The sequence below is a fragment of the Drosophila subpulchrella genome, chromosome 3R, assembly GCF_014743375.2.
Source record: "Drosophila subpulchrella strain 33 F10 #4 breed RU33 chromosome 3R, RU_Dsub_v1.1 Primary Assembly, whole genome shotgun sequence".
NCBI classification, from domain to species: Eukaryota; Metazoa; Arthropoda; class Insecta; order Diptera; family Drosophilidae; genus Drosophila; species Drosophila subpulchrella.
In genome coordinates this window covers 19,093,851-19,332,731 of record NC_050609.1, presented here as the reverse complement: position 1 = coordinate 19,332,731, position 238,881 = coordinate 19,093,851, and the positions used below count along the sequence as shown (strand labels likewise).

Genomic DNA, 238,881 nt, shown 5'->3' with positions numbered 1-238,881 from the left:
AGGGCTCAACTCCCTCAACAGCACTTTTCTTTATCGATTGGGCGCATAATGGGTCAGCCCGGAGTTCATTTACACGCCGCCTATTTGTTTAGCTTAACATCCGACTCCCGATTCCCGATTCCGATTCCCCAGACCGAGAAAATAAAGTGAATCCACGGGAACTACTGGCCCCTCTTCGCAAATGAGCTGCATAATAAGCGAGTGCTTCAGTCCGTTTGCTTTCCCATTTTTTCCTTATTTTTTCTTGGGGCCTCTCCTTTTTGCACATGAGAATTACAGACATTTTCATTTATTATTATGTGGTCCGGCCGTATAATTTGCAGTCACTTGCGACCGCTCGAGGCTCCCACACGTCGTCCCCGCGTTTCTCAACCATGAAGTTATAATGTAAATGCCACCGACTCCAGACTCAACCGCAAAAGCGGGCAACTCCATATACAAATGGATAAATTAATAAACAAACGAACAAAAGAACCAACACGAAAGACACAATTATTGTAATGCGTTACTTAGACTTTGAGATGGGGTTTCCCATCGTGCAATGGGGTTTTTAAAAGGGACAGGCAAGTGATGGGATGACTCGAAGACAAGAATACAAATGGTTATTAAACAACTGTAAATTATTTTTAATACACGTATTAGCCAAACAATCTATACAAATTAATATTATCTTAATTAGTGGAAATATTACCTACTCCCCATAAGAAAAGCAAATGTTATTGTATAATGTTAAGGAATGGTATTATCTATAGAATGGTACTACAATAACTGTGACCAAATCTTTATATTATAGTAATGAAGCTAAGATCTGTTTTCTAAAAAAGAACGTTCAATAAATTGTATTGCTAAGCACCTTGTTTCTTTTTAATAGAATTACCCCAAATGGATTACAGCTACATTCACCGAAGATAAATATCCGCCCCACTTGCTTACAAATAAACGACAAATATCCCATTTATCTTGAATGTCTTCAAGAAAACTACTTATCCTCGGAGAGCATTATAAAGTCGTGGTCCAAAGACAACCCCCGTGTAAATACCCATTGCATTAGTTGGTTTATTTTTAGATGGTGGGAAAAATTCTATTTCGAGCCGCATTTGGAGCGCCCAACTCAGATCTCGCCTATCTGAACACCAGAATCAGAAACAAGGGGAGCAGTCTCATTGTTGTTATGTTAGTTTTGGTTAGCCAATTCTGTGTAGTGTTTGAAGCCTGTCTTTCGTCTAGATGTCTGGGCTGTGGACTTCAGGTTTGGAGTTCGTAGTTTGGGGTTTGCTGTGGGTATGGGTATGGGTATGGAGGGAGTTCCATTTCCAGTCCAGTCACGCTCGGTGGGCGCTGGTTCAGAAGTCAAGTACGAGCCATTGCCGTCCACTTGGCCACAGCGTGCGAATGAGCCCAAGCCTAGAGTCTGGGCAATCGATTTTATGACTAATAGATGCCTTAAATAACTGGCCAATACCGGCTAATTTGGCCAAAGCCGTGTGCAAATTTAATGCACATCATGGCCGGGGCATTAGCATAAGCCTTTGCCCAGCGGATTAAGTTGCCAGTCCGGACAAACCGCATGGCTAATGAGAATGCAGCTTGAGACTTCGTGCTCCTGGTCCAGGTCCTCATCCTCATCCTCATCCACATCCACATCCCAGTCCAGGTCTTGGGTATTTACATGCTGCATGCCACAACCTATTAACAAATTGCAAACAAAACTGGCGACCGCACAGTAGCCGCCCATTCCGGGGGAAGGAGATGTAGGATGTGTACCCCATTCCCCCCGAGAAGTGGGCGTGCATTCTAAATTATGGTGCTAATAAGGAGCTGCCTCTGCGGCTAATTTAATGGAATGCAAACGCACTGCGTTAGTGCATCATTTTCCCCGAGGCTCCTGGGATGCCAGCTGGTTTCTGCCGCTGCCTTGACCCACGATGATCTTTCGACGGACTATGACGATGGCGCCGGGCGATTAGGTGGCATGCAACCACGGCAGCTGCAACTAAAAACAGCACCACCGGTGGCGCCTGTGCACCACCACATAGCACTAGCACCACTCCACTCCACACCACACAGCACAGATTTGAATCATTCACTTGGCCTGAGCCTTGAATCGCCCAAAGGCCCCAAACGTTTTGCACGTTTTTCCAATGAAGCCGCAAATCGGAGCGCCCCTCCTGCGGTCATAATTAATGAAAATTGCAAGGGCACTTGGGAAAATTATGTGCAAGAAAATTAGGACTAGGTGTCCCCCATTATGAAAATACATATTTATAAGTAGCCCTTTAAAGTAAATAAATAATAAATGGTGTTTTCATAATGGATTATTGAGAATATGCATGTTGACCGATTTTAAAATTGGTTATTTGTTTGTTTTTTAAGGTTATAATGGTCATAAATATAATTTGAGATGTAAGTCATCAAATACTTAATGTAGCCAACCCAAAAAATTTTCTAAGACCTCTTCATCACCTTAATATCCCTTTTTAAGGACCCCTCCCTTTTTATAAATTTTTCTCCATGTAAATGCAACTGGTTTTCGGTTTTTCCTATATCTACCACGCCCCTGAGCTATTACGATCGATCGCTTGACGGGCCATTTCATTTGGCAAATACCTTTCGCAGGTAGGTAGCCATGTGACGACCCCAGTTTTGTAAACTCCCCTTAGGGCAGCGGTTATTAATTAGTATCTGCTTATCGCCGGCGCACTCGAGTCGAACATTTGTCATAGATATGTGTACCAAACAAAGGTATCTGGGTTTTTATGGCGCGGGAGTGCCCCACGAATTGGAGACGGAGTCGACTGACGACGTTAACGCGGCCCGATCTTATCGAGAAATGTTTTGCTCGCCGTGTGACACTATCTTAAATGGAACCGAGTCGGAGTCGGCCGGGTGGCGGGTTAGCCAACTTTGGCCCGGATGAGGAGCTGGCGCTCATCCGCAATTTATGGCCCATTGGCCCAGACCCCAGCCATTCTAATTCGAGGTTGGCAGGTTGGCTTTAATTAAACACGATATCGATAGTGTAAGTGCAGCAGCCTCTCGGCCTGGCGCCACCAGAGTCGCAGTTCTCTTTTGGCCCCTGTTTTGGCCACATTGTCAAATGGTAATCAAGAGAGGCATCAACCTGTCGCGGTTATCGCACCCAGTGCGCTAAACAGCCAGCAAACAGCAGTTGGCGCAGAGACAAACAAGCGTGACTGGGACTGTCTGGGTGCAGATCATGTACAGCTTCCCTGAGAATCACGCCTATGATGACTAAGAATGTCGGGATAATATATCTCTGAACAAAACCATATAAGTCCCTTAAAAAACAGCTTAATAAATTGTATTCCTCTGTAACATTCAAACTCTAAATCTCTCTAGAGTGTACGCAATGCGTTTTAATATACAGACAAAAATAATACAAATAATAAGAACCAAAACTACTGGCTATCATAGTTGTCATGACTTTAAATTTTAAGATTTTAACAGGTCTTTTCTAGAATAAAGTAAATTCGTTAAGTCTTGAAATAAAAACCCACCATCATAATATAAAATATTTCGTGACTCTAAATTTATTTATAAAACAAATTTTCAAAATATATATTGTGATTAAATGATTAATAAAATACAATAAAGATTTTTCCTCAAACCTTTAATTTTTATATTCCATTGCAAACGTATTAATAATTTCCTGGACTCTCACCAAATTATTTTAAGAAGCTTTTATTAAATATGAATGCTGGTCGTGAAAAGATTCCCATTTAATTTGTGACTCATTTGTGAATGATTCAGACTCTCCGGCAAGTCTGGTCGCAGATAAGGCTCCTCATTCCGCGGCAGTGGGCCGGGGGCTCCTTTCAGCGCGCCTCGTTTGCGGCAAGAAACTTTTGCAACTGCAACTCGGCGACTTGGCCATTACTTCCACCAGAAGATATTCAGCATCAGCTTAGTGCAACGGCACACACGCGCTCACAAAAGCCAAAAGTACGCGGGCCAAGAGGCAACATGGAAAAAAATTAGTTAAAAGATAAACATGGCAAGCCAAAGAGCAGGGCCATGGGCAAGGGCGCTTTTAGGGGGTGAGGACTGTAGCAGCAGTCTGTCGTGCTGCTTTCGGCTTTGTCTTGATTATGTGGGTTCAGCAGCAGGCGAAGTAGGAGCTGCGGCCAAAATAAGATACTCGCATACACATCCCGGGCAACTTTGTTGCCGCATCTTGTTAGCCAAACGAGAAGCTTCACAATGGCCAGCAGCAGGGCCAAAATAATTGCTTAAAAGGCGCATTTTAAATATGGCCAAATAACAAGAGAGATGCATGGCCGCAGCTAATTAAATACAAACACGTGCCCACATAACTCAAACCCAAAGCTCGAATGCTCCGCTACTGTTTTCTTGTGTCATAAAGAAACATTTTTGGCGAGCCAAGGGGACCGAGCCAGCACCTTCTTTTCGCACAAAGACGCAGCTTTGTCCGCAGGTCGCGAAACACACTAAAATTGCCCTGTGTCGTCGTGTCGTTTTTAATTAAATTCATAAATCAGCTCGAACATGGAGAAATGGAGGGGCGAGTTCCACAGAAAGCACTCACCCACTCACAGAAACCCAGCTCAAGTGTGAACTTGTAACATATTCACAATTGCTGTTGTATGGTAAATACAATGAGATCTCTAAATATTTTATTAATTCCCATTTCCCACTTTCAATCTAACATTATTTTGTGAAATTTTGTATCCATCGGAATATCATACTGACACTTACTTTTTCTGTGTATCAATTTAAACTTGTAAAGTGTCCATTTTAAGTTTTAGAATGAGCTTTACCATTTTTTTGTCTTATCTACTAAGATTTAATCTATAATATTTATTTACCAATTTTTCTCTCTGTGCAGGCTCAAAAATAACTATTCGCGAGTGTGTCCGGGAAGTTGAGCATAAAAATATAATCCGAATTGTCCAAGGACCACTTTGCAAATTGTCAACCAGCCATCATCATCAGCTTCGTCATCTGAACTTTTACTTGGGTCTTGGTTCTGGACTCAGACTTGGACTTGGTCTTGGACCAGATGTCGCCTCCGCCGGCGGAAGCCCTTGAATCTTGAAATGCGAGAGGACGCGCTCATAATTTGTCTTAATTGAATGCGGACCCTCTGGATGAATGTCAATAGCAGCAAAATATTTGCCTTTCATTGTTCATGCAAATGCAAATGCAAACGAATGGAGCCCCAGACAAGAGCCACGTCTGTCCTCCCGTTCGCCTTCAACTTTTCACTTCATAATGGAAAGTTGCGAAAATATTTTGATTAGTTTGTGTCTTCATCCCGCGATTCAGACGGACTGAGACTTTGACTGCGACTCCTCCTGGCTAAAATAATTAGTCTGTCGAGAGCATTGTTTGTTTGCACTTGGGCCGAATCGAAACTTTTTTGTCTGCCAGCTCGCACTTTTCGGTTTCTGTTTGAATTTCGACTAGTAGCTAGTGGCTGCAGCAGCTTTCCCTGTTTGCTCTTCGGCGGGGATTTGAGTGTATCTCAGCCAGATCTCATTTGATTCACCCGCAGCTTCCCAGGGAAGCAGCAACCCATGAATATATATACACTCGTAAATGGCCGAAAACTTTGTCAAACCAGAGGAAAACACACGCACAACGAGGCCATGGAGACGCATTAGGAGCGTGGAGCACGTGGCATGTGGCACGTGTAAAATGCGGTACGTTCTTGATTTCGGTTGGAGTTGTTAATGGCAACAGTTGTCATGGTTTTGGGGAAAGGAAAAAATACAAAAAATCCAAGAAGCAAGATTTAGCAAGACATATGTGGGCATAAATAAAAGCAGACCGAAAAAAAATAATGAATTTATCAAATGAAGAAGCGCTGGCGGGGGATTTGGCACCTTATCTCCTCCTTTTCGAGCTTCCTCCGAATGTAAGACATCTCTTTGGGAGCATTTCAAGCAAATCAAGCGAATTAAGTGGTGCTCATGTGGATATGTGTAGTGTGAAGTGGTTGTGCACACTCTGAAAAAGAAGGGGTTACTTGAGATTGCTTTAAGTTGGCTGATAATAATGAAGAAGTTGATGATTCCAGTTGCATTCTCTAAATTTTCCAGAAGATTTTTGATTTTCTCCTTGGGGTTAAGTTATGGATATTTTTATTAAATAAGCTTGACTTGCTTTCTGGGGCAAAAAGATTATTTGTAATATTTTTTCAAGTGCACATGTGTGACCTGTCATTTCTTTGGCTGCATTCACAGGCTGCATTTCAATTCGAGCGGAAGTCAAGTGCCGCCAAGTGGGTGGTGATTCTGGGATCTGGCATTCTGGGATCTGGAAACTGGTGGCAAGAGTTTCAATTGAGCCGAAAGAGCCGAGAACCAAGTAATGAGGCGCCGCCAGTGCGCCACATTCTGCAGATTCCAATTCCGTGCTAAATAATTTCGTTAGAGCGAGCACAAAAGTCAAGCGAAACTGGAGCAGGCCCCGAGTCATTAGTGATATACTCGTAGTCGTATGCTCGCAGCGAATTAAGTGGAACGACGCCTTGTAATCACTACACAAAGCTTTAAAATTAATCATGCGACCCGCTGTCTTTTTGCTCGGATGCTGATGCTGATGCCTCCGACATTTGTTTAATGGAGCCCGAGTTGAGGGGACATTTATTTCGGCGAAATGGGAGGGAAATTGAAATGCCAGACTTTGCTGCGAGGCGTGCCACTTGTCTCCGAAGTTCAGTTCAAGTGATGAACTTCAAAGGGAGTCGCAAGAAAGTGGGATACCCGAAACAGCAATGCCCTTAAATGGGATATAAAAAGTGCTTATCATATAAGAAGTAAGCTAAAAACTGCGTTCTTTTAAAGTCCATACATATATTGAATGGTCGTAAATATGAAACTATCCCTAAAACGTAAAAGTCTTGGCAATGCCAAATAATTTATGGTTCCGTAGTAAAAACTCACCACAGTTAAACTAGAATTTCTTTGGAATTTATATAATTCAAGAGTCCCATGTGGCTAATGCCCTACCCCAATGGAAAGTTCCCGAGTCTTAGGCACATGACTTGCAAAGGCAAACGCGAAACTGTCGCTTTTTTGAGGCGAGGAGTTTGTCTTACACTTGTCTGCCTTTTCAGTGCAAGTTGTCGCAAAACTTTTTCAATAAGCCAGCACTTTTATCTGGTTCGTGTTTGTTTGCGGCTGCGAAGTTTGTTCGCCGGTGGAAAAGAACCTTTTAAGTTAATAAGGGCATTTTCCGGAATTTTCCCTTTGGAGGGGCATAACTAAATGCATAAATGGGGGCCAGGCCAATCATAAAGTCCATCAATCATTAGAACCCGATGCCAAATTGTTTGAGGCCCGAGTGTCAATGGCCCCTGGAGTTTATCAATCACGCTTCCCCGGCCAATTGAATTCGATTTCAATTTCGCAGCAGATCGCAATCGCAGCCATAAAAGTGTTCATGTACTTGATGACGACGACGACGACAACAGAAGTTGCTGCTGCTGTGCCGATGTTGCTGATGTTGCTGCTGCATCGGCAACATCCACACGTAACTGCAATTTGGTTGCTCGCCCCAGGGGCGCAATATTAATGAGTGGCAGCATGCAAAGCAAACCTGAGACCTCAGATCTTGGGCCAAGTAACAAAGTATCCGAGTGCCCAAGTATCCCAGAGTTGCAGCCAAAAGACATGGCCAACTCGTTTGCAGCTCGCTGCCAGTTCGTACGTAGCACGGAAGCCAAGCGACTCCTAATGACTGCTATTACATTTATCGTCCCGGCCATTACAATAAAATAAGCAAGAATTTAGCAATTATCCAATTTGAAAGTAACAACAAATCAGCGTGCAAACGTGCCGCAAATGACAACAGACCTTCGGCTGTTTTTCAGGGCCTCCCTGGCATGGATTGTCAACTGGGTCACACAAAAGGCATATCAAATGGCACGGCTATCCCGGATCCACAGGACTATTGCATCCTCCAGAGCATTTCAATTTCCAGACACACACTCGCTCCTGTTTCCAGCCGACACTTATCACGAATTGCGTACATAGTACATGGTTTTTGCCCCTGCTGCTGTTGGTTTACTGACTGCATCGGGTTGATGAAACGAATTCTTGCTGCTGTTTGCTTTGAGCCTTTGAGTGGGGCTTTCGCCATATCCTGGCCATATTCCAGGCGTATCCTGTCGACTCCGCCCGCCGCCGTCCTTTGTGCCGGGAACAAAGCCTGCCAGCTCTGCCAATATTTCATTATGATTGCTGACACTTAAAGCCACATCAATGCCCCTGCAACACAGCCTTTGTCTCCCACTGGACGACTGGCTGTGGCTCAAAACTCAATTTATTTGCTCTACCGGAGGACTCGCAGGACATTCAGGCACACTTTGTGGGCTTAAAAGGGGTGCTTGCTAAAAACAATTAATTTGCCTTTAGTGTGGCAAACAGGTGATGAAAGGATATCAGAGAGTGCTGAGGGCTCTTTTCTTATTGTTAACAATCGAGGGGGCAACTTGAAAATATGGAAGTGGCATTAAACCATATTTCTTTTTAAGCTGAAAAGATATGAATCCGGTTAATGAATTTAAGTTATTTCTCGGCTAACCGTGTGTATACTGTGTGTGTTGGCAGAGTGTCGGCAGATACACAATGATGATGACTACTGATTTGATTCAATTAGCGTGCAAATGCATGCAACAGCTGAAAACTCTACATTTTCCCAAGAACTCTTTGCGAAACAACGTCTCACGCCATATCTGCAGTAAGATAAGTCCGCATTGTACTTGAGCACCAGACGTGACCCTAAAGATATGAATGGTTCTCTAAACGAGTATGACAACGAATATGACTACAGTAAGCCAATCTGAGAGACAAGTAATAGCTGGTTCGTAACCCCAGTGCAGCGCAGAGTGCACCGAATATGATCCCATATAAAGTGACAACATTTACGACGACTTCTTCGACTTGTTGTAATGCTGATGGAGCTTGTCACATGCTCCCAAACTGACCCTTAAATTGTTGCGGCGCTTGGGAGCGTCAACAAAGCCATAAAAACCCGCTTTTAGCCAAAGAGCCTCGTAAAATATAAAAATATATACACAGCACTGCTGTTCACTTTGGCCACTTGCCAATGCCAATATATGTCGTCTATATGAAAAGTATAGCAATATTGTGCCTGCCAAAATATAGTCATAAACAGTGGCGCTCTCTTTAAACTGCGATAAAACGCTTAAGCGCATCACATTATTTATGAGCCCTGATAAAAGGCACAAAGTCTTCGGTTATAAATCAAGATTTGCCCACTGAAATTTATGAATGAATTCGCAACGGGCCGGCTGCCCAGTTAATTGGTCTTGGAGAGCACCGATCGATGAATGTGATTCCAATTAACCAGTTGACAGTTGCAATCGGCCATCGTGGATCCAGCCAGTCCACCATTCCGCAGCCAATTGCCCATCGAGGCTGGTCAAAAACAACTCAATCAAACTCGACCGGCCAGGCAAATGTCATTCATTAAACTCAAACAGAACAAGCCGGCAACGAAAAGTGGCCTCTGGGCACCGGGAAAACCAGGAAAAGCAACACCAAAAGCACGACAAAACTGTAACAAGAAGGAACTTGGCCAGAACCAAGAACAATGTGCAACAGGCAGCAGGCAACTGGTGCCCAGTGCTTTTGCTTTGCTGCCGAGCAACTTTCTAAATGAGTGCTCTATAAATCACGACCGGAGTACAAGTTCTGCTGCCTTGTTCGTCGGCTACCAGAACAAAAATTAATTTAGTCATACTGCTGGACACTTGCTAGATTAATGGCGTCCTGGATTTAGAAAGTCTGGACTGGACGCGAGCTTCCCCCGAAGAGCGCTTCACTTGACCCCAGAGATCCCAGAACCCGAAACCCCGAGAAAATTGCAAAATCAATGAAGCGCAAGTTCTGCTTTTTTCGTGGGCGTAGAATGGCGAAACATGGCCAGATTGTGCTGGTTTGTTTGTTTGCTCGGGCTCCTCCAACCCACGTGCCTTGTGTCCCCAACAATAAGAAGTTAAATTTTTATTCATGGTCAACAATGCGGAAGTTGCAGAGCAGCAAAAACAAAAGAAAAATTCACTGCCGTTCAAAATTTGCATTTTGTTTTTTCTGGTCATGATGCGGGTTTACCGCTTTAAACGAGAAGTCGCCGAGGACGGAATAACAGTGGATAGTTGTGGAGTTCCCACTCCCACTCGAAGTTCTGCGGGGTTGTATTAAAGGTTCCTTGAGATTTTCTTAAATTCATCACGAAAAACGCAGACACAAAGTGCGAGTTCATTGAACAGATTATTGATATTGATATGCAATTACTTTTAATTGACTTTTACTTGATTACATGCACGTGAAGAAATATAATAAGTAGAGTGGCAAGGCTAAAGCATTTTAATATTTCTCATAGCCTTTTTGTATAGGTACTTCCTGGTTTTCAAAGGCCTGGCAACGAGGTGACCCTAAAATGATCTTCTAGATCCCACAAAAATTTTAATCTTACTCCTATTTTGAAATGGAATACCTCTAACTAATTTTAGTGGAGTTTTTAATGATATGTGATATAATAATAATGAGCTTTTATTTTTGCAGTCCCAGAACCAAAAAAATTTATAAAATATACTTTTTCAATTACAAACTATTCTTCAAGTGAGTGTTTAATTTACGAAGGGGGTGATTTCTCAATATTTTTTAATCAAAGGAACTTAAGTGTGCGACTTCGCAGCAAGTTAATTGATTACATCAGTTTCCTTTGTCGGTCGCGGGAGATTAAAACTTACTTTGCAGCGCCATTGACATTGGGTTGGGTTGGGCCTGGGCCCTGGGTCCACGGTCCTCGGCTTATGGATGCATTTCAATCTGCTGTCTGGTATCCGAACCCCGAACCCTTCCCCGTAACACCACACCGAATCGCACTCGTTTATTGCATCTGTTTGTTTATTTAGCCGGCATTGTGTTTCAGTTTCAGGGATCGGCTTCTGTCTGTCTGTTTTCCTGCGCTTTGACGCCGGACTGTTTGCTTTGGTTTGCGGGTGTTGTTCCTGCTGCCACGGCTACTGCGGAATGGATCAACAAACAAGCCGTGGCAAATTGTAATTTAATACGCAAAAAATTTGCAACACAAAGCGCTTAAATGAGGAGTTGCAAGCTTATATCTGCCACAATTCGCCCCTCCCAGCGCCATTTCGGGCTTGTTTACTCGCTGGCTGACTCTGTTTGGGCTCTCGAATTACGGGCGGAAACAATTTGCAATATGATAGAATTTCGCTGCAGTCCGCTTTTAATTAAGCCACTGACAACTCGAGTCCTGCCGAGAAATGCCGGCACATTCATTCGGTGGAGAACAAGAAGTTGACACAGTTATTTGCCGGGCCAGCAAAATATTTGCATTACTTTTGCTGGGAGAAGGGATGGCTGGCGGGATGGAATCCCGCAGGAAGCAATTTGTCAGCTTAATTATTAACATGGCAGCGACATTTATGTTTGTGCCACTCTGCCGGCAAATAACTGACATGCCCAGCACTTTCGCACTAATTTAATCAAATAGTCCTGCGCTGCGTATGAGCAATGTGCGAGTGCATAAATATTTGCAGCACATTCTGCAAGTTGCAAGTGGCAAAAGTGACATTTGACTGGGACGCCGCCCATTGGAAACCTCAATCCATGGACTCTACAGCGCCGACGACCCATTGAGACGCCCGGCGAGAGAGTTTCAAGTGTATTAGACACAGTCTCGTGGAGACGGCCCCTCGTCGAATGCACAGAAAAAAGGGGAATACTGTAGAAACATTTCTTAGTTGAGTTCTAAAAAATATTCCCATATTTCGGTTTTTAAGCTAAGATTTTAATATACAAAGAGGAATTCGTTTAAGCCCGATCCCCCAAAAATATGATCAACATTTTATAGTTATTTTAGATTATTTCATTTTATATTTCCAGTCTGCTTGTAATGTGATAACAGTCGGGGAATTATTTTTTCCTGTGTGGCAGAAAGCGACATGCTCATAACTGTAAAGTATTTGCACTGCAGGCATAAATGTAATTTCATGGTGTGTCATTTTCAACCCAGTTGCTCCCAAAGGAGCCGAGGGCATGTGCTCCTCCAGAAATCCAGATGGATATATGTACATAGTAACCGGGCGAGGAAAACATTTAGATGTTGCCCATATACAGCTTGTTTGCTCTCGCTCGGCAAGTGATTTTTCTTTTTCATTTTCCTGCTGCTGTGCGCACTTTTTGGAGCAGAAATTTTGATGTGGAATTTTCAATATAAATTGCTATGCTCGAAATGTATTTGATTTGCGCTGCAACATCGTATGCATATGCTACCAATTAGTAGGCATTGTTGGATGGTCTGGCATACTCAACCATATTTTACGGGCTATCTGAAAGATAGCAGCTATCAGAGCATTATTTAATTGGTTGTGTTGTCTTGAAGGTGATTGATAGGAGCCTAAAATATTACTCAAAAGCCAGCATTGCACAATTTACTGCTGCTATAAATTAAAGATTGACACAAGTCACTACTATCGCACTTGGAAATATTAACATTTAGCAACCTTTTATCTAAATTAACCCCTGAGCCCTTTATGTATATTCTGTCTAATTAAACTAAAACCTCCAACAAAAGGCACTGCCTTTTGAAATGAATTAAAACGAAAAACAAGAATAATTAACATTCGGTTCGTGTTAATTTATCAAAATGCCTGTCACATTAAAAAGGCATTTGGATAAATTCGAATTTGCTGAATATATATGAATGAATTATCTTGATGAGCACTTGCGCCGTCAAAGCCCAATTAAAATATTGATAAACAAATTCCATTTAGGTGTGCATATCGTTTGCTATATTGATTAATAGCCGGCAATGAACGGAGTGAAATTGACTTGTAATCAAATGTTCATTTCGAGCGAGGAACGCCCACTTGGCAGAACTTCAATTTGAGTTATGCTAAGTGTGTAATAAACTTTGCGCCACGCTCTGTTTGGATAATAAAAATTTCCCAGCGAAGGAATAAGGAATTAATGGAGCACTAAAGGGCGTTGCCCTTATGGAGCACCCCCTTTCCGGCCACCCAGAGTTCACAGAGTTGCAAACTCTCCCGGGGATATTTATTACATTTTAGCAATTGCAAATGTAATTGTCATTGTTTGTCTTGGTGTCTGGAAAATATCGTTTAATTGCCAACAATGGGGTAAGTTCCCTGGTTCTGGTTCTGGCTTTGGTTCTCTTAGGTGCGAAAGTCAGTTAGTCAGGCCATTTAAAAATAGACACGCCCGAATGCCTAGATAAATAAACAAAATGTCAGGCTGTAAAAATTTATGAGCCTTAATTGAAGTATGGCCATTTCAATGGCAAACGATAAAAACCAAAACACGAGCAAAAGATAAAAAATAAAAAACAGAAACGCACGGGGAAAAGTAAAATCTGCCTATGAGTCACTATAGTTTTGCTTTCATTACATGAATGAAACTGGGTCGCAGCGGCTACAAATGTATCTGGATTTCATTTAGATTGGGCCTTGCAGGCACAGTCTTATCGCCAAATGACAATCTACAATCTGCAGAACGAAAGAGCGGGGAGAAAGAGCCAGAACGAAGCCATGAGATACTTTTCCAGTTCGAGCAAATACGGCGACTGCATCGAGATGTCTATCTGTGCATTTGAAGGTAAGTTCTTTCACTTTTGATTGGAGTGCAGTGGAAGTGGACCATAAATGGGTCACTCTGGTCGGGGCGGAAAAATGTTTAAGTTCATGAAAGTCTCTCGCTGTGAAAGCAATTAACTTTTCGCATAAAGCGGAAAACTCCAGCTGGGAAATCACTTTCCTCGTCACACGCCGAGTTCGATTCGATTGGCTTCTTTGATTTGACAGCCTTTTGACAAAATTAAAATCATAAATCCCTGGCAAATCGAATGGCTGACACAAAAAGTCATAAACGCTTTTTGCCAGATAAATCTTCAAATAAATGAACTCAATCCGGGCAAAGTCACGATTCGCAAATCGAGGCTAAGCTGCTGCCAAAAGTGTTTTCAATTATAAGCGAATGGCCAACTCGTTAATTAATTTGCCCAGCTATCGATGATTTGGGCAGGCCAAATTTGCCCATGATTCACTTGCAGCTATCTATGCGTAAAGACTACTCAAATTTACTTTGATTCCGATTCCGCATCGACTACGTATCGTTTGCATTCAAGTAGCAAATTATCTCGTCTCAAGTTGTCAGCAGCAGCACATCTTTTGTCTGGGCGGAACTATACCATGCACTCTATCTATCCAGCTATCCGTCTTTGAATATATATCTTATCGGGCTGAAGGCTGCCTTCAATTGCCATGGCATTTCATCGGCATCATTACGGGAACGTAGAAAAAATCAGGACAAGATACATTCGACATTCGAGGCGGTGTTTTCGATTGCACAACTGCGAGTAGATGCACTGAGGGAAATTTGAGGCTATGTACTGATCTGGGATCTGGAAAAAAACATTACATTTATATCTTTGAATGATTAGGAATTATTGTTCAAAAATCTATCTTTTAGATTTAAATAAACAGCATGCAGTCAATCTAAATAAATATCGTATTGACTCGTATCTACAAAGGAAATCATTCATCCGAAAAAGACCATTTTAGATCGAACTCCAAAATGTTTTCTTTGTGTGCACCAGATTGCCGATTTCTTGTCTTCTTATCGCAGGAGGAATTGCTGAAATTGCGCTGAGTGAATTGAATTGACTTCGTGGTGGTGGAAGTGGAACTGGAGGTGCCTTTCATTTCGGGCAGTGCGGAACATTCCAGCGAGTAATGGATACTTTCCCTTTGACATGTCCCCAACTCAAACCCAAACCCAAGCCCAAGCCCACGTACCCAAAACCCCCGACTTTTCCCCGTCAATTTGTCAGGCGTATTTATTTTGCATTAAAGTGCACCGTTGCGTGGGTAGCTCATTAAAATTGCCTTTGTGACTGCGACCGGGGGACCAAAGCAAGGACCTTGGCGGCAAAAGATGCAGACAAAGACCAGATTTGCGGGGTTCCGTCTTTTTGCCCCCTCCCTGGCGCCATTGTATGAAAAATTCTTATTAAGTGATCAATAATCATTTTGTTAGAATGCCAAAAGCACTTACCAGCTCTCCTCAGACGGCCAAAGAAAGCAAAAATAGAATAGAAACCAGAACAGAACAGAACCAAATTACAATCAATTTACATTGCTGCGCCTCGAGCTTATTTGGACTGGGCTCTCGACTTGTGGTGGTCTCCTGGTTCTGTTCTGGGCCCTGTTTTCTGGCCCCGGTTCTCGGCTTTAGCCTTTCTTTACCTGGACACGCCCGCATTGTTTGCTGCACTCTGGCAACCTAAAAGCGTTGCTCCAAATGCAATTTCCAGCGCTGGAATTTGGGTTAAATTGCAGCAGATAAAATACAATTCAGCCGGGGGCTCCGACTGCGATTCGCATGCAAAGGAGTCTGGGCTAGGAGCGAATCATTATTATTTCTACGGTGTACTCCAGTCTGGAAAAAAAAAACGAAAAGAAAACCCCACCGAAACCGAGGCGGACTCGGGTGTACAAACATCAACATCACACCCGACCACTGAAATAATCAATTCAATTAAAATGCCTTGCGACTGACCAAAGGGTTCGGGCTCGGGACTTCGAACAGCAGATCCCAGCAGACCGAACAAACCCCACGATGATGATAATGATGTAGGGATAAAGCCGAACCGAAGGCGAGTCAAGTGCCCCTGTCCGCGGGCTCATGAAAAATTCATTCATAGTGTGGAATTTCGCGCTTAAATGTAAAATAGTTTTTCAAACAAGTCGAACACAAAGCGCATTGTGAGTATCCGCCGACAAGGAAGCTGTGTGCTGGTGTTATGAAAGGATGCTGAGAAAATGCACCACAGAATCCCCAACACAGCAGACGAACATAGGTGGGCTACCTTAGTTTCAGCCGGGGATCCCGGGTCTCGGGACTCCAGACCCAGACCCAAACTTAGTCCCAAATGTAACTGGCTGAGGAATTGGGAACGGGATCGGAAATGGGATTGGGATTGGCAGCTGCCTTTCTGCCGTTTCTGGGGCTTTAAAAGCCAAACGACTTAAAGTAGCGGCATTACGACGCACCAACGCGATTAGCATAAATGTATAAATGCATACAGAACATCAGCGGGGAAAAGCTTGGAGCTACAGAATCGGGAATACTCCTGAGCTAAGGTAGTCGCGTCAGAGGAACTTTAGATACTCTGCAGAATAATACTAAAATTAGCTTCCTTAAGCTTTTGACTTCCAATTCGAGCTGGTATACGCGTAAATGGTTTTTATTTGATAATATAATAAAGATAAGCTACAGCATCGATTTTAAAAGACTCTCCCAAACCTTATTATTCCCCATGGAATTTCTTGTTACTATATCATATTTAAATAATTAAAATAAAAGCATCGAGCCACCATCCACCACCAAAAAATGTTCGAGGTACAAAGACTTTATATTGAAATACACTTTTAACTCTCTTCAAGTGAGGGAATCTTGTGTGTGTACTCAACTCTTTTCTTTACTGTGCACACCAAGCCCATTTTATTGCCAACATTTGGCACACACAGCCTTGCCAAGTCTAAAAACTCTGTTTGCGAGACCTTAAAAGCATCCCAGCAGCGTTACGCATCGCAGATGGGATGCTCCTCGCTAGGAGGCTTGTACTCATGGCTCGGCTAAGGAAAATGCTCTTCTGTAAGCCGGCGCATAGGCAACTCCATAAAGATTTCGTCGCATTTAAAGACACCTCAAGTGGAACGGCAGACACACACATGGGCAAACACTCCAGAGCACATGGACAACTTAATGCCAATGCCGGTGAAGTCATCTCCGCGCACGTGTTTAACTAAAGAAAACAATCCAACTCCTGGCTGGGATCGGAAAAAGCCAGGAAAAACACATTTAGACAAAAAGCCCACAGCCACGCCCCCAGAGTTGCCTGCCTTTTAATTTCCCCATGGCAACTCCAGATGACAATTGAAATGAAAAGTGCCCTGGCAACCTTTTGTGGCTCACGTTTCACATTTGAATTTATGCATCTGAAAAAAGATTAAAAGTCGAGCTAAAAAACCCTGCTAAAAACACTTAAAAGCGGGCGAAAAAATGAAATTATTATGCACTTTTAATTGCCATCGGCAATTGTTCAAGTTTTAATTGCCCTTTTTGCCTAACTGGCCATAATCGAATGGACAAATCAACGGCCCGCGGGCAAAGCAAGCCGACACTTTGAGTGGCTTTTTAATTAATTTTCAAATGTATTAAATTTTAATGAATTTAAACGCAATTCAAACAACCGTTGGGCGCCTGGTATTTGGTTATTTGCATTGGTTGGCATTTAATTTATGCACAAACACACACATTGGCAGAAGCACATTAGTCATACGCAACGTTGCACAAATATTTATTAGCTATTGCAAGTCACTACGGCGCAAACAGCACCGTGAAATGGTGAAATGCAAACGAAGCACTGGATGGAATGAAGCTTATCGATAAGCGAACCTTTAGCAGCCATAAATACTACTCAACACTAAATCAATCATACGCAATGTGGGGCTAATTGATTGAGCAAACACTGGCAAGATGCAAGTGCCTTGATCAAGAGATGAAGGTTTTGTTTAAAGCAAACAGAAGAGTGGTTTCCCCGCCAGAGTTGCAAGATCTTCGTGGTGAATATTATTGAGTTTTAAATACTACTTATACTTGCATGTATTGTAGTACCACTCATTTGCATACCTTTTTTTGAATAGCTTTTGATTTGGCTTAGTTTATTTCCCATTACTTCAATCATAAATACTTTTTGAATCAAATGAGTAGCAATAATTCACATCAAATAGATTCCTATAAGTTCCCATTAATATAAATTGAAATACAAAGTTGGAGGGTCCAGTTATGGCCAGTTAAACCACCTCATATCTGCAGTTACTTCCCACAAGTACGCGGTTATCGCTCCAATGGAAACCACGAGCTTAATCCCAGTGGCCCATTAAATACTTAAGCGCGGACCCTCCAACGCTATCCACTCGAACGGTTCAACGAACTAACCAGGCACTCGAAACTAAAGCCCTTCCATGATTCAATATCAAGTTGGCAACTCGAAACCCACTTGGAATTAAGTATGACTGACCTGCAGGCGACTCAACCTCAACATCAACATCCACATCGGCATTCAGCCTTAGCGTTTAGCATTTAGCATTCAGCCGTGTCCCAATGCTAAGATCAATGCCACTCCAGGTTGGCAGTGCCAACTTCCTGTTGCAACAACCACTACTACCCTACATGGACACAATATACTATATATATCTGGCCAGGGCACAGTCCTAGTTCTTCTCTTGCTCCTTTTTTATTTAAACACTTCCTCATTTCGCTTTGTGCCCTGGCATTTGGCAGCTATTCTGTGTCAATTCCCGGTGAGTGTCATTCGAACTGGTGAACTGGAGAAATGGAGAGCTCGGGAACTGGTAACTGGGAATCCAGAAGAGCAGGTGAATGGGATCGGGGATTCCCCACCCCAGGCCCCGCTCGTCTGGCTGAGTGCCAAGTGTAGTGCAATAAACTTGCCGTCCTGAATGGCTGGCAATCAAAGATCTGAATGCAAGATACGATGACATTTACTCGCACATTCAATTGCGCTTTTGATTTGAATATTTACATGCTTGCTGGTCGTAGTCCCAGTTCCGCAGAGTCGAGTCCCTCGGGCTGCCATTCTTTCATGTCCTTTCGTTTTATTGACATAGCCAAATTGGCTTGGCTGCACGGGCAGAAAATGTACCTTATAAACATGGTTTGGAATTTTGGAATGACCTAAAGATGCCAAATAATTTATAAAAGTGTCTAAGAGTATGCAGTAAAAAATTACCATGCCTCAAATATATTGTTGCATACTTTTACACACCTTCATGGGATATTTTTAAAGTCCAATAATTTTTTTGGCACCTTTATTTTACTTGAGTAAAGTTTACAAGTATTTGCTTTGCACTTTTTCTCTGTGTGCTTTGCGGGTCAGCCGAATCAGGCCCTAATTGATTTCCAAATGTTTTCCCAGCATCTTTAAGGCCCGTCGTCTTCACTTAAAGCACTCACTAAGTAGAGCCTTGGCTTACTTACCTGCAGTTATGCATTTCAAGCATAAACAACTAATTTGCCTAATTGATAAGCCTTGCAAAGGCATCTCGAGATGTCTTGAGTCGACTTCACTTCGGTCGGCTTGGCTTGTCTTGGCCTGAATGGCTCGGTTTCTGTTTCAGTTTCTGTTTCTGTTTCGGTTTCTGTAGCTGTTTGCTTTGTCCATCAACATCTTTTGAACCGAGCCACTCAGGCGCAAACTGTTGCACTTCAGACCCGTCTTGAGAGCAGTTTCCACTGGAACAGAAGGATGTGTGCATGGACTCATATAGGCCCGATTCGAGGCACCTCAGAAGCCCCATTAATTGCAATCAATTTCGCTGTCAACACACACTCCAAATAACTGCAGGATATTTATTTATGGCGCTGCGCTTCCCTTCAGCAACCTTTTGCAACTGAATAATTGCCTTATGACACATTATCATTATTATTAGGCCTGCCACGGGTCGGCAAAAGTAATCATTATCTCTTCCTCGACTCGACTCGAGGTCCCCGGGGCCATGAACCTAGAATTAGAGAGTCAACCGTGCAGCTCCTCTAAGCTCATAAATATATTTCCAGCTGGCAACATTATATAATTATTTTGCCATGCATTGCATTGAACTCCGCCCGAGTGCGTCGATGATTCTCGTTTGCAGTTTGTAGTTCTGGCCCCAGGCCAGCCACTCTCCACCTGGCTTCTTCTCGTTTTTAGGCCAGAATGCAGAAACCTGGATCCATGTGCTGCCTTTGCTCGAATTTCATTTTAAAGCGCAAATATTTGCGGCCTGGTCAGTTGCTTAAATGGGAAAACTGGGCGAGAAAAAAGAATGCACTGGTAGCTCACAAACGGCCCACACAGAAACCAGTAATGAAATTGTGTGGCACTCGTCATTGCGGCACTCGCTTTACATATAAATTATATAAATATATGCACATTTGTTTGGCATTGGCAGGCCTACAAAAGGAATTCAGCCAGGGATGGTATGTGAGTTCTTAAAATTAATTAAATATCTTCAGTATTAACACATGAAAAATAATATTACTATGTTAGAGCATTAACATTCCAGTAATATATGGAAGCCAAAAATTATCCAAAAAGTATAATTTATCAATATGTGTATTTTCGGGGATCCCATCTAACTTATCGGGAACAATTTTTCTAATTAATGGAACACTAAAAAAATATCTCTAATAGTAAAAGTCGTTATTAAAACTATACCCTATAAAGACTTTAATTTAAAACATATAAACAGCTGAAGTCAAGAAACAGAATACTTATCCAACTAGAGATTATGAAATTCTGGATTACAGAAAGTAAGTAAATAAATTAGAATACCCAGGGGGGCAATATTAAAGTTTTCCCTTTGTACACGACAATAAAAGCAATTTGTATTTAAATTCAAGAATAACCAGGGCCACCCCTCCCTGACCAGTATAATTTGTGCATCTCTAGCCAATACAAACTTATTATATACTTGCAAAAGTTGTGCACTGTAAATATTTGTACCGACCACCCGCACTTTCGCCGTAGTTGCAATGGGTGTGGGTGGTATAAAATGGGTGGTTTCGGGGGGAAACCGCAGAGAACGCTTGACTTTGGTTGGTAAAAAACTACGCAGTCCGCAGTCCGCAGTCCGCTACCTCTTTTCCCTCTTGGCCACGTTTATTGATGGTCGCGGCAAGTGCTTTAATGGAAATTTAAGTATCATCGTTTAAAATGAAGCAGAAAAGCGCAAACGAACGAAAGACCCTGGAAATTCCGAGTTGCGACTGCCACTGTGACCCTTGAGCTTTGGTCATTGCGTTGGCAACGCAAATTATTATTTTTATTATTATTGCAGGTTTTCGGTGCACATTTATTTTATGCAACTTTTACAGGGCTGCACATAGAAATTATGTACAGGCCCGGGTTCGGCGTAATGGGGATTGCTAACAGAAAAAAAAAACAGAAACCCCGAGAAGGGGTACAGAAATCCCTGGAATTAAGCAAGCAAACAGTTAACTAAAATATGCAGCGGAAGCGGTAGGGAAATTTGATGGGCGCCAGTGTCGTGAAAAGGCCGTAAAACCGAGTAAGCCACGTAATGAGCTACGGCGGCCACACATTAAATATGCAACAATTAAAAGTGACAACAAACTGAAAGAGTACCTACTACAAAAAATTTGTTCATCAAAATGAAATGCAAGGCAAATATTTGAAAGCCAAGTACAAATTTATGCCAAGCTGCTTAGTTAACCTGAAAATGGGGGTGTAAAAAGTGTTTAGAGCGGGGTAAGCACATTTAACACCCTCTCCTTCGGCGGAATAACTTTTGCATTAACAAACCAAGCTCGTAAAAAAGACAAACAGCCCTTGAAAACCCAACCGGAAACTTTGGGACTAAACCGATTTGTGAATTTATTTAGGCAACCACTTTTGGCCTTAGACCCTCAACAGCTTCGATTTCCCAGGATAACCTATAAATCCTTGGCTAGAAAGGGCCACCCAAGTGGGCTCAGGGTGGCCCTTCCACGGCGATTTTGCTACAGAATGGAAAAGCAACTGATTTTAAAGAATATTTTTAAAGAGACTTTCATTAAATATAGACCTCAATTTTTTTCCCCCTGTTCGATTTATTTGAACTATTAATTTATCGCTTTTACAGTTGATTTAGCAAATAATATGAAATTAATTTTAAATCTGTGCTATTCGCATACATAAATTATCATCGAGGGCCTACGTGAAAGCTTGTTAATTCCACCTTATCATCATTAACAATTAATTATGCAGATACATTGTGCGATAAAGAGTGCGTGTGTGATTGTGTTAATGCTCAAAGTGGGGGCGTGGCATGATCTAGTGCCTATTAATTATTTGGTGGATATTAATGGAACCGAGGGTGGAAGTGGGCCGACAGATTATCCTTTAGTGGATCATGGAATAAGAGTTGAGAGCTTAATAAAGATATTTTGTATTTGTATTTAATTTATTAATAACCGCAAAACGTACCCAATCCCAATTTTAATTCCCACTTTAAGTTCTTTGAGTCCTCCGTTAATCCAGACGGCCAATGTCCTCGAAAAAAGGAAATGATAAACAGTGTCTGCAACTGGAAGACCATTTTAATTACAACAAAATGACACACAAAAAAACGACTATTATACATTATTTCCAGTTCCCCGTTCTGGGGGCGCCTTAAAGTTGTATTCCACCCCCGACCACAGACCCTCCAAAAATAATACTCCCTCACCTTATCGCCGCCCTGTCGGCATGCACAAAAAATATGATTTATGTATTTAATTTAATGTTCTTGTTGTTGCAGTCGCTTTTAGAGGAGCGACCGGCTGTATGTGTTTATTTGTCAGGCGACAACGGGATAATAACAGACAACACCGAGGGGAAGAAAATCCTACGGAAAACGATTTCCTTTGTTTGGTCTTAACGGCATTTCGCTGTTTTAAAGGCATTAAATTATCTTGGTATTGCTCCGTTCCTCTGTTTTTTATTCTCTACAGGAAATAAAAATGAAAAATGTGCGGCGACTTAGCCTTGTTTTCGGTTTATCCCCCTCCCTTTGCTGTTCTTCCGCTTGTAATTATAAATAATTTGGCCTGTTGTTGGTTTTTGTTTGGCAGAGTTTGCTGCTGAAGTGCATTAATAAATAAATAGGAGAGAGAGCAACTATAGGGCACTCGTTGGCCTGAATTATGCAAGTTGGTAACAAAACAAGGGCAAATCAAATCGCAGCTTACACAACATAATCAAGCATATGCTGTGTTTATACGCAAGTCGGTTGAAAAGGTCTAAAACTATTAGCACGTAACATTCTTAAATTTGTAGTATAATATACAGTAACACCCAGGTAGTGACCATTATTGATATGATATTAATAAGAAGTTAGCACGTTACACGAAAGTCTTTATAATCGAAATACTTTATGTGCAGTGATCTAGGTACTCAAAGAAGTGAGAATCATTACTTAAAGATCCGTAATGTTTTTTATTGAGTGGCGCCCGAGCAGGGACCGCTAATTAAAAATGTGATAGACTGAGAATGGTAGAGATACTATACAGATATTATAAAAACAGTATTATTCTTCCAAAGGCAGTCGCATAAACGTGGTAATAGATATAGAGCACACACTTTGCGAAAACATTAAGCACACACACATGCAATTACCATAAGCCGTACTCACACACACGAAAAAGAAAAGAGAGCCGAAAAACAAGTATCAAGTGCAAATTTTTGATAATTAAACATTCACAGCGCCAAAATGCTTAACACAAGCGCAAGCGGAGTCAACTGGGCCGGCCACGCCCCCATAGCCCCCGGCCACGCCCACCAAAGGGGCCGAACTTATGCCGGCAATGTAATTAACACACAAAAATTGAAATCTGCTGGCAGGAGACGAAGGCTATGGCTTCATTGAGGTCCTAGGAATGTCTGCAGATGTTGGGGCATGTGCATATGTGTTCGGGTATCCTGCAGAGTGTGTGTGTACTGGTGTTTACACACACGAAGTCGCAACAACATCCTTTTTGTGTTTTCGTAATTAAAAATCAGCTGCAGGATATTTTTCGCCCAGATTCTCGCCAACGAAATTACAACCTCAGTGAGTCTGAGTTGCTGTATTCGCAAGTACGCGTGTATACAGCAATTTTCCCAGCTACTTTCAAAGCGAAAGAGCGGGAAACTGGTCCGCCCACATGATAAATATTAAGCGAATTCATCCCACCGATTCAATATTTCGCAATTAAAATGTGTTTAAATTAAGGCAAGCGTTAAGCAACTGGGGGAGGACAAAAAATGAAGGCTAAAAGGGGCAACAAATCTTTAAAAATGTCCTACAACTAGTTAGTAACACACCATTTTAAGCGACTTACAAAGATCTTTAAAACTATATCTTAAGCTTGAAAACTAAAGACCAAATTTTGGATAACATTTTCTATAGCATGATTCAATGGCAATGGTGGATCTAAACAGTTTTTTTTTTAAAGCCACATTTATAGCAGTAACTTCAGCAATTAAAATAGAGCCACAACTCTAAAGTAATTTGAAAATATTTTTAATTTCCGTTTGCATCCACTGCACAAGCCCACAAAAATTCAAACAGCCAACCAGTTATTGATCCCATATCTTTCTATTAACCAAATAATAAAAAGAATATTTGTCCATTTATAAAAATTTCAATGAAATTCCTTTAATTGCGTTTTTTCATTAATTAAGCATAAATATTTTCGGAACAGGCGAGTTCAACCGACGCGATTTTACACAGCGGACATAATTGAATCCGCGCACCTACAGATAAAAAGGACACGGGATGAGGCTGCATTTATCCACCAGATATTGTGCGAAAGCATGTGTACAAGATACTGCGGTCCCAGCCATTCAACTCATTGTAATGAAGAAGCTTAAAATAATTAACCGGCGAGACTCCGACTACGCGGGGAGATAAAAGAATTGCAAAAGCGTTTAACCGTCACAACAAATATGCCTCAGTACTCCCGTATGATTTAAACAAATAGTCTGGCCGGAAGGGAGTGGGAAGTGCGTTAACATTAAAGCCAAAAACCGTGAACAAATATTTTTCATTCCAGCATTTCAGGTCTGGTGCATTCGATTTATAACCAGGTCCTTGTCCACTTTGTCCGCCAGCCGAAAAACGTAATTTATTTCCCGATCATTTATTTTATATTAATTAAATATGCGGTTTTAACATATACATTTAAATCATACACACTCGCATATTTATATTTACATATATCATTTGGGCAGGGAGCAGGGGGAAAATCGGTTTTTAAGCTGGAAAGAAAACATTGAGGGATTTCCCCCGTTGTTTCTGTACGTTTCTTTATTCGGCGACCGCAGTGAAAACAGAAAATCCAATGAAACGTAACAAAACGGCCTGAAATGGAACGAAATGCTTTGACAAGCATCTGCTTTGGGCGGCTCTGCTGGCTGGGGGCGTGGCATGTTTTTGACAAATTGACTTTGGCAGCAATAATAATAACAATAATAACAGCAACGGCAACAAGAGCCGATTTTCAAGTACTATATTGATATTGGTTTCAAACGGAACTTGAAATGCAAATGACAGATTTATTTTTCATGCTGTCGCTCTGCAGCTGTCAATCAAGCTGTAGAAGGTGTTGATTGATGTCTAGCCGCTGGAAGGGGCGCTGAGATTTCTAGTGGGCGGGGGTTATGCATTAAGAACATTTCAAATATTTTTGACAGCTCCGAATTTGAAATTTCAGCTCCTTTCTAACGATGCCACCTAGCACAGTGGTGTGGAGTGAGATGGGATTTACATTTGGAAGCTAAAATATTTTAAGAAGTACATATAGGTTTCATACACGAAGCTTGAATGCAATCCTAATCCGAACTTTTAAAGACTCGGGTTTTTCATAATTATCTCAATTGGAAATATATGCGTGATCGAATAAGATGAGTATCCATTACTTAACAAAGTCTTTCTACCCCATTCAAGTTAATTTTCCTGGAACTTTTTTCTAGTCTTCTTTTCCCCTTCACCACTGTAACTTGTCTGGTGGAAAATGCTTGAGTGAGTTTTTCTTATTGACGCAAGCTGAGTCCATGGAAGTAGCTACTGAGCCAGCCATTCAAGCGAGCATTAGACATGCTTAGAAATGCAATGGAGCATGTGCAGCTCGATGCTGAAAGAGATTACCCCCCGTCACGAGCTGTCCAATCCTCCTCTGAAATTATGAATGGCGCTCGGACAGCTCAGGGAAAATAAAATCACCACAAAAATTGTTATTAAAATCTTAGCCTACATTTCATTGTTTGGTGGCTCTCGCTCTCGGAATAAAAATACAAAAAAAACGGCGAGCCCAAACAAAAACTGTGTTCGCAGGTGCTAAATTTGCAAGCGCGAGCTTTGCCTTTGTTTGGGTTTGTCGAGTGTCGAGTATAGTAATTTGTTTGCATGTTTATTCATGAAAGCGTCGTCGAGGCAGCAGACAACGGGTAGACGAAAAATAAATACTGGCTAAAACACACACCGGCCCAAAAGCTCGCTGGCACACACGCACTTGAACAATGCGAATGCGAATGCAAACTGCTCGAAACAGCCGAGTTAGGAGCCCCTTTCCCTGCCTTCCGGCCTCGTGACACTCGCGTTTTAAATAATTTAGCGCCACCCGGTGAGTCACACACCCAACTACAGCAGGGCACACAACAGTAGTTCAAAAGGTATCCTAGAAAATATTTCATTTCCAATATATGATAGTATTTAGAGGATATCTTTTGTGATATCATTGCTCAATAATGTTGTGAAGGTATAAATCATGTTTTTAAATCATTTATAAAGGTGCCTAAAAGTATGCATTGGAATATGAACTTCCCTTCGAAACGAATCGGTCGCACTTTAGAACTCAAAATATATAGTTGCACACTTCTAGACACATTTTTATTCATGATTTATGATTTCAAGCCCCTAATGATTATGAGGCATGATATATATATTTATGATAATTGGAGATAATGATATTTTATCAACAGAACTATCTTCAAATCAAATCACTCAATAATATATTTTATTTACAGTGATTATACGATTTAAAACTCCAACTTATAAAGTGATGAATAAGAATGTAATGATTGCTACACTCTTGACCCCCATTGTTTCACACACTCTGCACGAAAGCAGCGAAATTGAAAGCTTAAACGGCCGGGGAGCTTGACATCTCTGGCAGTGCTTAAAAGCGGGGCAAAACGCAAAAAAAAGGACGGAAGCCAGGACACCGAGTTGAACTAGAGGAGCGGCAAAGTGCTTTAAATGGGTTGCAGGATTTTGGGCACCATTCACAGGACGACAGGGGGCTTGGGCAGGGACCTCCGCTCATTGGCTTTCGTCGAGGGGTTATCCTCTTAGCTTAACCCCATAAGGCCACAAAAGATGTTTAGCTTTATTTATGTGTCGAAAATGGTAAAGTGGAAATGGAATGAAGGGGGCCGGTGGGTTGGATGAAAGGCTCATGGATTATGCACTAGGGGAATTCAAGGCAACACAGTTTGCTACTGATTTAAGGCTAACTTTCTCTATCTTTAGGACCACACATTCTTTTTACACTAACACAACTGTACTGTAAATTGTGATATTTATACAAAAGTGTTTACAAAACAGGATTTTAAGGTAGACAAAAATGTTAAACTGCATAAAGTAGAGCATTTTAATACCCAAATTATAAGCCCAACAAATTTTAATTTGCAAATAAATCTCCCCGTTTGTAGAGACACTCTTGATTTTATTTCCAACATAATTAAAAACACATTCTGTGCAAATTGTGTCAGTCGTTGAGTTCCTTGACTCCGCCCACCTGCAATCCCATTAAAAATTTTCCCAACGCATCCTTTTCGCTGATAATAAAGTTAGTGCTCTACATATCCCCGTAATTTCCTTATTAGGACGCCACTCCTTTAATCTCACCAACTCACCTGGGCTCATTCAATTCCAACTTTTTGCACTTTTGATGCAGTTACTTGGCGTGAAACTTACAAAAAGCAGTGAAGCACCAAACTCCGCTCTCCATGGAGAATTCAATTAAAAACTTCAGCTCCCTGAGGGGAGTGAAAGTAGTACGTAGAAAAAATAAGCAGAGGAAGGGGGCTGGGACTGGGATTGAAAAAATCATAGAAGTATTTTTGATTTTGTTCGCATATTTCTGTTATTGGTTGAAATTCTATACGGGGGAGGATTAGTGCCACCCACCTGGAGTTCCAGGAGTCGGAGTCTGGTCTCCGGTATCTGGCATCCCTGGCCAAGCTCGCACAAACGAAATAATCCAATATACATATTGTATTGTGCGATAATACTACGGCTCGGAACGAAGCCAGAGATGAAAGCCGGCAGTCCTGCTGATTTCTTTGCCTCGTTTTTTCCCCCTCCATTCCAGACCCACACTCCTTTGTTTAACAATGCTTTCCGGATATCGCTCGGTTGTTTTCTCTCCATCGAATGCGTTTCATTTAAATTTTTTGCAATTTTTAGGCAGTTTTATGCTTGGCAAAGTCAACAACTGGCGAACAGATTCAATGGAAAATCATTTCAATTTCTCTGGCAAATTTGCATACATACGGCCCGTTGTCTGTCCGTATTATTTCGGTGCTTTTGTGCAAAAGAATTGGCAAAAGTTAAAACCCGCCGAAGATTCCATGAGGTGAGGCTTTAATGAAGCCTCAAATCACTTGTCTATCTGGAAGAAGAGGGTTCCACACAAAACATTTCCCCTTGCTGAATAAGTAAACAGAAATTTGCTTATTTTCCCATGAGCTGGCAATAAATTACTCCGGCAGATAAAAGTAATTCGAGAAGAATAATTGAAATTGTAATTGTCGCAAACGATGGAGTGGCCTTCCCTTGACTTTATACTCAATTTTGCCACATTGATTTCGGGCAGCTGGTGCGCCGCATTTTGTTTGCTCCTGGGTGTTCCTTTTTTTTCTGCCAACTCTGCATACGACAAAATAAAAGATAATGCTGATTGTAAGTGCTGCACGGAAAGAAAAGGTGATACAATAATTTATTTCTGGATTATACATCCCTTTCTTGGGTTTAATTATATGTAATGTGTGGAAAAACATCTAAGATATATTTTTAAACAGTTTACGTATTTTATTTTAACACCAAATTGCATTTATCAAGCCCCAAAAATGAAACAATAGTTTCTAGGGGCTTTAAATCACTTATTAAGGTGTCTAAAAGTATGCAATTAAAACAATCAAAATATTTGGTTGCATACTTTTAGGCACCTTTATATGGATGTGATTTTTAAAGACTTTTGTGGCACCCTGGACTATCGTATATCTGTGACAATATTTAGAAATAATTATTTTTTCCTGTGCGACTTCTTCTTTCGAGCTCTGTGGTCCATAACTGGTCGAGTGACCCCTGCCCCATTCGGGCAACTGGCCAGCCGGGAAATGTGGCAACTGGCCGGCGCTAATGTCACCGTCTGGGCCTTTTTGGCAACCTCGCCAATTGGCAATCGTACGTGAGTTCTGTTTATTTTTATGTGACAATGCAAAGTAAGTGCACTCGAGTTGCTTGGGAGGTTGGTACACATAGGGTCCGAAGGATGTGCATAAAAATCAGTGGGCTTTAAAGTTAACGATGCATCCCGCTCAATTACGGCAAAATAAACAACTTCATCGGCCGCTCCGCTTCCGGTTCCGCTACCTGCGTCCGGACTTGGACGTGGATGTGGGCGAGATCGGCCCGAAGTTCCGCGCGGCAGGCCTGCCATAATTGTTTGGCTAGAAAAAACAACAGCTCGCAGATGCCAATCAGCGAGAAACCGGCTATAATGCCGCAGATGTTGCCAATTATACCTGGCACGGGGAACACACACATAAATGGTGGGTGAGATATGCAAAACGACCAGGGCTTCCCTGCCAAATACTCACTGAAGGTCTCGTACCAGGCACACTTAATAATCTGGCGAAAGTATTGAATGTGCGTTTCGGCAAAATAAATACGAACCACGGCCAGTTCGGCGGGGGAGGATGGGCTGTGCACGGGGACCTTTCCGGATCCGGGACTGAATCTTGGGCCGTAACTGTTATTGGCACGTGGTCCTGGATTGCTTCGCCTGCAAAATGAAAATCTTTTACGATGGCAAGGAGTCAGGGCACCCCGCCAGTGCTGGCAGAATATTATAAACATATGGGGTTAAAGGGTGAAATAATCACAACAAATTCTTAAAATTATCTGGAAATCACCTATAAAGATGTCTAAAAGTATGCAACACAATGTTTGAAGTCCAGAAGATTTGTGGATTCTTATCAAAAGCACCATATTGTCAATGTATACTTTAAGCCACCTTTAATGATTCCAAAAACTAAAACGCGAATTCTTTAGACCCAAAATCATATTCTGTTATACAATAGTCTAATTTCAAAATTTAATCAACAATAATAACGTTAATTAGTTTATAGAAACATAGAAATAGAGTTAAATTATAACCTTCAACAAATAAGCCAAATGGGCAACACTGCAGCTTTCAATTCGATAGGAGTTGGGCCATCGAATGGCTCCTTATGGAAATTGAAAAGCAAGCCTGGCATGGTAAATGAATCGGAGGCACAACGGAGTCGCAATTCGCACCGCACTGAATCCGCTTTGGCCAGTGGACTTACGCTGGACCCTTGGTCGGATTGGGAGTGGGCAGGCCCAGAGTCATGGCTCCACGGACACTGTACCGGGTCTCCGTGCAGGAGGCCAGGCAGAGCGGGCAGAAGAGGGCGTCCTGCAGCTCGTGCTCCAGACCCGTCACATTCTCGCGACTGGTGATGACGTTCAACCACTTGACTGGATGGATGGAGGGGTAAAGGAGACATTTATTCAATGAATTCGCGATTAACTCCACTTAAAACCCACACTCGTAGCGCTTGAGACAAGCCAGGTGCTGCAGTGTGCAGTAGATTCGCTTCTCGTTCCCATCGATATATCTGTGGGGCAGGCTGAACGGAACGCACTCGCACAAACTGACGACACTTTGCGCCCTGCAAGCCGAAATGCACTTACTGAAGGTATAATGACGGGCAAAGATCCACGGCATCTCATTCTCAAACAGGCACTTGCGCTGCATTTCAAGAAAAAATGAGAATTTAATTTAAATAAATAAAGTATATTTAAATGGAACCTACCACGGATGGGCTCATACTTCGCGCTTCAGGAAGAGTTTCAAATATCTTGGCTCGTACTGGAAGCAAGGTGTTAAAGCCCGTTTCGGCCACGCGTTCTGCCACGCCCCCGGAGTAGGGATCCGGATAGCTGTGAGGCTCGTAAATGGAGATCTAAGCTCGCTAATTAAACAACAGGTTCTATTACATTTATCTACCCACCACAAACCCATTGTGACCATTTATCTTATAGAAGTTGTCTCTGGGGTCCGATTTAAGAGTCAAAACCAATCCCATGTCGGGGCCAAAGTATCGCTGCCTAAAGTCCCTCTTATTGACATATCTGGGGAAATATTATTTAAATGTCAACTAAAAGTCCCATTTCAATTAAGAAACTGATCCTTCAAGCCGGATTTATGTACTTCAAAACATATTACATCTTACCACTCATCTACAGAAACGATAGTGCTTCAATTTGGATAGGTTGTACATTATTTCTTACCTCCCATCATAATTAAAAGTGCAGCAGTAACCATGACTGGTCAGGGTTGTCTCAAACTGATCCATGCAGTCGAAGAGTCGCCCGGCAATTCTGCAGCTAACAAACATATCACTACAGTTCGGTGTGAGAAAGTGCATTCGCTTTCTGGTATTGAAAAAGAGGTCCTCTTCACCCGTATCAAACTTGTCCAAGAAGCTCTGAAAGCGAAGGGCATTATCTATATCCACCAGATCCGTGGGATCGTAATACATGTACATAAAGGCCTTCAGTTGGTCGTAGAAATGACTGGCATTGCGATGCTTTGGATCTTTGCCACTACTGCAATTGAAAAGGGTATTTTAGGGAATCTTTAAAAGTATAGTTTCGTAACCAGATCTACAGTTTGTGGGCATATTGCCAGGCCGCACGTTGCGATATGCGGTTCAAGCTGCAAACAGATATGGCCGGGAACTCCACCTTCCAAATAGGATACATCGGGTGGTACATAGTCGTCACCAAGGCCTCCTGTTCGTTGGTGTAGGTGCCCCAGAGGAATGCAATTAGAACGCTCAAAGCGGTTATGTGGAAAATGAACCAGAAGAAACTGCGGGTGCACGGAAAAAAAAATATATGATATGAGCACCAATTTGTAGATTTTTTATATCATTTAAACTAAAAGAACCAATTATGCAATCAAAGTACCTGGAAGTGACTCTAAAATTATTTTTAACTCACATTTAAAAGGTGTCTGAAAGTATGCAGTGACAAAATGACTTCCGATTAAATATATTTTGTGGCACACTTTTGGACACTTTTTGTAAGTGATTTAAAAGTCTCTGTGATTTTTCTTATAGTCATACAAATTTTAATATGTATGATTTTTTTATCCGTGTGGCTGGCGGATTCGGGTAATGGCTAATGCTAATTGAAAAGGGCCATCCGGATGTGGCCAACCACCACCTACCGCTCTTGAATCCGTCGACCAGGCTCCACTAATTTGCTGTAACAATGGAACGACAGGTTCTGTAGCAAATCCTTTAAAGCGGCGGCAAATGACAATTTTCGCGTATCCTCCGCGGAAGTTCCAGGTAAGTGGTTGGGATGTTGAGTGGTGTGGTTGGGTGCTGCCCTTCCGGGATTGGGTATCCACCAGGCAGCTCGGCCCAGTGCCAGACGAAAGGGCTCCTGATCCAAGGACTCCATTGCAACTGGCATTGTCCTTGCGAGTACGGGCCGATTTTAATGAAAATTTCGCAGTCATGTCGTGCGTGTTGTTGTAATTAGGCCTGGTGCTCCAACTTATTGCCAACAAATTAACTGCGACATGGCACGTGGTGTTCGACCTGCTCTCGATTCGTCTTGGCAATTTCCCTTAATTGTCAACAATTTAAAACGAAATTAGTTAAATGTGCGTTAAATGTCAGCCAGCGGAAACATCATCATCATCAGCAGCAGTACAAAGTTGTGTCCTTGTTTGTGACTCCCAAAAAAACATGCTGGATTATGAGCTGCGTGGGCAAATGAAGGACACGTTTCGGTGGTGTCCATAGAAATTAAGATTTTGCTAGCCCCAAGCTCTGAAATGATTAAAAATGCTTAGGATTAGGCCAAGACAAGTTTCAGGAAGTATTTAATTAGAGCTTGGCTTTAAAGGTATTTTGATAGCAATGATGTCTGTCATATGATGATGATGACATATAAGGCATTCCTGTACTTAACAACTGGAATGGAATTAAAATACATACAAATTATTTAAGCTAAACAAACATTAATATCTACGAATAACATTAAAAAGTAATGAATTTTATTTTGAAGCAGCAAACGATATAATAACTACAATGAAACAATTTTTTAAAGTTTGAGAATGGTTTTAAGTCTTAAAACAAAACTTGAAACAGCCGATAACCTGTGGCTTTAAAAAAGAGGTACGACCAATCCAAGCATACAGGTAATATGCCAAAGCCAATATGTGCTGAACAGGCGGAGAGGACTTGTCGATCCACGAATAAAGTCTGCGTGGAAAAGCGATTGACACGGACGGAAATGGCACATTTTTGTCTGGATAAGAGGGGGTTTCGGGGGCGACAAAGGATTGTGCGACAAATTGCTCCCCAGGTGGGTGTGGGACCAAATTAATCTGCAAATAAGCAGGCGACAGGAGGGAAACGGGGAAGGCATTCGGCCGAGATAAACGCACAAAGAGCAGAAAATCGAGGAACGGGCAGGAAGGGGGCTATTCTTCTCTCTTTTTGAGGCAGCAAACGGAAACGGAAATGAAAAATGTGAAAAATGCAATGCGCAGCGAGTCGCGAAAAACGACAGTCAAAAGCGAGAACGAGGGTGCAGTGAAAATGGCAAATGCAAATTGTCTACGGTGCGTATGCGCGTTTTGCGTGTCTGGTGCACACTGCGTATGAGTAACATCGATGCTGACTTGTCCTTTAACTCGGCCTCACCTTTTCCACCGCACCCGGCCCCACTCTTTGCCGATTTCGGTGCCAATAGTTTGCCATATCTCTTCGCGGGAAATAAACGTATATATGGCGCAGTAAATCTGTCATATCCAGACAAAAGCTCAAGCCAAGCGAATTCTTTCCTCTCCACCCACTTCCGCACCGGATGTTTCGATTCGAGCAGGGGACTTCCCCCATAAGGACCCCTGCTAAATTGATTCTCAATATTTGCATTAGACTTCCTGTCTCAATATTTACGTACAATTATACAAATTGTATGTTTTATACTGATTGAGTAATTAATTGTTTCAATACGAAGTGTTACAATTCACTGTCCATATACCCATTATATCCCAAAGATTCAACAGTGGGGATAGTTAGTTCGGGAAGTCAATTGACCAGAACAATTATCCTTTTCGCAGCAAACCACATTTTGGCCAAGTTATAACTAAAACTCCATAAAGTATAGCCAACTTTTAGGCGGAAGCTGCACACCGTACAAAGCTGACTGCTAAAAAACAACCTTTAAAGCTTCATTTCGTTTCTCTTTTTTTTAGTAGGAGATTAAAATGTCATATTCGTGAATAATGCCACATAACACTTTCCTGACCTGGGCTAACAAGCTTTCAACACAAAAATGAGTTATTGCCAAAACAAACAGGAGTCCCAAGCACCGGAACTCGCACAAATGGGATTGCAAAAACTTGTTTTCAATTGAGCTGATTTTTTTATACAAATTTGTTAATTAAATGTCGTAATCTCAGTAACACAAGGGTGCCGTATAAGGCGTTTCCTGAAGTTGTCTACATAATATTTTAATAATCCACTATACCACTTTCAGAAACTTTACCACAAACTTGATGAATCAATTTGCAAATTGTTAATTATATTTTTTTATTAAATGGTTCGGTAATATACATCTCTATCATTGGTGTCCTGAATGTTGCGATAGTTGTCGATCAAAGGTTTTTTCCGTGAGTCCATGAGGTTCCAGAGTTTTTCGATCTGACGACGTGGATAGTCAAGAACGTCGGGGAAAACGGTCCACGTTACGGCTTCGGCACAATCTGGTGTGGTCAGAGATCCTGAAATAAAAAATAATATATCAGCGATCCTTATAAGATACACTCATCTTACCATTATAAGTGAAAAACTCTCCTGTCACAATGTTTCCCAACAACTGGCCAACTGTCAGTCTTCCAGTTATCGTAGCATTTGAGTTATATTGCACGATTCTCGGCAGCCGGTTAAAGATCTTGTTCAGTCCATAGAGCCGAGAGCCTTGAGTAGGATTGGCAGTGGCCCTAAACATTACCCCCAAAACAGCCAGACCATCGGAATGCTGCGTTGCCTCGCCCATTGTGTTGTATATGGTGTTCTTATGGACAATATGCATTTCCACATCGTAACGCTGGAAGTTGATGGCATGTTCCGATCCCTTGGAATTCCGCGATCCCCAATGGAAGTGTACGCTCTGAACCTCGAAGTTTCCGGGCAAGAGACTGCCATTTATAGAGGCCCGCTGCCCACCTCGAGTGGGAGGTATAACCATGTTAGCTAACCATAAAAATAGACAGAATAATCATAATTTGGGTACTTTCAGAAGTTCTTACCTGTGTGTCCATTATTTACAATTACAAGTGGCGTTTGCAAGGGCTGGTCATAATTTTGGAACCGCAAGCGAGGAATGGAGACTATTTTAGACTACAAAAATAAGAAATTGGTAACCTTGTTATATACTAAAAACCTTAAAAATCTTTATAAGTGATTTCCTAAGTGCAGTCATTTCCAAACCACCCTTCATTTACTAAAAACTTACATCTTCAAAAATCAAGTCTATGGGTGACTGCTTCTCCCCAGTTTGGCAGGTTCCCGTCCAGTCATCACCCTGCTCATCGTAGTTGTACTCTCCCGCCGACTGGTCATCGGCACGATCCTGCCTAATAGCAGCCAGATAGGACTCCGGTATCTCTGCATATTTATTCCACAAATTAATCTGCCAAAACTAAGGTTTTAAGCAACTCACCTATATAGGCAAAGGTGCATCCAGAAATGGCCAGCAGCCACCAACAATTAAAGAAGAACATTTTCAGTGCAGAACTTTGTATAACTACTTTCAGATCTGTTCCTGTTGGCGATTCCAGCCAGACTGTGAGCTTCTCGGTTCCGATCAGGACCATTTATACCAGCGAAACCGGGTGAAAATTGCAATAATTTCTAAATGGGTGTGCATAAGAGGCTGATAAGCGCAATCAGCTTAGCTCTAGCCTATGGGCGCAATTTACATTCGAATTGCAAATGGGTTTACAGCTTTTCGGATGCCAAACCAGCTTGATAATTGAGTTTGACTGTGGCCAAGACACTGAGCTTGTAATTAATGAATCCTGTTCCCCGTTCACATTCGTTTTACACTGTAGATAGATCGAAGAATCCCTGATTGCTCTGACTCAGAATTAAATGGTACAAGAAGGAGGAGCGCCATCAAATCACTTGAATCATTGCTATGGTTAGTTTCCAAACAACGTGAATCAGTGCACTATTTATCAGAACCTCGGAAATAGACTAACGACTCTAAGCTTGAGTTAGGTTTGTATTCAGGGAAAATCACACAAACTTTATCATTCACAGATTTTCAGCCCATTAAAATTTTGCTGGGATTCCTTAAATTCACTAAAGGAAGTATTGGAAATATTTTTAAATGTAATGTCTTTTTGTTACTATTTATTAAAATAACAAAAAGCTAATAAAAGCTTATCAAAGTATTTATGTTATGGCTTAATTGCCTGTAAACGTCTGGAAATCCGTCTAGATAAAAGTAAATTTATTTAGCCTTTATCTTGTACTGGCTTTCAGACTGGGAACCTATCACTGCACTTCTAAATTATATATCTTGAGTTTGTGATTGAATTCTCTAATAGTCTACACTCTAGTTTATTTTTTAACGAAGGTCACGTTTTAAACCCATTTTCATGTTCGAATTTTCCGAATGGAAGCCCAAACTGCACTTCTAGATCCCATAACTTGGGTAATTGGATCTCGATTTTGCTGTGGGATACCTCTATGAGTTTGTGGTTGAATTCTCTAATAATCTACATTCAAATATTTTTTCTATACGACGGTCGAAATTTTAACCCATTTTCATGTCGGATTTTTCCGTATTTCCAATAGCTCCCAGAATGGGAACCCAAAACTAGACTTCTAAATTTCATAACATGGGTAATCGAATGTCAATTTTGATGTGGGATACCTCTATGAGTTTGTGGTTGAATTCTCTAATAATCTACATTCAAATATTTCTTTTGTACGAGGGTCAAAATTTTAACCCATTTTCATGTCCGATTTTTCCGTATTTCCAATGGCTCCCAGAATGGGAACCCAAAACTAGACTTCTGAATTCCATAACTTTGGTAATTGGATCCCGATTTCGAAGTGGCATACCTCTATGAGTTTGTGATTGAATTCTCTAATAATCTACATTCAAATATTTCTTTTGTACGAGGGTCAAAATTTTAACCCATTTTCATGTCCGATTTTTCCGTATTTCCAATGGCTCCCAGAATGGGAACCCAAAACTAGACTTCTGAATTCCATAACTTTGGTAATTGGATCCCGATTTCGAAGTGGCATACCTCTATGAGTTTGTGGTTGAATTCTCTAATAATCTTCATTCAAATATTTCTTTTGTTCGAGGGTCAAAATTTTAACCCATTTTCATGTCCGATTTTTCCGTATTTCCAATGGCTCCCAGAATGGGAACCCAAAACTAGACTTCTGAATTCCATAACTTTGGTAATTGGATCCCGATTTCGAAGTGGCATACCTCTATGAGTTTGTGGTTGAATTCTCTAATAATCTACATTCAAATATTTCTTTTATACGAGGGTCAAAATTTTAACCCACTTTCATGTCCGATTTTTCCGAATTTGCAATGGATTCCAGAGTGACAACCCAAAATTATACTTCTAATATCCATAACTTGGGTAATTGGATCCCGATTTCGAAGTGGCATACCTCTATGAGTTTGTGGTTGAATACTGTAATAATCTAAATTCAAATATTTCTTTTATACAAGGGTCGAAATTTTAACCCATTTTCATGTCCGATTTTTCCGAATTTCCAATGGATCCCAGAATGGGAACCCAAAATGAGACTTCTAATATCCATAATTTGGGTAATTGGATCCCGATTTCGAAGTGGCATACGTCAATGAGCTTGTGGTTGAATTCTCTAATAATCTACATTCAAATATTTCTTTTATACGAGGGTCAAAATTTTAACCTATTTTCATGTCCGATTTTTCCGTATTTCCAATGGCTCCCAGAATGGGAACCCAAAACTTGACATCTAAGTTCCATAACTTTGAGAACTTAATCCCGATTTTGAAGTGGCGTACCTCTACGAGTTTGTGGTTGAATTCTCTAATATTCTACAGTAAAAGCTTTCCTTAAAGCGACGGCCGAATTACTTACCCATTTTTATACAACCAATTTCCTTGCATATAGTTCAAGTATATGCATTTAAAAAACATTTAGATATGACTTATAAATGACAGACTAAAATTCGGAAAGTTTTCAAGAGAAATTTGAATCTTCTTTCACCAATTAAGGTATCTTTCTATGTCAGTTTTATAGATCGAATTGTAACAGCTGTGGTAACAACTTGAGCCAAACTCAAACCAGCTGCAACTGTAAAAACTTGGTATTTGCTTATGACCTAACTGTTGCATAATTTTCAATTTCTAACCAAATGGATTAATGCAAGTCAATAAATTCTTTTCTTAAACATATTTATTTTACAGTGTATGAATTAATAGAGACTTATTCAAGCGCGTCCACATCGATGATACACAGGTCTATTATTTAAGTCTTGAATAGCCCGAAAATTGTTGATCATCGGGTTGTTCCAATGGTCTCTTAACTTCCAGAGCTTTGATACCATTGAAAAAGACACGGGCAGTATTTGGGTGAAAACAGTCCAGCTGACAGCCTCATGGCAAAAGGGTGTGGTCAGTGATCCGTCGTAGGACAGAAAGTCATTGTGGTCAACATTCCCAATCATCTCATCCAAACTAAATCCGGCCGGAATAGTCGTGTTGGATTCATCCATATGGATCTTTATGACTGCATTAATAACTTTGGTTAAGCCCGAAGGTATGGCAATGGGTTCCTGTGGTTAAATTGATTAGCTTGACGGTTTTTAAAAAATATATAGTTAGGGGTATACAACCTTTACTATTTCTAACAAAACACCAATAACAGCCAATCCGTCTTCTTTCTCGGCAGCATCAATGATATCGATGTATTTACAATTTCGATGGACAATATGCATTTCTGCGTCGTATCGACGATTGTTAATCGTATGTTCGGATCCGTTGGAATTGGGGGATCCCCAATGGAAGTGTAGACCCTTGGCCAAGTAACGACCTTTCAAACGACCACCGGTTATAAAGGGTTGCTGTCCATTAATCGTGGCCGGTATGTCCATGACAACTGCAAAAAACACATATATTAATTAGTTTCCAAACCGTTGAAAACTGTTTTACTTATAATAACTTACTTGAATGACCATTATTTTTAATAAATATTGGCCCCTTCAACTGAACATTATAGTTTCCGAAATATATCCGAGGTGATTTCAGTTCGAGCGTCTGGAAGACAGAAATAAATTATCCTTGAGCGAATTCCTGATACTTCTTATTTATTTAGTTTATAGCTTACTTTTTGTATATCAAACGCAATTGGCGATTGTTGTTTTCCTGTGGCACAAAGGTCAGTCCATGTCTTTCCATTCGTCAGGTAATTCCAATCCGCACCTACAGGTTTCAAATGAAGGGAGATACTTAGTTAAACAACCATGCATCTCGTAATCCCTCTTTTAGGGATCCAAGCAAATGCCTTTTTTATCCACTGATCCAAAAAAACTATCAAAAATGTATTTTTTAAAAATCTTAATAAATATTAGGATTTTTTTTGACGCAGATCTGATGTACTTATTTTAACAACCAACAAAAAATTGATTTAAAATGCATATTAACCGTGACTGAATGAACTAATTAATAACTTATTCTTGTTTAATTTTTTAACAGCTTGCAGTCGTTCAAAATTAGTTTGTGCGCCCTTTATCACTCCTTAAAATAACACAAGTTTCCACAGTTCTGGGACCTTAATTACCATTTGTTGTATGGTGATACGCGAACGGAAGCCAAAGAAAAAGCTTGTGAAAAACATTTGCCAGCATTGTTGATGATCGGAGATGTGATTGTTATGATTAAGATATTATAATTATAATTGATTTCAACAGAAGCGTGTTTCTTTGTATTTTATCTCGCGTCGTTTTCGATTTTACATCATTAATCCGATGCGAATATGCGGAAAATGTGTTATCTTTATTGCTTCTGCGGCTGCGGACGTCAAACAACTGAAACGGATCGCTAATACGACGATATTTTTTTTAGTTCAGGTGGGGTGTAAATACATATGTATGTACGTCGAGCTGAAAAGAAATTGGAGCGGATAGTTTTGCAACTGTTTGTCTTCAAACTGTAAATCAGGGTTAACAAGTATAATAATAATTTATTTGCCTTACACAACTAAAATAAATACAGAACTTAAGTCCAACTATAATACAATCACTTTCCCAGGTAGGCACCACTCAGATCTTTTCCGACTCTGTAGAAGACAGGTCGCCCATTTCGCGGTTGGATGGTCCGGAAATTGTTGATAAGCCTGTGTCCCTCGGAGTCTCGCATTTTCCAGAACTTCGATACCGATGAATAGGATACGGGCAGGACTTGGGAGAACACCATCCAGGTGACAACCTGCTCGCAAAGGGGCGTGGTCAGGGATCCCCGGTAGGTGAAGAAGTCCCGGGGATTCAGATTTCCAAGCATCTGACCCAAACTTAAGCCGCCCGGAATAGTCGTTTTCGCTTTATACTTCGTAACTCTCGGCAATGCACTCATTACCTTGCTTAAGCCCGGAAATATGCGATTGGGATTCTGTAGAACAATGTTTACAAATATATAAGTGTTTTGAAGACCATAAATATTGTTTACATTTAGTCAAGCCCATCTTTGATCTTAAAGTTTGTGCTTTGAAATAAAAAATTGATTCATTTAAAAAAACAAAAAGAAGAGAACAGTCATCTAACTTTGACGTAATGACACGTTCTTTTTTCTCCGGCAAATTTAGTTCTACGGTGTAGATTTTCATTTCGGCCGAACTTGACTGCTTTATCACGTCATTAAAGATAATGAAAGTGGCAAGAGAACCGTGATTTTCCGTGCATTAACCTTTGATACGATACACATTTAAAATTAATTTAGATGTAGCTAAATTACCTTTACGATTTTCAGCATTACACCGATGACAGCCAATCCATCTTTCTTCTCTTTTGCCTCATCGATATCTTTGTATTTGGCATTTCGGTGAACAATGTGCATTTCCACGTCGAATCGCTGTTTGTTAATGGAATGCTCGGATCCACGGGAATCGGGGGATCCCCAGTGGAAGTGTAGACCATCGGCCACATACCGATTTTTTAGCAGACCGCCGGTTATGAAGGGTCTGTTGCCGTTAGCCGTTTCGGGAATTTCCATGTGAGCTGCCAAATAATTATTATTAGTTGCTCTTCGTTATAAACAATTTGCTATTTTTCAAAAGACAACCCACCTGTATGGCCATTATTTTCAATAGTGATTGGCCCCCTTAACTTTACATCATAGTTGCCGAAAGTGATCCGAGGTAATGGGACGATAAGCGACTGGCAGAAAGCATAACAATCTATTATTTATTGAAATAAATTAGCCTGGTTCGCCCCTTCAATTTTCCACAATCATTACCTCTTGTAATGCAAAAAGTGGCGTTAAAAGAGTTTTTGATTGTCAATTTGGAGAAGCGTTTTTGGTTACATATGTCAATTAGGGTATCACACTTATATAAACTCAGTGGCAAATTAGGTGAATAGAGCCTATCAATGTCAAGTTATCGAATTTCCTGGTTGTAATTTCCAGACTACCGTATCACCAATTTCACATTTTATGTATTTCTTTTAAAAGCATTTGATATAAAAGAATTTATTGTCATTTAAATTGTTAGGTATGTTGACTGATTCTTAACCGAATTTGTTTGGCATCAAAAGTATCTTAATAGATGCGCATATAAAATAGGCCGCGTGTCTGGCTCGCATAATTAATACACATTTGGTGATACAAATTTTAAATTTAATGCTTTTTTCTTCATTTACAACTTAAGCTAGTTTGTTGCTCTGGAATTTAAGACCGATCGGCTAAATCATTATAGATAGAAATTTCGCATGTACAAAAAAACATTATATTTTTAAAGTTATAGTTCACTTTTTGTATATATTAAAACGTATACTTACTATTTATTTAAAATTACTTTTCTTTAATTGTTAACTTACTTTTTGAACGTTTAAAGAAATGGGCGATTGTCTATCTCCCGAGGAACAAATTCCTCCCCAATTTAGGCCGTTCGTCTCATAATTCCAATGTGCTTCCTCTTTGTGATCTGCAAGTTTAAAATTGAAGAAAATACAACATCTGAGCCGTTTTCACTTTCTTTTGGACACCTAGCATCTGGTAATCCTATTAGCCAAGACCGTTTGACGGAATTGGGCGACTCTCTCATTTCTGGAACCCAAACAAGGTATGGCAGAATGATTAATTACACTAGTTTACAAAAATATCTGAAAATGGACTGCTCGCCGAAAGCCGGTACAATTTTCTGCTTCAGTTTAAATATACAAAACCTTTTTTGTAGATAGTGAATTTTTTCTTTCAACTTTTACTTATAATTTCAGGTCTCATTAAAGAAGTTTTAAAGTGATTTAACTATTTTACCCAACAAAGATAATATTTTTAACAAATACGATATCAGATCTATTTAAGAACTAGATATTTCTTTTTTATTATTTCCTGCCATTGAGGTCTAAGTAATGCACTTTTTATCACTCCTCAGTTCCCATATATAGTTAGATCTGGGATCAAAATTACCATTTGATGTATGTTGATAGGCGAGCGGTAACAGCAGTAAAAGCTTGTGAAAAGCATTCGGCTGCATTGTTGCAGATCGCAGATGTGATTGTTCTGATTACGATACTGTAATTATAATTGATTCCAACTAACTCGTGTGTCTTTGTATTTTATCTCGCGTCGTTTTCGATTTTACATAATTTATCCGGTGCGAATGTGCCGGAGATGTAGATATGCTAACTTTTATGGTGCTGCTGCGACTGCGAACTTCACACAACTGAATCGGCTCACAAATACCCCGATATCTTTTATAGTTTGGTGGGGTCTATGCGATGCCCACGTCGACTTGGCGTCTGGGGAGTTGGAATCGGATCGGATCGGATCTGAATTCGAAACCTAAGTGGGGCGTGATTAGCGGCAAACGGTAGCAGCAAGTGCCAGTCTAATTGCACTGTTGGTTTTCGAAATGATAAATGTTATATTCGATTTGTGCAATATAGACCATAAGATCCAAGGAAAACCGTGCGGGAAACGCGGAAAAGATCTTGCCAAAGTTGCTTGAACTCTTACAAATTCGTTTGCTTCTAATTGGTGAATGGGTGGGCTAAAAGATCTATAATATATACCCTAAACTTTATCATTTAATACTTCAAATGACCTCCCTTCATATGACCTCCTTACTGAATTATTTTTTATAAGGCTGAATTCTATATTTTAAAAAGTAGATTAAACAATTACGATGATCATTAAGTAAAAACTTGTTTTATTTGCCAAATTTGTAATAATGTCTATTATCCGTAGTGTTCAAATTTATATACAATTTAAAACAAAAGATTTCTTATTCATATTAAGAAATACACACTTTTGTATTCAAAAACCTATCAAAAATGTGATCTGCTTAAGTTTGCACGTGTCCAAAAAATTCAATAAATCAAACAATTTGCATAAGTTAATTCCAATTCATTTTAATAATAGGCCCAGCTGCGACCCCTTCCAAATGCACCAAAAGAAAGTAGATGTGACCATTTGCATTTGAATTGTTATCAATCGTATGGCCAAAAATTTGGCAAATATTCGAATTGAATCACTGGATCAGCCAGATTAGGCAGAAGTTGCGCGACGGGTTTCGACTACGTCATATCCAAAAGAGCAGGGAAATCCTCTGACCAGTTACAGCATAATGGTTTTTAGCCATAACTTCTCTGTCGAACGTTCCATAATACCCTAAAAGTGGGTGACTCACACAAGAGCGGTCAATTAGATCGAACAATGGTAATTATATTTATAACACAATTGGTCAGTGTGTTGATAATATAATATTTATGTTGGTCGGCGCGGTTTCACTTTTCTATCAACCGAAGAAAACGGCTTAACATTTTTTCAGGCCTTACATTTAAACTGTATCTCGTATTCTGTCACTAACAACTAAGTATTCATGCACACTCTTTTAAGACATTAAGGTTAAAAGTAGAATATAATGAAATTTTGATATATGTATGTAGGCTTAAAGGCCTAATCAATAGAAACGTAACAAGCACGCGGTTTTTGGGCAGTCAAACTGCATCTTAATCCTTTGTTTTTACCCTAGGTCAGAGTTCGGTGGCGAAGTATATGCGCCTGGTGGGTCAGAAGTCGCCCACCGCGTGGGAAACGAACTCGAACTGTCGCTCCATGCTGTTGTCCGTTTCCAAGTCGAGGGCATCATCGATGAAGTGCATCTCCACGTGCTCGCGGAAGGCATTGAAGGACACCTGGCTGGAATACTGTTTGCCGCACATGGGACAGGTCTTCTCCATGGCATCGGCTGCATCGGCCTTGATTTTCTCCTGTATAATGTTAATCCTCTGGCTGGGCGGCGTTCCGTTGTGTCCATTGTGTTGGCCCTCATAGATCTTCAGTTCGCTGGTCAGGCTGTCGTCCGTTTCCAGACTTTTATCGGCCATCTCCGGCTTCTTGGCGGTTTTCTGAGCGCATTCCGGACAGGGTTTCAGAGCTGAATGGTTTTGAAACATGGGTTTTATATGGCGTTTACGATGACTACTCATATGATCTCTTACCTATGCGACTTTCTAGTAAAGTAAGGGCCGATCTCAGCTCCTGCTGCTGCTTCATGGCCTCCCGCCTCATCTCCTGCAGTCCATCCATGCATCTTTTGGCATCCACATTGGCATCTGGTTCGCTGGTGGCTTCCTCCACCTTTTGAAGGTTGTAGGGGTAGCCCAGCTCCTCGTTGCTAGCACCAAAGTCATCCAGGGCTATTTCCTCCAGGCTGAGATCCTTAAGGCCGTCGCAAAGCATCTTCTGACGCAGGTGAGGATTGGGCGAGTGCTGTGTGAAGGTCTTGGAGCGCACCAGGTTCTGGTTTTGCTGGGCACGCAGGTCTGGGGAGCTGGGCACCTGATTAAGCTGTTGATCCTTGGAGATCTGCGATAGGCGAGACCAGAGGCGTCGGTTCTCGTTGGACACCATGCTAACGTGCTCCTCCAGCTGCTCCTTCTGCCGCTGCAGCTCAGAGACCTGTGCTCTCAGGGAGAGGACATCCCCGGTGACCCCGATTCCATTTGCAGGCGGAGGAGCCCCTTCTGACCTGCTGGAGACCTCCCTTAGCCTCTGGTTTTCCTCCTCCATGTTGGCCACGCGGCGCTGCAGCTGGATGCATCGCTCCTTGATCGTTTGCAGCGCAACTTGCAGTGCGTAGTTCACTTTGTCGCTGGAAGGGGAGTTTGTGGCTCCGGAAATGGACGTGGAATTGGCCAGGGACGTGATCTTTGCAGCGGATGCCTCCATTGCGATTTACCGGAGTTCCCAAGCGCTTGGCATCAAAATATTGGTCAAATCGTGCCCAAAAATATAGGTTTTCTTGGCAATTTCGTATGATTTTCTTTTTGTTGCGTTCTCATTAGTGGAACCGTGCGACGAACTGCGTATTTATGGCGTATTTATTTCCAATAAAATTTCTATTCTGAAGAAAAGAAACCAAGCCTTAGATTTCACTACAATCAAAAAACTACAAATCTAAAATTTCTATTTAACATAGGCCATGATGAAACATACTAGTAACAACGATAGTTTTCTCGACGCAAAGTGCTTACTGTATTTCAGTATTTTCGTTACGTTACTTATGGTGGAGTGGCCGGGTAACGTAGCGAACAGCTGTTCTTGTTTACGCGGCGTATTATCCAACATATTTCCCAATGCTTTGGGGCAAGAGCTTAGTTAATAGTTTTTACAAATATAAAAGAAAAGTGTGGCAGAATGTAAGCGTGATTACAAAGCGGTGCAATGCAACATACCACCCACCCAAAATTCTGTTTTTCGGTACCGACAACTTTTCTTTGCCAAGTTTGCAGGCACTGCACCAGAATTGCAGGTAAAATGTAGTTAAAACAATATAATTTTTGGTTAATATTTATGTTATAACCTTAGGGATCGCCTGGGAGTTGTTACGTCCTTCAAAAGTCCCGCCAACTGTGTGAGGAGCTATGCGGAAAAGGAGAAACTTCCCCTACAAAGGTGGCCAATCGAACCCTCTGAATGCTCCAAGTACGATCTGGGTGTAGTGGTTTCTTTTGGCCACCTGATACCTGCCAGTATCATCAATGGGTTTCCCAACGGAATGATCAATGTCCATGCTAGTCTGCTGCCCAAATGGCGAGGTGCTGCTCCCATCATATACGCCATCATGAAGGGAGATGCCAGGACAGGGGTTTCCATCATGAAAATCGAACCACATCGGTTTGATATAGGCGCTGTAAGTTTATGGTTAAAATTTCTCTATATAAAGTACCATTTACTGGTTATACTTTAGATTCTAGCTCAACGAGAAGTGGCCATTAAACCCCACGTATTCATGGCGGAACTGCATGCATCTTTGGCCTTGTTAGGAGCTGATTTACTAGTGGATACAGTCAACAACCTATCAGATAGACTGAAGGAAGCAAAGCCCCAAGATGATACAAAGGCCAGCTATGGTAAAACATATAAGTAACAGCTCTAGATACTATTAAAACCATATTTTCCCCTAGCTCCAAAGATTACCAACAAAATCACTAAGATTATCTGGTCAGAGCTTAGTGCCTTTGATATATACACTCGTCACCGAGCTTTGTATGGTTACAAAAACCTTACCACCAGTTTTGTGGACAAACAAGTGCAGCTGCTGGAGCTAAGGTTGCCAGAAAAGCCTTTGGTAGTCCAAGAACCTGGTACTTTTAGCTATCAAAGGAAGAGGAGATCCCTGCTGATAGGATGTGCCCAGGAAAGTCAAATAGAAGTTCTGCAGTTACGTGTGGAAGGCAGAAAGCCCATGAGTGCCCAGGACTTTAACAACGGATTCCTAAAGCAAGCAGGATCCCTGAAGTTCACCGACAATAAACTAGCGAGAAATTGATAACAAAGTTGGTTATTTAATGCACGAAGGAGGCTTAATGTAACTAGGCCAAATCCGAGGGCTTGACCTCCTTGGTTTCGGACAGTGGCTGCGTGGATTTCTGGAGCAGGTTCTTGGTGAACCACATGGGTCGGGGCTTCTTCATCTCCACGATGCGCTTGTTTTTCAGATCATCCGAAGATTGTTCTGCTTTTTCGCCTTCGTAGAGAACAATGACCTCTTTATCCACTGGCTGTAAACCCAGGGTCTCCTGAATTTTGGACTGCATGAGCTCCGTTTCCTTCAGCACCTTCTGGTAGCAGAAGGCTGGAAATGAAATAGGTATAAGTATTGTAATCATATACGGTTCAAGAACTTCTTACGACATAGGACTCCCATTTCGTGGTCATGACCACATTGCAAACAGGACCGGATGTTCCTCTTTTCCCTCAAGGGCTTCCAGTTGTATTCCGGGTATCCGAACTTCCGTTTCAAGCGTTTCTCCACAGATCTCCTGTGTTTCGGAACGGCCCACAGCATTCCATCGCCAATGAGCTGCTTCAAACTGAATTCCTGTGAGGTTTTCTGGCTGTGCTCATGCTGGAAACCGGCCAAAGCCAGCGCTGTGTAAACAGTTGGTTATTATAGTCATCTCAACTTGGTTTAGTGCTTCTCACCTGGCGGATGTCCACCATGTGGCAGGAACAGGCGTTCCACGTTCCTGATGAAGTTTGTAATTGATAAAAACAAATTCCTAGACATTTTGTACCTCCTAATATTTTTGGATTTACGTAAACGTGATTGGAGATGCGCAATAGCAGACAGCTGTTCTATCGATATATTACGTGTAAGCAAAGACTACGTAAGAAAAGCACGATGGTAATGCCATTTTAAATTTATAAAATATTTTGAAACTGACTTAGTTTAAAGAAATTAAATTGTAATCACAATGTAGACAAGTAATTTTCAAAAATATTTTTAATGAATATTCTTGTCAGACATCAGTCCGAGATTTTTTAAGGCACATTTCTTCACTTGTTCAATAAACATTATTTTCGTATGAGCTAATCAACAATGTTGACATCGGTGGCCTTCACCTCGGCTTGCTATTCCTATCTTTTACTATTTTAAGGAACTTACTTTTCAAATGTAACAGCCACTTCCCCTCTTACGTGGCCCATCTCTAGCGTTACGTTTTAGCCGGCTGCCTTGCGTCACCGCGCACGTTGCAACCCTAAGCAGCTGTTCGCAGCAGCTGTTCTGCACTGTTACGTCAAAATAAAGTAGTGAAAAGGTGCAAATTGCGTGCGAGTTAAATAAAAACTATTTCCTGGGAAGGAAAACGTGCCTAAAGTGGAATCCTTGAGTGGCCAAGAAGCTGCGGAACATGCGGACACTGGCGGGGGGTGGACGGTAGTGGCTGCCAGGCCAAATGACCTTTGTGAGAGGAGTCAGGATCCGGATATAGTGTGACCCACAGGTAAACACAGGGGTCATCTGTAGTCCCCGATCTCCAGTGACTGCAAAACCGCGTGGTTCAACCGCCGTTCAATCCCAGTTGAATTCAATTCAAGTTCAATCCGAACTCAACTTCACCACACTCGGCCGGCCACCGGTACTCACCACACCTGACGGCGCGCACGCGCAACGATTCAAAAGTCCAGAAAAAGCGAAAACACTTCGCTGGAGCTGCTGAAGCCAAACGCAAGCAAACCGCGCTTCGCTGCCGCCTCGAAAATCGCCAGTAGATCCCAAAACACCGAGAAACCGAAATCGCGCGCTTTTCCAATCCTGCGATCCTGCCACGAAAACATAAACAAAAACCCACTATAATGCTGTTCACCTGTTGAATTCTGTGCCTGTGTCTCGATCAAGAAGCTGTAAATCCTTCCCCGAAAACAAACCCAAGCAAATAAATCAAAGTAAACAAATCTCCTGACCAATAAAACCACTAAAATGGCCTGCTTGAGCACTTCCGGTCGCGTCGTGTGCGGTTCGCGTCGCCAGCAGGCGCACAAGCTGCTGTACCAGCTACTGGGATCCCGCCCGGGTCTTACAGCCCCGGCCCCATCGACGGGATTCAGTCCGCCCAAGGTTCAACAGCAGGCCATGCGACTCTTCCACGGATTAAGCTTCAGCATGGGCAAGGATTATCCCGATCTGCTGGTGAGTTCATTGGCGCAACAAGTCTGCACGGGGAAAAATCTATCCTGATTATATTTAAATCGGATTAAAAACAAGTCACATAAAACATTTTCAATTTACTTTTTTTTATAAATTCAAGTCTGGTTTTAAGGTTTTTTTTTGGTATTCAAAGATTAAAATCATCGACTTTTTCTGTTTTTTCAAGTATTTCAATTGGTTTAAATAAAAAATCAAATCATCAACTTTTTTTTAATTTTTTCAAGTATTTCAATTGGCTTAAATAAAAAAATGTATAAAAGAAAATTCATTTAAATTTTTACATTCGTGTTTGGAACCTTTTTATAGCTTTGGAACCTTTTATAGCTTCAAATTAATTTTGTAGTAGTGGGTGTTGAACTCGAGACTGTGACACTTCATAATGTAAAACATTTTTTAACAAAAGCCTAACAAATTTGCAAATTGATTTGGATTTCTAGGGTTTCAATTTGTGATTATTACCGTTTAGTTAAAAATTTTGGGATGTATTACTTTCGCACCAAGGAGAGTGCAAAATATTTTACGATGTGATTTCGATTCGCTTTTTTTTCGGTGCAGAGTGCATTGGCTGCGCTGGCTGCAAAACCAAACTGTTGGCCGCTAATGCGTCTGCGTGACTTTGGCTTTTGCCGTCCGCTTTTCTTTTCTTCGCTGCAAAGCCAAAAAGAAAATGAAAGTGAAATTGGTCGCTGGCTGTTGGCGGTTGGCTGTTGGCCATTGCTTTTGTGCAAGTAGCGTGAAAAACAACTTGTTGCGCCCACAGTTGCAGTTGCATTCGCAGTGTTGTTGTTGGCGGAAGCGGGCGCATTTATTTATTATTGTGCCTTGGCTTTTTATTTTTACCATTTGGCCGAACGCCTCTGTTTTTCTCCGTTTTTCTCCTGTTTCCATGTGTTTTTCCCCGCATTTTTGCAAGGTGAAGTTTTTCATCTGCCTCTCTTTCTGGCCCGATAATTATGTCTCTTTCTGGTCTGTCTCTAGTTTGTCATTATTCATTATTTTTATATCGTTGACAAGTCGCTAGTCTGCAGTGTTTTTCTTCCTTTTGTTTTTCCTTTTTTCCCCGAGTTATGCAATTTAGTTGCATATTGAGCTCTGGTTTATTGCTCGTACTTATCAATATTTATTATTTTCGCGCCCAAAACTGTGCTCTAGTTGGACTCTTAAGCTGTGACCGTATACGTAATATTTCGAGTGGATTTCGGTCTGTTCTGTATTTTGTCAAGCAAGCGGACTGATGTTCTCTTATCAGCCAGGAAAACACTATCAGCATATTGCTATTTCATTGGCTTTACTGCCTATTTCTAATACAGTAGACACGACATAAAGAGTAAAAATGTAATTTTTAATAAATGGCAGAATATTGAAACCGTTTAATTCTCTTGCAACAAAAAAGGTTTAATGAATTGGGCTAATAAAATACATATAATAGTGCCCAAGGCTACTTTAATATAACTTAAACTGATTAAAAAAATGTATGCCTTTTTATTGAAATATTTTTCCTATGATCAGTGCTTACTGTACTAAGTAACGCAATTGGAATTCATGTAATCTTCTGCCATCTGGTATTTAAATCGCATGAATGACGCACCAAGTGCATCGAAAGGGTCGTAAATAACCGAGCTCATTATATTTTTATGGAGGTATTTCTCCATGCTAGGCCATATTTTTGTGGGGAAAAATGATCTCTAGGTTATGTTCTGAGAGCCTTTGTTGTCGGCTGGAAAAACCCAGAAGGAACTTCGGCAATTGTCTTATAATTGAATTGGCTGGTTGAGCACTCGCCTTCGGTTTAATTGCTTACTAACTTACTACTCAAGGAGGCATGTATGAATGTATAGGCACAATTAGTGCATCGGCTTCTCACATTTGCTATTTAGTTTATTGTTTTATGGCACGCCATTTAAGCCAACCCATTTAGTTGGGGGGAGGTGGCTTAATTGCTTTAGCATTGCGAATGCAATAGGCTGAATGCAGTTTGTGCATTGGTTATTTTGGCGGACAGCCTTGGCTTAAATGTATTTATTTGTATTTATATGGCCGCCGTTTGGTCAGCTCTGGGTTATATATAAAAAGGTTAAGTGCTCGTTAATTCACGTTAATGCACACTTTTGACACTCGTTAAACAGACCTTGATCCGAAAGGCTAGACGTTTACTATTGCCTCCCGAAAAACGTAAGAAACAGCATGTGTTACCCCTTTTTTATGCACTTTATTTAGATCAATATATCGAACCACCCAAAATGTTAAAAAAGTACATATTTCATATTTAACAAATCTAATCAAAGCATAATAAATGCATTTTGTCAATGTAGACAAGTCTCCCAGTTATATATTATTGGAAAAGGTTGAACAAATTGTGTATGCAGTTGTCGTCATCGGGTTATTTATGCATTTCAGTTGTTTAAGACCTTTTTGTTGTTTCAATTCGGACCGAATAAAAATTCACTCAACGCCAAATTGGTTGTATGCCCAGCTCACATCCACACGGCTTCAAAAAGCACCTGGAAACTGATACGTTCATCTATCATAGGTAAACAATAAACAAAACGCAAATAGAAAGCGCACGTCGCAGCCAAAACCAAAACTGAAAACCAAAAAAAAAAACGCCAACTAATAATAGTCGGCAATAGCAGTCGTAGAAGAAATTCACTTTTAACGGTTTCTTTGACTTTCTTCTTCATTTCATTTGCCAAGAGCTGCCGTTGAGCTCTCCATTGTTTTGGCCAAAAGAAACCGGCCGAAAAAGAAGTCTTTCTATATGCGCCACACGAATTTGGCAAGAAGCCGATTGGCCAGCTTGAAGTGTTCGTTATCTCTGCCTCGAATTAGTTTCCAAATCATTTTCTTATTTTCCACCTCTTCCGCCCAAAAGTTTTCGAGTATTTATAAGCTTTTCACTTTCATTGCGAATGCGTGAAGTGAAGAGAAGAGTTTTAACGCCAGCGTGTGAATTCGATGGGTTGATACTGCCCTGCTCAAGGTGGCGATTCTTCAATTAGATTAGAGAGTCTGCGGACAGTTAGATGATTTAACGGGGACTTCGGATTGATTTCTGTCGATTCTCCGCTTTTTATACGCCTGTGCCTAATTTGAATGCGCGGGTTCGGTCTCGTGAAAGTGAAACCGAATCTCAACCTGTTTTCATTGAAACTTTTAGAAATTTTGGGCACGAAGTCAATACTCGATAAAGTTAGCTGTGATACAATGGTATTTTAGTAAAATGGCTTTTAAATTTAAGCTTGGGATGGGAAATGTTAACCTAAAATATTGAATATGAATATGAAATATGAACTTACAAGGCTCCTATGTTCAGACCTTAAATAGGTTATCCTCGGGTGATATATCAACAAGTAGTTCCCAATTAAAACCTCTGAGCCCGCATTCCTTTAAATGATATTTCTCAGTCAGTCATATTTCCCTCCGTTAACCCCTTTCGAGAAAGTCATCAGCCCAACCAAAAGAAGCAGATTTGCTAAAGATACATCTGTCGCATGAACGAGATGGTCATATCGTAAATCTTTGTCTTTGTGGCTGTATCTTTATTTCTGTATTTCTGCAAAAACACTTTCACTGACCCAAGGTCCGAATGGCCGGCCCTCCAAGAAGAAGTCCACAAACCCGAACCCGAAAACCCGCTCCGAAAAATATTCTCTATCAGCCCGTATAATATTTATGTTTAATGTGCACTTGCTGGTGGCTTAATTGGCTCTTCGGAAATTGGATGTGGGCATGCCTAAGCGGATTGACTTTCATTCAACCTGTCCTACAGCCATAGTACACCTGCAATGGTCTCTTTGATCGCCGAAGTTTGACTTTGGTATTTTTCGGCCCGTACTTGCTGACCCAATTCCAGAAAGACGCATGCGTTTTGGTCCGTTGTCCTAAACTGGTTTCGGTTTCGGTGGTTTCGGCCTTTCTGCCGCATTTCCCTCTCTTTCGCGCCAAGACTGTTAACTGTTAATGATTTCGGCGTTGTTTTCCTTAACAACAAATTTTCGGATTTCGATTTGAAAGCCGAAAAAGAAGCGCCGCCGCCTGCACAGAGAGAAATATTGATGGAAAATGATGATCAATTTTGTTTCGAAATATCAATTGGAATATTACCTAATTATAACATCAAAATAATAATTTAATAACGGTTTACGACGTAATACCCAAAAAAGAAAAACTTATAGGATAGCAGTGGGTCTCGAACCTGGTTCCTATTTTTAAATTTAAATATGAACTGGTTCAGACACAAGAACAATATTACAAAACTACAACCTATTAGAAAAATGAAAATTAAAAAGAAACCTATAGGACAGCAGTGGTCTTTGAACCTTTGATCACAACCTACAAGTATCAACAGATATTGGCCTGATTTTTTTCAGTGTGCAAAGGGAGCGCTGTTGGGCGGTGGAGCAAGTTTGGTTCGCATAGTTTTGACCAAGTTGCATAACCCGGCCCAAACCAAACCCCAGTCTGACCAGCTGTCAGCCTCGCATTTCATCAATGTCGCTCATTGGTCGCCTTTGCTGCCTCTTGGGTGTTCGGTTTGCACTCATTGATGTTTTATTTTTATCAGTAAATATCATACATTTAACTATCTTGGGGCGCCGTGTGCATATATTCCCACACTGATTGCCTCACCTGTTGGAAAAGCTTGCCGGTGCATTCTGAATTCCCAACTGGGCTCTATTATTTGGCCAAGGGTTTTGGTTTCGCCTAATTAGCATTGGAATTTGTTTAAATGCTTTCCACATTTTACGGCTGCCTATTTCGAAACCTCTTGGCCAGAAATTAAAACGAAAAATTAGATTTGCATTTATTGGCGGCACGCGTCGCATTTGCAGTATGCATTTCGGAAATTTTTGTTTTTTTCCTGTCTGCGTTGGCGCTTTTTATGTAATTTTTTGGGTTGATTTACACCCAAAGCCGCCAGTGCAGGATAAACTTGAATTTTCTGGTTTTCCACCACTAACTGGTTTCCAATTTGTCTGCAAAAACATTTTGCCTTTCCTCGGCGAACCTTATTTTTGGTTGCATTTTAGTGTGTTTGCCTTTTGACAGATTGTTATAATTACCAACTGCACACTGACACCTTCAGAAATTATGGAAGGCTGCAAATATTTCTCGGCTATTAAATGATTTTCACAGGCTTCGCGCTTTTCGGCGTTTGACAATCGCTTGGATGTCGGGGCGTTTAAAAACGCATTCGCCATTGATTCGGCAGCGTTTAAAGTCGCCTCCACAGTCAAATATCACGCAGCCGCCGCGTTGGCCAAGCACGCACTAATTTCAATTGTAAATCGTTATTGCGCAATATCCAAAGTGAACGCGGGAATTCCGTGAGATTCGATTCCATTGCTACTAATGTATGACTGCGGAAAATGCCCAAGCTAAACTGGATCGGAAATCAAGTTTATGCCAATTAATAAATGAAAAGTCTTTTGCAGTGCGTCCACTTTTGGGATGACAACTCATTAGGGGGAAATAAAATAATGGGGGTATCGACATTGAAAGAGCATTTATATTTAATTGCTGAATTTTCATGTTCAACAAAGGAAGACATTTTCTATTGCATTTTTCATTATCAAATTAACATTTTAAAAATCATAAAGCATGTGGATATCTAAATGATTTTCTTGATAATCTTACAATATGTATTTGAACCGACATTATTTAAATACTTTTCGGGGTTCCCCAGATTGTCCCACTTACTCTGTGGCCATTTATGTTATTTTGTTTGTGATTTGCAGACCCCAATTGGTCAATCGATTGCAGTTGTCATAGTTTCTGATGAGCCTTATTGCGATCGCAATGAAACCGTGACGTATTATGGCATTCGCAATTGAGACATTAGCTAATAATGTCGATAGATTATGCTATCCACTCGAGCCGCTACATCGTTTTGAGAAGAAACATTCAGAAGCGTTCTCAATGCCGCAGTGAGCACTTTGTCAAACACAAATTGCCCAGTTTAGAGGCAAACACTCGGCCACTTTGGCATTCACACTCACTTGAGTTTGGCTGCCTGCGGTGCGCACTGGGTTGTTAACACGCATGTTAACCACTTGCCTGCGAACTTGGCTAATGAAGAAGCTCCCGCAGTTAAAATCGAACGGAGAAATTACAGAGCCAATCGCTATTTTCCCCTCTCAAACCCCCTCTTAGTCGTGCCCACAAACTTTGGGTTATGTCAGCCATGGCAATACAACCACGAGCAGCGATGACAAAAAGGGAAAGTAAGTCCAAAGCCTCGTCTTCGCGGCCCTCAGTCGCTCACTTTCTTGGCCAAGTCTCTCTGTGTCCGCTTTTGGCCAATACCTTGCTTTTGGGCGCTTCCGCTACCAAAGGCCTGTCATGTTCGATCAAGGCGGCGGTATTTCTTTTTCAGCCAGCCAAAAACAAGAAACTAAAATTGTTGGGAAATGATTCGATTGTTGCAGAAGGGTTTTGCTCAATTTTGCAAGGTCGGAAGAGTTGTTTTCCAGAAAAACGAATATATGAGAATTTATAAATTTAACTTATTGAGGAAATGCACAGAACTATCTTAGAAGTCAACCAAATTAACTTTGAAGATCATTTACAATGAACATTTATAAATTCTTTTTGCCAAAGAGTATATTTTTATTTATACTTTCCTAATAATGATTAAATTCGTTAAAAAAATACTCTTAAATTAGCATTTAAATCAATTAATCTTAGGAATTTTAATGAATACTACATTAGATCCAATTTAGTTATGAAATGGAGGAACATTAACCCTAAATTTAAATGAATAATGATTTAAAAAACAATCAGTAGACAAATTAAGTGCTCAAGCAACTACGTCCTTACAGCCGACTAATGTATAAATAAATGTAAGTAGTTAACCCCTGAATTGTTCTCTTCGCCATCAGCGTAAGCATAAATTTGTTAACTTGATTACTTTAATTGAATAATTTTTAGCATGTTTGGTTTTTAAATCACAGGTGCTAACAGTTTTCGTACTCAAAGACGGCCTCCATAGAAATAGCAACATGCAAAAGCAATTGTCGAGACTCGCATACTCGCATATTGCCATATTGAATAAAAATGGCTTATGATACCTCAACCAAGCGGCATACAAATTGCCAAAAAAAACTGAGCGAATTCCGGGCAGAAACAAGAGCAGAAATCACAACAATGAGGAGGCTCCTCACAAAAGTGAGTCGTAAAGCCATCAATAACCAATGCAAAATGTTGCAATATCCCCGTTTTGTTGGGCCTTCAATCAAAGCAGACATCAATCAGTGCGAGTTTTGCCTGGCACTCGAAAATGGTTAAATACTTTCAGCCGTTAATTGTCCACATCTTCAGCTGGCAACCACGAGTGGGATGGGTTTTGGACTGAATTGGATGCTTCGGATGGTATCTAGAGAGGATTATGTCGTGGGAGCGCCCTGCGGCGAAAATTCCACTTTTATTTGATTCGCTTTTGGCACTTGTCTTGTCGATTTTTGCACACTCCGCTAAATGCTGCAATTGCTTTGATCACTGCGCCCATTTTTTATATTATTCCACAATTAAATTAATGACTCCGAAAACGCGCGTATTTAAATGAAAATTGGCAGAGGCGCCGCCGGCTGCTAAGCAAATAAAAGTAAATTATTTGCCGCATTGTTGCCGAAGAGATCATTATTATTATTTCCTTTTGAATCGATGTGAAAGTTGCCTGGCCAATTGTTGCGGCTCCTCTTTTGTGGCCACATCGCATGTGGGCCAAAAGGAGGTTAAACTGGATATCTTGGAGTGTTGGATTGCGCCAGGCTAATTGCGGTTTAACCTTATCAACCGATGCGGGATAATCTTGGAACCCGAACTCTGCATCTTGAAAAACTTGCAGTTCAGAGGGGTTTCAGTTTACATTTGGCTTTAGGGTTAAACAAATATTTTAGCAACGGAGCAAAGATACGAAAATGATTACAAATTATGCTTGCATTGATGAAATTCCCCTTTTCAATATCAATGGGAACTCTAAATATCAAGTTAATCTTGAAAGCTGTGTTTAAACTTGATCAATAACTTAAAGGTGGCCTTTAAAATCATTGAAATTAAAGATTCCCCAAATTTTAATCTCTTTCCTAAGCACAATATGGAGTTTTCTAGACCTTTCAACATTTTTTTTCATGATTACGAAATAGACCACATTGTAAAAACTGAGTCAAAGTCCTCGGTTCGTCTTCAGCAGCCAAGTGCAACGAAATAGTCTACTTCCTATGTGGTCATTTTGAGTGCTTTGGCTTTGTGCACGCAACAAAATCGCAAGCCTCGAATGTAAATTTGGCAAGTAAAATTCACTAAAAATCGAGATTGAGCAGACACCCAGAATCAAAGCGCAGATCATTGACCTGGCTTAACAATGCGCATTTGATCCATAACATAGCCAAGTGGCCAACGGAAGGCAGTTCATCGGGTTTAGAGCTCTAAAGACACTCAAAATCCGTTCGGCTTTCGTGGGCACCACCTGTAAAAACCATTTAACAGCGCTTAAAAGTCATTCAACGTATGCGGCCAACTCGAAATAGCCACAATTAAATGCATTTCTGCACGTTCCACATAAAGAAATGGAAATGCGGCTTTTGCTTCGTTTACTTACTTTTATCTTTTGGCCTTTGCAAATATTATCAACTAATTTTAATTTGGCGCACATATTGAAAACGAAAGTTACCGCGCTCGACTCGAATTTAATTGGATTTCTTCCGGCTGCTGCTGTAAATTGTGATGCGTCGATTTTGTAATAAGCCCCCGAACCTTTGTTCGCTTTCTACTCGCCAAAAGCAATGCTAAGCCCATGCCGATGTTTATGACACATATTAAATATGAAACTGGGTCATTACAAGCTCTTTTCAATGGTCAACAATTTGTTTGGGTATTTTACGATGCTGTGGGCCCCTGAAGACCGAAAAACCGAACCAGTTTGGCTCCCCAAAACCCACACGTGTAGTTCCCCAGATGATGGTGGTGATGATGCTGCAGATGATGCGGATGAAGATCGTTTGCCAAGGGCGGGGAGTGATGGTCATTGGCCCAAGTCAGGATACCATCTCCACAAGTGGGTCACCGCGTAATCCGCCATCACACCCAGGGCAAACATCCAACTATCCAAATACCTGGTGGTGTAAAGTTGGGTTGCCCCGTTCGCCGACAGCTGGCAACATCGAATTTACATGTTATCATGCCCCATGCCAACGTGTGTGCGGCTTTTATTGACAGACTGAGTGGCTGACTGGTTGATTGGATGACTAGTTGACAGGCTGCACAAGAAGCAAGCAAAGTCACACATTGCATAATGGCATTATAAATGCCTTTAAAAGGAAATCAAATCAAAGGCAGTGCACCGGAAAGAAAGATAATAGACGGATAGATGGCCCATAAAATTAAGTATAGGTGATAGAAGTGAAGATAACATTTTTATTATTATTTAAAATAATAATAATAATTTATAATAATATCTCCTTAGTTTCTGTGTGGAAAATGGATCAATTTCTGTTGTAGGCAAAACGTTTTGGCCGGCAATTCGGCAGCGCGTGTGCTGTCTTTTGTCTTGAAAACAAAAAGATTTGTGGCTTTAACAATTGACATTTTGGCGACAAGGTCAAGAGTCGCGCGAAGGCGTTAACAATTGACTTCAATTAGTTGGCCATTTGCCCATTACAGCCCAAAACTGCTGCAATTTTCCAGTTATTAGTTTTTCGGCTAAACTGAAAACAGAAAATACGCTGGCGGGCAAGACGAAACTTGTTAGTCGTGGCACTCGCCGCAATTGAAAGTTGTTAAGTGACTTGTTCGCCCCTTCATTATTCACACTTTGTTAGTAATTGCAGCACTTACCCGAAATTGCTAACCGTTCTTGTAATTTTGTCTAACCTGCAGCAAAGTCCCCACAAGTGCAGTCACAGTCTGAAGTACTCACAGAGCTCCCAGCCGAATGTGAGACAACACAGCTCGGTCCACACACAACAGCCAGCTGGTCCTGTGAGGGAGTTCCAGATCGATCCCTACATCATACTCGACGACGACCTCAAGTACTTCTACGATGACGTGAGATATGTAAGTAGAAACTGTACTATTTAACTAGAAATATTTTTTAAACTAAGAAAATATAAATTTTTTTAATATTTTGTTATCTTCAGTACGGAATACTGTCATTATTTTAATCATTAATCTAGTCTAACAAGCCTAAATAGAAGTAAATAAATCATGTCAAACAGGAAAACTTTATAACACTTATAAATTCCATTCAGATTTTAGGTGATTGTTATTGATTAGATGGTTTTTTCCTTAAATGAAGCCAGGGGATTTTTATATCTCGCACCCCATAACACAAATATTTGCTAATTTAGGCCATATTCTAGACTTCAGCCGGACCAACTGAAAGTGGGCTTGACTAATTATCTACCTTGTTTGTATTTTTACCTTTTAGCTGCTGAAGTCGGGGACATCCCAGCCAGAGTTGGACACCATTGCCAGCTACTACTTCGATGGCCAGGGAAAGGCTCTGCGACCCATGGTCACCATGCTGATGGCCAAGGCGATAAACTATCACCTGAACAACGAGTCACAGTGAGTTTATAGGGCATTTAACAGCAGGATTAGTTGAGAAGGAAGTAATTATGATCATATATGTTTTATGGAGACCATTTATTAATTTGTACGTCAAGATTTTACAAGCAATATAAAAGAAGCCATAAAGTTTAATTGCATCTGCTTAAGCTTGTTATTAATTGTCCATACCAATTATTATCAGTTCATATTTAATATTTTTTAAAGTCCTTGTAATTGAGACATGGGAAATATAAAATTACAGTCTGATATATAACGAAGATATGAATATACCAAGATGCCTGATAAATATTTTATTCCTTTATGTAGACAAGTGTAGATAATTAGCATGGCTTTGCGAAATGTGCGCATTTCGGCCAAATCAAAATACTCGTAAATTGCTCAATATGTAGGTGTAGTTTTATCCAAATCCTAAATCATATCTTCCTATCGCCTTGACAGCCAATTAGTACACAAGCAGCGACAGATCGCCCTCTTTTCGGAGATGGTTCACTCGGCCAGTTTGGTCCACGACGATGTCATCGATCAGTCGGACTTCCGACGCGGCAAGCCCAGCGTGAATGCTCTTTGGAACCATAAAAAGGTAAGACCCCTTTGGCCAGTGTGATATGGTGATATGCAGCACCATTGGTGCCACCGATGTTTGCCCGGGCCAAACAATCCAACCCAAACACGCGCCCAGAGTCGATCGCAACCAAAACAGCAATCATTCAGCTCCCAAAGTCTGACTTTGACATCAATTTGTTGCGTATTTCGATTTGAAGTGTTTATTGACTTTGTCAACATCGGGGTATCTTGCATCATTTGAAAGGCCTCAAAATCGGATGGCGATTCCACTTCGTGGGACTTAATAATAGATCCCAAAATACCTCGAAGCTGCAGTTTCCCTTTCGACACATGTCTTCAAATTAAAATGCATAAATTAATCCAATCCAATCTTCACAAGAAGCGGTAATTTCACGTCTTTGATCATCTTAGTCATACGTGTGTCGGTTGAGTTTTATATTGTTTTCACACCATCTTGCTGCTGGCTGTTGACTCTTGCAACACATAACTGTCTTCCAGCGATTGTGTTGGCCGATCTTTTTTTATGGCCCCATGTTTCTGACCATGTCTCATCGCTTTTACAGGTCACAATGGCTGGTGATTATATCTTATCGATTGCCTCGATTATGATAGCTCGTCTGCGCAGCGATGATGTGACGATCGTGCTGAGTCAGGTAAGAAAACATTGCATTTAAAGGATATGACTAATATAGGTCTTAAGATAGGGAAATATAAAAATCATAAATATTATCATATGTCAAGAAAATGAATTAAGGAGTTTATCATATTGGTTAAATTTTAAGATTTACCATGAACCTAGAACCCTATTGATCATCTTACGAAAATATCTTTAAACTCTTTCGGATACTTTAGAGTTTTTTGCACTCGCCACCTAAAACAAACACAACTTACCAAGTACTTCGCACATTTTATGCTGCTAGTAAATTGGCAAGGCAAACACAAATAATACCCAAGTATTTGCATTGGGGAAAAAAAATTCACGGATTCAGAGGAACTATTGCTGTACATAAAAACAAGCCCATAGGTAATTGTATTTGAGAAAGTACGTAATCAGATCTGGTGCCAGATTTAGCACTATACTGGGCAAACAGGAGGGAACTTTTGTCTCAAAATTATGAAAGTTGCTGGATTCATTTGGCGGGGAAACCACTTCCCGTGTTCAAAACCAGTTGCCAATTTTAATGGGGCACAAATCAACGGGGCCTGCAAACTTCCTGCGTCCCTGAAAGTTGGGTTCTCCAAGGTTTGCCCTTCGCCAGAGTTCGAGAAACTCTGCTACAAAGCGGCATTCACTTTTTATGTTCCAACAATATGCATCCGTGTCCTTGTGATTCCCCCAGGTGTGAAGAGGCCACATTCCGCAGAGATATTTCACCGCTTTTTCCCGCCCTGCCCCACGTAGTTTCTATAAATTTCAAATTAGTCACACCTGCCAGTTTCACTTTCGATAGAGAGTGAAACTAGATCTGTTGCCCTGGAAACCCAAAGGTGGCTCCGAATCTCGATCTCAATCTCTGTTCAAAGCCCCAGCTTCTTCCCTGCATATTTACACAATCGAGCGGCGGTCCAAGTTAATAGCCAAAGCAAACACGGTAAACTTGCCTACGTTTTTGGGTTACACATTCGGCGTTTTCTCAATTCGCGAAATACAAAAAAAAACATGCGTAACACCATAGGATTGGCCTGTGGACCGAAGATGGCCCAAGGTGCGGCTTAGACACTTATCCCCAGCTATTTGTTTATTTCATTACCTCAATCTGGGCGATATCATGCGTGTATCTATCGCAACTCGCATAATTCGGCTCATTTGCATTCCAAACATTTTGACCCCGCCAAAATGAAACTTTCTTCGCGATCGTGAGGTCATTCGTCTTGGAAACTAGTTCTAAGTTAAACAGCTCCAACTGGTCTCCACTATATAAAGTTTAAGTTTCTCTGAGCAGTGGAATACAGCTATCAGTAAAAGAGCTTTGGTCAAGCATAACCTTACACACTCTTTAAATTAGTTTAAAACAAAAGTCTAGAATAAATCTAAACAATATTTAAACAAATCTTTTTTTTAACCTGAGTTGCTACTTCTATTATTGTAACTTAAAATTTTGGATAGAAGAAACCAGAATTGATTTGTCCCAATCTTTGTATTCATCCAACTCATTTTGTCTTTCATTTATAGGCGACTTTTGCCTGTTTCTTTCATCTACAAAAATCTACAATCCTCGGCATATATTTGTCACATTTTTCATATTAAGTATTCTACGCACGAGTCTGAATAAAATCAGCGGTATCTAAGACGTTGGATGGCATTAATAAAACGGGTAGATTGTCCGTCTGCCTTTCAATCAAGCCAATTTATGACTATCTCTGAGTTTTGGGCTAAACCAGACAGTTAAGACTTTTTACGCCCTTGGAAAAGCCCACACATTATCAGTCAAGTGACAATTTGGTTAAGAAGCAATTGCTTTCTGTATGGTGAATTGTTTTCTCTGTAGGCAAACGCACCCTGAAAATAACTTGATTATGTACCCACTTTAACTGCCAAATTCCCCTTGTCGGAAGTAGGCAATTCAAAAAGAAAATACCCAAGCAAGTGCCTTACAAAGTGGTTTCGAGGCTTAACCATAATATTTTTCACAAAATGCACTCGATTCCGCTGGCTGCAGCTTTTGGTCTCATTTAGCTGCTTAAAAGGCGGCATTGTGTTAATTTTTGTGGCTCCAAATGCACTTGTTGGCCAAGTTGTTAGAGCTCACGCACTTGTGGCTGGCGTTTTTGTCAGTGCTAATTAACATTGAAAGTCCAGCAGTGGTCCGAGGAATTTGGCCAGAAACTATTGGCCAGTTATGGCCAAATCACCTTGAGCTCCTTGGAAACCGCCATTTTTCAGCGCCCACGATTGTTTACCAAAGATTTTGACAAGTGCCTGTGATTTTTTGTGGCCGAATCAATGAAAATGCCTATTTGAAGGCGAATCGAAGGGCGTGGTGCCCAACAATTGATGGGCAAACAGAAGCGCCGATAGCCAAAATATTCAACTTCTTGTGGAGATCTGAATGAAATCTTATTTGCCAGATTTATTTGGCACAATTGTATTTGCCATTTGCATTTGAGCTTTCAGCCAAGCGGAAGTTACACACACACGAGCGTAACAATGTTTTTATAGACGGATAGATAGTTGATTTTAAGTGGGGATTGAATCAATTTAATCTAAAAAACTAAAGGGTTATCTTATGAATCATTAAATAATCAGTTTTATAAAGGTGTCTAAAAGTATGCAATAAAAATAAATTGTTGCCTACTTTAAAACACGTTTATAAATGGTTTCAACACCATATATAGATATTTCTATATTTTTAAAAAATAAAATTGGATACCACAGTAATAAAGATTTTCGTTCAAACTTATATCGTGCTACCAATTTATCAGTGTACAGTGGGAAACCCTAAGCGAGAACAATCGAAGCCATAACCATATCCCCAGCCGCTTATAGTGACATATTTATGACGCATTGTCCGTAATCTCTTGCAGATCTTGACCGATTTGGTCCAAGGCGAGTTCATGCAGCTGGGCTCAAGGGAAACCGAGAACGAGCGCTTCGCCCATTACCTGACCAAGACATACAGGAAGACCGCATCGCTGATCGCCAATGCACTGAAGGCGGTGAGTATTCATTACCATCATGCAATCATGAACAGTTGGCACTTATTGGGCGGACTGAGCCGCTTAATTCGGCAATTAGTTTGCACGCAGTCTCGCGTCATTGTGCCCAATCCCCCTGCAATTGCAACTGATCTTGAACCCACTTGTTTCTCCGGCTCTCCTGCAGACCGCCGTGATTGCCCAGGCCGACGACAACGTGGCCGAGGTGGCCTTCCAGTATGGACGCAACATTGGCTTGGCCTTTCAGCTGGTCGACGACATGCTGGACTTTGTCTCCTCCACCGAGCAGATGGGCAAGCCGACGGCGGCGGATCTGAAACTGGGATTGGCCACCGCCCCCGTTCTCTTTGCATGCGAAAAGGTGAGTGCGAGTCTGGGAATCCATTTGATGTTTCCTCATTGGCTTGCCAATAGATTATATGCACAGAGAAAAAATTGTAGCGCTCTATTATACAAATCGAGAGATTTGATGTCAATATAAAATGCTTCTAAAAGTATGCTATAAAAAATCAGTTTTCGGTTTAAAATATATTTTACTTAGGTTGTTTAAAATCTTTTTAGGTACTTAATCAGTAAATAAAAGGGTAATTTATAGTTTATTTCCTGAATGATATTTGATATTTTTTCTCTGTGCACCAATAAGCCAGATTGAGATGTCTCTTTGTCCAGTTTTCCGATTGCTTTGCATCCAAAGTGGCTTCCCGCCGTCGCAATGATGATGTATTCATGGTGTCGGCGGTGAAGGTGTGATGATGTCATGTGGGTGGGTGGTTGGCTGGTTGGCTAGGTGCACAGATGGATCTGTAACTCAATTGCCAGCGATTACCAATGCCCATTTGCTATGCATTCCGCGGGCTGCGCACGCGTGCAGTGCGTTCGAAAGGCGTTTCAGAGCTGCATAACTTAAATGCCTTTTCCTCATGTTTTCCAGTACCCCGAGCTGAATCCGATGGTGATGCGGCGCTTCAGCGAGCCCGGCGACGTGGAGCGGGCCTTCGAGCTGGTGCACAAGTCACACGGCCTGGAGCAGACCCGGTTCCTGGCCAAGAAGCACTGCAACGAGGCGATACGGCTGGCCCAGGAGCTCACGGAGTCGCCCTACCAGAAGGGCCTCCAGGTGGTCGCCGACTTAGTCATCAACCGCATGAAGTAGAGCCGCATCCAGGCACCCTAACATAAATAACATACGCGTAATGCAATAATATAGTGTTCTGTAGGCCACACTTGATGTTTCGGTTAAGTTCTGTTCAGCCAGCGGGCTAGATTTGTAACAAGATTTATTATTTAGTTTTTAGGCATTTGTTGTTGACACTGTAAATAATTGCATAAACAAACATAATCAACACACACTAAACGGCATCGTTCGCTGTACATAATAACGAGATGTTCAATGAATTTTTAACAAATTTTATATGCAATGTTTTTCGAAAACTTTATTTATACATATATGTGGAGAGCGAGATGTGAGCGAAGGCCAACAATAAGAAAAACGAGAAAATTGTACAAATATTTCTTCAAAATAAAAGAAATTGAAAGGGGTTGCCAAGCCGAGCAACAAATGAGAGGTAAACTACTTATAAAAGGGAAAATGTTTATTAGTCAAATGCAACAAAGACAAAACAAGTGTGTAAAACGATAGTTATAACACGAAGCAAGAAGGAAATAACATAAATGGTTTATTTTATATTAAATACTTGTTTTAGGGCATTTCATGCCTAAATGGTTCAATGGTCATATTGCCTGCACTCTTTTTCGAAATCCCTTCCGACCGCACAAATATGTAACTTAAAATGGAAAGCCCGTAGTTTAGCTGGATTAATTAAAATATTTTGAACCATTCGCGCATGAAATGCACATAATATAATGTTCTATAAGAAATGTAATGAGGATTGTACGTGAAACAATGCTGCCCAGTCTTAATTTTAAAACTTTCTTCTCCGCTTCTATTGCAATAGTAATTTATAAGACATTTAACACAAAATCGAACCGCAAACCCCCATTTCGGAATGCCTCAAAAACTCTATTTAATTTAAGTTTATATTTTAATTTATAAACACAACCTCACTTAAGTCAGTCAGCGGAATTTGTTTTTTTTTTGTGTGTATAGTTTGACGAGAAAACCCCTTGGGCTCCTTTACAGCCTAGAGCTCTACACTGAGAAAAAAGAGAAAACGAACTAAAACTGAAACCAAACGGGCGAAAATGCCAATCCTGGACAGTTGATCAATTAAAATGGGTGCTGAAAAGACGATTTACCCACATGTTTTAGAGGGCGAACGACAAAACGATGATAATGATGTTGATATTGATACTTGTAATTACGATATTTGTATACTTAAAGAGATGAATAAAAATTCGATTTTGTAAAACAAAGTGCAGTGGATTTTCCTATCGATGGATACTCCACACATCCTTCAAGGTGGAGTTTTCCCTGTAGCTATGCAACATATTAACCACCATGACGACCTAGTGGAATAGTTTTGGACATGGCCAAAGAGTTTTATGTTGCGACGGGCATGGCTGATATGGAAATTGGAGCAAACAAATACAGTTTGGCAGTGTGTGTTGGCTGGCACATGGGGCGTATGAGTATTGCTTAGGCTTCCAAGAGCTTTTCATTTTAAAACATCAACAAGTTTCGGATTTAATGGCACGCAATGCTGCAGTAGCCCTCACTTTCCTTTCCGTTTTATTAAAACAAAACATCACGAATCAGGTTAAGTTAAGGCAGCCGTGGCATAATTTTCCAGGCAATATAAAGTAAATATATTTTATGTCCAGGCAGACGAGCAAAGTGGAGCAGGCGAACCTCGTGTCTAACTGGCGAAATATTTAAATAGCCAAACCAAATTAGCTGAGGTTCCGATAAATCCTTCGACTTGTCTTCAAGGACAGACGACCGAAGTGTGCCTTAACCTAGGTTATAAATAGTCGGGCGCGCTGCCTAGACAACCGACCCATCATCCGTGGCCCCTTAGTGCCTGGCACGGCTGTGGATACGGATCCTGGCAGCCAGTTCGGCGGTTAAACGGCCTGGCCAGGACACGAGACCGATTCAGTAACGCGGCGTTTGCTGAACGCAGCGCTACTTCCGTTCTCCTTTCTCGTTCTCCCAGCTCCAGTTCCCCAGATTTTCATAGGAGATATATAAGATATAGCTGGAAAGTCCGGAGCTATGACGACCAGCGATGAGATGGGCATGGGTGGCAACTTCTGCCACGACCACATCCAGCATCCGCTGATGTGGTGCGACGAGAAGAAGCGTCTTGTGGAGCGGAAGAATGCCGAAGAGAGTCTTCGCATGTGGCGGCGCAGAAAGGCGGAGGAGTGCGCCCGCAAGGAGAAGGACAAACAGGAGGTGGGTAACAGTGCGTATTAGTGATATTTGATGGCTTATTGGAGAACAGTGCGTAGGAGTAAAATTTATACTGAAATAATAAAAATAGGTGTCAGAAAGTATACTACAATATGTGATTATGAACTTTTACAAAATTCCGACGAGATACTTTTGGACTTCTTTAAAAGTGACTACCAATATTAATTGTTTGATTTTGGAATGCTCTAACTAAAACTCAAAATGAAATTATTTTAATCTTTGTAACTCTTTAACAATTTTGAAATTCCAAAGTTAAAAGTAAAAATCAATTGTTCTACACTTAAGTTCTCTCAACCCTCGAATAAACTTTCAGAAAAGAACCTATGTCAATCGAAAAACATCTCGAACCTTCACCCACGCGATAGTTGCAACTTTGGCTAAGTTCAAAGACCTTCCCCAAGCAAATAATAAAAAACATGTAATACATCCGCCTTCACGGATTTGGTTCAACAAACCCTTTGACAATTTCGACTTTGGTAATCAATTCACCTCTCTCTCGGCTAAATGCCCAACTAAATGCCAGTTGGGCACTCCTGCGAGTCCTTGCGTGACTGGAATCCTGGCTGATTATTTGGCTACCTATCACAACCTGCAGCTGTGTGAAAGCGCCAGTCGAAATGTGGGTGAAAAAAATCAGTGAAATGCAAATCGCCGTTCGCTGCAACTATAACAACAACCTACAAACAAAGTTCGTGGGCAAAGGGTAGCAGGCATTTCAGGGAGTTTGCCAATTTCCGTCAACAAACAACGCCACACTTCGCGGGGTGACACGACGAGGTGGGTTGAGGCAGTCTGGAACCATAAATAGGCTGCCACCAAATCAATAAGACATAACTCGGTGTTGTAATCGTCCTGCGGCAGTATCTTACTAGCAGAGCAGGTATTAAATTCCACAATTTTTGTGTTCAGAATTAACTTTGTCAAAGTAGGTCGAGTTACATAATTTAAAAAATCGCTCTGATCTTATGATATTCCAATAAATCTAAAAAAAAAAGAATTTAATTCTGCATAGTCCCCTAAAGATTAATCTTTTCTGTTTTTGAATTGATTAAGAGAAATGGAAGTTTTGAAATCACTTATAAGGATGCCAAAAAGTAGGCAGTGAAAAGATACTGCTGTTCATATCGTTGCATATTTCTCGACACTTTAATACATTATTTCTTAAACTTCGGAGTATTTAAGTTATATTTCCCATAACATTCTATTGATACCTATCCACTTATTTTAACCAGTACTACGACCTGTTTCACCAACATTGTCCTTGGGGTCGACCAGGCGGTGGTGCTCCCAACGTGGAGGTGCGCCGCAAGGATATCACAGCAGTGGGACTTCACTCCACGCCCACTGTGGTAAGGATTTCCGTCCCCCAAACACTAATAAAATATAATATTATAATAATTTAAATTACCAATAGACCACTGCCCACCGGCTGAATCTGCTTCAACCGTGTCGCTACAACGACTTCTTCTCGATGCAAAAAAAGTGCCACAACAACCCGCTGGCCGCCTACCATCACCACCACCACCATGCCCCGCCTCCTCCACCCCCAGGTGGGCGGCTGGGCCACGCCCACTCCGTTCACCACCTGCAGGAAAGCGGACCCAGGAGCAGTACCGTAACCATTTGCGAGCGGGAGATTCCCCACAAGCCCGGAGCTGGAGTTGGCGTGAATGTGGCCAAAAACGCCAACGGTGAGAGTCTTCACATCGAGCTGAAAGAACATCCTTCAATGTCGTTTCGCAATAAAGGCCATGTGGACATAGAGTTGCGATACAAGCCCTCGCCTCCGTGCAAGGGCAAGCCCCTGCTGGAGAAGATCGTGGTCAGCGAAAGCGAGCAGCGGTGTCCTTTGCAGGAGAAGCTGGCCTCGCAGAAGAAGCGCCTGCAGGCCAAGCTGGAAAAGCCGGTGAGCGGCACTTATTACGCCTTATGGTGCATATTTTTACTGATCCACTATTATTTTGTCCACTTTCTAGCCCTGCAAGGAGCCCTGGGGCAAGGCGGGTCCTGGCGGCAAGCCCTGGCGGAGTCCCAAGGAAGTGGGCCACACTTTCATGAAGTCACTGGTGAGTTAAAATGGGTTTAAAAATGTCCACACAACCAACCAACTTGATCAAGCTGATTAACAGTGAGAACTATAGTTTGCTTGTTATAAAAGATTTTTCAAATATTCATACAAATCTCTTTAAAATTGTGATTCCAATTCCATTAGAGATGCCATAAAAATCTGTTTAGATTTTAAAAGCCTGACAAAGGTGTCTAAAAGTATGCTTCATCCTTGCAATGCCTACTTTTAGAGGAACAAGCAAAGAGGTTCAAACCTCTAGATTTTTCTGAAGCAAAAGCTTACCTGGAAATTTAAAATTGTGCATTTTTCAGGGCTGGACGAACAAGGAGATGCTGAAGGAGCTGGATCAGGACAACCCAGTGACCCCGGCGGAGAAGAACACGTTCCGGAAATCGCGACCCGCAAAGCCACCAAAGCCGCAGCGTTGCTGTGAGATGTGCACCTGCAACTGCCCCGCCATGCAAAAGAGTCCCCCGAAGCCATCTCCACTTTCGCTGCCCATTCCGCCGGGAAAGAAGTGTCCGGGTCCGCCAGGACCGCCATGTCCGCCAGGTCCGCCACCCGGGAAGACCCTGCACCACCTGAGGCCGCAGGACTGCGGGGGAAAGCCCATCAAACTGTGCCCCCGGATGGCCGCCCGAGGTCCGTGTCCCGGGAGCACCAGCACCGCCACTCCGGAGGCCAGCACCGCCGGAGGAAATGGAGGACCCTATGTCGAGGGCGGCGGCGTGGAGCTGGTTCCGCTACTGGCCCGAAGGCGTGGCATGAACCGACCCATCTCGCTCTCCAGCACGGATGTGACCAAGAGGACGCCGTCCCACGATAGGTACGCATCCAAGCACAAGCATCCACCAAAGAACTGTCAGCTGACCACCAGCAAGATCAAGTGCATCAACAGCATCATCAAGAACATCAGCCACATGAAGCGGCTGCCCAAGAATCTGAACTGCAAGCTGCAGTGCTGCAGTTGCGATTGCCCCACGGCCTTGGCCACGGGCTGCTGCCTCAAGCGGCTCACCCTGCACATTCGCCAGGCTTAAACAAACCATTTTCCCCTAGTCCTGATCCCCTCCTGCTCTCATAGTACCATATTACCACAGTACCCTTCCCCACTCCGTTTCTCATTTGCTTGCTCTGTGCTGAATGTATACCGAAAATGAAAATGAAAATCCGCTTGACCCCCTCTGTTTTTTAAACCCCTGTTTTGATCTCGCCCATGTTAATGGTTTCTCTAATCCCCCACTTCTCCCCGGATTCTCATCCAGCAAGAAAATATCCATTGTAATACAAGTGAAAGTATAGCAAAAGAGCAAACCAATAATCTCACCAAAACCAAACAAACTGCAACAGCAAAATCCAAAATCATAATACCAATCCAATCTTCTATGTATCCCCGTCCGAAAATCGAACTGAAAAATCGCTCTGAAATTCGAAAATCCAAATACTGAAAACTCGAAATGATTTAAATGAAACTAAAATATTGCTGCCCACCAAATCGACCGACAACCAGGATTCAAACCGCCGCCGACATGCGCTATCTTCACGATTTGAATGTCCAAATATCGCAGAACCGTCGCTCCCACTCCGTTTCCAAGCAAATGGACAGGGATCTGTGCAACCAGCACTTCGACACCTTCGAAACGTTCTGGGGAAGACCAGGACACGGTGCCCGGGGCGATAAGATCAACAAACTGAAACTGGACAATCTGCTGTACGGAGCCAGCGAGTCGGCCTAAGGTCAAGGATACCTGGATGGTCAAGGATACCCGGGGATATTCCCCCCTCACCAATGCACTGGCTCGTAGTTTGTGTGCTTCAAGACATCTGCTCAGAAATCAATCGATGCCAAGGTCCAAAAAGAAATAAGAAAATATTACAAGCGTTGATATGGTTATTTCGGGAATGAAATGAAAAACTGTTTTTTCAAAACGTTTAATACTTGTATTCCAGAAATATTAATATCAACCTTGTACCATTTTCACTGTCTCTGCATAAATTTTGCCAACTTGCTTCTAGTAAGTTGACCAAAGTTTTAAATAGGTCATTTGTAATAACATATTGGGAGAATAAATTAATGTCAGTAAAAGCTAAATCACTTTGCTAGCTAAATTTAGTTAGTTTTATAAATACCAAATATTAAGTAAGAACGATCTAAGAACCCCCTAAATTTGTTTTAATTTTAAAATATTTAAAACTAATTTGGTTTCGATTCCTAAAGCTAAAATATTAATTCAAAATTCAAGGGTGCCGTTCAAATTTTTGTAGATATAAGTATACAAATACCTTGTAAATACAACGCGATCAATTGTGCAAGAAAAATTAATAAAATAATGAATCAAAACTCTTATGTTACTATCTTTGTAAAACTGCAAAATATTTATTGTCGAATTGTTAATCCTTATTATTTTCCCAGGCCCTTTTAATGTTTGTTCTCATTATATTAAAAAGGTGAGAAGAACCCACCCCGCATCCGACGAGTACATGCCGGAACCCCAAATTAATGCACTTTTTACTCGAGTTGTTTTTTGAAGGACATTTTTATTATACATATGTTTATGTAGTATGTAATAGATCACATAAAGCAAAAAGAGAATATTTTACTACATTTTGTTGTTGTTGTGGATGATAATGTTTTTTGTGGCTTATATGGATGCATCATTCGAGTTTTCTGCTCCATTTTTGTAGCGACTTCTCCGGGTCGTGTTGATGCGGATGTCGATGATTTATGTTAAGAGTTCAGTTAATTCTCTACGTATTATTACGATTTTAGTAAATTACAATTACAATACATTATATAGTACACAGTATGTAGGTAGAGTACGAATACGTCAACTATTCATTTAGATTTTTATTAATTTTCTGGATTTTGTGATTTTTTTATTTAAAAGTTATTCCATTTTATTAGTTTTTTTGTGTGTGGTTTTGTTTTTTGTTAATTTTACATACATATATTAAATATATTTACGAACATAACAGCAGTCTTATTTAAAATGACATACTCAATTTATTGTTTTCATTAGAGGGTTTTGAGTTCATTATCCATTTTGAAAGTTTGAATGCGAGTGAGCAGATAGGGATACTGGGAAAATATCCGCTGCCTGAAAACTCGCTGGGGCTTCGGAGGACCGAAGACGGTTTCCGTCTATATAAAAGTTGTTTGGCTAAACTAGGGCGATCCGTCTGGAGTCGCTTAAGCGTGAGGTCTTAAAGATATTGTATTTAGATGTAAGTATGCATCGATAGCTAAGTGTTATATCTATTAGGGACGCTGAACTATTTAGTTTAGTTGTGATTAATTTTTAAGACGCTGGGCGTCTGCGAAATGCGCTCTGAAAAAGTTTTGTTTTGTTTTTTTGTTTTGTTTCGATTCGTTTTGTTTTGGCGGCTGACTAAATTGATGTAGGTATACTTGATGTAAATATCGTGTTAAAAATTTCATTTGTTTTTGTTCTGTTTGAATGCTTAAGGAACCCGATTCTGCTAGGATAGGAAGTTCGATCGAATTTAGAGGCATGCAATGAAATACAATCGTCGAGAGTATGCACAAATATATTTTCGTATTCATATCGTATATTTTGTATTTGTTTTGTTGGGGACTTTACACTTAGGGACGTTCGAACACTATAAATAAACAATTACAATACATGCACGGACACACTCACACAGCTACAGACGTATGCTCTGTTGTATAAATAATAGCGTAATTTATAATTATAATACTATAACTACTGTAGAGTTATTGTGGCTCCTAAGTGGAAACGCCTCCTGGCTTCCCCTAAATTTGTAGCTAACTAGTTTATGTTTGAAATATTCGACATTTATAAATTGTTGCTTCTCCGTTTTTTCAATCGGCTCGCTAGAAGTTGCCTTGGCAAGTTCGCGACCTATAATTTTCCTAACTCAAATGGTTCACACGAAAACGTTTTCCGTTTCCCTGCTCCATTCCCTCCTTCAACTGTGGATCTCTTTTAGACAATTTATGACTTTTGAATTAAAATTATTTAATCGACTGGTTGGGGGAACCCCCTTTAGTAAGATTTCATTGAAATTGTACAGGGGGAGAGTAGTTTCTAAAGTTATAAATATAGGGTTCGGGGATTCCACCAACCAGTCGGTTACAAAGTTTTCGTTTTTTATGCGTGTATAAAATCAAAAATTTAATTTAACTACAATAATGACTAGTTGAAGAAAATTCTCCAAATGTATTTACTAAAATTTTATGTCGTGTATAATTAATCCTTTTTTTTAGAATTTTTTTGTTTTGTTTTTGCTTCTAATTTAAAAATTATCTAAAGCTGTTTTAGAGAAGCTTTTCTAAGCAGGCCTGCTTTATATGGTTGAGATTAGTTTTAATGTTTTTTCTTTGTGGGTGATTTTTTTCATAATTGCGAAATGCATGGAATTTGTTTTTTGCATTCTGTGTTATTGCATTTGGAAGCCAATGGAAATTCTTGCTTCTGGTTGCCTTGTCTTGGAAAACTTCTCTAAGGATCTTAGCGCGGCGCCCAACCGCCTCACTTCTTGGTTCCCTCCTCCTTTAATTGCTGCAGCTTCTGCATCCTTTCCCCATATCTGCCTTATTGACGAATCCTCTTTCTCCGCCTCTCGTCCGGTTTTGTTAGTCAGTTAGTTACTACTTCATCACAGCCAACTCTCTTGCTTCTCAGCGGCGCCCAGCGTTTCCGCCTCTCCCGGTTGCACATCTCATCCGATCTGCCGATCAGTTGATCGTTTTCTTGTAGAGATTTTGGTGTATGTGCTCGTTTTGCAGCGCGCACATTTGGCCCACAGCAACCGCCCGCAAGCCACCGCCTCCTCCAGATCCGCCGGAAAGGCCCACCTCGGATTGGTGTCCCAGGGCTGTGGCCACTCCTCCGTCGCCGCCCGATGAACTGGACACCGTTTTGCCGGCCCTCAGGTTCAGGAAGAACTTCTCCTTCATGGCCAGTGCCGAGTACTTGTGCTCAATGAAGTTGGGCGAGATCTGCATGGGCAGGGAGTTGCCGGTGGTGGCTGGCTTCGCCGGGGCGATTGCTGTGGACCTCTTGTTCACGGACAGGACCGTCGCCGGCGGCTTGCTGGAGTCGCTGCTGCTGTGGTTGCTGTTCGGATTGCTGAGGTTGCTGTTGTTTGAGCAGGAGTAAGAGGTTTCTGCAATAGGTAGAGAGAAAAGGAAAAGAAGTAACGAAAAACATAAAATAAAATCAAAACAAAACAAACGAAACGGAATAAAGAGTACCCAAAATTCGATAGAGTTGAAATTGGTAAAAACTAGGACATAAGTTAAAAGTATTGCACGGAGTCGGGGTCGTCTTAAACTAATGAGCAGACTTTGAATATCCGAGTAGATGTGTGGGTGTGTTTTTATATATATCGTATAATTAAATTCAATTTGCTAGAGCTTAGAACATAAATAATACTTGGTTTTAGTCGAATACGAATAGTCACTAAAGCTAAAGCCGAGATTAAATAAGTTGTATGTGGTAGTGCTAACAATAATTGAAGTGTTCAGTTGGAAATGAATTTGAAATTTGCATTTTGCTGGGTTTTTATTACAATTGTTGCTCGTGCTTCGTCTGTGTGGTGGTGGTTTTGTTTTTAGCCTAATTAAATTAAGAGGAGATCAGCAGTTGTAAATAGTTTAATACAAGCATGATAGTCATACATACAATTAAAGGTGATTAAAATTCTCTCTTCTAAAATTATACAGATTTAAATATTGCACAATCAATGCGATTTGTGGGGTTCTTTTCCTTCAGTTTTATGATACAATAGTATTAGTTGATGGGGTCGAGGGTCTAAACTAAAAACAAGTAAGCAGTCTACGAAATGTTTCCAAATGGGTGTTTTGGTGAGTGAGTGGGTCTGTCTGCCCCCTAAGATCGGCACTCTGGCGACTCCAGAGTGTCATTCGTATACGGAGGAGCTGGTCAATGTGGTGCCTTGGGTGGTTCCAGCGTCAGTTTTCGGTGCATCAGTAGCTGCTTGAGTATAGGCTACGTCTCTTCGTTGACGGCGCCAGCGCCTACAACTTCAATGCCCGCCACGGTTGCTCCACTCATGTCCTCCTTGCAGTCCGTGATGCTGGCAATCGCCGCAGCCACGCTCTCCGAAATGCCATCGCTCTGACCCTCGTCCGTGTCCATGGGCTCCAGCAGCTCCAGCTTGCCCTTCTTCACCAGCTGCTGCTGCTGCTGCTGTGGCGTGGGCGAGCTGCTCTTGCTGCTGTTCCCGCTTATACTGCTCGTGGGACTGATGGGCAGAACATGGTGTTGCTGCTGCACCTGCTGTTGCTGCTGCTGGTGTTGTTGCTGCTGCTGCTGCTGCACCTGTTGCAGCAACTGATTCGGCTCCTGCAGCAGCAGTATGTTGGTCTTCTTGGCCAACGAGGCCACCAGCGCCTGCTGCTGTTGGCTACTACCATTCGTGGTGGTGAAGGTCAGCGTCTGAGTGTTTTTGGTGGGTGAGGTGGCCGGCGTGAGAATGCCCAAGTTGACCAAATTGGGTAGTGGCTTGCTGCCATTGAGCACAGTTTGGCCATTGGCAGTTGTCTTGTTGTGCTGCTGCTGCTGGTGCTGTTGCTGCTGCACAATGTCCATAGAGGCGCCACCGTTGGCCACATTTGTGGCCAGCTTAAGTATCTTGCTGGCTGTGGCATTGGCAGCCATTAGATTGCTAACAGACTTGGCTGTCGGCGTGTTGTTGGCTTTAATGGATACTAAACCGAGTGTGCTGCGCATTAAATTGTTGTTGCTGTTACCTGTTGCAGTGTTCTGATGGAGTTGCTGCTGCTGTTGTTGCTGCTGCTGCTGCTGTTGCTGGGTGGGAAGATTGGTCAGGGTGACCACATTCCCGGCGCTGAGCTGCTGCAGGACATTCCCGTTGCCAGTGAGAATGGCAGTGTTGCTGGTTGTGTTGCCCCCATTATTGCCATTGTTATTCCCATTGGACAGGCTGCTGCTGCCTCCGTGACAACTGCTGGCGCTGCTCGACATGTTGCTGATGCTCGAAGGACTCAGGGAGCCCAGCGATTGCGACGGAGAGTTGCTGCGCTGGATGACGGGCGGCGGGTTCGGATTGGAGGAGGTGTTGCTGCTGCCCACGGGCGTGGCCGACGCACTGGCGCCGTCGCCAATGGCCAACGCGTTGGCCAGCTGGGCGTTCAACACGCTGTCCGGCTGCGAGTTGTGGGTGTGCAGAGCGTGGTTCTTCAGGCCCTGGGCCGTCTTGTAGCTCTTGCCGCAGTGACACTTGTAGCCCTTGCGAACTCTGTGGAACATAGAACTATCAGCTTCCAGTTTACCAATCAGTTTTAGTCGGGGCTATCGTTACCTTCCATCCTTTTTGTGGCCATTCTTTGAATGGTACTTGATGCCGTTGACGTTCTTGTAACGCTTTTTGCATCCCGGAACAGGGCAGGCGAAGGGTTTCTCGTTGCCGGGCGTGCCGTTGTTTCCGCCACCGGAATGCCTGTTTAAAATAACCAGAGTTGGTAAATAACTAGGTTAGTGGGTGTATATTGCATAACTGTTTTAAAAAAAACTAAGATTAGTTGTTTTTCATCATATAAATCATTTTAGTGAATGGTAGCAATGAATCACAAATTCTAAATTGTGACCAACCCTGCGATATCACTATAAGTTTAGTTCGTTTTTGGGGATTTTGTCATAAGAGTAACTCATTTGTTCAAAAAATAAAAAAAGCGGACTACACTTAGAGCGCTATTTATATGGCGTTTATAAAAGTAAATTTCAGCAAATGTGGCATACTTGAGTACTTAAATAAATATCAACGAACCTGCTGCCATAGCGCATGATAAACTCGGAGCTGAACTCCTCGGTGGTCCAGGAGTCGTTGCTATCCTCCGACTCCGTGACCACCATTTCGTCCTCGTCCATTTCGCTGCCTGAGTGGGTTAAGAATCAGGAATTAGAGTCAATTTATAATTGCTTACAATCTCACTCACCTGTGGGCGTGGTGCTGCGGTTGGACGAGGACATACTGTAGCTGTGGTGCTTGATGGCCAGCTTCCGCTTGAGCTCCACATTGCCATTTCCGTGGCCGGCGGCATTGGAGCCGCTGTTGGTCGTCGGTGGGGCGGTGTTGTTGCTGGCCAGGAAGGAGCCCGCCTCCTTGCGGGTCTCCTCGGTGATGAAGCGCAGGACGTAGCTCAGGGGCAGGCAGGCAGGCTGGGCCTGCTCCTTCTGTTCGACCACCTTGGGGTCATAGTCTGCAAGAAAGTTAGCCAGGTTATTATACATCATAGAACATTCCCCAAAATCAAAACCACTTTCAATTGTAACGTTCTGCATAAAACCGGTAATAATTATGGAGCCAGCTAGAAAGTTACCGAAGCGGGATTAGCTAATTAAGAATTCCCTTTCGAGTCGGGATCGAAATCCGAACCGGAATGCGGGCAGTCAGAACAACTGAAACCTGCATCCCAAATTCGTCGCCAACCGCTGTGTTTGCACTGGAACAAGTTCACAGACATTCAAGAGACCCACAGCCCGGGCAATTTATTATTAAAATGTCGAAATAAGTAAATAGCGAGAGTGCACGTACCGGGAATGGTATGGCGACGAATTTAGTGCGCCTGCTGACGCATTTTCCGAGGGGGTTCGTGGGGGGATGGGGCACGGGCACTACGGAGTACCAGGAGGAGCACATGGCCTGCTCTATAGCGTAGGTTCATTATCTTATCGCCAGAACAAGCATAAGCCCAAAGCTTGCTTAATCGGCGAGTGCATAATAACAGGTACCTCCCCTTTTGCGTCTCTATTTACTTTTCGATCCATGTGTGTGCGGGGCAACCTAACCTCCATGAGCACGCTTTATTTCCCAATTGAATCGTTTTGGTGCGTAACTGTGTCAGCCATTCATCATCTTCGCCAGTGGGCATTCGTCACTTGACTGCAGTAGCAGTTAACGGGGGGCTGCTAAACGATAAAGTAACATCCATCGATCAGTTGCTGATCTCACAGATTGATTGCCACAATGCAGTTTGTATAAAACTAGATATTCGATCTCAATTCGAGTAATAGAATGGGGTTGGATTGAAATTGGGCCTTACTTTAACTGTCCCGCAGACTGAAGAATTCGCGTTAATGAATTTAACAGGGGCTGGTGGCAAACCATTAGGGTACAAAATTCTAAAGCATCTTATGGCTATGAATTGAACTCAATTTTCATTTCATATAGGATCTTGTAGATATTAGTGACTTTATTAGTAATCAGTGGGAGCACTGCATTTCCGACCAGGCGATAACAGTTCGATAACGTTGCACTTTAATTGCAGCCAAACGGAAAACATATGCCGCAAATTGGCTATTATGCGAAACATATGCTTTCAGCTAGTAACTCCCCCCGCTTTTTGGGTCGCTTATCAGGGCGAAATGCGATTAAAAACATTTGCGGCAATGATTGCGGAGCTGTCTACGTGCCGGGCAATCGATTGATGACACATACGGACATGCGGGGGTACGGACAGTCATATGTGCGTAATAATTCCACGTACTTTGGGTAGCATTTCAGTACCAATTCGCCTTGAACATTCGCAAACTGAGACTGCAACTACATACATATGTGAGCTGACGAAATCGAAGTGCCACGCCCCTCATCCTCTCGAGAACACGGCGACATTTGTCAACGGTCAAATCAGTTCACCCGGTTCGGCCTGGGTTTTTTTATTTCTGCTCCGCCTCCATTATTGTTATTATTATTTTGTTGTTGATAACCCCAGACATTCACGACTTCTCTGTAGGTGACTTTCTGCTCTTGCCTCGGCGCTTGTGTGTTTATCAAATCGAGTATTTTACAAACAACTTTTAAACAAATAGCATTTATACAGCGCCTAGCTGTATATACAGACAAACAAACCCACGTCGTATATCGTACTTTTTCGCATTTCAGAAACAAAATAAACGCAGATCCCTCTCTCTTTTGCACTCGTGTGACTCATGCACTTGTTGCAGAATTTTAAAAAAGATAACAAATGTTTTTTCCGCTTGAACATGCGGTTTCGGTTTGTTTTCATTTCGGCAGCTGTCTCGAAAACTTTCCAATAGCTCTGAAGAGCAGTTCGTTTGAAATTTGATAAACGCCAGTCGTCGACAGCAGCGAAATTATGTTGACATTGCAAGTGCAGGGACCCTTTGGGCGGGGTCATTATGTTTTAACCCATTAAACTGGCTCGGAATACATTGCAAAAGGTTTTAGCAATACCCCTACTAATTTCGTTGTTACACTCGTGTTTAAAGTCTGACTAATCTTTTTCAAGGTCACAGGGTTTGCAAGATCTTTTCTTCAGATTCAAATTCAGAATCCAAAAGCAACTTATTCCAAGTAATGAAACTGACTATAATCTTCATACTGTGACACATATTTTCAAGTCTTCTGACTGCTAATTTGTATTCCTTAAGTTTGGGGAAATCCCGCCATAAAGACACAGACGTCTTCTAATACCAAATCCCGGGAATTATGTGGTAAATCCATAAATTTATATGGCAACTGTACTCAATGCTTGAAACCCTCAAGTTTGTCTGGTTAATCCAATGATTTATCTGGGGATTTTAGTAAGATAAGTGAAACTGTGCTCTTCACTCGACACAATATGCGAGATACTTAGTTTTGCCACAAAGAATTTTAAATACATATTGTTCATTGGGATATGTTGAAATATGATTCGGTTATTTATATGGCAATCACATAATACAGATAATATATATTGCAGTGTTGTATGAGTGAAATGTTTAATGGTTTCTTGTTAAATTTTTGAGTTCCCTGAAGAAAACCATAAATGTTCGACAGGTGCAGAGGTACTTTTCGAGCCCATCTACTCAGTGGGTTAACGGCGGCATATCGCGTTTCGCAGCTGGTTATCGAAATGCGAGTGCAGTGGAGACAGGCGTGTGCCGCAAACACACTCATAAAGAAGTAAGCCCGGGCATTTTCGGGACGCAAACACAACAGGTGCCTGGCAACTGTGAAAAGGACAAACCTGAAGGTCTCGCCCGCTTTTTGCGTTGTCATGCCAACCCAACCGAACCGAATCGAATCGAAGCGAGGCGACAACGCCCAGCGAGTCCTGATAACAGGCGTACATCCATCCATCCATACATATATGCCCTGCCATCCGGAGGAGAGCCCACGCATCGAGTGTCCTTCGAGATAATGAAATGATGGGCATTTATAAGCCCCAGAACAGCTCGCTCACGTAATGGATACGCAATGGAAGCGGGGGATGCGGGTTTTCGGGGGTATTTGATATCTGGGCCCGAGCCTTTTTGGGGGTGGCAGTTGCCAAGTGGGCGTATGCTCGAGCCTGGGCCTTATGTAATGCCCCGGGACACAAAAGGGGGTGGTGGTTAGGTGGCAAAGCCTGCCCGGGCAGCCATTTTATATGTTTGCAAGTGTACGTGTGTGTGTGTTGACCGTTATCACGCAGCAGTGGCAACAACAAAACAGCTGCCAACGTAACTGTAAGAGTCAGCTGAGCAACCCCTCTGCTTTCTCTCTCCAACCCCTCACATTTAGAGTGTGTGTGTGCTGTGTGAGAGAGCCTGTTTATACACAGAAAGAAAAGTCAATTAGATGTGATATTTTAATAGTTACATACAGCATTTCGAACCTGATACCAGCATATGCCTGCACTGAGCTTTAAACAAAGTTAAGTGGTGCACGATCAAAGCCTTTTCTCCATACACTGATGATCTAATCTATTAAATCACCGTGATTCCACTAATTTGTGATTGTTTCTTCAAATTCTATTTCAGTTTTATATACCAATTTGGAAGATGACAGAAATGCCTCATTTCCCAATGCATTCAAACACTTAATTTGTCTATTGAAATATATTTTTAGGAGTGGGATCTATTACCAGAGATTTATAGGAAATATTTTTGTTAAAACAGAATTTCAATTAAATGTAAATCTGCAAGAACAACTGCCTATTTGGCATCTCACGATATTTTTCCCAGTGTAAGACGCCCGGCCTGTTGGGAAGGAATAAATAAAGCCCGTTAACGGTTAACCCACCCCCAAGCCCCTGTTTTCGTAATACGGCAGCACTACCGAGCTTAACTCTATTGATTTTCCCCCTCGAAAACCCAGCCCCTGCCCACCCTCCCCGCCCCCTGAACACTAAAATTAGAAATTGTTTATTTCAGCCGGTAAAAGTCCAAACACACATACAAACTCGCACAACCTGGAAATGATTAATTGGAAGCCCACGGGAGTCACGTGGACGGGAAAGTATCGATTGTGCGTGTGGGTGGGTGGAAAGTGGGGTGCGGAGTGGGGGGAAATGGGGAGAGTTTCCCACTTCCAACTCCGATTGCCAGATGCGGATGCGGATACACCTGCCCTGGAAACCAGAAGCCAAGAACCCAAGCCAAGCCATGCGGACAGGTCAAAAAAAGGGCGCTCAACTCGCCGGTTTCCACTACAACAACAACTAGATGCTGTGCTGGCCTTCCAAACACACGCACACACTCGCACACAGATAAACAAGGGGTATTGAATGGATCACCGGCTTTTTTGCTTTTGTTTTGCTTGTACTGCCCTCTCGCTCGCACGCGCACTTTCCAGGCGGCCGCACCGATCACCGAATGCTGTACGCGCCTGGAAAACAGGGCGTGTGTGTGCAGTGCATCTGTGTGCGTGTGGGCACAGGTAGCCACTTCCAGGCTTCCAGCATCGATTTTGCCATTTAAAGTGCAATAAATGCTGAATGCAAAATGCAAAGTGCAATTCACGTTATGAAAACAACCACGAAGCCATTTACACGCACACACGCACCCACCGCACTCGCACACACCTTTGCCCCGCTTCGCTCTTCTATTTTATTTATTTATGCCGCGGCGAGTAAATAAAATAAACAAAACACACCGAGAACATCACGCGACGGTCAAATGATAGCGATATTTGCGTTATTTACGATTTTACCTATGTGGGTGTCCTCGATGTGGGAAATCAGATCGCTCAAGCTCGGAAATGTGATGCCGCAGCCATTGTACTTGCAGACGTTGATCAGGAAAACGGCCATAATATATACTGTATTATCATATATATGTGTATATATATCACGATTCCGAGGCGAACGAATGTGGCGAGTTATGTAAAAAAACAGCAACTAAATCGGGTGGCTGTTGCAGTGTGGCCGGTCAGCAGTGCGGCGAAAAGGCCATCTTCCAGGGCGGCACTGTCGGTTAGCCGGTACTCGCACCACTTCCAGTGGGCAGTGGTGACTTTCGGTTATGCGGCGTTTGTCCGCGCGAATACTGTTTGTTGGCGATACTTAATCGCGACGATGGTCAGCAGCCGGACATTTTTGGCCAAAAACTCTGTTTTTCTGCAATTGCGGGGGTGTCGGCTTATTTTCCTTCGCCTTTCTGCTCCTCTCGGTGTGGTGTGTTTCGGTCCTCTGGCGTTCCCCACACACACACACACTCATGCGCAAGTGCTGTTATGCAATTGAGGGCTGCAACATTTTGGGGGCGTTACTGGGCTTAGCCGACTTCGATGGCAAATGAATAGTCAATGTACTCACAGCATAATGTGCTTCGATCGAGTTGCCTTTGCGGTCGCAGTTGGGTAATTAAAACATAATTTAAACCGATGTGACGTAGACACAAACACCGACGTCCAACGACGCGTTATGCTGCGTTTGTGGTGGTGTGCGTGACAGTGGGGAGTTGGCCAGAAGCCAGGGCTGCACTACCGGGTTAATTGGCCAATCGGCCGTTAGCGAGTACACTTTATCACATGATCCGGTTTTTGAACCTCAATGTCAGTGGTCACTGTAAAAAAAAAAGATTCAAATGTTCAAATTCGGTCTCGATTTCACTGTACTCGATCTTTACGGTTTCAAGATTAAATAGTTCTCGATTGATAATAAACATTCTCGCTGTCAAGATAATTGTTCTTGATTCCAAGTCTGTGCTGGCGGTAGCACAGTTCCTAAATAACATTTAATCGTTCTTCCGCTAACTTCTTGTGTTAATTTAACTAGGTATGTTGCCATATTTTGATAGGTATCGCACACTCGTTTAATCAGTAGGCGCGTTGGAAAAAAAAATCTGCTCTAGGTACCCGCTAAATACGATATTTTTAAATAACCTTTAAATATTAAATCAAATCGCAAATTCATTGGTACAGCCTAAATATATTAAGAACCATTGCCGTACCAGTTCTTTCAACGTGTTCAAGATTTCCACTGTGTCATGCCAGAGCATCCTGTAAAATGTTCCCATCAAATTCGTGGTACATCAAATCAGACAAAAGTATTAGCTTTGTTAATTTGAAGCTTGGAGCGTTCCCAACTTAAGAGATGAGACCACAAACATTGCATTTAAATGTCAATGATGTTAATAAAATCTAAAAAAAAATGAAATAATATATATGTATAACGATACTGTTGGGACCGCGCGACCGAGTAAAAAAAAAGTGGATGCGGCGAGAGTATAAGCCAGGACTTCCAACTAAATTCGGTACTGAACGAGTTGAAACAGCTTTATTTAAATAAAAAAATCCAGCTGTTTAGTGATGAGGATTTTCGACCCCTTTATATATTATATACAATTTATAATTATAAAGTATTTCTAGCATTTATTCTTTTACACTGGAGAGCCCTCGCCAAGGACTAAAAGGAAAATAAGGAAATATGGTAGAAAAATAAAGCAACTCTGCGTTTTCTTGCTTTTAACAGCATTTTATGTGCTTAACAGCACTCGTTAAATTCTGTTAATGGGGCTGTGCCACTAACCATTGCGGCTCGTTTTTGGTGAATCTTTTTGCTGTACAATTACTGTACTGCTGTCTTATTAAATAACAATATTTTTAATTTTTTTTATTTTATTGAGTTCTATTTTTAAATGTTATTTATTAGAAAACGGCAATATATTTCAAAAGTATGCCAGCCCTGGTTTCCGTTATTTGGTTTGTGCCACCACTGAAACCAATCAAAGCTCCAAACCATGGATCGGGTCTCCAATGAAAATGGTATTTCTGGTATTTTCCAGTATATAAAAACGCCGTGTTGGTATTTTTCCTACCACCCCCAGGCAGCCACACGTGCACCCCCCAAAAGCCACCGAAATTGTCAAATTCGTTTTACTGTTGTGAAGGGTTTGTTCGAAGTGAGTTGCTTTCTCCGGGGGCTTTTCTTTCCCCTCCCCGTCCGGCGGAGCACCCCCCATCGGTTGTTGGGTAACAGCCGTGCAAAACGCCTCAGAGGGCCTGAAACGCGGAAAAGCCTACTATCAGTGAAGAACCGAGTGAATTTTCGCCAAATAGAATGCGAAACGTGTTTGATAATCCGTCGCCATCTTGCGGCACACTCACACACACACGAGCATGTGCCTGTCAGGTTTGCGGTGGTGTGCGTGTGTGTCTCGAGTCGTTGCGTCACTGGAAAAGTCGGAAAATCAGAAGATTTTCAATTTGAAAAGCCAGCGAATCGTTTTTGATTGAGAACTAAGCAGAGATCGATCAGCGAGTCGAGTGAAAATCCGGTGCGAAGGCAGAATTTTCGCTCGTTACGTAACTTCTCTGAGGCGGCGTGTGGGAAATGATATGATTGGAGAAATGACATCTTCCGCAACGAAAACTAACCGATATATCGTCTATATCTTTTGCAGAGCCGTGCGCTAGCTTCAATTTTGTCGTAAGCCTAACAAAAAAAGGAAAATCAACCGAAAATGTTCGTGTCGACAGTCTCTCGCATTGCCCCCGTTGCCAGGAGCGCCGTAAGTATCCCCTTTTTTGCGGTTCAAATTGTGCGAGATAAAGTTTACAAGGCGGTAAAGGAGATTACATAATTATAGTATCCGAAAAAGTGCATTGATTTTCCCGATTTAACCATTTACATGCCGCCTTGGCGTGGTGAACTTCCAATGGCCGCGGTGAGAAAACACATACGGCACACAGTTGCATAACTTTGAGGTTATGTGTGCGCCCAGTGGAAGCGAATAATTAAAAGCGAATAAACAGGAATAATCGGTCTACATCCAAAGGAACTCAGGGACCCAACTTTTATTTACGAATAACAGGCATCTTGACATTGTATAACACTTGGTGAAAGCATTTGATGTGATTCTTTGAGGTTAGAACCGGCGAAAGCTTTCCAGTGGAATGGTGAAAAAAGAGGGGAGCGGGGAAACTTAAATTGCCAATAATCGCCATTGTTTATAATATTAATGATGATAATCTTCAAATCGGGCCACTAACCACTGTGTAAGAACCAAATCTGAGGAACAACAAATGCTGCAGCCAAAGTGTCAGTTCCGAATACCACAGAAATTACTTAACGATTGCATAACTTGGCAATTACAGGAGATGAATGAACTTGGGCTTGGTGTATTTGGCATGATCTGCCTACATATGGCTAGTAATGCCCTAGCAACGGAAATCATCCATAAATAGTATTTACTTTTATAGTTCAGTGAAATCTCTTGGTAACAAAGGGAAATTTCTTGTACTTAATATTATCCAAGTGTGCTCTTATCAAGCAAGTTGGTAAACATATATGTATTATGTTTATCAGGGCTCAAGAAAATAATAGGGTTGCCTTTGAGTAGGTATTAAATACTAAAATATTATCAACTAATATTCATTAATTTTCTATATTTTAAATTAATCCATTTAAACAGCAACCGAATAACAGGAGAATAAGCTTCTAAAATACATATTTAAACAGATGGTATACCCCTTATCTCTGCCCTGAAACTTTATCTTGAGCAATAGCAATGCACGCCACACACTATTTCTTATATAATCACGCACATTTCCTCGTTTCAGCTCCTCGCCAACTCCAAGCAGTACCTGCGACCATTGAGCAGCGCCGTCATCAGCCAGAGCCAGACTTTGGCCGCTCAGAACACAACCCCAGTTGCATTGCTGCCACAGATCAGGTCATTCCAGACCTCGCCAGTCACGCGTGACATTGACTCGGCCGCCAAATTCATTGGCGCTGGTGCCGCAACAGTCGGTGTCGCTGGATCCGGTTCGTATTGGTTTCGTTGGGCCGTGGATCATGTTCTCATAAGTCGCACAAAGAAGGGGATTCCCCAGGCTGCCTTTGTCTCCTTCTCCTCCAGTCAGTTGCAAACTAGCATCTGGGGCCCACACAACGAGTATCTGATTACTCTCCAAACCATTGCCCCGGGAAGGTCTGAGAATTGGCCAAGCCTGCTGTTTGTTGCGGCTTCATTTCCCAGCAGGAAACCTGTGTGATTGCAGGGCGAAAGTACCAGAAATCCTGTCGCCATGGTGTTGCCGTTGCCTTCGGGGAACCGCCGCATGGCTGGCATTGAAATCTTTCGTGGCCGGCGTTTTTAGTGCGATGTGCTGGCTGCCTTCTAGGCAGAACTCAATTCAGACTAATCTGTGACTGACTACTGGGAGAAAGGGGCCAAAAAGGAAAGCGGGGAAGCCCCTTGTCCCTCTATTCTTTCAAAGTCTATTGTAAACTTTCGGGGATCATCACTCACTCCTCCGATCTGAACATTTAACTAATACTTTGATTTTCTCTTTCTCCCCCTAATTCTCCGAACGACCGACAACGAACCAATACAACAGGTGCTGGTATCGGAACAGTATTCGGTTCCCTCATCATCGGTTACGCCAGGAACCCATCGCTGAAACAGCAGCTGTTCTCCTACGCCATTCTGGGCTTCGCCCTGTCCGAGGCCATGGGTCTGTTCTGTTTGATGATGGCCTTCCTGCTGCTGTTCGCCTTCTAAGCGCTCCCGCTGCACATCGATTGCTCGTCCTTGTTTCCTGCAATCGGGCGTGTGTGCAAGTCGCATGCGAACGAGAATAGCAACAAAACAACACTTCAAACAAACAACAACAACCAGAACAAGCAACACCTATGTTCATTTTCGATTATTAATGATAAAATGATTGATTGATTGATAGCAAACAAGAACATCCTGTACCACTATCTAATTATAAATACCAACAACCACATATAATACATGTAATTTTGTTTTTAAAAAACATGCGAGCGAGGAGAAGACCACACCTACTTTAAGTTGAACAACCGAAATATCAGGAGGAAGGATTGGATTGGATTGGATTAGCCCAGAGACCCAGACGACAAAGATTAAAATTAGATTTTAATTGAAGCAAGCTTCCGGCTCACCGAAAAACCCAGCCAAATCCTCGGACCAAGTCCAGCCATGTCCCACGCCCTCTGCGAGTCCCGCGGAGGATCTTCGTGCCCGCTGGCCAAGGCTCTCTCTCTCCCCACGAAGTTCTTGGACATCGAATCACGGCAAAAACACCCGGCGGCAGGCAATGCGTGGAGGTCCTTCTGCAAAATAACACCATGGATTTGCGAGTGTGTGGGCGTGGCTGGTCGGAAGTCCGACGGATCGTTGGGTTCAGCGACTTTTTTTGATTTTACTGTGGCGCGTACTGAAAATCCACATTGTTTTCTAGTATTTTGTATTCGAAAAATATCAGTTTCCTTTATGTAAACGCTGTTTTTGTTTATTGCCACTTAATATTTATTATGGAACATGTACTAAAAGTAGTAGTTGCTAACGAAATGAGCCGAAGAGCGCAGCTGAAATGTGAAATAAAGGAGAAATGAATGTGTAAAGGAGTTGACAATTTGTTTTTCTTTTGATTATTCCGGAAATTTGGTTTACTTGGTAGTTGATCTTATCTGGTGGAGAACCAGTTTTGGAAATTCAAGTTTTGGCGCCCAAATGCAGCTCTGCCTTATCTGGACCCAAGTCACCCTGTGATAAGCATTGGTGATCACCCTGTGGGGAATTCTAGTTATGGCAAAATTACTCATCGATAACTATGGCGGTATCGATAGCATTCACGCGGCAGCGGAGCGCCCATCTCCAGCGGGCAGCACGTGTGTTTTGTTTTGTTTTGAATTTTAAATGGATTTCGCCAGGAAGTTACTCGGAAAATACGGCTGGAAGGAGGGCGATGGCCTGGGCAAGAACAACACCGGAATCACAGCTCCGCTGAAGGCCAGCTTGAAGTTCGACAACGCGGGATTGGGAGCGGATCGCGCCCAGGAATTCAATGACCACTGGTGGGAGCGCTGCTTCAACGAGGCCGCCAGCAATGTGGAAGTCCAGATTCAGCGGGATGGCAAGGTGCTGACCTCCCGCAAGGAGGGCGAGGATGCGGTGGAGATCTCCACCAGCGGCTACTCCGCCCGGAAACTCAAAAAGGCCAAGGAGCAGCACGCTAGCGATGGAAGGGCCACCTACGATAACTTCCTACAGACCTCGCTGCTCACTCAAAACGGCGGCGAGGTGGAGACCGCCGGGCGCATCAATGTGGAGGACATCGAGGTCACCAAGGTGACCGTGCTCACGGACGAGGAACTGTTCAAGGCCTGCGGCGGCAGGACAGCGCACAAGGGAGCCCGACACGGGCTCAAATTGAGCGGGAAGATCGCCCGGTTGGAGCAGCAGGAGCGCGAAATGCTGGAGAAGCTTCAGGGCAAACTAAAGAATCCCCCCGAGGCCGATCCTGTCCAGAAAACCAACAGGAAAAGAGACTCAGCTGAAGAGATAGTTGTGGAAACACAGAAGGAAGCGGAAGATACAGTGGAGCTGTTTGAGAAACCCAAAAAGAAAAAATCCAAGAAATCCAAGGCGGAAGAAGAGTTACCAAGCGAGGAAACCCCAGAAGAACCTGTCCAAATTAAAAAGAAAAAGGATAAATCGAAAAAACCAGTAGAGGAAGTCATAGAAGATACAGAGAACCAAGTGGAGGAGCCTGTGAAGATAAAAAAGAAGAAAGCGGATAGGCTGCAAGAAGTGTCAGAGACATCCGAAGAAACAACCCAAGATAAGGAAACTGATGAGCCCCTGAAATCGAAAAAGAAGCGGAAAACCGGGGACTCCACCGAGGAAACCGAAAATCCCATAAAGAGCAAAAAGAAAAAGAAAAGGAACCAGGAGGAACTATAGTATAGTCTAGTCTAAAATAAATTATGTTACAACAAATTATATTATATACTTTGATTCTAAAGATGATGCCGTCTTTAACTTACAATTTGAACCTTGTATATACAATACATCAATTAATTATAAGTTCTAAATAAAACCAGCTGAATGCACATAAAATTGTATGTATTTATGGTTCTAAAATTTCTATACACGATTGGGGGCATTTAAAACTAGAGTTTGGTCACCTAAAGATAGTCTGCAATCCCTGATGGGGATTACTTTCTGCCCTTGGCCTTGATGCGTCGCGACTTGCCCAATCGTTTGTTGACCGAGGCGCCCGCCTTGACGCCCCGCTGCTTTCTGGAGGACTTTTCGCCATCCAATCCCGCGGAGGAGGACTTGGTGTTCCGCTTCAGGCCCTTCTTTTTGCCGCCGAAGCCGAACTTCTTGTTGCGCTTCTTGCGATTATCGGCGGACTGCTTCTGCTTGGACTCCAGAGCCTTGGCGTCCTCCAGGAAGTCGAGGTTCTTCAGCTTGCCCTTGCGGAACTTCTTGAGCTTGTCCAGCATGTCCTTCTTTTCGGCCTCGCGCTGCACCTTGGTCTGCTTGGCCAGCATCTTGCCCATCTTGCGCTGCTCGCGGATCTGCTTGATGCGCTCGGATTTGGCCTGTCCCTGCTGTTTGGCCATCAGGTTGGCGCGCACCTTCTGCATGTGCTCGTCCGACTTGGCCATCTCGGCGAAGTAGTCGTCGGGACGCCGCGTCTTGATGCCCAGCTCGTGCAGGCGGGGAATGGCCTCGAGGACGGCACTCTGCGCCTGTCGGTGGAAGAGCATCTCGCGCTTGAAGTCGTTTAGCACGGGATCCTCGTCGGGGCGGATGTAGGGCAGCTTGGCGTTGCCCTTGAAGAGGTTGGCCCGCTTCTGCTCGTGCTTCTCCAGCTGGACGGCTAGTTCCGGGGCCAAGGGAGCCAGTGTGTTGATCATGTCCAGGCGCTCCAGCCACGGCAGTTGCAGCTTTATAGCCTCTGTTTTGGCCAGCAGTTTGGTCTAAATGGTTGGGACATTAGTGGGTTGGAGGAGCAGGCTTCCGGCTGGACACTTACCACATCATTTACTCTGTCCCTCTGGCCATTAAACTCCACGTTTAGACCTGGTTTCAGGTCGCCTCGCTCAAATGCCGCTTGCAGCTGCACAAAATGTGGGATTTTTGTATAACAGAGGGTTTATTTTTATGGGTTCTTACTCACCTCAGCATCTGAGTTATCCCCTGAGTCGTAGCCCGAGGCACTGTCCTCCATTTCAAAGTCAGACATGCTTAAATTAGCTAAATTAAAGTGGCTCCCAAAAAAGAAAACAATTTCAACACGTGCGGGGATGGTTTATCGATAATTTGTCGGAACCTATCGGGGGACATACCAAAATAATACCAAAAATATACCACAAGTATTCCAAACGGTCTCACTAAAGTGCGATAGCTTAGCGGTGACACATTTTAAAAAGACCGTTTGTGAGACAGCGTGTACACACACCCATCGATTGAGTTTTGGGCCATCTCTAATTCTGCGCTTGGCTTTTTAAACACTCCCGCTTTTTTGCCAAGCGAACTTTAATATGTCTTCCGCGAATTTGGCGAATGTTTACGCGGAGCTGATGCGGCGATGTGGCGAGTCCTACACGATCACCTACGGAGCGCCACCCACTTACCTGGTGAGCGCGGTGGGACCCGCGGAGGCGGGCAAGAAGATCGTGCTGGTCTTCAAGGAGGATCGCAGTGGGTCAGTGGCCAGGATCCGGGCCGCGTCCTCGATCACGCCCACGAAGGCGTCACCAAAAACTGAGGGCTCCGCGGACTTGGATCTCACGGGGAGTCCCTTGAAGGACGACTGCCTGGTGGACGCCATAGGCGACCTGTCCATAGACCTCCAGCTGGAGCACTCAAATCCCTGGAAGCTGGAGGAGGAGTACCAACGAGGAGTCCCTGTGGACAAGGCCAGGTCCATCGTGTGCTCCGAGTTCCTGCAGCTGGCTGAGGGACTGGGATCCGTGTGGTTCCTGTGCGATGGCAGCGATCCCGCTCAGACCCAGTTGCTCCAGTATGAGTTTAACCCCACGCACTTCTCCCTGGGAATCCTGAGCTATCAGGGCGTGTTCCCCGCCTACCAGGTCAACTCGCAATCTCTGGTGCGACAGCATGGCAAGGCTCCCGACGAAACGCTGATCGAGAACAGCTACCAGGTGAATTCCCACATGAGGCTGCGCTGCTCCTGGACCTCTAGTGCCGGGCTTCCGCTCCTGGTGAACCTCAACGACTGCGAGGTGTCCCTAAATCACACTTTCCGGGTGGGCGAATGCACCCCATTGACCCAGGACTTTATGAACCAGCTGCGCATTCTGGTCTTCATACGCGAGGACATCGTCTCCTACCACAAGGATGTCAAACAGGGCGTCTCCCGAGATCCCACCTACCGTTGTGGCAGCGGCATCGACATGTACGAGCTGCGGGATTCCATTAACCATACTATGACCGATGTTTCCGGCTTTATACATCGCTATAGCATCGGCAATGTGGAGTGCGACATCGAGGATGTGGTGCAGAGGGCCAAGGTGCGCCGGCTCACGGATCTCACCGACAAACTGTGGGAGCTGCTCAAGAGCTGCGCCTCCTACAAGGACCTCAAGATGGCCTTCAACATGCTGTTCCAATGCGCTACCCGCTGTAACATAGTGGTGAGTATATCTGGCTTATGATTAACATAATTCATTTTTTACATACAATACAAACCCTAGAACACCCCAACCAACAAAAACCGCCTGGCCAAGATTATCACCGAGTTGGCCAATCGCCGTTTGGCCATGCCCTGCCTAAGTGGCGCGGAGCCTTTGGAACTGCTGCTGGAGATTGGCCTGGAGAAGCTATACAAGGACTACGAGTTCATCTACACGGAGAGCAAGTTATGCAGCACCAATCTGCTGAAGGAGGACTCCAGCGAAGCGGCGAATGACGACGGCTCCCCGCAGAATTTGCCCCAGCTGCGAAAATCCCTGCATAATGCGGTCAGGGGGGATCCGATGCCGGGAGCAGGAATGCGCAAGACGTTGCTGCACCACCACGGCGCCGTAAAGTCGGAGAATGCAGGGGACGACGATGATGCCGGGTTTAAAAACAGCCATTTCGACGAACAGGAGAGCACGGAACGGGTCTCAAAGTTATTCCAAATCCACTGCACCTTGGAACACCTGCTGATGATGCACATTTACCTGAATCTGTCCAACGGTGAGGGAGGAAAAACGGCATAGGTTTTAGTTTTTAATTTATTTGTATTTGTTTCTCAGTTTATAACGATGTCTGCTCTGAACTGCTGAAGAGACCTCTCAGACTAGTGGAGTCCATTGATGATCAGCTGAGTGATGTGATGGACATCCGCCTGTCTGCCCACTACGTTAGAGATCACTTGGATGGCAAGGATCCCTACTCTCGACACATCACCATGCGCTCATACAATAAGTTCCGTGAACTAAAGACCACTTTCTATTTCAATTCGGAGAACATTTGTCCCCCAAATTTGGCTCAGTGCTTTCAGTGCGATGGTAGGTTACTTCTTAATTACATTATTTTCTATAGCCTTAGTAATATTTCTGTATTCGCAGACAAGGAGATGGTCAAGGAGCGCACATATCATTCATGGATATATCGCAAGATTCGTTCACTCAAGTGAAGCAGGCCTGTGATATGCAATTGTACATTTACCGTACAATTTTTAGCCTATTTAGGGATAGCTAGAATTTGTAAAAGGGCTCATTTTAATTTTGTAATACTTGTCATGTCTAACATCTGTCCGGAATGGGGGACTGCTATTTTCTGTACCCTTCTAAGCCCTATAAACTGTTAAATTATTTCAATTAAAGGCTTCTAGTAACCATTATTATCAACTTAAACCTATCCACGATATGTATTCATACTCTTATTGTTCCGCAATTCAATTGTTTGTGCTTGTTGAACACGCCTTTCAACGCGTTTTCACGAACCCCCAAAAAAGGCAGCAGTGCACACCGAAATCATGTTAAGCGAACTCGTACAAGTTTTAAGCCGACCCAGAGGCTGTTGCCGTTGCATTGGAAATCTTGAAAACCTGGCCGAAATCCGCTTCCGCCCTACTCGCACTTTTATTGCCGTGTTTTTGCTGGCCATATTCTAAACAAAGGCCAGAATGCACCAACATTTGGCCATTCCTCCGGTCAAGTAATGCTGCAAATGAGGCGAGAGGAGCGTGTGTGCCCAATGGTGGAGGCGCCATCGAGCATTCGCGATATGTTACAATCCAATTAGCCGGTTGCGACAGTTGTCCAACCATTGAATACTTGGCCCGTCGCCGATTGATTTGCATTTTGTCAGACGTGCGTGGAACGCGCATCGGTTCGGACGTGTTTTTTCCAGCCCTGCTCCCCAGAAAAGTGAACGGAAGCTCAAGCAAGGACTTACGCGAGTGTCCTGCGCAGGGAAATCTAGAAACTTGGAGCTGGAAAATAAGTTTTTCGGAACGTTGGAGTGTAAATCAAATTAAGTTCGTTCTAAACGCCAATTATCGCGAGTGCCTAATCCAATTAACAGCAAAATGGTGTGTATAAGCCAGAAAAATGGCCTGATATCCTACTTAACCAAATTAGGATTTTAAAAAGCTATTAAAATGGCCCTAAGGACATTCGATAATCTGTGCGAGTAGCCCTTGAAGTGCAAACTGTTGCGGCTGAAACGAAACCCTAGACGGCTGACGGATGAAAATCCTGTGAAACGAAGATACCCCTTTGGTCTAGTCACCCTTGAACTTATCCTTGGAAACTTTTCTAGTCACTGCAGTTAATCTTGGGGATTTTTCAACTCACTTCGAGAAAGTAAAAACTCTTGACAGGCTTGAGAAGCCAAGTTAAAACAACAAAGTTGCATGTCCTGATATGCAGTTCGATGACATTTCCACAACCTTTCTAAGAATAAGTATTTGGGATAGGTCAAAACAAGTTACTTTTGGATTAGTGAAACGAAAAATGTACTACTTTTATTGTTGTTGCCCGCTTTTATCTCATGAATTATTATCTAAGAATAATTCCAATTCAGTTTGTAAGTGAAGGAAAGTAAATTATTTATGAAGATTTTCAAAACGTTATTGTAATATATGCACATAGATAAAGAAAATTAAAAAAGTTTTTTTTTTGGAATTAGAAAAATCCTTGTATAATATTTAACGATGTACCCTTACCTCATCTTGGGTATTCCTCGCTCTAGGGCCTCGAGTTCTTCTTTAAGTTCGGCTATGCCTTCCTGACAATAACCCTGATGATCATGATCTGGATGTCGCTGGCCCGTGCCTCGATGTTCGCCCGTGAAATGGAGGAGACGCACTATCCGCCCTGCACCTACAACGTGATGTGCACCTGCTCGAAGTCCTCCACGGATCTGGGGATAGTGCACTGCAAGAACGTTCCGTTTCCGGCACTGCCGCGCATGGTGAACCAGTCGAAGGTGAGTTGAAAATCAAGGATATCACTTTGGATTTATCAGAATAAAGGGTAAGTCCTTTATATTTAAAAGTAAAGTACCATACCTTAAATTATATTAACTGGTATCTGTCCTTGTACACTCAATATAACCTGGTTTTAGTCCTTCGTTAAATTTGTTTTCCATATTATTCCCAATTCTCTGCTTCAGGTTTTCATGCTGCACATGGAGAACACGGGTCTGCGCGAGATTGAACCCTACTTCCTGCAGTCCACGGGAATGTACCGGCTGAAGATCTTCGGAAACCATCTCACCGAGATCCCGGACGACGCCTTCACCGGACTGGAGCGTTCACTGTGGGAGCTGATCCTGCCGCAGAACGACCTGGTGGAGATCCCCTCCAGGGCGGTGAGGCACCTGCAGAAGCTGCGCCACCTGGACCTGGGCTACAACCATATAACGCACATAAACCACGACTCGTTCCGCGGACTAGAGGACTCGCTGCAGACGCTGATCCTGCGCGAGAACTGCATCTCGCAGCTGATGTCGCACAGCTTCTCCGGCCTCCTGATCCTCGAGACCCTCGACCTGAGTGGGAACAACCTGTTCGAGATCGACCCGAACGTGTTTGTCGATGGAATGCCGCGACTGACGCGACTTCTGCTCACGGACAACATCCTCTCGGAGATTCCCTATGACGCCCTGGGTCCCCTGAAAAGCCTGCGCACCCTGGACATCTCCCACAATGTGATCTGGTCGCTCAGCGGTAACGAGACCTACGAGATCAAGGCCAGCACCAAGCTGAATCTGGACAACCTGCACCTGGAGTACAACCACATCGAGGTGCTGCCTCCTAATTCGTTCAAGTACTTCGATACCGTCAATCGCACCTTCTTCGACGGCAATCCCATTCACACTCTGAGGGTAGGTGTCCTAATCCTTAAGAAATCAAATTGCCATCCCTCTTAAAAATCGTTTTTCGGGTTCTACAACTCAAGGGGATATACAATACCCAATATTTTGTTTAAATATATTGTATTATTCTTTTTGTCAACCATTGTTTCTAGGAAGATGCCTTCAAACCCGCTCGAATAAGGGAGATTTACATGAGGTACTGCGGCCTGACCAACATTTCGCCTGTGGCCTTTGACAGCCTGGTGAACAGCCTCCAGATCCTGGACTTGTCTGGCAACAATCTCACCAAGCTGCATCACAAGCTCTTCAACAATTTCGATGTCTTGAGGTGAGTCGAGCACCTGCACTCCGATTCACTCGGCTTCTACCCCTATTCCACTTGTGGGTATTGTCTATTGGGGGGGGACTAATCGGATTGGCAGCCTCTAGGGCTTCTCCAGTCCCTAAGTTCGTATCTATGCTAAGTGGGTGACCCTATTTAAAAGAATTCGAGAAAGAGGGAAAAGCCGCGCAACCAGGCAATCATGCAAAAACAGACGACACTGGGGGAAAAGCTTGAGTAACAGAGTGGGATATTAGAAATCGATTTTGTTCGGTTCCTCAATATTTTATATTTTTGGAAGTCAAATATGATAATATGAATATAATATAAATTTTGTTTCTCAACCTTCATCATAATCGTAGAGTCATCAGCATGCGGGACAACAAGATCAAGATCCAGAAGCCCACGGAGACCTTCAATGCGGTGCACTACACCCTCCTGAAACTGGACCTGAGTGGTGACCGCAATGACCCCACCAACCTGCAGACTCTTCGCAAGTAAGTGACCCCAGTGCACTGAGAAATATCCTGCTCCCCACACACCCTTCACCCCAGAACCATTCTTGTATTTATTTACAAAAAGTATGACCAGAATGCGGAACATGCGATCGCTGTCGATATCCCGCCTGGGATCCTCCTCCGTGGGACCCGAGGACTTTAAGGACTTTGGCGTGGAACTGGAGGATCTGCAGATCACACGGGCCAGTCTATCGGGAATTCAGTCGCATGCCTTCAAGCATGTGAGGGGACTCAAGAGACTGGACTTTAGCGAGAATGGAATATCCAGCATTGAGAATGATGCCTTCCATGAGGTATTTCGGGACTTTATGATGTCTTCAAGGACATTTCATAATATAAATTCCTTTCACTACAGATTGGTCACTCTCTGATCTCTCTTAAGATGTCCCACGGCTACTCAGGTAGTGCTCTGCCAGCTGAGCCCCTCAGACATTTGACTTCCCTTCAGGAACTGGACTTTAGCAACAACCACATCAGTAGCATGAGTGACACCAGTTTTCATTTCCTGAAGAATTTGCGTCTCCTGGAGCTCCATGACAACCGCATCGAACAGGTTTTGAAGGGCACCTTCCAGGGCGATATCCACTCGAAGCTGGAGGAGATCTCGCTGCGCTTCAACCACCTGACCTCCATTTCCCAACACACCTTCTTCGATCTGGAAGCTCTGAGAAAACTGCAACTGGATGACAATAAGATTGACAAGATCGAGCGAAGAGCCTTCATGAACCTCGATGAGCTGGAGTATCTCAGCTTGAGGGGCAACAAAATGAACAACCTGGCAGAGGAGTCCTTCCAAAACCTTCCCAAACTGGAGATCCTGGACATGGCTTTCAATCAGCTGCCAAACTTTAACTTTGACTACTTCGATCAAGTGGGTACGCTGTCCAATCTAAATGTGAATGTGAGCCACAATCAAATCAGGCAGTTAATGTACAATTCATCGTGGAGTGGTCGAAATGAACACGGTATAGAATTCCTTGCTATTTCATAAGAGGATGTTGATTTATAAGGCCTCAAATTTTTAGGTTCCATGTACCACTCGAACATCAAGATATTGGATCTTTCCCACAACAATATTTCCATTATTCATCCTGGATACTTCCGGCCTGCTGAGATCTCACTGACACACTTGCATCTGGGCTACAATTCACTGATGGTTGGTATACATGTCTTGTCTTCCTTTAATCTATATAATATGTTTATATTGTTTCTTTATAGAACACCACCCGTGATGTCTTTGGCAACATGCCCCATTTGCAATGGCTGGACCTCAGTTACAATTGGATCCATGAGCTTGACTTTGATGCTTTTAAGAATACCAGACAACTGCAGCTGGTTTACTTTAGACACAACTATCTGAGTGATATTCCACAGGATATTTTCAGGCCTGTCCAGGGTCTGCGTATCGTTGACTTTTCGCACAATCATCTGAGGGGCCTGCCCGACAATCTCTTCTATAATGGAGGAATGGAGAAGTAAGCTGGAGATCATATATGCTATGTGCAGAAATGATGTACTTATGACTCCTATAGATTGGATGTTTCGCACAACATGATGTTGAAGATCCCCTCGTCATCGATGTCCAGTTTGGCTGCCCTGACGCTATGCGAATTGCACTTGTCCAACAACTTTATCTCTACCATTCACAGCATGGATCTGTCCAACAAGTTTAGGGTATGTCTGATATACCTTTAGATATCTTATCCTAAAATGAACACATCTATTTGTACAGTCGCTTCGCTACTTGGATATTTCCTACAACTATCTGCTGCGAATTGACGATGCCGTGTTTTCCACCATGCCCAAACTAGCGGTTCTAGATCTCTCCCACAATCGGGATCTGAAGGTCATGGATAAGTCCTTTATGGGTCTGGAAAACTCCCTGATCAAACTGGGTCTGGAGAATGTGTCCCTGAGCACAGTGCCCGAGATTCGACTAAAGTATCTGCGTGAATTCCGTTTGGGTTACAACGAACTGCCTTCGATTCCCCAGGAATTGGCCACCAACATGAGTAATCTGCGCATGCTGGACCTATCCAATAACGATCTAACCAATGTTCCGCTGATGACCCAGTCTCTGCCTCATTTGAGGTGGGTTGATTCTAATTTAAAAGAATTTAAAACTAATTTGTATTTATATATCAACAGACGACTGATGCTCTCTGGCAATCCCATTACCTCGCTGAACAACAACAGTTTTGATGGCGTGAACGAGGATCTTGAGATGTTGGATATATCCAACTTCCGTTTGCATTATTTCGAGTATGGCTGCCTGGACTCCTTGCCTCATCTGCGATCTTTGAAGCTCACTGCCTATTCCCACCTGGAGCACTTTAACATTCCACACTTGCTGCGCCATCACTATAATATCAGGCAGTTGTGGATCGAGGCTCCGCAGCCCTTCACTCGTATCGTCAAGAAGGGATCTGGACCCACCCAGGAGATGCAGACCCTCCAGCTAGGTAATCCCACCGATTTGCAGCGCGAAATGGAGGGCCCTCTGCCCTCCAAGCTGACCAACATCACCTTCAGTGGTCCGCAGTTCACAAATCTGAACGAACGCATTTTAAGAGTGAGTAGTAGGATACACCAACTTACTTGAAGAAATATTAATTTATTGTATTCTATTTCAGGGCATGCGTTCTCCGTATCTGTACATGCAGCTGTTCAATACCTCCATGCAGGCACTGCCGCCGAACTTCTTCAAATATATGGGTCGAGTGCGGAACATTTCGCTGGACATTCGCTATCACAACAGAAACCTGAAGAAGATTCCCAATCCGAACACGGGAACAGTGCCATATCTGCCCAATAGTGTGTTCCTCACCGACTTGAAGATGTCCCACACGGATCTCAACTGCGATTGCGACCTGGGGTGAGGTTTTGAAACTATTATTAAAGATATAAATGGTATATTGTATATCTTATAGGTGGGTGGAGTTCTGGCAGCGCAAGAGGCGCCAGTACATTTGCTCCTCCCAAACCTGGACCGATACGGTCTTCCGCACCTTCATGAACTCACCTTGTCAGGTGTACGGACGGCATAACTGCGACGATCACGATGATGACCTAAGGGAGACTCGTTGTGAAAACAAAGGAGGCCAGCAGCTAATGGAGGTGGGTGTACACAGAACACTCCTTTGAAAAATATATAACTATCTCGTTTCCTATATAGGCCCTCAAATTCGATCTGGAGTGCGGCTGGGACAATGCCAATTGCCGGGAGACCGCCTTCGTGGTGGTGATGGTTTGTGTGGCCATGGTCTTCTGGATGTGACTTCTGCACTTTGCATATAAGACGTCCACCGACTTTTATAGCATTCTAGAGCAAGTCTACGGCAGGCCGGTCATATAGGTCCTGCCGTCTAGAGTTTAAGCGTGATGATGAGACTTTGACCACTTTGATACCTTTCGCAGTTAGTTGTTTCTCTTCCGAAAACCTTCTCTCACCGATCCGCTGGTCCTTGGTAACGCTTTATATGTAGTATCCTCACCACTCACCACTTACACACTCCATTCTTCACCTCGCCTCGCTGTCTATCTCCATGTATGTATATTTTTGTAGGCCTTAGTGTAAACCATATCTAATCCAGTTATCTAATAACCCCGCCTGACCTGGCCCTGTTTTCTGTACTTCTTTTATAAGTTAGGTCACTGCGCTGCTTAAACGATTCCAAAATGAAAGTCTGTAAAATGTTTCATAAACATATAATAAATATTTACGGTAGGTTAAGTTCGCCGTCTCGTACTTTATTTTTTGAAACTTGCGATTGGGACATTATGATTTTTATGGGTCTGTGAGCGAGAGCACTTGCTACAGCAAGTTAGGTTCACAATTGCCGGACCAGGCTGGTTCAGAAACAAACAATTAAAAACTTTTCCCTTAAAGTTTCTCCTCTTCGGCCGGCTTTTCCATACGATAAATAATTGTGTAAAGCGGAGAACGTTTTTTCCCCACGTTTTATTTTCCTTTCTTTTTTATGGCTCTTCTAAGGGAATTTGTAGAGAATTTTCGCTCAGCATAAAAGGAATAGTTAAAGAGTATTGAATTCTTTAAAACATTGACCAGAAAATAGTCTTAAATATATACAGGTTTAACATTACAATTTTTAACAAAATATTTGAAGACAATAATGTTCCCAAAAAATGTTGTAATATCTTTTCAGGACTAAGAGTATTACAATGGTCGCCCCTTTGTAGTTCTTGTTTTTTTTGCTTTTTACACACATATTTTTTGGCAGTTTTATTGAGCTAAAGTACTTTGTGATATATGGACAGGCTGAGGAGGCGACGGCGCACTAAAGTTCAAATGGGGCAGCAACAATCTCATCAACTTCCCGCTTATGCACTTTTCCGATTCCGGTGGCGGGGGTGGGGGCCTCGCAGCGACCGCAGTAGTGGAGCTGTGGGAAGGGGGGAAAACCGGAAGGGAAAAATATGGGTTGGTAGTGGAAGGTGTCTAGAGCTCTTTCTGTGGCCGCCGGTGGCTGGCAGACTTTTTACCTGTTGGCCAATTAAATTTTCAAAACGCGGCCGCACAAAAGTCCAGGCGCCCATATTGCGATGCTCTTCCTGACTCCAAACGAAAGCTGCACAGAGAAAAATCATATATGAAGTTGTTTGTAAATTCTGGGTAATTTGAAACAGCTTAATATTAGCCGATCCTCACATTTGTTGATATTAAAGAATAAAATCTTATACTATTATCTTTACTTTTGTTAATACCAAAAAAGGATTCCTCATCAATATTTAACTTTATGTGGATAACAATAAACTTTAATTTTGAAATATGGAAATCTTTAAAAAAGAAAATATCTTAAAGAATGATAAATTGAAAATATTAATAGCTATTTTAGTATTGATAGAATTAATTTCTGTGTAAAAGGAAGCGATGGAGAATACAGTTCAGAACTGGCCAACTTTGTGGGCAAAGTTTACGACGTGGACTCACATTGCACGTTGCCGTATTGGGCCAACTGGGCCTGGAGCTCCTGGATGGGGAAGGGACACAGGGACTCCAGGCGTATTATGGCCGTGTCATAGGCCTGCCGCCTCTCGCGCTCCTCGGCGAGATTGTAGTAGTGCTTTCCGCTGCACAGGACGACCTTGCGCACCTGCTCCGGCTTCGTGGTGGTGTCGCCTGTCGGAGGATATGGGTGGGTGTGGGTGTGGCAGGAAGTGGGCGCAATTTAATGAAGAAAACATAAATAAAGAACGTTATAAAGAGCTACACAGTGGAGTTCTCCAACCCCAGGATACCCAGTATATATCTTTTAGAGCGTTAACTAAAATTAATTTCTTTTTAATTACGTATTTTTTTAAGTGTCTAGTATAGTGCTAAGAATATTGACTTTAAAATCTCATTAACATCTCCTTTGCTGGATAATACCTAATCGCAATTCTCATTCCTTAAGTTTAACTGCAAAGTTCCTGCACACTTTTGTTTTATAACAGTTGACTCGTTAGGTTGAATTTTTAATAACCGAGGTGAACTGCAGCTATACAAATGAACACAAAGTAACACAAAATGAATCGTAAACTTTTGATCATAAAACTGAGCTAACTTGAATTTCATTTTAAATTGTATTTTACATTTTTTAAAGTAGGAGAGTAGTTAAAAAGAATACCATGAAGGTTGCTAATAAAATGTTTGAATAGCTCAGTGGGTAATAACTATTTTGGCCAATGAAAGGTATTTTAAATTTTCCAACATACTTATTTTCATTGGCACAGAAAGATAGTCCACAAAAAAGTATCTCCATACCAAGACTGTTTCCCTCGCAGCCTGTCATGATAAACAGAGTCCATTACTCACCCAGGACATTGTGGAAGAGCGTGCCCGACTGGAAGTCCTCGTGCGAGGAAGTGGCCGCCGGAAGACGGAGGAGCGTTTTGGGGGCCACCACCACCAGCGGCTTGCGGAAGTTCCTCGCCAGCTGGCGACGCAGGACATGGTAGTACTGGGCAGGAGTGGTGGGGTTCACGATGTGCACGTTGACGGAGTCGCCATCGGCGGATGTTTCCTTGGAGTCGCAGAGCTGCAGGAAGCGCTCTATGCGACAGGAACTGTGCTCCGATGCAGCGCCATCGTATCCGTGGGGCAGGAGCATCACCAGGGCATTGGACTCCATCCATTTGGCTGGAAGAGATTCCCTTAAGTAAGGAGGTGAAAGAAACAAGCCAACTCACTCTCTCCCGAAACAATGAAGGTGTCGATGATGATCTGAGCTCCATTGGCAAAGTCCCCAAACTGCGCCTCCCAAATAATAAGATTATTAGGGTTATCAATGGCCATTCCGTACTCGAATCCCAGAACCGCCTCCTCCGACAAAATACTGTGAGCCAGCTCCAGTTTTCCGCCGTTTCCGCCCTCCATGCTGTTCAAGGGAATGAACATCTCGTTGGTCTGCTGGTCCACCAACATGGCATGGCGATGGGAGAAGGTTCCCCGTCCCACATCCTCGCCACTGATCCTCACATTGTGTCCCTGGTACATCAGGCTGCCAATGGCCAGGGCCTCGGCTGTGGACCAATCGATCTTGACTCCGTTCTCGAGCTTCCTGAGGCGTGCATTCACATGGGTTTTCAGCAGATGAGGGTGTATGTTCTGTAAATCAGAATGGAACCTTTAGGACATAAGAGAGTATTTGGAAATCAACCAACTTACGAAGTCATCCGGGAAAGCCACACTCTGCTGGCCTATATAATGCAGCAGGGAATACTCCAATCCAGTATCCCAATAGGTCAGCTCCTTAGAAGGTGCCAACTGAAGGTCCTTCCACTGCTTTTCAAAGTAAGAAACTGGTGGCTGGTAACTGGGAGCCAGGATCAGCTCCTCGCCCAGATACTTCATGTACTCATCCCTCATTTCCTTGGCCCTTGACTCCGGCAGAACCTGCTCCTTGGCCAAGAGCTGGGCATACAAATCCGGCACCGAATCCCGCTGATGGACGATCTTGTAGATCAGCGGGTTGGTAAAGGTGGGATCGTCCAACTCGTTGTGACCCCATCTCCTGAAGCAGTTCAAATCGATGAAGATGTCCTTGCGGAACTCCCGCTGATACCTGAAGGCCAGGTTTGTGATCCTGGCCAAAGCCTCTGGGTCATCACCATTGACGTGGAACACCGGCGCCTGAATGGACTTGGCCAAATCGGAGGTGTAGGCCGTGGATCGTCCTCGATCTCCGGGCGTGGTGAACCCCACCTGGTTGTTGACAATCAAGTGCAGACTGCCGCCCACCTCAAAGTGCGGCACGTAGGCCATGTTCAGGCACTCCTGGTTGATTCCCTGGCCGGCGAATGCCGCATCGCCGTGGAGGATTACATTGAGCACGTGCTGACCAAAGGGCTGGCTGCCCGTTCCGAAGGCTCCTTCGCCTCTCGTCTGCTGTTTGGAACGCGCCTTTCCCATGGCCACCGGATTGGCAGCCTGAAAATGAGAGGAGGAGGAGGAGCAGGATGCTCGAAGTAGGGAATCAAATTTCAAAGTTTGACGTGTGTCGGCTTACCTCCAGATGCGAGGGATTGCGCACCATGCTGAAGTTGAGCTTCTTGCCCAGTATTTCCAGCTGCTCGGAAACATCTGTGTGCGATTCAGGTTCAGGTTTGATTAAATTAAGCATACGCCATGTGTGCTTAGGCTAGCACGCCCACAAGGGTGGGTAAGGATTTGAATATAAATGGAGACTATGAAATACCCAGTTTTTAAAAACATAAGCCACACAGCTTAATTAGTTATTGTATAGATAAGAATTATAGGGGGTATCTCTACCTATTAATCTTTAACTGCTCATATTATTTAGGTATTACTAAGTTTAAGGGATATATAATATTGGTGTAGATTGTCTTTCTTATATTCTTGTTCAATAATATTTATATTTAAGTTTGGTATTTTTATATTTTTTGAATATGTGACTTGTATTTTGAGGTCCTCTAAGACATTATGGGCCAATAGTGATCCCTCATTCACCTGAATGCCCTGTAATTCCCGCATAAAAACCCACCGAAATTCCCCGGCGAAGTTTCACTTACGGAAATGACTTATGACGTCGGACATGGCCTCGATGTCTTCGGAAAACTCGGATGCGCCGCTGAGTTTGCGGAAAACTTTCGCCGGCCGCATGTTGAGGAGCGCCGCCTGCAGCGGAGTCCTTCCTCGATGGGGCATCGCCAGGACCACGTGCTCGATGTTCGCTGTCATTCCATTGTATAATTTTTTATCGTTGCCGTCGCCGTTTCCGTTGTTTTTTGGGGTTGCATGCGAGAGGTAAAAGTTTTGGGAAAAGCAGATTAGGGTTAAGTAAGCGTGCCGTGATATGTGAGTGCCTGTGGGTGGCTATAATTCAGGTGGGTTGGTGGTTAAGTTCGCCATCTCTGTGGACTGTCACGAGACAAAGTTTGGCGCCCTGAAATGGGTGCGCGATTTCGCGTTGCGCTAATCGTGTTTTAAAAGCGGGCAGCACGCCCGGACTCGGATAAATCATGGGACTAGGACCAATGTCTTGGAAATATTGTATATGGGATGAAGCATGAAATATCACATCTTGTTATTTTAAAGGTATTTTGATATAATTTATTTTGGAATTAATATTTTTATCATGCTTAGAAAATTGTACTGGTATTTGAAAATCAAAGTTCAATGTTACCTTTCAAATATAGTTTTAAAATACAATATGGTTCCTTTAAATTAAAAAAGGATGCTATACACACCTTGGACGCTGTCACGAAGCAGTTGCCAGAAGAAGGCCAGCATGGACTCGGCTCCTTCGCCTCCGTACCTCTTGACTGTGGGAAACTTGAGTGCCATGAAATTGTCCCAGGCCTGCGACTTAATTAACAGCTCGGCGATTTCGCAACGCTCGCTGTTTTCCAGCTGCTGCTGGTCGAGCGTCTCGAAGTTCCTGGCCAGCCACTCGCGCTCCTCGATGTCCTGCGAAAATAAGGAAGCGGGATCAGCGGACTGTATTTATGGGAGGGGCTACACTGGGAAAACATTTAGCTTTATAAAAAGTTTTTAATAAAGTACAAAATATTATTAATTTACATTTAATTGCAAAAAAACACAAGAATTTAAGTTTAGAAAATATTTTAAAATGGGTTTGGTCCTTAGTAATTTATTTTTATAAGGCAAGGCTTGTTTGCATTTGCATTAATACAGATTTTCTGGACTCCTCGAGGATTTTCTCCGACTATTTTAACGGGGGGCACTTACCTCGACATAGGAGAACTCGGCGCTGGCCGAGCGGCCGCAGTAAATGTCCTTGAGCAGCTGCTCCAGCTGGGCGACGTTGTGGGCCACCTGCGGACCACTTAAGAGGCCATCGGTGCGCACCGTCTCCTGTGTCTGCAGTCCATAAAACGCGGGACTTAATTCCTGCAGCTCCTGCTTGCTGTGTCCACGTGGCCGGGAAAATTCAGAAGACAAATACACACAGTCAGTCCGACAGGACATTACAAAGGAGCCAGAAAGGAGAATAAAATATGACATTTGCCGGGTTGATTCGGGATGGGAGTGGGTGCCTCCTACCTCGTCCTGATGCTGATGGGATTTACGGCTGCCAATTTGTGCCCGTGCTGGCGAAAGGCCTCCACGAAGCGATAGACGTTGGCCTGCGCGTTCCTGGAAGCCCGCACATCCTCGGCCACTGAAACACATGCGTAAACAATATAAATTTCGCTCGACGTTATAAATTATTTAAAAAAGGATTCACGTGCAGCACACCGCCCACTGCCACACCCACCCACACCCACTGCGGCCTTTTGAATTTATTGGCCTTTTACTTTTATGATATTTGTTCTTTGCTTTTACGCTTCGCTTCATTTTGATGGACTAGCTGGCAGGTATGTGGACTTTTGAATCATATTTGACGCAAATATTTGGCATTTGATATGAATTCGAATGGCAAATGACATGAGTTCGGGGTGAATGCAAAAGGGTTATGGTTTATTTCATTCAGATTGTTGAACTTATTCTAAGCCACTGACCATGTCACAAAGCAGTAGTAGATCAGAAATATATGAGTTTATGAATTTTACTCTAGATACAAGTTAAAAATATTAATTATTTCTGAGAATAATATATTGGATTATTAATAGAAACACTTAAATTTTACGAGAGTATTTCAAAACTCATATCAATGGGATTAATTTTTTAAGTTTTCGTTTCAATTAAAGTGTATTCAATGTTTGCTCTTCACAAAAAAATCCCCAATTCGTGTTACATATGAGAAATGGCAATGGTTGTTTTTATCGGCTTTTTTGGGGCATTTTATTCTCTGGTTGAGCCATTGACAACTCGTTGGCTGCTTAGGTGTTTACGTGCTAAAGTGTTATCCTGCTTATAGGATTTATGTGCGATGACGCATATCACTCGATTACAGGGCACCTTGAGAGTCCAAATCCGTTGGACAGGACACGGGTCATCGACAGCTGGACCCGCATTAAAACTCAGTTCCCTTTAAAAGAAATATATGCAGTTTCTAGACAGTATTTCGGTGATAAATCAATTTAATGTTAAAGAGTGGGACGTCTGGACAGGAGAACAGGGCGTATGATGAATTGTATTTGCGGCGACAACATTTCAACTTGAGCGTGTAAATATTATTGGAGCACAGCGGCGCGTCCTTTGCCAAAGGATAATGGTTGCCCTGACAGAGATGCAACCGAAGGACGAAGAGCAAACAAGTCGGTGAGCCGAAAGGAGGTCTCTTCCCACTCCGTATTAAACCGTACGTACATTGGGGAAAATGTGACAGTTGAACTAATAAATTACAAAATATCTCAGAAATCATATAAAAATAATTGGGGTCACCAATTTTTAATTTAATTTAATGTATATAGGAAGTTCGGGGAACCATACGCCTATTCGCAACTCAGTTAAGCAGGTACCTCAAAATGTTATTTTAACTATCTTTGAAATCCTGAAACAACTGGCGTCACCAAAGTCTATATATCATATGGTAACTTTCTTCCCATTCTTTAAAAATCTTTGAACTTAAATTAATTTCAAATGTTTTAAAATTAACCATGACGGTAAACAACGAGTTTCTAAGGCAGATTGATGAAGAACAATATACCAAAGGTTTTTATGCCTTCCTATTTGATGGCAAAGTCAGCTTTGTTTTAGAACCTTTAAAAATTCGTATCTTAGGTTTTTTATCATTTCCGGATATAGTTATTTACAGTGCAGCATCTCAGGCAGCTGATGTCACTTGGTCAAGCGTCGAGGGCTTTCCTCTGCTGGCCAGTCAAAGGCTGCCATAGTGCGTCTATGGTATTCCGGGTTCCAACTACCAACTGCTGACTGCCGGCTGGTGTCTGCTGGCCATGGTGTCGATAAGCCCCAATTGTGTACGCAACGGATGCAGGACAGGCACAAAGGAGCTCCCGTTTTGGAGTCCTTTGTTTGCCGGGCTTTGATATTTAGCCGGGTCTTTTCAGACTCCCTGTTGTGCGTTTTAGGGATAGATATAGTATCTCTGCACTGGACACCCGCCTCTCCATGCTTAATTAGTGCAGTTCACAGGGGGTCTGCCACAATCTCTGGGTTCTAATTATAAATTCCGAGAGCCGGCAGTACCATATATTTAAAGTTTATCAGATTTTAGAGTGAAAACATGTGATAAGCCTGGAACTTTAAGATTAGCTTGGGTAGGCAACAGGAAAGAGGGTAGCACTAAAGCCATAAAAAATATTTTACTAGCCAACTAGAGTTGTATTTTGTCGATAGTCTGGGAGGCATACACAGTGAATTCTTATATTTATAACGATTTATGAACGAGATCTATTTTTGGAGCAGACAAATAATATATATTTAATTGGATAGCACCCACTATTCCCCAATACACCCTCCGATTACAGGGTAGTCCTGTGATATATCTTCTTCAAACAGGTCGCCTCGGACATGTTCGAAGTGCAGCATGAGTTTCAAACGCCCGAGATTGAGTTTTTGTGTTTGAGTTTGACTTTTGCTTCTGGTTCCCAAGTTACCCAGTTTACCCACAGTAATTTGCTTTTGATCTTTTGTTCAGGTTGTTGTTTTATTGGGGTTGTTGTGGCGGGATTGTTGTGGGTCAGCTGCTGGGATTCCACTGATAAAGAGCCGGGTGGCAAATCCCACGCACACTTAAACACAATGTCTCTGCACAGAAAACTCCCGGGTTTTTCAGTTTGTTTGGGTACATTTCCACTGCTCATTTATTTGTTTTTGATCCCGAAACACTCTTATCGATGCGATGGTTATCTCGACGGATGAGGTTTTTATTGAAGTCTTGGCAACACACTTTTTCACATTTGGATTAACAGGCGTACCTTGAAACTCGCGCTGGGCAATCGGCTTATATCCCCAAACGCCCTTTTCGCTGTGATAGCATCGCGATAGTGGGCGTGGCAGTTTCACGATACTGGCCTCCGAGTGCGCAAAGTAACGCAGCATGCTGATGGATTAAGAACTAGGCGTATCTGCCGGATCACCTGATAAATTCGAACACGGACTGGCGGTCTCTTCACGTCGCCGTTCGACCCAGAACTAAAATCTATATCATTTTGTTTGGATTCCGAGACCCCCTGAAGCATTTTAAATACTGATAAGAGGGGAAAGAGAACCAAAGAGTGTCTATAAAAAATGTATCTGCTGAATAATCAGATGCCTCTCTTTGTTACCTTTGGTGTTGCCTACTTTTGGGATGGTCGTATACCATAAGATCGCTGTTAATCAACAGAGTGCTCGTTTGGGTTCTGTTAAAAATATAAAATTAACAGAATTGTTATACACATGTCTGAAATGATAATGACACCAAAACATGGTCATAGGTGGCTGGAATTTCGAAATTGTTTCTTATCAGCCCTGCAAAGCTGATAATGCAAAAGGTTCGCTGGCCACTAATTGATAGTTTTTGTGAGAGGTAAAAATAGGGGAGAATTTTATCTATTAAATTAGTCATACATAGAGGAATGTTTAAAAGTAACTAGCCACAAGGTAAAGCCCTGTTAATATTAGTGACAAAACTTCTTTCTTTTGTAGAATTTAAAATCTTTAATTTAATGATGTTATGTTAATTTTATAAAAATTGGCTTATAAAACTAAAACTCACTTAACTTAACGACCTTGACTTTTTTTAAATACTTAAATTTATCTATAAGAATTAGTTATTCTTTTTTCGATCATTCTGAATTTGCCCAATAATTTTACTAGTAAATGCAATAATAAAATCCTATCCTTCGGTTTTTATCAAAGATATTTATTATCAGCCTTATTTATTTATGAACTGTTTAAAGAGTTTTATTCAGAAAATTTTAAGTCTATCATTTTCTCTTCAAAACGGCTGTACTTATCTTTATAATATCCATTCTGTTCTTTGTTTCTTCATTAATGACGACCATGACACTTTCATGGCCTAATGAAATCAATCCCTAGGCTTTTTTGACATCAACTGTCATTCATAAAACGTAAGCTGCATCGGAAATACCTTTTTGATGGTCGGTAATGGGTCATTGTCTATAATTAAACCGGAAGCGTGCTCTCGTATGTATATTCCTCTTGCATGTGTAGGCTTTACAGTCCATTCAGTGTTTCAGAAAATGGCGCGTCATGAGTGTGATTAACTGTAATGGGAGTGAATCACAAAAATCGGCCAAAGTCAACAGAGAGGAATATATATCTCGAATATAATATGGGAGTAAACAAATGGGTTTAAATCTAGAGCACAGAAAAGAGCGCGGAGCCTCCCGAAAAAGCCGAGAAGGAATGCGTTATCTGTGCGTAATGTTCCAATGATAAGATATGGCCAACTTTATCTGGCCGATAAGGTGATGTTTCACAATCGGGTAGACGGCGACAGGTGAACAGAACCGAGTTTTGGCAACGCCCCAATCGGATCGTTAGAGTTAACTTTGCTTCAGTCTTAGCTGAGCGGCTCGCTGCAACGAACGTGTTTTTCTGCCTGGTAATTGAAAATAAATTGAAAATTGGTGACAAGTGATAAGAAAACTGATAAGCTTTTTTCCTAACTGGTGATGTCATCAAGTGAAAATGGTTAAAAACGAGGAAAATTGTGCATAAAAAGTGAAAAACTGCAAACATAACTGAGTGATATAAAAGAAAATATATTTAATTTACACCTTGATGTCTTTCTTTTAGCAGTGAAACGAAAAAACGAATTACCAATTAAGTGATAAATCGAAATCGAAGTGAAAATGCGCTTCAAACTGTTTTTGGTTTGTGCGCTGGCCTGCGGCTTTATGGCCTATGTCCTGGCCAACGAGAATATATCGACGGAGGAGTTCGAGGATCAGATAATAAATGCAGTTCCCGAGCCGGTGAAGGCGGATAAACCCAAAAATCAGGCGGAGTTCGTGGAGGTTCCGAAGGCCACACCCGTGGTCAAAAAGGTGGAGGAGGAGGAGAAGCCGAAAACCAAACCTCTGGCACTCCAGAAACCCACTCTGATTCCCGTGGTCCATGTGACCAGTCGGGGAACCGATGATATCCTGACCGTCGCCGGATTGAAGCCCCAGAAAATGTTTGGAGCCCTCGTAATGCCAAACGACTACTTGGGCGAGCTGTACGACGTGGACAACAGCGGCTACAATTGGGGTGAGTCGATTTCGTTGTCCCTGGGCGCTGATTCAGTTCCACCCCATTACTCATACGCCGCGTTGACTATCTTATCAGAACAGCTCAGTGGGTTTCAGTTTGGTTTAGTTACCAATATTTGCTCGATAACCTGTTCGTTCGTTCAGGTGTTGTAAGCTCCCTCTCTCTCATTTTCTCTCTCTGTTTTGCCCGATAAGATAATGCCCGGGGTTGAGGCATTAAAAAGCTAACGGTCTTCTTGTTTTCCGCTTCGGCAAACAAAACAAGTGCGTGGTGGGGTAGGGAGTATATATATGTATTACATATCGGTGTGGACACAAGGGGTACATAGAGCACATAGTCTTGCGTGAATCAGTTTACAACCTCTGGTAGAGTGTGGATTTTGCAATTGCAAAGGCAGCTCTGTTTTATCAGTCGTCCAGAACTGATATATGGGCTATCCGGAATTGGTATTGGAATTTTTCCCTATATTAGTCAGAGCTCTTTGTTCGACGGTGATTATGAGATAGAAAGGATTGGTTGTGGGAGAAGCATAGCCCTGGAATTCAATCTCTGATGCGGTGATGATTCATTACTTAAAGTTAGTACAGGAATAGTTTGGGAACTATATATTTGTAGGGATATAAAATACTTCTTTGCTTTTAATAATTTTTGCATTTAGTTTCACCTTAACCTTTTTTTCGCATGGGTTTTGATTGGTATTTTCCTAATAACCCTCCCATTTCCCAATTAAAAACATGTATGTTTTGCTTCCGATATTATATATTGGAATTGTCTTTAAAAGCTTAGGCTAACTTAGACTAAAGTAAGGTCTATCCTAGGGAACCTAAATGTACAATATATAGTAGGGATTCCTGATCTTAGGCACTCATTGAGATGCGTTGCTCGTACTCTGCGATGCGCAGTCTCACAGGAACCACTAGGCTGAGATCCTCCATGAAGGCGTGGTTCTGGGTTCTTACCGTGACATTGGTGTTCTGCCTCAGAATAATGGCCCTGGACTTGTCCATCGAGGGATTCCGGCGCAGGGACCTCTTGCGCAGGCTGCCCCCCTTGTCGACGCCCATGCTTGGGGCAAGGGGCGTGGCAAACAGTCTTTTGGGCTTGGGCGGTGGCACTTGACCACCGCTGAGGGATCCATTGCTGCCCAGGAAACTGTTGGTGGTGCTGCTGTTGGCGGTGGTGGTGGCTATGTTCTGTGGACGGGTGGTGCGCAACATGGCTATGAAGCGGTTGTTGGTGGCGCCACCTGGCTGCAGCAGTTTGTTGAAACCCGACTCAAAGGTGTTGGTCAGCTTGTTGAAGAAGTTGATTTTGTCGGTGACTGTGGGTTGCTGCTCCGGTTCGGGATGTTGCTCCTGTGCTGGCCGTTGCTCCTGTTGCAGTGGCTTATGTTGCTCCTGCTGCTCCCGCTGCCCTGTGGTCTGTGGTTTCTCCTGGCCATTATTTCGCTTGGACATTTCCAGTACCTTCTCCCTCAGCTCCATGGACCAGCGCTTCTGGGCCGTATGCAATTTGGGACGGAGCGGGGAAATGCCATTACCGGGCTCCTCCGCTTTGGCCAATTCCAGGGCCAGTTGGGTGGTGAATCGCGGCTTGGGGGTGGAGGTGATGGTCGGTGGCGGCCGGGTGGACATGTCCTCGTCAATGTCCATTTCCAGTTCGCTGATGAATGAGGAGGAGGAACGGGAGGCCCCTGGACTGGCGAAGTCCGGCGACGAGGGACTCAGTTTGTAGTTGTAGAACTGGAAGTTGAAAGTGCTGATGCTCATGTTGAAGGCTGATGAACGAATGTGATGCTGTTGCCAGGACGGCAGGCCTTATATAGCTGGGATTCTGGGACTACCTGCTCTAGTTTCAACACCGGCCAGCTGGTACGGGGACCTCAGGTAGCTGGCCAGCTTAGCTTGACTCCATTCCGGGAAACTACCTAAGCCCTGCAAGTAAAAAAGGGCAACATTTCCCGGTAATTGCAACCCGAGCACGCGAATTTTGCGTGTTTTCCGCGCACCAATTTTACACAAATCTTTTTGCTAATCCGCGCGCTGTTATAGGGTCCTTGCAAAAAGGATTAGCGAGGGTACTAATTCATAAACAGCTTAAAAACGTAAAATCGCGACAGATGTTCAGGGTTTCTAGAAGATAGGTCCTCTGGGTTTTATGACCCACTCTTAGCTGTTGACGTTTCATTAGCTGGCTCATTACAATCAAAATCAATGCAATTAATGGCCAATAATTCAGTCGGCACTCGGCAATTGACAGCTGGCCAAACAGACGTAGAAAATGAGAGAGGGGAAATGAAAAACGAAATTATAAAATACATCTGCAATTTTCATTTACTGAAGGCGAATACGCAATTATACAGCGATGGAATGGCGAAATTACTATGCAGAAAGGCGAAAAGAGGTGTCGGGATCTTAATAGGGTTCATAATTAATTGATGGAATTATTTATGAAGCTTAAGGCGAAACTATGGAGAGAGTTTTCTTTGAATTATTAAGGCATTTCAGTATTTAAAAGCATGTCTGTAAGGAAAAGCAAAGAACAGATAAGAAGTGAGAAGTTATAATTACATCAAAGTTTTATAGTAATATTGCCAATAGCTCAATAAGAAGTCAGAATAAATAAATGATAAATATATATACATTTTAATAACTTATTGCTTCTGTTTGATCCGCAAATTAAATACAAGAAAGTGCAAGTTTGTGGTGAAACTTTGAGTGTTAAAAGAAAAAGTTTCTCGAAAAATAGCAACAAAACGATACATCAGTTAGTTAGACTGCTAATTGATTTATGGAAGAACACGATTATAGTCAAACTTTAGAAGTGCCCATAAAATATTCTTGGAAATTGCAATGAATGTCCTTCACAACCTCAACTCAACTCCTCGGGGATGCCGGAAATATTTTGAAATCTTTGCCAGGAGTTTGCCACGAAAACTTCGCCAGCAATTTAAGTTTTTGACCAGCATGAGGAGCAATATCCTTAAGCGGATCCCGGGTCCTTCCAGCGGCTCCTGTTTCGGTGTCCATTGGGAACGTCAGCTTTGCACTTAATCAGCTTAAATTGCTTTAAAAGGCCAGCGGCGAAAGGAAATTAGGAGAAAGAGGAGAACGAGGGAAGACAGCCAAGTTTGCAGCAAAGAAATGAATATTAACTGTGACCTTTAATGGCCAAGCACCCGGAACGGGAGCTGCGAGGATGTGGGTGGTGGGTGGCTGGAAAGTTGCAGCCGGAAAATGCAAAAAAGCCAGGAAAAAGTTTTCTTTTCACTTTATGCCGTGCAACGCAGCAAGTGCAAGGGATAATATTGTGGAATTGAAAAAGTAATCTCCCGGGATTAGGTGTGAAATTATAATGATAGGCCACAGCTCTCGCCTCTCTAAGCTATTTGTCTCTTTGCTCCACCTCCTTGCAGATCCCAGTAACAACGTGGCCCCATCGAGCCCGGCTTCGACGGCAGCCGGAGGCTATACCATTACGTCCACCAGGTTGGCCGAGCTCAGGAGCACCTTCATGTACTGGTACTTCGACAAGGACATGTACGGAGGACGTGGCGACTACCAGTTCGACATCCACGCCTCCATGACGCAGCTCCACAAGAATCTTAACTTCCAGCTGCCGTTCTACGGATTCCGATTCAACTACACTAGGGTAAGGATCTATCTAAAATGTAAATGTAAATGTTCTATCTAAAATTTTAAAAAATATTTAATCCTTTATAACAATTCAATAATAACAATAAATTAGAATAAACTGTAATCTAATTGAAAATTCCCTCCCTTCACAGCTTTCCCTCAATGGCTACTTGGAGTTCTCGGATCCACCAGAGTACCTCACCTATCCCCTGGTTTTCCCCATCAAGGACTGGCCCGCCAAGAGGGATCCCTCCTTCATGGGCATCTTTTTCAGCAAGTGCCGAGTGGGTCGTATTTATCCATCGGATATTGACCAGCGGACGCCCGGCGTTTACTTCCGGTAAGACAATGCATCTCGCATCTCAATCTATTCCCGCATCCTCGCTCTCCCCGCTCGCATTTCCGGTTCGTTTGTATTTATTTGCCAACCATATTTATTTGCCTTTGTTTCTCGTGGCATTTGCATATGCAAAACCAGTACACAGCACGCGCCAAACAAAAGTATTTATACGTATATATTCGTTCTACGTGCGCCCGTCGTCATTTACTGAAAACTAACACAATCTAGCATGAGTGTGTGCGTGTCCCACTCGCCACTTCCGGTGGCCCCGTTTCGCATGTGTGTGCGCTCGTGTTTTTGGGCCTGCATTTATGCATATGGCCTTCCAAAAGGTATGATTTATTTGACACAAGATTTGTTCTGCATTAACTCAAGGGATTAAACTGTGATAGAACTGGATTTAAGGATATTTTGCGACCATTTAATCTAGTTTTTTTTAGTATTTATAAAGGATTCAGAGTGGGGTTTTTAATTTCGAATAACATCTCTCCTGATGGTGCCAAAAAGTATGCTTTAAAATAGGTGAAACCCAAAGGTGCTTATTTCAAATTAAAAGCGATTTCAAACATCGAATTCATTTTGATAAATTTAAAATGATATTAAAGAGTATGTCCATTTTCGCCTTGCTGCAGCCTTAACCTCCAGCATTGTTTGTCATTGTTAGTGCTTCGTTGCTTGTTACTGTCATTTATTGCCCCAGAATTCTGCATTATTTCAGTGGCACCTGTACCTCCCCGCAATATTTCTGGGACCCCATGGCGCTAACTGCCAGCAGATTTCCACCTCCATTATTTTCCCGCTGATTTCAGAATGCATTGGTGCGTGAATTCATTTCGAAATGTCCATCGTCCTGATGCATTGTGAAGGATTTTACAGAAAAGAGCATGCAACTCCATTCAACGCGATTCCATCAGAATGAAACAATGGCATTTCGGTGCTGGAATCCCTACTTTAATTACATTCAGTTGCCCTGCACTTTTTCTATGTACTTTTCGAGGACAATGTTTAAATTTATACAAACATGAATTCCCATTATTTTTTTGTTGCCTTCCCCCGGCTAATTATGCAAATGAATGCCAGTGGGGGTTAAAAAGTTATTTGTGGTGTATTTATATGGGTTACCCCAGGGCAGCGGTATAAAAAAGCCCTTACAAATTCTGTAATCGCACACAAAAAAAAGCAGCCACTCAAAAATGCATTAATTAGTTAAAGCGAGTTTCATCTTAAATTGCTCTTTGGTTAACCCGCAGTTCCGAGCTATTTGGAGCATAAATTATTGCTGCTCGCCTACATTGTTTCCCCAGGCTTACATTTCATGGCTCTCAAGGAACAAGAACAGGGATAAAAAAGACGGAAGAGGAGAGCATAAATTACTTCAAAGTGACACAGAATGACAAGTCGGTTGAGGGATGTCTGCATGCTGGAAAATGCAAGTGGTTTTACCAACAAAAAAGATAGGCGAAAAATTACAAGAGTGGTCCAATCAATCTGACAGCATTATGAATGGTTTAAAGCGGTGTAAGATAAATGTTTTCCATTGAATTGTCCCTGGCATTTTCGTCTTTTTCCGTTCACTGGGTTTGTTGTCAACACTTTGTGACGCCGGCTGACAAATTGCCACACCAGAGCAATTAACATCCTACGAGGAACAGGATTGCAAGGATGGTGGTGCCATGCAATGCATTTTTATAGTTTTACACAGTCCGACAATATGTCAAACTTGCTTTTCGCATAACTCGTTCAATGGCACGGACCCTGGCATTTAATTGTCTTCGCCTCGAGTACAGCACCATCAAGGGAAAATGCTCAGCCAAACTTTGATGTGTGCACTGGGAAAAATGTATTAAATAAAGAATTCTTTACAGACACCCTAAAATTTATCACAAAAATGTCTAGCCCATTAAATCTGAATTTTTGTAGGGTACTAGAATCGCTTTAAAGGGTGTCAAAAAGTATGCAATACAACATTTTATAAGTCCATCTGATTTGAGGATTCCATATATTTTGTTGCATACTTCAAGACACCTTTAAATTTATTTCTTTAAGTAGTGCTTATAATAATGGAACTAACTATTTTTAACAAGGAAACTTCTTGATTTTGCTAATCGTTTTTTGCTCAGTGCATCTGTGAGTGGGAGTACAGAGGTATTACAGAATGGGGAGTGACTGGAGCTGTGACTGGAATTTAATTTAAATAACTTTGCATGGCGCTGAAGATAAAGAAGCCAAGCAGAGCGAATAGCGAAATGCGAGTGATGTACAAGGGCTGGCCACCCAACTCCACCCGTTGACCCCCCCATTGTACCACCCACTATTAAAGCCATCCCTTCCCCATCGACATCCTCCCACATGTCGGACCCTACTTATTTCGCATCAATTTAATTACACACTCGCACTTAGCGTTCAGCATTGGATTAGCTGAAAGTGCAGGACATTGCGCATACGCCGCGTGGACCGCCGTCCACTTTGAGCATTAAATTCATTATGAGCGCACGTTTAATTACACACACAAACGTTTAGCCGCGTCGGTTGGCGAATAAAAACTTAATGTCGTTTGTTCAGGATTTTTTTCCTTTGTTAAACGCTTCAAACTTTGTCAGCTTGTGAATTTCGATGTGTATGGGGTCTTTTTTTTGGCAAGTACGGGAATTACTGCAGGTCCTGTAAGCGTTTAATTGTTGTTTGGCGAGGGAAGCTTCAAACGGAATCTTAATTGCCGGCCTGCGTTGGCGCAATTAAAACATTTTCGGCTGTAAGCTCTTTGCGGCAAAGGAGTCAAAGGTGCATTTGAAAAAGAAGGAAATTAGGACATTAAAATGCACAAAGGGCTTTGAAGGGAAATAAAAAAAGATTATTAAAAAATATTATTATTTCCAAGACTTGCTTTAAAATTACAGTAATAATACCAATTTCAACAGAAAATACATAAAAAGGGAATGTTTTCAGATGAATTCTTTTCCTAAAGTGCATACTAGCCAAAAGTCACTTTCCCTAAAATTTATAGAATTCAGGCATAGCACTCTAAGTTCTTTACCCAAGTTCCTTGAAAGTGTTTTTGGCCAAAGTTGTTCTCTATAACCGGGGCGCCATAATAATGCCGCTTCATTATTCCCTTTTGCCAATCATAACAAGAACTTCCCCAATCCTTCGGCCCCCAAAACCGCCTCCCCCATCGTCCTTGGCTGGGCCATTTGCAAGTCTCTGTTTGCACTTACTGGTGAGAGCGCTTTCTGCTTTCTCCGCGCTGTTTTCTGCAGCTTACATGCAATTTTCGCCATTTTCTTTAAGTACGGCCATTGTTTCACTTTCATTTACACCCCGAGAGATGGAATTGGGCCACACGGCAAAAGGCAAAAGGCGAAGACGGAGACATGGCTGAAACGGTGGATAAGGGGGCTGAAAGGGATGAGGGGGCGGGCCTCAAATATTTCCATGCAAAGCGGCGAAAAGGCATTTTAACCTACAAATGCAGACAAAACTGTGGCAGCGCCCGAATGTATGCAATAAAGTACATAATGGCGCAGTTCAAGAACTGGCCTGCGATGGGAAAATGGGGAAATGGCGGGCAGGGGGCGGGAAATTGGGTGGAAAAGCTGCACGGAGCTCGACTTATGTACGAGCTTCTGCTGAGTTTCTATGACTTTTTTGCGACTCTCTCTACGTCGACACGGCGGGAAAAAGTCTTTACATAATATTTAAAGATTTTATCTCTTTTATTGAGATTGGAAATTCAAAGGTATATAAAGAGTTCGATTTTATAGATTCTGAAAGTTGTTTTTACGAAAATATTTTATTTCAACACAGATATTACTATAGTTCTTAAACTTTTTAAATATGGTGCTTAAAAGTATTCAGTATAGTATATCGTAGCATACTTTAAGACACCCTTTGTGGTTATTTTAAACATCTACAGATTTATCTGGAAAAACTTAAGCCTACATTTCTGGCTAGAATTTTTTCTCAGTGCTAGTATAAATGTATGTGGCTTTTTGGCTTACTTACACGTAAAAGTCTACGGGTCTGCGGCTGTTTTTGGCTGCTGCGCGCGCATTTCTAGGCTGAGTGACAATTCGCATTTTTTTAGCCCGAATGTCAATTGCAGACTTTTAAAGTTTTTGCTCTGGGCAAACACAAATGATAAACTATGCTAGTGTGGGGTTTTGTGTGTGTGCGGTTATCTCTGAGAAGAAGAAGGTTCTTTTGGCCATGGCATGCGGTTTTTGCAGGCTGCCAACAAACGTTTTCTATTTTTTATGCTTGTCGAGGGGTAGGAAAGTGTAATTTAGTAATTCATTTCCACTGCCATCTGCTGCCAGTTATAATTTATGTGCCCTCAAAAATTGAAAAGCACATCCTGGCGGCACTTAAATAAATGTTGTATGATAATGGCTGCATTATGAGTTTTTATTGCGGATCGTCCGAGTGTTAATAAATAAGCTGAACATCGGGGTAAATACCATTCCACCACTCATGTTTGTTTGCAATTCCAGAGCTCGGTCTGTGCGTTTCATTTATCACTACAAACGCCGGGGCAAAATCAATAAAATGTTACCGGGAAAATGCAAATAGAAAATGGCCCACATTCATCTTTGTTTGCCACACACAGAAATGCTGGAGCATAACGAGTTTTTCGATTTGAATTGTTATATATGTAGGTTGGCAGTTGCCCTAAATGAATGTCCTTGTCAAAGCAACTGGGAATTAGTTTACATTTGCTGATACTCTGGAGCCAAAGACTTTGTTAGATTTTATTAAATGTCATAGAGCACTGATGGAAAGTTACAATTTGTTTCTGCTCAATTAAGGTGTTTCTGTGAGTTTGCTAAACAAAATGCAAGGTTTTCCAAATGTATAGAGCTTAATTGAGGGCTCCGAATCTAATTAAGAGGCTACGAGTGAAAGCACTTTTGTATTTCTTTTGTATTATTGTAGTCCCGTTTGGTTATTTTGCCTACATTTAACTATGCATTAGGGAAATATATCTTTAAGCCATAAATCCATCCCAGTTTTGGTTGCAACGAAATGAGTACAATCTGTTTTCCATTTTCATTTAAAATTCAATTTGAATACTTTCAATTATTTATTTCCGTTTCGAATTTGGTCGAATGCCTCTATTAGCAAAATCGAACCACCCCAGTTTGAATTTTTAGTTCGATTTGCGGCCAGCATCTGGACATGTTTGTATTGACCCGACGGTTCATTTGATAAGCCTCTTATGCCAACCAAGAGCTTTGACAATCCTCAATTGTTCACCTCGATTCCAGTGCAATTGTCCGGCAATGAAAATTCGCTTAAGTTGTACGTTGTAAGGGGACTGAATCAAAGGCGGCTGGTGTAATAAAAAATCCCCCCGGTAAATCGGCTTAAGATTTATTTGTCTGGTATGCGAAATGGATTGGAATGGCTTTTGTCTAAGCATTTTGCATGAATCCCCGCCTTTAATTCAGCCAAACTGGCTTAAAGCGATTTATGTGGCAGCCAGCACGGGGGAGCAAACAAACAGCTTGAAGTGCGGAGCTCGCGGCGTATGCGTAATGAATAATTAAAGCATATAAATCATACGCCACGTAGCCGCGATGGCGTCGCCAATGTGTCGGCCGTCGATACGAACACCACTTCCCCAAAAACACACTTGAAAGTGCTCACGAGAGCGTAAAATAAATGAAATGTTTATGAAAATATGCCCAGCAGGAAAAGTAATGAGGAAGCGCCAAAATCAGAAATCTCTCCGCCTGCTCCCTGATTTATATGCCGAACATCGAATCCATTTATCATCTGGCAGACGCCGAGCCGAAATTTCCCTTGCATCCGATTTGTTTTCCCATTTTCGCACCAGCCACATGAGTCTCAGAAGTCTCAAACTGACGGAAAATCCTGTTCTATTTGCAGAGTGGAACGTGATCTCATGGGTCGTACGGACCGATTCGGAGTGGAGGTACGGGAACGCACCATGTGGGACATTCGTCAGGGAGTCGTGGGTGCCGACACCTTCGTTCCTAAGCACGTGGTGATCGCCACCTGGAAGAACGTCTCGTTCGCCGGTGGAATCGACAACTCCCTCTACACGGTAAGTGGTCTACTCTGATTTATCATGTAGTTAATTTTGGCCTTATAAAAGTGTTAAGAACTACATATATAAGGAACATTCAGTAAATATTTGGACCTTGTAGCTCTAGTGGCTTGGGCTCCCTTTTAACTTCCACAATTTTAAATACCGTTTTATATATATATAGAATATTTTTAAAATAAGTAACAATTGTTTGTGTACTCCACAGACCAACACCTTCCAAATGGTCCTGGCTACCGATGAGGTCTACACCTATATCATCTTCAACTATGCTGTTTTGAACTGGCTTTCGCACACTGAGGCTGGAGGCGATACCACAAAGGGCGAGGGCGGAGTTCCTGCATATGTAAGTGGTCAAACTCTCCCTTTTTTTTAGTCCTTTCACTTTTTGTCGGTTGGCACTCAATTAAACAGTTGACTACCAGGGGAAAACTTGCCAACTGATTGTGAGGGAAGAGGTTTGTTGGCATGTTTGCTCTGGTGATTTGTTCGGCAATCAAAAGGGAAAAGTAAAGTGCAAGTTGAGGACTCACAGAAAAGGATTCCTTAATATGCATAAAGTTTGTTCTAACAACTTTCAGAATCCTTGATAATCAATGAAAAAATACCTAACTGTCTACAACTTTAAATTTCCTTTGCCAAGAATCACTCATCAAGAATCACTCATCAAATTTACAATTATCATAAACTCAAATCGTTTTGCGTTTGAAACTCGAGTCCTCTTCAGCCTGCAGCCACTTCCAGTAATTAAACGCACAATTTAAACTTTGCCTAAGCCCGAAACATAATTGCGAACTTTGTGAACAGTTAATTAAATGTGTGAGCGATCCGAATGCATGTGCTAATTACACCGTGGCCCCGAAAACCCCCTTCCTACTGACATATGAACTTCTACACCCTTTTCAGGTCGGTTTCAATGCCGGCAACGGCACCCAGGCCTACGAGTATACGCCCTACAGCCAGAACATGGTGATTCGGGACCTGGCCAACAGAGGATGGGCCAATGGCTTCCCGGGTCGTCACATTTTCCGCGTGGACGAGCAGATTCTAATTGGCTCCTGCAACAAGGATATCGGTACGTTTGATTGCATTGCCACTTTAATCGATGGCCCTGAAGTTTAGCAACAGTTTTGGGGGTTTGGGTAACTACTCACTGTTAAAAGGAATTTTTGCGATTCAGATCCTAGGAATTCCATTGAAAATCGATTTTAAAATTATAATAAAGTGTTCTTAAAAGCGTTGTAAGTAACTTAACTTTTTCTTTTGAAAATTTAAATCTTTAAAATCAGTTTCTTCACTTCTGCTTTGGCTATTACGATAGCAAAAATGTTTTTTGTTTTCCAGTAAGCTTAAACTCATTTTTTATTTTCAGAGTAGTTAAATAAATCTCTTAAAATTGCTTAAATACATATTTAGTTTCGCAGTAGCTTCATAAGTTTCCTAAAAACTGATATAAAATGAAATATATATTTTAATTAGATGCTGCCCTGCTGCCTTTGACCTTCGCCCCCGAGTCTGGCAACATGCTGGGTGGTCAAGTCGTCAACATCACCGGCCCCTGTTTTGACCCCAGTATCAGAGTGACCTGCCACTTCGATACGGAATCCGTGCTGGGAACCTATGTGGACAGGAACCGAGTGATCTGTGTGCAGCCCTATCTGAAGGCCGAGGGATACATTCGCTTCCAGATCTCCGTGGGCACGCAGAGATTCAAGTGGCGCGGAAAGTACTTCGTGGAGACCCCGGCTGCCGCCACCGAGAAAATCTTCTTCGCCAACGACGATGTGCACAAGAAGAATCCCAGCGAGATCCGCATCACCTGGAACCAGTACAATTTGACCTCGAATGCCAATGCCAACGTGATGATCTCGCTGTGGGGCTACCGGGAGACCAAGATCGAGCCCCAACTGGAGTACATCGATGTTATCGAAGCCGCGTACTCGAATTCAGGAAGCTACGTGATCACGCCCTCGAATTACCTTAACCGAAACAATATTAACCGGGACATGCAGTTCGGCTTCCTCCAGATCAACCTCACCCAGCCCGATCAGTACTCAGGATTGGCCATCAGTCCGTAAGTAGAGAGATTAAATCCTCCATAACTAAAATTCGAGCATTACAATTGTATTTCGCTTTATTTAAACTTACTTAACCATCTGCTTTTCATAGCTAGCCTTATATAAATCAATTTACTCGTTCAGTTGCATTTGCAGTAACCCCGGATCCCTCCCCAGATTCCTTTGTTATTACGATTTAATTGATTCTCGGTTGTCTCAATGTGTCATCTCAGTGCCTTGATGGTCTATCCTTGTTTTTATTCAATTTGTCGGGCAATTTCAATGACAATGAGAACGGGCTCTTCCAGAGAGCCACTAGATACCAGTTGCGATGGTAAACCCTTCCCTTCCCTTCGGTTGTAATCAATTTGCTCTGGCTTGGCTTGGCTGAAGATTGCTTATTATGACAGCCTGTAATTGCGTGGCATTCTCGAAGCTAATCAATAATGGAAATGTGTTTTTAATGGCCTCGGCCAATGGTAATCGCTGTCATGTTTGTTAGCCAGTCCTCTGCATCTAAGCCTTTTCCTTCCCGTCCTGCAATTATTTTGCACTTAAACCTGAATCATCTTCCGAACCATAAAATTTGCTGGCCAAAAATACAAGTTGTATTTTGTAGATGCCCAGTTTGACGACCAGGAATTTCGGGGGTTCATTGAGTAAATCAGGTCTGCACAGAGAGAAAATACTAAGGTTTCATTAAAAAAAGAATATTAGAAGAAATCAGGTAGTTAAATCAAATCAATACTAACAATTATCTTAAAGATGAATCACGTTTGTCAGTCCTTAAAATATTTTTAACTTCCATAGAGATACACGGAAACACATCTTTTGTCATCAAACCATTGTTCTTTTGATAGTGCCATAAATTATACAAGAATCGTTCCCTTTTTTCGCCCCTGTTTCTTTTCCCCCAAGACGCAATATAAAACCATTTTATTCTTTTTGGTTTACGGCACCTTTGGGTGTCGTTAGCCGGCCCAAAGTGGCGGGTGCCCAAATATATTGCAGCATTGTTTCAACATTTAATTTCCATTTGATGACCGGGTAATTGTGAAAACTTAATGAAAAATATTTCCATGGCAGCTCGAGGCGTGAATTGCCATTGAAGGCTAACTAGGCAACAGCTAATGGCAATATCGTGTTGCTCGTCAGAAAAGAGAAGGTTAAATCGCGTTTATTAGCTGGCATTTGGCAGGGAAGCCTGCACGAATGTCAAAGGTGGATGAATGTCATTCTTCGTGCCGCTTCCCTTGAAATTAATCTTTGGCATACATTTTCACAATGCAATTTCCCATTTTCCCGCTTCCAGGGTCCTGTGGTCCCGACCGATTCCATTGGCCTGGTATATGGCGCCCCAGTGGGAGCGACAGCATGGAAAACGCTGGGCGAGAGCTCTCTGCGATAATTGGATTCGCGCCGACCGATTCCTCAGGTAAGGCTCAACAAATATGCATTTGCATTTGCCCCGCTAATTAAAAGCAACCGAAAACGCCGATGGGGATTGGCCAAATGGGTGCTGGCTAATTAGCCGAGGATTGCAATAAAGGGACCTCCCGCCTGAACATTCAAATTCCCCATTTCGCAGGAACTTTGCCGCCGACCTTCCACTGTGCCCCTGCACCTTGGACCAGGCTGTCCTGGACAAGGGACGCTTCCGCCCGGATCGGGAGTGCGACAAGGACTCGAACCCCAGCTGCCTGAGGCATCGCGGAGCCATCCACTGTGTGGTCAGCGGAACGCCAGTGTGAGTGGCTTTAAAAAAATATAGTTTATGATTTATGAAACCAAAGAGGGCTAAAGAAATAAATGAATTTTTAAATCACTTCAAAGGGTGTCCAAAAGTATGCAACAAAATATGGATGTAATTCTTTTACAGCATACTTTTAGACACCCTCAGAAATATTTTCGTAACCCTAGCGATCTCCTAACTGATTATTAAAATATTTTAAATTTTGGTTTTGAGAATTAAATATATATATTGATATCCTTTAATAACCCTAACTTTTCCCCGTTCTTCAGTGCCCAAGGAGCTGAGCAGCAGTGCTGCTACGACCGCTACGGCTTCCTGATGCTGACCTACGACCAGATGTGGGGCTCCCGACCCCGCCGCGTCCACAACCTGGGCAAGATGCCCTGGAACGAGGCCAGCAAGGTGCCCTCGCTGTCCATGTGGTTCCACGACATGCGTCCCTTCTACTCCTGCTGCTTCTGGCAGGAGGAGCAGGCGGTGGGCTGCGAGACGTACCGCTTCGAGCGACGTCCTTCGCAGGACTGCGTGGCCTACCAGGCGCCGGGAATCGCCGGCGTCTTCGGAGATCCCCACTTTGTGACCTTCGACGGCACGGCCTACACCTTCAACGGCCTGGGCGAGTTCGTCCTGGCACGCAGCGTGGATGAGAGCAATAAGTTCGAGGTGCAAGGACGATTCGAGCAGCTGCCAAATAACTACTATGGCGAGGTGAAGGCCACTCACTTGACGGCGGTGGCGATGAGGGGAAATACCACCACGACGATTGAGGTCCGCCTGCGTCCTCTGCACGCCAGGTGGCGCTATCGCCTGGATGTCCTCGCTGATGGCCGCAGGATTTACTTCGATCGGGAGAGTCTGAAGTTTCAGCACTTCGATGGTGTAACCGTATACACGCCGACCTATCTGCTTAATCAGTCCCAGGTGGTGGTGCAGTTCGATGCGGGAATCGGAGTTGAGGTCGTGGAGAACGAGGGCTACATGACGGGTCGCGTCTTCCTGCCCTGGAAGTTTATAGTGAGTGCAAAATAATATTTCTCATTTTTTCTATTTCATTTTAATAATTTATTATCATTTCAGAACAAAACAGCTGGTCTTTTTGGCAACTGGAGTTTCAATAAATTAGACGACTTTATGCTGCCTAATGGTCAAGTGGCTTCTCTAAATCTGAATGATCTGCGTAGTATCCACACCAACTTTGGTATCAAATGGATGCTCTCGGACCGCGAGGTTCCCGGAGTGGGAGCAGCGCTTTTTACCCGGGAGTTCGGAAGGATGTCCAGTTACTATGCGAATGCCACCTTCCAGCCAAATTATGTCCTGGACCCTGCGGACTTCCTGCCCACCAATCGTACTTATGATCTGGAGAGAGCTGAAGAACTCTGTGGCGAGTGTATGCAGTGTCAATATGATTATGCAATGACCTTAAATCGAGATTTGGCGCACTATACCAAGAACTACTACGACACCATAGTCAATATGCAGGCCGAGAATGCAGTGTAAGGTTTAGATTTTATAGGTAGAGCCCAAAATTGAAGGACTAACAATGTTATTTCTTACAGTCGCGTGGTATCCTGTGGTGTTTTGCAGACCCCCCGATTCGGCCGAAAGCTGAGCTTTGATTTCATGCCTGGAGCCAAGGTGTCCTTTGAGTGTAATGAGGGCTTTATCCTGATCGGAGATCAACGTCGTGAGTGTTTGTCCAACGGCCTGTGGAATGTTCCTGAATACGGATACACCGAGTGTCTACGTAAGTACCAAAAGCAATATCCCTTTGATTAGAGTCCCCTAAATCTAACCTACTGACTGACTGAAGTAAGGCTTTATCTATGCTTTTTAATAATTGAAAAATACTTATTACTTAAATATATATTAAATCTTAAAATATTATTACTCGGATACTAAAAGATTCCTAAAAACCGGACCTAGAAAAAAATAACTAACCCAGTCAGCCAGTACATAGTGGGAATGTGTTCTTGAGCCCCCTTGATCCTCACCAATCCTTATCAACCTTTGACCCCGTGCAGGTGAGGTGTACTACACGCGTCGCGTCGCTTTCATAGCAATTGGCATTATCTTCCTGGTGATCTGCCCACTGATGCTGTGCATCGTGTGTGGCGTGTATCGCTATCGCCAGAAGCAGCTGAAGGAGGATCCCCAGTGGCAGATGCCCATGCTGCCCCGCTCGAGGGCTAGTTCCGCTCGTAATCTGAGAACGCTCAACTACGACGATGACAGCGATACGGATGCCAGCACATTGAAGAAAAGTAGGTCCTACGACAAAGTATATCGCACGAACGAACCATTACCGGGCAAACCGCAAATTGATTTTCCAGCTAAGAAATGGGATCTGGATGAGAACGACGAGGATGTGACCTCATCGGAAGGTAGTGAAAATAGAAACAGCTCAAAGTTAGCCAGGGACATTTCCTACATTAATCCGAACGTAACCACAGGTGAGAAGCCGAAGCAGCTGGGTCGCCGATCCCTGCACTCCGCCTCCGGAACGGACTTGGATCAGCGCGGATCGCCGGTGGACGAGGATCATCATCCCGACGAGGACGATGACTTCGATGAGGCGGATGTCCACACGGGCACCACCCATCCGGCTGGATATCACCAGCCCCTGTCGCCGGAGGAGGCGGACCAGCTGCACCGCCAGCAGTACAGTCCCACGTTCAGTGGCCTGGACAGCCGCACCAGTGGTGCCAGCTCCATAAACTACACACCCCAGGCGGCGTTACAGAACCGCTTCGGAGGAGTGCCAGTGCTGCCCAGCAATACCCAGTACTACAGCAGGCCCCCCTCGAGTGTGAACGCCGTGCCCCTGCGCACAGCACCTACGCCCCTGACGCAGGACACCGGCCTGCCATCGCCCCCACTGGCCACCTCGCCCACTCCCTCGGTGCAAAAGTCCACGGAGGTCTGAGGATCCGAACTCATCCCGGTCCCCACTAGCTGCAAAGTTCAAATAGGAGCCACCCACAAATAATAACTAATTTTAAGTACCTGTTATTGCCGCTTACTTTGAACCACCCACCTGCCCATGATGTTTTCCATTTCTATTGTTGTACTGCTGTTTTTCCCGAGGCCATGACCACATCAAATATTAACACCTAACATATAACAATTATTTAATAGTCCCAATCCGAAACCGAATCCTTGTACATTAAGCATAATTCTAACGGCAAACCATTTGTATTTACGTCGGCCCAGGTAAACAATCATCATTTTATACATTGAATAAAACCAAAAACACTTGTTTATAGTAGTTTACTTGTAAATATTGAATAATGTTTTCCGTTCTCCTTGCAGGCTAATTCGATAATGCCAATTGTTACATGAAAGTTGACACTTCGCAGGGTTCGCTTTGTTTGCTATTTAACTGCCTGTCAATTTTCTGTAATAATTTGCATGGGCAGGCGGGTTGCATTGCAGATTAAACTGGAAAAAGTGGGCAGAGGAAATTTTGAAAATAATTTAAAATAAAAACGGTTGGCTTAAGAATTAAAAATCCTATCTTATGGATATTCAAAAACCTAAACCTGTTAATACCACACCTTTTAAAATCAGTAAAGGTGTTTCTTATTATTTTATATGCTATCCCGCCAATTTTGTCCAGTGTAATATTACCAATGCAACGACAGTGCAAACGAAAATTACATGAAATTTACAACGAAGCAACGAGACCGAAGCCAAAGACATTAATCTTCAACTGTCACAGTGTTTTTTTGTGCTTTTCCTTATTGTTGTTGTTACCACTGCCACGCCCTAGTACTCCACCTACGCCCCCTTCCATCGGGACAGAATGTATTGTGTGCATTACGCCAATGTCAATCAATCTTGAGCAAATTGATGGACAAGTTGCCGTTACTTATGTCTGTTTGTCCGCCGGCGAATCCTTGGTCCTCCTCATCAATGTGAGGGTATAGCCCGTTCTATCTGGGAAATAGACACAACCCAATGCCAGGACGACGAGGTCTCAAAACTAGGCGACTATGTAGTTTCCAGCCTTGAGTGGTTGGATGGATGGCAGGGAAAAGCTAGATGGATAGCCCAGTTGGCTGCTTTATTTATGAGCAGAGATGGAAAGGTAACACGTTTGAAAAGGATAAGGTAGAAGGTATATGGCAAAAATAAAGTATTTTTCACATAAACGTCCTCAAGTAAATGGAATGTAAATTAAATCAGTTACATCTTCAAAAAACTGTTCTTCATATTTTGTTCTTAATGAATTTTCTTTCCTATTTGTTATGTTAAAAATAGTTTATCGTAGATATATGGGTATTGTAAAGAGTATTTCAAGTGCTATATAAACCAAAGATTCCATAACCTGAATACTTCCATCACTGTTCGTAGAACCCCTTGCTCAAGTCCCCCGTCCTTCGACCCCCGAAGAATCCTTTGTCTATTTTCGATTGCATACCTTTGCAGGACATGAGGAGCATTCGGCGCGGGTGGCTAGCATTTCGCTGGGAATGGTCCTGCTCATCCTGATTCCCTGCCTTTTACTCCTGGTTTGCGGGGCGAATTATTGGATTCGCGAACGAATCGCCAGGGAGGAGGAAGAAGCAGCCCAGGCTCTGTTGCCGAAATCCAAGTGGCAGAGCTCGAAACAACATGTAATTTGATTACCACATTGATGAGCTGCCGAGGAAATGCGATCGTGTGCTGAATTACAAACCACATCATGGACTCAAAAACCTCAGATGTAATTACCCAATTTTATTGTAAATTGAACCTGCATCACAACATTATTTATTAACCAACAAATAAAATAAAACAGAAAAAAGACTTCGGTGATTTCATTTTTAACTAAAAATTCAAATGTAGAGATGAAAGAATGGAAATCATTTAGTACTTACCTACAATCTTTAAAGCTATAAAGTCACCTTCCACATTTCAGGGTTCAATGAAATATTTTTATTTGCTTCTGCGTATGTTTATCTTGCGATTTACTCTTGGGTTACAGTTACATATTGATTTTACTTTAACATATTTAACATTTACTCCACGTTGTGTACAGATGAAAGTAGATAGGGGGCGGAAAGATGGGGTTGAGGGCTTAGTTAGTTAGCACTTAACACTTCTTAGCCTTTTTACAGTACAAGTAAGTAACTTAGATTTAACACTCAACACCTCTTTGGACCAACAAAAAACAAATCGAGTCTTAAGCTACGCTTTGCCTTAGAAGAACATTCAGCTGAACAGTTGGATATATTTGTATTAGAGTATTTGCTCTGTGCACATTGATATTGCTATGAGTATATCTATATATAGGTTTGTATTAACTATAGTCCATAATTTCAGGGAGAGAGACTTCCGGCGTGATGGCTTATAAACTATAAAGCTATTTTTCAGTTATAGTAAAGTTGAGATTTGTCCTTCGTAACAATGGCCATAGATCAATGGAAACTTAAACGAACTTTGTGGGTCGGAGAGCTCTTAACCTATAGTCCTATTTTCTTGATGCTGCACTATGGACCTAAGAACATTTATCCATGTAAATACTTGGTTGTGTTTCGTTTCGTTTCGGTTGTACATTTGTATAGAGTTTACTTTTTGGTGCAGTTGAGTTTGCTAACAATTTGGTTTGTTTTCTGGTCGGTAGCCCTGTATAGAAGTTGACGAACCCAATTACATCTATATATAGTGTGTATATTCATATATCTTTGTCTTTCTGTCTGTTTTTTCCCGTTTGGTGCCTTGTGGTTATGCTAATTTACGTTTACGGCTTAATTAGTTGTCCCAAAAGTTGAGTGGTTTAGTTAGAATATTTGCCTTACATTGTTTCGCTCGTCGATTTTTACAGTTCGAGTAATTTCTGCCTTTAGATTTATATAGTTACACGAAAAAGTTCAGCCTAAGAAACCATCACAAAGTAGAATCATAATAAATACATATTAACAAATTACACTTCCTTTACACAATAGTACACATCTACAAGGATTCACGCAACACACACATAGATGATTTTAAACATTTTTACAGGATAATCCACAGGCTGAAACGAGAAAACAATTTAGAAAGATTTTAGTGGGGATATTAGTATGGCTGCAAACACAAAATGGGAAATATAAATACTCTTATGTCGGTCACGAACTGGCCCCGCATAAAATGCGGTCATTTTCTACACAGGGAAAAATGTTTTTGGCTGCTGGAAAATTTCTTTACCACTATATTAGACTTTAAGAACAAAAATTATCTTTCCATAATTTAATGTTCAATACCTTAAAGTGATATTCAAAATTCCCTTATTTCATGTTAAACTATGAAAACTTTTTAAAACATTGGATAATAAATAAGAAACTTTTATTTCACACTCATATTCAGATAATATGAATATTGGTAATGACCTCTCCCTTTTCCAGAGTTTCTGGGTCTTATATCCCCTATATTTTATTGCAGTGTAGGAAAGGGCTATCGAAATCAGAGTTCTGTTTGTTTGCCTAACCGTTTGGCTCCCGTGAGCACGCAATTCAATTTAACCCTTCACGCCCAATTACGCCGTAAAGCCGGTGCCAGGATCGCAGGACTCGCAGGACACACGAGGTGGAAACAGTGTCAATGTCAAAAGTTGGACTTTGGCCATGTGGAAACGTAACGATACAAAAAACTTGGCTTGTTTTTTCACCCAGCTCTCTTGTTTGTTATGCCAACTGCGTTTTTTGGTGAGGGGGCGTTTCGACCACAAAACAGTCCAACTACAAAGGCGCAAACAACTTTTGATTGCCAAAAACTGGCCAACCTATGTCGGCTGCCTTTGTTGGGGAATTTTCAAAATTTCAATCACGTAAGCAATTCCCTTTCCCTTAGATCCTCACCAAAAAAAGAAAGTTTAGAGGTCTGCCAGGAAACGATTATTTATAGCATTAGGATAGTCAGTTTTACGGTTCCCACCAGTTTTGGTTACAGCCAGGTTTCAGCCATTTGCGGTTTGGCAAGTTTGTTATTTCAATTTGGTTGGAGTGCAAAAAATAAACAGTTTTATATAGATAACTGTGCCGAAAGATCCTAAATGGTGACTCCAGGTGATGCCTTTTTTAGTTTTTACAAAAAAGTTAAACGTAAAAAAACTTACATTTATTTTTTATCAAGAAAGACATTAATAACATTATGATTTTATCTTACATTGTTTTTTTGCCTTTTAAAAATTATTATAACCCGGTTTATGTAATGAATATCTCAGTTGCTGCCCAATCAAAATCACTCCCTCTTCAGCACACGTTTAAAAATAAATAAGATTCGATTGGACCACTCTGCTCGGCATTTTATCTTTGGCATGCAACCGGGAAATGAATAAATAAATCGACGGTGTCGAATGGATGGCAGGGCAGTTGATAGTAATTGCACATGCATGTTAACCCTGAGCCACTGACAGCATTCCCTGCCCCCGTGACCCCCTTCCACACCCCTTTCAGATCCTGCTGACACGCTAAGCAATTTAACAATTTTACAGACAATTAAACAACAACATCCTCGAGTCCTTGGCTGTCCTTCGGCCGAGCTGTCATTGAATCGACTACGACGACAAAATGGCTAAAATGTACTTGCATCTAATGCTGGGCCCCCGATCTCCTCCTCCTTCCGTCGCCACACATAAAATATCGATTAGTTTAATGTGCAAAAATAGCAGCAAGTGTTTCTTTGGGGGTCATCCTGCCACAGCCACAAATATATGTACATAGCCCATTCGCATGGGAATTTTCAACAAATTGAATTAAAATTGTAAATATCGCATCCGAGTGCCTCGAACTTTATGGCCCCACAAATCAAATGCATGAAGGTGGACACACACTCTGTTGGCCAAAAGGAAAGGTTTGAGGGCGATGGAAAGGGGTGGGAAAACGCCAACTTTACACCCCCTTTGCTGTCTGAAAAGTTTACGCCTTTGTCGAGCGGCATTTACAAAAAAAAGAGCAAATCGGCAGAAAGAAAATGCGTTGGTCGAGCAAAAAATCGAGCCGGGAAAAGTGAATCGGAAAATGGTCCATGGAAAGTTACCGATATTGATGTTGCGGGCGTTTCCAAGATTGCTTTGTTTCCCTTTTTCCACTTTCACTGTTTTCGCGGCAAATTGCATTCGATTGGATACAAAGAGCATAAACTTCTGGCTCACACGATTTGCAGCGTTGAAAAATGATGTTCAGGAAAATATATTCGCGCTCGGAAATAAATATTTTCTCAGGTGAGCATTGCAAATGGAAAATGGTGTAGAGAACTTTATGGGTGCCGCAAAAATTACTAGGGCTTTGAAATCCTTTCAAAAGGTGTCTAAAAGTATTGAACAATAAAGTTGGAATCCTGAAGGCAAATGGATGCATTTCGAATGCTGACTTTTTCGCTGCACACTTTTAGACACCTTTATATTACAAAATCTTACTCATTTCTGCGGGAACCCCCAGTATTGAAATTTAATCCCAAAGATACTTATTTTAAGATACCTTTCACAAACTATGTGTATAATAAATATTCCTATCTTAATAAGATCAGAAACTACTTGAACAGGGACTTTAATTTTCTCATTTATTTATGCATATTGGATTTTATTGGGCTTCCTCTTCCTGCCGCTTTTGGCACTTGGAAGCCTTCCAGCAGATGCAACACAGTAGGAATGCATTCAAGTTTAAGTCCCCGGCTGTCATAACAACTGGGACTTCCGACTGCTCCTTACGCACTCCAAAGCCAACTGTATAAACAACGATCCGGCTCAATTTGGTATGGTAAACCCGCCTCAAATTGATTTGTTGTCGGCAGCATTTAGAGGCAAGTAGACTGATTTGCCCATCGACTGTGGGCGTGCCAAAGTGGCAACTTGCAGCTTGCAACTTGCAGCGGTATGCAAATGAATGCCATCGAAGTCGTCCGTTGGCCCAGGAACTATTTGCGGCGAGAAGGAGTGGAGAAAGGGGGAGAAAGTCAGTTAACGTCGCCATCTGTCTGCAGTTGAATGTTTGCCTGTTTGCAATCATTCCAACTTTAATTGAAATTAGTGCCGAGTTTTCGATTAAGCCACGCCTCGCCTGTTTACCCCTGCCAATGTTGATCTGCCGGTGACAATGGCCAGGATTTTGAGATGTCCTTGCTGCCATTAAATTGCCCCGGGACACACACATGCCAAATGAATACCTGGCCATAGAACGACCTGCATCCTTGTATCATTTATTAATAAACCCCTCGAGTTAGGGCAATAAAACTTTTTTTGTGTGCCTCTGCCTTTGCCTTGGCTTTTGCTTTGGCAAAACTGACAGTCGACAGTAATCTAAATAGGAAAACTTTTATGTTGGCTCCCCGAAAAACTAAGCAAGCAGGAAAAACTTTGGCCCAGCCTTGCAAATTTTCCACCCTTCGAATTCTGTGCCAGGTAAAAGCGAAGAGATGAGATAATTCAATGAGGAGCGGGTTTCCTTTGAATGCCGACAGTGTGCCAACATGTGAGTAAGTTATTTGGAATTTCACCGGTCAACCCTTTTTTGGAAGCACGTGGCGTATGCGTAACTCGGCTGGTATAGTCTCATTATCGCCGCATCAGCCTTATAACTAAATAAGCGTTATTATGTCACACAATTTCCATTCTTCTCTTATTTTTCAACCCCCTGTTTATTCGTCTTGGGACCGTGAGTAGAAAAGAAGCCTTTGCCTCTGACATTTTGTCGTCGAGTCGCCTCATCGCAATCATAATTTCCATCTTTATGAATTTTAAATGAGACAGAGACCGGGTCTTCGGTCTTCTCCCTGCAGCTGACAAACTTTGCACGCCTGTCACTGGGAATTCAACTTAATTTTTAATAAGATGCCCCGGCCTTGAACGCCACGCCCACCGCCCAGCGCCCACCGCCCAATTGTCGCATAAGAGCTTATGCCGTATTTAGTCGGGTGAATATTTATTTGATTGGCATTCTTTGCGATATCCGGATTTGTATGTTAGCGCGCACAGGAAACGGAAATTGTGCGAGGTCGATGGCAGCCGAGTTATTTCCATATTTCCCAATCATGCGGAAATGTAAAGAAAAATCGCTCTTTTGTTGCGGACCGAATAAATTTGCTCCAGTTTATATGTATTTCATACATCTGTCTGCCGAATGATAAATGATTCTGAAGTGGAGCTGATGAGGCGAGATGGAGGCTCATTAAAGCTGATGGATACTTCTGAGTGTATACGGATGTGTTAAACACAATATGGTCATGGAAAAATATAACCGAACTAGTTATAGAGCAGTTTAAGATTGACAGATTGGCTTTCTGTTAATGGAAATCACTACATTTTAGCTGTTAATTTGAGTTATATTTATTTTTAAGTATTTATTTTTTTCCTGTTATGCCATATTATTTTGAACTCAGCTGTAAAGGCAACTAGCACTGCAATCGAAGGCGCCGCTCATTAAAAATAATTACAATTCTGAAGTGGTTTTGTGTGGCCAATGCATCCCTTCGCCGAAGGTCTTTAAAGTGGGCCAACTTAAATGAGGGAAAGTCGGAAAAGGCAGCCACCGCATCCCCTAAACAACTTCCCCTTCAAACGGGCCGGATGTGAAGTATAAATAAGACTAAATAGGAAAAATGAGGAAAATTATGAGGGCAGGGGGAGAGGAAAAGGAGCGGAAACAAGCCGGTCTGGATTACTGGGTGCCAGTGCCACCAAATCAGGCAACTTTTATGGGTATTTTGTACTTTTATTTCTGGCTCCAATGAATTTCAATGAGCAATAAGGGAGCCCCGAAATGCTCGGATTTATTAAAAATGCTGGACTATTTTGGGGCATTTAATTAGGGAAATTTCAGCTGGGGTTTTTCCAGCGCCCTGGCCTAAGAACTAATCAATGTTAATCCATTTCTAACGAGCCATCGTTAGGCATCCAGAATTACATACGCCCACAATTCTGCCAGTTGAATGGCATCATCAAAATGCCTGCCAACTTCCAAGTCATCAAATTGCATGCCAACTTGTTGTTGCCTCCGGCATTTAACGATAATGTGCGCCATATCGAGGCCATAAGCAGCTGTATATACATATCTGTAGGATAGATATAGATAGATATACACAGCCGATGGCGATATATGTGCACTTAAAATGCCAGGCGAAAAATTGGGCAACCCAATTTCCCTGCAAGTCTTTTTTCTGTGGCATGCTACTTTTCTTATATGCGAATGAGTTTGTGAGAGGGCGTTTAATGCGATTTCATTACGCTTAGTGACACTGTATATTAAGCAAAGTTTTGTCCAAAAATAGATTCGAGGGTTGCTAGTAGCATATGTGGGGTTTTAAAATATTTGAAGGATAATATAAGTCTTTTAAGTCTGGGCTTAAGAATTGAAATATTAATAAAACATAATTTAATATTATACTTATGTCATGTCCCAAAAAATGATATGGTTTAAATATGTTTCAATTATCAACATTAGCAAATTTATATAAACTGTTGATATTTACAGATTATATATGGTATCGCATTGCTTTTTTCGGATATCAATAGGTTGTCCCGAACAAGCTAATCCTTGATTTTGGAACGGCCCTCGCAGTGGCACTTCCTTTGGATCACAGGACCTTGAGCTTGTTCGCCCGTTTGCTCATGTCAAATATTTGTTTTCACAATATGTGCTAAATTCTATGCGCAACCCAGTCGCTCAGCCCCGATCAACCCGAATCCGCTCCTTTCTGCGGTATTTTCGGCTGAAACAGAGCTCTTTTGCTTGCAGCTTGGTTGGCCAAAACTTTGTAAACAAAAACACACAGAATAAATGCCAGCATCACAGCTCGAGGATAAAATGTGGGCGGGGGCGAGGGCCACAGTGTGGGCGTGGCAGGACGAAAGGCTTTGCGCTTTCGCTGGCAAAAATGTTGACAAAATCCTTTGCAGTTCAAGAGAGAGATATATATTTAACTGTTTGGCGTATTATGGCTTTTATATTGAGTTGTTTTGGACTTATCTAGTTTACTGCCGAACGGATTGGGCCAAGTGGGTTGAAACTTGTCCCGACACAAAATATTCTTTATGGCTGGCATTAGAATTTGTCCAGATAAGGCCATTGAAGGGCTCAGGCTAATTTCGAGGGCTAGGAGAACATGACGTGATAATGTGGAATAAATTACGTGCACAGACGAAAACATTTCAGATTAATCATTACCGATTAGGGAACTAAGCATTCGCTATAACCAAAACTAAGATGGTATTATATTTATTTTTATGATATCTGCATTGGAAATGGAAAATAAGTGATGTGTATATTTTCAAGCACTCAAAAGGATCTATCTTTTAAGGAATTTAATAAGCCAAAACAAATTTTCGTTATATAATAGTATCTCCCCTACTTTATAGTTTTAAATCCCACATGATTGTTTCCTCAGTGCACACACAAGATATGTAAATCATTTGTAAAGTGACTCGCCTAAGTGGTTGGTGGGATGGGTTGGCTTGAATGGTTGCAGATAGGAGAGCATTAACATAAATTACCTTGCACAACGATCCGATGTTCCTCGAGCTCCGGCCGCAATGTGCCAGCAGCAACAATCACACAATGCCAAGAACACACACTTGGGTTTTGGGATGCAGGATTCTGGATGCAGGACGCAGGAGGCAGGACGCAGGACGCAGGATGCGGGATGACAAACACGAAGGAGTAGAAATGAAGTGGTTAAGTGGTCCAAGGACCTGCAGACTTAGCCGCAGACTTTCGGACAGATGGAGTCACGCACGCAGTGGCAACTTTACAGGATGTTTCAGCAGCAGCAGGACGAGTCCTTGCACATCTCCTATGTGCCCCCGGCTGCTCCTCCTCCGGACGAGGACGAGGTACGTGACACACTGGCATGTCCTGGTACCCTCTGGGCGGCTGTGCCCCCGATGGGCGTGGCCCCGCCGGCCGTCGGGGTGGTTGGCTGCAGCAGCGGCGAATCCAGGCTCCCGTTTCCACCACCCCCGCCCCCGGCTGTGGAGGATGTGGAGGATGTGCCTCCCAAAATGCTGCTGGTGGCACGCGTCAGGAACCAGCAGTCCATGGGCGTGGGCTTGCCCTTCATGATAACCGGCCCGCGGTACTCCAAGTGGAACGAATCATCTTGGTTGATCGCCAGGCAGAGGAGCCTGCAAGAAAGGAGGGAGGGAATGTAAGGATAGAGAACATATGTTGGAAAAGTATTTGATTTATATCCACCCAAAAATAATATTTAATTTTAGGTTTGAGCACAGAACTGATTTAAGTTGGTTGAAAAAACCAACCCATGTAGCCACAGAAACCATTTCGTTTTTTAGACTGGCAATATAGGTGCCTAAAAGTATGCAAGCCTTTTGCCCGCTTGTTCACTGCATAGTTTTAGACACTTTTATAAATGATTTCAAAACTCCAGGGATTTCTCTGACCTTAAAGTTTTCAACCTATACAGAAATATAATAGTGAATGGTAGTTCCTAGAAAATGTGTCACTAGAGAAATGTGACTGTTAAAGTGCTCCCATAAATTTGAGTTTCTGAGTTCCGCGGCGAAGTTGGCTTGAGTTGATATATATAATGCACTCTGGATGATGTATATCTCGTGGGCCATATTTTTCTCAATCTCCACGCCAATAAATTGCGGTCGTAATTTTGTACCGTGGGACACGCTTATTCAGCTTTTAGATTGCATCGCCAGAAATTATGTAAATTCGCTCATTGCGCTTTATTTGCCCGCACATTTGACTGCCGCATGGCGAGCGGAAACGGAATAAAAATTTCGCCTGGCTTTTGTGCATTTCCGCTTCCGCTTGGCCCACAATCCGCAACCAGCCGAACCGCACATTGTTGCATTTATTCGGGCTCATATATTTACGGCCAATACGGCGCTGATTGCATACGCATTTAATTCAATTTATTCGCAGCCTTTGCGGCCTGGATGGCCGGCATATGGCCACAATTGCATTGCCCTTTTAATTAGCGCCCAGGTGAGCTCTGATCAGGTGAAAACACCGCCCTGCTTTCCCTGGCTGACCAGCACAAACAGCCACTGTTTTAATGGACTCGAGTTGATTACCCGGATCCGAACGCCCTTCCATATTTATTTGCATACGCGATTAAGGCGAAGGACCCGAAAAGTCCCCGCTAGACGTGATTATCCCTTGTCCCAGCCATCATCTCCGGATCTCCGTGTGTGCCTTCTTAATTAATGTTTATGGCAGTGCTTAAATATTTACCCAACGCTTAATTGTCAGCCCAAATATTAAACGTGCAAATACGGCGAACAAAGGAATGAGTGCCTGAATAATTTATGTGCGAATTGATATGTGCCGCATAAGCAAAAAGTAATTGGCAAAGGGGATAGAAAAACATGTAAACAATGCGCGCGAATATTGTTTAAAATTTACATTTTAATTGAAGTGTTGTTTTAAATGACATTTGTTGTTTTTAAGGCTTATCCAAAAAATGTCATTATTATTTAAATTTGCAGACAATATCATTTGAATATTTTTTATTTACCCAAGCGATTTGTGAAGGCAGATTTACAGTTCTATGAAAATAGAAAATTAAAACCAACGTAGGCAAGATAAATTCAATGATAAACAGATTCAAAGCTTTTAGTGTTTTTAAATTTGTCGTTTACTATCTGCATTTAAATTTAATAGCCATGTAAAAACCATTTAATTCTGAAATAAATTCTTATGATTTAACGAAATGCGCTCATTAATGTTTTTACTCTGCCATGTTTTTAAAATGAAAAGCAAACACAGGAGAATAAACGGCTGTAAGTAAACCATTCAAAATAAACTGATCTTTGTTGAAGCGAAATTAATCCCTTTAATTACAAACCAATTATTATTTCAATTCAATATTTAAACAGCCGTAGAAAAGCTTCAACATTTTTACTTGTGGCTTGTATTTTTTATTTTTCATGGGTTTTTCATAAATGGGTTTTATTTTTATAGCAGAAAGTGAGCACACCTATATTTGAAATGGTATTTTAATTCGGCCCTATGTTTATGAAACGCACATTAAGTACCTTTAACGCTCTCTGTACGAGAAGAGAGGCGAGAAAAGCAAAAGAGAGTGTGAGAGTGGGAAAACAGCTGAGCGATTTCAGAATTTAGACTTCACTTGTTTAGTTTTCCAGCGGCGGCTGATGAGCGGGGTGGAAAATCGTGTGTGAGTTGCGTGCGGTGAATAGGTGGCTCGGAAAAATGCGAGAAAATTTCGCAATGCAATCAGCATTTTAGCCTAACCCATTCGAGTCTATTTCAATGAAGTACTTGAGTTCAATTCGGTTTTTGAAGTGTCCATAGAGGAATACTTGTCGGCTGGTAATCAAACACCTGTTTGCCAATTGCTGGGAATGTGAAGAGAGATTCATGGAAATGAAGAGCCCTTTAAAAGTAGAAAGGCCTATAAATTAAATGCAGATAGTTCTATTTTGTATCAAATTATTCCACCTTTTTAGTAATTAATTTACTAATGATTCCTGCTCATTAGTTATTTGTTTATGTTTGTCGAAAGTTCTCCCAGCACATCATTGCCAGCTGGAAAAAATCAATACCAAAAAGAGAGTCACCCTTAATTGTTTGAAACACTCTCTTCTTGTGCATTGTGACTCTTTGGCTTCAACGGTTCGGGAGTTTTGTTTTCGAAACGGAATTTAAGTCTTTTGGAGGGAAATTATTATTATTTTTAATTTCGAAAAATATTGACCCACTTTGAGTGCATTAAATACCATATTTGCACTATGCTTTCGCAGTTGCTAGAGGCTTTCCAGCGGCTGGTAAGTCAATTAAAAAGCCAATTTGTGTGGGTTCGCTGCTGGTTGCCACTGCCACAACATTTCTACGGTTTCCGGCGGGAAACTGAGTCACGAACACGGCTGCGTTTGCGGGTGAGGGAACGACTGCGGCGGAATCCCGGGGAACGGGCCAGTCACCAGCGGAACCGGCGGACTCCGCGCCGCCACCTGGTCATGGACTACATCTTCGAGTGCTTCTTCGACGACACCTTCGAGCAGATCTCGCGGAACGGGCTGCAGGACCGCCAGTCCCGCCGCGACGTCCTCGACCACCTGAGCTCCATCATCAAGGGCTGCAGCGGGGGCCAGAACTCCCAGACGGAGGAGGTGGCCGCCATCGCGGTGACGGCGGCCATGAGGTTCCATCGGATGGCCAAGGAGCAGAACGGAAAGGTGGGCTCAGTAGGGAGTTTATTATATTCCAGTGATCAGTATATGTAGTTGTGATGGTTCAAAAACAATATTATTATTCATTATTTAGAATTAGTCCAAAGTATATCTTATTTCTAGGGCAGGACTCAGTTAAATACATCTGGATCTATAAAGCTTCTTGTTTTGTACTAAGAAAATGAGAAAGAGATTGCCAGAACGGGAAGCATTTCCCCCACATTCATTTTTCAATCTTATTAAATAAAGGTCTAGACTTAAAAGGACAAACCATTCATTGTTCCTTTTTGGGAACCGTAAAATGTATGCCATTGAATGTGGACCAATAGCTCAACATTTCTTGAAAGCACATGCCACTTGAACTAAACAAACCCTTTTTGCAATACACAAAAGGCTCAAATTTAATTAAATGAAAATATTTGTGGCTCTTTTAGAGTCAAAAAAAGGAAATTTAATATTTTCTTTGAATAAATATAGCTTGCAATTTCCCGAAAGTCTCTTTAAATGCAATTGCCGTATTGCAATCTAAATATAAATAAAAGAATATCAGCCAAAGCTCATACATTTATGAATTTTTAATTACATTTTCTAATACTTTACATTAAAATCTTTTATTTAAATGAGGGTCAAGTATTATACTCGATTTTTTCCGTATTTCCATGGGGTCCAGAATGGAAACCCAACACGACATCTAGATTTCATAACTTGAGTTTTTGAATCCCGATTTAGAAGTGGGATACCTCTATGAGTTTGTGGTTTAATTCTCTAATAATCTACATTCAAATATTTCTTTTATAAGAGGGTCAAAACTTTAACCCATTTTCATGTCCGATTTTTCCGTATTTCCAATGGCTCCCAGAATGGGAACCCAAAATTAGACTTCTAAATTCCATAACTTTGGTAATAGTATTCCGATTTCGAAGTGGCATATCTCTATGAGTTTGTGGTTGAATTCTCTAATAATCTACATTCAAATGTTTCTTTTATACAAGGGTCAAAATTTTAACCCATTTTCATGTCCGATTTTTCCGTATTTCCCATGGCACCCAGAATGGGAACCCAAAATTAGACTTCTAAATTCCATAACTTTGGTAATTGGATCCCGATTTCGAAGTGGCATACCTCTATGAGTTTGTGGTTGAATTCTCTAACGATCTACATTCAAATATTTCCTTTATACGAGGGTCAAAATTTTAACCCATTTTCAAGTCCGATTTTTCCGAATTTACAATGGCTCCTAGAATGGGAACCAAACTTAGACTTCTAATATCCATAACTTGGGTAATTGAATCCTGATTTCGAAGTGGCATACCTCTATGAGTTTGTGGTTGAATTTTCTTATAATCTACATTGAAATATTTATTTATATCGAGTGTCCCATTTCTATCCCATTTTCATGTTCGATTTTCCCGTAATTTTAATGGCTTTCGGGAGGTGAACCCAAATCTGCACTTCTAGATTCCATATCTTGGCCATTTCAATCCAGATTTAGACGTGGGATACCTCTATGAGTTTGTGGTCGAATTCTCTAGTATTCTACATTAAAATATTTTGTTTTGACGAGGGTCAACATATTAGCCCATTTTCATGTTGGAATTTTCCACTGACTTTCAGAATGGGAACCCAAAACTGGACTTCTAACTTTCATAACTTTGGTAATTGGGTACCGATTTAAAAATGGGATACCTCTTTGAGTTTGCGGTTCTCTAAATTTATACATTAAAATCTCAAACGCGAATAACGTCACGGAGAGGAAGTTAGTTATTTATATCTCTTTTATCCTTTTCTTGGGATTGGCTCTTAACATCTATTTTTTATTGCTTTCTCGTTCCCGAGTCGCTTTAAATGTAATTTTCTTTCCATTTAAATAGTTGCCTGCCATATGGCAATTATTTATAACTCAAAAAGTAGTGCTTCAGAGGGGATTTAACCTCCTTTTCCATTCCCAGGTCTGCCTCATGGGCAAGTATCACAACATCCTGTACATCGGCCTGCGCACCTGCTGGGACTGGGGAGTTCGGGACTCGGAGGTGGTCGTTCAGCTGCTGGGTAAGTAAACCCATTCCAACTAAATAATTTAATTTATATGCATATGGATGTGTTTGTGCATGGGGCTCGACATTCCTGTGAGCTCTTTGGGGCGTGGCCGTTTGCTTTGCATATTTTAATGAATTTTATCCCTTCGCATCAGATTATTACGCCCATAAGCAGGCAGTTTTAACTTTAATCACGTGTTTCTGCTAATTGCGTTAAGAAAGTGTTGCTAATGTCGTTTTGCTGTTGCTGCGTCGTAAAACTTATAAAGTGCCTTAAAGTGTTGCAAGTTATTTGGGGCGTATACGTATACTGGCTGTCTCTAATTAAAAGGCTGCGTAAACTTTTGCGAGCGGAGGAAAGTGCCAGAAATTAATGGCAAGCCCCACTGTCATGGGATCTGGACTCGTGTGCAATAAAACTTGCTCCTTGTTTGTCCTGTCCGCACTTGCTTTGTTGCTGAACTGGGTTTTTTAGACCCACACCCAGACCGACACCCAGACCCTTGCCCTCTTTTGCCCTTGGCTTGGCAAACATTTTGGCCAGTTTCCGTTTTCCGCTGACTTCATTTCGGGACTGTGCCAAAAAAGCCAAGGAAACCGAAAGCCGAAAGCCAAAGAGTCGGCCAAGCAGCAACAAGTGCAGCCACGTAATTAGCTTTTTTATGGCTGCTGCCGCTGCGATTTGATGACATTATTTAACCGCCTTTTCCCCGCTCCCGAGGGTTCTGCTGAACTCGGTCAAAAAGCGTACACAAATCTTGCTTTACGACATTATATTTTCTAGAACGTTATTAGCATAAAGATAAAAGTTTAATAGTCTTCCGACATGTTCACAACATTCAAGTATCAAAGAACTAATAAAACAACATTTTAAATCAAAGAACTAATACATTTTAGATGATTAAAAGATTAGGTTTTGAATAAAAATATTTTACTAATATATATAATATATATTTATAATAAATATTTATTAAATAAATATTTCAAGACTGTATTCTTTTACCAAGGTAATTAATGGCTAAAAAAAGATTCTGTAACTTTTATGGTACCCTTATCGTATCATTTTAAGCTCTAATCCGGTATTATATAAAACTTCTCGTAGAACAACGTTCTGAATTTAGCTGTTTTTCTATTTTCCTCTTTTGCATCCTACTTTTCGGAATAAAGTGGCCATTTATGAGTGCGAGAAGACATATGAGCGGATTTTCCTGGGCGCCCTGTTCGGACCACATGCTCCGCACTTCATCGCCGGCTGGCGCAGTGACTTCCAGGATCAGGTGAGATAACCCCTCTTTGGGATAGACGCCCTTGTAAGTCCTTTGTTTGCAGCACGAGAATGTCCGGGCGATGGTTTACTTTTTGAAGCACGCCACACGCGAACAGCTCACATTGCCCGTCTGGATTCCGCGTTTCGAGCAGGAGCGACAGCTCAGGTGAGTGCTCATCCCTGCCCGCCCTGACTTTCTCCACTTTCTCCGCTTTCTCCGCCTGGCTTTCGTGTGTCGCGCTCTTTTGCTGCCTCGAGCCATTTTAGCACTAGCTGGGTTAATTGGATAGTTGGCGGGGTGACTTGCCGAGGTCTCTATTCCCCCAAAGAGTTTTTTGTGCCTTTGTGCTTGGACATTCATGGGGGGATTATGTTTTTAAAAATCAAAGTAAACCTTTTTACATCCCTGAACTAATAAAAAGACAAAGTACTAAGAATTGTAAGCCATTTGTAAATGGTAGTTTATGAAAGGATGACAATTTATTTTTAGCTTCTTAAAGAAAGTTGATTGTCAAATCCTTTTTAAGTGTACTTCAAGCTTCAAGCTTCGGCTTAAAGTTTTAGATTTTTAGGTAGAACCGTATCTGCCGCACTATAATCCCGCGGAAAAATTAGACACTGCTTTATAGCTACATCAAGGTCACCCAATAAAATTCCACTTAGATATAATACCAATGCCATGTACGCTAACCAACCCTAATTGTTTGCGAGTTTTCCCTCATAATAATAATGTTTTCGGTAACAATAAGATACTATAAATAACCCGTGGGAATACAAGAGAACTGTGGGTGAAAGTGAAGAGTAACCAGAGGAACGAAAGGATTTTAATTAAATTAATACATCAGCCATTGTTGTGGCGCTGTGTAGAGTGTGTGTGTGTGAGTCTGCACATGTGTGTCTGACTGCTATAATTGAGTGAAAGATGGCGACAATTTACAACCACAGTCACGACTACGAATACACTTCGCACAGAGAATGGCTCTCAATCACTGGCGGTGGCTTTTCACTTTTCTCTCACTTCTGCTGGTGTCATGTATAATTAAGATTTTCATTTGCAGCTTGCTCGCTGGGGGTTTTCCCATTTCCCATTTCCCATTTCCCATTTTCCGCCTTTCCCCCACATGTGTCTCTGATGCGATAAGCTGAAAACCAACAGGCAGCGATGTAAACCTTTTGTTATTTCGGCTTTGTTCGCCGGCACTCCGGAGGATTAAAGTCAAAAATGCGTGTAATAAGCGCTCAAAAGCATTCTCAACCCCACCACGCCCACTAATCCACACGGATAGATCCCGCCCCCTTTGAATACACACATACACATGCACACCATTTTGCAGAGTTGACTGTTTGCGCTTCTTAAACAAACAGAAGGCAAAAAAAAGAGACTGACTGGCAAACATTAAGACGACATTTATGATGCCCTCTCGCAAAACAACAGTCAAAGTCATGAATAAGCGTTAATAGCTGCAAATGTATGTGTGGGCGGGAATCATGTGTGTGGTGTGGGTGTAGGGGTGTGAGTGGGGAGCTGTAAAAAACAAGCAATGTGACAATAAACGCTTCGGCCAAATGCCGTTGGAGCTGCATAAATCAGTGCTCAGGAGAGCAGCATATTGGGAAAGTTTCCCCTCAACAGTGAGCACTCGCTAAGAGCAATGGAGTGTAAACTTAAAGACAGCAAACAGATTTCCTAAAAATTTCACAAGTATTCACAATTAAGCACTTTTAAAGTACCTAAAAGTAGGCAACTATTTATTTGAACTTTGAATGCAATCGTATCTTAAATCACTGCATACTTTAAGACACCTTCTTCTGAGATTTAAAAACTGATGATTTTTTTAAAGCAGTCTTACTACGATATTACCCATTTCAAATGTATTGGTTTAAAAAGGGATTAAATTCCTTTATTACGGCTAACAACTAAAACCTGTACTTTTCTTTTAAATGTTTCCCCGCTTTTTCGGTAAAGCCAATTCGTCATCCGGACTTCATGCATTATTCATAACTGCATTTAATAATTGCACAGCTTAAGTGGTTAAAAAAGCTAGTTGCTTCATTTCACTACTATTTAGCATAATCCAGTGCCGGTCCACCTGCTGACTCAATGGCACTCGGAATAATTTATATTCCCCTCAAATGCAAAGCTGCACAAGTTGATAACTCTTACACTTTGCCTTGGCTCAGGACAAAGTGCGCACTGTATGGCAAAGACATTAACATTAAATCCCGGCTAATACTCCGCTAAGCAGACCATTAGACAGAAATTTGATTTGTCAGCCCACTCAGCAGCTGATTAAAGTGTTAATGTTTGACTTAGGGGGCAAATCACTTCCGACTGGCGGAAAGTATTCCAGCCAAGAGGTGTTATATAAGGCCATTGGGGAACCTGTCACGGGATGCGATTGGCGAATGTCTTGATTCTTGCAAGGACCCTCGGTTTTATCACTGCCAATAAAACGCAAATGAATTTGCCAAGCCAATTTCCAAGCTGTCAGTGGATGGTGGCTCAAAATGCGCTTATTGTCTGCTGTGTGGGTTGCCTCTACTTCCGGTTTATTGTGGTTTCTGCTCTTTTATTTGCCTACTTTTATGCGTAGACATAAAAGCCCTGCGTGGGTGTGGGTGTGTGTAGTGTGTCGCAAATGTGCCTTAAGTGCATTGTACATGCTAATGCCTGAATGGAGACAAACGCCCTACGCTCACACAGCACATTACGTATACGCAATGTCAAGCTAGCACAGGGCACAGGGAAAAATATTACAAGTTTCTGTGTGAGAAATAACAATTTAGCTAGTTAAAGTCACCAAATAATGCTTAAATTTAATGTTGATAGGGCTCGAAACCCCACATAAAAGTGCCTAAAAGTATGCAGGGAAGTAGGGAACCAGGACTTTCTGAAAGAATCCCGTATGAAAATAAATTGTTGCATACTTTTAGGCCCCTTGATAAGTGATACCAAAACCCTAGTAGTTTCTTCTCTCGGTGAGAGTAACTATATATAAAACTTATAATATGATATGGACTAAACTTTTAAAGGAATTATGGCTTATTATGCTGTCAATTTTTTTTCCCTGTGTATTCCTATTTTATTTGAAGGAAGGGCCATGAGCAACAAGCGAGCAACTTAATTGAGGTCTGGCACTCGCCCAGGCTCATTTTGCAGCTCCTGCGAGTCCTGCTAATGTGCGAAGCCCATTTTGATGCTGGTCGCCCATTAAAGCGACCACAAAGAGTGGCCTAAACTCCCTCGGAATGTGGGTCTAACACTGACTTATCCGTATCCGGTTTGTTGTTCTTACTTTCTTGCAGATTCATTGATGTCCCCATTGAGTCCTGTGGCAAGTCGTCGCCGCTTCGCATAGCCCTGCAGGCAAACGCTCCCGAACTGCTGCTCATACTGCTGAGGTAAGTCGTGTCCTGGGACGGGGACTTCCGGGCCAAGGGGGGTCAGAGGGTTGGGGGTCAGAGGGGAAAGTGCCAGCGACTGCCACTTCAATTAGCGAGAAATATGCAAAGCGGTCGCCACTTGGCGGCGCCGCAATGTATGCAACATAAAATACAAGACGCTTAGCATAAGCAAGTGCTCGCGAAGCCACAAGAAAATGCGAGGCAAAACCCAAGGAGGGGATAGAGAAAATAAAAGGAAAAATTATCATTAAATATGAAAGTCGCTGCCAAAGCGAATTTGCATCACAAGGCGGTCTCCGGCGAGTCTCATGGTCCAAAAAACGAAAAAACCCAGAAAGCAGCTTGTAAAAAGTTACGAGCATGCACTCGGGTCCTCAGCCGAGATTCATAAATTTATATGTAAACGCCTGCAGTTTCGACTTGGTCCTGCGTCCTTCGTCCTTCGTCCTCCGTCCTTGACTTTCGCCGTCCCGGCAATTTATTGTTTCCTAACTTGATATCACAGCGGCCACGCCCCCCTGCCCGCCCCGCCATTTTGCTGGCTTCGGTTTCAATTTTTGATGCAGCGCCAAAAAGGATGCTTTGCATAAAATGCAAGTATTGATTGCAGGCCAAAAAGGCGAGTCACAACAAAGTTTCTGTCAGCAAGTTACGCCTGAGATGCTCAGCTGTCGAAGTTTATGTCGACGGCTGGCGAAAGGCGGCTTGAATTTCATTAGATCAAGATTTTCGCAAAAAATTATTCAATTTCCGCCGGTCCCTCGGTTTGAGTGGCATATTTTATGTGATTTTTCCTAGGAGCAGGAAGTACGCTTCCTAGAACTTGTAGTGCTTCATAAAGTTTTTATTTTGTTCTGAGGCAGATAAAAAGTTTTGAAAATGTTTATGTGGCCCTCAAATTACTAGACTTTATTAGATTAAAATAGTTATTTTCCCTTGTTAAAGAAAAGTTTGAGAGGCCACAAAAATCATTTCATTTTAAAATCATTTAGTAAAAAAATATATATATATAAGCATTCTTTTAGACAGGCTTATAAGTGACTTAAATCTAGATAATCTCATTTCCTGGCTTTCTCTGTACTTGACCTTGGAAAGTATAAATTTCATTTCGATCTGCGCCCAAAGGCCTTCGCCAAAAGACGACTTCAATATCGCTGCCAAATTAAATTGCATATAATTTCTTGGGGAATTCCATGCGCCCCCCAACAATTTGCAACGTTATTTCCCCCTTTGTAAGCCGACAAAATTAAAAGTGAATTCCTCCTCTCAAAAGGGGGCGTAATGCGGAAAGAATTCGCATTATAGGCAGAGGCCAGCTGTGGATTCAGAGTTCAGAGTTCAGAACTCGGGATTCGGCATGAGATTGAGATTCCCGCCAGCTGTGCTGATTGCACCGAGCAAATTGCAATTGCAATGGCTTCGATTGATGGCAAATGTTTGAGTTTGGCTTGCCAATTCCCCGCCGGCCGATTCCCCCGCCATTTCCCCCGACTTTCCCCAGAGGTTTTGGGAGGTGGGATTTGCCAGTTTTTGCTGCGGGTTTCTGTTTCTGTTTCTGTTTCGGTTTCTGCGTCGTCGCCTTTCCGACTCGACTGATTTTTATTTCCATTCAGATGCGGCTGCTATTTTTTCGAGTTACTGATGCTGATGCGGCCATAAATTTTCGATATTGTTTCGCTTTTGTGTGCGTTTTAATTTGCGTTTCGCCTTTCGCTTTGCTGCATTTTCATTTGAAATTGGCCATAAAATATGCAAATGAATGCGGTGAGATGTATTCCTTTTTCGCCTTTTTCTCTTTTCTCTGCCAAATTGATTTACTAGTGCATAATTGCGCATACGCCGTGTGGCGCCCGACTTTGCTCGGCGGGCAAGCAGACAGTATTTATATGACGCCCCATAAATAAGCGAAACATATAAATTAGATGGCTTATCAGCCAGCAAACGGGAGATACAAATGCCAGCGCAGTGCGGAGATTTTGACAAACATTTTCAATTTAAAATGTGACAACATTGCCGGCGCCATTTGCAATTTGCACTTCATTTGCCATTCACTCAGGTCTGTCTGTGTGAAGTGAAAGAAATTCGAGGGAGAAATGTTGAATTTGAATAAAGGTTTTTAAGTTTAAATAGTATTTTGGATTATTATAGAATTTTTTAGAAAAATACGTTTTCAGGAACCATTTATAAAGAGGTTTCATATTTTTCCATGCATTTATTAAGGTGGCTTGTTTAAAAAGATGCCAAGTGCAGAATGTAGGTCAAGGAAGTCCACTTTTAAGGTCAAATATCTTTTCAAAAGCTGGAGCATATTTATAGATTTCTTAAAATGAATCTACATCTTTGGACCCTTTTCTTTTTTTTATAATAATTTTGCTATAATGTATTACGTTGTAATTTATCAATCACGGTTATAAGAATACCAATCAAGAAAGTCTATTGTTAATCATAGAATTTTTTTCCTGAAATGGCTACTTTATTTTTTCCGGTGTACATGTGTACATCCTCTGCCACTGTGTGTGTGCTCGTGTGCAACTGACACAACCGCGAGTCGTGTCTGTTCATTATTTCATTTGTACATTGTGTTTATCGGGGCATCTAGCATTTATTGCCGCCCGCCGCCCCGACCTCCGACCCTTCGGCATTGACCGCAAGCAAACCAACTACGTGCTGGCAGCTTGTATCTCATTTGCAAACAGTTACCCACTCCCGACCGCTGCCACGCCCCGCCTGACAACCACCGCCCCTTCCATCTGTTGCAGATACGGTGCCGCACCACAGCCGCCGGACGGAGGCGCCTCCGTAATTATCGCGCTGCTCGACAAACTCATCGAGGATGGCCGCAATTACAGCTTCGAACTGGTCATGTGCCTCAAGATTCTGCTGCGAAACGTGGCCATGATTGAGATGCCCTTTAAGGTGAGTGAAGGGTTGCAAGCTTGGTTTCCTTTCACAAGAAATTATTGTGGTGCATAGCCAGAGAAAACAAATAAAAAAGTCATTTCCAACTTTCTGCTGGGAGAAAATCATAATGGAAAACCTCATCTAGGAAAATATATATATAAAATTGCTCGTAACTAAAGTTTATTTTATGGATACTTAGAGTTTAGTTTGGCAAGTTCTACATAAGTTGATAAAATATTATTTATTCCATATGCAAACAACCCATACTCTTTCAAGATCGTTAGATACCAACTAACATTAAAATGATGAATTAAACTGTTTTTTATTTAAAAGAAATTAGAACCAGCGTTTTTATTAAAGTATTATTCACATCACAAGTCAATATTATCTTAATTTTACTGTTTAAGTCTTTATATTACTTCCCAGGCATGCCCTTTCACTAATACTCCCTTTTCTATTCCAGCCCCTTTTATACGCCTCCCGAAGAGAGATGTTCTTCGATCGCTATGGCCGCCTGTTGATGGACAAGATTATTGGCAGGGAGCAGGTCTACGGAGTGCCCAGTCTGCGACATTTATGCCGGTAATTACCAACTTTGACCTGTAATTTTCCCAGGAGAAGGAAACTCCTTCGAACACTTGACTTTGTGACTAGCAATGAGCTGCCCGCCCACGTCTTCTTCGGTTGGAAAGAGAGATTAGGGCCGACAGCCATAATAAGTTTCACTTTTTTATTCAATTACTTTGGCTTAGGTCCGACACGCTTGCTTAACTTCCTACGGGCAGACAATTCGGCGATAAGCCCAAAAATGAAATAAGCATAAGACAGGAGCCCAAAATGAGAGACTGACAAACTGACAAACTGACAGACTGTCTGGGCCTCAAGTTGACAAGTTTCCCTCGTCTGCCGCCTTTGTCAAGCGGCTTAATGCAAGTTGGCCTCCTTCTTTCATGTATTGTATCCAAAAGTCGGGGTCGAAACTTTCCCGTTCGCTTCACTAACTTGGTCACAATGTAGTCAAATGTCGGCCAACTTAATGAATTAAATCGATGCGAATTTCCTTGCCACTTTGATCGGTGTTTAGTCGAGAAGTTTCCTTTCGTTTTAATTCGATAAGTTGACGTCTGCCGTTGATAAAGTTCATGTGGGACCCTATATGCGGGATACACATACGTGTCACTTATTTGCCGAGCACTCGGTGACCCGATGATGCCGGGTACACAAATATACAAATATATTTGCCTCCCCCAGCTCACGTGTCACAAAAATGTCCATTGACTTTGGCTCTCGTTTCAGCTGGGAACCCGTTCTGCCAGCTTGTTTGCAAGTTTGTTTTCCCTGGCCAATGTTTGCGATGTGGAAACTCGCGCTCTTGGCCTGCATTTCGCACAGTAAGGCTCTGGGTCTGCTTTAAATTGATATATGGTATCTCAAATGGTCACGGTTCTTTAAAGGCTTTTTTCTGGTTATTTAGATTAATGAATTTGAATTAAAGTCATAATGGATTTATAGTTCCATTCATTATTAAAGTTTTTCAACGCTTAGCTTTTAAAATGATTATGATTATGATTTCTCTAAGTATACATACTCTAAAGTATACATTTTTATACCCTTAATATACAACTTTCTGAACTGATTTTCTGGCATGACACATTCCACTGTATTTGAGTTGGCGCCCATTTGTCGAGTCTTCAAAACTGGTCTCGAAATGAGGGTTTTTGCATTTGATTTATATGGTCTGCCTGCCATTTTGCGACTTCAATTTATGCAAATCTCACGGAGTGGATGCATAAAGCATTACATTTCGCATTGACCCAAAATTGGAGCCTCAAGGCGAGTGTGCAGATTGCGCATACGCCCTGGAATCCTGGCTTCCGGAGTGGCGCCCACAAGTAGGCAACGCTTTTTGTTCCTCCCTTTATGGCTGCTCAGCAACTTCCGCCGGCCCATCATTTCGTTTCCTTTCCCCTAGGCGGTGTCAGCTTGCTTTATTGATTGGGCGAATTTGTCTTCGGTGGCCATAAAAAAGCCAAAATATTGCCAGAACAGAGAAACTTGACAGGACAAATTAACATGGACATAAACTGCGGAGTTCCTGGATGGATCCCCCGGCAACCGATTAGCATGTTGTTGTTGGGCCCTCCCTGCGTTTTATGACGCCAGTTTGGAGCTTACTTTCCCAAGAATTTCGGGCAGTTTCCCGCAGCCCCACTCGCCGAGTTATCAAAAAGCCACTTTAGAGTCGGCTCCACACACTGGGAAGCGGGGAAACGTGGAAACTTTCCCCAAAGCTTTCACTGCGCCTCTGAGTGGAAGGGCCAAAAAGAATCCGCTACCAATATCCGCTACTTTAACTTCTTCCTCTAGTTTTCGCAGGCAACTTCAGTGAAAGTTCTTGCCCGTATTTTTTCTTCACTTTTGCTGCCTTTCACTCACGAGAAAAGTTTTAAGCACATGAACTTTGTTTGCTGCTCGGATTTTTTTTGTCCGCCGTATGAGCTCATTGTGTGAAACTTAAATTAATTTATGAAATATCCCGCTGAGATTGACGGGAGCAGTGCCCAAAGGCGAGAAAAGTATTCCGAAAAGTCTTGAGCAGACTGGATTATGTCAATCCTTGGAACTATTTTCAAGCTATCATCTTTGAGAAGGCAAGTCAAGAAGATATGTTAAGAAAAACTCAAATTAAAGATAAGTCATACGTTTGTAAAAGTTGGAAGGGAGCTGGGAAGTAGCAAGCAATATAGAAATTGCTTGATGATAAAATCATATTATATGATTATAAATATCATCTTATATCATTTCTCTCTTTACCAAGAACTCGTTAAAATCAAATTAAACCATATGGTGATTCCTTACATTTTTGGAAATTCTAAAAAAACATTTTAAAGGCTTTAAATAAGATAAAACAAAATGAATTCATTTTCCAGCTGCTGCATTCGGGATGTCCTGCGGGAGCACAATCAACTGCCCAATGGCATCGACACTCTGAGGCTGCCGAAGCGCCTGCAACGCTACATCGATCTCACGGAGGAGCTGGAAGGACCTGAGGCCCAGGAGGAAAAGGAGGAGAGGGAGGAAAGGGATCCGCAGAGGGGGAAGTCCCTGCCCAAATGCAAGCTGGGCAGTGAGGTGCCTCGCCTGGAGACCATCAGCAGTGCGGAGGAAAGCGAGGATGAGAGTGAGAACCATGTGCAGCTTCTACAGGCTGTCACGGATCCGGAAAAGGCTGCCCTGGCGGCCTTCGTGGCCACTGGCGATGGATCCTACACGGAGGAGGCCAAAAAAGCGGCTGTGGCCGCCTACGTGGCAGCCTGCCCGCCCGACTTCGATCCCGATTTTCCGCCAATTTCCCTACCCGGGGAACCCAGATAGCCAAAAACATGGCCAAGACTAGCACTCACCGGTAGGTTTCCTCGCTGACATTGATGCGACCCGGAACTCCAGTGGTCTCCGTCCGGCTGGTGAGATTGACCGTGTTTCCGAATAGACAGTAACGCGGCACTCGGTTGCCAATCACTCCGGTCACCACTTCGCCGGAATGGATGCCTATGGTGATTTGCTGAAAGAACGAAGGACCAAAAACAAAGAATTTATAATCTTAGAATTTGTAAGAGTGCTTATCTAGAAAATAAAAGAAGAGCCTGGCCTCGGCTAAATTTATAATCTGAATTTGTGAGGAAATTTATCAGGCCTCGCCAGATCTTAAAAGGGCACTTCATTGCGCTAATAAACTTTCGCCGGCAGAAGTCCCATCATCAACACCCGAAAAAGTTACCAACCGCAACGGAATGTAGCTGGAAAAACCAAGCGAAAGTTGCCACAATTACTTTCCAAAAACTTGCAGCAGCAGTAGGAAAAAGTTTTCTTTAATTAAATTTAAAACGAAATGAGCGGCGAGCAAAGAGAAAGCGAGCAAATCCCAGCCCAGATCCCCACCAAAGGTCCTTGTTAGTAGGTGACGATGCTGAAATCCAAAAGCGAAAGTCCTGGAAAAGTCCGGGAAAAGCGAGGGGTCCTTCGCAAAAATGCAGAGCCAAGAGAATATGTGTAAATGGGTAAAGTGCCAACAGTTCGGAGATAAGAACGAAGGACGAAACTTGTAATTACCAGAAAAACATTACATAAAACTAATTGCCAAGGCGGTGGAGAGCGATAAGCGGAAAATACCCGAAACCAAGAGTGCACAAAGTCGTTCCGAAAAAGAATTTTCAACTAAATCAAATCAAATCAAATCAGTGCATTGAATTGCTGATGAATCATTCAACGTGAGCTGCGAAACAGAAGTCAATCACTCAGTTTTTCTCTGACTAAGTAACGAAGAAATCGGATAAACTTGTTAGCACTCCAAAGGGGTTTTCATTGGCAAGGCATACACAGAACATTGTTTTGTTTACCTTCAAGGTAAGGCACTTTAAGTCTTTGAAAATTCTTATAAATTCCGGGACATAGAAGGAAGTGTTCTTAATTGATGGTTCTTCTTGCCTAAAAAATGCCCTAAGGAATACCCTCCAATCTATTTGATATACAGGCTCTGGAAAATTACTGGTGTATTATTAAACATCAGGCAAGATGCCAGTCAGTTAGGAGAATGATTTTTCCTGACTACGCCCTCGAGTGTATAAAATACATAGTAACTGCAGAAAGTTTTTGCTGAAAACCGAATCAATATTTATGGACTGCAAGCACAGGAAGTAGCCAACAAAGAGTTGAGTTGGGAAAAACGGGCAGGAAAAGCGGGAAAAGGAGGAGGAGCAGCTCAACAAAGTTTTTGCATGAAGAAAAACATCGGTATAATTGGCTTCATAAACGTAGGGGGCGGCGCAGGGCGGAATGACTAGCTGCTGCTGCTTTTTATCAGGATTTAATGAAGCGCAAAATGATGCCAGTGGCGGCGAGGAAAGGGGGCTCAAGTCCTGGAAAGGGGCAGTGCAACAGGCTCCGATGTCGTGTCCCAGTTTTTGCCATTAGTGGCCCGTGGCGTTTGTTAATTGCATTTCGAGCGATCTATCAAACGTTGACTCGATTCTCGAATTCCCCCTTGTTTTTTGCCCGCCCCGAAAGGGGGTTTGGGCTTTCCTCTGCATTACCACAGGCAATCAGTCAAATATGAAATACTGACAGCCACAAAAACTTGACTGCAGTTGCGGCGAGGCCAGATGGAAATGGATAGAATAGTAGGGGCTCACACTTAGAGGGCGGAACAGACGGATGATCCCAGGACCAAAAGAAGAGTTCCTTCTGAGCAGCGCCACCGGCAAGACGATAAGGTAATGGAATTTCAGCAACAGAAAAACAACAACTCTCACAATAAAGCCAAGTGACACGAGCCCTGGCGAGAGTTCTTAGTTTGTGTGGGTAGTTTGACACACGCACACAGATTCTGGGGATATATCCACAGTAGGGTAACCCCGAATCTCTATTTATATAGATCCAAACCTATTGGATGGTAACTTTTTTTAATGAATCTTTAATTCTAGTTATCTTTCTCACTAGTGTCCTATTTTGTGGGTTAGAACTCTTCTTTGCCTGCGCTCTGCCGACACACATGGTATACAACACAATCGAAGTTCTATAAAAAGGTAACCAATGCTATGAACAAAAAATCCTATCATTCTAAGTGTCTGAAAATATTTTTATTTGCTTGATAGTTAATTTTATAAAATATTTATACTGTTGAATTTATTTAGTTGTTTACTAGAATGATATATTCTAGCATAACCCCTTGTTTAACCCCTATTTCTGTTACAAGTTTTATTTTTCCCCCGCATCGAGGCACCCTAATGCACATACAGATGCCAAGACATGTGCAAAAAGTGACTGACAAGCCACAAGCATTGTCCACACGTACAATGCTGTAATTGTGAAGGATGCCATCAAGTGGGGCATCCGCATCCTCGTCCTCGTCCTCCCGCTCATCCCCATCCTCGTCCTCGTCCTCGCTTCGTCCTGTGGATCAGCCACTGCCCTCCCTTGTCCCACCCCCTTTCCATCTCCGTATCTGCGGCCCTGCATGTGTGCAGTGTATTTTAAGCCCGAGCACTCAAAGCAAAAGTGTTTAAGCCAAAAAAAAGAGATAGTAGCAGCAGGCAGGAGGCCTTCTGCTCATCCACATCCTCATCCTGCAACGTCTCTGGTGACAGTTGACGGTCAAGTGGCCACTGGCAAGGATCCGAGACCGTGTTCCATGGTCCTAGCCGCGTCCTTTGACATTGTGTGTCATCAATTTTGAATTAATTTTAGCAATTTTCGCAGTTTTCTATCCGAAACTTTGCGCCCTCGCCGGGAAGGAGAAACTTTGTTAAATGAACTTTTTCGCACTTGCCCTGCTGCCAAGAGTTGTTAATATTTTACGTGCACTTGCCACTCAATCCGGCCAGTCGAGGGTTAAGAGATCGGGACAGGGGCGGCGAAAGGGGGGCGTAGACATTGAAATTTATGCGCCATTGAGTTGCTGTTGCTCAAAATGGCGAATGGCAAATGGCAAATGGCGCATTCAGCAACAAATTGCGCGAACATGCTCAAACTTGCATGCTCACACGAACGAACAAAAACACGAGCGAGACAATTTTCCAACTACTTTCAATGCGCACAATTAGAGTGACGGCCCCGTGGCAAGAAAGGGGAAATGCCCCACATTTTTCGAACCCCCAACCCAAACCCCACTTTTCAACCGCGGGCACTTGAGCAACTTGAACGTAAGTTGTCAGTGGTGAATGCATTTTTGTTGCCCGGCAAACGCTGCATAAAATGCGCTACACAAAGATGCCAAAATATGCTAAATGTGATAAAAGGCAAAGCTGAGATTGAAATACAATTGCGGGGAAATTTAGCTAGTTTTCCTTTTGATAAACTTGATTCTTTGGTGAAATTTCAACAAGAATGGCATTCAAATTCAAAAAAAATATTAATATCTTTGCTTAAAAACTAGATTTATAGTAGATTAGTTAACCTTATTAGCTCAACTGGCCATTATAAGGTCATTATATTGCTCAAAACTTAAAAAGAAACCCTCCAGGCTATAAATGCTATTACATACTTTAGGTTTTATCCAAAGAGTTACTTCTTAAAGTATAATACATTTTATTTCCACACTCACCACTGGATTGGAGCCCATTTTGACGTTCTTGGCCATGTCCATCATATCGAGGGCCACCCGTGCCATGCACTTGGCGTGATCCTCACAGTGGTCGGGCAGCCCGGAAACGGCCATGTACTTATCGCCAACCGTTTCCACCTGAAAGCACAGACATGCCAATGAGTCCTTTAGATTGGCCAAATTGAGAGGTGAGGTGACCCGAAAAAGGGACGGAATTGCATCGTTTTTGTGGCCAGGTAAAAAGTGTAATTAAGTGGCCATTGCAGTTTGGCGCGTTTGATGATGGCCAGCACCTGCATTTGCACTTTGACCCACCTTGTACACGTTCAGGTTGCGCTTGGAGTCGGTCAGAGCATCGAATACCGTGTAGAGCTCGTTCAGCATTTTCACGATTTTCATGGCCCCATCGGGATCCGTGTTGGCCGCACAGTATTGGCCAAAGCCCACGATGCCGGAGAACATCAGCGTCACGGAGTCGTAGCTGTCGAATGGGAAAAGAAGTTTGTTGCCATAAATAAGCGGGCACAAATATGGCAAATTGTTTGCATTTTCCAGAAAGTGGAAAAAGTGGCACAGAGAAAAATTGGGAAAAATAAATGTTTTCTAAAATCGAAACATATAACATAAACATTTTTCTTGCTATAGTTAATTATAGTATAATAAATAATATATAATAATTATAAATGTAAGGATATGTAATTTAAAATGACTATTTTTTTATATATATAAAGTAATTTTTAAATGCTTAAGAACCAATGCAGAGTTCATACCAGTAATGCTACAATGACCATATTTTTATCACATTTTAGCCAAAAACTGATTTAACCCCAAGTGATTGATTTCACCCCAATCTAGACAAAAAAATCTTCAATTTAAACCAACACTAAAATTCTCAGTTTTAATATATTCAATATTACAAATATTTTTTATAAAACTTTTAGACCTGCTTTTCCCACTGTGCATTGTTTCCCATGAGGATAAAGGTAAATTGACTTTCTCTTACCGTTTGGGCGGCACTGGACGCTGATGTCGTAACTCATTGGCCACCGACTTTGGCAGCACTGAATAGAGCAGCCTGGCAGGACATTCAGGACAGAACCGAGCAGGATGAAACGGCGGCAGAAAGAATGCAGGAGCAGAAACAGAAACATGGAAAAGTAATTTCAATTTCGCGCCTGAGAGAATTGCGCGCCATTAAGGAGTCGGTGCTGTCATTTGTCATTTACCTGTCGGTCTTCTGCTTCTCGCTCTCCAGATCCCGGAAGGTCTGCTGCAGCTTGTCGGTGAGCATTTCCAGGTTCTTGGTGAGCTTGTACTCCGCCTCGAACTTCTCGGATAGCAGGACCAAATCCCTGGCAGCGTCGTGCAGCGGCACATCCGAGATGTAGAGTCCCTTCCTGCGGGGAAAAAGGATGGGAGGACACATTCCACGTTCAACGGCGAGTTCAAAGATGAGGTGCGTGGGTGTGAAATGAAAAAATGACACGCATTTTGTTTTACTTAAGACTTTTTGAAATCGCCTGGCAGCAAATAGAAGCTGGGCCAAGTGAAATACAGCAAGGAGGAAACATTTTTAATGTCACCCATAAATTTGGGCAGCTGAAGGCGCATTTGTTTCAATTTGAGTGCGTGTATAAAGCCTTAATGTTATTGCCTAATATCACATTTAAGAGTTAATGTCTTTAATAAGGGCCTACATTTACATTCCCATCAGAGAAAAATTTATATTTTGGTTACATTTTTAGAAGAGTATACTTTCGGAATAAGTCTAGGCTTACAATCTGACAGAGATTTATGAGTATTTTCATACTTTCCAGGAATTCATACTCACTTGGTCAGATCGTCTAGATTCATGACACTGGGGTAGCACTGAAACAGAATCCGATCCGTTTCCGGAATGTACATCATTTGTCCCTGTGGAGCACACAAAAGAAGTGCCTTTTATTTTCGGTATTTTAAGGAGGGCGTAGGTGTAGTCAGTGCAATAAAATTGATTTTTATGCTGTGCTCTGTGGCAGGCCAAGCATTAAGTTTAATGCCCACGGGGCGGCTGTGCGTAAGGGTCCATTCGGATCCAGGATTTTCATAACCGTTCCAGACACTTTGATGGCCTATGGGCCAATGCTCACCTTCAGTCTCAGAAAGCGCTGCTCGTGCCGGCTGCTCATGGCCCCCTGACGTGTCTGCAGGACATAGATGGTGTTTATGTGGGACAGGATGTTCTCGAAGTTGAGCTGCAGGTGCGGCCGGATGGCCTCCACCACCTCTATCAGGGAGCAGTTCTCCTCGGCGACTCTGGAAAGGGGGGCACGCAAAGAAATTGTCGGTAATTGAAAATATAAATACAAAATTTCTTGTATTACTTTTATTAAGGTGTCTAAAAGTATGCTATAGAATATGAGTGTCTCATGTATTCACGCTGAAATACGGAGGTAATATTTTCATTGCATACTTTTAGACGGTTTTATAAGTGTTTTACAATTTCTAGTGTTTTATGTAACCTCTCCTAAGTTGGAATGTATACAATTTATAGTATTATTTTAAATATTTTTTTATGATGAAATTAAATTTCAGCAAACACATTTCTCCCAGTGCTCGAGTAAGTGAAAGGGGAGAGGCGAATCCGAGCGCCTCACTTAGGCGGATGGCCCCGACCATCCAGCTAATGGCCACTAATCGCAAACAATGGCTCACAAGTAAACGGCGACTGTAAACCGTAAACTGTAAACCGCTGGCAAGGACTCACCTGGGAATTACTCGAGACACAGCCTTGCCGGCCTGAACGATTTTCATCTGCCTATCGAACATCAGGTGGAAGGGGAACACCTTGCAGAATGTGGCGGGCGATATGAGTGGAGCTGTGGATTGTGGCGAAGATGGGTCAGCACTTGCATCCTGACCAGCCAGGTAATTAGCCTGAGTGGCACACACTCACCTTCGCAGAGGAACTCCATGTCATCGGGCACCTCGTCCTTTTTGGCATCCACCTGCGACTTGGCCGCCACGTTGATCTCCCGTATCAGGAACTGCACATGGTCGTACCGCTCGATGTCGTCGCTTTTGTTCTTCAGCAGTCGCAAACACTTCTGCTCCTTGTCGCCATCGCAATCGAAGCTGTCCTGGGCAATCGGGCATGTGTTTAGCGCTATGGCGGGGTCTACAAAATAATATAGCATTTATAATAGAAAGAGTTAAAGTGTATATAAAATAAATTGACCGATTTTAGTAAATTGAAAATTTAAAATGAATAGAGAATTAAGGCACGTGCGTATTTGAAAGTTTTATTAGGTCAAGCTGTGAGCCTAGTAAAGTTGGTTTGTTAATTAACAAAACAAATCTAATAAATGTGGGCTCTGGTCAAAGCCATGCGCATTTTTTGTGAGCTTTAACATAATTCGATAAATCCAGTTGTTCAGAGAATTCTATGTATTTTAGTCTGAAAGCCTGTCAGATTTCCGATACTTAATTGCATAAAAATAATTGCATTTTATTTCACAAAAATGGCTTCTAGCTCCTAAATAATACATTTCGCCATGGGCGAATTTATACTCCTGCCAGTAAAAAAAAAAAGCAAAGCCAAACGAAGCCATCAAATTGTATTAAAATCAGAGCAATGTCACAAAGTTTTCTCGTTATTATATCCGTGGGTGGTACAAATAAATGAATAAATATATGCCGGGCAGTCGATACAATTTACATTTATTGTCATTCCAGCTCTCTGAATTCCGCAATATGTTAATCGCGGCGACTATTTTCTCTGGCTTTTATGTTACCTGTCTCGCTGGCAATCTGTTGGCCATCGTTGTTGTTATTCACGTTGACGGGGTTGCCGTTGTTGGCGTTGTTGGCCATGGCCATTCCATTATTGCCGCTGCCATTGCCGCCATTGTGATTATTGTTTCGCTCGGCATCCGTCGAAGGAGCCAGGACAACCGTGCCCGATCCCGTCGTCGTGGTCGTGGTGGCGGCCATGGAGTCCTCCAGCAGTTGCTGATTTTCCCGGGCGATGGCCCGCTCCTTTTCGGCCTCGTCGATGGGCTCTCCCTTGCGCTTGACAATGTCGATTTCCACCTCGACGCCATGCAGCTTGGATGCAACGGCCTGTGAGCGGGCGATACAAGATGTAACCGATATAAGGCCGGAGCGGAGGCGTCAATGGGTCCCCGACGGGGCATCGCAATGGGACTGGCCGTGTACATATATCTCACCTTGACGATGCCGATGACTATGTGCTCGAGGCCAGGCCGCTCCGAGTAGTAATGGAGCAGCAGCTCGCCATCCTTCTCCGTGCAGCGGAAGGAGGGGGCCCGCATTCCGGGGTACAGGGTGCCCAGGTGGTCGTGCAGGGCGTCCAGATTCTGATTGATGCACAGGGAGAAAAGGCAAAAAAATCATAAAAACATAATGTACCATACCTTAGAGGGTCTTATATCATAAGAAAATGTAAATATGCTATGTAAAAACAGAGCTATAGAAAGACATACTAAAATATTAATTTGAGAGAACTTTATCAACCATTTTGGAAACCAAAAAATCATCTTTCAGTCATATATTTATATTATTGTTTTGAATAAAATATTGAATTTTAAAAATTCAATTGCTGATTTAAAAAAAATCTAAATATTTAATGTTATCAGCTACAAAACCTAAATGATTCACTAATATAAACATAAGAAAATTAAAACGTGATAAAATATTTAAGGACTGTTTAAATAATAACATTTCACTTTAAAAGAGCAGAGAACATATCTTTAAACATGATTTATAGTTCAGCATAAAAGCCTAATTAATAAATATTATAAAAGTATCTGAAATATTTTTGAAAAATCATGCTGACTGAGGAATTCAAAGTAAATTGATGGCCCATTTCTGTGGTATTTGTTCTCTGTGTGGGGCTGTGTTGTTGTTGTTGTTGCGGTGGTGATGGTGCAGACGAAAAAATTCAATTTCATTTTTCATTATGACAAAGGATTCGAGGAGCATTTGCGGTGAAAAATGTGGAAAATTGAAAATAAATCGAATGTGAGTGCAACAAAAGGCGTCCAGGGAAATGGGTTACGGTCTGGGTTTGAGTGGGCGATGTGTGCGCTCAAGCAAAATACTTAATGCTTATCAATGATGGCGAATGTCGAGCTCGATGAAGCTGAGACTGGAAAACTGGGAACTGCCAAGGGAGCAGCATGAAAAATGACTTGAAAGTCGATTGGCCAATGCAATTGTGCCGCAGATGCATGGTAGATGGGTGTGAAATGGCCTTCAATTAAGTTAACTGTGGGATGTGTATATATGTATATAGTAAATAAGGCCGAAAGTACCTGGAGGAAATCCCGTGGCGTGGCCCCCAGCACTTGCAGGATCTTATCGTAGCCCGAGTCCTGGCAGAACTCGAAGAAGGTCTTGCCGAAAAGCTCCAGGATGTCATCAGCGGGAATGTCTTTGGGGGTGGAAAAAAACGGGGAAATCACATTAGCGAGCTGACCCACATATGCTTACTCACTACTTACTGAGGATCTCGACAGCTGCTCCAATTAGATTGTATGTTATTTCATCGTCGTAAATTTGTCGCACCAGAAACTGCCCCTCCATGCTGACCATGGCCTTTTTCCTGCATTCCGAGACGAGCCGGTCCAAAAATAAGCAGCCATCAAAATCGAGTCGGGCGAAGCAGAGAAGGGTTTTCCCCCAAAAAAGAGAGTGGCAAATACATTAATTTTAATTAAATTGCTTCTGTGCTCGTGAATTTATGAGTGAGTGGCCGGCATTCCTCCGTTCTGTGTGTGTTTGTGTGCTTTTCGGCGGACAAGCTGCCCATATGGCGGTCACTTTATACGCTCTTCCATATTTATGTTTTTAATTAAGCAATGAAGACAAAATAAAGCCCTTCAAATGAGAATTCTCGGTCAGCCTTAAAATGTGGCGAGGGTTTCAGCTTTCCCTTTTTCGTTAGGGTTTTTGAAAATGCGTTGCGCTTTGTGAACTTTTAGGGTTTTGTGAGGGGGAATATGAAAAAAGAATTTAGTATTCTTGGCCTTTATTAATTTAAAATCTTTCAGAACACTTATTAGATAAAATTTTAATTATACAATTGTTCTAAGAATACATTTTTGTACAAAATTAATAAGTGGAAAACTTTTTTAAAGCCATTTTTTATTAAAATTTAATTTTACCCATTTTCAGAAAAAATCTCAAATAATTATCTTGAAAATTAAAGTAATTTAAAACGATTTTTGTATAAAGTTCGCCAGAGAGAAATTCTTTTATACTCAACTTGCAATGTGTGCACTTCCGTTTGGCTTTCCTTGCTTTTTTAATTTCTCTTCTTTCTGCTTTCAAATAAAACCAGCTTATACTGGTAGTTAAGTCCATTTTCGGCAATAAGATCCTTTAAATTTCTTTCAAAAGTTAACAGGATTTGGGGTAAGTATTTTATATTCCTCGCAGAAACTTGGCTGCGATTTGCATTGAATAACAATAATAGGGAAAAAGAAAGCCTTCGGTGGCCCGCTGCCATTTCCCTTTGTGAACATCGTGCAAATCGACTTTATTATTTAATAGAACTTGCGCCAAGCTGTTACCAAAACAAATTGAATACAACGTGCCGGCACAGTGAAAGTAACAGGGAGAAAGTCGGGAAAAAGCGCCAACGTTGCAGAATTGAACATGAAAATCGTGTGGGTGGTGGGCGAAATAAGAGGGAGAGACTTGGAGAGACAGAGAAAAAAAGTAATAGAAAAGTAGATTTTGTACGTGAGAAAGTTTTTCCATTTTCCTTACGCAAAACTTCTGATTTGTCGAGCCAAAGTGGGCGTGGCATCGCAGGTGAGCGAAGTCGGTGGCGAAGGCGGCGGAGAAGTGAGGTATTTCATTATTGCTCATTTCAAATGCGAAATGCTGTTGGATTGCAGAATGTGTCAGCATCTGTCGCTGAAATGTGAGAGGTATTTGCACCTTCAACAAGATTGAGTTGTTGCAACAGCAAACATTTAATATTGCAATTTTCCCGACCCCAACACATGTACTTTTTTATATATTGTAGGATCTGATTTTTAATTTCCTGAGCTGCCAGCGGACATTGAATAGGAAACAGGAACCTGTGGAAAAAGAGCTTGGCAGCCAAGAAAACCGTAGGAAATTCCTGCATATTACACACCAAACTGGAAATTGATTTTCGCCTTGCAATTTAATATTCTATGAAATATATGGCTTGCGGTTGAGTGAGGGTGGCCCGAAATGAAACCAAGATTTATGGCAAGTGCATGCATAAATTTTACGACTACGGGCCTTAAAGCCAATCTTTAAATGGCCAGTGAACTGGAAGAGAAGATTGCACTTTGGAGCCTGCTCATTTAATAAATTCCGGTTTCGTTTAATTGCTTGGCAGCCGAGGTGAGAAGCTTTCACCATCATCTGCCGGCGGTTACTCCCCTTTAGTGGTATCCTATCTGCTCGCAATTTAATTTCATAAAGTCAACACTCTGGCGGCAAAATGTCTATCATTTTTATTGTGCCAGCAAGTCAGCATTTTGTGCCGTAAATTGAATTATGCTGCACGTTTTGGCCCAGCTTACCTGCCCGGCCAGCACTGCGTATGATTGATTTTTATTGATTTAGATGTGCGTGTCTTGTGTGAGCGAGCTGTCTGTTGAATTTCGCCGGATTCGCCTTTTGATCGACAACTTAATTGAAAAAGTTAATGTGCGTGGCGAAAGCCTCGGATTCGGGCACGTTTTTTTCGGTCTCATCTAATGCAATTTGTCATTAAATCCCAGGGCACACACACAGTAAAAAGTTTGCCATTAAATTTGGAACATTTGCGGCAGCATAAGCGTCAATTAATGCGAGCTGTAAAAATTAATTACGCACACACGCTGGCAATTTATGGTTCCTTGTTCCCCCTCCTGGATATTGCGTATACGCCGCGTTGGCCTGCCAAATGCAAGGCGGCACTCAGTGGCTTCCTTCGCCTCCGCTGTCATTACAAATTCAATTTCCGCTCGGCCAGCCAACCAGCCAGCCCCCTTTAAACTCATTTAAATATTGTTTACTTAGTGACAACGTCAGGCGGCCGAAACTAAGTGGCTTAATCTGCGAAAACGGCCAAAAGAGCCGGGGAGCCAAGGCCTAAGAAATATGAAAACATTTCGCGCCTAAGTAGCTTAGGCCAACGCCCAAGTGTTTTTGTTTTCCTTCGCGACTGTTGGTTTAAGTTTCACGCGCACTGCCTTTCCGGGATCGAAAGTGTATATACACGGTGTCTATATATATCCTGTGTACATATCCCCTAGCAGGCCACTGCTTTGGTTTTGGTAGCTCTAGCGTGTAAATATTATTATTTAATATGCCAATCGCAGAGCCATTCGGAGCCCACGTTCTGTGTGGATGTGGATGGGATGCGGATGAGGATGCCGATGAAAAATCCCCGGCCGGATTGCTCAGCCCGTGGAATTTACGCGCCACTGACACGCTCCCTAACTCTCGCCTTTCCCGCCCTCGAATTTTCCCCCTTTCGCTCGCATTTCCCCACATGACTCTCACTTTTTATGGCAGGGCATTAAATCGCTTTATTATGAACTACTTGTTGACTTTTGGCAGCTGAAACTTTAAGTTGGCTTAGCTTTCCGAGAGAGGGGTGAGCTGAAGGCCCAACCGCAAAGTGTGTAAAATCCATAATCAATCAGCTAATTCGAGTCTGACTTTCCGTGCGGTCGGGCGAGGAATCCCTAATGAGTTCGTTACGAGGAGATGAAGATGAGCCCCATCTAATTGTGGTTCCTCGTTCCGCAGTCTTCGACTTAACAAATCAGCCCGCAGCTGTTTCTGACGTGCACCGTAAAAGTTGGTATCTGGATGTGGGTTGCACATGCAACCATCGTACAGTGGAGGTCAGAATTATAGAGGCTTTCATTTTTAGTGAGCTTCTTGGGGTTCTGAATATAGCACAAAAGTTATTAGTTCAAGAATCACAATATAGAACACCCTTATTTGTAGTAAATGTATTTAAGTTCCGTGTGGTGTCTAAAAGTATGCAATGAAAGGAAGAGATCCGTTCTTCGGAACCAATCTGTAGGTCCTCAAAATGTAAAAGGTATAGTTGCATACTTTTGGACACCTTCCAAAATATATTACAGTCCAAATAAAACAACTCAAATTCATATTGAACTTAGCTAAAACTTAGTTATTGAATTATTTAAAACCTGTACTGTTTACCCCCACTGTTTGTGTGTGCACATCCGCCCACAGAAATACTTTACACACATCTGAACGAACTTAAACTAACCGACATTAGTGCATTTTCTTGGCAGGCACTTAGCCAAAGAGCAAATGGAGAGAAGTTGCAGGAGCTCATCCAATCCGACCTTGCAGCGAGGTGCGAAAGGATTCCCGGCATACTATAACCGTAATGTGCCTTACTTGGCTTAATGATGCCGGCTAAATGCCTGCACTCATTCGATAGAGTATGCCGCAGTCAGCTTTAGACTTTGGCCAACTTGCATTTGGAATTTCCCCAAGTAGCTGCAGCCAAACGACCGCCAAGAAAAGAAAAAGAACAAGAGTAGAGCAGCCCAGAAACGGAAACGAAATAAGGTTAAAAGCCACTTAAGACTCGGGCAAGTTAATGTGGCACATAACTCAAGTGAGTCACATGTTTTATTGTGCACACACACAGGCGCCGAGAGGATGCAGCCAAGTTGGGCCAGGGTCAAGTCGAATTAGCCAAGAGCATCGCTTTAATCGAATGCCGGCGGCGGGAAATTAACATCGAAATTACAGCGATTCCACGAGGGACAGACCCCTATATCTAAGCTGGCTATTGCATGGGTGAGTATGTGGCTAAGGAGGCCTTAGTTGCATGGAGAAAAAATGGTACTTGCCCTGATAATATCACATATATCTTATGATAATCCCAAAATCAAATATTTTTGTTTTTAGGAATTTAACTTTTCCTTAATTCTTAATACTCAATTAGTTATAAAATATTTTTAATGTTTCTTGAACTTATAACGCTCAAAAATATAAAATGTGTCTTTAAAGAGGTAGGTTATAAAATCGACCTATTTTCATAGATTTATATTCAATCTATTAAGAAAACCATTTAAATCAGGAATGCCTTTCAAGGGGCTTTGTTATTTTGGGTTGTTGGTACAGCCAATGACCCACTTTGGTTATGTTTTTTTTCTGTGTGTGCCTAGGACTGTGTGTGCTTGTGGTAATCCCTGAGGCGTGTTATTCAAATCAGGAAGAAGGCTATGGAAGGCAATTCCCTAGTTTTGCGGGTACCGGAAGATCCACCCGGTGGGTGGGGGTACCACTTACTTTGTGGGGGATTCTGGGAGGACCCCCTGTCTGCTGTCTCGTGTGTATTTGTATGCGATTAGCGCTAAACCGCTGCCAAGCCATTCACATGCAGACGTGATGTACGTCGTTAATGATGAAGGACTGGGGATCTCATCATCATTGTCACGGCCATTGCCATTGGCAAGTCGATTTGGCCGGGGATTAGCATTTTTACTGTCGTCAAGCTGCGTTGGTGGCGGCGGTGGCCATGGGGCGTATGATTAACCTTTAATGCAGCCTCAAGTGTGTGTCGCACACCTAGTGACAAGGGACGGAAAATTGGAAAGGGAGCATGGTCAGCACTTTTGGCCTGGCCATTAATAACTGTCCATATGCAGGCACAAACCGCCTACGATTTTTCTCTTCTTTTTTTTTCTTTTTGCTGGTCATTTATTACTGCCCGCTATCGATTGACTCGCCCTCCGCCATTTCCATTTATTTCTTATCTACGCATGCACTGTGACATCTCGAAATTAGGACATCATTAGCAACTGTCGATGCCGCCGGAGAAGCGCCCTGATAAATGCCGAACCATCCTATTCCACCGAGCCCATCTCTCACTGGGGAATTTGCGGTCGACCGCCGCCCCACTGTGCCCCTGCTTTTTCCGATTTTCCGATTTCGGTGTGGTGTTTTGCAGCGGGGAAAGCTGAAAAAATTAAGCCGCCTGCGAGCCCTTAACACAATTAGTTTTTAAAGCTGCCCTAAGGCGGAATTACGGGGAAATTATCGTTATTGTATGCCAGGCTCATTCCAGTTTAAACGCCCGCCTGTTGTGGATGAGCTGTAATTGATGGGAATTGCATGCAGGGCGAGAAATGCGAGGCTTTAATATTTATGTTATGGCAAAATTTAATGGGGCTTCGGACTGTGTGTACTAACAGAATTATTTAAATGGGCTTATCTCAATTTTATGTTTTTCCAAGATTTTCAGTGGCTATTCGGTCGTAACTTGGAAACAAGATGAGCCACAGCCAAAAGATGCACTGTTTTGAATAGCTCTTAACCCAGGCAATCGATCCCCATCACTTTCAAGTAGATCTGCATAAAAAATAATTTTTCTAAAATTTTGAATTTTTTATAAGGGTAACATTACAATTTTTTGAAAACATTTGTCAAAAAATAAAATATTTGGGCTTGTATGTCAATTGATTAGGAATTTCATAACGAGTTTAACAAGGTATGACACTTAATGTTTGGGGAATTATTTGCTCAGTTTTGGCTGAATTACTGATCAATTTTGGAAGAAATTGGGTAACTTTTTTGTTCTAAAAATTGTATAGACTAAAAAATGTCATGATTAAATTTAAATCAATTTAAAATGTTATGATAAGCTTAAGAAGGATTGAAAATCTGTATTAAAGGCGCTTTGTATTTTTTCTTTACTTAAAGTGCTAGGTGAAAAAATTATAAATTGAACAATTTGGGGTATATGTTTATTCCTTTATAATGAAATTGCCTTAATTCAACACCTAAACTAAAAGATTACAACCCCAGTGCAAAGTTCACGCCAGGATAACATGCTCTCGACCACGTCTGAAAAGCGGAATTCCAATCGAATCGAAGGGAAATTCGATTTACATTCTCCACTGGCAGTTGCCAACTCTCGTCCTAACACAATTCGCAATGGCCGCCTATCCGGAACCAGTTCTATGCTGCAAATTTGCTCTGGTGGCTCTGGCTTTCAGCCCCCTGGAATGTGGGATTTTGGTCCTAATGATGGCCGACGGCCGGCGCTCCTCGCCACTCAAAGGCTGAAGCCTCGCAAGGCCGACAAAATGGCGCAAATTTACGGAGGAGGCACAAGGCAGCACTTCCGGCTTAGAGGATGATGTTCCTGCTGATGCTGAGCCGATGCAGCTGATGCAGTTGCCCCGGGAAATGTCTTGTTTTGCTGTAAAATGCAAATGAGCGGAGGCATCCTTCGACATGGGGAAATCTCGGCCGGAAGTAACGGCAACAAATGAAAAATGTGTGCTGCCAAGCCGAGAGGACATGATTTCAATATGCAGATTTCACCCGGGAAGCAGCCCGAATGCAATTTCGAAATGCTGCAAATGCGCTCAGGGAGAGTCCTGTGCGGTTTTTAGTTTTATTAAAAAGCACACACACTCACTCGCACAGAAACTTGTAAAAAATGGATGGTGGGAAAACGTTGCAGCCAGCAGCTGACCCTCTCATGTGGGGAAAATAAATTGCTTTTAAGCGACGTGTCCTGCTCCCTCCCCCAAAGGACCTCGCACTGAAAACCAACGAGCGTGTCGCAATTCGCAAAATGCAATAAATACAAATTTCAGTGATGCATTTATGCGCGAAATACGTGTCCAGTTCCCCGTCTCCCAGTTAGCGGGTTATTTAATTATCCTTCAGAGCCCAGTTAGTCGGAACACCAGCCAGCAGACATTGCGTATGCGCCCAGTTGGCCGCCGAACATATTTCGACTGCCACACTTAATTAGAAATAGTCAGCAGCCGGCTGAACCAGTTTGCATAATTAATGCCCACTGTATCATGGAATTATTATTACAAATTAATGGAATTTTCTTTGGTGTTTAGTTTTGTGCAAAAGCCATGGAATATGTAATTAGCAGGGCCCGTCAAGTGAACTGAAGGCAGTTTAGGCCCAGAAAGACCAATAAAGGAGCCTCGGTTTGGAATAAAGAGCCCAGGGGTCGTTTGGTGTTAGGGAACACCAAAAACTGTGTACTCAAGCGAGGGCGGTTGGAAAACAAATATTTGCTTTTACCCTGTAATTGAACTTTTTAAAGGAGGCTGTCCGAACGAACCCAGTTTTACTCGTTAAAGCAACGTTTTAGTTTCCAAAGATAGCTTGGGGCATCTGGGATAAAAGTATGAAATAATAAAGGAAGTTCTTTTTAAATATGATAATATAATTATGTTCAAAAATACCATTTCCATATAATTAAACATTGTAATAGATAGGTGATTCTGGTTGCTTAACTAAAATTATTTCTGTTGCGTTAACCAGCATATCATATTCTCGAATTGCTTAACAGAGAACCCATCCCTTTTATTAAATATTAATTAAATTGACGTAATCCAAGGCTTCGTGTTTCGTAAAATGTCGTCTTCTGATAACTATTGCCGCCCTTTCGTAATCCCTGAATACCCGTACAATAACTCGATTATTAATAGCATTCCCTTTGCCTTTGTCTGCTTAATGGCTTGTCATAATCGTAATCAAGTGGCTGCTCCGTTGTCTTGACTATAATTAGCCTCCTTGGGCTCCATTTTATTTAGATTATTGCACACCATTTGACTTTAACGCACGAAAGGACACTCGGTCCAGTCATTGGCCCCATTGACAAGCCATTAATGGCGATAATGCTCGAGTGTCGGTGAATCGATGGCGACAATGCCAACATTGCGTATGCGCAACGCCAACTTTGGGCCGCACGCACGCGACGCATTATTCATAAAGCGATAAAGTGGAGGGCGCATAAAACGCCAGCGGAAAACTTTCGACAATAAACCGGGGGACTGTAGTGGATGGCCGGGAAACCAGGTTTTGGCCAAAAATATGAAGCAATCAAACAGACAATAAATGAAGAAAAGGAGTCGCGTCGTCAAGCCAAAAGAAATGCAATCAAAGCAAAAAGTAATCTCGGCGATAAGTGCGAAAACGTGTCAAATGTCCTGGCCAAGGGGCGGAACAGGATGCTCCTGCGAGGGGGCGTGGCTGCAGCTGACGTGGAGCAGCTTGCCCGCATCACGGGAGTCAATAAAGCGTAACAATATTTGCTGTGTGCTGAAAACAGTTGACAAAATGGCGACGACAGTCGGAGCAGCAATATGAAAATATTGTAAATGCAAAAAGTTCAGGGGGAACTTCACCTGCCGCAGGAAGGGTGAACCGTCAGTGCTGCGATATGGTCCTTTTTGGGGGGAAAATGGAGTTTAACCCCATTGTGATAGTAGTTTTCAGGGCAAGTGAAATAGTCAAACAAAAAAGGATGGCAAGCAAATTCAATTTGTGTGTTAAAGCCTCTTTAAAAAATGTTTAAAATATTATATTCTGCTTTCGTTTATGAAAACAATTTTATTAATTTTTTCTATCCAACATTGTTAACCTGGTTTTTTAAGCTTAGTGCCGACAGCACTGGCGAAACAGGTGCTTCTGTTGTGTTTGCCCGATGTTTGTTTTCGTGTTTGAGTTTTTGGCGCCGCCTGCGGCACAGTTTGCATTCTCCGAAAATGTAGCCAGCTGTCAGCTAAAAAGTTGGGGATTGCGGAGTTTGAGTTTGGCTCAGAACTTTTTTTGGCCAGGCCAACGCACATTTTTTGACGCATTAGCACACGGGCGCTCTCAACTCGTTACAAGCCTCAAATATGCCATTTCCCCACCCATATACACACTCCAGAATCGACTCGAATTTCCATAATGTCTGCCATGAAAATGCGATCGATTTTCGTGTATTCGAGGGGGTGTGCTTGTGTGTGTAAAGTGATGTGATGTGTGTGCCAAACAACAGGGAAAAAGACATAATGCTGCGGGCGTGTGTGCGAATGTTCCTATGAATATCTACAAAAAAAGAAATGGCCAAAAAAGTCAGGTCATTGGTTGAGTGTGTGGGCGACTAATGGCCCGAAGTAACCAAAAAATAAGCTGAACGCGTATCAAAGCCGTATATAAATACTTTTACACAGATACTGCGAATGTGAGGGTACAAATGCGCTTTTAATGGCAAAGGATTCGCAAATGCCTGCAATCAAATGAGTGTCCTTAGCAGGATGCTCGACAAAACGCTGGCTGATTGCTTTTTCACCGCCCCCAGATGGAAATTCCAGTCGAGCGCAATGAAGATTGATGGATTTTCAGTATTTGTCAGCAAAAGAATCTCTCCTTGAACTCAACTCCTTCTCCTCTGCGAGGCTAATAAGTCGCAAAAATATTTGGAAAACGGCACGTGTTCCTCCTTAAAATGTACAAATTTACATTTAATATGACAAGTCGTCGTTGACTTGCTCGGAAATCTTTTCTAGCCATATATCAAAACCCTTGGCTCGAAACTCATTTCACCGGTCCCTGTTTGGGCGCCATGTGCTTGAATCTCACATCACCTGTCCCTGCTCGGGCGCCAAGTGCAGGGAATATGATTTCACGCTGCTAAAAGCACTCGACACTTAACTAAATTAGTGATATCACTCCGCACGCATTAATTCGGGGGAAAATACAGAAAAGGACGAGGCATCGGAACCCATTAGCGCGAATCGGCGACTGACCAGCAGCTGCGGCTCGAATGACAGCTCAAACCAAATAACCATATGACCATATAGTGCGCAGAGTTGACTGGCATATTGACACACTCGCACAAAGGGCAAATCCAATTCCAGCAGAAGCCAAGCAGCTCAAACCTCGATTCTCGCCCGTGGCCGCATTGTGGTCGTTGCTGTAAAGCATTTTATAGGCAAATCGATTTTTGTCTAAAGTGCCACAAACACGCACATCGGCAGCAGGATAACAATACCGGGGGCTTTGGCAACAACAGCAGATGAAAAGCTGAGGCGGGGAAAATAACAATAACGTTGTTGCGAGTGTATTAGTTGAACAACTGACACTCTGACCACGCCGAGGAAAAGCTATAATAGTCGCTTTTCCCATCGAAATAATGTACTTTGGGTTGCATTGACTGAAAGTCCTTCGATTTTGTATAGATAATCAAAGGATTATTATATATAATCTGGGTAAATTTATATATTTCTGATGAGTAAAGGTACCTAAAAGTATGCAACAGCATATTTTGAATTCAGAAGTATAAGGACTTTCGATTTTTCGTTGCATACTTTTAAGCAGCTATTTAAGCGATATAAGTCCCTAATTTTACTTAAGATTCCTTATTTATTTTCTGTTTATTTTAGATTTCAGAGAACTTGGTTAATGTGAAGGCTTAGCTATCAGCTCTGTTTCATCTTTGCTTTAAACTGGAAGTCTGCTCCTTTACCCCGCTCCCTCCATCAGGCATCTTGTTTAGGCAAATTAATGAGACCCATTTGCAGATTGATGTGCTGCAATTATGCTGCGAGACCAAGTAGCATAAAGCACTTAACGCACTGATTCTGATTAAGTGGGCGAAAGCACGAGCAGCAAGGCTGCAGAAGAGGAGCCGACTTTAAGGTCCTGGCAAACGGGCTTTAAAAGCAATCAGCGAGGGGCTAAGAGACCGAGAGAAGTAGACCAACCCACTGACAACTATCTATCAATGCGGTCAGCTGGGTGTCAATCAAGGCAAATGCCAATGCCAATGCCACGGGGCGGGGAAAACCAGACAATCCCCTCCCCAGGGCCCCATTTCCCTCCTTTGTGGCCTCGGATTTTCTTTTCTTTTTTCCTCGCTTTAATGATCGCTTTGACAATGCCTTCAAGTGCGAGGACGGCGACAAACGATGTGGCCCATCTGAGGAATGGGTATTGAAGACTGGGGTCTGAGGACTGAGGACTGTGGCCCCGGGCTGAGGCCACAGGACATGGGACATGAGACACAAGGCGTAGGACCCAAGCCGTGGGACTCGAGACCCCGTCTTTGTCTTGGCGCCTCAAGTGCTGGATAATGACTTTGATTCTCGCTGCAGCGATTGCCCAAGGCACTGCGACTAAGTCTGCGACTACGACTGTGGCTGCCAACTAATGCAATGTAATTAAAGCCCGTCAATGCCGACCCCATTGGCAGGCATTTAAATTGAAGGGTCGACAGTGCACCAAGGAAAACTGAAGAGAAATAAAAATAAATAAGAAAGTATTTTAATTTAAAATATTTAGTTTCTTATAAAGCATACAATAACATTTTAATTAATATGTAAAATTCCACCTAAATGGATACGTTTCTAAAACCGTTTGTGGTTCTGCCAAACGTGAAATATCACCCCAATATATGGTATAAATTTATTTATTATTTGCTGAACTGTCATTAATTAATGGGAATTTTACTAATTATGCAGGAACATTTTGACTAACGTGGTAGAACCATGCAAAACTTTATTAGATTACACATTTATTAGTTGGCTGGCTGTCTAACTTTACACAATGTCTGCCAAAACAATTAGTTTACAGAAATTTGTGTGGGCTTTAACTTTTGTTACTAATTGGAATGGGATAATTGGAAATTTTAAAGGTAACCTAAACTACAAAATGTCTCATTTTACCATCCATTTTTATTTGGAATCTCCAGATTCCCTAAAATAAATTAATGCATTGATTATGTTAAGCTTTACCCTGATTTCTGACTTTAAAGTTCGAACTTTTTAGCAGTGTGTTGCCAGCGTTGCCATTGTTACCTTTTCCTTTCGACCAGACCCTTCTAATGAGAAAAGTTAGCAATGTTTCCCTTTTTCTTCGCCATAATTAAAGGGTTGTCTGGGCCAGGCAGCCGACACCCGATGCGACTCGTCCCTTGGCTGGCTCAATTCATTAGCAATCTGTAAACGTGGCCAATACAAATGGCAAGTGACTTGCGGTTTAGCAATCCAAAATCATAAATCACGGCCAATTAGTGGGAGACTACTCCTTTGGTCTGTGACTCAGGCTCACAGGCCCAGTGAAACGCACATACACAGGCGCAGCCATGTAGCAATATCAATAACTTAATTAAGATAAATGCGATTCGTATAAACCGTATAGCCCGTAGTCCGACTACTAACGCTCCCATAAACAAACTCACCCACCCTCGCACAGAAGACGCGTGGTCGTTTCGGGGCGTTGATTTCCGCTAACTCAGAGCACTGGGAAGAAATATGTACAGTCCTGATATAAAAATGTGTTTGGGAGAGTCTCAGAAAGATCCCTAAACCAATTTTGAAGTAATCATATAACCTCTTCAACTTTGAGTAAAGACTTTAAGAAGACCTCTAGAAATTTAAAAAATTCAAAGAATATAAACCATCCTAGAAAGAAACCATATAAGAAACAAATAGTTTATAATTATGTTACGACATATATTTTTAAGACATCATAAAAATCTTTTTTGTTCTACACTCATAAGTAAGTTCTTTCATCCGAAGTAGATAAACAACTTTCTGTAATATTCAAACAACATTTATTTTTAGAAGTGCCTATTTTGGCTGCACTTGTAGGTTCGACCCCATGGATCTGTGAGCCTGGGAAATCCGTGTACGCATTAATGCGACGCGTGTCCTGCTTGTTTATGCGCCGCCAACAACAAACGGCCCCAATTAATTTATGTATATCTCACTACAGATGTGTGGGCGGGCCACGCCCATCGAGTGAATGTCCGATGTCCGATGTGAAAAATGGATAATTAGTTAATTGCGGTACGTGGCAGACAAATGTGGGGGACTTATGTATTTTAGTTATTAATTAAGTGCGTGGCTGTTAATCTGTTTGTGCGGGCCACGCACACACACAGAACCTTGAAATAAATCGCAGGATATTTTGGGTAATACGATAATATATTGAAGAGAGCCGTTTAATATGGCAGTACCCCGTTTTATTGTCCTTGGCTAATGAGTTTGCGAAACTGTTGGCTTGACACTTGAACGCTACTTACTTGATCTTCTCCCATATTTCCTCGCCAAAATGCTTCAGCACCAGCAGCTCCAGGGCGTAGTTAACGAAGCCATACTGCGATTTAAGAGAAAACAGTAACCGATTAGTATTTATGTTTATGGCCGCTCTTCAAATAGACATCAATATCTTCACTCTAGTGTCTGTATCTGGGCGAAACGATCCAGTTCGGAATCTCGCGAATCGTAAAAATCGGAGCTCTTTGAATTTAATTGCATTCCCAGATGGGACACATGCTTTGATTCAAGTCGATAAATTTGAAATATGCGAAATCAATAGCGATTGCGCATTTTCATTTCGCTTTAAATGTATCCGAAAAGCAATCAATTTGATTTGTTGTGCGAAATCAAGTCCCTCAATGGAAAATGGAAAAAGAGAAAGGGAGCCAGCAGACATACCTCTGCTATCCAGATACGCAGCACAATCAATCGCTTCCGCCGGAAGTAATACTAAACAAGCAAAATACTTGAAATATATTTACATACATTACGCATACGTCTAGTTGGCCACACATGGTGTTCAGTCTGTGCTTCTGTGTTTTTGTTTGTGTCTGCCGTTTCTTTTAGATTTTTTTGGCTCCCTGGGCTTTTTCTGCCTTTCTGCTCGGTTGTCTGATGAAGATGTATCTAACCGATATTTGATGTTTATTGCCTTTGTTGGGCGCATTGAAATGTTGTGGCAGCGCAGGAGAACAAAGTCTCAAATGCCACCCAGAGATATAAATAAAGTGGAATGGGAAGTGGGGTTGCTTGAAATGCTGCGAAAATCGCAATCATTAGATCAACATTTCCCTGCATTTGTCAATTTGAAGACTTTCTTTAGCAGGTGTGTGTTTTGAATTGAAAAATCTGATTGGGATCTTTAAGGCCATAAAGTAATAAAATGTATTCGTAGGATTTGAATCCTCTAAAAAAGGTGACTGAAAGTGTGCAGTAAAAATACTTGGTTGCATACTTTTAGACACCTTTACAAAAGTGTATATTACTTTTGATTTTTGTTTTCCCCAAATAATTACATTTTTAATTAGATACCACTTACCATTTTAGTGCTTTTTTCGTTTTCTTTTTTCGCTTAATTGAAACGCTTTGCGGGCGTACTTAATTCACTTTCACAACGAATGTGTTCAAACGCATATCACAACTGAAATCGGACACCAGAATTCAATATTGATATTGCAATTTATTTCATTTCGCGATTTGTCCGTCCGCCGGGCGATTTCAACTGCTCCTGTGGGAGTGCGACAATGAAAATGTAATAAATTATATTTGTTTACCCAACTGATATGGCTGCTATGATAAACGCAAAAAGTGTAATGAAAATTACAACGTAAACATTGTGGTCTGCACAATTATGAGCGGCGCATGTGGGAAGTGCGAAAAATATGAGCAGCATTCGAGTGTTATTATTACACCGCTGCCATTTATGAATATTTTATGCGATATCAAATCGGTTTTGCCTTGCCCTACCCTCCAGTTTTCCAGGCCAAAAATTTAAACGCCTACTTTAATCAAATATTTAAATGAGCGGAAAAAGAAAAGTCGGCCCAAGTGGCCCCGAGCATTTCCCAAACTTGGCAGCAACAATTTCTAGAGCCATTTCTGCTGCGGCGTTGTTACATCTGCATTTTGTGTGCCGTATATGTGCTGTTTGTTGCATGCCACATGCAACACGTGCGGGAGCCAAAGGCACAACACACCGATACACCAATAGAAAAGCACACGAACAACCAGAAAACCCGCAGCTCAGCCATCAACTGGGTCACAATTTAGGCGAGGAAAATGGGGGCTCGGAATTCGCTTGGGCGAATCCTTAGATGCCCTGGAAAATGGGTTAGATCTCCCCAAGTAAAATATAAATGGTAAATAAGTGTATAATATAAAAAAAGGTAAAACAAAATTGGTTTTAATTCACAAAACTGTCAAAAAGTATGCTTTCAAACCATGTACGCCCCATTTGGAAATATTTAAGAGATGCAATTTATATTATAGCATACCCTTAGACACATTTTAAAATGATTTTAAAGCGAAAGTGATTTACAAATCTAAAGAAATTCACAGGGCAGCAGTGCTTAGCGTTGCAGAAACAAGGCTGCATACTGGTTAATTACACAAAAGTCAGGTAAAAACAGGTAACACACAATTCTGGCCAAGAACGGGTGCGATGGAAGCTCGAAATTTATGCGTCACGACGAGTGCAGGGCAATTAAGGCATTTCGAACGTAGGGGTTTTCACGGCGTTCCAAGGGAGTTTGGGAGTTACCTAGGCATGGGAATCGCCTTGGGGCAGGATTGGCATAAACGAGTGGAGCACAAAATGGCAGCCCTGGCCGGAAAAGTTACCTCCAATTGAAAAGAGGGAAACTTGGCCTGCGAAGCAATGATAAGTTGTTTCACGGGGAAAAGCACAGTGAGTTTGTCGAGCCGTAAGGGATTTCCACCTGCCAGCCGGCAGTGCTTTAAATACTTTAAACAACCCAGCCAGCGAGCAGAGAAAAATATCGATTTTCGTCCATCTTGGCAGACAGTTTTGTAGCCCATTAGGAGCCTTGTTATAAGATATATCAACGAATACACTCTGTGTGTACAATGTACAATCCTGCTGTTTATTTAGCCATATGTATGTCATTGTTTGACTTTTCCACCCCCAGTGTTTGCTTGTTGGGATTACCCAAATAGGGAATATTAATCAGGAGAGCGTTCCACCGGCAATACCTATTTGCGAATGACCTCGGGGCCCTGACATCCTTCCAATTGAGCGAATTTTAATTACGTGCAACATTTGGCATTTTGATAACGGTACGGCACTGTCAACAGAAGGTCCTTGTGCTATTTTCGTTTTATTTTCCGACGAGGGACAAGAGTGTAAATAAGTCTCGATTCCGAGGGCTTTGCAATTTGTTTGGCCAGGCTTAGAGAAGAGGGGCCAAAGTTTCTTCGATGGGGCCATTTGTCAACTGCTATTTGGCGATGACGGGCACGCCATTTGATAATTGCGACAAAATGACGCCGATGCGAAAGTAAAAACAAAACGATATTTACTCGGCCCAGTTGAAAGGCCCTTTCTTCCTTCCCCCTCCCCGGAGGCCCGTCGTTCTGCCTGTCAATTTAGCGCTAAACTGACAATAACTGAGTTAATGATGAGCCTGCCATTAGGCCAGGGCACAAAATGAGGCACAGTGCACACAACATGGCCACAGGACGGCCGCAGGATGTGGATGCCGTGTCCTCCACAAAAGTTGAGTTTGTACAGAGAAAAAATAATATCCAAAATAATGAACTGGTTCTTTTAAATCAGGAAAGTTCTTCAGAAGGTAGCAAAAGTAAGAAGGATTGGTTTTTTTGTATTAATATTTTATGAAATTAATGTTTAAGCGTGAGAAATCTAGTAGAATATATATAATTGTTTTTAAAGAAATCAGAGGAGTCTAAAAGTATGCAACGAAAATGTAACGTCGTTTTTGGGCCATGAGCTCTAAAAATCAAAAATATTTTGTTGCCTACTTTTAGACACATTTAAAAAACTGAAGTAATAATTATTGGAAGTTATTCGCTTTGACCGCCGTTTTCGTGCAGTGCATCTTTTGGGTAAAGGGAACTGTGCGGAAAATGTGGCAAAAAAGCAATTGTACATTCAACTCTGTGTCCGCCTGGGCATTTATCAAATATAATGGACATTCACTATCGTCCGACCAACTAAAACAACTGTCAGCAAATTGCCGTGGGCACGCAAAGCTAAATGTCTAATAAACTTTGACATATTGAGGCAAATATTTCTATTTGGCAACTTTGCCAGAACGAGAATCGCAGGACCACATTAATTTAGGACAATGATAGCGTGAAATATCTGGCTGGGAACCGAAATAAATTAGAGCGCACAGAAGTATGCTTTAATATCCGGGGCCAAGTGGAATGCCGTTGTGTGAGTGTTTGGGTGGCAAATACGAGCATGGTTCACAAGAAACAAAAAACATGTGTGCCTGTGTGGGTGGATAATTTACATTTGTTTGAGACGCGCGATTCTTTTTTATTGGGCGATTCCCCTGGCTTTTGTTTGTTCGCAACTTGTGATTTATCTGTGTGTTTGTTACTTTTCTTTCAGCTCCTTTCTCCGGGATTCGCTTTCACTCTCGCAATAACTTTCCACTTTCACTGGCCGTATTTCGTGTGATGATAATAAGAAACGCGAAACGCGCGCGCGACTTTTCCCAAGGAGTTTTCCCAGTCCGCCAGGATTTTCCGCCGTTCGCTGTCCGCCGGAGTGAACAATTCGCCTGAAACAGCCGTCGACGACTGAGCGCTTCCTGCCGAAGGAGCGCCGTATTAAAGGCGGCTGGCAGGACACTTGTCCGCTTTTCCTTTGTCGGCTGCCAATTGCCTGGCCCACTCAGCTGTTTGTTGTTGCTGGTCGTCGGAAAAGCGGGGCTCTCGGAAAAGCTCCTGGCCGCGGAAAGCTCGCTCTCGAGTTCTGTCTCGCTCTAAGGTTTTCCGCCACCTGCCCACAGATGGCGACTGCCTGGTTTTCAATGATAGTATATGAGCGATATAGAATTGAATTCATATTTATGATTTGCAACATTATTCTTCATAATGTTTGTGTAAATAAGAAAGTATTTCAACCCTCAAGATAAGAAAACTTTATTTAGAACCTGAAGTTTGTATACCTATTCCAATATATTCCAAATATAATCTCTAAAAATTATGATAATAGAAACATTGTCATCTAACAGCGATAAAGAGAACTAGCAACCTCATTTAGGTTTTCTAATTAAGTAGCATCAACCATTGTAAGGCTTTAATATATTTAGAAATCACTTAACACCCCAGTTGGTATTTGGCTTTTGTAGTTTTGATTTGCTAGATGAGGCTCAAATCACCCGCTCAATTTTCTCCTGCAATTGTTTACTTTGCATTCGCCACCCACACCAAGCGACTTCCGTTTCCGGCGTTATTTATTGCCGACTTTCTTTGCTTTCCTGATGATTTTTGTCAAACTCCCCGTCCCAGCCAATGGCTTACGCGTAATTTACCTACGACAATAGATTTTCGGGCAGCTCCAGTCAAGCAGATGAACATTTCAGCGCTCCAGAGGCAGCAAATAAATTAGAGACACTTGCAGTGCAGGCGGCAAACAGAAGTCCTCGCACAGTACAGTAATTGAAATTGAATGGGTGGGCGGCTAATGGGGTGGGGGTGGGCCTGGGTGGCTGGGTGGCTGGGTGGGTGGCAAGGTCGGCCAATGGGGCGCACTGGGGCGTGGCTAAACAAGCACCTGTTAGCGACAAAACACCACGGCACCACCAGACCACTCAGAAACCCCGCAACACAGGCAGTTTCAAGAGTGCATCAATCGGATATTCATGTGCGGCTAAGCGCTGCATAAATTAATTACTCTCCGCAAACATAATTAAACGCATTGTCCAAGTTTTAATTGTGGTGGCTTTGGCGCTATTTTATTCGCTCCTCAGCTTCCGCAAAACGCACAAAGGTCGAAAGAGCATCCGGCAACAAAAACAGAAGCATCTGCCCTGCTGACAGGACATGGCTGCCGGGGACATTGAAGGAGCAGCAGAAGAGCAGGAGTTGGCAGGACGCAGGGGCGGGCAATTTAGCCAGTTCAGTAGCCAGGTATCGTGGTAACTGGCCTGCCTGCAGACTGTCAGAGTCATTGTCAGTCCGCCGGGGGCTATGGCTCTGCACAAGTGCAAAAACTGTGCCGGAGTACCCCTTTACCTCTTCGTTAGCTTCCTAACTCGGAAATCACAAGGCAGGACTAACCAAGGTCACCGAACCGTTAAATACCCTATGCCACTTCTAAATAGGGATATAATTCCCATTCCGCAATCCATTGAAAATACGGGAAATCGATCATGAAAATGGTTAAAAATTTGACACTCGTTTGGAAGAAACATTTTATAGTAGAATTTTAGAGAACTCAACCACAAATTCATAGAGGTATGCCACGCTCAAATCGGAATTCAATTAAAGAGGTTATGAAATTCAGAAGTTCATTTTTCGGTTCCCCTTTGCAATTTATTGGAAATACGGAAAAATCGAACATGAAAATGGGTTCAAATTCTGACCAACGTATAAAGGATGTATTTGAATGTAGATTATTAGAGAATTAAACCACAAACTCACAGAGGTATGTCACTTTAAATTCGGGTTTCAATTACCCAAGTTATGAAATTTAGAAGTGCGATTTTGGGTTCCCATTCTGAATTGGAATTACGGAAAAATCGAACATGAAAATGGGTATAAATTCTGACCCTCGTATGAAATAAATGTTTGAATGTAGATTATTAGAGAATTCAACCACAACCTCACAGAGGTATGCCACTTTAAAATCGGAGTCCGATTACCCAAGTTATGGAATTTGGAAGTGCGATTTTGGGTTCCCATTCTGAACTCCAATGGAATTACGGAAAAATCGAACATGAAAATGGGTTAAAATTTTGAGTCGTATACAATAAATATTTGAATGTAGATTATTAGAGAATTCAACCACAACCTCACAGAGGTATGCCACTTTAAAATCGGAGTCCATTTACCCAAGTTATGGAATTTAGAAGTGCGATTTTGGGTTCCCATTCTGAACTCCAATGGAATTACGGAAAAATCGAACATGAAAATGGGTTAAAATTTTGACCGTCGTATAAAGAAAATATTTGAATGTAGATTATTAGAGAACTCAACCACAAACTCATAGAGGTATGCCACTTTAAATTCTGTGTCCAATTACCCAAGTTATGGAATTTAGAAGTGCGATTTTAGGTTCCTATTCTGAACTCCAATGGAATTACGGAAAAATCGGACATGAAAATGGGTTAAAATTTTGACAGTCGTATAAAGAAAATATTTGAATGTAGATTATTAGAGAACTCAACCACAAACTCATAGAGGTATGTCACTTAAAAAACGGAGTCCAATTACCGAAGTTATGGAATTTAGAAGTGCGATTTTGTGTTCCCATTCTGAACTCCATTGGAAATACGGAAAAATCGAACATGAAAATGGGTTAAAATTCTGACCCTCGTATACAATAAACACTTGAATGTAGATTATTAGAGAATTCAACCACAAACTCACAGAGGTATGCCACTTTAAAATCGGAGTCCAATTACCCAAGTTATGGAATTTAGAAGTGCGATTTTGTGTTCCCATTCTGAACTCCATTGGAAATACTGAAAAATCGAACATGAAAATGGGTTAAAATTTTGACCGTCGTATAAAGAAAATATTTGAATGTAGATTATTAGAGAACTCAACCACAAACTCATAGAGGTATGTCACTTAAAAAACGGAGTCCAATTACCGAAGTTATGGAATTTAGAAGTGCGATTTTGGGTTCCCATTCTGAACTCCATTGGAAATACTGAAAAATCGAACATGAAAATGAGTTAAAATTCTGACCCTCGTATGAAATATATATTTGAATGTAGATTATTTGAGAATCCAACCACAAACTCATAGAGGTATCCCACTCTAAGATCGGGATTCAATTACCCAAGTTATAAAAATTTAGAAGTGCGATTTTCGGTCTTCTTTCTGCAAATACGACTGTATGATTAAAAGTATTTCCTTTTCTTTGGAGCTATATTTTTCTAATACAACTTCCATCTAGTTACAAAATCAAACAACTCCTTGCAAATGCACAAGTCCACTAAAGAATGGAAGACGCCTGTTCTGGGCACTTGAGGTCGTTACAAGTCATCGTTTTGATCCGGTTTCAGATGGGTGGGCGGTGGTTGGAGAAGGAGTTGCGGATAGCCGCGAAATAAAAGACGCCAACTCATCGAGAGGTCCTGCCAACATTGTGCCAGGGAAATGGAGCGTGTGCGCTGCAGAAGGAAAATAGCCACTGCCCCTGGACTCTAATCAAGTTGGCTTGCCAGAAGATGACTATCTGGTTGGCATTTAATTAAGAGGCCTGGGCGAAGAAGGGGTTAGCAAACTTTTCGGGCAGCATCTCAATTGCTGCAAATACCGCCTCAGAGTCTCACGAAAATATTCCATCCTGTTTTAAGGTTTTATTTTTGTTTTTTTGGGGCGGTGCCCAGCGGGCGTAACTAGCGCATTGAGACAAAGGACAAGTGCATCAGGATAATCGCATCACACTTGAGTAAATAAATTCCTGAAGTGGAACCAACTTTGCCGGCGCACTCCACTCCGCACAGCCGAAACATGTTGCCGGGCCATCTTCCATGACAATGAGGGGAAGGACCCTCCGCAGCTCCTTCGTCCTGCGTCTTTTTGTGCCGCTCTACGTGCCAGTGATGATATTGCTTCTGGGCCCAAACAAAAAGTGGGAGAAAATGTTGCCATAGAAACAAATATTTCAGCGCGCATCTTTTGAAAGTGGGTCAATCGAAATAACAAATATATACTTATCACTCTTTATCAGCTAAATTATATACACTTTTAATATTATCTTTATAGGAAATAAAAACAAATCAACAAGCTCCACACAGTTATTTTGTGCTCAAAAAGCAATAAATTTAAAAGTACCAGATAATATCACACTATTTACATTCCTACCAGCAGGTTTATCTACAATTGCCCAGTAATTATAATTGCCGGCATGAATCAGTTTCCATTTAGGGTTAAATTACGAAATTACAACCACATACGCTTATCAAATGGAAATACTTGGCCAAGCATTCAAATTAAATCGCCCTGAGGCCTGGACATCTGAAAGGATAATAAGTGTATCTCAGTTAAGGTAAATAATATCCTGGCCATGTCATGACATCTCACAATTGTTGCAGCTTCCATTTGCATCAACAATAATTGAATATAAATACTGCAATTTGGCCAGAGCGAGTTTATTGATTTCCAAGGACTGTAAAACGAATGCCAGAGGCCACAGCTCAGAAACAACAACCTTCTCATTAGACTGCATATCATGTGGACAACCAAAGCAGGGGTATTCAACATGATTTTGTGGGAAAATAAAAGTCAGTTTACCGAAGATTAATTTAAATAAAATTAGCATACACATTCATAAATTACACAGGTAGTTTTTCTTATCAACTTGAAATACCATCGAGAAGAAACAGTAGTATTTTATGGCAATTCATGAACTTCAAGCTCTGGTTCATCTTCTGCCGCCAATGACAGATGATGCGGGTTCTCTACGGTCTAGACTCTAGATTGTCGGAAAATATTAAGACTCAGACTCGTTTCTACGCGCGCGCGAGCTCTCCAAACTTGAGTGGCTATTCAGAAAGTGAAAAATATCAAGTGTTCATTGGCGATGTTGGTGGCAGCCGTTCAAGTAGCGCATCTAATTATTCACGGGGTTAATTCTATTGCCACCTATCGACAGATTTGATCTTATAAGCTATAGATTTATGAGGAGAGCACTGGTAAAAATACGGGGTATTTATTACCGATAAAGCAAATGGATACTGAACCACAGTTAATTATAGCTTATATGTAATGAAGAAAAATATTAAAATGTGGTGTTTAAAGGAAAACCACCCTTATCTTCACAGATACAGATTTTACACCGCGAACATTAATTTGAGAAAATCAAGTATCATTGCATGATTATATTTTTATCTGAGTGCTAATATTTGAGTGTTCCTATCTACGTACATATACCTTCTATTCAGCGGTGGGGTGAAGTATCTAAGGTGACTGCTTATCATACATAGTTGTTGGCATCCCGACGCTACCGATCGTTGCATGCATATACTTACCGCTTCTCCCAACTGAGAGTTAATTATTCTTGCTTTTTATCGGAGGGAACAAATGGGAAATTCAGAAGTCGAACCCTTAATTACCTTTAAAAAGTTTTATCATAGTATACAAGTAAAAATAATACCCACCATTCAATTCTGAGAAAAACGCTATTTTTTGATACGATCCGTTTAACGCTTGGATGTACATGGTTGATAACCAATTATCTCTTTATCGGCGTTATGGGTTTTTCTAATTGGGGAGTTTACTACCATTGATAAAAAAAAAAATGATAAAAGTATATAAAACTACCTTGTGTAATAAAATTCATAGTTAACGTGTTAGCATGGAAGCAATACCATTTTATGGGACCTCAATACAATAGCTATTTTTATTTGCTAGTAAAAATGTTAAACTACAACTATTTTAGTTTATATCTTGTAATTCTATTTTTAGATGAGATGAAGAACCCACCGTTTGACCTTTGAAGATGCTGCATTTTCCATAACAACCGCTTGTTGATAAACCAGTTGACCTTGAGCTTGGCTCGAAGTAGACCATCATTTCTAATACCCAGATAGAACAAAAATAGAAAGTGGCGATTCTTGCAGGCCCTATTTACAGGGTATGCGGAGAGGAAAACTCGTTTTATCGCCACTCGCATTTAATTGCTCCCTCGTCAGTCGATCGCGAAGCTTCGGGAGTGCGACATCGCAGCCTGCGCTGAATTAATAATAATTAAGTAAAAAATACAGTACTATGCTGCTGTTTCTCTGGTGGATTGCTGGCTATATAATACTCGTATCTGGAAGTACAGATCCACCCCTGTATCCTCTTGATTCCCAAAATGTGGCAAAGTGTCTGGACTATTGCCATCTAAAGAACTTGCGATTTCTCCTCTGCGTGGATGCAGATGGTCAGCTCTCCCACAATCCCTACAAGGACTGCAATCGAGGATTCTGCAAGGCCGAGGACTTTGAACTCGAATATGAATCAGATGATTCTTCTGAAACACGTACCAATCGTGTTGAGAAAACCAGAGTTGGCCAAAAGGCAAATCTAAGAGATCTTTGTCTGAATGAGAGGGGAATTCCCATCAGACGCAGGTGCCAAATTCGAAATGGAAAAAGAGTCTGGCAAAGTTTAGACCACATAACCTGTAGATCGGCTCCAGAACTCAGTTCAAGTATAAACCTTCTCGCTGTAAAAAGCCCACCGGATATGATTAGCCAACTGAGTAACCTCTTAACTCAGTCCCAGGCAAAACTAGCCGCCGCCGATGTCTTTAGTATCTCTGAGATATTTGATTCGCTTGTTAAGAAACGGGAAAGAAATGCTGAAGTTGTCGGGGATTTGATGAAGATTTGCCAGAAAGTCATGACCACGGATAACGAAACTCTTCGTATTTCGGCAGATGTTAATGCCACGAATTCGCTGCTAAGCAATTTCGAGGATTATCTGGATGAACTGGGTTCGCAATTATTCCTAAGAAACACCAGCGTTATACAAAACAGTACAGAGTTTAAATTCCATACATATTTTGATATGGGTGTTGTGGTTCTAAAGACAAACGAACTTAGTGTGTTTTTTGTGGACCCAGAAGTGAAGAATATTACTGGAATGGCAATATTTTCAAATGGAAACTCTTCGGATTTTAAAAGCCTTCATACATACGATAAGGTGGATGATGTAAGGGCAATAGAAAACCTGCAGACTGCAGTTTTTTTGCCCGAGAAACTTTGGAAGAAACTGAAGAAAAAGGGAGCCTCTTATTTAGTCTTCAAGGTCTACACTCGAGATGCGCTTTTTGTGGAGACGGCACAGGAAATCCAACGACGACCAACTAGTAATGTTATCTCTATAACTATACCAGGGTTGTATGGTAAGAGTTTCTTAATAACTAGATATATCTCTAAGAACTTTTCTCGAATAAACATTTTCATTCTTTACGATAAATAACTTTACATCTTTAAAAATCACTTTTCTTCTTCAGATAACCATCTCCCCGAGAAGTTGCCGTTTTTCCTGCGCAATGGAAAGGCAAATCAAACTCAATATGAAGGTGGATGTGGCTATTGGAACTATCAGACCTGGCTTAGTGATGGAATTTCCACCAACGGCAGTGGCAGCTCGCATCCGGTGATCCTCTGTCTTGCGGACCACCTAACTCAGTTCACATTTCTGCTGGGAGTGAGCAAAATGCAGACGAGTTTTGACAGCTATGAAGATGATCGCAGCTTGGATATTATCACCAATGTAGGCTTGACCTTATCTCTCCTGGGACTCTTTGCCATTTTCCTAACTGCAGCAGTTTTCAAGAGCTTTAGGAGCTTAGCCTCTACTAAGATACTGCTAAATCTCTGTGCTGCCCTGTTTCTTCAGTTGTTGTTCTTCCTGATCCTGAGTCAAAGTAAATTCCTGGAACTGCTCGATCAATCAGATTCGGAAAAATGCACCTTGATTGGAGCTATGATGCAGTACTTACTGTTGGTGGTCTTCAGCTGGATGTTCATCATTGGTTTTCTGCAGTATCAAAGATATGTCCGGGTCATTGGTGTTAATCATCCAAGACATTATATTTTAATATCGGCTATAGTGGCCTGGACACTGCCACTTGTGCCCACATTGCTTGTGGTTTTTCTGGAGCCCGATTCCTACAGACCCAGTAATTCCTCGCTGGATACTCCCATTATCTGTTATCCCTCTGGATATGGCTTAAGTCTGGGTGTGATTCTTCCTATTGGCCTGATTACAGTGGCCAATGCCATGTTGGTGGGCTACATCACCTGGAGTGTCTATAAGGCCTTGTTTACCCGTGATCTAGTCCTAAAACAGTTGGGCCTCTTCGTGCTGCTCTTCTTTCTCCTGGGTATCACCTGGATCTTTGGACTGTGTTCTTACTTTGACTTCGGCAGGATCTTCGCCTACCTCTTCTGCCTCACAGCCACCCTACAGGGATTTGTTCTATTCCTTTTCTTCATAGTTTTCAACAAAGAAAATCAGAGGGCCTGGTTGGGACTCTGTTGTAATTTGCGCCAAAAGAGAGATCAAGAAACTATAGAAATGCCAACGGACTCGATTTTAAAACGCTCAAGCCAGTCATCAACTCACAGTACCAGTAAATAGGTGTTCGAATTAAGTAATGTTAGGGAAATATTTTGTAAAATACATTAATAAATGATTTAGTACCCATATAATTGGAATGGAAACTATGGTTCCGAAAGTTGTAAGTTATTTTTGTTGACCAATACAAAAGCAAAGAGAGAAAAGTTTGCAAAATACGAAAGTAGGTGCTAATTTTTTAAGTAAAAACAAATAGTCTGTACAATTAAATTGCTCAAACTCTTTGTAAGTAATCAAAAATCCAAGAAGAAAAACTATACTACGTATAATGTTTGCTGGTTGATTATACAATCTGCGATCTCTAATCTCTATATCTCTGTGGCAACCGGTTATCATGCCATTTTCCCGGGAACATGAAAAGTAAATTAGATGTTAGTCATCAAGAAATGATTCACCAACAAACTTTTTAAACAAAATCGGAATATTAGAAAATGATGAAGAAGAATAAAGAATAAAGAAGAGGCATCGAATTGGTTGACACACTTCGAACTAAAAACGTTGAACCCGCATATCTGCAATTTTGCGCTAGTTGCAGTTGCATGTCAAAATGCTTAATTGTTTCCGTTTTATAAATAAAATTGAATCTGTCTCATCTTAATAATTTTTTTAATTGGCTGAAGTCCTCGCTAACAGTCTCCAACAAAAAAGCCTATTCACCACCCGACAAGACGAAAAAACTCTGTGAGGAACTTATCATTTTTCCAAAGTAAAGTGAGGAACTTATCATTTTTCCAAAGATGACGGAAAACTTTCAAGTTCTGCCATTTTATTTTAGTACAAATAACTTAAAGCTCTAGAGAAGCTTTGAACTTTGCTTTTTAAAACTTAGTTAAAGACTAAACCTGAACCTGCAAAGCTTTAGGCTTTAGATAGGCACCCTACCGCTCGAAAGCCAACCGGTTTTATAGACAGCTTTTAACCGTTTAAAGCCAAGTAGTTCCCCGCTCACTTCGAATTTATGACTTCTAATTTATGTAAATGAGATGACAACTTAGTTTTTGGTGAATGTCTTTCATAGATTACGACGGCATGCGGCTGTGTTTAATTTCGATTTTATTGGATGCGATAAGGTCGTAAGTCTTAGTCACGGACCTCCGGGATGTGGTGACTTAATTTAGATTAGCGAACACGGGCCTTAACATAAAACAACTAATGGTACAGTATTGCTAAACTAGCGGTAAGAACCAGTAAGCTTAAGGCCAATTAGCCAACTACTGGTTGGGTATTAGGTATCGGGTATCTGGTATCGGCATTCCGCCGGAACTTGTTTTTCGCACAACAAAAGCCACGCCGCCGCCCGAGATTTCGGATTTCAGAATATTGAGTTCCGAACTCAGCGCTTTATCACCAGCAACCGCAGCGGAATGTAAGAACTTCCGGGTACCACATCCTTGCCCTCCGGCAGGAACTTGTGCGCGTAGTCCTTCGGAGTGGGCGTGTTGGGGGCCAGGGCGTACTCCAGTGAGTTTTCCGAGGCCGCGCCGGAAACAACGGTGGGCGTGCGAACCACCCACAATTGCATCGCCTGCGGCTTCCTCTCCGCCGGCACTTCCGATTTTCCCAGCTGAACGTTCGCCCTCCGCGAAAAGTGGGCCTGATCCGCCTGCTGGAATCGCTCCAGGTGACCTTGGATTATCCGGCGCAGTTGGGCCATCGTGCTGGGCGGGGGCGGGGCGTAGACATACGCCCCCCTGGCCGGCGGGCGTGGCAGGTAGTCCCGGTTAAAGCCGGCCGCACTGGCCACAGCCACAAGGGTTAACAGCTGCAAGACAAATTACACTCAATTAATAACTTATTCGAATAAACAGGCAAACGACGTGAGAATATTCAGCCTTTCGAAAAGTAAATGCTTTTAGGCGCCAACCTTGGCTTTAAGCAAATACAAACTTTTATCTTTAAAGCTGACTTAATTAGTTGCAGGTTCATCAAAAACAATGCTACAATGGTTGCGAAATAAATATATTTATAGTCGAATTTATAAAAAAAGTTAAGCAATAGCTTGTTTATTCGGACAAATGTATATAATTTTAAATGAAACGAATTAGATTTTACATTTATTTCATTCACTGATAATTTTAACCATTCTTTTATAATGGAAAAATACTGTTTTTCATTAGATCGCCGAATCACAGGGTTTTATGAATCATTCAGAAGGAATATTTGAAAGCACTAAGTCACTGTTGAGTCACACAGGTCACTTAAATCCACTAAAACTCGTTTTCTGCTCCTGGCTTACCACGAAAAACGTCCTGTACATGGTTCCTAAATGTGTATCCAACAAGTGTTTCTCCGGGGGCAGTTCCCAGTCCAAGTTTCCGACCGATCTCCAGTTAACTCAGCAGCAAACTGAAGTGATCGGGGCTTCTGCTCCGCCGACTCGTTTCAAGTTCAGGGTCTCAACTCATGCATTTACATAATTTCTACCAAATAGTCATCCAAAAGCCAGTCGCAGACATTCTCCATTCTCCGATCTCCATTCTCTATTCTGTGTGAAATCTAATTCTGTTTGTTTCGGTCTCCGAGGCACTGGCACGTGATTTATGCATTTGGCAATCCAGTTGGATCGATCACGAGGTGGTGCCAGCGAATCTGGCCAAACAAGGGGTCCAAGCCCCTTGGAGATAAGATACCATCGTAATCTTTGCCATTTTTCTTGACCACCAAAAAGAGATTTCAGACTTTGGGGCTCAGACTTTGAGGCGACTCTTCGGCTGTTCACGCCATTATAATTATGCAAATTCGCTGTGATTCGGCTGCATAAATCAACTTTATGAGTGCTAAGCTTACATGGGGTCTTGACTTATTGATTTGCATAATGGTTTCTATAAGCAGATATAAAGCGTGTAGCTTCCTTTGTACTGCGTTCATAATAGCAATCGATGTATTTATATTGATTTTTAATCGCCCCCTCTTTATGCCTGACAATAAGCATTAAAAGCGAGTCGATCGTTTGTCTTGTCATTCGATATGCCAAAAGATGTCTTCCTCGCATATAGATTTTGATCCCAAGATGGACAGTCAACAACAAAAGAAACCATAATGCGATTCATATGCTAAGTCATTAGGTTGTGATCGTGCAATAGTGGATCGACCTGCTGCTGATCGATTGAGATGTTGAAATGGCCGATCATCAATCGATTGGGCAGATTAACATATATACACCTGGTCAATTGGTAAATGATCTTTGAGCATTTTTATGACTACTCGATTGATTGTAAAATGGTAATTTAGACGAGCAGAATAGGAGCAGCCTCTGATTTATTTTGGGCTGATTAATTATGTTAGTCGAATGGATTGAAAAGTCATCATAAATTAAGGTATCAATTGTTATATATTTAAAATAGCCATAAAAGGTAGTTAAATATCGCTTTGTTTTGACTGATGCCAAATTAAAGTGCTCGATTATGACTACCTATAATATATACAATCGGGCTCTTATTGAGTTAATAAATTCTAAAGTGAAGCTTTTATAAAATAAATAAGTCTTTTGTAATGTATTGTAAAGTGTGTATTAGTTTACTTGCTACTTTAAATGCTCATTAGACATATTGAATTTATATTTTCGAATGCGAATCAAATAAAAAATGGCTTCCTGACTTCCTTTTCAGCCTTAACCTTTCCACTTATAGTTTACCCTATAATTTTCCCATTTCTTAAATCGAAAACCACCTTCCGGAAGCAAAGCAGGGGTAGATTTCCAGCTCCTGCAAAGAGGTTGGGGTTAAAATTCGATGAGTCAGCAGAACGGAAACGGAAACGCAATTAAAGCTCATCGACTGCGACTGGCAATCAGCTTGTGGCATTACGTAATTACGAATTTGCAAGATTACGTAAATGCAAATATCGACTCGATTGCATTAGCATTTTGATTTATATGCAAACGGAGAGGGGAGGGGACTGCACCGCTTCTTTCGAGTGGGAATGCGTGTAATTACTATGTAAATTATTTATGCAATTAATTTAACAAACTCAACTCGGACGGGGACTCACACAGCGACTCACGGTGCCCACATGTCCATCATAAAATCCATATTGATGAGGGTCGTTTCCGGCTGAGCTCCACTCACTCCTTCATATTTCATATGCCGTATGTGTTATACAAGAGGGGCATCATAATCAGCCATAACCATCCTGTTCTCCTCTTTTTTCTGCTGATTTGAGTCCAGCTGCCGCTGAGTGCTAAATCCTCTGTCATATACGCTCCACGTTCGGGGATTCGTCTGTCAAAAAATAAACAAAGAGGAGAGCAGCTGAAAAAAACAGGCCATAGTGGGGGAATATGTGGCCCAAATGGTCAGGCCTGAATGCTACGTAATGAGTTTGATGGGCTTTTGAACTAAACCAAATTGCAGACGGGACAGGCATTTTATTTTTATTCCGATACCGATTTCGATTTGATGATGATGCGAGGATTTCAGCTTCGGAGATGGAGCGAGGATGCATGTAGCAGCAAATTGAGTTATGGCCCCTGGTTGCCTCATATTTTATGCATGGCAAGGGCAAGCGAATTGCTTTCCAATCGACTTGGCGCACTCCACTTAAGACCACCCATTCTCAGCCCCACTCCCACTCCCATTCTCCGGATTTTCCAGGGAGTGGCCTCCTTTCAGCTTTCTGGGTGCGGAGCGTCCAGACAGACCCATCACCATTACCTAATCACCTATCAGGATCGTAATATGGATCATCGATTTTATACTCTGCGAGCACGAAATCCCTTTCGGGCTTTCTTCCAGGGAAATCCAGAGGTTGAATAAACTTTTGGCCAGCGAGAAACTAATTAAGATAGTTTGCCGACTGCAGTCAATTGGAAAACCGACAGAGCATTCAGCAAGGGCCTGGAGTTTGACATTAATGAAGGCACAGGGACTCCGAGGCAATGGTTTACCTTTGACCTTTGGCCCCGTACATAATTTATGCCTCCCCCCTGGCAAATCATTTATCATAACCCAGAGCTGGGCCAGAGCCCCAAATTTTTGCGACTGACAGCCGAGCCGTTTCATTCTCCGCAGAAAAAATAAGCGAGATTTTGCATATTTAATAAGTTTATGCGCTTTGTGCAATAATCCCCAATGCCACATACACTTTTCACTGCGGGAAATGAGGATAAACGATGGTTAAAGGGAATGGAAAAGTAGATGGGGGCTTCAACTTTACGTTTGAACAACATTTTGTACTCTTTACTTCAGGGAAATGCAACAACAGACGGATTCAAAAAAATATTGGCTAGACCTGTGATAAGGAGTTTAGTTAGAGACTTAATTAAATGTTAAAGGAACTATAATTTATATTATTATAGTTGAAATTCCTTTTTCTTAAGATTAATAATAATATTTATATACCAATTATATTCTAAGGTCTTTATTATCTAGTATGTAGGCACTTTCAGGTCTTCAGTACATTTATCGGTCACCAAGTCACAATTGAAAACAATACAATCTTCTATATTTTATATATTCACGTAAGATGGCCCGTCTCTACGATTCCCGGACCACGATCTTTTCGCCGGAGGGCCGTCTCTACCAGGTGGAATACGCCATGGAGGCCGCTTCGCAGTCGGGTCCCTGCCTGGGCATCCTGGCCAGGGATGGCGTCCTCTTGGCCACCGAACGGATCACCAACAAGCTTTTGGACTCCAGTATTCCCGCTTACAAGATCTGCCGTTTGAACGCGGACACGGCCTGTTGTGCCACCGGCAACACGGCGGATGGAAATGTGCTGACCAACGAGCTGCGCTTGATCGCCCAGCGATATATCTCTACCTATGGCGAGGTGATTCCCTGCGAGCAGCTGGTCTCCAATCTGTGCGATGTCAAGCAGGCGTATACGCAATATGGCGGCAAGCGGCCCTTCGGTGTTTCCCTGCTTTACATGGGCTGGGACACCCGCTTCGGGTTCCAGCTATACCAGTCCGATCCCAGTGGAAACTACAGTGGCTGGAAGGCCACCTGCATTGGCCGCAAGTCCGGAGCGGCCAATGGAATGCTGCAGCAGGAACTGTTCCCCAAGGAATACCTGAATCCCACACTTGAGGCCGCCAAGGACGTGGCCATCAAGGTGTTGGCCATGACCTTGGATGGGCTCAGCGCCTCCAAGGTGGAAATGGCCATTTTGGAGCGCATTGATAACTATACCAGCTGCAAGGTTCTGGATACAACTGAGATCCAGAAACGAATCGAGAAATACAACACGTTGCAAGCGCAGGCCGCTAAGCGAATATTCTGTCATCCATAGTTCTTCTTAGTTATGTTTATATTTTTTAAGACCTGTTTTTGGTTATAAAGTAGCTTAAATAAATTTTAAACGGTAAGCAATATTAACCAAGTAAATCTTTCTTTAGTACAGATTACATAGATGAATAAGGTTTTTTTATTTTCCTTAAGGTTTATTTATTTTTGAATATTTGTATTGCTAATTACCATCAACTACTTTTAATTATTTGAACACCACTGTATTTCTGGTTTTATAAAAAAGGGGTAAATACAGAGGCAAAGCCTGAAAAAGCTTTTCCTTTTATATCCCGTATTTTATGCCCAAATTATTACTAACTTTGAGATGTTTTATGGCTGTGGGAAAAGCATAACCGAACTAAATAAACACATTTTTGTTGCTCATACTTTTGGTTCAGTGTGCGAAAAAGCCGAAACCAATAGAGTTTCATGAAAATGCGGCCACACATTCCCATTTCGACGCAATTCCCGGAGGCCATTTTGATGCGGTGTGGCTTTTAGCGGTTCTACGGTTTATTTATATACACATAATGTGAAATATGTAAATCCCAGGCAGCTAAAATGGAACCAGAAGGGAAAGGAAACAGTAGTAACTTTGGTATTATAAATGCTACATCTGGACTTCCTTTATAGCACCAGTTCTTTATTTGCTTTTGCAAAAGTTGTGCTCTCATGTGCAATAAACTTGGCAGTTTCTGTGACTTTCAGCACACCTGGAAAACTAAAAACAGAGCAGATACCTTGTCCGTTTGAAGCCACGCTGAATAAACAATGCAAATAGCTTTTCTCCCGAAGAAATATTTAAATTCCTTTATGGCCCACGTCAAAGTTATACACTATGCTCTCATATTTCCCGGCGAGCAGCACTAAGTGGCCAAGGCCCCCTTTTCCCGCAGAAGGGAATATAAATTTACACTTGTCTACATTTTTTCACACCAGCTAAGTGTTTGCTCAGCCAAGGGAAATGGCAAGAGGCTAGAAAGAAAAAAAAGTCAAGCCAGCTGCAAAATGAAAAGAAATGCTTTCCTTTGGGGCGAGCTTTCATTTTCTTGTTGTGTCCTGTGAGAGCAAACAATCGCACGTGAAACGCTGCAGGAATTTCAATTAACTTGTTAGCATTTCACGCTTTTTGAACTTTAAACAAAGGCAACAGACAGCAGACAAATACAACTAACATCGACTTAAAAGCTAATTTATGTTTAGCTTCTAATGAAACGCCACTCGCTGGGGAATTTAATGTCGGCCCAGAGTTTGCAGAAGTTCTTTCGAAGAAATTCGCAGGGGTTTAATGCAACAGGTGGCGAATAACCCTACACTTAACGTATATGTACACGGTGCCCGAATGGAAATGAGCCTAGTAATCAGCGAAATCCCCCTTAAATACACACCCCAACCACCGGAGTGTAATCAATTTAATCTCATACTTTCGTCTACTTCACCAAATAACTGTAATATGCCTACGCAATTATTACCCCCGACAGGCCCACAAAACACGTATATATTTTGAGACACAGAAAAAAATAGCTACAAATTGGGACCACATAAGTACAGTGATTATTTCTTATGGTTATATTTATATTTGTTATAAAATGCATATATTATATTGTCGTACTTTTTATCTTGCCATTGTATGAGCAACATCGTTGACTAATATACAAACTATGCATTTTTTAAGGCAATATAAATAGTTTAAAGGACCGACTAGAAATGTTTTTGTGGGCCTAAGAGCCAAAACTTTAAGTATTATAAACAAAATAAAGCTGTGTTGTCCCAAGATTGTTAGATAATTTCTGCAAGTGTACTATTAACTCGGCCTGACTGACAAATGTGGTCGGGCTGCTTTCTTTTATTCCTCTGATATTTATCTCGCGCTGAAAACCTCATCAGGCTTAAGCACATCGCTTAATTGCCCACAACTCTGCGAGTGTAGATGTGTATCTGTGTGTGACATGTGGGTGTGAGTGTGTTTGCCTCGCACACACACTCGTATTACTTCATTTGGACAATCTGACATTCGTTGGGGCTGCTGTTTTATGGGGCAAACAAAGCTGGAAACGTAAACAAGGGCTGTTGGTCGTGTCCATTTTTCGAGGACTTTACCATATTGTCTCGCCCCTGTAACAACCCAATTTGAATGCTCCCACGTGTCCCGGGGTCCATAAATATTTAAGTTCTATTTTTGCTAATTTTTGCGTGCCAAATTAAACGCCGGACCTTTCTCGTCCCGCCACGAAAACAAATTTAATATTCTATTCTTGGGCCAGGGGGAGCGGGAAAGACAACTATTTATATAGCTAATATAAGCAACCTGCGAAGTGCCCATCTAGACTTGGGCCAACATTCCCTCAGCCATGGCTGCCAAATGAATTGAAACACTTTTAAGGCAAATATATTTCAGCGAGGATATTTCTAAAAGGCAAGCTCCCCTTTGCATAAATCTTGTGCACCATTAATTCCGGACTTGAGTTTGCCTTTTTAATTAATTTTCTAGCGCACCTTTTGTGTTTTATGCGCCACCCTAATGACACTTTTATGGATTTGAATTTGCGAGCGCCCTAGTAGTGCTTCCGAAAAACACCTTGCGACCCAAGAGGGTCCCGAAAACTCAAGAGATGCCCAGACACGTTCCATAATGCCGGGTGAACAATGCGCCCAGGGGTTTTATTTATATACATATCGGGATATATATGCATTATGTACGCCCAAGAATGCCAGACTGTGGATTTTGGCTGTTTGTAGTTCGCACTTCCGCTTGAGTACCGTTCGAAAGCGTTGGATGCCGCAAACTGTTGGCCGCACTTCGTCCTTCGTCCTTTGTCCTTTGTCCGGCTAGCCTCTTCTTGGGACTACGTGGCGTATTAGTATCGTGGCGTTGCGTATACGCAACGTAAGCCCTGGCAGGCGGGGCATAGCAGCAACAGGATCTGCTCCCTCTGCGCACACTCGCTCTTTCGCTCTCTTTCGCCCTCTCTTAGCCCACTCTCTTTGTGTCTTTGGCAACACATTAAAGTTGGCTCAGAGGACATCTCGGTTGGCCGTGCAATTATATCAGATGCTGAGCTGTGAAATCGAAACTGCCTCACATTTAAATGTGAAATTTCAGGACAAGATTTAATGGAACTTGTGCCGACCTATCAAATTACCGCTAATTTTGTTATGTTCAATTAACTTTAATTATTTGCCAGCAACATTAAGTTGTATGCTGACCAAATTACGCATAGTAAACCTGGGATTTGACTAATTAAATCCCACGCCCACGCAGATTATTGATCACCATTAGGCGCATTTTATGCCCAGGTGAGTTAAATATTTAATGCCAAATTTTGTTGGTCAGGCCGACGACTCATAAAGTGGACAGTCGGGTTTCGGGTTCGCTGGATCCTCATCCACTTCCACCAGTAAGATAATTTCGACTTGGGGTCACCCACATCAAGGACATCAAGTTTGCTGCGCTAATTTAATTTGCCTGGGCCTGCAATTCATTTGCCGAGTCGTTGACTTTTAATGCACACATCCAAGACATTGTTGTTTGTTTGCTTACTTGTTGCCAGTCTTTTGCTTGACTTGGCTCACATACATATACTCGTATTGCCCTTGTCTTGGGTCGAGACCCTGGCTTTCTGGCGGAATGCTCAACAATTTGTTTCAAGTTGCGCATGATTTGAGCCCCTTTCTCGAGCACATTTAATATTAATGGCCGGGGCTCACTGTTTTCTCGAGAATTTAAAGCCGAAAATTCTCCGAAACTCCCACCAGAATGCATTTAACCAAATTAACTCTGGCCGCAAAAGAAGCAAATGAGATTTTCATGTAGTCGAAATGCACTTAAGATTCGCTTCTTACTGCACTTTAAGTTTTTCGCTTAGCCAGGGCCAGGCGATTAATCTAACTGACAACTTGCCAGGGCCATCAATCAGCATCGGTTGTGCAATCAGCGAAAAAGCATGGCCAGCTCCAATCTCTTTCACCCGAACTCATAATTAAGGCGCGAACCCAATCGATAAGAACGCTCCAATGGGCCAGGTAACTTAGTTTTAAAGCCCGCCCCTTGGTCCCTTTACTGCTTTCAAGTTGCCACGGTCATTAATTTTGAAGCACTCCGGCAGATTCGTTTAGACAATAAATATCCAACCGCCGAGGGGGCGTTGAAAATTCACAGAGGTCGTTATTTTTGGGCAATGAAATGGTTCACACCTGACGTTCGTCAAAATACAAGACCTAAGTACTCCCAAGCTATCAGCTAGGTCCGACGTAGAGGGCCCAAAATCGAATAATAAAACCGAATGAGTACAAAATCACTTAAAAATATCATTTAATTGACATAATAAAAGTAAATTCAACCATTTTCTGTGTCATAAATTTGAAAACTAAATTAACTATTGATAGGATCTTCTCCGAAAACTGGGCGGTGGACCATGATGGAGCGTCCTTATCATGTGATTTGGAGAGGTTAGAAAATGAATATACAGCAATCTCCAAGTTGCCTAGATTCTTTCTTTGTGTCCGTTTAATAAAAACGTCTCTACGTTTTAATATATCTGGTCAGATATATTATATTTATTCACTATTTAAATTACCCCAATCGCCATTTTGTCATTTTAGGAGAGGCATGTCGGGGCTTTCTACGATATTTCCTTTAGGTAAGCTAGGTCAAAGCCAGGCCGTCGATAAGAGGTCGAGTCGTGTGACATGCAAAAATATGGGCTATTTGATTTAGGACAGCTGCGGGTTGGGGTCTTTAAGGCAACCGAAGAAAGGAACCAGGGCCAAGTGGCTTGTTTGGAGCTTCCTGTGACATTCGGCATGGCCCACAAACGGTGGATAACCGAAGATACAAGACACAATGCGAGCGAGTTAAATATGTTTCGTGGCATTGTTGGACTCGTAAATAAACAAGCCTTTGAGCCATTTTGGGGACCCTTTGCATTTGCATACGCCATTAAATATGCGCAGCACACTGATTTCCCAGCCCGAAAACGGACGACAATAAAATGACCTGTATATGCGTATTTATCTCCGGCTGTCAGCAACCGAAGAGGAGACGCCCCAAAATGGCAACATCGGTTCGAACAAAAGGTCCTTGGATGGGTTTTCCGGTCTTTCTGGGCTTTTCTTATCTCCAGGTGAAAGCAGTCGAGTCAGCGCCTTTGTTTTTGATAAATGACTTCCATTTGCGGCTAGGGCCCGTGTAAATCCATCCCGCAATAGGCATTTGTCACGACTTCGATTTGGGCGACCAGGCAGCACTCGATATAATTGAAATTGTGTGCAATAAATGGAAATTGCTGGGTCCTTTATTTGATGGGCATGTGGATAAAGAGAGCGGCCCTGCAATTTCCCAGCCTGGTGGCTGACTTAATCAACTTTGACATTTGCCTAATTGGAGGGCATTGTTCTCGCTGCTATCACTGCATTTGCAGGCCAGTCTTTGTGCTTACCCAATGCACTCGTTTTCCCCTCGAAATTGTCCGCAGGCAGTGTTGCCATAGGATCTCATTTTAATTACCTATTAGATATGCCAACAGATATTCCAAACTCTACTTTGAAAGTAATTATAAATTTTTTGGCCTAAGCAACGACATTAAAGTAATATTACCGAATAGTAACACATATTATTTTGGTGGTCTTAAAAGACCAGTCTTGAAAAATCTCTTCTTAGTTTATATCTAGTTAATTTTTTGCAATTGTATCCCCTATATATTCCCCCAAAATAGTCCCTTTGTATAGTTATACTAGATGATTAAATAACGATGATGTCCAGAACAGGTATTAGGTTACCATGTACCTAGTCACTGCCCATCTCTGTCCCTAATCCATTTGATTTTCCAGCACACACACAGCTTGTTAATCAATGTTGTTTGAGGTCCGGATCTCTTTATTGAAATGTCATCGGTTCGACAACGAGTCAGTTTTATTGAGGGCCTAATGGCCGTTCGGGAATTTGAGGAATGTGTCCTGTCAGCGACGCCAAGGTAATGACTTTGCCAATGCGGGTCCTTTTGGGGATGTGAATAGAGATTGGTGGTTGATGGTTGGGTGGCTGAACACCATCAACCCAGAAGCAAAACAGGCAAACAAGGCGACCGTTCGGGAACATCAACCTGGTTAATTATCCCCGTGTACATTTGCATATTAATTGGAACTCTGGCTGTTTGAAGACCAACAATTTGTTTATTTATAGGTGGAAAGCAGCGCTGAAAAGAATTCCATTTTGTCCAAGTAACCGCTGAAAATTAAACGTCAATTTTTCTCTGGCGTTAAAAAAAAATTGTCGCGCTCTGTGAGTTATTCAGGCATTCATTGGCAGCTGTCAAAGTTGAAATCTTCAAAATCGCAGCTCCATTCATCGGAATTTCATTCATTTGGGGGCTCCCAGCTTTTTCACGCCACATTAAATGCTTTCGATTTTATTTGCCCCACAATACTGGAAAAGTTCGGGGGTGTCAGCTCGCAGGTGACAGATTCGCAGTTTAACCTTTGCGCCTTCAATTTGTTTTCGACCTGTTTTGCCAGCTGCAGCATATGAAACCCACTGGGGTGCCATAATTGAGTATTGACCAAACAGCCAGACGACAACAAAATGCGGGGGATGTCGTGACCGACGGCAATTCCTGCAAAATGTTTTGTACAAAAATAGCACCCCTTTTGCACTCGAGAGAAATGGACGAATATAAATGTTGGATATATAAATATACGTTCTTTAATGGCGGAGGGAGGCCCGCTCCACGTCATAAAGTGTTAATCGGACAATTAGGCCAGGCTTTATCCGAGTTCCTCTATCCGAAATTGAAATGCCCAAAGCCCAAAGTTGCCCCAGTGGCCAGCCACACGGAGAATCCGCAAATCCAAGCTCAGCCTTTGAGCCGAGTGCAATCAGGTTAAGTGTTGAGCGCTTCCGTCTCCGATTCCTTATTCCGAATTGGCACAGTGGTATGAGGTTAACTAAGGATCTTTAATTTTATATAAATAGGTTACAGTTTAAAATATGTCTTATTAATAAGACTAATAGAAAATGTATGCAATTAAGCACTCAAAAACCTATTATATAAATAATCTTTAAGTTACAGCACTGTGTGAAATAAAATGGCATTAATTATTTTTTGTACTCTAACAATTAAAATGCTTAAACTATTTTTTTACGTATTTATTTAGTTCCAAGCATAATTGTAAAAGGCCAAGCATTTCATAATAATTTTTTAGCACTGTGGAATATTTAACAGCTTTCTAAAAATAGAATTTCTTCGAAATAAATGTCCCCCACTGTTGCATTATTATCCCTTTTCAATCAGAGCCTTAACCACCGTAGCCCACCTTTATTGTGTTCGCAGTGTGCATTCTGCATTCTGCTTTCATCCTTTGTGCTGCCGTATTGTGTATTGTGTTTGCATTCCTACTGTCACTCGCATTGTCAGCAACAGGATCAGAGCTGCTCCTTCCCATTCTCCTTGGACTCTCCAACAGGAACCGGAAGTGGAGGTTAAGGGGCAGAGTTCAATTGCATTGTGTGAGCATGCGGCTGTGTGTGGAGTGCATGTGACGCCGAGGACAAATGGAAACGAATTGGTTTTACAATGCACAGTTTCACATCCAGCAAATCCCATTTGGCTTTTGGCTCTACTCTTGGTGTGGTGTGTGTTATGGATTTCGCACTGCCGAACTGCAAGATTTATATGTGTGCCCCTAATTTCTGGCTTCGACTCGCTCAGTATGTCAATCTAGCACTCATGTCCAAACCTCAAATCGCTCAAACAACTTTCCATTTCGATGCTGGACTTTTGCAGCGGACAGGCTTGGAAAAAAATCAATATTTACATGCTGCTGTGGCTTGCAGTTAAATGGGCAAACAACTGAGCCAAAATGTATTTCCCAGAATGCCAAATTCGAGGACTTCAGACCCAGACCACAGCAAAATATTCCAATGCAGCCGGGGCACTTCAGATTCTCTTCTCATATCGCGTAATCGAATAATTCAAGAGTATATAGGTAGAGTAAAAAGGTGTAAAATAGAAATTCAATGACAAATCAAAAAAATACTTGTTCCCTATGTACACAACTAACATCAGTAGTACTAAAATGCTGCAACCGTGACCCCAAAAGTTGGCAAGATATCTGCAAAGTCCAATCGAGGGTATTTCATTGACGAGACACTTATTCTCACTTGTTTTTCCTTGCCTTTCGGTCCAGCAGAAACAAAAAGTTTTCACATAGCCCGGCTGTATGTCGTATACGTAATGTGAGCAAATTAAGTTGCCAAAAAAAAGAGTAAACAAAAGTGAAATTGAGTCCAGTCGACTCGAGAGTTAAGCTGTGCAGGACAGCCAGTGCGGCTGGCATGAAGGGGTTAAGCCAAAGTATTTTGCGATTTTCTGGCTTTTACTCATTCCACACGCCAAAGCAGATTCGCTTTTGGCATTGTCATTGTCATGTGGCAAAGTCAAAGGGCGTAAAAGTGCTCAGAAATTAATGAAGCAAGTGCTGTTAAATTTTAAAGTATGCATAAAAAGGGTTGACATACCGAAAGTGCTACCTGTCACGGGAAAGTGTCTCTCTGTCCGTATGTTTGTCTGGCTGCCATTAGCATTTTGTTTCGCCCAACGGAATCAGCATATATATCCAGTCGGAGAACGTCAAGTGGGTCTTGCATACACGTATGTTTGGCTTTGGTACTCGCTAGAAAATTCTGCTTCATCTAATCCTAAGCCAATTTAAATGTTGGATTTATTTCGGCATAGATATGTCACAGCAAGTTTGTAACTAATTAATGCAAATTCCGTAGCTCATATATTGCTTTGAAGATAAACCGCAAAGTTAAGCTTGTTATGTCAATTAAAATATACTAAACCACTTATAACTAGTTGAAAATAGTTTTTTTAAGTCGCTTAGCAAATTTGAAAAGGGCATTTCGTTAAAAATAACTCTAGATTACTTTTCAATAAAATATATGTGTGTGCTTTTTCCCCCTATTTGAATCAAATGATATTTATAAATATATATTTTGATGGTAAATACTCTTTAACAAATAATGCAACTTACATCGGTTATGTCAATTAAAAATAATTTAATCTCAAAAATCACAGCCACAAATAAATGTTATATATTCTGCCCGAGGCTAAAGTCTTTTTTATGTAAATATTCCCTGGTTTGGTTAGTTTATTTTCCTCCCGTTCCACCTTTTTTATCAATGCATCCTAACTCTCTCCCAACTGACAATAAATTTCCACATTCATAATATTTTACCATCGTTCGAATGCAATTTATTTGCGCTTTTATTTAATCTATTGTGTTTCCCAAACAGTAATCAAAACTGACTGCATAACTATGTGAAGGGTGGGCGAATTTTCCTGCCCGCAGCACAGAAAGCACATAAATTCCGTTTTCAAGCTCAAATATGGAAAAGTTTAGCATGTTCGTGACCCTCCCATTCCTGCCATTTTGAACTGCGAACTCAGTGTGTGCGAGTATGCTGGGCTATAAATTTTCCATATTTTACTATATTAAGTAATAGTTGCCAGTTTGCTGCTTGGCATTCATGAGCTGCTTTTCAGCACTGAACAATAGTGGACTCGAATGAGCCATAAAAGCGGGCACTCTGGCGTAATGAGTTTTAAGCCGAGAAATGGGCAAATAACGTTCATTGCATTACTTTGTCGAGCGAGAAGCAATATGTGGAGTTAAATTTAATTACACTTGTCCCGAATTCGGCTCGAATCGGCACTCCTTTCCTGCGTCCTCTCCCTCTAATTAGCCAGCTTCATGCCGGAAAATGGCAAATTACAGCATGTCTGCTTAGCCTTTTGTCCTTTGCCCCGGGAAACGTGATGCTGCACTGTGTCCTCCACCGCCCTCGAAAAGAAAACAAGCACATGCAACAGCTGTCCGCTTGGCACTCATTGTATTTAAATGCTCGTAAAATGCAAAGCAAACAAGTGATAAAAGTTGTGCACATACACGAACACGGGGAGAAAATGTTAGTTAGGAGATAGAGTTTTATGCAAATAAAATAGTCACTTTAAAATGATTTCTTTTAAAATTACTTTTGACCTATTAATAAACATTTCTTTGAGCATTTTCTTGATGGAGGGTGCCCCAACTTTCCATCCGTTCTCTTCGGTAGTATACAAATGCGGGTTTCCGAACACTTAGATTTTTTTAATTTTTGGTTTTTTCTTGTTCTGTGGTCTAATAATATACCATCGACTTACGATACTTGAATGTATTTTCGTTCAGTGCACTACTCGTGGCCACGAAGAGTGCCCCGTAATGCTGGCAACATAAAAAATGCATCAAGCGCTTGTAAAGTCCGCTGCAGGCACTCAAAATTGAGGCAATGGCGATTGCTAATGTTATGAGGCAGCATTTTTAACGCAGCTCTAGCTTAAAGCGCTTCCAGGGAGCTGTCTGAATTAATTTTCGAGTTTGTTTGGCGGAAATATTGAAATTTTCAATTGTTTTTGGGTGGTGTGTATCTACAGCGAATCCCACGACACGCTGTTTCAACGGTTTCCATTAACGAAACTTTTTATGTTCGCTCTGAGGGCTCTTGGGTATTTCCTGGCATGCACAATCCAAATACGCGGGCAATTAACCCTTTTTTCCGGCAATTAAGCCCGAGCTTTATGCCACATTTTTCCATTTCGCCGTGGGCTTTTTCCTCTCTTTTTGATGTTTGTTTTACTGATGGCAAACGGATGCGAGGGAAAAGAATCGAATTAAATATATATTAAAATCGTTCAAGGTCAAAGGAATTTAATTGCAGCCCAATTTGTCCAGCGTTGCAATAAAAATGACCGCTTAATTGTATAATATGGGCGACAAAAGTCACATTACGCATGCGACATATTGTAAGCCATATGTTGTATGTTTGTGACAAGCTTAAGAGCAGGCCCACGTAGGCCCATAAAATGTTATACTTACAGTGAGACTGGGCTAAAGGCTCTTGGTCTGAGTTATTTAACCTGTTTGGCTGACATTCTACAGCTCAAAAAGTTTGTTATTTCTGCAAGTAGGCACATTAAATTGAAAATCCTCAGACGTGATGTCTTCTGGGGACATGTCCTTGGCTATTTTTCCATCGTTAGGCACGCTACAAAATGCATGTGCAGCGGAGGAAAGTTTTCTCGGCATCAGAAAGCTGATTTTCCAACGGAAGAGGGAGAGGAACCAGGGCGGGATACATGTCCTGCAGCCTAAGTGGACTTCTTTGTCTCCGTCTAAGTGGTTTTTCATTAGAAGCATTCGCTCTCTCTGGACGCTCAAACTTTTCCCCATGGCAAAAGTTTTTTCACTCGATGCGGATGTAGCAAACAACTCGGCCAACGAAATCGTAATTGGAAACTTTTTGCCGCGTGATATGTGAACGAACCCAGGCCGAACACTATATGTACGGACTGTTGTTATTTAATTAAATGGGGACCACTCCAGGCATTCAACCCATTTCATTTCCTTGACAATTTCCGGTTCTACTGCCTGCTGGATTTCCAATCGATGCCAGTGAATAAGCTGCAAAAGTCAGGCTCAAATTTAATCGAAGCTTATGCAAATGCTGTAGGGATTGCTGCTGGAGTCCTGAAAGGACCCCAGGCCAGAAACACGGCATCATGTGTCAGTGTTTATGGGGCAACTGTTGCCCGGTCTCCGGTTCCAAATGAAATTAGATGATGCCGGAGCGGCAGCAGCGGCACCAGACGTTGTAATTAAATTAAATTGCTCGAAGTTGGCATAAAACACACAAATCCTGAAAGGTTGAGGATGGGGGATTGCGGAGGAGTGGGGCGACATCCTGGGCCACATGTGCCGTGTCAAAGTTCACGCTGAATCTGCATGCACGAGCATATATATTTGTTGCCCTGGCAATTGTGCAAAATGAAGGCAGCTAAAAAATGTGTACATAATCCGACTAAGCAAACAGGGTGCGATAGACAAATAATAAATCGCACAGTCCCCTTGTTTTTATAGATATTTGAAATATATTTCCAATTTAAAATATATTAAAATCCGTATAAAAATGTTATTAATCCATTCAATTTATTTTTAAGGCATTATCAGATCTCAAATTTAACGAATTCGCACTATTATTAATTCAGTCGAGATATTTTCCCCATAAATTCCTAGGGGTTTCCAATAAGATACGCAGTTATATAAATTTTTTGGAATCACGGAATAATTTGGTTCCGCTCGTTAAGCAATACAACTTTCCTGATGTTGCCAACATTTTTACTGCACTTTGTTTTTGGTGATTTAAGTGTGCTGCAGCTTAAGTCCCCCTGTACCCCAGGGAGTATTTACTTAGACGATGGCCACGTTGCCTTCGTCAGTGCCTAATTTTATTAAATCCCCACAACCTGTTGTCTGAGCGGGTTCGAGGGCAAGGAAGGCGAACCGAACGAGTTCTGGCGAAAAAATTCAATTTAACTTTGCCCGCAAGCCAAAATGAATTTCTTCTGGCTGCAATTGACATGGCCCAAAAGGGATGGCAGGATGGAGGACCTGCTAACATGTGGTTTCTGTGGTGCCCCGCCTTTGTTTCCCCGGAAAATTGTTTCCCCAAGAAAAGGAATGAAGAATGGCAGCGCGTAATGAGCTTAATGGCCGCCATCTGTAGCGGTTTTAAGCGCAGATGCATACACCTTTTTTCATTTTCATATTCTGTACTTCCACCACAGATTTCCTTTTTTATGAGCGGTGGCGACGTCAACGAGGCGTTTAAGTGCTTGAAACTGAAAGCCAAGTTTTGCCAATTTTTATTGAACGCACAGAATGTGTGCGTGCCCTCCTCGAAGAGTCGTTAAAAGTGCGTTAATGTCGCCACGGCTCATTGGCCACCGCCTGAACTCGAAACCTTTAGAACCTGGAAGCCTCGAGACCCAACCCTAGTCTCATTTACCCCCTGACCCACAACCTCTTCCGAACCACCACCAACAACAAGTGCAAGTCGGCTGATGCAAAAAATGGCCCTGGAAAATGTATTGCCATCGTTGGCGGTCACACGACCGCAGAGCTGGTAGTTTAGTTGAATGTTGAATGATTTCCTGGCTGCTGCTGCATCGTTGACTTAACTTGACCAAGGCGAAAAGGCAAAACCGAGCTTTTCTGCCACTGCCAGTCACTTGTTGCCCCCGAGGAAGTTTACTTGCTGGCTTAGATCCAAGAGTTCGTTATGCTTTTGTCGGCAACGACACTAATTGGATTTTCGGTGGGGCATAAATTAGGAATGGCACAATCCGAATATCTTGGTCCACCACACTTGGACAAATTTGTTTTGAGTCTTGATTAAAAAATATTTAACTTCTTTGAAACTTATAATTTAGTAACCGCACTAAAATCACTTAAAAGGGTGCCTGAAAGTATGCAACAATATATATTGAAAACGAAAGTCCAATGGTTTCATTCAAAAAGAGCAATTCCTTTGTCTATTGCATTATTTCACGTGTTTTAAGATACCTGGGGATTACTGTGTGACCTGAATAACATAATAGAGTGAGCCCAGAAATATCTAGAAATAAAAAAAATTATTTTATTATTTTTTCGAGCTAAAGCATCAACACTTTTCATGGAACTTTTTCCATGACCTTTACAAAAATGCCACCCATATTTTCCAAGTGCCACTCTCATCCGCTCCGCAGCTGCAGGTTTGTCATAGCCCAATCCCAATCCAATAGCCTCGTGGCAATAAAGGAAGAGCGAACATGTCAAGATGTGACACATTTGATTGAACGCATGCAGGCCAATCAATTTTTGCCGATGGAAGTGGATTATTGGCTGGCTGAAAGCAATGGCTCAGTACTCGTATTTGAATTCGTCGGCGGCATTTGACTGATAATTGAAAACGTGTCAACAAGCCAACAATTTCCGCTAACACACACATCTACGTGCCAGGCAAGTCGGCCATAAAAATTACATTTTGGCCCAAAAACTGGCTTAAAATGAAGTCTGTAAAGGTGGATTATAATCGAAGGCCGTGTCTGTGAAAACGCTAAGCCTGTACAAATGGTAATCGAATTTCATGCAACCAAGGTGAAATAATTTCGGCATTTAATTCTTTTGTATACCTAGGGCAAAATGGGCTTGTTTATTCTCATAAAATAAATAAACTTACATTTTTCGTTAAGTAGTTTATTTTATAAAATACTCATAGAAATACTCACAAGCCATACCAAATTTACTGAATACCCTTTTGAATATAAAGATATTTAAAGAAATAATAGATTTTTAAAAAGGATGGATTCCTAATAAACTGATTTAGCATGTGGTCAAAACAAAAAGTTGTCACTTTTGGCGGTGTAACTTAAATTAATAAGTCACGAAGTCAGACTTTTTAGTTAGTAAATCTCAATATTATACACCTATTACAAATTAAGGATATTTTCAATAAAAATAAAGCAAATAAAACTATTTTTATTTTTATAACAATATTTCATTGGTGAAAATGTAGTTGATAAGCACCCCTATGTGCCTGACAAGAATTAATGAATAAAATGCTTATCTGCCAATGCTATTAAGGGCATAAGGTATTTAATGAATCTGTACAAGTATTATTAGATACGGAAAGTCGAGTAATCCATTTTTTATGGTATTTATAAAATATTTATATTATATGTTTTTATATAAATAATTTCTGCATTTATCTGAAGGATGCGTAATGCTTCGCGGTTGCAATTGATAACACTTCTCTGCGGGGGCCGTGTAAGTCCCACCGATCGTCAAACAGTTCACTTAGTAGCTTTTCCTTGTAGCATTCGGATGGAAGAAATTTCAGAGGCGTGAAAACAATTTCGAATAAGAGAGGGTAAAACCTGAGGTGCAGTTGTAGTTAAAGCAATGAACTTGATGTTGGTGCTCCTTTTGGCCTCATCTTCGCAAGATGAAAGCGATTATCTAATCTATTTTTAAATGGAGGATTCCTTACTTACAAAAGAGCTCTGTATTTCATTTAACCAATGTTAAAGTATTATATTTTACTAAACAGAAGCGTTTGTACCTAACAAAAATAAAGTATATATGCTTACTTACTGGATATATATATTCTAAAAATTTTCTAAAATACTATAGTCTACTTTATTGTAAGTGAAATTTGATATATCCACCGGTATCTTAAGGTTTTATGTGTACTAAATTTTCAAAACACTTTTTAGTTACGATAAAAAACCCATTGTTAAAAATAACGTAATTGACTTACTGACTGACTGACTTGTCATTGCTTTTCGATCGCGTTTACCAGGTAAGGGCTTCTTATCTTATGATTCCAACTTCCATCAAGTGAATCAGCCGAAGTATTTTAAACCCCATACCGGTAAAAAGGCGTGAAATTGCTATTTGCACAAATAAAGACGACGTCACAAGTTTGATGTTACTTCCCTGCCTCAAAGGGGTCCGCCGGATTTCTTCCTCAATTGCCAAAGTCGTGCTAATCACAATGTAAATTATATTAAAGGTCGGTGAACATGAGGTTTTTAGGTATTGAATGATCTACCAAAAGTTTGATTAGCGATCGTGGTGGCAACTGATAACAAACACCACTCACTACTTTGAGGTCTACGGAAATCTAATCGATTGCCAGTTCAGTTCAGTGTGCCGCGATATTTCAAGAGAGTCGGACGTTAAAAGTACTTGTAAACAGAATTTCGGAGAACTGCAAACAGCTGTGGCAGCTGATTCATTCGCCATGAATTTCTACTGGTGCTTAGGGCTTTTTTTAGTCTTGGCCTTGGCCTCACCAGGTTATTCCGAATGCCCAAAAGAGAGACAATTTTGTTCGAGAAGTGGAGATTACAAGCATTGTGAAGAGGAGCAAGGAAGGTTCCCGGAGGAAACCACTGGAACTAACCTGATTTACTGTGATTCAATGTTCTGCGAACCGGAGGCATTTCAGCATGACTACATAGTCAGCAACCACGATCAGACACCTCATCAGAACAAATGGAAACGGGCTAGAATAGGGGAAAGAGCTACCTTACATGATGTTTGCGTACTGCGAAATGGAATGCCGGTCACCAGGGAGTGTAAATTTAAGGACTACCGAGCTGTATGGGAATCCACCGATCAGTGGGATCCTGTGGTCTGCTTCAGGAATTTTAGGGAGCACACGATCAGTAGGGATCTGAATAGTTTGCATGATGACGTCCTCGAGGGGAGGAGGCGCACCGATGACTCCCAAGGACGTCGAAACATGACTGGCTCGATGAGGAAAATGTTCCGACAGCGGGACAGGACTCTTCTGCCCGCCGATGTCCACATGACGAGCCAGATGTTTGGAACCCTGATGCAGGAGGACAAGGATGCTGCGGTCAGTGTGGATTTGGTCAGTGTCTGCAAAGAGATAATGTCCTCTGATAGCCGAGTGCTACGCCTATCCGCCCAGCTGAATGCTACCAACTCTCTACTCAGCCTGTTTGAGAACTACATGGATGCTCTTCCCGAGCAAATGGTTCCCAAGGACCGGTGCGGAAAGGTAGTGGCCAAGCCCACCAGCGATGAAACAGAAACGGCAACCACAGGAGTGGAAACATACAACTTATCTGATGTCGGTGTCCAAGCTCTTATTACCGGCAATATCAGTGTGTTCTTCGCCAATCCCGAGTGCGACGGAATCACTGGAATAGCTATATTCTCTGGCCCAGCTGAGAACCGAAGAACTTCCGCCAGTGGCTTCTGGTATCGCTTTCTCCGATTCTCAGATGATTTGGATACTATAAAGCGGGAATCAGACCTGCAGACAGCTGCCTTTTTGCCGGAGAATCTCTGGCGGGAAGTGAAAGGCAGGGGAGCTTCCTATCTAATCTTTAAGGTCTATGCTCACGATGCCCTTTTCGTGGAAACCTCTCTCCAACGCAGTCGGAGGCCTCGCAGTAAGGTGATCTCTATTTCTATACCAGGACTGAAAGGTAGGTATATTTATTATAGTTGGAACTCGAATAAGAATAACTCTTAATCTAACAGGTAACTCCCTTCCCCTGCCATTGCCGTTTCTTCTTCGAAATGAAAACCTTCGCGATCCCGATACAAAGGCCTTCAGTTTTGGCAGTGGATGCGGTTTCTGGAACTACCGGACTTGGGCGACCGAAGGAGTATCTACCAGTAACAGCTCAGATCTGTTGAAAGATCCCATCATCGAATGTCACACCCAACATCTCACACAATTTGCATTTCTGGTGGGTGGCAGCTATCGAACCAATGACCTTGGCGAGGAGGTTCTGATTACTCCGATAAATGAAAAAGTGCTGGACATTATCTCGATCGTGGGATGTAGTCTGTCCCTATTGGGAATACTGGGAATATTCCTCACAGCAGCCCTCTTTAAGAGTTGGCGCAGTCAAGCCTCCACAAAAGTTCTTCTTCATCTCTGCCTGGCAATGTGTCTTCAGATGGTGCTCTTCGTGTTCCTAAACACAGATGATATATCGGAAACGCTTGTAGTGAATGGAGATACAGTTCGCTGCGTAGCTTTGGGAGCTGCCATGCAGTACTCTATTCTGGTACTCTTTAGTTGGATGCTGATCATCGCTTTCCTGCAGTTCCAGCGATACGTTACTGTTATTGGAATTGAAAGACCCCGACGATACATCCTAAAGGCTGCCCTTGTGGCCTGGTCCCTGCCTTTGGTTCCCACCCTGCTGGTGGCCCTAATAGACCCCGATGCGTACATTCCCTCGGCTGCTCAGTTATCGACAGATACTGGTATCTGCTATCCATCGGGATATGGTCTGATTTTTGGAGTGGTCCTCCCCGTGACCATGATTACAGTTTCAAACCTGGTGATCTTCGTGTATGTTTTCTATAGCATTTCGCACTCTTTGAGCCAGACCATCCACAAATCTGAAAAGAAAATGGTTGCCAAGCAGATCAAACTCTCTATCATGCTTTTCTTTCTGCTGGGTCTCACCTGGATTTTTGGAATCTTCGCCTTCATGCAGGCAGGTGTGGCCTTCTCATATCTCTTCTGCATCACGGCCACCATGCAGGGATTTGTGATGTTCGTCTACTTCGTCCTTTTGGATTCAGCAAACCGTCGGCTGTGGATGGGTCTGATTTGTCCCACCAAAATGGAGATGGATGTCCAAAAGCGCACCACTGAGCTCCAGTCCATGACCACCTCTTCCACGAACTACACGAGCAGATCGCAACATTAGTTTTTTTACTTTTCATATACGCAACGAACAAAGGGTCTAAGACCAGTGTATTCATAATTTATTTATCATATTAAGTTTGACATTAGTTTTAGCTGCCAGATGTAATTACTATATTTATGTTTCCAACTTAAAAACTGTAAAGCTGTATTAAAGAGTCAGCTTTATTATGATATACTAAATTGATTGATTAATTTATACCTAGAGTTTTTGGTTAGAGTTAAGTATCATTTTATTTAATACATTTTTCACACAACGTTCCTAACAGCCAGGAACGTTTATTTTTTCTTTTTAAAACGAAGAAGCATAAGTAAAACCAGGACAGAAACAGGCAAAGTGTGAACCTATTTTCCAGTTGTAAGGCTTCGTTCTCCAGCTCCCAAATACTTCAGGCTGTACTTCAGTTGGCAGTCAATTTCTCTGCCATCGAACATCCCAGTAACTGCCTAGAGATGCTGAGCACCTGGTAAGTATTGAAGCCATAAAAATTTAAGCAAACTTGAGGCATCTGTGTCTACAAGTGTGCACTTTGATTCCATTGCCATTCATTCGAAACTAAATTAAAGGATGTCATGTGGAATGAAACGAACTCGATTGGTATTTACCACTACAACTGCTCTGCCTCAAAAGTTTTCCTTTAAAACTCCCGCTGGCATCTCGGAAAAGGGAATCCCCATTAAATTACTTGTGCTTTAAGCCATTGGCTGTCATCATAATCTGGCTTAGACACAAGTGCCGTTGCAAATCCATTTGATGCACTAAATTGCACTTCCAAGGGGGAGCTCTTAAGCCGATTACTCTGGTAACTATATTGCAGTTATTGGCCAATTAAACTTATCGATTGGCAAATATATCAAATTACTAGCCTTATACATTAAATTCAATGAAAGTCTTAAGTGATTTGTATAGTTTTTACTCGTATTATTAAAGGAATTTTTAGATTTCCAGTGATATTTATTCTGTTCCCGATATCCGCAAAACATTCTATCTTAGCTAAACAAGAGAGCACAGATGCGGGAAATGAAAATCAATCGATTTTTCGCAGGGTACCGCCCATTTCAATTTCGAATTTTCCACTCTCGCCATATTGGCACAAACAACATGGCATATATATATCAATTGCAATCAATCAAAAGCGAAAAGCTTTGAAGCCTCGTCTGCATTCAAATGCAGAGACAATGAAAGTGAAAGCCAGAGAGCCGGGATTTTTCAGTTTCCACTTTTACAGCTTCACTCGGCAGCTACCAAGTACTCGAGAAGTCAGTAGAGAACTTCACTTTGGCTCGAAACTTCTGCCAATGGAAGCTGGGCACCTGGTAAGTGCCGAAACCCTGCACTTTTTATTCGAGAACTATTTGCTTTTATTCCGGCAGCAGCAATCATTCGAAAACTAAATTAAATGGTGCCAAGTGGAATGAAATGATTTGGAAGGTTTCGGGTTCGACCTTTAAGGCTGCTCATCAAATACACGACATCCTTTTGTTGGCCAAGAACTACATTTTAAATTAGTCGTGCCTAATACCATTGGCTGTCCTTTTCGAAATGGCTTAGTGGCAAGTGCCGTGCGATTTCAAATCAATTTCTGCCGCAAAGTGCACTCTTGAATGAGAGCTCCTAAGCCGATTACCGCCAATAGCGACCAACTGTGGCACATAACTAAGCTGTTTGAACAGGCACTGTGTTGCCTGTTACCTGTTCTGTGAAGGTGCATACAGTAAACTAATTGTTTCTAAATAATGCAGGTTTTCCGGGAAACAACGTAAAGGGAAAGGGGAAAGTAAGAGGATTGTCAATAGAGGTTGTTAAAGGTATTATTCCGTTTAAGCAAACCTTTGATTATGGTGATAGAAAGGGAATAAAAATATAAAGGCTTACAATATTTTGAACTTGAATAAAAAAGAAAATATGAAGGTGTCTAAAAGTATGCCATAATGGATGTTCATCTCTTCACTGCATACTTTTAGGCCCAATTACAAATGATTTTAAAACTATAATTTCTGTGGCATTTCTTAACTCTTTATTTTTTTTGGCATTTCCTATTATTGTATTTTGTTTTTGGCAAGAAAAACTTTAAAAACAAAGGTTCCTTAAATTTATTAAATCTTATTTTTGCCCATTTCAACGTTTTAATTCACCTGTTAGCACTCGCATTTTTTGCGCATTTTAGAGAGCACACCCAAAAGGATAGGCGAGGACATGTGCAACTATTAAAAATTATTTTCTTTTGCGCATTCCTGTGGGCGTACGGCAAAGTATTTTATGATTCGAATTTCGAAACGTGCAAATGGCCAGCCTGCAGGACGAGTCGGAGTCGGAGTCCCTATGAAAGCCATTCCTTTGGACATATAGAAGAGCCGTATGTGCGGCTGATATTCCGTACGTGCACCCACAACATGAACCCATAAATATGTATTGATTTTCCATTCTCCTTATCGCCGGTCGGTTGGAAAAGTAAGGAAAGTCCTCGAGTCGAAGGAGCTTCGACAACGGCAATGGCAACAATGGCACAAGCTCCAAGACAGAGTTATGATTATGAAAGTTTTTTAATGCTCCGAAGCAGGAATGCCCCCCTTCTCACAGCTCGCAAAATGGAAAATAAATGGGAGAAATTTGCCGCAATTTGCGACGCCGTGGAGAGTCACTGAACCGCAAAGCTGCAGAAATGTTGTTTATCAAATATTTATCGCATTCACATACCGCATTTCGCTGGCAAATTGCAGCCAGACATGCAAATGGCGAAGGAATGCAGCCGGCTTACGGACAAAGAAGGACTCCAGTTTCGCTTGTTTCGCCAGTTTCCCATCAGAAATGAGAAATTGCCTGTAATCCGAGTGAGACATGTCTACATCACGAGTTCATTAATTCCCCCGGAATATACTGTTCGCAGTCGTACTCCCCGAACTTGGTAGAACCCATATGTTTCTGCTCCATTTGGCCTGACTAATGGTCTAAATTCGCCCGATTCTGCTGCCGGTGGCATGTGGGCTCCATTCTGCGTACTGCGTGTCGAAAATTGTGCAAAACGCTCATAACAAATTTGTTAGATGTGCGGAAATTTGTCAAGAGCACTTGCCACAACAAACAAACATGCGACTTACCGCATGTGTGGCATTGCGTCCTCCCGAATTTGTATCAAATTTAATGGGCATAACAGGCGAGTATCAGATGAGCTATGGATCCAAAGTTTTCACTCAAAGCAAAATTATAAAATGTAGAAAATCAATAAAAGTTTTCAAATGGAATAAAAAAGATAGGGTATATTTTTCAAAATTTATTTTATTTAATAATACTCTTTTATGTGCTTGTAATATTGATATAATTTATTTACTGTCTGTGATTTTCAAATATTTTGTACTGCAGTACTGTCAACATTTTTGTCCCTGTGCTGCCTCAACCAAAACATAAAACAATGAATACTCGGATTTATACACTAATTGAATAATATGTATACAATCTTCACGGGTGAGTTATTTGCGGAAAAATTATGGCCAGCACAATAACAAAATGTGATTTCAGCTGCAGCGCCGGGCAGCCAGAAACTATGGCCAAAGGCACTTGACCAGGCAATTAAAACTGCCAAAAACTAATGCCACCGCAAAACTACGGTTGCCAGTTTTATGGCTGCCAACTGGCCGCGAAACCCACTCGAAATGCTCGACAATGTGCCAGCGAAATCGAGTGACTGTAATTTCGCAAAAAGTGAGATGCGAAATCCCCAGAACCAATTAAAAACCATCGGGCGATCCCCATCGAATCGAAATTTATTATCAAACAAATGGGCAGCAGCTGCAGCGGCTTAAGCCGGCTTATAAACTTTGGGGCGCTAAGCCTTTCCGGCCTAATTGTAAGGGACACTTGACAGGCAAAAAGGACATCAAAAAAGGTATTTTTTAATATTTTAATTGGCAAAAAGGCAAATTAAAATTGTCGCCCACTGCGGGGGAAAAAAATTTAATATTACAAAAGTGCGGTGGGAGATTGAAATTAAAAGGGTTAATGAGCAATTGAAACTGTATGAAAATCAGGGTTACCTGGTTATCAGAAAATCCTATGGAAATTTCTGTACATTTGTTGCTTTAGAGATTATAGATATAGCGTTAAATAGAAGCCGCCAATATCTTATCTTTAAAAGTCTTATCTGATTTTATGCTACTGAATACAGATTCCGAGCTCATTTTGGCTTCAAGTGCCTACCAATAAAGTCGCGATTCTGTGGTATTTTTGTTAGGAAGCAGACACATTCATAAATCATCCGAGAAAGTGAAACTTGGGAACATTCCTGGGTACTTGCGTCCCTTTTGCCATTTCATCTCGGAATAATTAAAGCAAACAGAACCGAATTTGTGCACGTGCTGCGTTTAAGAAATTGCTTTTCCCTCCATTCTCTGGGGCGCTCTTGACTTACCCGACTTTTCTGGCCTTTTATGTTTTGGCTGGTGTTTCCTTTCAGCCAGCCCCCATATATTCATTCTTTTTTTAATTTTCGCCCGAGTTTGCACAAGTTGTTGCTGTTCTGTGTGTTTTTTGTGTCAACAACACAAAGCCGCACACATCGTGAACAGTTGGCCCATTCCCATTCCCATTCCCATTTCCATTCCGGTTTTTATGTTGCGCAACGCAATCCAAGACAATAGTTGCACGAACTTAGCATGTATGTTGCACTGCAGGACGAAACTCCTTTGGGCATTCATATCTGCCAGTCGGTCGGTTTGGGGTTGGGGCTTAATATGCCCCGCCGGCCCTTTGTTTTCCCGACAGTTTTCCCGAAACAATGAAACGCAAAGCGGAAAAGTTTACAATTAGCTTGTCAACAATGGGGCGGGGCACCCGGCGTATGCGTGATGGCGGAAATCTGCAGCGAACCCCTATTTTCCTATGTTTTTCGGAATATATTCATAATTGCAGCCAGTCTGCTTGGGGCTATTTTATTGGTACAAGTACAGATTTTTGTGTTCCACAATTTAGAGAAAGCTTGTTAGCAGAAGTTTTTGGGAAAAATCCCAGCCCTGATTTTTGACCAAAAATGATAGTTTTTTCGCCAAAAAAATGCAAAACACAGTCCAAATACGACATGTAATACACCCTTAAGCCCGTAATAAAATTTGCAATTGATTGGCATTAAAGTTAAAAAAAAATTTAATTTTAACAATTTTTTGAAAATATTACAAGGGGTTGCATTGCCTTTTTATGAAAAAATGGGTAAAAATAAACATTTTTAGGTTTGAATGCCAATTGATTTAGAATTTCATTACGAGTTCAACAAGGTATGACACTTCATATTTGGAACATGCTTTCGTCGTTTATTGGACAAAAGATGTAAGAAACAGGGACTTTTTGGAGGTATACCAATTCGAGGCCTTTGGCTGTAAACCTTGGAATAAATAAGTTTATCTGCTAAAAAATAACTATTGAACAATTCAAAACAAATCAACTTTAAGAAGGGTTTTTAAAAATCTCCAGAGTAAGCCTTTTTTCAAATATTTCAACTATGCCAAGCGGTTAATGGAAACCGCACGCAGCTTAGTGAATCCCCCTCGCCAAAAACCAAATTGAAACCCCAAAAATAATTGCCAAATTATTTTGGTAAACGTTCTCCGTGCCAAGCTTAAAATCTTTATGCATATTTTATGCCGTGAGCAGCCCCAAATGAAGGGGAAAATAGTGATGTAATAAAAAGCGCGAAATAAGAGGGCAAAGGAGGTTAAGGGGCCAAGGGGTTAAAAGGCACTGGCAACATGTTGCCGGAAGTGTTGGCCTGCAATTTGAACAGGCAAACTTGTTCGCTTTTCTCGGCGGAAAAGACTTTTCTTAAAACTCGCGCGTGTGTGTGTTCTTGTGCCTGTCGGGGGAAAAGTTTTCCAGCATAAAAGGGTTAAGTGCAGAGCCCTGTATTAAGAATTGAGAAAGTTATGCTTGCTTTGGAAAGTTCACACAACAAATATGATGCTATAGCCCTCGCGATCTATTTACAAATTAGTTTTCTACTGATTGTATAAGCCTACGAACTCATGCATTGTAGATTTTATCAAACGACAAACAGGGGGTAGCAAAAAATTCCCCACTAGATCTAATAAATAATTACATACGTACCCACACATCATATAAAATGTATTTAAGCAATTGAACCGAGCTATTTAAATTCAGTTCGTGATCGAAACTCAAATGACATGGAACTCGGAGTTCTGGTCCCTCGTTGCCTGAGTAAATAATAAAATCAGCGGAGCGAAAAATCCGATTCCAGTGTTATTAATTATTAGTTGAAACACGAAACTTGTGCCAAATATATTGTCAAGGTTGAAAAACAAATTATAACAAAGTAATCAAAAAAAATAAAATTAAATAATACGAAGAAGTATTTATTATAGTTTTAAAATGAATAAATAATTCAATTTTTAGTGAGTGGAAACTAGTTAAACAAATAAAAAAAATATATATTTTAATTGGGGTTTTCCAATCGCAATTAAAATGGTGGAAAAGGCTACTTTAGCCCAACTAAAAAGTTTGGAATGGGGGCGTCTGTTCAACATGTTCTATATAGAACCGGTGATTTTCATGCTGTTGTTTTCGCACATGCTGTCAGGTAAGCGGAGGTTTAGATTATAATGATGACATATGAAATAGCTCCAGCACGATCTTCCCATTAGGTACTGTTATGCGCAATCAGTTGATTTTTCAGACCTGCACGGTGATCTATCAGTACAATAAAGCCGACTGTATGCTTTTGGATAGCAAAAACACCACCGCAGAAATACAGGTTTGTTAATACTAAATTTTTTAATAGTTATTTAACTTAGTCAGGAACTATAGGCCATTGAAACGGAGCTTCAGGCATATGTGGCCAATATGTTCTTAACCCGAACCCTCTTCGAAAGCATTGTCCCCGCCATTTGTGGTTTATTTATTGGATCCTGGTCGGATCACTATGGACGCAAGCCCCTGCTGATTGTCTCCATGGTTGGTGAGTTGTTAAAGGATTTCGTTTGCCGAAGAGGTAGTAAGACGTTTTCCTCCTAGGCTTTTCCGCTTCTGCCCTGCTCTCGTCTGCCATTTGCTGGCTGTCCAGCTACTACATGGTTAATCCCTGGTGGTACACCTTGGCAGCTGTGCCCCACTCCCTGCTCGGTGGCTTGTGTGTCTTTTCGGTGGCTGCCTTTTGCTTTATTACGGACACAACCGACATGAAAACCAGACCCTACAGGTGAGTGTCACCTATTGTTAGCTAAGCCCAGGGACAAAGGAATGTGACAAGCTTTAAGACTTTATTCTCGGCCATTTATGGTGCTAAACTCCTAAGGAAGTTGGAAGGGATTTTTCAAAATGGTTACAAAAAATGTTTCATTATTATACGTTAGTAAATCATAGAAAAATTTATTTAAACTTAAATTGAATAATTTATTATTTCCAGAATGATCTTCATGGAGTTGATACTTTTCGTGGCCTTGACAAGTGGTTCGTTGTTATCCAGTTTTGTTTATGCAGCCACAAGTGCTGCCTTTGTACAGAGTGTATCGTGCCTAATCATAATTATGGCCACCCTCTTTATTATTTTCTACCTGCCCGAAAGTTTGGGAATGTGTCCAGATAAGGACGAAGTTCCCGAGAAGGAAAAGGAAGTTGTTGTGACAATTTCAGATCAGAAAGTGAGTGAATTGTCAACTGAAACATTGGAGAAACGCGACGAACCACCCAAGTATGAGACCATAGAAAAGCCTCCTTTGGAAGACAAAGAAGACAAGGCTGGTCTGTTCAGTATTAAACACGTTAAAGATATGTTTAGCACCTGCTTTAAGAGGAGGGAAAATAATGCCCACTCCATCATCTGGTTGGTTACTTTGGCCGGCTTTGTCTCGATTTTCGTTGCCGGTGAGTCTGCTTAAGTTTGCCTGGCAGTTCCAGTGATTGAGGTGATGATATCCTTGCAGATGGCGTCATGACTGTGATGTATTTATTCGTGCGTCAGCAGTTCCATTTCACAGTGCGTGAGTTTACTATTTTTGAGACAGTCAGCCAATCAGTGCCCATGCTGGGAGCTCTTTTGGGCATTCTTATTTTGAGAAAGGTAATTTACTAAAAATAAAATATATCAATATAATAAATTTGATTTTGTATATTTCCAGCTTTTTGGAATGTCTGTGGTGTCATTGGCCTTGCTGTCGTTGTTCTCTGAGATCCTTAGCAATATTGCCAGAGGATTTGCCTTTCTACCTTGGCACTTGTACATATCTGTGGTACTGGGAGTCTTTCGCTCCATCCAGGGACCCATGTGTCGCACGATTGTATCGAATATAGTACCCTCTTCCGATACGGGTAGGTAATAATTGGGAAAAACAACCTCCACTTAAGTTTTTCTCTACTCATCACAGGTAAACTGTTCGCAATAGGCAACATAGTACAATCATTCGCCCCTTTTGGTAAGCTGTAATACCCTTGGTTCTTTAACCATCCATCATATTCAATATTATTTCCAGTCGCCGCTCCCCTTTACACGGCCATCTACAAGAGCTCCCTGGCCAGCAATCCTGGCGGATTTAATTTCCTCAGCGCCGCCTTCTACTTAATAGCGTTTATCCTCATTGGGTGAATATAGCTGCCATCTAACTATCGTCACGCCAAATGATTCTGAATAAATTTATTGCAGCTGGGTGATGCGAATTAAATTCAAGCACCGAAAGTTCTACGCCGAGACGCTCAAGTAGCCAAAGTAAACTGAGTTTCCATCAATATTGATTGTGGCCAGTTTGCCAACTTTTTAGAGCTTTGTTTATGCCCAAGTCGAAAACTTTGTGTGGACAGCATTAAATAACTGGACTTATATAGTACGGAGGAGTTTTCTCTGTGTTTCTGGCTAATTTAATTTGCATACCGCACGGGGAATTATCAACCATTTCAATTACATTGTGCTGAAGGATTAACTAATCGAATTCCAAAATGTCATGTCACCCGATGGCCAACAGTTTATCGAACTATTTTATTACATCAACTGGACATAAGTGACTACTTTGGCATGCATTTTCAACGAAATTGGATCTAATTGCCGTCCATGTGTAATGCTTTGTTGTGGTTATTATTATTTCTGGTCCAGGGTCCTGTATCCTTCGTCCTTTGTATTTGTTGTTTTGGCGCTGCAGGGAGATGGGGCCATGCCTTATGCATGAGCTTTTAATAGTGCATAATTTATGGGGCAAAAGTTTGCGCAGCATATTTGCAAAGTTCAAACATATTCGGAGAATCGGACGTACATCGTTTGGATTCATTTGGATTCGTTGTGACTTTGGCACGTACAACATGAATTCGTAATGTCGCCAATGCCAAAAGTTCACGGGACCCACAATTTGCAGCAATTTGAATTGTTAGGCGTCAGCCCCCGATGATTAAATATTAAATTGCGACTCTATTATGCGCACAAAGGTATGTCGCATGTTTGGGGTCGACTTCCTGCTCCACGTGGCCACATCCACATCCACATCCAAACCCCGGCAATCAGTATCGGGTTAACCTAACCGAAACCGAATCCGAATCCGAGCCATCAAATCACAGTCTTGTCTGCGGAAAAGCATTTGTCGTGCGGCATTAAAGTCGAGGGTGCTTGAAAAACGCTTTAATGCCGCCGCGCGTGCAGCAAATAAACGAATTCGCAGGACATGAACTCTGCACTTGCACTTGGGGCGGAGGGAAACCCCAGCCCTCGAACACGCCAACTTGATGGGATGTCTTTGTCTTACCAAACGCGTTAACCATAAAGGGGAAAACTTTGATGCGGATGCATGTGCCGCCAGCTGTTAAGCGCTCGGCATTTCCGCTCTTTTTCACGTCACCAGCACTGATGGAAAAATGTCATAAAAACGAGTGCTGAAAAAGGAAATACTATTTTTTTAAACTACATACACCAGTGTTACCAGAAAACCAGTTTAAAAAAATTATAAAAAAATATATTTTAAAATAATTTATAATCTTTTGAAGTGCAGTATGATATAACTTTCATAATTGCTATATATTATTTAAAAATTATAAAACAAATGATTTGGATAAACAAATTTGTTGGCTAGTGGAAAACTATTGATTGATGATTGTAATGCCAATGTATTATACAAAATATTTTTAAATGGCTGATAAACCCTGGGAGTAAATGAATAAAACTTTAGATTATTTGTAATTCAAGGACTCAATTTTATTCTTCTTCAATATTCTTATTTTAATAAATTTTTTTGTAATTTAGTTAAAAACACTTTTTTTTCTCCCAGTACACAAAAGTAGTCAAAGATGCTGTCTAATTGAGCCAGTCAGATAAGACGCACATAAAACTTTAAACAGGACAACAAAGTAGCCACCACTTCCGGTGCTCCGATGATTGATGGCCATTTTAGTGGCTCGAAGTCGACGGCCATGGCCAGCTGATCCCGTCCACACGGCGCATACGTAATCGTTTATTAAACAAAGCAAATTATGAGCTGCCAGCGGGCCAAACAACATGCAAGTGTTGACGAAGGTCAAGTTTGGGCTTTGGTTGAGTTTTCCAACTACCAAGCGTCAAAAGAGCAAAAGAGCATTGGTTGTAACGTAAGTCCTTACGTTATTACGTTATAAAGAGAAAACTCTCTCCATCAGATGGTTATTTTCGCTCTCATTTTCCTTCGGCAGCTATAAAATCCGAGGACCCAACCGAAGTCGGGTTAGTTTGCTGAAGACTTCCACACATAACGGTCGCCAGTTTTTCCGGAGTTTTCCGACCCAGCTTATCGTGTCGCGAGTCTCATTTTCCGTAGCCCTCTTATCAGCGCAAAAAAGGCTTCGCGTGGAAATGCCGTCGGTGGAAATGCAGCTGGCATAATTCGTTGCCTACTTCAGGGCGCTGCAACATATCAACTGGAATTTTCCGGACAGCTCATTTATCAGGATTAGGATCCCAGCCCGCACACCTGCAATCATGTTTTGGATTTTACGGCGCACCGGAGCCGCCAACTTTTTCAACTCCTTCAACAACAACTGCAGCTTTTCCAAGAGCAACTCGAACGGCGGTAATCACAGCAACAGCACACAAGGTGAGTCCCCAACACCTGGGCCCCGGCAATCAATTAGTCCAGTTCACCCCGGCGAAAGTCCGCCCTCAATTAGGATAATTCATCAATAATTAGCGGACTAATCAGATTAAGTCTCGAACTTGTGCGTAAGTCGACCATAAATAGCTAAGGTCCTGATATGGCGTCGTAATGTGTTTATTGGTGAGAAAATTTAACAAAGAGTATTAAAAGAACATTAATAGCATTCCTAATAAAAATAATATTCAAAAATTGTCACAAAAAAATGTATTATTTTAAGACAATATTTATTTTTTCATCTTTAACTTACCCCGTGTTTATGCTAAAGTGTAATGTCGTACTTAAAATTTTCTGCATTATTTTTCAATAAGCTTACAAGTAATTTGTACCCAAAATCTAATTCAGAAAGATCTTTTATCAAAAGCTTTAGTTTGTTTTGCATCAAGAAAAGAAAAGCAATCGCGTATCACTTAAAATTGATTGATTTTAAATCTGCAGTTCGCATCTTCCCTGTAATCAATTTAACTACAAAATGTCAGTCATGAAAATAGCATTTCACTGAAAATATCATTTATCATACTTAAATCAATTATCCTCTAAAGGAACAGAATGCTTAATCGTTCTGAAAACCAAATGGTTTCCGGTGACAATCTGGACTAATCACAGTTGCAATTCACATTTTCCCATAAAGACTTTCTCGCAGTCAATTGGCCGATCAATGTTTTAGGGGAATTCAGATTTCCACGAATTGCCCGATTCTAATGCCAGACATGTTCCAGTCTAGTCCTGGCATTTATTCATAAGCCGAACCCCCACTTGTTATCAAAACAAGTTAATTAAAATTCCCGAAATGACTTGTGGAATATAGGCTCCAAATATTCGCATTGCCTGCATACTCCCCATTGTTAGTCCTTATCTGTGCCGTGTGGAAAAGCGGGAAAGCCTGGGGAAAATTTGGGGAAAAACCAAGTAAAGTAAATAACACCGAGGCCCTACAACCCACGTAATAATGAGGCTTCGCACGTGTGTGTGGAGCAGAAAACGTGGTGCGGATGTGACTGTCGAAAAGAAAACTCTTTGGGCCTTCGGTCCCAAGATGCTTTTGTCTAAGCGCTAAGTCTTGCACCATCCTAGAAATGCTGGGGGAAAAACAAAGGAGGGTTCCGGGCGAGGATTTCCCCCAGGCTGGCAATTGAAATTTTGAGTTGTTTTTGATGTTTTCCCACGCAAGCCGGAGCACTTGCCATTTCAATTTTCCCATTCTTTTATTTTAAAGCCAAGCTGGATACTCAATAACCTTTCAGTAAATAGAATAACATACCTCCTCCCCTCCGCATCACTTAAATAAAATGTTGTGCACCTATATTTACCCACTTAAAAATATTATATGATTATATGTGCAAAAAACAAGTCATGTTAATGATATGCAAACATTATCATAGCCCCAGAAATATACATACATTTGTACCAGCATTTAAACTTTATTGTTAATTAATTAGCAGAGATGCACGTTTTAAATTAAAAGCAAACACGGCCAAAATGCAATTAAAATGTTAATCACGAGTTTTAAATTATGTTTGCTAACTTTCTTTGTTTTCCCGCAAAACATGATAGTTTTTGGCAGTATTGATTTTCCTGATTGAATTTGCTATTCGCAAATCGCAAACTTTCAATTATTTGTGCGAGTCACTATGTTTGGAAAATGGCAAGTGCATTATATGGGATGTTTACTCTACGGAACAGCTGTGCCATATAAAGTTACTTAAAGGGCTTCTTGCATTTGATTTACTACTGGCAACAGATGTTGCTGACTAGAAAAACAAGTGGACTTCAGTTCGTGACGCCCACTTAGGATCCCTACATAGAAGTCTCGCCTTGATAAGAAAAACAAGGAATATTTAATTAAATTCCTCGATAAATGCATCAAAATGGATATGCAAACAATGTGCTTAATGCCATGGCAATAATTGAAAAGCTTTTTCGCACACTTCGCAAATTGTCATTATTCACTTTGCAAATTCACAAACATTTATGACATTAATAGCAGCCACCATTTTTTCCCAATCACCCCTGGCAGGCGTGAAATTTAATCGTTAAAAATTTAATTTGCCAACTTTTGAACAAACCAACAAACAACAAAAACAAGACGACGCCCTTAAGCTTTTGTCAACATATGTTTTGTTGTTGTTGTGGAAAAGGGGGCGGGGCCGTGATTTATGTGTGTTATGCAAATTCTGGGCAACATATTGCTGCGGCATTAACCGATAATTATGACAGCCATTTGTCATTGATAATAATGCGTTTGTGCATTCAATTTGTGAGTCCTGTGCGGCAAAATTGTAAAACAAGTAATGGCAATTAGCATTTGCCGAGGCATGTGGTTAGGGGTGTGATGATTGTGTCCAAGTACAGATAGCTGCAAAATAATAGCATGGAAAAGATACACCAATTTAATGATGTTTTTCTTACAAATTCATTAATCATTTTTATTTGTTTTTCATTTACTTAGAATATTCAGATTACAAAAAATATTTTTTTTAAGAAATAATAAGCAGCAGTGTAATTAAAATGTAAATACTAAGTGAGTATAGCTCAGACACTTATTATAAATTTAAGGTTTTAAACAGTTAATATTAAAGAACAAGGACATGGACTTTTACAACGAATGAAAATGCTTATCTCACTTTTAGAACCCGAAAACCAAAGAAATATTCAACAACAAATCACATCCTGTTTATAAAAATATTTAATGGCATACTTTTAAACACCTTTTTATTAATATTTCATCTTTAGCTCTGAAGATTATTTCTTATTGTAATTTTTCTTTTGTAAAAATGTTTTTCTGACTATATTTCTTGTGTTCTTTCTATTATTTTGAGTGCAGCTGTGTGTTTTTCAGCCAATTAGCTGGGGGTGCTGCAGCATGTCTGTTTGGTTTTTCGCATTTTTAGAGGTTTGTTTGCCTTGGTTTTCCACGCTCTGCTCACTGGCCATCAAATGTGGCTCGCTTGAGCTGCCGGCATCATTAGTTCGTGCTCTTGGCCAGACATCAGAAATAATAACAACAGCGGGGCAAACAAAATGTATCATAAATTACGGTTGGCATTCGGCCAGGCTTCGAAAACGAGTGTGTATCCCTGAACCCAGCATGGGAAGAATTATTAGGCATTTATCTGGCGTATTAATAACGCCGGTCCTGTCTTTCCAGCTTTTCTCAGGCCATGATTTATATATGCTCGCCGGCGGGCGGCATCATTTGTAATAATTTGTGCTGTAATTCTAAAGTAAAATCGAGAGAAACTTTTATCTTTCGAGATTACGAGACCGGGGCAAACTTTAAGCCCTTAGTCATAAATTTCCATCCAAGTCGCCGAGCAGCAAACATTGTGTTAAATGTTTCCCGCTCTCTGCGGTCCACAATTTGGCGATAAAATTGAGTTTTAGTTTGCCGCACGGTCTGCCGCGTTTTTGACAACACTCTGGACTGACTTTCCCCCAGCTTTTTACCCCATCCGTCATATTCTGCGAATGTTTGCTCCCCATATGCGCGTTTTATTTCCTTTTTTGACACACTTTTAATATTCATGGTCGGTTTTCCCTCGGCAGCCACAATAATAGAAGCTATTAATGGTTTTTATATGTGGCTTAATAACACAGTAGCCACAAGTCTTTAAAAAGATTTGCGAACTTAATTTGGTGAGTGAGTGTGGTAAATAAAAATGTATAAACTTTTAAAACGATTTATCAATAAAATCCTAAGCAACTTACCATTTATATTTGGAATACCATTGCTATTTAATGCCAGCTGAAATTTAAAAATCAAAGCACCACAAAGCTTAAAGACTTTACTCCATCGAAACGTGCTTGAGCACTTTAACTTTAGTCTATTCGAACATTTAAAGGCGATTAAGCCGTCCGAATTGCCAATTTCGAGTCGTCACGTATACGCACTGTTGAACGCGATTGCAATTAAAGCCAGCACAAAGACGAGCCCACATAATGAGCTGCTAATGGGAGCTCGAACGGCTAGTGTGCCATAAAAATCCAGGGGCCCAGTCAGCACACCATCTATTTTTGGGAACCGTAAATAAAGACTTCGCAGGATCTCACCTCCATTCACTATATTTATTGTCCTTCCCTCCCAAAAATCACACACAATGCACAAACAAAGCCCGCAATAAATCTCATTTTATCACTTCGAAACTTCGAGGACATGCAGGCAAAAACAAGGAAAACGGAAACTTTTTGTCTCAACGGCAGGGCTCTGTAAATATCAAAAGCGGCACAAAGGCCTCCATAAATTGTCTGATGCATTGAGGAACATTTCTCAATTTCCACGCCGAGCAGTAACAAAGAAAGTTGCCCGGGAAGCGGAAACAAAAGTTGTGCACTGGAAAAACTAATGCATTACAGCGAAAATATGTTAGGGACTTTCTGACAGCACAAGCATTTTAAAAGCAATCAAAAAGCGATTGTGATTGGGTTGGTTTTTCTGGGTAACTGCGATTCATATTTAAAATGAAATATGATCTTAGTGCGGTAGAGGTGAGAGAACACTTTAAAGATTTCATTTTTAATTTAATTGTTTAAAAACTTAAACTTTAATTTGATTGAAAAAGTTCCTGCACTAGATTTAAATAACTTTTTAACTACGAAAAATCAGAAACACACCTTTTAGTACTCGATCCGTATGACTCCCAAGTAGTTGCATCTATAGATATATAGATACAACCAAGTTTTTATTCACCATCTCTGAATTTATCATTAGAAATTCGTTTCAAATATGTTAGTTCAAAATAATCAATACAAATGACACACATTTTTTACATTTCCCCTACATAAAATAAATAAAAGAAATACCCGCATATGGTAAGCCATAAATAGAAGCCTCCTGATGGGCAAAATAAATCCACAGAGCTCTTTGAAAAAAAACAGCCCCTAAGGACTTTCGCTACATATTCACCAGAATGTTTTATCAATACGAGCAGGCTTTTATTTAGCAAAGTTTTTCATGCATTTTTCCACCTCATTTTGCGGCAGACAAATATGTGAAGCGGCCCCCACGGAAGGCATATGGACGCCTGAGTGCCGAGGCCGATGATGCCGTGTCTCTCGGCCACAAAATCGATGATCCGTTCGATGAGCTAGACGACTTTGAAATGCTGGCAGCGCACTCCGGCACAGCTGGCTGTAGCGGCCATGCCAACAACGAGCCGCCAGGTGAAGCCAATGGCAACGTCAGTGTCAACGGCGGTTCAGGTTCAGGATCGGGCCCGGGATCTGGATGCCGGGGCGGAGGATTGGGGAGCGGCAATGGCAACGGGAACGGGAGCCTGTCGCCCTGCACGGATGCCGATTGCCAGGGCAACTACGAGGTGGAGAGCGCCCTCTGCCAACTGGGCCTGTGCCAGGCGAAGGGGAAGACTTCAAAGGACCTCGGTGCAGGGAGCACGTCAACATCGAAGGAGATTAACGAAAACACAATAAGTCGACTGCATGCACTGGCCATGGCCGACGATGATGATGACTACGGTGAGTGCCAGGTGGCAGGTCCGCAAAGGCTTCTGAAAGTCAAGTAAACTATGAAAGAAAACTGCATGTACATTTGGATTGGGTTTTAGGAAGATTCGATTTCCCTTCGTCCCTTGATATAACATTAAAAATTGAAATACTTTATATATATTTTTTTAACACTAAACATTCTGTAATTTATTGAATTTTATCAAGAAGACATACAATTCCATTTATACTAAAGTTTATTTAATTACAAAAGTAATATCTCATCTAGATCATGCAATATAAACGAACCAAAACGCGAATTCTTGAGAAAAAGGTTATGTTGTTTTATAATCAAGTACAAGTATACAATTACAAAGTAATTTAATTATTAGCAGGCTTAATAGATTATTAATGTGCTATTTTAACAAATGAATGTTCAATATTCTCATATCCATTCCAATTAGTTAAAGAAAATCTATGAATAGTTACGTTTTTGTTTGTTAGGGTTACTTGTTGGTTAAGCATATTTTTATTGAATGACTGCAAATATCCCCCATATCAGAGGACCCACTGTTCCGAGTTCTTGCTACATATTCCCCCAATTTCCAGACGAGTCACTTACCTGCAACGTGTGCGACCGGGCTTTCCATTGTCACCGTCAGCTGGCCTCGCACCAGCAGAAGAAGCGACACTTCGGGTAAGGGAAATGCACTTAATTAGGCTAGCTCTCACTTTTCATCTACTCTCTCGCCTTTCTTCCGCCTTTTCCGGCTTTTCCTGGCGATTTCCCGGCCGCTCCACCAGTTGCAGTGGCTGCGACAGCCTGTTTCCCTCGCTAATGCTGCTGGAGCACCACAAAGAGGAGTTCGAGCACTGGAGCGACGAGGAGATGGGTCGGCGGGTCTGCTGCCGGCGGAACAGGTGCGATGACGACTATTTCACGGACACCGACTCCTTCATCAGCGACGCGGAGAGCGAGGATCTGGAGAGGCTGTTGTAGATACCGGACACCGGACCGAAGGATGGGAAAGTGACTGAAGGGATGGCGAGCGCGGGGGGCAGGACCGGATTCGAACCGACCCAGCCGAAAAGTAGCCAGCCGTCCATCCCCATTAATGCTGGGCGGAATGTCCTGCGGCGCCGGCTGGAATGGAGGGACTTTTTCGGGAGGACAACGGACTGGGGAACTGGGACTTGGGTGCTCCGCTTCTGATGAAGATTGACACGCGGGGCGGACCGCTTGTCGCCCTAATGAAAATGAATTAAACCCCAATCTGGCTGAACGCAAAGCCGCCAGCCAAACAATGAGAAATGTTGGCTAAAACCCAACCCAACCAAAAACCAAAAAGGGAAAAACAAAATAGAGACGCCAGCGCAAGATTTAAAATACTTGCGACTGTACGTTGTCTGTACTTTTAGAGTTCAACTACGAGAGACCCTCGTTGGGGGTCTAAAAACCAAGTTATAAGTATATATATAAATGTAAATGTATATCTCTGTGTGTGTATATTGAGCTAGTCGAATACGAAACTCCATAAATGGAAGTCATATCATTATATGCATATGTGCAGGCCCCAGAACAAATGCAAAACTATTTACCAGAAAATGAAACCCAATGGAAACCCAATGTATTTTTCAATAAATAAAGCCGTGCGAAACCGAAAGCCTGTTCAGCAATCTGTACTCGCTCATTAAGAATCTCATAAATTTCCAATTATTATTGCCGGACACTTAAGGAAAATGGCAAGCAATTAAAATTTCAGATTTCTCCTCCTGAGCCCACGAGTTCGCCACAAAATCGAGGGACCGGACAAACAAACACAGGAACACCCAGAAAATAATAATGCCCCGTGGACATTTCTTAAGTTATTCAGCGGGCGAAGCGGGGTTTATTGTGGCATCATTAAAACTTGATTGACTTGATGATGAGCAAATGAAGTGGGCGAAATCAGCGCCGTGCTTTTGTGGGCCGAAACTTTGCCCGCCTTCAAGGCCATTTGAGCCCGCTCGCAAAAATAATTTCCGCCGCAAAAGTTCAGCATTAACCTTGAACGAGCTCCTCTAAGTACTGTACATATTTGCTAATGTCTATCGCATTCTGGTAAGCAATTTTCCTTGGCCAAAAGGGTTCATATTTCGCTTTAATGGCCATCGAGCTGCGATAACTGTTTGGCACGAACATTCTGAGGGAAATAAGGGGAGTTCTGTGAGTTTTAATAACATATCAGAATTTTCTGTTTTTTATATTTAATTTTTTTTGTGGAAAGCGAAAAGCGGTCAAAAGTTAATACCTTTGACTGTTAATAAACCCATTTATAAAGCTGCAACAAATATTTTTATTTGGTAGAGCGATATTTACCCACAAAAACCATAACCTGGATGCTTTTTCACACAAAAAGTATTGTTTTAAGGATGTAATCAAATTAAAGCATTTAAATTTGAATAATGTTTAGCTTTTCCTTTGAGCAGCTTAGGGGAGTGTGTATTTCAAATGAAATCTCCCTTCCGCTTATCTTTTGGCATGCATTAAACAAAAAAGGAATTGTGTGTTTTGGGTTTTTGGATGACGACTTTCGCCGGAAGAGGAAATCAGCCATCGGAAAAGTACCAAAGGGAGTGGGGGAACTGGGAAAAGGGCACGCATTTTCCCCGAACAGATAAGTAAATTCATTTCTCATGCTCGACCAGAGGAGCGAGTGAACCGGAGGTTGGCCTTGCCCTTGGAACATCCATCGCAGGCACGTAAAGTGGATTAGCACAAAGTTTTCCACCATAATTCCTGCACCGACACTCATTTCCCCACCGAAACCTGATTGATGCTTCAGATCCAGAGAGCTGCGTTCCTAGAAGGCAAGCAAAGGGTTTGGCTAAGGGGATTCGAGGAATCGGGGTACCGGGAATCCTGGGTAAGCATATGTCCAGGACCACCTCGTGTGGACAGCTCATTTGACATTTTGATGGATGCAAAGCCATAAAAGGATCTCCACTCCTGTCTGGTGTAAGCATTAAATTTTGATTTGATTTTATTACGGCACTCGTAAACATTTTATGTGTACATCATACGCACTGTTGGCCAGACATTTACATAAAAGCCAGCCAGCCATTCGGATAGACAAAACCACAGGGCCAGCTCAATGTTTATGTGGCTACATATTAAAATTCGCTTTCCAGAATTAGCATAAACCTATAAGTGTCCCTTTAGCAGATCTTTCTTGTGGGCCAAAGGTCTCTCGCTTTGATCCACCTCAAATTGCATTGCCTTCATTAGTGGCAGTGGGGGGATTTTAGGCTGCAGGAGGAAAATTGTATTTCCAGCGCTTCCGTAAGTCCTCTGACAGGCCATCAAAGCCTCAAACAAAGTGGGGAAGCCCCTGCATTATTATCAGTGCAGCAGCGGAGGGAAAAAACTCGCTTTTTGCATGCCAATCAGGCCAATTTGTAACGTGGCAAATTGAGTTTGAGCCGGCAAGCAGTCTAAGCCCTTTTTCGTGCCTGCAAGGCCGCATGGCAGCAAGGCAACCATTAGCTAATTAAGACGCTCCAAGTCGCCTTGGAGCCACCCACGAAATACACACACATTACGGGGACCACAGACAAAGGACTCTCGGAGGCGCCAGCAGAAGGGAAACTGCGGCGAGCACAAAATTTCACACATAACAAAAACTTTGGAAAACCGAGGAAATGCTGGAAACGGAATAAAAACTATAAAAAAGTGGGAGTAGACTTTTTACACCCCACAGTAGTAAACGAAATTGTGTGAATTGTTGCTAAAGATTTTTCGCCTGAAGTTTCTTTAAACTTGGGTACCCTTATTTATTATTAATAAAATAGAGATAAACTTTCCTTTCAAAATCTGTTAACTGTATATTTTTTGAGGTAACCTCTATTATATACAAAATATTAAGGTGTACTAAGAATATAACGTAAAATAGTAATACAAATGAACGAAGAAAAAATGACCAAAACAAAAGTATCAATTTAAAATGTTATAAGAAACTAAAATATCTTTTCAAATCTAGGATGCCTAGAATTTTGTTGACTGCATAAACATCCTCCACAACTAAACCTCAGATATTTGTTAGTGAAAACAAATTAAAGACAGCAAACTATAGCACATTCCTGAAAAGCATTCACCCTTTTCCCTGCGATTTTCCAAAGCTAGCTAAAATCAAAGGCAACCACAACCAGATATTTTTAGTCTTTAATTTTCGCGGAACAGCGAGACTTGCAAAGTTAATTAAAAACCGCTGACTGTCATCGTCGTTTTGCCGTTTTGTCGAGCGCAGTGCGAATGCGTTAGCAAATGATAATTGTTGGCACGAAGCAGGAACTGTGGCACAATGGGTTAATTAAAATATGCCAAGTCATTGTTCACTGAAAGCCGGGGAGAAAATGAGAGAAGGGTGGTGTGAAAATCTAGTTAAAAGCCAATTTCAATTTTCTCGCACATACGTGTAGGCCTCCAGGGGTTAATTGTGCAGTTGCTAATCAGATAGAAGTGTGTGCAAGAGATCCGCACTGGCGCCTGCAAAAATATAGTGATGGTTTAAAATTATAAGGGAACAAGTCTTAAAATATTGTATTAAATTATATATTTTTTTTTTTTAAAAAAGGCCTAGAAGTATGCAACAAAATTTTAATAATCGGAAAGCCCGTTAGGAAAGGCAATGATATTTTTCTTTGCATACTTTTAGATACTTTATTAAAAATATGTGTTAATGTGTTTTAATATTAAATTTAAGTTTACTTACTTTAATTACATATATATTGTTGGGCTAAAATAGTACCATAACATACGCATACTATAGATACAGGTGCGATTATCTAGATAGCTCCCATCACTGCTGGCTTTGTATATAGTTCATACATTGTGTACGCTTCAGTTTTCCCCCTGAGTCCTTTTTACTACGTGAATGTAAAATGCAGACGTGTTCATAAAAAGCTCTACTACATCCCATCCCATCCACATGCCAGAAGTTGTTCAATGTTCATTGATTAGGACGAGGACACACACACAGGACACCGAAACGCAGGGCAATGATGTGTATCAAAGTGTGTACCTAAGTGTAATGCCTGATAATTGAAAACAAGCCGGCAAAAGCCCGTAGAAAGGCAAAGGAGCTGGCAAAGTAGCAACTGCAAGGGGCTCTAGTATCCACATCTCGAGTATTCATCTGTACAGAGAGATCCATTGGGGCTCAAAGCAGCTCGATGCCTTTGCTAATGGAGGAGCTGTGTACATTAAAGTTGTCCTTCGCATCGGGCAGATAGTTTCACATCGGGCCAAATTCAGAAGGTCTTCAGCTGAGCACACGGCATGGGCAAATATTAACTGTGATGGGGGACTCTATCTCCGGACAAATATTTGATTTATTCGAGCAACGACTGATGGGTAATCCAACTGCACCTTAGGGCGAATTTGTGTCTCGTGAAAAGTGTATCCATGAGATACAATTTTTGTGAGGTCCATAATGTGATTCGGGCTTCTACACTGAAAGTGAAATACTAATATTTCACAAAAAATATAAAATAAATAAAATACGAGTATATAAAATTAATTACATTTCAATTAAGGTTTAACTTAATAGCAATTATTCTTTAAACTTATATAAAAACTGTATATAAATGACTTTTAAAAATACCTTATTTAATTGCTTAATTCAATTGCAACTCCATTTCGTAATGGCATTTAATATTGCAAGCACTTGTCCATTTCCGGCCAGCGGAAGTGACTTTTTAATTAGCCTCACTGTCCGTACAACAGCAGCCAAAGTGAGTGCGTCGTAAAAAACGGATAAATACTTTGCATTTTACCATAAAGTAAGCATTTTTAATTAAATTGATGTGGCCATTTACTGGTGATTTTCAGCCATTTGATGCACTGCTCTCGTCACGTTTTTCACCAGCCACAGAGCATATTTTGTCATTTTGGCTGACATTTATCACAGCAGCCGGCGCCGCATCCGCAGTATCCGCAGTATCCGCAAATCCGCAGCACATACACAGCAACATCCGCAGCTGGAAAAAAAGATTATTGACAAATATCAATTTGATGCACTGCCAGCGTTTTCCGTCTACCAGCAATATGATAAGCAGCATTTTCCTGACGCTGATTGATGGGCCGAAAGCGTTGGTCCAAAAGTGATTTTTTGGCTCTTCCCCTTGGCCACGCCCACCTATTTGGCACCGCCTTTCCCGCTACCCCCAAAAATCACATTGATTGATGTGCAAACAAAATTATTCTGCTGCATACTTTCAGGCGAGCGCATTAAAGCAGTCTCTGTTCGTCTACAAAGTTTTATTTTTACATTTCTAAGTGGTTTGTGTCAATACTTACGGATCACCGATCTTCAAGATCCAATCGTAAATATATGTGGGTCGTAAAGAAATGGCAGTCCTGCCTCCAGGTCGTTCCTCCACAGAAAAAACTTGGCTGCTCGCCATTAAAATCATCTTACCTTTCCTTTTTTTTTGCCATTTCGGGGCGGGGTCGCATTAAAAATTGGAATATATTTCGGTTCAACGAGGCAGGTAACATTGACTAAGCAACTAAGCGATTTTAATGTTTGTCTACCGACCTAAGCATACACTGAGCTACACTCAATTACTCCAAATAGCTTAGTATTATTTTGATAATATATATATATATTTCATTTTTTAACTTAAAAAATAAAGTAGTAGTTTATAGGAATGTTCTTCTAGTGTAAGTCATAATAATTAATTTTAAATGGAACTGTTGCCAAGCATTAACACATTTTAATTTAAGACCCCCAGAGATTTATTGCGACAAGCTTATGGACTCACACCCAGTACAAGATGTGTAATCTAGAGAAATTTCTATGACTCCATCTTGTGAACACCATCGCCATCCATCGAGAGTATTAAAAAACGAAAGGAAATTTCAATTTACTTTCGAGTCTGCGGCTTTCGCATTACATTTAACTTTTCTCGCCTTATATTTTATTCAAATGGCTCCACATTATTATTTTCCTTTCTGTATTTTGTTTTTTGTTCGCCGCTCCGCCGGATAACTTGAGCTGCTTGAGTGCCTGACATTTTCACATTTTGCTGCCGTTAAAAACGAAATTGCAGAGGAAAAACAACGGCCATTACCCGGGCATCCCATCCGCCCCGCTTTTCCAATTTCGGGCAAGTTGAGTTTTCCCGGGGAGGGTCAGAAGTTTCGACGGCCATTAGGCGGATCCCGTGTGCAGCTTAATTTGAATAACATTTTCCCAGGTGCTAAGCCGACGTCTAATGAGAGTGTCCCTGTCCTCCAATCGTCCAAGTTCTAAGTGAATTTAAACTGAGACCGCAGAGGAAAGTTTAATCGAGTTACAGCGAGAGGACAGGCCAACAAAATGGCATTACGCATACGACCCGTTGCATGACCAGGCGTAAAAGTAGAGACGGCCAAAGTTTGCGGCAAACGTCATTAGTTTTAATAATATTTAAACAACCCAAACGAAAACGGATGTCCTTGGGCAGGACGTGAATGGCAGTCGGGCCATCACCACATTTGTTGTGGGAACTTAATGAGGAATGACACTCACATTTGCTGGTTGAGTGCACTCGGCTCTGAATCCGATTTGCCACGTGACCGACTTCCGTGCTGCCCAAAAATGATTATATCCTTTAAGGCTGCATGCCAATCATCGAATTGAGTTAATTAAATTATCCCCGACTCATCTTTGCGCAGTTATCGAGAACCCAAAGCAATTTACATCGAAATTAAATTAGGAAATTCTGGATAAAGGCAAATCGATTTGGGGTAGTTCAACACGCAATCGATGGCTTAGGGAAAATACTTTATTATTAAAATATTATTAATATATTACATTTCTCATCTAAAATGAAGGACAGAAATACTTGTTGAGATAATGAACTCATTAAAAATTCCATCATACCTTGAGTACCCAAATGGACAGACCACTCAATCAAAACAAATTGAAATATTAATAATGCAATCTCATTAGCTGATTATTAATTTCGACCAGCTCAGGACTTTTCAAGTTTACTCGCTTTCGCCCCGGGAAGTTTTCGATACTTTCTCGCAACTTTTTGCGGCGCAATAATTCCTTTAAATCTTCTGGCCAATCGGCGAAAATAATTTACATAATTAGTGAGAAAGCGGCCGGCGCCTGGCACCAAATGAAAAGAGGCGAAAAAATCTGAAAATAAATACTGTACATAAATTATGAGAATGATAAACAAGGGCTTCGCTAAATGTGTTAATTTGCAACTTTCGAAATTAATGCATACACATATAAATGAATTTCTGTTTGCCCTCGGCCATTTTATTTTCCCGGCCATTTTTGGCACGGTTTTTTGGTTTTCTTCTCCTCTAATACCCATTTTGCTTTTATTTTCCCTTCCTGTTTGCGCTTCAATTAACAACAACTTGTT

The 238,881-nt window shown here is 41.9% G+C and overlaps 27 protein-coding genes across 36 annotated transcripts; 15 read left to right on the top strand and 12 right to left on the bottom strand.

The window, feature by feature from the left end:
- Window positions 1-29,254: 29,254 nt before the first annotated feature.
- LOC119563479 (pickpocket protein 19) lies at window positions 29,255-32,446 on the bottom strand. The gene is made up of 9 exons (XM_037876903.1): window positions 32,196-32,446; window positions 31,632-31,835; window positions 31,253-31,570; window positions 30,980-31,093; window positions 30,775-30,901; window positions 30,506-30,710; window positions 30,265-30,436; window positions 29,533-29,717; window positions 29,255-29,457 (listed from the first exon to the last, which is right to left on the bottom strand). The coding sequence occupies exons 1-9, from the start codon at window positions 32,444-32,446 to the stop codon at window positions 29,255-29,257; spliced, it is 1,779 nt and encodes a 592-aa protein (XP_037732831.1).
- A 2,135-nt stretch (window positions 32,447-34,581) lies between these two features.
- LOC119562387 (carbonic anhydrase 2) lies at window positions 34,582-35,822 on the bottom strand. Its single transcript, XM_037875581.1, has 5 exons — window positions 35,711-35,822; window positions 35,504-35,655; window positions 35,298-35,388; window positions 34,822-35,241; window positions 34,582-34,769 (listed from the first exon to the last, which is right to left on the bottom strand). Exons 1-5 carry the CDS (start codon window positions 35,769-35,771, stop codon window positions 34,582-34,584), a joined length of 912 nt encoding a protein of 303 aa, XP_037731509.1. The 5' UTR covers window positions 35,772-35,822.
- Window positions 35,823-38,490: 2,668 nt separating this feature from the next.
- LOC119561491 (putative carbonic anhydrase 3) lies at window positions 38,491-40,087 on the bottom strand. The gene is made up of 5 exons (XM_037875145.1): window positions 39,855-40,087; window positions 39,402-39,496; window positions 39,241-39,331; window positions 38,911-39,173; window positions 38,491-38,850 (listed from the first exon to the last, which is right to left on the bottom strand). Exons 1-5 carry the CDS (start codon window positions 39,919-39,921, stop codon window positions 38,506-38,508), a joined length of 861 nt encoding a protein of 286 aa, XP_037731073.1. The 5' UTR covers window positions 39,922-40,087; the 3' UTR covers window positions 38,491-38,505.
- A 187-nt stretch (window positions 40,088-40,274) lies between these two features.
- LOC119562560 (carbonic anhydrase 2) lies at window positions 40,275-42,866 on the bottom strand. The gene is made up of 5 exons (XM_037875766.1): window positions 42,698-42,866; window positions 42,106-42,212; window positions 41,355-41,445; window positions 41,024-41,286; window positions 40,275-40,681 (listed from the first exon to the last, which is right to left on the bottom strand). The coding sequence occupies exons 1-5, from the start codon at window positions 42,762-42,764 to the stop codon at window positions 40,313-40,315; spliced, it is 897 nt and encodes a 298-aa protein (XP_037731694.1). The 5' UTR covers window positions 42,765-42,866; the 3' UTR covers window positions 40,275-40,312.
- Window positions 42,867-43,973: 1,107 nt separating this feature from the next.
- On the bottom strand, window positions 43,974-45,705 carry LOC119563218 (protein spindle-F). The gene is made up of 2 exons (XM_037876515.1): window positions 44,734-45,705; window positions 43,974-44,669 (listed from the first exon to the last, which is right to left on the bottom strand). The coding sequence occupies exons 1-2, from the start codon at window positions 45,461-45,463 to the stop codon at window positions 44,302-44,304; spliced, it is 1,098 nt and encodes a 365-aa protein (XP_037732443.1). The 5' UTR covers window positions 45,464-45,705; the 3' UTR covers window positions 43,974-44,301.
- A 129-nt stretch (window positions 45,706-45,834) lies between these two features.
- LOC119552966 (methionyl-tRNA formyltransferase, mitochondrial) lies at window positions 45,835-47,067 on the top strand. Its single transcript, XM_037862977.1, has 4 exons — window positions 45,835-46,046; window positions 46,103-46,427; window positions 46,485-46,647; window positions 46,702-47,067. Exons 1-4 carry the CDS (start codon window positions 45,871-45,873, stop codon window positions 47,064-47,066), a joined length of 1,029 nt encoding a protein of 342 aa, XP_037718905.1. The 5' UTR covers window positions 45,835-45,870; the 3' UTR covers window position 47,067.
- On the bottom strand, window positions 47,063-47,872 carry LOC119552973 (39S ribosomal protein L32, mitochondrial). Its single transcript, XM_037862991.1, has 3 exons — window positions 47,723-47,872; window positions 47,429-47,668; window positions 47,063-47,372 (listed from the first exon to the last, which is right to left on the bottom strand). Exons 1-3 carry the CDS (start codon window positions 47,805-47,807, stop codon window positions 47,110-47,112), a joined length of 588 nt encoding a protein of 195 aa, XP_037718919.1. The 5' UTR covers window positions 47,808-47,872; the 3' UTR covers window positions 47,063-47,109.
- A 428-nt stretch (window positions 47,873-48,300) lies between these two features.
- LOC119562000 (decaprenyl-diphosphate synthase subunit 1) lies at window positions 48,301-66,392 on the top strand. Its single transcript, XM_037875388.1, has 8 exons — window positions 48,301-49,211; window positions 59,106-59,282; window positions 59,656-59,795; window positions 60,237-60,378; window positions 60,926-61,015; window positions 63,888-64,019; window positions 64,186-64,380; window positions 64,951-66,392. The coding sequence occupies exons 1-8, from the start codon at window positions 49,002-49,004 to the stop codon at window positions 65,170-65,172; spliced, it is 1,308 nt and encodes a 435-aa protein (XP_037731316.1). The 5' UTR covers window positions 48,301-49,001; the 3' UTR covers window positions 65,173-66,392.
- An 802-nt stretch (window positions 66,393-67,194) lies between these two features.
- LOC119561087 (protein enabled) lies at window positions 67,195-70,503 on the top strand. The gene is made up of 6 exons (XM_037874963.1): window positions 67,195-67,377; window positions 68,628-68,744; window positions 68,810-69,086; window positions 69,144-69,301; window positions 69,372-69,461; window positions 69,775-70,503. Exons 1-6 carry the CDS (start codon window positions 67,195-67,197, stop codon window positions 70,501-70,503), a joined length of 1,554 nt encoding a protein of 517 aa, XP_037730891.1.
- A 317-nt stretch (window positions 70,504-70,820) lies between these two features.
- LOC119561089 lies at window positions 70,821-71,707 on the top strand. Its single transcript, XM_037874979.1, has one exon. The coding sequence runs from the start codon at window positions 70,930-70,932 to the stop codon at window positions 71,197-71,199; it is 270 nt and encodes an 89-aa protein (XP_037730907.1). The 5' UTR covers window positions 70,821-70,929; the 3' UTR covers window positions 71,200-71,707.
- A 740-nt stretch (window positions 71,708-72,447) lies between these two features.
- On the bottom strand, window positions 72,448-83,147 carry LOC119548630 (myb-like protein AA). Of its 2 annotated transcripts, XM_037856025.1 has the most exons (7): window positions 83,013-83,147; window positions 82,409-82,943; window positions 77,430-77,693; window positions 77,261-77,369; window positions 76,796-76,933; window positions 76,224-76,732; window positions 72,448-74,614 (listed from the first exon to the last, which is right to left on the bottom strand). In XM_037856025.1, exons 2-7 carry the CDS (start codon window positions 82,506-82,508, stop codon window positions 74,184-74,186), a joined length of 1,551 nt encoding a protein of 516 aa, XP_037711953.1. In that variant the 5' UTR covers window positions 82,509-82,943; window positions 83,013-83,147; the 3' UTR covers window positions 72,448-74,183. The 2 variants fall into 2 exon arrangements, with proteins under 2 accessions (XP_037711953.1, XP_037711944.1); XM_037856016.1 differs by lacking the exon at window positions 72,448-74,614 and having other exon boundaries at window positions 74,825-76,732.
- Window positions 83,148-84,551: 1,404 nt separating this feature from the next.
- Window positions 84,552-87,946, top strand: LOC119556450 (ATP synthase lipid-binding protein, mitochondrial). The gene is made up of 4 exons (XM_037868692.1): window positions 84,552-84,600; window positions 85,102-85,209; window positions 86,261-86,465; window positions 87,041-87,946. The coding sequence occupies exons 2-4, from the start codon at window positions 85,162-85,164 to the stop codon at window positions 87,202-87,204; spliced, it is 417 nt and encodes a 138-aa protein (XP_037724620.1). The 5' UTR covers window positions 84,552-84,600; window positions 85,102-85,161; the 3' UTR covers window positions 87,205-87,946.
- A 363-nt stretch (window positions 87,947-88,309) lies between these two features.
- On the top strand, window positions 88,310-89,568 carry LOC119563131 (G patch domain-containing protein 4). Its single transcript, XM_037876381.1, has one exon. The coding sequence runs from the start codon at window positions 88,366-88,368 to the stop codon at window positions 89,410-89,412; it is 1,047 nt and encodes a 348-aa protein (XP_037732309.1). The 5' UTR covers window positions 88,310-88,365; the 3' UTR covers window positions 89,413-89,568.
- On the bottom strand, window positions 89,558-90,799 carry LOC119563132 (probable rRNA-processing protein EBP2 homolog). The gene is made up of 3 exons (XM_037876382.1): window positions 90,641-90,799; window positions 90,497-90,580; window positions 89,558-90,440 (listed from the first exon to the last, which is right to left on the bottom strand). Exons 1-3 carry the CDS (start codon window positions 90,704-90,706, stop codon window positions 89,667-89,669), a joined length of 924 nt encoding a protein of 307 aa, XP_037732310.1. The 5' UTR covers window positions 90,707-90,799; the 3' UTR covers window positions 89,558-89,666.
- Window positions 90,800-90,952: 153 nt separating this feature from the next.
- LOC119563425 (protein zwilch) lies at window positions 90,953-93,333 on the top strand. Its single transcript, XM_037876810.1, has 4 exons — window positions 90,953-92,120; window positions 92,181-92,667; window positions 92,727-92,981; window positions 93,042-93,333. The coding sequence occupies exons 1-4, from the start codon at window positions 91,005-91,007 to the stop codon at window positions 93,107-93,109; spliced, it is 1,926 nt and encodes a 641-aa protein (XP_037732738.1). The 5' UTR covers window positions 90,953-91,004; the 3' UTR covers window positions 93,110-93,333.
- A 450-nt stretch (window positions 93,334-93,783) lies between these two features.
- Window positions 93,784-100,387, top strand: LOC119549016 (chaoptin). The gene is made up of 15 exons (XM_037856663.1): window positions 93,784-94,009; window positions 94,672-94,908; window positions 95,095-95,808; window positions 95,952-96,127; window positions 96,484-96,618; window positions 96,704-96,932; window positions 96,995-97,604; window positions 97,665-97,795; window positions 97,858-98,114; window positions 98,172-98,313; window positions 98,372-98,730; window positions 98,788-99,211; window positions 99,273-99,514; window positions 99,570-99,756; window positions 99,815-100,387. The coding sequence occupies exons 1-15, from the start codon at window positions 94,007-94,009 to the stop codon at window positions 99,914-99,916; spliced, it is 3,948 nt and encodes a 1,315-aa protein (XP_037712591.1). The 5' UTR covers window positions 93,784-94,006; the 3' UTR covers window positions 99,917-100,387.
- Window positions 100,388-100,851: 464 nt separating this feature from the next.
- LOC119549020 (probable 2-oxoglutarate dehydrogenase E1 component DHKTD1 homolog, mitochondrial) lies at window positions 100,852-109,149 on the bottom strand. The gene is made up of 12 exons (XM_037856678.1): window positions 108,949-109,149; window positions 106,166-106,283; window positions 105,851-106,028; window positions 105,349-105,568; window positions 104,671-104,832; window positions 104,148-104,221; window positions 103,307-104,068; window positions 102,829-103,246; window positions 102,455-102,778; window positions 101,591-101,779; window positions 101,143-101,228; window positions 100,852-101,042 (listed from the first exon to the last, which is right to left on the bottom strand). The coding sequence occupies exons 1-12, from the start codon at window positions 109,070-109,072 to the stop codon at window positions 100,938-100,940; spliced, it is 2,760 nt and encodes a 919-aa protein (XP_037712606.1). The 5' UTR covers window positions 109,073-109,149; the 3' UTR covers window positions 100,852-100,937.
- A 1,333-nt stretch (window positions 109,150-110,482) lies between these two features.
- On the top strand, window positions 110,483-128,360 carry LOC119562581 (protein mesh). Of its 4 annotated transcripts, none has more exons than XM_037875807.1 (15): window positions 110,483-110,582; window positions 110,777-111,232; window positions 114,651-114,886; window positions 115,023-115,210; window positions 121,100-121,277; window positions 121,486-121,623; window positions 122,184-122,352; window positions 122,757-123,351; window positions 124,647-124,769; window positions 124,923-125,081; window positions 125,357-126,101; window positions 126,165-126,583; window positions 126,647-126,834; window positions 127,112-127,471; window positions 127,541-128,013. In XM_037875807.1, exons 2-15 carry the CDS (start codon window positions 110,833-110,835, stop codon window positions 128,011-128,013), a joined length of 4,371 nt encoding a protein of 1,456 aa, XP_037731735.1. In that variant the 5' UTR covers window positions 110,483-110,582; window positions 110,777-110,832. The 4 variants fall into 4 exon arrangements, with proteins under 4 accessions (XP_037731735.1, XP_037731740.1, XP_037731755.1 ...); XM_037875812.1 differs by having other exon boundaries at window positions 110,561-110,582; window positions 110,780-111,232; XM_037875827.1 differs by lacking the exon at window positions 110,483-110,582 and having other exon boundaries at window positions 110,833-111,232; window positions 127,112-127,351; window positions 127,421-127,471.
- On the bottom strand, window positions 112,093-113,004 carry LOC119562602 (protein bottleneck). Its single transcript, XM_037875836.1, has one exon. The coding sequence runs from the start codon at window positions 113,002-113,004 to the stop codon at window positions 112,093-112,095; it is 912 nt and encodes a 303-aa protein (XP_037731764.1).
- A 1,624-nt stretch (window positions 128,361-129,984) lies between the features above and the next one.
- On the bottom strand, window positions 129,985-181,082 carry LOC119547418 (guanylate cyclase soluble subunit beta-1). 4 transcript variants are annotated; one of them, XM_037854272.1, is made up of 18 exons: window positions 180,786-181,082; window positions 177,827-178,015; window positions 176,772-176,845; window positions 163,420-163,520; window positions 163,231-163,349; window positions 162,124-162,273; window positions 161,689-162,016; window positions 160,851-161,072; window positions 160,662-160,773; window positions 160,045-160,210; window positions 159,747-159,829; window positions 159,142-159,312; window positions 158,919-158,990; window positions 158,231-158,396; window positions 157,916-158,053; window positions 154,221-154,378; window positions 137,536-138,165; window positions 129,985-131,088 (listed from the first exon to the last, which is right to left on the bottom strand). In XM_037854272.1, exons 2-17 carry the CDS (start codon window positions 177,827-177,829, stop codon window positions 137,835-137,837), a joined length of 2,394 nt encoding a protein of 797 aa, XP_037710200.1. In that variant the 5' UTR covers window positions 177,830-178,015; window positions 180,786-181,082; the 3' UTR covers window positions 129,985-131,088; window positions 137,536-137,834. The 4 variants fall into 4 exon arrangements, with proteins under 4 accessions (XP_037710200.1, XP_037710218.1, XP_037710209.1 ...); XM_037854290.1 differs by lacking the exon at window positions 129,985-131,088 and having other exon boundaries at window positions 137,835-138,165; window positions 177,827-177,928; XM_037854281.1 differs by lacking the exon at window positions 129,985-131,088 and having other exon boundaries at window positions 137,835-138,165; window positions 180,876-181,082.
- Window positions 140,201-154,488, top strand: LOC119547444. Of its 2 annotated transcripts, XM_037854316.1 has the most exons (9): window positions 140,201-140,347; window positions 140,779-141,213; window positions 143,157-143,256; window positions 144,411-144,520; window positions 144,573-144,676; window positions 147,817-147,912; window positions 150,675-150,831; window positions 151,280-151,398; window positions 153,747-154,488. In XM_037854316.1, the coding sequence occupies exons 2-9, from the start codon at window positions 140,995-140,997 to the stop codon at window positions 154,189-154,191; spliced, it is 1,350 nt and encodes a 449-aa protein (XP_037710244.1). In that variant the 5' UTR covers window positions 140,201-140,347; window positions 140,779-140,994; the 3' UTR covers window positions 154,192-154,488. The 2 variants fall into 2 exon arrangements, with proteins under 2 accessions (XP_037710244.1, XP_037710236.1); XM_037854308.1 differs by lacking the exon at window positions 140,201-140,347 and having other exon boundaries at window positions 140,752-141,213.
- A 6,080-nt stretch (window positions 181,083-187,162) lies between the features above and the next one.
- Window positions 187,163-189,677, top strand: LOC119563196 (adhesion G-protein coupled receptor G2). Its single transcript, XM_037876483.1, has 2 exons — window positions 187,163-188,350; window positions 188,462-189,677. The coding sequence occupies exons 1-2, from the start codon at window positions 187,228-187,230 to the stop codon at window positions 189,592-189,594; spliced, it is 2,256 nt and encodes a 751-aa protein (XP_037732411.1). The 5' UTR covers window positions 187,163-187,227; the 3' UTR covers window positions 189,595-189,677.
- A 971-nt stretch (window positions 189,678-190,648) lies between these two features.
- On the bottom strand, window positions 190,649-192,124 carry LOC119562266. Its single transcript, XM_037875441.1, has 2 exons — window positions 191,828-192,124; window positions 190,649-191,353 (listed from the first exon to the last, which is right to left on the bottom strand). The coding sequence occupies exons 1-2, from the start codon at window positions 191,846-191,848 to the stop codon at window positions 190,925-190,927; spliced, it is 450 nt and encodes a 149-aa protein (XP_037731369.1). The 5' UTR covers window positions 191,849-192,124; the 3' UTR covers window positions 190,649-190,924.
- A 2,847-nt stretch (window positions 192,125-194,971) lies between these two features.
- On the top strand, window positions 194,972-195,908 carry LOC119557232 (proteasome subunit alpha type-4-like). Its single transcript, XM_037869918.1, has one exon. The coding sequence runs from the start codon at window positions 195,055-195,057 to the stop codon at window positions 195,820-195,822; it is 768 nt and encodes a 255-aa protein (XP_037725846.1). The 5' UTR covers window positions 194,972-195,054; the 3' UTR covers window positions 195,823-195,908.
- Window positions 195,909-211,402: 15,494 nt separating this feature from the next.
- On the top strand, window positions 211,403-214,034 carry LOC119556193 (adhesion G-protein coupled receptor G7). Its single transcript, XM_037868142.1, has 2 exons — window positions 211,403-212,698; window positions 212,754-214,034. The coding sequence occupies exons 1-2, from the start codon at window positions 211,480-211,482 to the stop codon at window positions 213,941-213,943; spliced, it is 2,409 nt and encodes an 802-aa protein (XP_037724070.1). The 5' UTR covers window positions 211,403-211,479; the 3' UTR covers window positions 213,944-214,034.
- Window positions 214,035-220,102: 6,068 nt separating this feature from the next.
- On the top strand, window positions 220,103-222,742 carry LOC119557138 (proton-coupled folate transporter). 2 transcript variants are annotated; one of them, XM_037869724.1, is made up of 10 exons: window positions 220,103-220,520; window positions 220,585-220,694; window positions 220,748-220,898; window positions 220,955-221,138; window positions 221,346-221,803; window positions 221,863-221,999; window positions 222,058-222,247; window positions 222,304-222,351; window positions 222,409-222,517; window positions 222,604-222,742. In XM_037869724.1, the coding sequence occupies exons 1-10, from the start codon at window positions 220,406-220,408 to the stop codon at window positions 222,665-222,667; spliced, it is 1,566 nt and encodes a 521-aa protein (XP_037725652.1). In that variant the 5' UTR covers window positions 220,103-220,405; the 3' UTR covers window positions 222,668-222,742. The 2 variants fall into 2 exon arrangements, with proteins under 2 accessions (XP_037725652.1, XP_037725660.1); XM_037869732.1 differs by having other exon boundaries at window positions 222,579-222,742.
- A 1,882-nt stretch (window positions 222,743-224,624) lies between these two features.
- LOC119552629 lies at window positions 224,625-232,139 on the top strand. Its single transcript, XM_037862308.1, has 4 exons — window positions 224,625-224,979; window positions 230,017-230,508; window positions 231,085-231,172; window positions 231,280-232,139. The coding sequence occupies exons 1-4, from the start codon at window positions 224,865-224,867 to the stop codon at window positions 231,473-231,475; spliced, it is 891 nt and encodes a 296-aa protein (XP_037718236.1). The 5' UTR covers window positions 224,625-224,864; the 3' UTR covers window positions 231,476-232,139.
- The last annotated feature ends 6,742 nt before the right edge of the window (window positions 232,140-238,881 follow it).

Bases quoted from the DNA above. Each gene is read 5' to 3' on its own strand.
- LOC119563196 (XM_037876483.1), top strand. From the start codon at position 187,228: ATGCTGCTGTTTCTCTGGTGGATTGCTGGCTATATAATACTCGTATCT. The intron at 188,351-188,461 runs GTAAGAGTTTCT...TTTCTTCTTCAG, and splicing joins AACTATACCAGGGTTGTATG to ATAACCATCTCCCCGAGAAG.
- LOC119547418 (XM_037854272.1), bottom strand. The intron at 159,313-159,746 runs GTGAGTATGAAT...TTTTCCCCGCAG, and splicing joins AATCTAGACGATCTGACCAA to GAAGGGACTCTACATCTCGG. The intron at 158,054-158,230 runs GTGGGTCAAAGT...CTGTGCTTTCAG, and splicing joins GCAACCTGAACGTGTACAAG to GTGGAAACGGTTGGCGATAA.
- LOC119552973 (XM_037862991.1), bottom strand. From the start codon at position 47,807: ATGTCTAGGAATTTGTTTTTATCAATTACAAACTTCATCAGGAACGTG. The intron at 47,669-47,722 runs GTGAGAAGCACT...CTGTTTACACAG, and splicing joins ACATGGTGGACATCCGCCAG to CGCTGGCTTTGGCCGGTTTC. The intron at 47,373-47,428 runs GTAAGAAGTTCT...TTTCATTTCCAG, and splicing joins CGAAATGGGAGTCCTATGTC to CCTTCTGCTACCAGAAGGTG.
- LOC119563132 (XM_037876382.1), bottom strand. From the start codon at position 90,706: ATGTCTGACTTTGAAATGGAGGACAGTGCCTCGGGCTACGACTCAGGG. The intron at 90,581-90,640 runs GTGAGTAAGAAC...CATTTTGTGCAG, and splicing joins GGGATAACTCAGATGCTGAG to CTGCAAGCGGCATTTGAGCG. The intron at 90,441-90,496 runs GTAAGTGTCCAG...CCAACCATTTAG, and splicing joins GGGACAGAGTAAATGATGTG to ACCAAACTGCTGGCCAAAAC.
- LOC119557232 (XM_037869918.1), top strand. From the start codon at position 195,055: ATGGCCCGTCTCTACGATTCCCGGACCACGATCTTTTCGCCGGAGGGC.
- LOC119562581 (XM_037875817.1), top strand. From the start codon at position 110,833: ATGCGCTTCAAACTGTTTTTGGTTTGTGCGCTGGCCTGCGGCTTTATG. The intron at 114,887-115,022 runs GTAAGGATCTAT...CTCCCTTCACAG, and splicing joins TCCGATTCAACTACACTAGG to CTTTCCCTCAATGGCTACTT. The intron at 123,352-124,646 runs GTAAGTAGAGAG...TCCCGCTTCCAG, and splicing joins TCAGGATTGGCCATCAGTCC to GGTCCTGTGGTCCCGACCGA.
- LOC119556450 (XM_037868692.1), top strand. From the start codon at position 85,162: ATGTTCGTGTCGACAGTCTCTCGCATTGCCCCCGTTGCCAGGAGCGCC. The intron at 85,210-86,260 runs GTAAGTATCCCC...TCCTCGTTTCAG, and splicing joins CCCCCGTTGCCAGGAGCGCC to CTCCTCGCCAACTCCAAGCA. The intron at 86,466-87,040 runs GTTCGTATTGGT...CCAATACAACAG, and splicing joins AGTCGGTGTCGCTGGATCCG to GTGCTGGTATCGGAACAGTA.
- LOC119562387 (XM_037875581.1), bottom strand. From the start codon at position 35,771: ATGTTCTTCTTTAATTGTTGGTGGCTGCTGGCCATTTCTGGATGCACC. The intron at 35,242-35,297 runs GTAAGAACTTCT...TTTTATGGTTAG, and splicing joins TGTAAATAATGGACACACAG to CTAACATGGTTATACCTCCC. The intron at 34,770-34,821 runs GTAAGATGAGTG...TTTTTATTTCAG, and splicing joins AGAGTTTTTCACTTATAATG to GATCTCTGACCACACCAGAT.
- LOC119552629 (XM_037862308.1), top strand. From the start codon at position 224,865: ATGTTTTGGATTTTACGGCGCACCGGAGCCGCCAACTTTTTCAACTCC. The intron at 230,509-231,084 runs GTGAGTGCCAGG...CCCAATTTCCAG, and splicing joins CGACGATGATGATGACTACG to ACGAGTCACTTACCTGCAAC. The intron at 231,173-231,279 runs GTAAGGGAAATG...CCGCTCCACCAG, and splicing joins CAGAAGAAGCGACACTTCGG to TTGCAGTGGCTGCGACAGCC.
- LOC119562000 (XM_037875388.1), top strand. From the start codon at position 49,002: ATGGCCTGCTTGAGCACTTCCGGTCGCGTCGTGTGCGGTTCGCGTCGC. The intron at 60,379-60,925 runs GTAAGACCCCTT...TCGCTTTTACAG, and splicing joins CTCTTTGGAACCATAAAAAG to GTCACAATGGCTGGTGATTA. The intron at 61,016-63,887 runs GTAAGAAAACAT...AATCTCTTGCAG, and splicing joins TGACGATCGTGCTGAGTCAG to ATCTTGACCGATTTGGTCCA.
- LOC119557138 (XM_037869724.1), top strand. From the start codon at position 220,406: ATGGTGGAAAAGGCTACTTTAGCCCAACTAAAAAGTTTGGAATGGGGG. The intron at 220,695-220,747 runs GTTTGTTAATAC...CAGGAACTATAG, and splicing joins ACACCACCGCAGAAATACAG to GCCATTGAAACGGAGCTTCA. The intron at 222,518-222,603 runs GTGAATATAGCT...ATTAAATTCAAG, and splicing joins ATAGCGTTTATCCTCATTGG to CACCGAAAGTTCTACGCCGA.
- LOC119562602 (XM_037875836.1), bottom strand. From the start codon at position 113,004: ATGAGCATCAGCACTTTCAACTTCCAGTTCTACAACTACAAACTGAGT.
- LOC119548630 (XM_037856016.1), bottom strand. From the start codon at position 82,508: ATGGCCGTTTTCCTGATCAACGTCTGCAAGTACAATGGCTGCGGCATC. The intron at 77,694-82,408 runs GTAAAATCGTAA...ACTTTCTTGCAG, and splicing joins CATCGAGGACACCCACATAG to ACTATGACCCCAAGGTGGTC. The intron at 77,370-77,429 runs GTGAGTGAGATT...TAACCCACTCAG, and splicing joins CCGCAGCACCACGCCCACAG to GCAGCGAAATGGACGAGGAC.
- LOC119556193 (XM_037868142.1), top strand. From the start codon at position 211,480: ATGAATTTCTACTGGTGCTTAGGGCTTTTTTTAGTCTTGGCCTTGGCC. The intron at 212,699-212,753 runs GTAGGTATATTT...TTAATCTAACAG, and splicing joins TTCTATACCAGGACTGAAAG to GTAACTCCCTTCCCCTGCCA.
- LOC119562266 (XM_037875441.1), bottom strand. From the start codon at position 191,848: ATGTACAGGACGTTTTTCGTG. The intron at 191,354-191,827 runs GTAAGCCAGGAG...TTTGTCTTGCAG, and splicing joins TGTACAGGACGTTTTTCGTG to CTGTTAACCCTTGTGGCTGT.
- LOC119561491 (XM_037875145.1), bottom strand. From the start codon at position 39,921: ATGCTGGCAAATGTTTTTCACAAGCTTTTTCTTTGGCTTCCGTTCGCG. The intron at 39,497-39,854 runs GTAATTAAGGTC...TGAAACCTGTAG, and splicing joins GTATCACCATACAACAAATG to GTGCGGATTGGAATTACCTG. The intron at 38,851-38,910 runs GTTGTATACCCC...ATTTAACCACAG, and splicing joins TTTTGTTAGAAATAGTAAAG to GAACCCATTGCCATACCTTC.
- LOC119547444 (XM_037854308.1), top strand. From the start codon at position 140,767: ATGCTTTCGCAGTTGCTAGAGGCTTTCCAGCGGCTGGTAAGTCAATTA. The intron at 143,257-144,410 runs GTAAGTAAACCC...TTCGGAATAAAG, and splicing joins GGTGGTCGTTCAGCTGCTGG to TGGCCATTTATGAGTGCGAG. The intron at 151,399-153,746 runs GTAATTACCAAC...TTCATTTTCCAG, and splicing joins AGTCTGCGACATTTATGCCG to CTGCTGCATTCGGGATGTCC.
- LOC119563131 (XM_037876381.1), top strand. From the start codon at position 88,366: ATGGATTTCGCCAGGAAGTTACTCGGAAAATACGGCTGGAAGGAGGGC.
- LOC119549016 (XM_037856663.1), top strand. The intron at 97,796-97,857 runs GTTGGTATACAT...GTTTCTTTATAG, and splicing joins TGGGCTACAATTCACTGATG to AACACCACCCGTGATGTCTT. The intron at 99,515-99,569 runs GTGAGGTTTTGA...TATATCTTATAG, and splicing joins AACTGCGATTGCGACCTGGG to GTGGGTGGAGTTCTGGCAGC.
- LOC119561089 (XM_037874979.1), top strand. From the start codon at position 70,930: ATGAAACTAAAATATTGCTGCCCACCAAATCGACCGACAACCAGGATT.
- LOC119561087 (XM_037874963.1), top strand. From the start codon at position 67,195: ATGACGACCAGCGATGAGATGGGCATGGGTGGCAACTTCTGCCACGAC. The intron at 69,302-69,371 runs GTGAGCGGCACT...TCCACTTTCTAG, and splicing joins AGGCCAAGCTGGAAAAGCCG to CCCTGCAAGGAGCCCTGGGG. The intron at 69,462-69,774 runs GTGAGTTAAAAT...TGCATTTTTCAG, and splicing joins ACACTTTCATGAAGTCACTG to GGCTGGACGAACAAGGAGAT.
- LOC119563218 (XM_037876515.1), bottom strand. From the start codon at position 45,463: ATGGAGGCATCCGCTGCAAAGATCACGTCCCTGGCCAATTCCACGTCC. The intron at 44,670-44,733 runs GTAAGAGATCAT...AAAACCATTCAG, and splicing joins TTTACTAGAAAGTCGCATAG to CTCTGAAACCCTGTCCGGAA.
- LOC119549020 (XM_037856678.1), bottom strand. From the start codon at position 109,072: ATGCTGCGTTACTTTGCGCACTCGGAGGCCAGTATCGTGAAACTGCCA. The intron at 105,569-105,850 runs GTAAGTGCCCCC...TTATTTTCGCAG, and splicing joins CCGAGTTCTCCTATGTCGAG to GACATCGAGGAGCGCGAGTG. The intron at 104,222-104,670 runs GTAAGTGAAACT...AATCGCACACAG, and splicing joins CGACGTCATAAGTCATTTCC to ATGTTTCCGAGCAGCTGGAA.
- LOC119563425 (XM_037876810.1), top strand. From the start codon at position 91,005: ATGTCTTCCGCGAATTTGGCGAATGTTTACGCGGAGCTGATGCGGCGA. The intron at 92,668-92,726 runs GTGAGGGAGGAA...TTTGTTTCTCAG, and splicing joins TTACCTGAATCTGTCCAACG to TTTATAACGATGTCTGCTCT. The intron at 92,982-93,041 runs GTAGGTTACTTC...CTGTATTCGCAG, and splicing joins TCAGTGCTTTCAGTGCGATG to ACAAGGAGATGGTCAAGGAG.
- LOC119563479 (XM_037876903.1), bottom strand. From the start codon at position 32,446: ATGCCAGTTGCAATGGAGTCCTTGGATCAGGAGCCCTTTCGTCTGGCA. The intron at 30,902-30,979 runs GTTTGTGGTGGG...CGAGCCTCACAG, and splicing joins AAGATAAATGGTCACAATGG to CTATCCGGATCCCTACTCCG. The intron at 29,458-29,532 runs GTGAGTATTTGG...TCCCCGTGCCAG, and splicing joins TGCCTGGTACGAGACCTTCA to GTATAATTGGCAACATCTGC.
- LOC119552966 (XM_037862977.1), top strand. From the start codon at position 45,871: ATGCTTTGGGGCAAGAGCTTAGTTAATAGTTTTTACAAATATAAAAGA. The intron at 46,047-46,102 runs GTAAAATGTAGT...TTATAACCTTAG, and splicing joins GCACTGCACCAGAATTGCAG to GGATCGCCTGGGAGTTGTTA. The intron at 46,648-46,701 runs GTAAAACATATA...ATTTTCCCCTAG, and splicing joins TGATACAAAGGCCAGCTATG to CTCCAAAGATTACCAACAAA.
- LOC119562560 (XM_037875766.1), bottom strand. From the start codon at position 42,764: ATGCAGCCGAATGCTTTTCACAAGCTTTTACTGCTGTTACCGCTCGCC. The intron at 41,446-42,105 runs GTAAGTTAACAA...GCTTTCTGCCAG, and splicing joins TTTCTTTAAACGTTCAAAAA to TCGCTTATCGTCCCATTACC. The intron at 41,287-41,354 runs GTGGGTTGTCTT...ATTATTTGGCAG, and splicing joins TGAAAATAATGGCCATACAG to CTCACATGGAAATTCCCGAA.